General features: G+C 44.3%; 2 protein-coding genes, 1 non-coding gene and 1 pseudogene across 3 annotated transcripts; 2 read left to right on the plus strand and 2 right to left on the minus strand.

The window, feature by feature from the left end:
- Nucleotides 1-7,230: 7,230 nt before the first annotated feature.
- LOC126253022 (pigment-dispersing hormone peptides) lies at nt 7,231-14,786 on the minus strand. The gene is made up of 4 exons (XM_049954083.1): nt 14,748-14,786; nt 8,674-8,801; nt 7,815-7,997; nt 7,231-7,399 (listed from the first exon to the last, which is right to left on the minus strand). Exons 2-3 carry the CDS (start codon nt 8,794-8,796, stop codon nt 7,851-7,853), a joined length of 270 nt encoding a protein of 89 aa, XP_049810040.1. The 5' UTR covers nt 8,797-8,801; nt 14,748-14,786; the 3' UTR covers nt 7,231-7,399; nt 7,815-7,850.
- Nucleotides 14,787-64,712: 49,926 nt separating this feature from the next.
- Nucleotides 64,713-217,374, plus strand: LOC126252134 (trypsin-6-like). Its single transcript, XM_049953000.1, has 2 exons — nt 64,713-64,833; nt 217,003-217,374. The coding sequence occupies exons 1-2, from the start codon at nt 64,738-64,740 to the stop codon at nt 217,372-217,374; spliced, it is 468 nt and encodes a 155-aa protein (XP_049808957.1). The 5' UTR covers nt 64,713-64,737.
- LOC126253722 (5S ribosomal RNA) lies at nt 101,864-101,981 on the minus strand (annotated as a pseudogene).
- Nucleotides 107,618-107,692, plus strand: Trnat-cgu (transfer RNA threonine (anticodon CGU)). Its single transcript has one exon. It is a non-coding gene; the product is annotated as a tRNA-Thr (tRNA).
- Nucleotides 217,375-288,358: the final 70,984 nt, after the last annotated feature.

The following is a 288,358-nucleotide window of genomic DNA, read 5'->3' on the forward strand; positions in this document are numbered from 1 at the left end:
TTTCGGATGAATCCAGGTTCTGTTTACAGCATCATGATGATCGCATCCGTGTTTGGCGACATCGCGGTGAACGCACATTGGAAGCGTGTATTCGTCATCGCCATACTGGCATATCACCCGGCGTGATGGTATGGGGTGCCACAGGTTACACGTCTCGGTCACCTCTTGTTCACATTGGGGGCACTTTGAACAGTGGACGTTACATTTCAGATGTGTTACGACCAGTGGCTGTACCCTTCATTCGATCCCTGCGAAACCCTACATTTCAGCAGGATAATGCACGACCGCATGTTGCAGGTTCTGTATACAGAAAATGTTCGACTGCTGCCCTGGCCGGCACATTCTCCAGATCTCTCACCAATTGAAAACGTCTGGTCAATGGTGGCCGAGCAACTGGCTCGTCACAATACGCCAGTCACTGCTCTTGATGAACTGTGGTATCGTGTTGAAGCTGCATGGGCAGCTGCACCTGTACACGCCATCCAAGCTCTGTTTGACTCAATGCCCAGGCGTATCAAGGCCTTTATTACGGCCAGAGGTGGTTGCTGTGGCTACTGATTTCTCAGGATCTATGCACCCAAATTTCGTGAAAATGTGATCACATGTCAGTTCTAGTATAATATATTTGCCCAGTGAATATCTGTTTATCATCTGCATTCCTTCTTGGTGTAGCAATTTTAATGGCCAGTAGTGTATATCTTTCGTAAGAATGGCGTCCATTATGCGACGAAATTCTTTGCGTCCTACAAAATTCCTTTCACTTAGCTGTTGGACGATCACTATTTTGTGCAGGTGAAGTCTGAGAGCATCATGTAAGGTGTGGTGAAGCGAACAACGTGACACACCCAGCGCTACAGCTTGTCACCTAGCGGATAGTTTCAGACTAGCAAGAACTGCTGTTCTCAATCTGTCTACATTTTTCAGAGCTCGGGCTGAAGTGGGAGAACCAGGCTCTTTTGTCTGCATCACAGACCCAGTAGTTCCAAACATCTCAACACACCACAGGTAGGTGTTTCGATCTGGGACTACATTTCGATGTTCAACATTAAAATTTCGATAGAAAAGATGTTGAACCGCGATCACAGAATTCTTGTTTCTAAAAAACTTTTCGACAGCAAACACGCAATGCTATACGCTCCAACACTCCATAGTGTCTGATACAGTGTTTCCTGAGTTACCCGCCAGAGTTCGCCCTAGGTCAATACCCCCCCACTTACAGGTGCATCTGCTGTACCTTGCAGGGGAACACAGTTCTAGTTAGAAGAAGCATTTCCAGTATTTTTTAAATGTGGAGTTACTCCTGGAGTAGCTTTGAGTCATGGAGTAAATGCCTGCTTCCTTTGTGGCAACACATTCACATGGTGTGGACCCCCAATTCTAGTTTTTGTTGTTCATTATGTAACCAACGAGAGATAATTTGCTTTAGTTTCATCTCTGCATTTCATTTCTTATAGTCCTTGCCTGAGCTGAAGTAGCCAGAAGAATCTCTCTACAAGCACACAGACTTTTACTTGATTTGATCTACTTGATATTTACGTTCTATGGCGCAAACATTTGTAACTACCATTTTTGGCACTGTTGCTGTCATATTTTTCGCAGCCACAATCGTCTCTAAAATGGATCTATAATCCATATTGTAAATGAAACATAGTGTAGATACCAACGCTATAATTACATATTTATGTTTACAAAATGGCTGATTATTGCAGAAAAAGTGCAAACAGTTCCAATAATCTTGGCCAAAAAGTTGTAGCCCTTCATCACTATTTCAAGATATAAGGTATTTTCTTGGTTAACCAGTACACCGCCTCTTAGAACTAAGGTTACATTTTCGTACACCACTGTCTATACACTACTCATGAGGGACACTATCGTAGCCCTGGCCGCAACCTTTGCTCACATCTGGACACTTTCTTTCTTTCTACAAATTCAATTAACTGGTGTTCGAACCTAATGCATATTGATCTTTGACCCAGGGAGTGGCACCCAAAGGCAAACTGTGACACTCCTATCCTCCCCAGCATAATTTTTTTTTCAATTCTAATTGTTGCTTAGCTCACTTATTCGTTTAATGAGATCATCACGACTTTACAATGAAGTGAAAGGTGCGCATTTTAGTGATTAATGTTTCTGTTCTACGATTCAAAACATAGTGCAACACAAAGTCCCAAGTCAAACTGCTTCCAACAATACTGTGATTCGTTCTCATCGGCGATCAAGCCGAAGTCGTAACAAACGAAACAACTTACACAAAATAAACTTTTCATACTTTTGTTGCACTGGCATAACGTAAGTAAGAAGTGTCTCCATATCAGGAACACAGTCTGGTCCAAATACATCTCTCCCCTTCCTATAAGTAACCCTTCCCTTTTTCTTCTTCTTCTTCTTCCCTCTCCACCTTTCCGCTTCCTCTTTTCTTTTACCCTTCAGGCATGTGCCCCGACAGAAACAGCACGAGGGCAAGGGCTTCGACTGCCACGCGCTTACGCCATTATGCCATGTATGATTCATACACTTATGTTCAGAAAAAACATAACACCTTGAACGGCTAGCGATTGGACGTTCATATTCACTGAACATGTACATTAGTATGTTCTGCAGAAATGATTTGCATATGCCACACGTTTTCAATTGGGGACAAATCAGGTGATATGGTGGGGCAGGGCAAAAGGCTGACAACCTGTGACACCAAGAAGGTACGAGTTCGTGGAGCAACATGCGGTCATGCATTGTCTTGCTGAAAAATGGTGTGTGGAGTGTTGTACAGAAAGGGTAGGGCTACGGGTCGGAGGATGTTATTCACGTAGCTCAGACTAATTGCAATGTCCTGGACACCGACCAAATGTGATTTGCGGTTGTACCCAGTAGCACCCCACACCGTAAGGCTTAGAGTTGGCGCTGTTTGTCTTGTGCGATGCAGTCACTGTGATGCCGCTCCCCCTGTCTTGCTTAAAAGTGGTAGGGGAAAAAATTAAAAAAACGACCTGAGTAGGGCTAAAAAATAATGTGCTCGTTAATAACACTAATCAAGTGTACATATCCTGTAAACTGATTCCTTTTACATCATTTCCATTAAAGAATCGGTCAAATGATCTATGGAATAAGCAACTAAGTAACTAATAATGAAAACTTCACAATTTTCGAGCCTCTTGGCCAGTTTGCATATCGACCGTCTTTATACGAGGGTAAGTCAATTATTATCCGTAAAGTAGTTATAAAATTTTATTGTAATCAAATAGGAAACTTACAAGAACATCATTTTTCCACATAGTCTCCTTGCGTCTCAACGCACTTGGTCCATCGTTGTACAGGCTTGCTGATGCCCTCATGAAAGAAGATTCTCAGTTGAGCTGCGAGCCAGGAATGCACCGCTTCTTTCACTGCTTTGTCCGAGGCACATCGACGGCCCCTTAATGCCTGTTTGAGTGGACCAAACAAGTGATAGTCAGAAGGGGCAAGATCGGGACTATATGGAGGATGATCCAGTACTTCAAATTTGAGTTTCTGGAGCGTCTCAGCAGTGTGGGCAGCAGTATGCGGACGACCATTGTCGTGCAACAACACACCTTTTGACAGCAATCCTCGGCGTTTGCTTCGATTTGCAGTCTTTAGCCTGGCAGTAAGCGTCCCACTGTAACGTACACTGGTTATTGCTGTGCCCCTTTCCCCATAATGTTCCATTACTGGACCTTGTGCGTCCCAAAAAACCCTAAGCATCAGTTTTCCTGCAGGCGGTTGGGTCTTGAACTTTTTCTTGCACGGCGAATTTGGATGTTTCCATTCCATACTCTGCCGTTTACTCTCCGGCTCGTAATGATGGATCCATGTTTCGTCACCAGTAATGATCCTGTCTAAGAAGCTGTCCCCTTCGTTACCATAGCGATCCAAATGTTTTTTGCGGATGTCCAAGCGCGTTTTTTATGCAAATGTGTGAGCTGTTTGAGACGCATCTTGCACAAACTTTATGAAACCCAAGTCTGTTGTGGATGATTTCGTAGGCAGAACCGTGACTAATTTGTAGACGATCTGCCACTTCGTCAATAGTTAATCGTCTGCCTAAGGTAATCATTTCACGTGAACGCTCAATGGTTTCTTCATTTGTGGCGGTAAACGGTCGTCCGGTTCCTTCATCGTGCGTAACACTTGTGCGACCATTTCTGAATTTTTCAATCCATTCGTAGACACTCCGTTGAGGCAAAACACTGTTCCCGTACTGTACCGAAAGTCTTCGATGAATTTCGGCTCCTGATACGCCTTCCGACCATAAAAAACGGATCACTGAACGTTGCTCTTCTTTGCTGCAAATAGACAGCGGGACAGCCATGATTAACAGCACGGCAGTGATAACAAAACTAACCTAGCAGCTTGAAAATTGCAAAGATATAACAACCAATAAACAAAGTATGCGTCGTCAACGTAAAACGACAGTGCTACCAAAATAAACAAAAATATAACTAAATTGCGGATAATAATTGACTTACCCTCGTATGAAGCGTTCGAAAATGTGTGTTAATTTTGATGTGATAATCATTCTGTATATAATACTGAATTAACGGTCTGCAAGATCTTTTTGTAAATAGTAAGCTAAATTGTTCACGGCTCTGAAATGCACATCTCAAGAGTTATGAGAACTTGTTTATCGTTGCTACTGTGAAACACATCTCTTCTACTGAACAAGTGCTCATAGCTCTTAAGGTATGTATTTTTGAGTCTATATTTACTAGACAATTTTTTCTGTTTTTAGTCCATATTAGTTCCTCTCAAAATATGGAAAGCAAAGAGCTCCATTGTCAGAGGCATCAGAGAGATTTTCGACTATAACTTGCGACTCCGTCGTTTCCAGATCGGGGTCCCTCACCTCAGATTGATACATTTACTCTTCTCCATCATCCCTGAAAGCTTGTACCATGGACTCACCCCTGTATTTTTTTGTAAACTAACAACTCGTCCAAGGGCGTATTGAGCCACCAGTAGAAAGTGAATATCAATTATGTACATTACTAAATGGCCAAAACGGTCACTTGGTCAACTAGCCCATTGCAGGTGGCCTACCTAACGGTTTCCAGGGGCAACACAGATTTGATTTTCGATATTTCATACAGTTAATGAACGAATTTGAAAGTTAAAAAAGCTGCCGATATTCATTAAGAGGTGCAATATTACATTAAACTTTAACACAATAAGCCAAGTATTAAAGCTAGGAACTCTTTATACATCTTGTGACAGTGTAACTCACAGTGCACAAATCACCCAGATTATATTCATCCATTATTCGAGAATGAGAGTACTTAGCGATTTCCAACAGACTTGACACATAATTTCAGATATCTTGGAAACTTTTTCTTGCTTACGCTCTCTCCAAAGACACTAAATACTTTACAGCTTACTACGTTTTCACTGTTCATGCAGCAGAAACTGAACATCAGGCATGACGTTTTAATTTATTACGCCTCTACTACTAACTCCACTCGCAAAAAAGTTTGCAGACAGTATCCACATATAACACTGAGCGCACCGGCAAAATTATATCATTGGACGACTCGTAGTTCAGGAAATTTGACGTCATAAACTTTGAGATGCGTGCAAAACCAGGGTTTTTCTATTCAACCATATGGCTTTTACATGCCTAACTTCTAATATTTAACACCTTAATTGATACGTAAAGTAATCAGACGTTTGAAGCTATTTTATATGTGTGAGTTCGATTCTTTAAAGACCCGGGAGGGAGGGGGGGAGGAGGATGGTGGGGGAGGGGGAGGAGGGTAGGTACTGGTTTCATGTAAGTGAGGAAGCAACAGCTTCTGTGAAAGTAGTAACTGGAGTCAGCACAGTTAGTACTAAGCAGCAATGTGATAGTTTATCGCTAATGCAGTCTACATATAAAGCTACTAAAAGTTGTTTCTCTTTTGTTAATGTGTAACTTTACTCGTTCCACATTCGGGGATGTTCTCCTGCTTAGTGGGACCTATAGAACAACATGAACGAATAAATGAATGAATGAATGCATGACCTTTCAGAAGCTTCTGTAAGTTGTTGGTTCGCTGTAACGGAAGGTATTGCACAGCGAGATATTCGAGGGGACTCGTGGTGCAGCTGGTGGTACTAATTGTAAATTAATCGACATCAAAACTAACTGATAAGGAAGAATAAGAGGAATCTCTGTAACTGATACCGCAAAATATAGAGCCCAAGATCGAAAACATTCTAAGTTTGGACCAGTTTGTGTAAGTTAATGTACTGATCATTAAAAAAAAGTTTTGAGTTTCATTTTTGTATTTATGTATTCTTTAAAGTTTTTCTAGCGTTATTTTTATAAAGAAACATGTAACTGAAATACTATTTAATCGATAGGAGTTGCTTCCTTTGCTATGTCTTATTGTACCAATGTGCAAATATTAAATTCCCGTGCATTTTTGTCTGCTAGTAGCTTCATGAACAATCAGCAATTGATATGCAGTCCCTCTCCTGATAATCTACTTCGTTTAATGTTCTAGCTTTTTGCTCTCCCTTCTGCGTACCACCGCCTCCTCAAAGAGTAAAAGTAGAGGGTAATGATTCATAGGTTGAAAACCGCTGATACATGTCATTCCCATGTCTCTATGTAAGATGTGTTAGTTTAAAAGTGTCGATAATTTGTATTTGGTTTTGCAGATTATTTCATTTTCTAAACTGTTGTGAAGGGCGAGTTCTCAATAGTTCTCATCCATCAATTGCTCAGAATGTGGACTAGAAAAGTGTCACTCTGCAAAGAAATTACACGTTAATTGACCACATACTAAAATTTCGAAATGCTCATTTGTACAGTTTTCTGCACTTATACCAGTTATCTGACAGTGTCAGTCACAACATCCTGTGTGAAACGTTAACATTGTACAGAGTAATGGACAGCACATGCATGGTTTGCTCCTTTGTCTTTTACCTTCTTAAAATAATGTATTAAGTTATGCTTGGTAATCAAAGTAATTTTATAATACCACTATGCCATCTTTATGAGGGAACTGTGTGAAGCACAAAGATTGTTCATAAGTTCATTGCTCTTCTTGCTGCATGTCAATAACCAGAGTTTATTTCTATCAAACAGAAACTATTTGTCTACTGGAAATACATGAAAATTTGTGTTTTACACACGTAGTATGCAGTAGAAATATGATTTTTTACCATTTCAAAGCAGCAAAACAGTCATAGAGTTGCACATGGATGGGGAAGTAAATATTTGAATAAAAAGACATCTTTTGGAGTTAACAATATTTATTTCAACATGATTTACATGTACATTTCACACTGTGTCTATGAAACATAAGTAAAAAATGTCTGACAAGAGACAACGCATGAAACATGTTTGTTCTTCATTCATGTTTTGATACATTAAGAACACTTCTTAATGTATATGTCAGCATACCTGAAAATAGAAAAGCATATTTATTAGATCATGAATATTTAGACAAGTTGTTGCATGTACAGTTTGACGGTGGGCATCTACTTGGTTCATGAAAGCAATTTTACTGCAGGTTTTTTGTTGTTTGCTAACTCTTTCAAGACGACTGCACCCTGGGATTGTGAAGATTTCATATATAATACGGGTACGTTTTTATTAAGGTTTGTTATAATTATTGTTATTATTGTGTAGCTTTTTTTCTCCCAAGCGGAAGGAAGCATTTGAAATTTGGCTCATAAAGTTATCGTAATTGTAAAATATAAACATCTTTGACACTTTAAAATGATAAAATGCAGACCAGTAAACAATTTCATAGCGATATTGTACATTTAGCGTAGTGAAATTACCATAAGACAATAGGTATCCAGTATGCTCTTACCATATGGTCTCTCCCATTAGTGTGAGGTCATTCAGATTACTTGCGACCAGCATCATTGAGTAATTTCGGAAGTCCAAGAAGTGAGTTGATGATTTCAGAGTTGCGCTTGTGTGCACAGATTGCGGGTTCATTTCTGTGCGCCAACTGGGCCAGCAGCGTGGCGAGTTCTCTTCCGTACCTCACCTATGAAAACAAAAATCAGGTAACATTTGTAACGCAGGCACTCTCGTGTTGTATCTATGGCTCTTTATTCGCACAAACATCTTTGTAGCAGAAGCTTGAAATTTCAACACTGATCTGTTCGTTTTTAAAGGTATGTGTGAGACTTCTGCTCCTTTCCCAACCCATAATATTAAAATTTTCTTCTTTTTCGTGAATTTTGTCACTTTGCTCTGGCTCCAAGTTTTCTTTTGTTCCCAGAAACATTTTTGTCAGTCTGCTGAAAGGGCAACATCTAAACAACTTTGTGACTTGTTCGAATGTGAGATATTCTGGAGTTTATCTTTAAACAGTTGGTGGAAGATCAGATAATAACTGGAATTTGAGTTTTCTCATGAGTATCTCCAATACTTTTGCAGTATAAGGAATATCTGCGGCATCAAAACTGTCGAACTTGCCAAGCATCAGAATTTATTCAATAGCTTTTATTTAGCAAGTTGACAAACATATATTTTTAACAGTTCGTATCAACAATTTTGTATGAGCGCATAGTCTTGGCTAAATCAGATTCATAAATAGTGTGAAACGTTAGCAACGAATCTTCTTAATCAATGAAGACAGGAGACCATTAATGTCCTATGGAAGTCGTTTATTACTTTGTCTCCAATTATTTCTTACTATCCAGTAGTTGTCTACCTACCTCATTTTCCTGATATTTTTCCTCTTCATACTGAGTTGCATGAATGGTAAGGGCCAAGCCAAGTACGTAGATGCTGAGTACAAAGGCAGTTAGCAGCTTTCCGGAGACAGCCATTATGGTCATATTATCTGTTGAAAAATAATTATCATTTTCATATAATACAAGCAGTAACTATGTTACAGGTGTTTTACAATGTAATCAGATATCTCCAGTAGTGGAAACTGGAATACTGTCTTGAATTGGTTTAGAGAAAGCCCAAATAAATCTCGTTTTCCTAATAGCTTTTCGGATAGATAATGATAACAACGCTTAGTGATTACATGAGTGAGTGCTACACTATATATCCAAAGATTTGGTGTTTGACTCCTACTGTGTCTAACGGATTTTTCTGGCACTTGACATGAAATTCCCGTCTGGCATCTTAGTGTTCAAAACAACTATCTGATTGGTGATTTCTGTGCGTTTTATGACTATAGTGATGCACATATGACAATCAGCGGTAACCGATTGTAGTTACGGCGAGAAATTTAAGGAATTCATTTGACACAAGTAACTGCACCGGTGGACGTGTTAGTAAGGAGTAACGAAATGACACACTATTAGAGAAGGGTTCTTTTTTTCTAGCGAGTGAGTGAAAACAATGAAATGTTGGCGAAGATGCAGAAAGTGTAAGTGTAAATTTTTTTAACCTTTTGTGTTTATAAATCGAGCATTACCAATTACAGGAAAACGCAAGGGCAAGGAAGTACAGAAACTAATGGGCATCAATGAACGTGATTAAGACCTGTGATCTGATTTTTTCCCCCGAATTTGAAGGCAGTTTGTTTCTGGATAACAATGTAGAGATTGTGTCTAGATCTACGTCTATGCTTGGCATGCCACACTGCGTTGTGTGGCAGAGGGTACTACTGGTACCAAATCTTCTCCACCTTTCCTGGCACGTTGAAGATGGGTGAGCGGGAAGAGCGGTTGTCAGTAAGCATCGTTATGAGCTCCAGTTTCTCTGGTTTCCGTGTCACAGTAATTTAGTGAGACGTATGTGATGGAGGCAATATGTTGCCTGACGTTTCGTGGAATGTACAGACTCAGAACTTTATCAATAATACACTCCGTCAGGCACACCGCCTCTCTTGAACGTTTTTGAGTGGAGTTTAACGAGCATTTCGATAACACTCTTGCGTTTATTAAACGAACCCATGACGAAAGGCGTCTCTCGTTTGTGGATCTTCTGCATCTCTCCTGTTAATCCTACGTGATAGGGACCCCAGAGTGAGGAGCAGTACACAAGAATCGGTTGAACGACGGCTTGTACGCACTCCCTCATTCATGGGAGAAGTACATTTATCGGGAGTCTTCCAATGAATCTCAGCCTGGCATTTATTTTTCTTACAACTGCATTTATATGGTCGTTCTACGTTAGCATCGCTATGGACGGATTATCCTGAACTTGTTACTGTTTACATTGTTTCACCGTCAATCGTGTAACCGACTATGAGCAATACGTTACTTTCCCTTATATTGACGATGAACTCTCGGTCCTTGTGCCTCTGCATTCACTACAGTTTTCTGGTGTTACGACTGTATACTAGAAATCGTCTGCAAACAGCCTTACGGAGTTGCTGAAATTATGCACCAGACCTTACAACCCTTCTTACATGTGTGTTCGAAGTTAATTTTACATTTGACCGTTTCACCCTATTAAGAACGCCTTGTTCATATATGTCTGGTTATATACTTCACAGGCCACTGTTCATTGCATGGCAGGGGACACTTCGTATCAATCTGTGATGTTCTGTCCTGCTCTATTCGCGTGCTGGGCGAGTGAACAATACCGACTATACCCCGCTATACGCGCGTAATCTCACTGTTGCATCTTGCATGTAATTTCCTTTACAGGTAAGCTGCAATTTCCCGCCGGCCGAAGTGGCCGTGCGGTTAAAGGCGCTGCAGTCTGGAACCGCAGGACCGCTACGGTCGCAGGTTCGAATCCTGCCTCGGGCATGGATGTTTGTGATGTCCTTAGGTTAGTTAGGTTTAACTAGTTCTAAGTTCTAGGGGACTAATGACCTCAGCAGTTGAGTCCCATAGTGCTCAGAGCCATTTTTTTGCAATTTCCCAGAACCCTTCCAACAAATCTGAATCTTCCATTCGCCTTCCATAATAATGTTCTTACGTGATTGTGCCATTTCATATCGCTCTTTAGTGTTCTCTCTAAAGGCTTATACGTACCTAAGACGTTCACCAGTAATGTAATCGGCTACCATCAGGCTCTGTCTCTGTCCGCTTGGAAGTCACGTGTCCAGTCACAGAGCTGGTCGAATATTCCGTAAGCTCGTATTTTATTTAGCAAGGCGACAGCGTGGGACCGCACTGAATGCCTTCCAGAGGGCATTCGTGGCGCACTGTCCGTGACAGGAAGGGAGGCGAAATACATTGAGCATCCCTTTTGTCTCTCGTTTGTGTCAGTGGCCAATTACTGCCACAATCGTAACAACAGCAATCCTGCCCTCAAGCGATTCAATAAGTTAACAGATCCCCACAGCATGAGGTCAATACTGTTTACTTTGCTTTACGTATGTGCATACCCCTGCGCCAGCTCGCTTTCCAGATTTCATTTATATCCAACATGACAACTGAGGCCTGTACAAAAATTTACGAGTTACAGATGTACAGCAAACCAGAGATGTCATTATGCTATATTCAAAGAAATCATCGAATCTTTGTACAACAGGCTATACACTAACCGGCTGATAATGTGCTTAATTTTTATTGTGTGTAGTTCATCAACTGACTTTCACTTTGCCAGTCCTGTAATATTAGTACTCTTACATCGTCTCGCTGACACACTGTGTTACTTCTAAAGTCACAAAATGTCCACCAGCCCTACATGTGTTGCATTTTTCAGGATGAGTCGCTACTTCTCTTGTCAGAACAGGTGTATGTCATCTCGACTTCCTTCATTGCATGGCTCTGGCAGGCTATTTCTGTGTGGTCGTATTGATAATGCAGCAGAGTGACAGGACGAAGTTTGCGCTGCCTTTTACATTGCAGCGGGAGCCACGCTTGTATTAGCAGTTCTGTGAGCAAATAAGATCCTGTGCCAATGTTGTGAGTTACACTCTCTGCTCCTGGCTCTGCGCGACATGGCGCAAAAGTCAGACCACCGGATATGCACTAAGAAGGAGCGCTCAGACATCCAAATTTTGGATTTAAACAGTTTCAATGGCTCGCATAGCGGGAGGATTCCTCTGAAAAGTATATAACCGCTTTTCTTCCCCCATCCGCATACGATACAATCTACGGTCTACAATGACCTCGTCGGCAACGGAACATTATAGCGTTAATCTTCCTTCCTTCTACTGCCTGTGCTCTTGGACATGTATAGTCAGATTACACGAATGGTTCTTGCAGCTACTACTGTGTGTGCGCTTCATTACAGGATCATTTAGTAATCGCGAAAGCGTTACGGAGATGATGGATAAACTCCAGTGGAAGACTCTGCAAGAGAGACGCTCAGTAGCTCGGTACGGGCTTTTGTTGAAGTTTCGAGAACATACCTTCACCGAGGAGTCAAGCAGTATATTGTTCCCTCCTATGTATATCTCGCGAAGAGACCATGAGGATAAAGTCAGAGAGATTAGAGCCCACACAGAGGCATACCGACAATCTCTCTTTCCTCGAACAATACGAGACTGGAATAGAAGAGAGAACCGATAGAGGTACTCAAGGTACTCTCCGCCACACACCGTTAGGTGGCTTGCGGAGTATGGATGTAAATGTAGATGTATTGAAATCCCTAAGTTGCTGGACTATCCTGAGCGCACCTTTGTTACAAATAAAGCTTTGAGCTGGGACAGGACTCAAATCTAGACACTTAACGTTTTTATGTTGCTGTATGAAAAAAATGATGTGATCACGCCTGAGGTATCTTGTCCTAGCGGATGCAACTCCGCTAACAGCACTCCGTTCCACTCTAACTGCTTCCCTATTAAAAGTTTTTGCAACAAAATAACATTCTGTAGCGTAATGTAAATCATGCATATCAACTACGGGAGGATGTTAAACAATATACGCGTAATGAAATACTGGATAAGAAGGATATAGGAAGAATGAGTGCGGAAAGAAGTCGTTGGAAAACATTTACGAGAAGAAGAGGTAGATTATGGCTTACAGGCTAACACATAATTAAATTGGTACTGACAGGAGCTGGGGAGCAACAATTTACAGAATTTTGGTGTAACAGATAAAAGATATTAGCCCAAGATGAGGTCAGACCAGTTGGAACACTGACAGGTATAAAAAATAAAATATGTCAGGCAGAGGTGAAAGGGAGCTTAATATAAAGGTTTTACTCTTTGAAGAACAGTTGTCACATGTGCTGTTTGTGGCTTTCGCGACGTAATAATTGTATGAAAGTTCCTCAGACGTATCGCTGGATCGTACTGTCTAAATTAGCTAGTCACAGTCACACCTGAAGACAGCGGCTACCTCGATAGATACATTGTGCAGTTTAGATAATACGATCCAGATCCAGAGTATTTTTCACGTTTAGCTCGTCAGGGTTGACTGCTATGACCAATAGATGGGAAGCTAATTATTCAATAAACTTAACTGTGAAGGCCTTACAAAGTCTGTATCACATTTAGCGTACTGGTTGTTATATAGATGTTAACATGATTAAGCTTTCGAGTTTGCGATCTGGTTGTTCGACACAAGTTTGATTAGTCTTGATCGCAAATAATAATCCAGATTGCCAGTTCCGGTTGTTAGACCACCATCTTCAGAACTAGAAAGGCTACGAGAGAAAATTCCGATTCATAATCTGTGTAAAAACCACGAGATGTACAGAATATCTTGCGTGTTTAAGACAGATTACGAGTAGAAATCTACTCTTTTATTCCTTCTAGATTTGAAGACGTTTGTCAAACAATTGAAAGCTATATCCTGAGTCTTTCACTCTGCAGCAGACTGTTGAAACTTCCTGGCAGATTAAAATACTGTGTGGAATGAATGCTTAGTTCGAGTCCCTGTCGGGCACATAGTTTTCATATGCCTGGGCCGGCCGATGTGGCCGAACGGTTCTAGGCGCTACAGTCTGGAACCGCGTGACCGCTACGGTCGCAGGTTCGAATCCTGCCTTGGACATGGATGTGTGTGATGTCCTTAGGTTAGTTAGGTTTAAGTAGTTCTAAGTTCTAGGGGACTGATGACCTCAGAAGTTAAGTCCCATAGTGCTCAGAGCGATTTGAACCATACGCCTTGAAGTTCCCCTCTAAATCAGACTCAGCGATTAATACTGATAAAGCTTGTGCTGTCCTGAAAATCTCGTGAAACAGTAGCTCAGTGAAATATTATGGGGCCAATAGTGTAGTCAAAAGTAAAAAACCGGCCCATACTGAGTGAATGAGTGTAATGGCGCAGAGCATTTTCGCTAATGGCAAGGTACTAGTGCTGGTGGTTTACAGTTGCCTTCCTCCGACCTGTTATGAAATGTCTGGTGTGTATATGCGTCGTGCAGATGACTGTAGTGAGTGGTTATATAATGTATTGTTGGGTCTGTGTTGTTATGCATGAGGGGAAGGGAGAGGGCGAAACCTGGTGCTGGCCCATAACAGCATCAAGGGGATCGCCTGATTTAATGTCCCCATCCGGCGGACAGTGTCACATGCCCTCACTTCATGAGATACTGTGGAGAGATCTGGACCTTAAACCAGGGTATTGGAGCAAAGACTGGTGATCAGTGACTTTACTCTAGCACCTGCCCTCCTATTGCTGGCCAAATATGGGCAGAGAAAATTTTCCGCCACCAGGATTCGCACTGGCTTCCCTACAGGTTGAGCGCCATGGCACAGGCGTGCGTTAGCGACATCGGCTACAGAGGCTGGTAACAGTGTAGGGCACAATAATAATTATAAGTGCAGATGCGAGAGAAACACGACAGTTGACGGTACTCTGTGGGAGACACATAGTGAGTGAATACCTTAGTCTTGTAGAGTGCCGAGGGTCGGAGACCTCGTCACTGCTCAGCGAGGTTCAGGAAGTGTTTGGTGGGTGCGCGCTGCAGCTGCCGTTACCTGCTGGAGGTGGAGCTGGAGAGCTGAGCTGGAGCGGCCGTTGGGCGGAATGCGTCCTGAGGTCTGCGCCGCGCCCTTAAGTAATCCTCCGCAGCCCGCGGAGGCGGAGGTGGCGCCTCTGCGGTCCCAGCGGGGGGCCAGATGCCCCAGCATGCTGCCGACAGGAAATCAATGGCACCCCCTCTGCCCTTACGCAAGATTATTTTATACTCCTGCTCATCTTCTTCGAGATAACCTCGCAGACAATAGGATTTTATGAACTTGGCACGCACCTTTAAGTGTAAAGTTCGTGGAAAATGGTACTTTTTACTGTCCCCATCTAGACTACAGATTGTCTGGAAATGTACTTAACCGTTTGAGTGTATGCTACATAAAAAAAGAAGCACCCGGAAAGAGACGAGGAAACGAAATGATACATAGCATGTTGAGACGGTGTGTGATGTTATTGCAGTCATTAGAAATTCGAGTCAAATTTAGAAAGAACTTGGCGGTATGACCCCACATAGTGTCACGTGGCACCCACTCTGCCGTGGCTGCACGCACTGATTCGGTTGGGAGGGGTGTCGTCTGCTTAGACTGTCTGATCTCCCGCGTGCGGGCCGGCCGTGCACAGCTGTGACTCCTGCAATGGCGGAGCGTGCGAACACACTCGTTCGAGATGATCGACGGATCACCATCAAACAACTCAGTGCTCAACTTGACATCTCTGTTGGTAGTGCTGTCACAATTGTTCACCAATTGGGATATTCAAAGGTTTGTTCCCGCTGGGTCCCTCGTTGTCTAACCGAACACCATAAAGAGCAAAGGAGAACCATCTGTGCGGAATTGCTTGCTCGTCATGTGGCTGAGGGTGACAATTTCTTGTCAAAGATTGTTACAGGCGATGAAACATGGGTTCATCACTTCGAACCTGAAACAAAACGGCAATCAATGGAGTGGCGCCACACCCACTCCCCTACCAAGAAAAAGTTTAAAGCCATACCCTCAGCCGGTAAAGTCATGGTTACAGTCTTCTGGGACGCTGAAGGGGCTATTCTGTTCGATGTCCTTCCCCATGGTCAAACGATCAACTCTGAAGTGTATTGTGCTACTCTTCAGAAATTGAAGAAACGACTTCAGCGTGTTCGTAGGCACAAAAATCTGAACGAACTTCTCCTTCTTCATGACAACGCAAGACCTCACACAAGTCTTCGCACCCGAGAGGAGCTCACAAAACTTCAGTGGACTGTTCTTCCTCATGCACCCTACAGCCCCGATCTCGACCAGTGGAATGGTACCGTGCAGGCATACAGGCCCTCATTTCAAGGCCGTAGCATTGAATGGAGATTACGTTGAAAAATAGTGTTGTGTAGCTAAAAGATTGGGGAATAACCTGGTGTATTTCAATGCTGAATAAAACAACCCCTGTTTCAAAAAAAAAAAATGTGTTGCATTACTTATTGAACTGCCCTCGTATATATTTACTAAGATGGTATCTGTTCTTTCGGACCATCTTCTTCTTCTGTGCGAATGCACAAACAGTGCCCGAACTCTTACGGGAATCGGCAACGGGCCGCGAGTAGTGAGTATAATGGGCGGGGGCACTAGGAATGTAGTGCGGGACAATACGTTGAGAATGTGGGTTTCGCGGGAGGCGTGCCAGAGATAAATCCCTGCAGTCGCGCTATCCTCTGTCTCCTCGGTGGCTCTGATGGATAGAGCGTCTGCCATGTAAGCAGGAGATCCCGGGTTCGAGTCCCGGTAGGGACACACATTTTCATCTGTCCCCGTTGACGTATGTCAACGCCTGGAAGCAGCATTTCATTGTAATTTATAATGTCTATGTCACTATCTCCCCCGTGTCGCGATGATACAAAACGAGCTGCCCTTCTTTGTACTTTGCCGTCACTTCACCATGAAGTCCAACATAAGGCAACTGTCACATCCGAATCCCACACAAAGTGGGTATTGTATTAACTTTTTACACCGGGGATTCACAGTCATGTAGAACTTTATAAAAGATATCGTATTTACGCCAGTGACTGTAACACTTTCTTTATTTCACGATTGCAATTTCGGCCTTAGGCCATTATCAAGTGAAGATGTTATGGCTGTTAGGCCATGTCAATCTAAAATGAGCTGACACATCTATATATATTTTTTTGTGATACGGTACACTATAGCATCACCAGCCTTCCGCGGTGTAACTGTGTTGGTGAGCCAGTAAATATAAACCATAGGGCAGTGACACTGCGACACTGCATTACACTTTGGAGGTGTGGCGGTGGGATTTGGAGTCCCATACCACGCTGCAACGGTGACAATACTCTTCTGTCCGGCATAAAAATGTAGTCCGACATGGGCAGGTAGGATTGGAAAGTCGTGGACGTGGAATGGGGGACTAGTCCTGGCAAAGGAGGCAGCTGTGGTGGGCGTACCAGGCCCAGCGCTAGTCATGTTCGGAAGCAGATTCCTCCAGGATGGTCAGCGTAACCGAATGGCGATACCAGCGATGTGTAGTCCCAGCGTGGCGCAGCTCATGGACAGTGTCCCGAAGGGCAGCCACTTTCACATAGAACCACCGCGCGTTGTTGCGTATGGTCTCCTTGAGAGGGACGATATCTGCTTCCTGATGGAGAGTCACAATCCGAGTGGCGGGGCGTGCAGGCTCCACCTGAGCACCTTGTTCTGCAGGCGCTGCAACGTCCGCATCCTGGTGACACTAATCGTGGCCCATGCAGTGGAGCCATACGTGAGGACAGGCAGGATAACGGCCCGGTAGATACGGAGCTTGGTAGACAGGTTAAGTTCCCTACTGCAGAAGAGGGGGCACAAGGCCCTGGTCAGCTTTTGCCCCTTGTTGGCGATATACTCTGCATGACAGTGGAACAGCAGCTTGCGGTCCATTCGGACCTCGAGATACACTCCTGGAAATTGAAATAAGAACACCGTGAATTCATTGTCCCAGGAAGGGGAAACTTTATTGACACATTCCTGGGGTCAGATACATCACATGATCACACTGACAGAACCACAGGCACATAGACACAGGCAACAGAGCATGCACAATGTCGGCACTAGTACTGTGTATATCCACCTTTCGCAGCAATGCAGGCTGCTATTCTCCCATGGAGACGATCGTAGAGATGCTGGATGTAGTCCTGTGGAACGGCTTGCCATGCCATTTCCACCTGGCGCCTCAGTTGGACCAGCGTTCGTGCTGGACGTGCAGACCGCGTGAGACGACGCTTCATCCAGTCCCAAACATGCTCAATGGGGGACAGATCCGGAGATCTTGCTGGCCAGGGTAGTTGACTTACACCTTCTAGAGCACGTTGGGTGGCACGGGATACATGCGGACGTGCATTGTCCTGTTGGAACAGCAAGTTCCCTTGCCGGTCTAGGAATGGTAGAACGATGGGTTCGATGACGGTTTGGATGTACCGTGCACTATTCAGTGTCCCCTCGACGATCACCAGTGGTGTACGGCCAGTGTAGGAGATCGCTCCCCACACCATGATGCCGGGTGTTGGCCCTGTGTGCCTCGGTCGTATGCAGTCCTGATTGTGGCGCTCACCTGCACGGCGCCAAACACGCATACGGCCATCATTGGCACCAAGGCAGAAGCGACTCTCATCGCTGAAGACGACACGTCTCCATTCGTCCCTCCATTCACGCCTGTCGCGACACCACTGGAGGCGGGCTGCACGATGTTGGGGCGTGAGCGGAAGACGGCCTAACGGTGTGCGGGACCGTAGCCCAGCTTCATGGAGCCGGTTGCGAATGGTCCTCGCCGATACCCCAGGAGCAACAGTGTCCCTAATTTGCTGGGAAGTGGCGGTGCGGTCCCGTACGGCACTGCGTAGGATCCTACGGTCTTGGCGTGCATCCGTGCGTCGCTGCGGTCCGGTCCCAGGTCGACGGGCACGTGCACCTTCCGCCGACCACTGGCGACAACATCGATGTACTGTGGAGACCTCACGCCCCACGTGTTGAGCAATTCGGCGGTACGTCCACCCGGCCTCCCGCATGCCCACTATACGCCCTCGCTCAAAGTCCGTCAACTGCACATACGGTTCACGTCCACGCTGTCGCGGCATGCTACCAGTGTTAAAGACTGCGATGGAGCTCCGTATGCCACGGCAAACTGGCTGACACTGACGGCGGCGGTGCACAAATGCTGCGCAGCTAGCGCCATTCGACGGCCAACACCGCGGTTCCTGGTGTGTCCGCTGTGCCGTGCGTGTGATCATTGCTTGTACAGCCCTCTCGCAGTGTCCGGAGCAAGTATGGTGGGTCTGACACACCGGTGTCAATGTGTTCTTTTTTCCATTTCCAGGAGTGTAGATGATCGTCGGGGACCAGGGCACCTGCACGCCTGCAATCGAAATACACTCCTGGAAATGGAAAAAAGAACACATTGACACCGGTGTGTCAGACCCACCATACTTGCTCCGGACACTGCGAGAGGGCTGTACAAGCAATGATTACACGCACGGCACAGCGGACACACCAGGAACCGCGGTGTTGGCCGTCGAATGGCGCTAGCTGCGCAGCATTTGTGCACCGCCGCCGTCAGTGTCAGCCAGTTTGCCATGGCATACGGAGCTCCATCGCAGTCTTTAACACTGGTAGCATGCCGCGACAGCGTGGACGTGAACCGTATGTTCAGTTGACGGACTTTGAGCGAGGGCGTATAGTGGGCATGCGGGAGGCCGGGTGGACGTACCGCCGAATTGCTCAACACGTGGGGCGTGAGGTCTCCACAGTACATCGATGTGCACGTGCCCGTCGACCTGGGACCGGACCGCAGCGACGCACGGATGCACGCCAAGACCGTAGGATCCTACGCAGTGCCGTAGGGGACCGCACCGCCACTTCCCAGCAAATTAGGGACACTGTTGCTCCTGGGGTATCGGCGAGGACCATTCGCAACCGGCTCCATGAAGCTGGGCTTCGGTCCCGCACACCGTTAGGCCGTCTTCCGCTCACGCCCCAACATCGTGCAGCCCGCCTCCAGTGATGTCGCGACAGGCGTGAATGGAGGGACGAATGGAGACGTGTCGTCTTCAGCGATGAGAGTCGCTTCTGCCTTGGTGCCAATGATGGTCGTATGCGTGTTTGGCGCCGTGCAGGTGAGCGCCACAATCAGGACTGCATACGACCGAGGCACACAGGGCCAACACCCGGCATCATGGTGTGGGGAGCGATCTCCTACACTGGCCGTACACCACTGGTGATCGTCGAGGGGACACTGAATAGTGCACGGTACATCCAAACCGTCATCGAACCCATCGTTCTACCATTCCTAGACCGGCAAGGGAACTTGCTGTTCCAACAGGACAATGCACGTCCGCATGTATCCCGTGCCACCCAACGTGCTCTAGAAGGTGTAAGTCAACTACCCTGGCCAGCAAGATCTCCGGATCTGTCCCCCATTGAGCATGTTTGGGACTGGATGAAGCTTCGTCTCACGCGGTCTGCACGTCCAGCACGAACGCTGGTCCAACTGAGGCGCCAGGTGGAAATGGCATGGCAAGCCGTTCCACAGGACTACATCCAGCATCTCTACGATCGTCTCCATGGGAGAATAGCAGCCTGCATTGCTGCGAAAGGTGGATATACACTGTACTAGTGCCGACATTGTGCATGCTCTGTTGCCTGTGTCTATGTGCCTGTGGTTCTGTCAGTGTGATCATGTGATGTATCTGACTCCAGGAATGTGTCAATAAAGTTTCCCCTTCCTGGGACAATGAATTCACGGTGTTCTTATTTCAATTTCCAGGAGTATATATGGCGGAGGACTGGGCGCCGTTTCGTGAAACAGACCGCCATAGTTTTGGCGGCATTAAGAGTGATTTTGTTTGCCCTCCACCAGGTGACGGTGGCGTCCACCTGTCGCTGGAGGCGGGCGATGACGGCGTCAGTGATACATCCAGTGGTGTAGAGTGCTGTGTCATCAGCATATTGTGCCAGGTGGCACTCGGGGATGACCGGCATATAGTTCACGTAGATGTCAAAAAAGAATGGGAGATAGCACGGATCCCTATGGAGTGCCAGCTGTCAATGGGCAAATGCCAGAACGCATTCCCCGGTGACATTTATATGTCGTTGCCATTACTGTGAAATACATTGGTGACGCTGTTACATAGTGCGAGCACACATATACATATGTATGATTCTACTAGCCGGCCACTCGGGGACCAGCAATGAGACCCCTCTCAAACTCTGTCAGGTGCTGATGGGCTGTCCCACACGAACATGCAGTATCATGAGTCCTTCACAGTGATCGCTATACATCTCACGCCGTTCACGCCCCTCAAATATGCTATCAGGCCTACTAAGGACAGTAATGCACTCTGGTGTGCGTTCTTCCTGTCACAGAGAATTGCATTTGTTTACATGCCGATGGTGGGTACGTGTGCAAAGTTACGTTGACATCCAGCCATGCTTCACTTTTCTTTCGGCAGGTAGTGTATTACATCACCTGCATTTAATTGGCTACTCTGCTGTTCACATTTTGGGGTTAGGCAGACGTTGAAAGAACCACTTGCAGACTATTTCCCCATGGCTCCACTCTCGAACAGCTCTTGGGAAAATGAGCACCTACATCTTTCAGTGTGAGCAGTGATTTCTTTTACTTTACGATGGTCATTTCTCCTTAAAAATACTGGAAAAATGAAGACTTAAATAATTCGGAAGAGCTTTGATTTCTCTTATTTGCATGAGCTTATCAGGAGAAAAATCATAACAAGCATTCGCAGCCGAGAAGACACAGCAACAAACGAGAAGTTAATCAAGATCGACCCAAGACAGACTCATGAAACGCCAACGTGTAAGCCTTGCAGTCATCACTGATTATTTTAAATAACAAGAAGGGCAAGTGGCGTATAACAACGATCGTTTCACCCTATACTGTCTCTCCGCAACGAAGAACGCCTTTATTTTTAATGTCTGGCATAACAACTCACTTATCATATCACTGACATTATTTCCCCAATTTTGCCATAATGCAAAACGAGGCAACGTTATTTCAAATTTTTGAATGTCCACTGTCAATCCAATCTGGTAATGATCCCATACTGCGCGGAAATACTGCAGGTGGGGATGAACTAGCATAGTGTAGGCAGTCCCTATAGTAGATCTGTTGGAACTTTTAAGAGTTTTCCCAATAAGACGCAGTATTTGGTTCGCCTTTCGCCACAACACTTTCTACGTGATGGTTTAAATTTAAGTTGTTCGTAATTGTAATTATGACTTACTTAGTTGAACTTGTAATGTAGAAAAATCATTACGATTCATCATAGCGTAACTTGCCGTGGAGCTGGGAGGTGAGCTGATTTTGGTTCTCACTCTTTATGAATCTGACGAAGTGCTATAAAATATTGATCGATCTTTTTCATACTTACTATATCAAATTCTATGGTTAACAAAATCATACTGTTTATTTTGCTCTCCAGTTAATTTATGCGTATGAATTATTGCCTCCTGTGTAGTGCCGGGTACCAGGTTGTCCCTTTAGACACATTAAATGTTTTTCTCGGCTTTCTTTACCAGTTCCATCGATGCTGTAATTCCTCAAAAGCAATTATAAAGTCGGTATTTTTAGTGACTTGTTGCAGGTTTGGAAAGTAAACAGAACTGCGAAAAGAAACTGCAGCTATACGATACAACGAAGCAATAAAAGGTCTTGCAAAAGGCAGCACGAAAGAAAAGCCACTGGTTATACAGTTTTCGTATTGTGAGCTTTTCAGAATTCTGATCAGGTGTAAAGGCTGTCAAACGCACCGAAGATGGGATAAAACACAATTGGCTCTGAGCACTATGCGACCTAACTTTTGAGGTCATCAGTCGCCTAGAACTTGGAACTAATTAAACCTAACTAACCTAAGGACATCACACACATCCATGCCCGAGGCAGGATTCGAACCGGCGACCGTAGCGGTCGCTCGGTTCCAGACTGTAGCGCCCAGAACCGTACGGCCACTCCGGCCGGCTGATAAAACACAGAAACTGAAGTTGCGCGTAGTAAAGCAAAAACTGATATTCTGAACTCCGTTTTAAAATGATACTTTATTGAGGAAGATCAGATATACGGCCTCATTTTATTGTTCGCAGCGCTCTAAAGATGACTGATATAGATATTTGTGCCAGTGACATTTAGAAACAACAAAAATAACTAAAATTAAGCAAAGCTCCAGGCCAGACTGGACCACTGTTGGATTCTGTACCGAATTTCCAGCTGAGTTAGCACGATTTAACCATAGCATTCCGTAGGTCCGTTGAACAAAATACCGCCCAGTGACTGAGAAAAAGCAGAGGTCGAACATGTCTACAAGAAGCATAACAGAGGTCATCCACGAAACTACTGTCCAGTCTCACGGACAGCTATCCGTTGTAGAATATGGAACATTTTCTGAACTCAGAAGACAATGAGGTATATCGGAAAGAATGACCTCTTCAATGCTAACTAGTACTGACTGGAAAAAAATTAGTCCTGTGAAACCAAACTTGCGTTTTTCTCCCACCACGCCTGGGAAGCTGTGGCTCAAGGCAGTCAGGCAGATGCAGTATTTCTTGATTTCTGAAAAGCTTTTGACTCGGGACGACATTTACGCTTATTAACCAAAGTACGAGCGTATCGGATATCAAGCGAAATTTGGGACTGGACTGAAGATTTCTTGGTAGGGAGAATTTGGCTGGAGAGTCATCGACAAAAGTAATTTCAGGCATGCCCCAGGTAAGTGTGCTGTGGCCCTTGCTTTCATGTTGAATGATAATCATCTCGCAGCTGAACCATTTAGCTAAAATTAAGTGCTGTCTGAAAAATCAGCTGCACAAATATTCTGATAAGATTTTCAATTGGTGCTAAGATTGGTACGGAAATGTAGAACAATGCAATTTATAAAATAAAAAAAAATCTTGTATCAATGAGTCACGATTAGGATCAATTAAATCACGCAAATATCTCGGAATGACAGATTTTGGGGATATGAAGCTGGGTGATCGCGTAGCCTCAGTTGCAGATAAGGGAGGTGGTAGATTTCGGTTCGTTGGCAGTACGCTGGAAAACGCAGTCAGTGTTCAAAGGAGATTGCTTACAAGTCATCTGCACGTCTCATTATAAAATATTGCCCAAGTTTGTGCGATTCGCATCATATAGGACTAACAGCAGATGTTGAACGTATGCAAAAAAAGGGCGGCGCAAATATTCACAGGTCTGTTTGACTAATGGGATAGCGCCACGGAAACAATGAAACTCCTAGATTGGCCGACTCTTGAAGATGGACGCAAGATATTTCATGAAAGCCTGCACACGAAAATTCGGGAAGCAGTATTAAGTGAAGAATTTAGAGATACTGTCAGACTAATTACACCACGCGTAGAGGTATGTAAGCAGTCATTATTCCTGCGCTCTATACGGGAATGGAACTGGAAGAAGCCCTAACATGTGGTTAAAGGCGCTGCAGTCTGGAACCGCAAGACCGCTACGGTCGCAGGTTCGAATCCTGCCTCGGGCATGGATGTTTGTGATGTCCTTAGGTTAGTTAGGTTTAACTAGTTCTAAGTTCTAGGGGACTAATGACCTCAGCAGTTGAGTCCCATAGTGCTCAGAGCCATTTTTGAACCTAACATGTGGTGCTGTGCTAAGTACTCTCTTCCACACACTTCGCAGAGTTTTGGAGAGTATGTACGTAGATGTAGATGTACTTTTCAAGAAAGAATCGTTCTTCGAGTGCAGCAGTGGTAAACATCGCTGTAGGAAGAGGACTGACGTACGCTTCAGTACAACGTATTATACGAAAAAAGCCATTGTAAAGTTGGAAGAATCTTCAGAGGAAAAGTACGCAACAATTGTCCGACTAACTTAGCAGCATGCGTTATAGGTACCCTACGCACAATATGACATCGGAATTATACAGGGTGAGTGACTATTGCCACCTACAATAACTCAGAAAGTATGATAGTAGCTGAAAAGTTTGTGCGACAAGTGTTGCATGGGGCAACGGGTCCATAATATGACGTTGGTTTTTTGTTGTTAGGTGGGGTTGTGTCAGAGATATGAAGGTTCAGAATGGCTCTGAGCACTATGGGACTTAACATCTGAGGTCATCAGTCCCCTAGAACTTAGAACTACTTAAACCTAACTAACCTAAGGACAGCACACACATCCATGCCCGAGGCAGGATTCGAACCTGCGACCGTAGCGGTCGCGCGGTTCCAGACTGAAGCGCCTAGAACCGCTTGGCCATCCCGGCCGGCAATTGTTGCAGATTTCAATGCTGGGCCATCAAAAAGTGTCAGCGTTCGAACCATTCAACGAAACATCAACGATAGGAGCTTTCGGAGCCGAAGGCCCACTCGTGTACCCCTGATGACTGCACGACACAAAGCTTTACGCCTCGCCTGGGCTCGTCAACAGCCACATTGGACTGTTGATGACTGGAAACATGTTGCCTGGTAGGACGAGTCTCGCTTCAAATTGTATCGAGCGAATGGACGTGTATGGGTACGGAGACAACCTCATGAATCCATGGACCCTGCAAGTCAGCAGGGGACTGTTCAAGTTGGTGGAGGCTCTGTAATGGTGTGTGGCGTGTGCAGTTGTGTGATAATGGGACCCCTGAGACGTCTAGGTGACACGTTCGTAAGCATCCTGTCTGATCACCTGCATCCATTCATGACCACTGTGCCTTTCGAAGGACTTGGGCAATTCCAGCACGACAATACTACACCGCATGCGTCCAGAATTGCTACAGAGTGGCTCCAGGAACACTCTTCTGAGTTTAAACACTTCCGCTCGCCACCAAACTCCCTAGACGTGAACATTATTAAGCACATCTGGGATGCCTTGCAACGTGTTGTTCAGAAGACTCAGTTTTTACAGTTTCTAACACACAATTGAACAAAATGTTTCAAATGGCTCTGAGCACTATGGGACTTAACATCTCAGGTCATCAGTCCCCTAGAACTTAGAACTACTTGAACCTAGCTAACCTGGGGACTTCACACACATCCATGCCAGAGGCAGGATTCGAACCTGCGACCGTAGCAGTATCGCGGTTCCGGTCTGAAGCGCCTAGAACCGCTCGACCACCGCGGCTGACGTTTTAATTTCACAGAAGGGGCATATGATGAGTGAAACTGAACAGTTCAAATTTATAGGTGTTCATATAGATAGTAAGCTGTCGAGGAAAGCCCACTTTCATGATCTTGTTCAAAGACTTAATGCTGCCATTTTTACTATTCGAACGGTGTCTGAAGTGAGTGATCTTTCGACACGAAAATTAGTCTACTTTGCTTATTTTCATTCGCTTATGTTGTATGGTGTTATATTTTGGGGTAACTCTTCCCACTCTAAAAGGAAATTTTTGACTCAGAAATGGGTGGTTCGGGCAATAAGTCTGGGTATTTTGACACTGGCGTCTCAATATATATACTCCTTACTGTCATTTCTTTTTAACAATATTAGCTTATTCCCATTTGGATCGGACTTCCTTAACTCATGTGCTGAAAGGTGTGCAGTATACTGGTGCAACCATTGTCAGTAAGCTACCACAAGAATTCAAAAATCTTAGCAGTAATTCACGCGCTTTCAAATCCAAACTGAAGAGTTTCCTCGTTGGTCACTTCTTATATTCTGTCGAGGAGTTCCTTGAAAAATTAAGTTGATTCTTGTTGTATTGTTGATTGCGTTTACTTAAACTTATGGACTGAATTTTTTCGGGTTCATAAACATTTATTTTTATCTGTTATTATTTTTATGTTGTAATTTCATATACTGGCACGTTCCATGGCCGGAGATTCGCTCCTCAATTTGGTCCTATGGAACTTGACGTGAAAATAAATAAAATAAGAGAGATCTCCAGCCCCTCGTACTCTAAAAGGATTTATGGACAGCCCTGCAGAATTCAATGTGTCAGTTCCCTCCAGCATTAGTTTAGACATTAGTCGAGTCCATGCCACGTCGTGTTACAGCACTTCTGCGTGCTCGCGGGCGCCCTACACGATATTAGGCAGGTGTATTATTTTCTTTGGCTCAGCCTAGTAAGAATTCTGAATAGTAACATCCCTAAAGCACTCTGCTGGGCGTTCTTCTAACAGAGAGTTGCAGCTCAAATCATTTACTTAGCCTCCGATGGAGTGTATGTGTTCGTGTACATGTACTAAGTTAACTGACATCCTACCATGTCTTTTGTGTGCTTCACGTTTTTTGTCAGGCAGTGTAAGTTTCGGGAGTCTCCTCTTACTTGATGCCACTGAGTAGGCAAAGCCTCGCACAAGACGTAACTTCCTCGTCTCATGGCTGGAACGAGGCCCACGAGAAAGACAGGCCTCTGCGCGTGCGTCACAGCACGTGGCACTGCAGGTCTTAACGTGTGCCAGCAGCCGTTTGCGGCGTCGAGCAAGTAAATATTTCCGCTGAGTTTAATAAGTCTTGACTGTTTAACTGCACGCAAGTTGACGATAGCACACAACAAAATTAAGATCTTCATTGGCTAACTTTTCAATTAAATTTTGATTTCCTGTGGTCCTCGAACGGAGCCGAGCGTTCATGAAGTGTGGCGGACACGCCGACTGGTGTGGCGTCACAACTTCGTTGCAGGGACCGTATATCTCCTCGGCCACGGGCTGGAAGAATTGACGACAGGTAAGCTGGCGGTCGTGGGATCTCTGCTAACCTGAACTTCAGTACTGTGGAACGATACATCACGTATGTCACGACCGTTCTGCTGTCAAATTTCGACACGCTCTGGTTGACGTTTTTAGTCCTGACGCCAGGCATCACACGATATTCTCTCAAACGACCAACAATCAGATACGGTCTCTAAACGAGAAGCTTGTGTCACTGGCAGGTTTGTTGGCTCAAGGGGGTGGTCCTGTTTGAAAATTTAAAAAAATCGATGTTATGTCTTATAATGTTCTACGGGGTTATCTGCTTTATTGTAGTGTTCATCCAAGTTCGCCAAAAACTCCGATTTGTGGCAACGCGTCTCCGAAATGAAATCACAGCGGAAAAAATGGATATTGCTGCGAGTGTGAAAGCACGTAATTTCAACGTCAGCTTAACAGGCATCATGAAATTATGAACGGCCTCGACTTGAGATGGGACCAGCCACTTACTTTTGCACAAAAGCAGACGAAAAGCGTATCGAGCGAGCAGAGCAGCTTAAGGCACAAGCTGCAAACGGGACCTGCAGGACCACTATGGTCACCAAGAAGATGGAGGAGGACTTCCTTCCGGATGTGGAAGGATTGCCGTATGGTCTAAGGACCGCTGCCTAGAGATACGTTTAACGTAAGTACAAAATGGAAAAAATACACTACTGGCCATTAAAATTGCTACACTACGAAGATGACGTGTTACAGACGCGAAATTTAACCGACAGCAAGAGGATGCTGTCATATGGAAATGATTAGCTTTTCAGAGCATGCACACAAGGCTGGCGCCGGTGGCGATACCTACAACGTACTGACATGAGGAAAGTTTCCAACCGATTTATCATACACAAACAGCAGTTGACCGGCGTTGCCTGGTGAAACGTTGTTGTGATGCCTCGTGTAAGGGGCAGAAATGCGTACAATCACGTTTCCGACTTTGATAAAGGTCGAATTGTAGCCTATCGCGATTGCGGTTTATCGTATCGCGACATTGCTGTTCGCGTTGGTCGAGATCCAATGACTTTCAGCAGAATATGGAACTGTGGGATCAGGAGGGTAATACGGAACGCCGTGCTGCATCACAACGGCCTCGTATCACTAGCAGTCGAGATGACAGGCATCTTATCCGCATGGCTGTAACGGATCGTGCATCCACGTCTCGAGCCCTGACTCAACATCTGGGGACGTTTGCAAGACAACAACCTCTGCACGAACAGTTCGACGACGTTGCAGCAGCATGGACTATCAGCTCGGAGACCATGGCTGACGTTACCCTTGACGCTGCATCACAGACAGGAGCGCCGGCGATGGTGCACTCAACGACGAACCTGGGTGCACGAATGGAAAAACATCACTTTTTCGGATGAATGCAGGTTCTGTTTACAGCATCATGATGGTCGCCATCCGTGTTTGGCGACATCACGGTGAACGCACATTGGAAGCGTGTATTCGTCATCGCCATACTTTCGTATCACCCAGCGTGATGGTATGGGGTGCCATTGGTTACACATCTCGGTGACCTCTTGTTCGCATTGACGGCACTTTGAACAGTGGACGTTACATTTCAGATGTGTTACGACCAGTGGCTCTACCCTTCATTCGATCCCTGCGAAACCCTACATTTCAGCAGGATAATGCACGACCGCATATTGCAGGTCCTGTACGGGCCTTTCTGGATACAGAAAATGTTCGACTGATGCCCTGGCCAGCACATTCTCCAGATCTCTCACCAATTGAAATCGTCTCGTCAATGGTGGCCGAGCAACTGGCTCGTCACAATACGCCAGTCACTACTCTTGATGAACTGTGGTATCGTGTTGAAGCTTCATGGGCAGCTGTATCCGTACACGCCATCCAAGCTCTGTTTGACTCAAGGCCGTTATTACGGCCAGAGGTGGTTGTTCTGGGTACTGATTTCTCAGGACCTATGCACCCAAATTGCGTGAAAATGTAATCACACGTTAGTTCTAGTATAATTTATTTGTCCAATGAACACCCGTCTATCATCTGGATTTCTTCTTGGTGTAGAAATTTTAATGGCCAATAGTGTAGAAAGGAATGCATCCCATAATTTTAAACTCGTTTCTCTCGAAACCGTACTTTCCGAATTGGCGATTTTTCTCGTATTAGTATTTTCCAAACTGGCAGGAAACATAACTGGACAACGCCACATACGACTTTGATCGGAATTTGATGCCGCCATTTAAATTGAAAACTCTGTCGGCGTATATCTTCGAAAGTCTGTTTTCGGTGCACGCTTTTGCCTCGAGTTTTTGTGCCTAGAAAATTACATCTGTTTCAGCACATCACCGTTTTAATAGAACTCAATATTTTTCAATTATCCTATGTATTCTGACAGAAAATGAATTGAAAATGACTAATACATAATTATTTTGTTACGGATCCAATGTGAGTTCTTCGGGAATTGCTGCCGATGATCAACGTTCCGGCTGCAAAGAGTTCTTCCTCCTACTGTAGTGGTTACAGTAATTAATTTTCAGCCAATAAACGTTACATCTGCGAGGCACAAGAAGATCTAACGTACCTGTGCCCCCCAAATAACACCAATGTGGACACAAAAATGTTTTCGTGAAGAAGCAAGTGTAAATAATAAAACTATACCATCAGATTTAACATTACTTTTTTATTTTATTTAAAAAAATCACGAAAATCAAATGTGTCATAGAGGACCATCCCCTTAGGGAAAAGTAGGATAAGCGCAGTTTCAGGATGGTAGTTTGTGTCAAAGATCAGATTGTAGATATTGACAAAGGCTTCTAACAAGGAGTCAGGACATTCTTTCAGGTGCTGATAAGATATACAGTCGTGACCATGAGTAGTTTTTCGTTTTTTGTATAATATTTGTGTGATGTCTTGTACTACGATTAGTGTGTTAAAGATCTGTGAGTAGTATGTTCCTAGTTACTGAAAATTAGTTCGGACAGAGGACTAGTCCACTCGTAGGTTATAGGGGTTACAGGGTAATGAAACTGAGGTTTATAACCAGCGATTGTAAAAATGTTAAACGGAAGGGTGCAATGCGGTTAGCTTTACTAAGGTTATCAAGAAATGGGTGGTTAATGTGCAGGATTGGATCGCAGAGAATAGGGTTATTGTCAGTGAGGCGATGGAAGGCATTCCAGTACATAGAGGAGTTTATGGGTAGTGTTGAGGATGCTGACTGTTTGGCGTCGGTCCTTGCACTTATTTTCTGATAGCGGCTATCGAGACGAATCCAATGATGTGTAACAGTAAGGTCAACGAAGGTCGACGAAGGTCACAAAGGTGGCATGAACGTCCATTTATACAGAAGGTGTTCGAAGCGATGACCATTGGTATCAATGCAGTGCTGCAATCTTCTTATCGTGGATTGAGTGATATTCCTTATCACATCGCACTTATCGAAGCACATGGGCTCAAATGGCTCTGAGCACTATGGGACTCAACTGCTGAGGTCATTAGTCCCCTAGAACTTAGAACTAGTTAAACCTAACTAACCTAAGGACATCACAAACATCCATGCCCGAGGCAGGATTCGAACCTGCAACCGTAGCGGTCTTGCGGTTCCAGACTGCAGCGCCTTTAACCGCACGGCCACTTCGGCCGGCTCGAAGCACATGCTCTGACAATTTTCTCTCTCACATCTTCAGGTGTAGTTGGAACGACTTTCTAAACAATTTCAGATGTGCCTCTGCATTTGCCAGGGCCACTGGTCTGAAAGAAGGAATGGTAGAATCTATAGGATTCCTGAACAAAAAGTAGAGTTCGTGGAAAGGGTGTTGGGCGATAAGGATAGATAGATTTGATTAGGCTGCGGGAGGATACAGCACCTGTCAAGGTGTGTTACAAAAAGAAAGAGGCATGAGGAATTTGATCTGGTTTTGAAAACTTAAAGGATGCAAACCGATTTGGCTATCTATACATTCGCGATGGGCATTAATGTTGGTGTGGGAAAAGTTTCCGATCAGTGTTGGGGTTAGACGTGCTGGTGCGCGGTATTTTGGTGGCGATAATGAGTAGGATTACTTCTAGTAGGATCAGACCTCTACAGAGAAAAGATTTTTTGGCGTCAATGGCAGGAGCCGTTAGTGTTTGTTGCTAGATGCTTATACGATGTTGTTGATGATGTGGTTTCTTTTGCTGATTCTTCTGGTGATGCTGCTGCTGTTGACGGACAGTCGGTGTAGCGGTGACACCTACTGACGATCGGCAGGGGAACACGACGACTAGCAGACGACAGCGAAGACGAAGGTTGATGCACGAAGCGGCAACAGAAGGACGGAAGCAAACAGTAACAAACATAGATTCTTACAAGGGGAGGTGACGACATTGGTGTCACGGATTTACTTCAAACTTTGTACACCTTTAGTAGACCATCAAAGCAACATAGTGTGAAGTAGCAGGGTGCACTACTCTGGCAATTCCGAGAAAACTGCAAAAGTTTTACTCGTATATTATGTAACTGATGTATTTGTGCGTACGCGCCGGGCGTTAGCGTTAATGGTGGTCAAGTGGAGCCAGCACAGTAGCTCAGCGTGTTCGGTCAGAGGGCTGCTTGCTCTCTGTAATAAAAAAACTTAGCGAAGGAATCAACGATCAACTTGAACGGATGCCTTCTGACGTCCGCCCAGACCAAACGCAACGAACTATATCGAAAAAAAAAAAAAAGTGGTTAGCATCCGAGCTTCGTAAGACGAACGCGTATGACGCGATGGTCTTCCGCTCAAACCTTCATTTTTGTAATGCAGGTGTAAATTTTGTGATATTGAAAAAATTTGCACCTACACTAATCGTTTTTAATACATTACCAACTTCTCACCGCTACGCAGGTTAATCGCCAAATGGGGCCTGCCTCTGTGTCTGCAGCTCGAAGCGTCGAGATGCAAAGCAGTTCTGGGTACCTTACCAGATTACAAGTATGAGGGTTGTCCAGAAAGTAAGTTCCGATCGGTCGCGAAATGGAAGCCACTGGGAAAATCTGGTAAAGCTTCGCACAGATGTGTTGGTCAGTGTCTCTAGTATGCCCGTCGGTCGTGTCACGTCGTTCTTTTCAGTTTTGAGTGAACAGTGAGCACGTAAAGACGCGTAGGGAATAGCGTCTCCCTCCATGTATGAGGGCTTGGTTAGAGATTTCGCCTGTGTCATGCAGCCCACATAACACAACTGTCGAGGAGTTCCTTCTTCGTGCCAATTCTCGGCAGCACACTGCAGAGTCAATGAAGACACTCCTGCAGCGTGTCCGATGAGAAGCGTTTGATCACCCACAATACAGTCCGTAATTGGCTCCCCCTGAGTCTCATCTCTGCTCACAAGAACTGCTGGCTATGAAGACAAAATTTTTTCCACAGACAACGAGCTGCAGACCAGTGCTGACAACTCGCCGAAAGCACAGGCGGCTGCTTTCTATGGCGACATTGTTGAAAAGTTGATACACTACTACAAAACTTGAAGTTGGAGGGGCGACTATGTGGAGAAGTAGGCGGAAGGTGTACCTATCCGTTGCACATTAAACGTTTCTGGTTTTCACTTTGGTTTCCATTTCGCGACCGATCGGAACTTACTTTCTGGACAAGCCTCGTTTAAGGGATTTCTCGAACCACAACAGGCATACGTTTTCAGGAAAACTCCATACATTTCTTCCCTTTCCTGTCGATAGTTATAAATATTTTAGTCCTAATAATAAAATGTAATTAAAATTGGTAAGTAGTAAAATAACATAAAATTCGCAAAAACTTCATGCAAATACACGTTTTTTTAAAAAATTGTATTAGCTCTCAAATGTCATATAAATTAAATAATATTACTAGTGATGAAAAACATATAGATTTAAAATTAAGTTTTAGTGGTAGTCGAATCGTCGCTTCACACACACCGGTGCTCTTCGCACGCTTGAACGCTAACCACTCGTTTTTTTTTTATCTCATTTTGTTTATTATTGGTCGATACATTTGTTCAGGGCGGACGTTTCCATGACGCTTGTTCATTACTGACCTATTTACTCAGTTTTTTTGTTATAAAGAGTAGCTAACCCTCTGACCGAACACGCTGAGCTACCGTGCCGGCATCCGTTTGAGCACGATGAAGTGTCATGTCCAGCAACTACGCATAGGTACATCAGTTACATAACAGGCGCATAAAACTTGTTTTGCGATTTTCTCAGAATTGCCACAGTAGTACACCTTACTACTTGCACATTTTGTTGTTTTAATGGCCTACTAGTACAAAGTTTGAAGTAAATCTGTTTTCCTAACGTTGTGGCCTTCCCTTGTTGATAAGAATCGGCAAAAGGAGGTTGTAGCTGTTGAACCAGTGGCTCTAGTCGGTGTAGACAATAGATAATAATTTCATGCGGTTCAATGACCTAGCGATGTGGGATGCTAAACCTCGCAAATGTTTCCTGTTTCTCTTTCATTCAAATGGTTCAAATGGCTCTGAGCACTATGGGACTCAACATCTTAGGTCATAAGTCCCCTAGAACTTAGAACTACTTAAACCTAACTAACCTAAGGACACCACACACACCCATGCCCGAGGCAGGATTCGAACCTGCGACCGTAGCAGTCCGGCGGTTCCGGACTGCAGCGCCAGAACCGCTAGACCACCGCGGCCGGCCTTCTCTTTCATTATTGTTATTTCATCCCCCAATGCCTCATAATGGTCGGGGGTATGCAATCAGCAGTATAGGCAACTCGCTCTTCAGCCAATTGGCGGTAACGTTAAATGATTGGTTCAAATGGCTCTGAGCACTATGCGACTTAACTTCTTGGGTCATCAGTCGCCTAGAACTTAGAACTAATTAAACCTATCTAACCTAAGGACATCACACACATCCATGCCCGAGGCAGGATTCGAACCTGCGACCGTAGTGGTCGCTCGGTTCCAGACTGTAGCGCCCAGAACGTTAAATGAGATGAAAAAAAAAGAAACAGTTAGGGGAGATATTTATATAGATTTTAAAACTTTATAAAGGTAAAAAGTAAAATGGAAGGTTTTGGATGTATCGGAATTTTGACGTCTTGCATTGATAGTTAAAAACAGGAATGATAAAAGGTTAAACGAAACACAATAAGCGCACTTTTTAAAAGTTTAAAACCCGATGTCCAAACATTGATATTAGAAACAAAAACCGGAATGTCTTGCCCTGGAATATGGAGTCTGTTGTTGAATGGGAAAAGGTTGGCTGGTGGTGTGGGTCGGAATGTGGTGGTATAAGGATGGAGGACTGGTGCATAGCAGCGATGGGGTTGGAGTTGCTTTTGTGAGGGAGTAGAGGGGAGAATTGGTGACACCAATAGTTGTTGGGAAAAGGGGGTGGGGAAAGAAAGGTAGATGGGAGGAAAAGGAGGGTAAGCCGTGGCTGGTTGCTGGCGTCGCCCTTTGAATTCCTGGCGCCACTAGCTCGATCTGTCGTGTGATGTCCCTCTGCTGTGAGGCCACTAAGATCTTTGCTCGAGGTTGTTGATGGGGGACGGGGCTTGGTAATGGAGCGAGGAGGACGGTGTGAGAGGTCCGCTTGGTGACTAAGAAGTCCCACAGCGCTCAGAGCCATTTGAACCTGCCTGTTCTCTATTTGGTAATCTTACTTAACAAGCTGTCGTTATTGAAGGTCTGCCTGTTTTTTATTTGGTAAGTTTACCTAACTGAAGCTGTTATCATTGAAGGCCTACCTGTTTCCTTTTAATTAAATGAAGAACTACACTCCTGGAAATTGAAATAAGAACACCGTGAATTCATTGTCCCAGGAAGGGGAAACTTTATTGACACATTCCTGGGGTCAGATACATCACATGATCACACTGACAGAACCACAGGCACATAGACACAGGCAACAGAGCATGCACAATGTCGGCACTAGTACAGTGTATATCCACCTTTCGCAGCAATGCAGGCTGCTATTCTCCCATGGAGACGATCGTAGAGATGCTGGATGTAGTCCTGTGGAACGGCTTGCCATGCCATTTCCACCTGGCGCCTCAGTTGGACCAGCGTTCGTGCTGGACGTGCAGACCGCGTGAGACGACGCTTCATCCAGTCCCAAACATGCTCAATGGGGGACAGATCCGGAGATCTTGCTGGCCAGGGTAGTTGACTTACACCTTCTAGAGCACGTTGGGTGGCACGGGATACATGCGGACGTGCATTGTCCTGTTGGAACAGCAAGTTCCCTTGCCGGTCTAGGAATGGTAGAACGATGGGTTCGATGACGGTTTGGATGTACCGTGCACTATTCAGTGTCCCCTCGACGATCACCAGTGGTGTACGGCCAGTGTAGGAGATCGCTCCCCACACCATGATGCCGGGTGTTGGCCCTGTGTGCCTCGGTCGTATGCAGTCCTGATTGTGGCGCTCACCTGCACGGCGCCAAACACGCATACGACCATCATTGGCACCAAGGCAGAAGCGACTCTCATCGCTGAAGACGACACGTCTCCATCCGTCCCTCCATTCACGCCTGTCGCGACACTACTGGAGGCGGGCTGCACGATGTTGGGGCGTGAGCGGAAGACGGCCTAACGGTGTGTGGGACCGTAGCCCAGCTTCATGGAGACGGATGCGAATGGTCCTCGCCGATACCCCAGGAGCAACAGTGTCCCTAATTTGCTGGGAAGTGGCGGTGCGGTCCCGTACGGCACTGCGTAGGATCCTACGGTCTTGGCGTGCATCCGTGCGTCGCTGCGGTCCGGTCCCAGGTCGACGGGCACGTGCACCTTCCGCCGACCACTGGCGACAACATCGATGTACTGTGGAGACCTCACGCCCCACGTGTTGAGCAATTCGGCGGTACGTCCACCCGGCCTCCCGCATGCCCACTATACGCCCTCGCTCAAAGTCCGTCAACTGCACATACGGTTCACGTCCACGCTGTCGCGGCATGCTACCAGTGTTAAAGACTGAGATGGAGCTCCGTATGCCACGGCAAACTGGCTGACACTGACGGCGGCGGTGCACAAATGCTGCGCAGCTAGCGCCATTCGACGGCCAACACCGCGGTTCCTGGTGTGTCCGCTGTGCCGTGCGTGTGATCATTGCTTGTACAGCCCTCCCGCAGTGTCCGGAGCAAGTATGGTGGGTCTGACACACCGGTGTCAATGTGTTCTTTTTTCCATTTCCAGGAGTGTATTTCGTAATTTGGGTTATCTGAAATTCTAATTAATCAATGCCTACCTGTTTTTATTGTCATATTATTGAGATCTCATGTTGTTGTTGTGGTCTTCAGTCTAGAGACTGGTTTGATGCAGCTCTCCATGCTACTCCATCCTGCGCAAGTTTCTTCATCTGCCAGTACCTACTGCAACCTACACCCTTCTGAATCTGTTTAGTGTATTCATCTCTTGGTCTCCCTCTACGATTTTTACCCTCCACGCTGCCCTCCAATACTAAATTTGTCATCCCTTGATGCCTCAGAATATGACCTACCAGCCGATCCCTTCTGCTGGTCAAGTTGTGCCACAAATTTCTCTTCTCTCCAATTCTATTCAATACCTCCTCATTAGTTATGTGATCTACCCATCTAATCTTCAGCATTCTTCTGTAGCACCACATTTCGAAAGCTTCTATTCTCTTCTTGTCTAAACTATTTATCGTCCACGATTCACTTCCATATATGGGTACACTCCATACAAATACTTCCTAACACATCTATGCTCGATGTTAACAAATTTCTTTTCTTCAGAAACGCTTTTCTTGCTATTGCCATTCTACATTTTATATCCTCTCTACCTCGACCATCATCAGTTATTTTGCTACCCAAATAGCAAAACTCCTTTACTACTGTAAGTGTCTCATTTCCTAATCTAATTCCGGCAGCATCACCCGATTTAATTAGACTACATTCCATTATCCTCGTTTTCCTTTTGTTGATGTTCATCTTATATCCTCCTTTCAAGATACCGTCCATTCCGTTCAACTGCTCTTCCAAGTCCTTTGCTGTTCCTGACAGAATACAATGCCGTCGTCGAACCTCAAAGTTTTTATTTCTTCTCCATGGATTTTAATACCTACTCCGAATTTTTCTTTTGTTTCCTTTACTGCTTGCTCAATATACAGATTGAATAACTTCGGGGATAGTCTACAACCCTGTCTAACTCCCTTCCCAACCACAACTTCCCTTTCATGCCCATCGACTCTTGTAACTGCCATCTGATTTCTGTACCAATTATAAATAGCTTTTCGCTCCCTGTATTTTACCCCTGCCACCTTCAGAATTTGAAAGAGAATATGCCAGTCAACATTGTCAAAAGCTTGCTCTAAGTCTACAAATGCTAGAAACGTAGGTTTGCCTTTCCTTAATCTATTTTCTAAGGTAAGTCGTAGGGTCAGTATTGCCTCACGTGTTCCAACATTTATACGGAATCCGAACTGATCTTCCCCGAGGTCGGCTTCTACCACTTTTTCCATTCGTCTGTAAAGAATTCGGCTGTCAACACATGCTTTGGTTTGGGATTGAAGTTATTATATTTTTCTTGAAGTCTGAGGGTATTTCACCTGTCTCATACATCTTGCTCACTAGATGGTAGTTTTTTTTTTAGGCCTGGCTCTCCCAGGGCTATCATTAGTTGTAATGGAATGTTGTCTACTCCCGGGGCCTTGTTTCGACTTAGGTCTTTCATTGCTCTGTCAAACTCTTCACGCAGTATCATATCTCCAATTTAATCTTCATCTACATTCTCTTCCATTTCTATAATATTGTCCTCAAGTACATCGCCCTTGTATAGACCCTCTATATACTCCTTCCACCTTTCTGCTTTCCCTTCTTTGCTTAGTACTGGGTTTCCATCTGAGCTCTTGATGTTCATGCAAGTGGCTCTCTTTTCTCCAAAGGTCTCTTTAATTTTCCTGTAGGTAGTATCTATCTTACCCCCAGCGATATGCGCCTCTACATCCTTACATTTGTCCTCTAACCATCCCTGCTTAGCCATTTTGCACTTCCTGTCGATCTCATTTTTGAGGTTTCTATTCCTTGTTGCCTGCTTTATTTACTGCATTTTTGTACTTTCTCCTATCATCAATTAAATTCAATATCTCTTCTGTTACCCAAAGATTTCTATTAGCCCTCGTCTTTTTAACTACTTGATCCTCTGCTACCTTCACTATTTCTTCTCTCAAAGTTACCCATTCTTTTTCTACTGTATTTCTTTTCCCCATTCTTGTCAATCGCTCCCTAATGCTCTCCCTGAAGCTCTCTATAACCTCTGGTTCTTTCAGTTTATCCAGGTCCCATCTCCTCAATTTCCAACATTTTTGCAGTTTCTTCAGTTTTAATCTACAGTTCATAACCAATAGATTGTGGTCAGAGTCCACATCTGCCCCTGGAAATGTCTTACAATTTAAAACCTGGTTCCTGAATCTCTGTCTTACCATTTTATAATCTATATGATACATTCTAGTATCTCCAGGGTTCTTCCATGTGTACAACCTTCTTTCATGATTCTTGAACAGTGTTGGCTATGATTAAGTTATGCTCTGTGCAAAATTCTACCAGGCGGCTTCCTCTTTCATTCCTCATTCCCATTCCATATTTACCTACTACGTTTCCTTCTCTTCCTTTTCCTACTGTCGAGTTCCAGTCGCCCATGACTATTAAATTTTCGTCTCCCTTCAGTATCAGAATATTTTCTTTTATCTCATCATACATTTCATCAATCTCTTTATCTGCGGATATAGTTGGCATGTAGACTTGTACTACTGTGGTAGGCGTGGGCTTCGTATCTATCTTGGCCACATCTCATATCTTACTCAATCTGTGCTGTAACTAACTGAAATTGTGATCGCCTAAGGCCTTCCTGTTTCAGATATATTTACGTCAATAAGGTAGCAATAGGAAATGACACATGATGGAACATAGGCCCTAACCTTTCGCCTTACATACCTTTATCCATAATTGTAGGTTTCAGGGGATAAGGAAATGTGGGGGTGGGGAGGGAGATGAACCCTTATGAGATGGAATGGCTGGAGTGTAACTGTAGCTGAAGGGCAAATGTCGTGGCAGAGTTCATGATCTAGGAGGGAGAGATGGTTGTAGTTTCTTTGGGAGAGTATGTGGAGTGTCTGTAGGTGTAGTGGTGGTTGGATTTGTGGTAAAGTCGCGGCAGCATATAAGGATTCGAAAGTAGAGCGAAAACGATAGGATTATGGGTGTCCAGTTTGCAGATGGTGTCGATTTTTCTGAGGTGTTCAATGTGATTGAGGAGAGGCGGGAATTTGATGGGTTAGTAAAAGAGCCTTGTGGGGGAAGGTAAATGGATGTGGGAAGCGAGGTGGAGTGCATGGCGTTCCAGAATCTGGAGAGACTGAGAACTGGGGTGGGGTGGAGATCCAATCAACAATCGCATTGCAAAGGATGGGTCAGAACAAAGTTTTATTGATGTGGAGGAAAGCGGAACGGTCCAAACCCCAATTTCGACCAGTTAGTTGTTTTAGTAGTTTCTGTCTATTGTGGAATTTCTGTTGGATGGTTAGTAGGTTAGGGTTGCACGTTATTTGTTGGTCGAAGATTAGGCCAAGGTATTTCAGTATGTTAGTTAGCTGGATAGGACGGTCGTAAATGCTGAGGTGGAAGGCATGGAGGTGGAAGGCATGGAGGTGGAAGGCGTGGGTGGTGCGGCCCATAATTATTGCCCACCACGAATTCCTCTTCCGCGCCAGTCTCTTCATCCCAAAGAAGCACTTGCACCCTACGTCCTCAATTATTTGCTGGGTGTATTCCAATCTCTGTCTTCCTCTACAGTTTTTGCTTTCTGCAGTTCCCTCTGGTACCATGGAAGTCATTCTGTGACGTCTTAACAGATGTCCTATGATCCTGTCCCTTCTCCTTGTCAGTGTTTTCCATATATTCATTTCCTCTTCAATTCTACACAGAACCTCCTTATTCGTCATTGTATCAGTCCACCTAATTTTCAACATTCACCTGTAGCACATCTCAAATGCTTTGATTCTCTTCTGTTCCAGTTTACCCCCTGCGGGTCCGGGGTAAGAATGGGCCCGAGGTATTCCTGCCTGTCGTAAGAGGCGACTAAAAGGAGTTTCAACCGTTTCGGCCTTCCATGTGATGGTCCCCCTTGGGGTTTGACCTCCATTTTTCAAAATTCTACAGAAGTACGAGCCTTTTGGGGAAGGACGCCTTACGTGGTGTCTCACTGGTCCTCAGTGCACTAAGACCTTGGCACTCAGCATTGTAACGGCGTTGTAACCACACCCACTATTCCTGAAATTGGGCCTAAACGCCTGTTGAGTTGCACAAGTTACGCCCATAGTGCGTCCCCATCTGCACCTACGATCATGATGGACTTTCCATGGCACCCAAAATCCAGCATGGTAGCCAGCCCGTTGTGGTGGGGTCGTCATGTACCCTCTAGGTTGTAGCCCCCTGACTACACAGGGATCGTACTGCCGATACCTGAGCTGCACCCTCCCCACGTCGGCCAAGGAGTAGATGCCCGTCTCCTTGGGGCATCAGGACTCCCGGCAATGGTCATCCTGCCAGGTGGCCCTTGCTGAGGCTGGGTGGCGCCCGTGGGGAGAGCCCCTGGTCAGAGTGGGTGGTATAGGGGCGGACGTTTCGCAGATGAAACGTCAACATGTATCGGGTCGCTCTGCGGCCGAGTCTTTTAAAAAGAAAGGTACTGTCTCTGGTTCTGGTTCTCCTGCCCTTTCCCCCTTGGCCACTCCCTGGGAGGAAGGACAGGCCCGCCGGCTTGGGACGAAGTACTTCCCCCGCTATTTAGTCTGTTCTCGGACCGATGGGGGGACGTTCGCCACCTCCAAGCCCATTTTCTTTGTCCAGCACATCGAGGACATCTTCAGGGAAATCGAGGCTCTCAGTAAAATGCGTTCGGGGTCCGTTCTTATAAAGACCACCTCCGCCACTCAGTCGGCGGCGCTCCAGGCGTGCGACCGACTAGGGGACATCCCAGTGTCGATTGTCTCGCATCTGGCACTGAATAGGACGCAGGGGGCTATTTTTCATCGGGACCTCCTGCTGCAATCTGATGAGGAGCTCAGGGCCAACCTGGAGCGCTGAGGAGTGCATTTCGTCCGGCGAGTCCAGCGCGACCCCAAAGACCGTCGCATCGAGACCGGGGCCTTTATCCTCGGCTTCGAGGGGGACGTTCTCCCAGAGAAGGTAAAGATGATGTGCTACCGGTGCGAAGTGCGACCTTACGTCCCGCCTCCTATGCGCTGCTTTCGGTGTTTGCGCTTTGGGCACATGTCGGCCCGGTGTGAGGCTGAGCCCCTTTGTGGCGATTGTGGACGTCCTCTTCGTGAGGAACATACATGTACCCCACCACCTCGGTGCGTCAATTGTCCTGGCATCCACTCGCCTAGATCTTTAGACTGCCCCGCGTATCAGATGGAGAAGGAGATTCAAGAATTAAAAACATTGGATCGCCTCTCTTATTCTGAGGCCAGGGCGGATGACCCGCAATGAAGCGTGGTACATCATCTCTCGCTGGCGGCCAGCCACCAGCAGTCTCTAAGCCTCCCCCGTGACGTTCGTTTGCCTCAGTTGTGTCCACTCCTTCCACAGTATCCTCACCCCTATCCTGTCCCCCCTCCACATCCTCACCCCAGCCGGGGTCTATGCCTCCGCCTCCCAAATCCCTCCTTTCCAAATCCTCCTCCCTCGCGGCCCCTGCCCCCTCTGCCCCAGGGGCCACCCTTCCTCCTCCTCCCCCTCCGCCGCCTGAGAAGCGATCCTCTTCTCAGGCGTCCATCGGGGAAACGTTCCGGACCCCGGCTTCTGAGGTCCGGCGTTCCAAAACGGACCCCGCGCATGAGGACCTTCTTCGGGTCCAACCCACCATCCCCGTGCCTCATCGGACTTCCCAGAAGGCCTCCAAGAAAAGTCTTTATCCCCCTCTCCACCCCAGCGCGTTTCGTCTGACGCTCCATCCGTGAGTCGCTGCTCCCAGCCGTCCTCAGTTTCGCCGGGACGCTCTGCCGCCAGGCGCTCAGCTGGCCTCTCGTCGGCGAATGATGCTGCCCCTCCTACGCAACCCGGGAAAGCGGCCGCAGCTGGCGACGACTCGATGGAACAGGATCCGCCTCCCGCCGGTTGTAGCGTTGTTCCCTCGAAACCTGGCCCTCCGCGGCCGTCGAGGTGACCAGCTCTTCACCCGTTTCGTTCCCCCTTTTTTCTGACTAGTGATGGCTTTGTTACATTGGAACATAAGAGGTATTCGATCTAATCGGGAGGAATTACAACTGCTCCTCCGCCTGCACTGTCCGCTCATCCTTGGTCTCCAGGAAACCTCCCCCTGCGGGTTCGGGGGTTAGAATAGGCCCGCGGTATTTCTGCCTGTCGTAAGAGGCGACTAAAAGGAGTCTCAAATGTTTCGGCCTTATGTGATGGTCCCCTCTCGGGTTTGACCTTCATCTTTCTAAATTATTCCGAAGAGCGAGCCAACTGGGGAAGGGCGCCTTACATGGAGCACTGTATCCGTCGTGTATTGAGACCTTTAGCCGGCTTTTTCGTCGTTGCAATGGTGTCCCGCTCGTTTTCCATCTCTTGGGCTAGGATACGTCCCTGGGTGCGATTACCACGCTGCACTCTGCAGTGTTGCTTTTAACTGCGACGACGACCTTGGACATTTTTGCACCTAAGATCCAGCACGGTAGCCAGTCCGTTGTCGTGGGGCCGCCATGTACCCTGTTGGTTGTAGCCCCCTGACAACACAGGGATCGCTCTACTGATGCCTGCGCCGTTAACTCCCCACGTATGCCAAGGAGTAGATGCCCATCTCCCTGGGGCATCAGGACTCCCGGCAATGGCCTTCCTGCCAGGTGGCTATTGCTGCGGCTGGGTGGCGCCCGTGGGGAGGGCCCTTGGTCGGAGTATGTGGCATCAGGGCGGATGACCCGCAATGAAGCGTGGTACATCATCTCTCGCTGGCGGCCAGCCACCAGCAGTCTCTAAGCGTTCGAGGGCTCATTTTAAAGCTAACGTTTGACCCCAAATCGTTCCCATCCCTGGCCACTCCATGGGAGGAACGAAAGGCAATGAATGACAGTGACGTCTATTCGCCCAGGTATCTTGTCTGTACCAGAGCTGATGGTGACTCGTTTCTATCCGTGAAGCCTCAGTTCTTTGTAGAGCATTTAGAGGACAAGTTTGGGGAGGTGGAGGGCTTGTCCAAAATGCGCTCTGGGTCAGTTGTGATAAAGACGGCATCCTCTTCCCAGTCACGCAGGTTACTTGCTTGTGACAAGTTGGGGGATGTTCACGTTACCATCACCCCACGTAAGAGTTTAAATATGGTCCTGGGTGTTATTTTCCATAGGGACCTCCTTTTGCAGTCTGATGACGAGCTGCGCGCCAATTTAGTGCGCCAAGGTGCACATTTCGTCCGGCGTGTTCATCGGGGTCCGAGGGACAATCAGGTAGCTACCGGTGCCTTCATCTTGGCCTTCGAAGGTGATACCTTACCAGAGAAGGTCAAAATGATGGTCTACCGGTGTGACGTCAAACCCTATATCCCTCCCCCGATGCGGTACTTTAAGTGCTGGAAGTTCAGTCACATGTCCTCTCGCTGTACTTCTAGCCTCACATGTCGAGATTGTGGACGCCCATCTCATCCCGATACTCCATGTGCTCCGCCTCCCATCTGTGTCAACTGTGGAGAGCCTCATTCCCCTTGCTCGCCAGACTGCAGTATCTTACAGAAAGAACGCAAAATCATGGAATATAAGGCCCTGGACCGACTGACTTACACTGAGGCTAAGCGGAAATTTGAACGGCTACATCCCGTGCGCATGATGTCATCTTATGCCTCCACTGTCACTCCTGCTCCAGCTCCTTCAGCTGCAAGATATACAGTCAGCTCTCAGAGTCAGAGGACCTCACCTGCCCCCTTGACGATGGGGACCCCTTCTCTCGCTGTTGCTCCCACACCATCTACCTCGGGAGCAGCACCCACTAAACCACCGGGGACACCAATCTCCACATCTAAGCCGGAGAAGCGTAAGTCTTCTTCGGCTTCTCTCGCTCGGAAGGGATCCCTCGGATCACTCCCTTCCCAGGTTCCTACCAGCGGCACAGCAGACACCAACCAGTGGCTGAAGAAGCCACAGGTCGCTGGTCGACGGGCTTCGTGATCCTCTTCGGTCCCAGAGACTGACTCCGATAAGCCCTCTCAACAACGGCAACCAAAGGAACAGCGAGTGAAAACGACTTTGAAGACCCGTAAGTCCAAAACACCTGCGGTGGCACCAACTCCACCGCTACCTAAAAGCTCTGCGTCTGAGGATGAGGTGGAGATCCTTGCGTCCGCTGAGGATCTTGATCTCACCGAACCCTCAGACGCAATGGATAGCACTTGCACGGGTGCTCCATCGGAGGCAGCAGGTGACCCAGCGGCGTAATCTGCCTTCCCAGTTCCGTCACGCCTTTCTCCGCAATGGACAATACCATCCTCCAGTGGAACTGTAGTGGTTTCTTCCACCATCTAGCTGAGCTCCGCCAACTTATCAGCCTTCACCCTTTCTTCTGCATTGCTCTTCAGGTAACTTGGTTTCCAGCAATCCGAACTCCCGCCCTCCGTGGCTATCGGGGTTATTATAAGAACCGGGCAGCATATGAAAGGGTGTCTGGTGGCGTCTGCCTCTATGTCCTTCACACTCTGCACAGCGAGTCTGTCCCTCTCCCAACACCTTTAGAGGCTGTCGCTGTTCGGGTGTGGGCGCCACAGGCTGTTACCGTGTGCAGTCTTTACCTTCCACCGGATGGTGATGTCTCGCAGCATGTCCTGGCTGCGCTGATAGCCCAATTGCCGCCACCTTTCTTGCTATTGGGCGACTTCAACGCCCATAACCCTCTGTGGGGTGGGTCGGTGGCAACAGGTCGAGGTGCCACCATTGAGCATTTATTAGCACAGCTCGATCATTCGCTTTTAAATGATGGTTCCTCCACACACTTAAGCGTGGCGCATGGCACGTACTCCGCCATTGACCTTTCCATCTGCAGCCCTAGCCTCTTACCGTCTGTCCAATGGCGAGTGCATGAAGACCTGTGTGGTAGTGACCACTTTCCGATCCTTGTCACTGCCAACATGTCACTCTTCTGGGCGCCCCAGCAGATGGGCTATGAATAAGGCTGACTGGGACTTGTTTTCCTCCACTGCCGCTATTGAGCCTCTCTCTAGTGATGACATTGATGCGGTGGTTCAATCGGTCACTACCGGCATCGTTACTGCCGCCGAATCTGCCATTCCCCGTTCTTCTGGGTCCCCTCGGCGGAGGGCTGTGCCTTGGTGGTCGCCTGAGATCGCTGAAGCGATTAAAGATCGCCGGCGGACGCTCCAGCGACGCAAGCGACATCCCTCCATAGACCACCTTATCGCGTTCAAATGGCTGCATGCGCGGGCCCGCCTCCTTATCCGCCAAGGCAAGAAGGAGTGCTGGGAGCGGTATGTGTCCACCATTGGCCTCCATGTCACTCCATCGCAGGTCTGGGCCAAGATTCGACGCGTCTACAGCTATCAGACCCCTGTCAGCGTCCCTGCGCTCTCACTGAATGGAGCAGTTTGTACTGACTCCGATGTCATTGCCACCTGCTTAACAGAGCATTTTGCTCTGAGTTCCGTTTCTGCGAAATACCCCCAGGCCTTCCGCTCCATCAAAGAGCGGATGGAACGTCGGAGCCTTTCTTTTCACACCCACACTTCTGAATCCTACAATGCTCCATTCAGTGAGTGGGAATTTCACAGTGCCCTTGCCGCTTGCCCTGATACCGCTCCCGGGCCATATCGCATCCACTGTCAGATGCTGAAACACCTTTCAGTGGACTGCAAGCGACGCCTCCTCGACCTGTACAACCGTCTCTGGGTCGAGGGTGAGTTTCCGTCGCAATGGCGGGAGAGCATTGTCATCCCCGTTTTGAAGCCGGGCAAGAGCCCTTTGGAGGTGGACAGCTACCGCCCCATTAGCCTCACCAACGTTCTTTGCAAGCTTCTCGAACGGATGGTGAGCCGGCGCTTGCATTGGGTACTGGAGTCCCGGGGCCTTCTGGCTCCGTCTCAGGGTGGGTTCCGTAAAGTCCGCTCCGCCGCCGACAATCTGGTGAGCCTTGAGTCGGCCATCCGTACTCCCTTTGCCCGCCGTCAGCACCTGGTCGCTGTCTTTTTCGACATGAGGAAGGCGTACGATACGACATAGCGTCATCACATCCTTTCTACACTTCATGGATGGGGTCTTCGGGGCCCTCTGCCGATCTTTATCAGAAATTTTCTGTCGTATCGTACCTTCCGCGTGCAAGTCGCGGCCTCATATAGTTCCTCCCACGTCCAGGAGACCAGTGTGCCACGGGGTTCTGTTTTAAGTGTCTGCCTGCTTTTAATAGCCATTAACGGGCTCGCTGCGGCCGTGGGAAATTCTGTCTCCGATTCCCTGTATGCTGACGACTTCTGCCTTTACTACAGCTCTACTGGCATTGCAACTGTTGAACGTCAGCTACAGGGCGCTATCCGCAAGGCGCAGTCTTGGGCTGTAGCTCATGGGTTCCAGTTTTCGGCTGCCAAGACCTGCGTTATGCATTTCTGCCGGCGTCGTACTGTCCACCCGGAGCCGCGGCTTTATCTTGCCAGCGAACTTCTTTCAGTCGTGGAATCACACAGGTTTTTGGGGGTGGTTTTCGATGCCCGGTTGACTTGGCTGCCTCATATCGGGCAGCTTAAACAGGCGTGTTGGCGGCATCTAAACGCTCTGAGATGCTTGAGCCACACCTGCTGGGACGCCGACCGATCTACCCTGTTGCAGCTCTACCAGGCGTTAATCCAGTCCCATCTGGATTATGGGAGCCTGGCTTATGGCTCAGCATCCCCATCTGCGTTGCGGGTGCTGGACCCAATTCTCCACAGCGGGTTACGCCTTGCCACTGGTGCTTTCCGCACCAGCCCTGTGGACAGCATACTAGTGGAGGCAGGTGTCCCTCCACTGCGGTTACGACGCCAACAATTACTGGCTGCTTATGCTGCCCATGTTTTTAGCTTGCCCGGGCATCCAAATTACCATGTCCTGTTCCCGCAGTCAGTCGTCCATCTGCCAGAACGTCGGCCCCGGTCGGGTTGTCCGATCGCCGTGCGCGTCAAAGAGCTCCTCTCTGGGCTTGGGTTTTTCCCTGTTCCACCTTCTTTCCGGGCACCTCTGCGCACGCCCCCATGGTGTGTGCCTCGCCCTTGCCTTCGGCTCGACTTGGCACAGGGCCCGAAGGACTCAGTCCTTCCAGAGGCCTTCCGCCGCCGCTTTTATTCCATCCTGGCCACGTATCAGGGTTCTGGAATTGTTTACACTGACGGTTCGATGGTTGCTAGTCGTGTCAGGTATGCGCTAACTCTAGGGGATCATTCCGAACAACGTTCCTAAGCGGCTGGCTGCAGCGTTTACACTGCTGAGCTGGTCGCCATCTTTCGTGCCCTAGAGTATATCCGCTCCTGCTCAGGTGAGTCCTTCGTTATCTGTAGCGATTCCCTGAGCGGTTGACGAGCTCTCGACCAGTGTTTCCCTCGTTCTCGTCTGGTGATGGCTATCCATGAGTCCCTGCATACCCTTGCGCGTTGCGGCCGCTCTGTGGTCTTTGTGTGGACCCCCGGTCACGTCGGTATCCCGGGCAACGAACGTGTTGACCGCCTGGCCAAACAGGCCACCAGTGAACCCACCCTGGACCTTGGCCTCCCGGAGACTGATTTGCGGGCAGTCTTCCGCCGCGAAGTTCTCTCGCTTTGGGACACTGAATGGCGAAATCTGCCCACGCCAAACAAACTCCGTTCTCTCAAGGCGACGATGCGTGTGTGGCAGTCATCCATGCGAGCCACTCGCAGAGATTCAGTTGTTCTTTGTCGGCTCCGCATTGGCCACACCCGACTGTCTCACAGTCATTTATTGCGTCGTGAGGACCCGCCTCTCTGTCACTGTGGGGCAGTTTTGACGGTGGTGCACATTTTATTAACTTGTCCGCTTTTAACTGTGCTCAGGCAGACATTTGCGCTGCCTGATACGCTCCCTGCCCTTTTACTAGATGACTCTGCCATGGTGGACTTAGTTTTGCGTTTTATTCGGGCAGGGGGTTTTTGTAGTTTAATCTGAGTGTTTCTGTTTTTTAGTGTTGATTCTGGCTTTTAGCCTCTGATTTTAAACTGAGTTTTTAATGTGTTCTTGGTGGTTAGCTTTCCCTCTTTTTTTTCTCTATGGTCGGCCAACCACCGTCACACTCTGTGTGTTTTAATTTGTTTTGTCTGATCTCTGTCGGAGTTTTTCTCGTCCTGTGTCGTCTGACGTCTTTCCTGCTGTTCGTTTTTTCTTCTCTTTGGGCGGTTTTAATTTTTTGGAAAAAGGGACCGATGACTATCGCAGTCTGGTCCCTTTAATCCTATAAACCAACCAACCAACCTCCAGGAAATCAAGTTGCGCCCAACTGACCGTATTGCTTTTCCCCACTATACCTCGGAGCGGACTGACCTCACCCCTGTGGACGGTATTCCAGCTCATGGTGGGGTCATGTTGCTCGTTTGGGACGATGTCTATTACCATCCCACCCCATTGACCACCCCACTCCAAGCAATAGCTGTCCGTATTACTCTTTCTGCCTTTATTTTTTCCGTTTGTACCGTCTACACTCCATCGTCATCCGCAGTTAGTCGGGCTGACATGATGCACCTGATGGTTAAGCTTCCTTAGCCGTTTTTATTGTTTGGCGACTTCAATGCCCATCATCCCCTTTGGGGCTCTCCTGCATCCTGTCAGAGAGGCTCCCTCTTGGCGGATGTCTTCAACCATCTCAATCTTGTCTGCCTCAGTACTGGCGCCCCGACTTTCCTCTCGGACTCTACCCATACCTACTCCCACTTGGACCTCTCGATCTGTTCTACCACTCTTGCCCGTCGGTTCGAGTGGTATGTCCTTTCTGACACCTATTCGAGCGACCACTTCCCCTGTGTCGTTCGTCTCCTGCACCACACCCCATCCCCACGTCCTTCGAGCTGGAAGATACCGAAAGCTGACTGGGGACTTTACTCCTCCCTGGCGACCTTTCCGGACCACGATTTTCTCAGTTGTGACAGTCAAGTCGAATACCTCACGGCTGTTATCATCCATGCTGCCGAACGTTCCATTCCTCTTACTACCTCTTCTTCACGTCGCGTTTCTGTCCCCTGGTGGAATGAGGCTTGTAGAGACGCTATCCGTGCTCGACGACGTGCTTTACGCACCTTTCGCCGCCATCCTACGTTGGCGAATTGGATACAAACGACTCCGAGCGCAATGCCGTAGAGTCATCAAAGACAGAAGAAAAGCTTGTTGGGCCTCTTTCACCAGCTCCTTTAACAGTTTTACTCCCTCTTCTGTCGTCTGGGGTGGCCTGCGCCGGCTGTCGGGCATTAAGGCCCACTCCTCGGTACCTGACCTGACTTCAGGTAATGAGGTCCTTGTTGATCCTGTGGATGTCTCCAACGCCTTCGGCCGCTTTTTCGCGGAGGTTTCAAGCTCCGCCCATTACCACCCTGCCTTCCTTCCCAGGAAAGAGGCAGAAGAGGCTCGGCGACCTTCCTTCCACTCGCTGAATCTGGAAAATTATAATGCCCCCTTTAGTATGCGGGAACTAGAACGTGCACTTGCACTGTCCCGGCCCTATGCTCCGGGGCCAGATGCCATTCACGTTCAGATGCTGGCCCACCTTTCTCCGGCAGGCAAAAGCTTCCTTCTTCGTACCTACAATCGCGTCTGGACCGAAGGTCAAGTCCCCATGCGTTGGCGTGACGCCGTCATTGTTCCTATACCCAAACCCGGGAAGGATAGACACTTTCCTTCTAGTTACCGCCCCATTTCTCTTACAAGCTGTGTGTGTAAGGTGATGGAGCGCATGGTTAACGCTCGGTTAGTTTGGATTCTTGAATCTCGACGGCTACTTACCAATGTTGACCACCTTGTGACCTTGTCGACATTCATCATGAACAACTTTTTGCGGAAGCGCCAAACGGTTGCCGTGTTCTTCGATTTGGAGAAGGCTTATGATACCTGTTGGAGAGGAGGTATCCTCCGCACTATGCACAGGTGGGGTCTACGCGGTCGCCTGCCTCTTTTTATTGATTCCTTTTTAACAGATCGAAAGTTTAGGGTACGTGTGGGTTCCGTATTGTCCGACGTCTTCCTCCAGGAGAACGGAGTGCCTCAGGGCTCCGTCTTGAGCGTAGCCCTTTTTGCCATAGCGATCAATCCAATTATGGATTGCATTCCTCCTAATGTCTCAGGCTCTCTTTTTGTCGATGACTTCGCGATATACTGCAGTGCCCAGAGAACATGCCTCCTGGAGCGCTGCCTTCAGCGTTGTCTAGACAGCCTATACTCATGGAGTGTGGCAAATGGCTTCCGGTTCTCTGAAGAGAAGACGGTTTGCATCAACTTTTGGCGATATAAAGCGTTCCTTCCGCCATCCTTACATCTCGGTCCCGTTGTTCTCCCATTCGTGGAAACAACTAAGTTTCTAGGGCTCACACTGGACAGGAAACTTTGTTGGTCTCCGCACGTCTCTTATTTGGCTGCCCGTTGTACACGTTCCCTTAATGTCCTCAGAGTTCTTAGTGGTTCATCTTGGGGAGCGGATCGCACTGTCCTGCTTCGCTTGTATCGGTCCATAGTCTGATCAAAGCTGGATTATGGGAGCTTCGTCTACTCGTCTGCTCGGCCATCCCTCTTACGCCGTCTCAACTCCATCCACCATTGGGGGTTACGTCTTGTGACCGGAGCATTCTACACTAGTCCCGTCGAGAGTCTTTATGCTGAAGCTGCCGAATTACCATTGACCTACCGGCGCGACGTACTGCTTTGTCGGTATGCCTGCCGGCTGCTGTCAATGCCCGACCACCCCTCTTATCAGTCCTTCTTCGCCGATTCTCTCGACCGTCAGTATGGGTTGTATGTGTCTGCCCTGCTGCCCGCTGGAGTCCGCTTTCGTCGCTTGCTTCGACAATTGGATTTTGCCCTCCCTACCACCTTCAGAGAGGGTGAGAGCCCGACACCACCGTGGCTCCAGGCTCCGGTTCATATTTATCTCGACCTCAGCTCGCTCCCGAAGGAGGGTACTCCGGCTGCAGTGTATTGCTCACGGTTTGTCGAACTCCGTGCGCGACTTGCCAGTCACACCTTTATTTACACTGATGGCTCCAAAACTGACGATGGTGTCGGCTGTGCCTTTGTCGTCGGGGCCGGCACCTTTAAATACCGGCTCCTCGACCAGTGTTCCAGCTTTACGGCCGAGCTTTTTGCTCTCCATCAGGCCATTCAGTATGCCCGCCGCCACCGCCATTCATCGTATGTACTCTGCTCTGATTCACTCAGTGCTCTTCAGAGCCTTGGAGCTCCATATCCGGTCCATCCCTTGGTGCAACGGATCCAGCAGTCCCTCCATTCTTCTGCTGCTGATGGCTCTCCTGTCAGCTTCCTGTGGGTTCCCGGCCATGTAGGAGTGCCTGGGAATGAGGCTGCTGATGCTGCAGCCAAGGCTGCAGTCCTCCTGCCTCGGCCAGCCTCCCATTGTGTCCCGTCATCTGACATTAGTGGGGTTGTTTGTAAGAGGCTTGTGTCTTTGTGGTGGGATACTTGGTCATCACTTCAAGGAAACAAGCTCCGGGCAGTAAAACCATTCCCAACTGCTTGGACAACCTCCTCCCGACCATCACGGCGAGAAGAGGTCCTTCTGACCAGGTTGCGGATTGGGCATTGCCGGTTTACCCACCGCTAATTGCTCTCCGGTGACCCAGCCCCGCAGTGCCCTTGTGGTCATGCATTAACAGTGCGCCATGTTTTATTGTCGTGTCCCCGTTTTAGTCAATCTCGTGTTGTCGTGTCTCTGCCATCTACTTTACAGGATATTTTAGCTGATGACGCTCGAGCAGCTGCTCGTGTTCTTCGTTTCATTACTTTGACTGGCTTGTCCAAAGACATCTAACTCCTTCACTTATTTTATCTGCATCTTTGTAAGAATTTTCTGGGCCCCCCCTTGAGTTTTACTAGATTCTATGTGCTCTAACAATTGTGACTGGGCGCTAATGACCTCAGTAGTTGAGCTCCCTTAAACCCAAAAAAAAAAAAAAAAAATGTTCCGGTTTTCCCACAGTCCACGTTTCACTACCATACAATGCTGTGCTCCAGACGTATCTTCTCAGAAATTTCTTCCTGAAATTAACACCTATACTTGATACTACTACACTTCTCTTGGCCAGGAATACCGTTTTTGCCAGTGCTACTCTGCTTCTGACTCTGGCTATTTTGCTACCTAGATACTATGATTACGTAACTTCATTTACTTCGTGAACATCTTGATGTTAAGTTTCTCGCTGTTCTCGTTTCTAGAACTTCTCTTTTCTAGAACTTCTCTTTTCTACAACTTCTCGTTTCTACAACTTGTCGTTTCTACAACGAAACATATGCTTTGCCGGCGATGGGCGAGGCATGACAGAATCTCTGACCAGAGAGTAGTTTATCGTTAGTTGTTGCTTGTCGCTAGTCTGCGCTTGTCTGCGCGAGTCGACAGTAGTAGTCTGGTGTAGTCTGCGTGAGTCGGCATGCGTCGGCTGTGTGCTCTGCTCGCGACTCTGGTCAGGACTCTGGAGGATGAGTATTGTTGTAGAAGGTAAAGAAGCAGCCTTGCGCATATATAATAATGTATGTTAATTGTAATTGAATTTGTTCTAAGAAATGCCCCAATAATAATTTTTATAATATAAAGCAACTCTTTTAAAGAAAAACATTCATTTCAATTTAAAGAATTTCCAATGCATTATCATTGCTTCCAAGAATCAAATATATATATATATATATATATATATATATATATATATATATATATATATATATACGCCAGCATTGCACGAAGCTGTGTCGAGAAATTCCTATTTAAGAGCAGATATAATTGCAGTTTTATTGAGGTAAGAATTTTTGCTTTTTTATTCAGAATACAGGGCCAAAGGGCAGCGTTGCTGTCCTCATAAAATTCATCAGGTTACAAAACTTTTTTATTATTTTGGTGTTTAGGAATTTTTCTGTTTCGAACTTGACATTAAATGAGAAAAGAATTTTGTGGTAACATTAAATGTGAATGCATTTCTGCACACAGACTATAAATCGGAGCCAATTTTGTTCAGAGGTTACAATATTAGAAAAACTCATTTTATTATTTTTTTTTTTTTTTTTGTGGCGAGGTTACGCTTGGCATATTTTCATTATTATTTTTGTGGGGAGGTTACACTACAACGTCTCGTTTCTACAGCGTCTCGTTTCTCCAGCTTCCCGTTTCTCCAGCTTCCTGTTTCTCCAGCTTCCCGTTTCTCCAGCTTCCCGTTTCTCCAGCTTCCCGTTTCTACAGCTTCCCGTTTCTACAGCTTCTCGTTTCTACTACCTCTCGTTTCACTCAACCTATATTCTGTGCTCAATACTGTTCATTCCATTCAGCAGATCATGTAATTCTTCTTCACTTTCAGTCAGGATAGCAATGTCATCAGCGAATCTTATCATTAATATCCTTTCACCTTGAATTTTAATTCCACTCCCTAACTTTTATTTTATTTTCATCATTGCTTCTTCGATGTTCACATTGAACAGTAGGGATGAAATACTACATCCCCGTGTTAAACCCATTTTAATGCAAGCACTTCACTCTTGGTCCTCCGCTCTTATTATTCCCTCTTGGGTGTTGTCCATTTTGTATATTACCCGACTCTCCCTGTAGCTTACCGCTATTTTTCTCAGAATTTCCAACATCTTGCACCATTTTATATTGTCGAACACTTTTTCCAGGCCGACAAATACTATGAACGTGTCTCAATTTTTTTTTTTTTTTTAGTCTTGCTTCGATTATCAACAGCAACGTCAGAATTGCCTCTCTAGTGCCTTTACCTTTTTTAAAGCCAAACTGATCATCATCTAACACATCCTCAATTTTCTTTTCTATTCTTCTGTATATTATTCTTGTCAACAACTTGGATGCATGAGCTATTCAGCTGACTGTGCGATAATTCTCGCACTTGTCAACTCTTGCAGTCTTGTGTGGTTGATATGCTTCCGAATGTCAGATGGTATGTTTCCAGACTCATACATTCTACACACCATCGTCAATAGTCTTGTTGTTGCCACTTCTCCCAATGATTTTGGAAATTCTGATGGAATGTTACCCGTCCCTTCTGCCTTATTTCACCTTAAGTCCTCTGAAGCTCTCTTAAATTCTGATTCTAATACTGGATTTGTTATCTCTTCTAAATCGCCTCCTGTTTCTTCTTCTATCACACCAGATAAAACTTCCCTCTCATGGAGGCCTTCAATATACTCTTCCCACCTAACCGCTCTCTTCTCTGCATTTAGCAGTGGAATTTCCGTTGTTCTCTTAATGTTGCCATCCTTTCTTCCAATTTCACGGAAGATTGTTTTGGCTTTCTTATATGCTGAGTCAGTCCATCCGACAGTCCTTTTTCGCTTTCTTCACATTTTTCATGCAGCTATTTCGTCTTAGCTTCCATGCACTTCGTGTTTATTTCATTCCTCAGCGACTTGTATTTCTGTATTTCTGAATTTCCCTGAATATTTTTGTACTTTCTTCTATCAGCTGAAGTATTTCTTCTGTTACCCATGGTTGCTTCACAGTAGTCTTCTTTGTACCAATGTTTTTCCTTTCAACTTCTGTGATTGCCCTTTTTAGAGATTTCCAAAATATATTTTACATCATTTAATTTGCATTTTACAAAGGAGAAAGATAGATCTTTTTATAATAAACACTTGTAACCTTCGCTGGTTCATGCCTAATACATTCAGTATTCTTTGAGGATTAAAGCCATTCGTTTTTTTCGGTGGTTTGCATCTCGCTAAATGCTGCCATCTGTTGGTCTATAACGATACTCAATCCTCTCACTTTCCACGGTGAATTCAAATTCCACTTCTTTTTAGTTCAGGTTACGTAGTGTTCATGAAAATATGTTGTGCACATAAGAGAGTCTAGTCTCGCAACATTCGTCGCACGTGAGCGAAGGAAATCCAAGGAAATGTAAACGTACAGTTTATTTTTCGATAAGGATAGAAGCTGAAGTAATGAATTAAAATTTGAACTTGGGTCTCCTGCTTACTTGTCAGATGTGCTAAGCACTGCAGCATCGTAATATCGGGGTTACAAGAGCTGCATGGACTACTATAGTGAAATGGTCTCCCTAACACAACTGTTCACAGCTTTAGTCCACTTTCTCCGTCTTAAATCGTCAATATTGCCGGCCTTATTGCCTTATGGAGGATGAAGTTGAGACTTATATGTCTCCAGGAAAATATAATTCCGTCAGATCAATTTATTTTTCATTTAATATTTGATGCGAACCCACAACATGTTATCGCAGACGGGTCTACAGCTACATTCAGGACTGGACCTCGTAAGGAAGCGCAAAATGCGAGAGAAAAATGTAGGTCCTACATCCAGCGTCCATGAAAATCAGATTAAAATTCTCGTATGGAGGCAAACAGATAAACACTTTCTCCTAGGTCCATATGAAAATGCAGTAAGACAGAGCATGCCCAATACTGAAGCGATCTACCTGCCGTACGCCATACTGTCGCTTGCAGAGTAAGTAGAGAATTAAAAAAAAAAATAGTCGACCCCAGGACGCATCGCGCTAAGACCGTGTAACACCGCCTACTACTTTGAAGATGACCGCAGTTAGGCGACGAGGACGGTCCACAAGCTTCTTCTAGTGTTTCGTATCCAGTTGAAGCCGCCCATTGATGATTAGGTCCTGAACAGCTACCAAATTGCGGGGATGTTGATAAGTACGTTTTACTTGCTTTTTTTACGGTATCAGTATCTGGTGATTTAGCAGGCTAGTCGACGTGCGATACGGTGCCTGAAAGTTCGTCAAACCAGGAATCTGAGCCCTGGCCTGTGAAAACATCTGCTGTCATTTTGAAGGATGAGTGTGTCCACAACCTACTCATCAGGAAGATGCAGTGCACATTGTGATATCACACATTGTGGGGACCCTTATATGAAACATTCGGTACCATGCTTTTATATATTACATGACACACATTTCACAGTAAAGCAAATGTTAAAATAGAACTTTTGGTGCTCTGTAGTCAGTCAAGTAGCATTGTACACGAAAGATATAAAATGTAACACACCAATTTAGTCAATTACAGATCATCTAAATACGGTAACAGGAATCTTTAATTAGTAGAAAAGTATCTTATTGTCATCAATTTTACGAAATTTATAGAAAAGCTTATTTCATTTGTGTAACTATCAGACAATAATCGTGTAGAAATATCACCGTTAAAATCAGTTCGGTGATTAAATGGGAAATTAACAGTCAAAATTCGATTATTTCATAAAAATGTTTTGGGTAGATTTCTGGCTAACCGATGCACTGAAAGTTACGTTCACCCTCAAAAAGAGTGTTTCTATAAAAACTCATATCAGGTTCATTGTAATTAATTCTGTAATTACGAGTTCTAGAACACTCTGTCGTAACAAACTATTATTTCGATCATTCTGTTAAAACGAGTTTATTATGGACAATTTGAACCTCAAAATCTATTTGCACGTTATATAAGGCATTCCAAGATATGTTAGCATCAAAATTCCGGTTTCAATTAACGAGATATTAATTATTTTGTGCCAAGTATTGCTAGTCACACTTTTCAAGCAGAAAATCAATTTGAAAATCAATTTCAGAAATCATGTTTATTATAATCAGTCACTTCTTATCTTCAAAAGTTTAGCTGTAATTTCTTACGAAACAAACGATTTTAATTGTGACTCAATTAATGTGACTTGGTTGAACAATACTTTCAAAGAACTTGTACTGTTAAGGAACTGTGTAAGCGGTGAGCATAAGAGCTCGGGGGGAATCGCAGTAGAGTGGTGGTTACTTGCAGTTAGTTCGAATACATGATGTGTAAAGTAAATTTCTTTGAGTTGGGCATTGTCCTTATGTTCTAGAGCGATATAAACATTAACGCAAAATGCAAACTATGTGTTGTGTAAATTATTTAACATCATCGGCCTTTCACATTGACTCCTGGGACTTCTGTCGTGAGGTAATTTATTTTGTGCACCTCAATTAACATTGAATTGGTGGAGAAAAGTCGTCGAAATCTACAAGATAAGTACACACTCCAAGCATTTCATTGAACTTAACACAGACTCGTAATCTACGAGTATGTTGCTCGAACATTTATAGCTAGAACCTGGTAAAATAGAATGTGTTAGAAGATGCTGAATAAAGGGCAACATTTGGCCCCTGAGAATGCTGCAACAAACATTCTCGTTTATGTTCACTTGATTCAGTGAGCCCTGTCCTGATGTGGAAAACAAGCCCGAAACATCACGGAACCACTACACGCTTTAAGTTGAACGTTTATTAGGCGATCGGTAAACTGTGTGTGTGTGTGTGTGTGTGTGTGTGTGTGTGCGTGCGGTTTCGCAAGGGACCAAACTGCTGAGGGCGTCGGTCCCTAGACTTACACACTACTTAAATTGACTTATGCTAAGAACCACACACACACACATGCCCGAGGGAGGTATGGTGCACTGGTTTTGACTAGGGTGGTTTTAAATGGAGGTGGAGGACGTGAGTGAAGTAAGTGTCGCTAGAGAGAGGAGTTGTGCGGAGGAATCATATTTTGTAACAACTCTTTACCCTCAATGTGGATAGTTAGCCTTCTTTTCTGAGAAACGGCTGTAGGTAGCACTCGTGATACACTGACAATTGATTTATCATTCTATAAAAATGAGGGTTTCTAGAAGTAAGCAGCACCAGTTGTTTCACTGACGCATTACTTCATGAGTTAACAAAACACCTAATGTTGAGTTAGGTTCTAACGTTGATAATGGTGGGTGTTGGGGGGGAGGGGTACTATATAATATCTGATTGCATTCAGGGCTAGTGGGCTCAGAAAGGTTGGGAACAACTGGTCTAGAGCGCTCCAAAGAGACCAGTGTGCTCTTTTAAAGCTCAGCTCACAGTGGCATCGATAGCAGTGGATTTCGCCCACGACGGACATCGGCCGAAATCGGCCGATCTTTCCAAATCAGTTCACAACTAACAAGGGAACCTCCCCATCGCACCCCCCTCAGATTTAGTTATAACTTGGCACAGTGGATAGATAGGCCTTGATAAACTGAACACAGATCAATTGAGAAAACAGGAAGAAGTTGTGTGGAACTGTGAAAAAATAAGCAAAATATACAAACTGAGTAGTTCATGGGAAGATAGGCAATATCAAGGAAACAGAGACCACAGGAGCGCCGTGGTCTCGTGGTAACGTGAGCAGCTGCGGAACGTTAATTTTTTATTTTCAGTTTATGTGACAAACTCTTATGTTTTCATCACTTTTTTGGGAGTGATTATCACATCCACAAGAAAACCTAAATCGGGCAAGGCAGAAGAATCTTTTTACCCATTCGCCAAGTGTACAAGTTAGGTGGGTCGACAACATATTCCTGTCATGTGACGCACATGCCGTCACCAGTGTCGTGTAGAATATATCAGATGTGTTTTCCTGTGGAGGAATCGGTTGACCTATGACCTTGCTATCAAATGTTTTCGGTTCCGATTGGAGAGGCACGTCCTTTCGTCTACTAATCGCACGGTTTTGCGATGCGGTTGCAAAACACAGACACTAAACTTATTACAGTGAACAGAGACGTCAATGAACGAACGGACAGATAATAACTATGCAAAAATAAAGAAAGTAAAATTTTCACTCGTGGGAAGACTTGAACCAAGGACCTCTCTTTCTGCAGCTGCTCACGCTACCACGGGACCACGGCACTGCTGACCTCACGTCCTCCTTGATGTTGCCTATGTGGCCCATGGACTACTCAATTTGTATATTTTGCTTATTTTTTCACAGTTCCACACAATTTCTTCCTGTTTTCTCAATTGATCTGTGTTCAGTTTATCAAGGCCTATCCACTGTGCCAAGTTATAACTAAATCTGAGGGGGGTGCGATGGGGAGGTTCCCTTGTAAGTGTGCGGTCACATTGTAGCCGAATCATCGCCGAACATATAAACTTCAGACGGAAATCGAGAAATACAAATCAGAGATCGTCTTCTTCGATTGCATCAGCCGACAAGACATGAAATATGGATTGTGAGAAACTTAAAAGTTCAGTCCAAGGGGGCTGTAGCATTCTGAGGATGAAAAAATCATAATCGGGATTTAGTTCGGAATCTGTGGACTGAAAGTTCAGGTTTATTGGAAATTACGAGTGGGTAAAATCACTATAGGAACTGTTAGGCTTAAATTATAACCTCAAAAAATAATTGCAAATGTCAGTGAAATTGACCAGTCGCCGTGTATCTTAAGATGTTATTTTATTTTATTTTGAAGGCTACCAGTTTCAGCATTTCGCTATGCCATCTTGAGACCCCATATCCATCTCTCCAAATAAACAAATGTCAAACAGAGCCATAAACTTCTGGATGTCGTGAATTCAATCGTCACACTATTGCTGTTCGAGGACTTGATAGCATAATAAAATGCTCAAACTAGTAGCCTTCAAACAAAATAAAATAAAATAACATCTTAAGATGCACGGCTGTTGGTGAATTTCATTGACATTGGCAGTTACTTAATCAGCCGATGTCCCCTGTCCATGATGGACCAGCAGAGACTCAAAAAATTATTTGTTGAAGTGAGAAGAGTGGTGTGCTTTAGACTTGCGTTACTGCAGTGGATCTTTTTTGGGTTGTGGTATGTGGGCATTAGCTGTCTACAAATTATTATTGCTGTTTAATGGGTGATGATTCTGTTACATGAAGTGGTTTGCAAATTTGATGTATGTGTTCCCACTTTACAGCGCTTTAGATGTTCAGAGCATCTTATTGTAAACTTTGTTTGCCCTTCTCACGTATGCTGGTCGACAGTCTTTGAACGTCAATTCACGTATGTGTGCATAACTTTAAATAAATTCTGCAAAACAGAGCGTTTGTAATCTTACTTTCCAAGATCACAACAAATTTTCTCGAGTGTGTAGCAGAACGTTTACTTTTTCATCTCATATTTATAAAACTTGTCTGGTAGATCCAGTAACTGAGGAGAGAGTGTACAGACCCGCCACGTTATTTTACAGACAGATACAGCTCGTTCACATGCACTGGGCATCTTTGTAATGATAAAAGCCGCATCCCAGCCGTCGTTTCCAAACACAGAGGTGTCATGGTACCCATCCCACCCTAGGAGGTTAAAATATAATCTACTTCATGCACAGAAAAGATTGTAATGTAAGATAATCTCCTTGACCCCGCCAAACCCTGACGGAGGTTGGACGCACTTCGACCAATCCGTCTGCCGATTAGAGATGGGCAAAGTCTTCCTTCCTTGGGAACTAGTTCACTGGTGATTGCTCTTTTTTGGAAACTGTTCATTTTTACTTTTTCACCGTTCATTGTGCTTAGTATATGGGTCTTATGAAAAACTGAAAATTAGTAGCATAGGTGACTGAAGATGGAAGGCGCCAAGAGGGGGCACTTGCCTCCCCCCTCCCCCCTGGAGTACAGAGTTTTTATTCATAACAGAATTCTTATACACTTGTAATTTTCGTGATTCTGCAAAACATCTCGTTTAGCCATCTGTAGCGTTATGTGGCTGATCGCAGTGAAATATGATGTGGTGCACGAAAAACAGGCCCCGAGCACAGACTGCTCGCCAATTACGCACGATTTGTTGGCCGCTACGAGCAGAATAGATAAACATGTGATAATTAGGCTGTGAAGAAATGACAAATAAGCCAGTGCAAACAGCTTCGAAACAATAGATGACGATTGGTAGGCAAGAATGAGCAGTCTAGTACTCGGGACCGATTTTTCGTGCTCCGCCCTGTACCACTGAAATAATATTGTAGGAGCTATCATATTTACAAAATGTGACACCATACACTCGATTACGAAGCGCGGGTTTCATTCGGTTGTAAGTCAGATTGCCTTCCATAACAATGAACCTGCTCTTTTACCTTGGATCAAAAAAAGACGGAAAATGGGCACTCGTGTGTGCCGTGCCGACGTCCTTTGCACGACTAATGACAAAGAACCTTCCCTTTTTACAAATATTTCTTCTGATGTTTATCGTATCAGTGAAGTAAGCTGATACGCCGTTTTGTTCCCTGAATAGATGTATGTTTACATACCACGTAATTGTTAAGTAATTACCGTAATTATAAAATACATTTTAATTACCGGTCGCGGACGCTGAATAGAATACGAAAAGAACCCGAAGTTCAGAGTTCAAAAAAGGTTTGAAAGAGATGTACACTTGGAGTGCGAAGTGAACGAAACGAGCAAGAACGTTACTGAACTATGAGCAGTCGCCAATGGAACTGCGACGAGTGGCCACGCGAAGGAGGACGAGTCCGACCGAGACCGAGACCGAGACCGAGACCGAGACCGAGACCGAGACAGACGGGAACCGGACCGAGGCTGGAAAGAGACCGGTCGACGTGACGTTGCGGGAACGAGACCGACCGTTTCCTGTTGCCGGAAACTATAAGTAGAAAGCCGCGATCGAAGTGAACTATGAAAGACTGTTCCTTAGAATTCGTTCCTCTCTCGTTCCGTTCATCTTGCTGAATCGTTCCTTTGGACCCGTTAATTCGTGAACGACCCATCTGCACTGCTGAAGACCGATGATCTCCCTGTTTGGTGTCCTCCCCCCAAACAACCCAACCGTCTACTGCCGATGTAATCGGGCGACCTCTGCGGACGGCGCCTGACGACCTTTGTCAGTGCCTCTCTGAACGCAGCCTAAAGCCGTCGGCACACGGACCGTGCTGTCGAACGTCAACGTTGAGCGTACCAAGTTCAACGTGCTGCTGAACGCTCAGGAACGATGCGACTTGTCCATACGGTACGTGGACTCCAACGTGGTATACGCGATTACAACGCACTCCAGCGGCAGTTGCGGGATGTTTCTAGCTCGTAAATCACTGTTTACTCAACGGGCGCCCATAAATTTCCCACGTTAGCTCTATTAAAACGCACAACTTCTCCATCGTCCACGAAAATGAAAGTACCATGTCCAGTCAATAAGGACACAGGCTTATAAAAGTTCCATTACAAACAGTGCGTTACAAATTTGGAATACTTCTCCGCATAAGATAAACATTATTTCATTGTTCCCACATTTTAGTAAAACCCCAAGGTCAGTCTTACTTCATCACTGTTCCTACCCAGTAGGAGAATCTTTGCAACATGTGAATTACGAAGCGTAAAAAAAAAGGTGCAAAATATCTTTATACAAGTAACGCAAGCTGTCCTGTAGATTAAGCCAATCGAACTGTCACCTCTAAAAAAAAAGGTGAACTTATATTTACATAACATCAGTATTATAGTATATACTTATATGAAACTAATAATAAAGTATCAGAACCTAATAAAAACGCGAATGTTAGGAAAAAAAATTGTAAGTATCAAGACGCGAACCACAGCCCCAAAAAAACTAAATTCAGAACAGTGACTGTACTCATTACTCTTCTTTTTTTGTGATCTTATATTGTTTTATATTGTTTGTTGCATTTGTTCGGGACGGATGTCCAATGTCATCCGCTTAGGTTCTTCGTTGACCTATTCACTCAGTTTCTTGTTACAGAGGGTAGCTAACCCTCTGACCGAACACGCTGAGCTACCGTGCCGGCTGCTTAATTATAACAAATTGTACCAGCAACAATGCCGTTTGGGTGGATCTTCAGTGTGTCGCTGCCTTCAAATAGCCCATTCTCATAATACGCAAGTTACAAATTCTTTGCCACGAAATTGATGTTACTCATTATTTTATTGGAACGAATCACACAGCTAACAACGGGTTTTGCAGTGTTTCTCAATTTGCTGGTGCTCAGGAACGGCATATACAGGGTGTTACAAAAAGGTACGGCCAAACTTTCAGGAAACAATCCTCACACACAAAGAAAGAAAATGTTATGTGGACATGTGTCCGGAAACGCTTACTTTCCATGTTAGAGCTCATTTTATTACTTCTCTTCAAATCACATTAATCATGGAATGGAAACACACAGCAACAGAACGTACCAGCGTGACTTCAAACAATTTGTTACAGGAAATGTTCGAAATGTCCTCCGTTAGCGAGAATACATGCATTCACCCTCCGTCGCATGGAATCCCTGATGCGCTGATGCAGCCCTGGAGAATGGCTTATTGTATCACAGCCATCCACTATACGAGCACGAAGAGTCTCTACATTTGGTACCGGGGTTGCATAGACAAGAGCTTTCAAATGCCCCCGTAAATGAAAGTCAAGAGGGTTGAGGTCAACAGAGCGTGGACGCCATGGAATTGGTCCGCCTCTACCAATCCATCGGTTCCGAATCTGTTGTTGAGAAGCATACGAACACTTCGACTGAAATGTGCAGGAGCTCCATCGTGCATGAACCACATGTTGTGTCGTACTTGTAAAGGCACATGTTCTAGCAGTACAGGTAGAGTATCCTGTATGAAATCATGATAACGTGCTTCATTGAGCGTAGGTGGACGAAACTAAAATGAGCTCTAACATGGAAATTAAGCGTTTCCGGACACATGTCCACATAACATCTTTCCTTTATTTGTGTGTGAGGAATGTTTCCTGAAAGTTTGGCCGTACCTTTTTGTAACACCCTGTATACATATAGGCTTAAAATGAATGCCAATATGGCGCCTCACAACTCTGTACTGAAGGGAGACGGCGTGCTTGTGACGTAGGTGGCGTTCTGCCATCTCATTGGTCAACGCTCAGACGCACGCTGAGAATATGACATGCCAGATATTGCTCTGCACTTTCGGAAAGACCCCCGAGCGTGCTATTCCACGCTGTGACGTCAGAAACTCGGCACGCTCAACGCTCGGTAGCACGGTCCGTGTGCCGACGGCTTAAGGAGGCTCCTAATACGTCTTATGTCTTACGTGAACGTGAGTTGCCTCAAGCAACAAAGGTAGAGGTGGAGAAGTGTGACACCTCCTGGCTAACAGGGCGGACAGAAGACGTAACTCGCTCGGCCAAATTCGAGTATCCCACATAAGGTGGCAGCTTGTCACCAGAAGAGAGATGTTATTAGAATAAGACGCCCGCGGAGGAAGCGCTGGGCCACGTGCACGGGCCTGCAGCTGACAGCGCCCGCTGCAGGGCTCTTCTGACGCAAAACGGCCGCAGGTAGGCGGGCAGCCAGCCAGCCGCAGCTAGGTTAGGCGGCAGCACTTGTCAGGCACACGCGCCGCCGCGCTGACAGCCCCACCTGGCCGGAGACCCTCTGCTCTTCCGAGAAAACGCTACACCGCTCAGCTCTGCGCCGCACCCGCGTGCGTGCCTGCCAGGGGCAATGCGGCGGGTACGGATTACAGAATGCAGCCGGAAAGCTTCTCCGACTGTCAGTTATCCAACGATTCCCATCTGCCGCGGCATATTGAAGAGTTTCCAACTCCTCATCTACCAGGAAATGTAAGTTTGCAACAGTTTTATAGTGTTTCAATGATGGAGATACAAACTTTCAGGGATTATGGAGAAAGGCGAATGTGCGAACAGTAGCAATAAGGTTTCGATGATGACTCTGTAATACAATTTTATAGTCGACTATCGAATATTAAAAGAAAGTCCACCGCGAGTTGGGTTGCCATATCTAGCTGGGGCCTCGTCGGGACACTGACACAGGAGTGTAGAAGTAAAAAATTTATTTGATATATTTTCTTTTTATTTAGGACATAATTACGTGGAACTTTTTGCTGCAGAAGTACGAGGGTGAGTGAAAAGAAAATCTTAAATATTTTTTAAAATATTATTTATTGTGCAGAAGTGGTACAAAGCTGTATCACTTTCCAACATAATCTCCCCCACGCTCAATGCAAGTCCTCCAGCGCTTACAAAGTGCATAAATTCCTCTTAAAAATAAATAAATAAATTCTGCATTGCGTACCTCTTCATCAGAACTGAACTTCGTTCCTCCCACTGCGTCTTTGAGCGGTCCAAACATACGGAAAACACTTAGGGCAAGGTCTGGTGAGTCTGGTGGATGAGGAAGACACTCAAAATGCAGGTCTGTGATTGTTGCAACTGTTGTACAGGCAGTGTGGGACCTTGCATAGTCATGTTGCAAAAGGACACCTGCTGACAGAAATCCACGTCGCTTTGACTTGATTGTAGCCTGCAGATGATTTTCTAGGATATCTGTGTATGATGCACTGGTGACAGTGGTCCCTCTAGGCATGTAATGCTCCCAAATGACGCCTTTTTCATCCCGAAAGAGAGTCAGTGTAACCTTCCCTGCTGATGCTTCTGTTCGAAACTTCTTTGGTTTTGGTGATGAGGAATGACGCCATTCCTTGCTCGTTCTCTTTGTTTCCACTTGGTGGAAGTGAACCCAGATTTCGTACCCACTAATGATTCTTTCAAGGAAGCCATCACCTTCTCGTTCAAAGTGCCGAAGAAGTTATTCACATCAACACGTCGTTCTCTCATTTCAGGAGTCAGCTGCTGTGGCACCTGTCTTGCAGACACTTTGTGAAACTGGAGCACATCATGCACAGTGTGGTGTGCTGACCCATGACTAATCTGTAAACATGCTGCAATGTCATTCAGTGTCAGTCGGTGGTTTTCCTTCACTATGGCTTCAAGTGCTGCAATGTTCTGTGGAGCCACAACTTGTTGTGCCTGACTTGCACGAGGAGCATCTTCCACTGAAGTCACACCATTTGCGAACTTCCTACTCCATTCGTAGAGTTGCCGCTGTGATAAACATGCATCACCGTACTGAACCTTCATTCGTCGACGAATTTCAATAGGTTTCACACCTTCACTACGCAAAAACCGAATAACAGAACGCTTTCTTCCCTGGTGCAAGTCGCAAGTGGGACAGCCATGTTTATACTGATACTGCGACGGTATGTGTGCATCTGCACTATGCTGCCACCTACAGGCCATTCTGCACGCTGTTTGTAGCACGCTTACCAACTTACAGGATAATGGCGAGAAATTTCGATTTGTTATTACAAATTTAAGGTTTTCATTTGACTCACCCTCGTAGTTGCTAAGCATATTTTTCGGAAGATTTTACCTTTTACGTGTTTGTAGTTAAACTGGGAGTGTAAGATTGATTCCGCTGTCCCCGGCAACAGTCGATTTCTCGGCGTTGAGTGCGAGAATAGAAAACAAGTACTTGCATCATTTTAACAGCTGGCATTTGCATTAAGGATTTTCTGTTTCCTTAAGACAGTAAATCCACTTTTATTCCATGGAGTGTTTAGTTTTCCATTCTTCCGAGTCATGCTTAGTTTGTAAAAAGCTCTTCAGATGCACTGTCGACAGTTAAGACTCCAGCAGCGCCTGATGTGGTATTCTGCAGAGTATGGAAAAGGCATTTAATTCCTTCTACATTTTTTCCCAGGTCTTCTTTAATTTGGCGGAATACATTACGCTGGCCATGTCGACGAAGCCCTCCGAACCTGGTACTGGTATTGCCTCCACAAAAAGCGATAAATTTGCAGTAATCTTAAGATGTCTGAACAGAACTTGGCAAAAGTCTCTGATATTTCGTTATCCAGCGAGTCAAACTTCAACAGCTTCTGTTGGATTCCATGAGTTACACTAAAGTATTTAACAACTAAACGAAACACCTTTCCTGCCTTGCGGTTCGATGCGTTGGCGCCTTCGCCGTAAAATGAAACTTCTTGCAATTGTTTTACGCATTCGGACACGGAGTGTGGTGCGAGAATATTTTTAACAATCGTTGTAGCTTTGGTCCTGGCTGTAGACTGCTTTGCGGCGACTTTGGAGTCAGAATACACTGCGGCATTCAATTTTACGGTACAGTCAAGAGAATTTAAGGTTTGATGACACTTAACAACTTTATAAGCTGTTGTTAGTTCTGCAGCAGCAAATAGCAGTTCTTCCTGGATGTCGATGCTACCGCGAATCTATTTGTATGACTCTTTATAGAAATGTGATGCCTAACATCTGCCTTACATCCGTGAGGTACTAGGTGGAACAGCTACAAATCTCACACAACGCTGCCTGATCCGTACTTCCCTTTCTTGGCAAAGGGAACTCTTTTGTGTAGTCATTCAAAAAGTGACACTTTTTCTTTCCATCCTTACGCATTTTCGTAAGCGATGATAAGTTTATTACGCGGTAAACAGTCTACAAAAACATTTTTGTCATAAAGTACATGTCACTACCCACCTCACGCCGTACTTACCAGCAAGAAACATTTCAAACATTACTATCTTGGGCTCGTTGTTCGTATTACGTTTAGAAAGAATCGCTTTATCAGATGGGAACTCCCAGATTCTCCCGCGGGTGGTATTGAAAGAGCTCCAGCCGTGTACTATTGGAGAAGTCTGGTATTTTCTCGAATGATGGCGCTAGGTCTACAAGGTGCTTGCGTACGCAGCATGCAACGCCATCTGTCAGACGATCATATCAACATGAACTTGTTGACATAAATTTTGTGTGTGTGTGTGTGTGTGTGTGTGTGTGTGTGTGTGTGTGTGTGTGTGTGTGTGGTGTGGACTGAAGAGATCATCCTTGACGACTTATTCTTCTAGGATGGGATGTAAGGATAAAAGGAAAACACTTTATTTATTACACATTCAGTTAGGCTTGGGCACGCAATGGGTCCTTTAGCCTGCTGTCTTTGGTGATGTCTATCTCCTGTGGAGGGTGAAATGTGTCAAGGCTGTTATGTGTGACTGCTTCCTCGTGTTATGTCAGATTGCCTATGGGGGGGGGGGGGGGGGTGAAACGTTATTGACTTCGGTACTCGATACTTGTGCCATCTTGCAGGGTTTACCGTTCCTACCGATTCTAATTGTCGAACTTCGTCCCTAAGGGCATCGATCTTGTCAAAAACTCGTAGAGCCTTGTCATGGACCTTCTCTTGTATAGTGGTCTCGTGGAGTGAGGTGCGGATGTCGACGTTTCTTGTCCACCATGGAGCTCCTGTGATCCATCGATAGCAAATGTTTTGCAGCGCTTGGAGTTTGTTGTAGTTGGAGACGCACGTAGTTCCCCACGAGGTGGAGCCATACAACATTGTGGGTTCCACTGTTGCCTTATACAATTGGAGTTTAGCCTTAGGGTTGAGATCCTTACTCTTCAGGAACGGATTCAATGACCTGGCCATCTTCTGGGCTGCCGTCTTCTTGTCGTCAATATGCTGCGTAAAGAGTAATTTTTTGTCAAGGTAGACACCGAGATACTTCACTCCCGGCGACCATGGGATAAATTGGTCAGCTATTTGGAGTCTGTCGTTCAGAACTGGTTTCCTCCGTGTGAACAGAACGGCTGCCGTCTTCGTCGGGTTGATCGTTATCTTATTTTTAAGCGCCCAGCGTTTCATTACAGCAAGTTGCCGTTGCATCCTAGCGATTAGCTGGTCCAAGTGTCGTCCAGTTGTCAGAAAAGCCGTATCGCCCGCATAAAAACTCGCCGTAACAAGGGGGACTGTTGGGATGTCATTTACATATAAGTTGAAAAGCAGAGGCGAAATGACAGAGCCCTGCGGAATTCCTGCGGAGATCAGTTTCATTTCGGAGTTTTTGTCGTCGACTCGGACATACAGTTTCCTGTCCTGCAGAAAGCTGTCTATGAGTCTAATGTAACAATCCGCAATAGGGGTAGTGCGATGCAGTTTGACGATAAGGTTGGGCCGCCACACCTTATCGTAAGCTTTTTCGATGTCAAGGAAGACACCAATCGTGAAGTGCTGCTTGTTGTATCCTTCTTGTATCCGTTCGGTGATCCGTAAAAGTTGAAGTTCGGCAGATACCTTGTCCTTGAAACCGAATTGTTCGGGTCGTATAACATCATGCGCTGTAAGCGTGTCATGGAGCCTCTTCAACAGCACTCTCTCAAGCACCTTGCCAAGGGTCGGCAAGAGGGTAATTGGCCGGTAACTGTTGGGTTCTGCTGGGTCTTTACCTGACTTGGGTACTGGAACTACTCGAGCCGTCTTCCATGCCGTAGGAAAATATCCCTGCAGAAGACAGCTGTTGAGAATTCGGGTAAGGAGCACAGTTGTCTTCCTGGGCAACTGTTTCAAATCGGTGTTGCTTATGGAGTCGTTGCCCGGCGCATTATTCCGAGTCTTCCGGATAATTTTACGGATCTCTGCTGATGTGGTGAGTTGTGGGCGGCTCTGCACAGGCGCAGCACGAAAAGCAGTCCATTCTGCTGTAACGACGGCTTCCTGTTCTTGCAGGCGGACGTCGTTCACGGGGGTCGCTGGTGTAGACATCTGTTCTTGGTAAGTCGTAGCATACAGCTCCGCCTGGGCGAGTTAGTCATAGAGGAGGCCATCTGGTCCTCTGATGGCTCGTTTAGGTGGCCGCTGGTGTCGTATGTTCTTGACTACCTGCCATTCGTTCTTGGTTCGAAGTAAGAACTCATCCATATTATCTTCCCAGACGTGCTGTCGCCACTCGGCCACTCTCCTGTGCAGTTCTCGTGTTAAGACGTGTGTTTCTCGTCGATCGATCGGGTTTCTATAGCGGAGCCAACGTCGCCTGCTCCTGTTTCTCTGTGTCTTCAGTTCTTGGAGTAGAGGCGGGAACTCATCGAAAGCTACTACAGGGTAGACCGTGTGAGTAGTTGCCCTCTGTTTGGCTGCCTTTATCTTCTGCGTCAAAGTTTGTACCGCGATGTCGATGGCTTCCGGTGTTGAAACGTCCTGCGTCGGGCAGATATTGTTGTCAAGATATGTCCGAAATTGACCCCAGTTCAGAGTTTGTGAGGTTGGGGGCGGAAGGTTGGCCGTTGCATGTTCCACTATGCTGATAACAGGTCGGTGGTCAGACGAAAGATCGTCGACGGTGCGGAGCTGGAGGTTCGTCTCAATATTTTTGATGATAGCAATATCTAGGACGTCTGCTTCTTGCCGATCGACGTAAGGAATCCGTGTCGGCTCTCGTGGGCCATGGACTGTGATGCCCAGTTCTTCTTCCATGGCACTCAAAGTTCGTCCACGAGGGTTCGTACGCCGGGAATGCCACGCGACGTGCTTGCTGTTGAGGTCACCTCCGAGGAATATTTTGTCAAAATTGGTGAAGATACTCCTTAGGTCGTCTGGCACCAGGCTTTTTACCGGGGCTGTTGTACGCCGCAATGAAAGTGATGTTGCCTGTCGCCGATCGAACCGTTACTGCTGTTGCCTCCAGATGTTGGAGGTGTGGTAGTGTTTCATGATGGTGCCGCAGTTCCCTTTTAAGCAGAACTGCGGTCCCTCCACCTCGTTGGCCTTGTCTGTCCGTTCTATAGACGTACATGTTACGAAATCTGAGCGCAGTTGTTGGACGAAGGTGCGTCTCCGATACAAGTGCGATGTCGATTTTGTGACGTTGTAAAAATTCTGTGAATTCTGTTTTCTTGTGTTTCATTCCGTTGGCGTTACATATACAGATTTTCAGGTTTCTCGTTGTCCCTGGGCGATCCATCTTAAGGTGTTCCAAAGGCCGTCAATACACTTTCGATTAAAGAAATTATCCCCACTAGTTGTTGCTGCACGGCGGTGAGAAGTTTCGCGACATCAGAGAGCGCTGGAGCTATAGATTCCATCAAATGAGCTGGTGAGACGTAGGTTTCCGGTTCCGGTCGGCGTGGTGATGCTGCGTGGGCGTATGAATAATGCTGGCGGTGCTGTCGAGGTGCGCGTGCTTCAGGAGGAGGCTGTGTTACTGGCTGCCGTGTCGCCGCCGGCTGTTCTTGCGGCGGTTGCTACGATGGGGCGGAGGGTGTGGCGTCAGGTTGGAGTTCCGTATTACACGAGTCCTCCGTTGAGAGGGCTGCGGGGAAGGCCGTTGTCTGTATTTCCTGAGAAGTTCCTGGGACTTCTGGCAGCCACGCCATGTGGCAGGATGGTCCTTTTCACAGTTAGCACATTTCGGCGGAGCCCCTCGGGGATGAGTACAGGCTGAAGATCGGTGTTGCCCTCCACAGCGAGCAGGCAAGCTGCAATAATTAGCCGTATGTTCGAATCGCTGTTAGTGACGACATTGAACAGGTCCTTTCTGTCTGTTGTAGGTTTCAATAACGACTTTAGTATATAGAAGGTATTTGATGTCGTAAATCTTGTAGTTTTCCTTTTGGGCTGGCAACGTGACACAGTAAGCATCTTGAGGTCGTAATTCCTTCGTGTTGTCGTCTCGATTTTTAAACTGGTGGACGTTGATGACAGGAAAACCCTTCTCTATCAGTGCGTCTTTCAGTTCTTCCTCCGTAACTTCGGCAGGTAGACGTTTGACAACCACTTTGAGGTCCTTGTCCTCTGCGGCCTGATGTGTAAAAAAGTGGATGTCATTCGACACAAAGAAATTGATGGCCCGCCGTTGATCTTCATATGAGTCAAAATGATATTTGATCCTGTCCCGTTGGTATGTGGCCTTAAGACTGCCGTCAATATTCGCTTTCAGCGCCTTGTTGAGTTCCATGTAGTTCTTGGTATGGTAAATAGTAACGGGCGGGACTTTGCGTAGTAAGTTGGGGCCAGAGCCATCTGTCCCCTCTTTATCTGCTTCGAGATTGACGTCACTCGTCTGGTCCATACGTTCTGGAGCATCCGTAGTATCTTCCGTCGCAATAGCCGCATAACGATTGGAAGTTTTCAGTTCTTCTGGACGTTGTCGCTTCCGAGAGTTGTTCTGCTTAGGAGAAACGTTGAGTCGTTTTCTTTGGCGAACTAGTGTAAAATCGCCCTCTCCGTCGGTGGGCTGCATGGTCCAAACTTCTTCAGAGGAGACTCCCTCCATTTCGTCGTCGTCTTCCGGTGGAGAAAATTGTTCCACGTCGTCTACTTGTTCTTCAGGCTGTGAAGTAGGAACTGTACTAGTCCGGTTGTCGTATACTTCCTGACTTTGCAGAATCATGTGCTGTATTTCACGTCTTAGTTCCCGTTGTTGCCGATCGTTCTGTGTTAGCTGATTTCTCTCGTCATAGGGGTTTGACGTACGGTGTCCTCCGCTCTGCATTCGCATATCGCTCGTCGTGGTCCTGTCCTCATTATGTTGCCTGTCAGAATCCGTTGTCGTTGCAGGGGTCGTCGCCGTTGTATCCGTCCTGTGGGGAGCGGGGCAGGCCCCACCGACCGGCCAGCGGCCGGCCCCTAACTGAGGTTGCATTTACACGTTGCGCTAACAGATGGCGTTACTTCAGTGCTTGAGCCAACCTCAAAACAGTATTTTGCAAAATCGGGGCAAAATTGGGTCTTGTCGAGGTGTGCGGAAAAGAAGGTCCACAATGGTGACAGTCACGATAAAGCGGCACAGGTAGCAACCTAATCGCAAGAGTCTATGACCGTAACCTAAACTGATATTACCGTACATAAATTTTGTTTTCTAAACATAAGACACGATTATAAAAACAGCAAAATATTGCTGATTACTTGCATCTCCGGCGGTACCTCGTAATGAGTACCGCCCTTCGATAGTGGCATTCGCCTCTCATCGAAGCGTTAGGGCTTTTGCAGGGCCAGCCAGCAGCAGCAGCGGTCCAGCCAGAAGCAGTCCAGTCCGTGGCAGCGAACAGCTGTGGCGTTCCAGCCAGCATTCCTGCCTGCGGTCGCTTCCCACCAGCGCCAGCGGAGTGGGGCTTTGGTCCCAGTTGGCTTTCTACCGGTCTTCGTCCGCCTTTGTCCACCTTTGTCCGTCTTGGTCCGCCCCTGTTTTCTTCTGTCCTTTTCGTCCTGTCCTGTCTCTTTTCCTCCTTGTTGTCATGTCAACCCCCACCACCACCACCAGCACCACTACCACTACCACTACAATAGTATATACTTCTCCCTCCGCTGCCACCACTACCATTACGTGGTGTGCCCAGTAAACCCCCCCTCTCATTCCATCCCTCCACTTCTCACTCTCCCTTCGCCCTCGCTCTTTGTCGCCCCCTCCCCAACTTCTTCCTCCCGCCCCTCCACCTCTGATCCTTTCCCTCCCTTCCCTCAGCCTGTTACTGCAGCTCCCACTAGAGTGGTGGCCTGGATGGCCACGGCCCATGCCCCGCTCTCGCCCTCGCCTTCACCATCGCCATCATCTACATCATCGCCATCGTCTTCACCGTCGCCATCCCCATCTCCGGTGACGGCTCCAGCGTCCACGCCGGGACCTGCCACTTCCCGCCACCTCCCTGTTGCTCCTGTCCTGCACGCCTCCTCTCACCCTTCCGTCAAACGCCCTAGTGGCACCCCTGCCTCCTTTGCTTCCAAAAAGGCCCAGCCCCGTCCTCCTCCCCCCCCCCCCCCCAGGATGCCATGGATGTCTCCCCGCCTGGCCCTGCTGCCTCCTCCTCCTCCTTCTCCTCCTCCCCCTCTTCTTACAAATACCTCCTCCAGATCCTTCCCTCCTTGAGGCCCAGAACCTCTCTCTCCTCCTCCACCAACACTTTCCCGGAGCCCCCAGCTCCCTCTTCACTCCCCGATGGGACTCTGTTCTCATCTCCTCTCCCAGCCCACCCTCCACACGGACATCCTTTCCTGCATCCCCATTACCCGGTTTGGCCCCAATGCCTCCCTCACCTCTGCTCCTTCCCCGTCCCCCTCCCACCAACCCAAACCCCCGCGTCGCCTGCTGCCCCTCATTGCCGTGACCACTCAACTTAGTCCGACGATCACGGAGGAGGAGGTGTTGGTGGAGCTCAAGGCGCACCCCTCACTGGAAATACGGGCCGTCCGCCGCATCTCTAACCCGGCCGGCCCCACCCGCCTTATGCAGGTGTTCTCGGAGCATGTCCCTTCCATTGACTGTCTCCTGAAGGAGGGTGCCCTCCTATTCCGCCAACGCTACAAGGTCGACCCCTCCCGTTCCCCTCTTCAGTCCCTCCACTGCCAGAGGTGCCTGCGCTATAACGCACATATCACATCTGTGCCACGAGACCCCTGTGTGCCCGCACTGTAAACAGGCACATTTCCTCTGGCAGTGCCCCAACCTACAGTCCCCTCCGTCCTGCAATATTTGTAATCTCCCAAATCCCACCTACTCCCAGAAATGTAAGGCCCGACCCCCTCCCACCACTCCTGAACTCACCATCCCTGTCCACCCTCTGGACGCCCCCACCCCTCCTGGCAACTCCCTTTGTCCCCCCTCCCCCACCGCTGAGAACATCATCAGCTTCCTCACTATCGTCCTCCAAAATATCCACCCTTTCCAGCATCCCCACACCCTCCAGCAGATATCCCTTGACGCCCGTTCCACTTTCACCTCAACATGTATGCCACCTACTCCCATAATCAGGCCCATTTCACCTTCTCCCGTCTCAACACCCTCGTTTAATTCCCTGTCATGGCGCGACAGCACCGTATCCTGTTCAATAACATCTGTTTCCTTCCCTCCAACAAGAACCACTTCCTGCACACCCTCACAACCCACCGCGTGGATGCCTTCCTCCTCAATGAAACCTTTCTTCAGCACCAACACACTGTCGACAACTTGCCCTACCTCCTTCACCGCTCCGATAATCCCCTCCCGATAGCGCATGGCGTAGTAGCCATTGGCCACCACTGCCAGATCCCTGTTCGGCTACAACCTCTCCTTCCCGACTCCACAGAACACCTGATCCTTAGTCTCTTCTTCCCTGGCCTTACCATTACCTGTGCCACCATCTATATGTGCCCCAAGCCCCTATTCCTTTAGACTTCCTCTCCGACATTGACCGTACCTTCTCCTCCTACGTGATCGCCGCCAACATCCATAGTCGCCCAGTTATAGCGGTGGCATTGGTTCCTCTCCTCCCTCCGACATCGTCCCCATTCCCCAACACACCCGCCCTGAATCCAACTCCACTCCCGATGTTATCCTCTCCACCCCTAACCTCCTTGACCCCATTGGTAGTGACCATCTCCCTGTCCTCCTCACCATATCAGATGGTCGTCGCCCCCGTCCCGACCCTCGTACTGACCCTCCCCCCAAAAACGTCCCATGATTATTGCCGTGCTGACTGGAATGCCTAATGGGTTGCCCTCTCTACCCAGGTCGATAGCCACCCCCTCCCTCACCTACCACCACCCTGATGATATTACCCATGCCTCCTCCTTTCTCCAGCAGACCTTGGCTGAGGCCGTGGAGGCCCACGTCCCTTCCATCGCCATTCACCCCCACCATCCTACTTAACCCCCACAGGCCGTCCTCCGTGAATCCCACTGTCTCTACCATGCCTTCCTTGACTCGCATTACCTGGACACACTACGACACCACCGGCAACTACAACAACACATCAGAAACTTGCTCATGGCTAAGAAATGCCGGGACTGGCGACAGACATGCACCCGTCTTAATGCTACACTTCCTATCAACTCGTCCAAGTACTGCTCAGCCTTCTGCCACCTCCCTACTACCCTCTCCTTCATGATGATCAACCCTTCCCTGACAACCTTCGTAAGGCCAACCAGTTTGCCTCCTACCTCTCCGATGTCTTTACCATCCCCGATGATCCCCAGTTCAATTACTCCCTCTTCCCGGATGTTCGTGATTGAACTGACACCTCTGTCTCTCCCCTCGTCCCTGGTTTCCAGTACTTGGACGACATTGCACACACCGAATGCAATGCCCCCATCGCTACTCAGGATCTCATCGCTATACTCCGCACAAAATGCAACACCACTCTTGGTCACGATCGTGTCACCTATCACCATCTCCGTGAAGCTCCTGCCTCCTTCCTCTGGCCAGGTTCTATAATGTGGTCCTGTCCACCGGCTACTACCCTGACCTGTGGAAAACCTCCCACATCCTGATGTTCCTTAAACCCGACAAACTGCCATCCGCTGTCTCCTCCTACCATCCCATCAGCCTTACCTCGGTCTTCAGCAAGGTCCTGGAATCCATCCTTGCCTGCTGCCTCCACCAGCATCTCCGCCAGCACCGCCTCCTTCCCGTTACCCAGTGTGGCTTTCGGCCGTCCTTCTCTACCGATGACCTTCTCCTTCACCCTACTCATCTCCTCTCCGAACAGCTTAATTCCCATCGCTCTGCTATCTTCCTCTCCCTCGACCTCGAACGCGCCTATGACTGTGTGTGGCATTCCGGTCTCCTCTTCAAGCTCCAAACCTTCACATCCATCAAATCGGGTCCTTTCTCTACCAACGTCCTTCCTACGTCACCATCCATAACACGGATTCCTACACCTTCTTCCCCTCCGCTGGTGTGCCCCAAGGTTCCGTCCTCTCCCCTCTTCTATACCGTTTGTATACGGCGGACATGCCACCGCTTCACCCCACATCCACCTTCTCCAGTATGCCGATGACACCACCTTCCTTGCCCTCACCCGCACCCTGCAGCGCTCCCAACACCTTCTCGAGTCCCATCTAGACTGATTCACCACTTGGTGCAACCAGTGGTTACTTAATGTCAATCCTTCAAAAACCCAGGCGATCATTGTAGGCAAAACCACTCCTTCCTTCCGCCTCCTCGACTTCTATGTCACTGTCTATGGCTGTCCTATCGCCCTCACCCCCACCCTTAAGTACCTTGGCGTCACCCTTGACCGTCGCCTCTCCTGGACCCCCCACCTCCAGACAATCCAAGCCAAGGCACGCTCCCGACTCCGTCTCCTCAAGCTCCTTTATGGCCGTACATGGAGTCTGGAACCCTCCACCATCCTCCACACCTTTAAATCCCTCATCCGCCCTATTCTGTGCTACGCCCACCCTGCCTGGATCTCTGCTCTGTGCTACCTTTTACAAATCCCTTCAGATCCTTGAACGCCATGCTCTTCGCCTCGCCTATTGCATCCGTCTCCCCTCCCCCACACGGATCCTGTACGACCTTATTCCGTTTCCCCACCTCCTCCTTTTCCTCGAACAGATACGGATCCTCTAGACCTCCCGTAACTCGATCCTCCTCACCCACTTGTCTCTCCCATTGTCTCCCGCCCCCGTCCTCTACTGTGCCTGTATTTCCTTGTCCCACCTGCTCTCCATCACTCTGCATACCCTCTCCCAAGGTGGCTTCCGCCAGCTCCCCCTCCCTGATGATGTCCTCCTCCCCTCCATCTACCCCTCGTACCAACTTTGATCCTCCCTCCCTCTTCCTGTATTTGTTCCTATGGGCACCTTCTCTCCCCCTTCCCTCCCTCCTCCCTTTCTCCCCACTCCTCCCCCGGGCTTCCCCTACCCCCATCATTCCTCCTCCCATCTCCTCTGCCATTGGCATCTTTGATCTCCCCTCTCCCTCCCCCACCCCCTTCTTCCCCTCTTGGCAGGTCCCCGGGCTCGCACACATTAAGTGGACATTCGCGCGCCGGAGATCATCGCCATCAGTTTCTCATGTGTGTGCCATCGTGTTTGTGGTTTAGTGTTCTTCGGCGTCACGCTCCTTCGTTCACCTGTACCGTCTGTCAGTGTTTGTGCGCAGTGCCAACAGTTTGTAGTGTTTTTTCGTCGAGTGTGAACGGCTTCGTGTTATTTGTTTCTGTGTCTACTGTGTTTTGCACCCCACTTTGTTCTGTATCTTCTGTGTCTCCTTTGTACTTTCTTTGTAAAACTTGTGGCTGAAGAGCAGCGTAGTATGCTGCTGCCAGCCCACCTTATGTAAGGTGTTTAAATAACAATAATTACTTACTGATAGCCATAGATACCCCTCATCCAGTTCTTCTGACATTGTGTTTTGGAATTCATCTAAGAATGTTGAAACCAATTAAATTTATCATCCCATTTTTGCTACGACGAAGTGAGGATCCATAACACCTAATAATATAACAGGATAATGGGTTTCATGGCGGGGGGGGGGGGGGGGCTATTCATTTGCCTAACTCCAAAACTGGGTCACGTATTAACGAAAGAGTTGTGACATCATACTGAAATCCAATTAAATGACTGTTTTCAAAAGTAACGTTCACTAAACTAATACTAGAGAAGGGAAGACTATGTTTACACGTACAACTGCGGCCTAAACGCATCACATTCCTTGATATTAATAAAATATTAAACATAACATTAAATCCTCCACTACTTTGGAAGTATTAGAGACTCACAGAATACAAGACAAGTTTCGGAATCCGCAAAAAATTCCTTTGTGATGAAAGGTTTGACACATCATGCTGTCTTCTTCGTTTTTCGGTCTCTTTTTTTATGCATTTGCGGATAAACAAGTTGAACAGGATAAGTACCGTCTTTAGCAACCATAATGAAAGTATTATTAAGATCAAACGCATTCCGCTTTATTCTAATGTGTCTTGAGTGGTCACTGCAACAATATGGTTTTACTCTCTCACGGATTTGTTTGCTAGAATCATGAATAGTTCGTATGCTTTAAGTTACTATGTAAGTAGGTTGTTTAGGTTTTCATGTTGGTAACGCCACGTAGCGCTCTGTATGAAAATCACTGACTGTGCTGTGTGCAGTCTGTGACTGGTTGGACTCATTGTTGGAATATTCGCTAGTGTAGTGTTAGGCAGTTGGATATGAACAGCGCGTAGCGTTGGGCAGTTGGAGGTGAGCCGCCAGCAGTGGTGGATGTGGAGACAGAGATGCCAGAGTTTTGAGAGGTTACTATAAGCGGACGATCTGGACGTGTGTCCGCCAGAAAAAGGAAATTTGTAAAGATGGATGTCATGAATTGAGAGATATATTTATATGATGACTTTTGAACATTATTAAGGTAAATACATTGATTGTTCTCTATCAAAATCTTTCTTTTGCTAACTATGCCTATCCGTAGTTAGTGCCTTCAGTAGTTAGAACCTTTTATTTACCTGGCAGTATTGGCGCTCGCTGTATTGCAATAGTTCGAGTAACGAAGATTTTTATGAGGTAAGTGATTCATGAAAGGTATAGGTTATTGTTAGTCAGGGCCGCTCTTTTGTAGGGATTATTGAAAGACAGATTACGTTGCGCTAAAAATATTGTGTGTCAGTTTAGTGATGATCAGAATAAGTAGAGAGAAAACTGTTTGAGTACGTTGAGTTTTGCTCAGCTGTTTGAAAATCAAATAAGGCAGAAGTATACTAGCACAGTCATTCATAATTTTTCTAAGGGGACGTTACAACCATTATAAGCAGTAGTAATTCTTATCGTTACTCACAGTTTATATTGACGAAGAATAACGTAAACAACAAAAAATCGAGAGTAACTATTAATATGGTTCATAGTATTAAGTTAAAGCATGCTAACTGTTCAAGATCCTAGCTAACAAACTTGTAAGAGAAAAATCATGTTGTTATAGTGACACGGAAGATGCTTTAGAATAAACCGGAAAGGGTTTGGCCTTAATAAAACTTTGATTACAGTTGGAAAGGCGATATGTAACATATAGAGCTTTTATTTGATACATTATTTCACAGTATTTTTAAACTGTGCAAAAATTTCATTTAGCTACGGTTGTAAAATGAGTTGTGGAAGGAATAGTTGACTCAGATATTATTGCTATCATATTTAATATACATTAAGATTAATTTAATATATAAAGGGGAAACTCTTATTTTTAAACTCATGGAAATTAAAAGAGTACTACACTTCTTTCATCCTAAGAATAAACCTGATGTAAAACATATGTGTGGTGATTTGTCAGAAGCCGTAGCGGAAGTACACTGGTGTTGTTTCACTCTTGGAGCTAAATCCCAACTTATGTGCTAGATATCTTACTACTACATCACTGTAAATGAAACTTCAAGATATTCTAATAGCCATTAACGTTTTTTCTGAATTATATTGGTTATGTAATTTATATTTCAAAAATCGGGTACAGTCGTAGTCTCTGTCAACGCTAGTTGGGATCTGATTGTCCCTCTGTTATACTCTGTTCATCATAAGAATAAACCTGATGTAAACATTACATCATGTATTCTTCCGCGTTTGCTTGAATCTCATCGGATTTCGTTTCACGTGGAGCGGAAGTCAAGCCGTGGCCAGTATAGTCAAGTACGATCATAGGTATATGTTTAATGCTGTGTTACACGCCCTTAGACCAAGCGATAAAGCGGGACAACAGTTTTACCAGCGCTTTTACCTTTGAGAGCATTGGCCAGCCAGCGGTCCAACTAACCTGCAATTGTGTGAGCACCTGCAGTTCAGGCGTAAAAAGAGACGAGCAAAGAAACAATACAGCTTCGAATGTCATTTAATTTTTAAAAAGAATGAAATAATATTTGGCAAAACTCAACACTACCGTGCGCTTCTTAGGTGACCAGATGGAAAGCATATAATGCTCTCGTTCTCACGTTACATAGTAGTCTTCTTGCAAACAAGAGTGATGAAAATTCCAAACTTAGGGTAATTTTTCTGAGCCAGCTATGTGTGATGCAAAAGCGTGCCGGTACTGCAGGGATTTCACGGCAGTGTTGAATACTGAAGCCAGTGAAGGAATTAATTACAGTCAGGCGTCAAGTAATTTCTTAGCTCCTTCCTTATCCGAATCTGAGAAATACGTTGCAGTTCTGGAACTTTCATCTGCTACGTTGATAACGAGTCGATCAACAAGAGAATCCACGGTGCCACTCAGGCGCCGCCACTTCTCCTCTTCTTTTATGACGTGATGTTCTATATCCCGCCAATGTTCGGCAGTGACGTGTGAAAAAGGTGCGTGCATTAATTCCTGTATGTGTGGCAGCTTAACTCTCTTGTTATTTCTCGAGCAAAATCCCTTAACTTGGCTCCGGATCAGTTCTGTTGGGTTCATATTGTAATGCTTCAGAGGTAAATGCAAAATGCGGCATTCGTATGGTGTCCTCGATGCTGTGAAAATGATTGTTTACATGTTTCTACGACACTCATCTACATCTGTGGTATAAAACAATGGATATAGTCCAAATAAAGAGCATTTGGTTTCTCATTTCTGCCTTCAAAAATTAAACTGTTTTCTTAATTTAAACAACCTTTATTAGCAATCTTTCATAAAAAATGGTTCAGATGGCTCTGAGCACCATGGGACTTAACATCTGAGGTCATCAGTCCCCTAGAACTGAGAACTACTTAAACCTAACTAACCTAAGGACATCACACACGTCCATGCCCGAGGCAGGATTCGAACCTGCGACCGTAGCGGTCGCGCGGTTCCAGACTGAAGCGCCTAGAACAGCTCGGCCATCTTTCATAAAATATCGATGATTAACAATTTATACTTGAAATGGAAACAGGAATTTCGCATGCAATATGTAATTAGAAACGAGAAGACGTAAATTATTCATAAGATATGATGATGAATTTTACAACTAGGAGACGTAGGTATTTCAAATTGAACGAGAAAGAAAAGACCGAGGCAAGACTGGAACTACCGGACGATGAACTGCACTAAATAATCAATCAACTACGCTATCGATACCACTACGCGTACAATGTGAATTGTTGTCAACTGTATGTAACAAAGTCCCTCGAAACGCTTCAAAGCCGGTTATCTGTGTGAATTTGTGAAAAAACATTAAGAACAATCTATTTCTAGGCACTTTTTAATCGTTTTCCACACGCATCTTTCACTACGGAACAGTAAACAGCCTCAGCCGTTTTCATACTGCGTATTAACAGTGCGACAATCAGAGCACAACAGTGCAGAGACTGTGACTGTACACTATATTTGAAATAAGAGCTACACAGCTAAAGCGTGATTAAGAAATAAGTTGATGACTGTTAATACATTTGAGTATCTTAAAGTTTCATTTAAGGTAACTAGTAATAATATATCTCATACGTAATTAAGGCCTACTTTCAAGAGCGTAACAACACCAGTGTTCGTTTGCCACGGCTTCTGACCAATCATCGCGTTTGTGTTTGTTTACATCAGGTTTATTCTTATGATGAACGGAGTATAATAATGTACTACGTACTGTAAAATGGCTGACACTGCTTCCTGCTTCATGGTGAAACACGCGCGCGGAGCAGCTTTTAAAATGACGAGTAATAATTGTTGTTAATGTTTTTCACAGAGTTACAGAGAAAAATCAGCCTTGAAATTTTTCGAGCAACGTATTTCTAAATAGAAAGCAATCGTCCGTGTAAGATTTGCGCCGTAATAAGTACCGTGACTGTATCGACTCTCACTGGATTTTTCTTTTTTTAATTCCGTTCGAATACCTGTATCATTTAAATAGGAAATTCACGAAATGTATGCTTATTAACACGTACTTAATCGTCATTTTCATGAAAAAAATGCATGTATTCTTGTTTCTAATAACATATAGCACTTTCGTTGCAAATATGAATTATAAATTATCGATATTTTATAAAATATTGATAAAGATTAATAAAGAAAGATTAATAAATATTGTTTAAGATAAGAAAGCATTAGGAGAAAAATGAAAAATCAAATACTCTTTCATCTGAAGTATGTTCATCGTTTTGGACCAAAGGTGTTGTCTCACACGAGACTGAGCAATAAACGTCGTAGAAACATGGAAACAATTTTTCACGGCGTCGAACACGCTGTGCAAATGCTACATGTTCGCGGTTGGCACCGTACCACTGCAGTCTGATCACTACAGAAGTGATCTGGTACCAATTTAAGACGTTTGTCGTGAGAAATAAGACGAACTGGAACTAATGCACGAAGCTTTGTCACATATCACAGCCGAAGGCTTGCGAAATGCGAAAGGCACGTCAGAAGAGAAGAGGAAAGAAAATGCGATTTTGTGGTGGCTTCGTGGATTCTGTTGTTGATCACCTCGTTATCATCGTAGCAGATGACAGTTCAGCACTGACATGTGTTCCTCGGATTCGGCTATGGAAGTACCTGTAGTTATGAAATACCAGACGACTGACTACAAGTAATACGTTTTTCACTGACTCGAATATTTGACGACATGGTGAAATCTGTACAATATGCTTTTGCGTCACATATAGCTCATGCAGGAAAATTACCTTGTCTTTAAGTTAGGAATTTTCATCGCTCTTGTTTTTAGATTCAATACTATATTAGCTAAGAACGAATGCATGTCATGTTTTCCAGCGTGGTCGCCTGAGAACCATATTGCCGGAATGCTGCCATATATTATTACATTCTGTTTAAAAATTACATGACTTTCGAAGCTATAGATTGTTTCTCTGCTCGTCTCTTTCTATGTATTATCTACAGCTGTTCAGATCACTGCAGATTAGTTGGAGCAACTGGCTGGCCCAAGTTAAATGCGCCGGTAAAACTATTGACCGGTACACTCGCTGAGTAGTAAGGCACAGCATAAAACGTATCCTGTACTCCAGACAGCTTGGCTTCCGCTCCACATGAAACAAATCCAATAAGGTTTGAGCATACGCAGAAGAATAGATAATATAATTTTTACATCAGGTTTATTCTTACGATGAACGCAGCATAGTGATCAGACAGCTAAATACTACTATGAAGTACATATTTACACTTCGTTTTGTGACGTCACATCAATTAAACTGTTGAGGAGACTATGTCTATACATACATGCATAAGAGGCGCCAGGGACAGTTCTGAATGACCTGACGTTGACGTAGGTCAGCAGAACTCCAGTAATTTGTTTTTGTGATTGCCTACCAAAGTTAAATTGACAGCACTGGAAAAATATAGCTGATGATTGTTGATATTGTGAAAGCTTATTGTGAAGCGTGTTTCGCAATAAATGTAATTCTATTGAGAGATGTTTTGACTTATTCTTTGGTGCGTGGAACATAGTGGTCAGCACAGATTAACCCTGAGACCAAACTCCTGAATGGACTGCATCCATTTTAATTTTTGATCGTGTTGTGGAATCCAACAGTTGGATTCGTGACATTGAATGGGGACTCAGAGAGTAACTGTTTATTGATCTCCAGTTTAGAAACGGTCCAAACTCGAGAAAATCATGCCCACCCTTCAGTGAGACCCCTTTTAATAACGATGGAAGATTTGGCGGAGACCTTGCTTCTTGTAGAAGTCTGCATTTTAGTTGTTTCACCTGAATCACCTTGTCTTTATTCTGGTTCTTTCTTCCTAGAAAACAGGAAGAAGTCATCTGGAAATACTATCGATGACAGTGCTGTTAAAGCAGAGTTACTAAACACAGCCTTCCTAAATTCCTTCACCAAAGAAGACGAAATAAATATTCCAGAATTCGAATCGGGAACAGCTGCCAACACGAGTAACTTAGAAGTAGACGTCCTCGGAGTAGTGAAGCAACTTAAAACACTTAAGAAAAGCAAGTTCTCCGGTCCAGACTGTATACCAATTAGGTTCATTTCAGAGTATGCTGATGCAGTAGCTCCATACTTAACAATCGTATACAACCGTTCGCTCGACGAAAGGTCCGTATCCAAAGACTGGGAAGTTGCACAGGTCACACCAATATTCAAGAGAAGTAGTAGGAGTTCAAAAATGGTTCAAATGGCTCTGAGCACTATGGGACTCAACATCTGAGGTCATAAGTCCCCTAGAACTTAGAACTACTTAAACCTAACTAACCTAAGGACATCACACACACCCATGCCCGAGGCAGGATTCGAACCTGCGACCGTAGCGGTCGCGCGGTTCCAGACTCAATAGTAGGAGTACTCCACTAAACTGCAGGACCATATAATTAACGTCGATATGCAGCAGAATTCTGAAACATATATCATGTTCGAATATTATGAATTACCTAAAAGAGAACGGTCTATTGACAAACAATCAACATGGTTTTAGAAAACATCGTTCTTGTGAAACACAACTAGCTCTTTACTCACACGAAGGGTGGAGTGCTGTTGACAGGGGATTTCAAATTGATTCCGCAATTAAAGATGGCCAGAAGGAGTTTGACACTGTACCTCGCAAGCGGCTTGTAATCAAATTGCATGCTTATGGAATATCATCTCCGTTGTAGTAATTGACCGATAGTTATCGAGTAAAGCGGAAGTGATTTCTGGTGTTATAGGTCCTCTTCTATTCCTCATCTATGTTAACGATTTAGGAGACAATCTGAGCAGCCATCTTAGGTTGTTTCCAGATGATGCTGCCGTTTATCGTCTAGTAAGTCATCAGAAAATCAAAACAAATTGCAAAACGATTTATAAAAGATATCTATATGGTGTGAAAATTGGCAATTGACCCAAAATAATGGAAAGTGTGAGTTCATCCACATGATTGCTAAAAGGAATCCGTTGAACTCCGGTTACACGATAAATCAATCAAATTTAAAGGCCATAAATTCAACTAAATACCTAGGACTTACAATTACGACCAATTTAAATTGGAAATAACGCATAGGAAATGTTTGGGGAAGCGAACCAAAAACTGCGGTTTTTTTTTTGACAGGACACTTAGGAAGTGTAAAAGATCTATTAAAGAGACTGCCTACACTACTCCTGTCCGTCCTCTTTTTGAATACTGCTACGCCGTGTGGGATTCTTACCAGATAGGATTAATGGAGTGTATCGAGAAAGTTAAAAGAGAGCAGCACGTTTTGTATTATCGAGAAATAGGGTAGATAGTGTCACAGACATGATACAGGGTTTGGGGTGGACATTATTAAAACAAAGGCGTTTCTCGTTGCGGCGGGATCTTCTCACGAAATGTAAGTCACTAACTTTCTCCTCCGAATTCTAAAATATTTTGTTGACGCCGACCTACATAGCGAGTAACTGTCATCGTTATAAAATGAAGGAAATCAAAGCTCGCACGGAACGATATAGGTGTTCGTTTTCCCCCGCACTGTTAGAGAGTGGAATAATAATTATTGTGAAGGTGGTGCAATGAATCCTCTGCCTGGCAATTAACCGTGGTTTGCAATCCATGTATATGTAAATGTGCCAATTCAGGGTAAGGCGAGCGGGGGGCAAACTATGATAGCTGAAAGAAACAACATGTGTGGCTGGACCATGTGCAGAATGAATGAAGTGCGGCCGTAGTCGTGCAGCAAAAACACCGCCTCGCACACCTATCTGTATGCTCCTCAGGAGATTTCGGTAGTATACCTCTGTGGCAATTTGCAACTCCCGAGCATAATTTATTAGCATCACACCCTGGGTGTGCCAAAAAAACGGAACATCACCTTGTTCGAGGATGGCTGGTTCTTCCCTTTTTTCATCGGTGTTGAATCCAAAGAGCATGGTCCGCTCCGTTGTGTTTGGATCGTTGTGATGCACCCAGCAACCATTGGCGGTGATTAGGCGGCTACAGTAGCAATTTGGATTGGCGTTATGTGTGTGCAACATTTCCGATGTTGCCTCAATCCGATCTGTTTTTTGAATGGATATGAACAGCTGCAGAACCCAGCGGGTGGTGACCTCTGTCATGTTCAAAATGTCATACAAGATGTTGAAACCTCATCCACAACTGATGGTCACTTTTTCCATTATTGCCTCGATAGGTCTTCGAACATCAGAACCTCCACATCTGTTACTTCGTAATTCAGACTTCTTTGACGACAATGGAAGCGTCTGCGCCATCTCATTAGGGGTTAGTGAAGTGTCTTTCCTCTTAACAAGCAGAAAACAAATGCCGTATGGTGCATATCTTTGCTGCTGCACCTTCTTTTTTTTTTTTTTTTTGCCTTGGCTGTTCTAGCGCTTGCGGCGTACTGGTGTGCAGGGATTTCAGAGTGTATCAGCGAAACAAACGACTTTTTTTGAGAGGGTAATTAAAACTTTATCACAATTACTCGTATCGATTTCAATTAAAACTTCTTTCAAATTCATGTAGGCAACTTTGATCGTGAAACGCCTGAGTGGAAAATTACGAAGCCAAGCGAGCTGAAAGATAACTCCGCCAGTGGAATACAGAAACCTACAAGTCGTTTCAACGAGACAATAAAATGATTTATTAATTAATACACAGTTGCTACTATTGTCAGGCAGGCAAATCTGACGAATGCGTACGCATAAATAATACGTTGTTGGGTTAGGACACTCCAATTAAGAACTTTGGATGCTTAATGTATAAGCATAACTGGTCAGTCTTGACATAAAGATCCGTAAGACTGCAGTCAGTGTTCAAAAGTTGAAGACAGCGGTTTTTGAAATGAGGGGGATGAAACCAAAAAGAAGTAGCACCGAACTGGCAAAAGTATAAACAAATATCCTCGTATCAAAATGTCAAGAATTTAAATTTGACAGATTCCTTTCACTAGACTGATTTCTCGTTTTCTTTACATACGAATGTATGCTTATGAGATAGAACGCTCTTAAATATCACTTCTGCCTCTCTCTTCCCTTACGGTACGTACGGTTGGTTAAAAACCCAATATGTGTGAACTCTACTGCACACTTTATACGTGGCAGTACACGACCGCCTATCTATACAGGCAACACAAGGCGCACTGTCGCTTAGCGGGGCAGTATCATGAAATATTGCAGGAGTAACTGACGTACATGTTATTTTGTCAAATTACGACGTCTTTGGAGAACCGTGGGTATTATGTGATACAGGCTGTTGACAGTACGCAACGGAAGCCAGCAATAATTTGATATTCATTGACTTTCTCTAATACGCACCGTACCTGTATGGAATTTATACATTTATCGTCAGAAGGCTTGCCTACTTTTATGAAAAGTGGACGTTAGTTTACTGATGTACGCCAAATGTTCAAATGTGTGTTAATTCCTAAGAGACCAAATTGCTTAGGTCATCCGTCCCTAGACTTCCACACTACTTAAACTAACCTTTGCTAACAACAACACACACACCCATGCCCGAGGGAGGACTCGAACTTCCTGTGGGAGACGTCCGCAGGGAACATTTGTTTGAATAGTGTTTGTCCAACTAACAGCTCTAAGGTTCTTCGTCATATTTACGCACAGCACACTCAAACACACACACACACACACACACACACACACACACAATGCTGTCTTCATTACTAATCAGCTTCGCTGCGCAGTAGTACAATATGTTTCGATTCATCATGTATTTTGACTGACTTATGTCATCTGCTGTGTGCTGTGAGCACGCTGTGTCTTAGTTCTAATCAATTGTGAATTTGTTGTGCTGTTTAGCCGCGCGGGATAGCCGTGCGATCTAGGGCGCCTTGTCACGGTTCGAGCGGCTTTCCCCCGTCAGAGTTCGAGCCCTCCCTCGGGCATGGGTGTGTGTGTGTGTTGTCCCTAGCGTAAGTTAGTTTACGTTCGACCTCAGCAGTTTGGTCCCATAGTCCTTATCACAAATTTCCAAAATTACGCTGTTTAACTTTGTCTTTTCATTATCAGTGTGCCTTTCACGATTCGATTTTTCATCAAATTTCTACACTGCGGAATTGATAATGTTTTGAAACGGAATAGTTGAAACAGGGATACTATATCTGCTACACCGTTCATAAAAGCATAAAACCCTATACAAATGGCCATTGAGTACACACACACACACACACACACACACACACACAATATCCACTCACCCTGCTAACCACCCACACGGACCCAACCAATCCCCCCCCCCCTTAACACGCACACAAACACACACACACACACACACACACACACACACACACACACGAAAGACTGTTAGCTTCGTTACAGTACACATTTTAATCATTCACGAACAGCACTGCAACTGTGCAACGAAATATTCGAGAGCTATATCAACATCATATGGTTAACGAGAGGAGAAGAGCTGGTAGCGTGCAGTTTCTGGTCAACAGATTGTGGACAAATTTCCATATCCCAAAAGCGATCCACCTACGTAAAATTTCATGGCTAGAGAGATTGTGGCACTGGGAGAAGGAACATTGGAAGTAGAGGTAGAAAATTGTTGGGGAATGTGATTGAAATTTTGAGAATTCCCAGCTACTTTGTCTCTCTCACGTTCCTACACGATATCTGCTTCAGATAAACACTATTCTATGGAAAACCTGGTTGCTACTTTCCACATTCAAGGCAGGAACATTAACTGTGAGGTGTTACCGATTTGAAATACCCGCTGCGACTGGTAGTCGAATAATGCAAACTGGAACCTCAATTGGAGATCACAGTTAAGGAGAAAGGAAGGAGATCAGCTTGTCAGCACATCTGAGTAACATGAAAAGAGTGTTGTTTAAGGGTGGATTTCAGCATTAACAACGAAATTAAAAATCGAGTTATTGGCATCACAGAAATCTCATGTAATACACCAAAAATGGTTTTAAAGTTAAATAGCATATACTCCGTAATAATGCTAGATGTTTACCCCCACATACTGTCACACATTAAGAGGTTCTGCGTCGTTTTAATAACTCTTGCATTCCTTATCGATAGTTATCATTCTATTACTTTGTCTTTCTACTTGAAATTTCGTGCTTTGATTTGTCCAACAAATTAATCTACATCAGTTTCCTTGTACGTTATTAACTGACCATTGTTGGTGAATGAATGGAGGGTTCACCTAGAAGATGAACTCATGAATAGACATAGCAGTTGCTGTTCAATAATGCGCAAATCTGTTACTGAACGCAATATATTCACATTGTAAATTATTGGTCAGAACCTTTTTTTTACTACACTTAAGAAGACGGTGACAGCTTGCCATCGACATCTATCCCTGAAAATGAGAACAAGGAGATTCATAATAGCAGAAAGAAAAGTCTTTTTAACAAGTAAGATACACACACTATTGTGGAAGCAAAATGAAGTTGATCCTGGGAAAACGCGCGTCGATTTCAAATCTGCTTCCCACTAGTTAACAGACTGCACCATTGTCACTGGAAACTGCTCTCTCTTAAAATTAGGTATGCATCCGGATGAGTAATAACTGCAGGATAACCCTCTTCCTTTCCTGTTTAAAATGTCGCTTCAGTTAAACTGACCAGCTTCTCGTTTACATACAGTTTTGAGCAGCTGAAAAGTTTTGACTAATCAAGGTTCTGTAGGAAAATACACTGGTCTACTAATCTTAAGGATGAAAGTAACTTTCGCATGGGGTATCACCACCAAGTAACATAGCTTGATGAAACTTGGACCGTACTAAGAAAGAACTGCTACAGTATAGTCCAGAAGATGACTGAAAGAAATGTGCAATGACACAAATAGAAATGACACTTCTATTCAAAGACAATAATTACACCGAAGTTACTGCGATTTATGATGGTCTCCTGAACATTACTAAAGGTGGGTCATCACGACGGCTGGCAATGCATGCTCTGCAATGTCCTTCCATGCTGGTCACAGGTCGATTCCATATTCCTAGATTTCCAGAAGGCTTTTGATACCGTTCCTCACAAGCGACTATTAATCAAATTGCGTGCATATGGAGTATCGTCTCGTTTGTGTGACTGGATTAGTGATTTCTTCTCAGAGAGGTCACAGTTTGTAGTATATCTGGCGTTTCGCAAGGTAGTGCCACAGGCCCTCTGCTGTTCCTGATTTACATAAATGATCTAGGTGATAATATGAGCAGCCCCCTTAGACTGTTTGCAGATGACGCTGTAATTTACCGTGTAGTAAAATCATCAGACGATCAGTTCCAATTACAAAATGAACTAGAGAGAATTTCTGTATAGTGCGAAAAGTGGAAATTGGCACTAAACAAAGAAAAGTGCGAGGTCATCCACATGGGTACTAAAAGAAATCGATAAATTTTGGGTATACGATAAATCGCACAAATCTAAGGGCTGTCAATTCGACTCAATACCTAGGAATTACAATTACGAGCAACTTAAATTGGAAAGACCACAGAGATAATATTGTGGGGAAGGTGAAACAGACTGCGCTTTGTTGGCAGAACATTTAGAAGATGCGACAAGCCCACTAAAGAGACAGCCTACATTACACTTGTCCGTCCTCAGCTGGAATATTGCTGCGCGGTGTGCGATCCTTACCAGGTAGAATTGACGGAGGACATCAAAAAAGTGCAAAGAAGGGCAGCCCATTTTGTGTTATCGCGCAATAGGGGTGAGAGTGTCACTGATATGACACGCGAGTTGGGCGGCAGTCACTGAAACAAAGGCGGTTTTCTTTGCGGCGAGATCTGTTTACGAAATTTCACTCACCAATTTCCGCTTCCGAATTCGAAAATATTTTGTTGACACCCACCTACGTAGGGAGAAATGATCATCATAATAAGATAAGAGCTCGAACGGAAAAATTTAGGTGTTCCTTTTAACCACGCGCCATTCCAGTGGAATGGTAGAGAAATAGTGTCAAAATGGTTCGATGAACCCTCTGCCAGGCACTTAAGTGTGAATTGCAGAGTAATCATGTAGATGTAGATGTAGAAGGCTGGCAAGGAGTTCTTGTGGTAGGACGTTCCTTTCCTCTAACAGCGCGGTTTACAGCTGCTGGATGGTTGGTGCAGTTAGAAGGGCTGCAAAACGTCTCCCCAACGCATTTCACACGTGCTCGATGGGATTTAACTTGGCGGGTTCAAAATGGTTCAAATGTCTCTGAGCACTATGGGACTTAACATCTGAGGTCACCAGTCCCCTAGAACTTAGAACTACTTAAACCTAACTAACTTATGGACATCACACGCATCCATGCCCGAGGCAGGATTCGAACCTGCGACAGTAGCGGTCGCGCTGTTCCAGACTAAGGCGCCTACAACCGCTCGGCCACCAGCGGCTGGCTAAGTTGGCAGAAACTGGCAGGGCACACCATTCGCTGAACATCCTCTCGTTCCAAGAGCTCCCCCATGCATGCATTTCGAAGCAGTCGCGCATTATCGTCCATGAAAATGAAGTCAGGACCGAATGTGACATTGATGAGACGCACCTGGGAAAGGAGTACAGTGTTACCGGTGAGTGTACCGCGTACAATGTGTCGTAGCGGCCCCTTATCAGTTAGAGGCCCCGCACAACAGAGAAGCAAGGTGGGTTGCCGACCTCCCTTCAAGAGCTCAGATCAAAACATCGCCAGTGAATGTAAACATGAACAGGCCTTCCGCATCAACACGGCACTACTTCGTGAAAAGCCATGTGACAGAGATCCACCAACTGGAACTAATGTGATTAAGTGTAGCACTCCACAGAATCGGTGTTATAAGGACACCAGCAGAGTCAGACCGGCAGTATGTACAGTGACACTCAAAAGTATCCGAATGACCTGAATTGCATTTCGCCTGACTCGCATGCAACCGGCATAACGCAGCTGTCTAGCAGGTCCTCTAATCGCTCCTTGGTACAGTCGTCTGACTATTGAAAATGGTTCCAACAAGTCACCACTAGAAAACACTGCTCTATATCGCAGTAACTCAAGATGTAAAGTAATACCGCGATGCTGCAAATATCAGGGAACACCTTATCACAGACAAGACTGTCCTTAAGGCTTGTAAGCTCACATTTATTACAATAAATGACATACCTGAAATATTACCACTCTCATTATTACGTCAGATAGGTAATGCAGTAGTAACTTCGTCGTATTCATGATTTCCTCTTCAAAGTAACATACAGTACTTATTATTTAACACAAAATGACATTAAAAATTTAAGTTATCCTCGAGCAGCTAGTTGAGAATATGTATGAACTTCAAATGACACGACGAACCGTCTCGTTCTGCATATGGATTCAAATCCAGGTCAGGCAGACTAAGCAAAGATTTCGTGACTGACGCAAACTAACAGTCATTCCTGATTAGGCATACAGAGAGTGATATACCTCGATTTTAGACAGTAACAGTTAGCAAATATCAACTTTAAATTACATAACGCAAACATTTTTAACGGAAGCGAATTCCTACTCAGCATCTATTGTCCCTGTTAACGATCACGAGAGATGTTAAATATTGCTTCTTCACAAGTAACTTACTTGAAATGCCGTAAGGTAAAGCTTTGTGTTGGACAGGGATTCGAACCCAGAACCTAATCGGATTGATATCGAAGCACAACCAACTGTGACATATCGGATTTTCTCGGCAGTAGCTAGATGTTTTAACTGTAATGACGAGACGAAACATTAATTTTTTCCTTCCCAGGACTCCAACCCGGCACCTATCGCTGTTATATTCTAGATAAACCGAACATTAAATATGGGTTTGTTACACCAGCAGCGACATGTGAGCATGTTTGAACTAGGAATAATATGACGAAGAGTTCAGTGCTCACTGGGAATAGAGCCCCACATATATCGTTGTTGACTACACACAAAGAGACGTCAGCTACCGAATTTTTCTCCACCAGCAGCTCGGACTAACATCTTAAACTTACCGTGATCTCGCAAATAGTTCTGTGTCCCACTGGGAGTAAAAAACGTCAGATATCGATAGTGTTCACAACGTATGAAAATGCACTAAAAGTCGAAATTATTATCCACCAGCAGATAGGTGTTCACATGCTAGATCTTGATAATACACAATGAAATCTTTAGTGCCTGGCTAGGATTCGAACCCATTCATGCGTAATATGTGGAGATGTTGAGGAATCTGCAGTTTTGAACAAACAACAAATTGTAGTCGACCTGTATTGTCACGAAGGGATCAAATTCCGCGTTAAGGGCGGTCTGAATTGCATTCTCAGTTCAGGATCAATTTTATCGACATACAGAGGCTCGGATAAAAGATGGAATAAGTGTCCGTACATAGCGTTTGTTTCGTCACTAGAAATAAATAACTAGTATAAGAAAGGTTACTGGTGATAGAGTTTCTACATGTCGCCACTCACGACTTTATTGTGGTTCAACCTAACGACTACTTGGTAGAGAAGGAATATCATGTTTAATGTGAATTTCAGACCACACTGCCATTATATTTTCTTCACTTGGTGTTGCCAGAAGAGAATGGAATCTTTCTCTCCCTATCTAAAATCATTGACAGAAATGGAAATCGAACCCAGACCATAGGTATAAAAACGTATCATCAGTCCAACAGACCACCAAATCCCTTTTTTCTGTGACTCACTTGTCCATCATAACACCGTTGCGCCACACTGGATGAGAATTCTGACACACAGGCTCCCTGTAGTAAACTGCAGCATGGTACATTCATTTACTTGGTTGACCTAATCACCATGAATTAGCTGCCTCGGCTACCCAGTGCATACATTCGACTCTTTTTTGTAATCACTGAAATAAAATCCCGTAACTGCCACCTACACAGAACTGCCAACAGTGTAGGATGCAAAAACTTAAATATGAAGTGTTCCTTTCCACTTGAGCTATTCTATTGAGCCATCTGTTTGTAAAAAACGTCGTGCAGCGCAAAAGAAAAGCTGTAACTGTTTCTCTCAGAAGTCTAGACCCGGCCATTTGCATTATCTCGCAGCGCTGTGGTATCCAGAACTTCTGGAGGAATTGTTGTTCAGCTGTGGAGCTGTTGTAGCTATGTGTCAGCTAGTAGCGTAATAGTAAGTGTCATGCACCATAGATAAAATGACGTGAGTTCGAATACATTTACTGCTAAATTTTTTTAAAACTCAATTCTGCTGTCTGCTGAAGTTACCAATCTAATGGAACTTTGAACATAATTCCCTTCACTTCTCAACCCAAAATAGTCGCATGTGGGAAAAGGGCAAACTCCTGTGACATTTTGTTCTTTTCAGGTTTAATAGACAGCCAGGCAACAGATGCATCTCGAAGATTTTTTATTATGTATGGGGAGAGCGCATCGTGCCCAAATACGTCAGAAAAGTATTTTCTACATTAGCTGTCATGTGGTAGTGGCATTTTATTCTTCTTCAAACATTGTTTGACAGCTTTAACTCAGAACAAGTTTTCTAAATGCTTGTAATCAATAAACTGCATGTGCATCGTCAGACTGCTATAGATAACATCAGAGAATTCGCATATATCGTTGATGATTACGAAAATTGTGCATTGTATTATAAGAAATGAAATAAAACTACCCACGATAACCTTACGACGAAAGTCTGTATTATAAGAAATGAAATAAAACTACCCACGATAAACTTACGACGAAAGTCTGTTTTAATAAAACTGAGTATCTGTACACAAGCATGCCTCTACCGACACGAATTAGTAAAATACTGCTCACTTACATTTTGATTCTGTCTGTGTTTAATTGGTATACTGTGTCATACTCAAGAGGTTTGCAAATGTGGCATTTCATAAATATAGTTATGTATTTCTAGAAACCCAAAATTTGCTTGTCAGCACCGGAAAGAGGCGTTACCTGTTGTGCAGCATTGTAAGATTTTCACCATTGGACTATGAGCCGAAAGTATTTTCTTGCAATTTCCTTATTGATGTTTGATCTGACTGCTTGTAGCTCATTCACAGAAGGAGTAAAAACGTTGAAGTCAGTGAGACTGGAACTGCGAACCATAACAGATGCTCTTTTCTCAGGTCAGCACGTTACCACAGAGCTGGCGACGAGGTATGTGTCCCAGCTTCCTCTTACGAGGCCAATAGTGACTAGAACTCATAAACCGCTATTTAAAGGACGAGATTAGTTGCGATTTCCACCTCCAACGCTTTTCCTGGGCTGAAAACCATAAGTTTACAATCTTTTGTTACACCTCAAGCGATAATAACAGATTATTCAATGGAAATGACAGGTAAAATCAAGTGAACTTTGAGGCTTAATTCCGTGCATACAAGGAAGTAACTCGTCGATCACAGAGTTGCCAAACATACGTTGCCTTGTTGCCAAATCTCAGTTACAGTACCAGCAGGAAGAAGACAAACCGATGTGATCCTACAGCGGGCTGGGAAGTGACCATAGCTGGTGTCTCCAAGTCGCAGCTGCTACGGCGTGGAATACTTAATGCGTTTGATTCGCATTTCTGTAACTAGGTTTAGGGACTGGAGCGTAGTTGCTAATAATACTCAGAATTGACTGCAAACTAAGCATCATAAATCAGTAACTCTCACAGCTGTTTTTATATTTCTTTCGTAACTGTACTCAAAACTAAGAAACTCATTCACTGGCGTTGTTGTGCTTCGCCGATAGTCGAGCACAACAAACAAATAAAAAATAGGACGTGTGTGTGTGTGTGTGTGTGTGTGTGTGTGACAGAGAGAGAGAGAGAGAGACGGAGAGAGAGAGAGAGAGAGAGAATTGAAAAAGAATGAGGGAGAGAGAGTGTGTAAAATATTGTTACAAAGAAATTGAATCGTGGTATGTAAAGAAATCTTTCATTTAAATGACACGTTCCACATCAATACGAAATGTCGTATTCATGATCTATGGAACAAGAATTAATCTAATCTAATCTAATAACATCATATTGTTGACTAGCCATGAAGAGTCATGCATTACTGAAATTTTTGCCAATGCCAGTAACCAAATCTAAACTTGAAAATAAAAGACATTGTCGTCTCCGTCCTGCAACATTCCGTACTCATTATCAGAGAGGTAAATTTGAATATAAAATCGGCTGATGGTGTAGGTTTTGTTTGCGATTTCCTTGTTGTCACCTTTCTATTGGTAACGTGATGATAGGCTGTATAAATATAGCTGGCAGATCGCAATGTTGGCCCAGGAGATACGGTCAGTCCCCAGCAAAAACGTAAACTGACAATCCTCGCACGCTTCTTTTGACAGCATAATCCATCAACAGCGTTACAGCCCCTCTAGACCGTTGCAGAGAACTTTTTTCTCACTGCTCTTGTGTCACATTTCTCCCTTTGCCCTAATCATATCTAACCTGTTCTGATTACGGCCATCAACCCCTCTCTTACATCGAAGCAGGGTCTCACACATGTATGTCTTCTCTGTATAATAGTTATATAAGAAATATGACAGATACTAAAATGATTTGGATGTCTATAGCGACAATATGAGTATATAACACTGACGGTGAATTAATAAAGTTAATACTGGCAATATTTGTACTGCTGGTGCTGCTTAGCTGCTGCCACTAATAATGGTAATACGAATAACAATGACAATAATAACTATAATGATAGTGGCAGATATAAAATGAATTTTTAGGCGTACAAAATAAATCTAAGGAGAGTACACCAGCTAAGAATACTGGGAAATGAGAAAGATCTGGTTGGAAAGAATGTACAAGGATAACGACTACGTTGCTTTAATAGATATGTCATTAACTATCTTCTGAAGCTGGGGATGTTACTCAGTTCTCTAATATAACGCGGGAAATTATTGCAGAGCCGAGTTCCTGTTACTGAAAAGGAGTTCGAGAAAATGGATTTTGTTTTGATGGGAATGGTTATTTCTGCCATGTCGTTCAGACAAGTGCGTTAAGGTCGAGGGGAGATATGGGGGACAGAAGAGAAGATAGAGGGTATGGAAATCTCTGTGCGTGTCAGCAAGCAGCCAGGATAGCTGTGCATATCATGATGAAATATGATCAAAGAGCCGAACATCGTAATCAGTTCCAGGTGCCGTGAGCTTTCATGAGAATTGCATTGTAGGATGACATCTGTGTAACCAATATTTGGAAGTATAAGTGCTTGTACAGGTTTCTTTTTCAGGTCAAGAGGTTCAACAGATAAGAGTCTTTCTTTTGTCCCTTCTAGGCTTAAAAGTGGTGGGTATATTTTGGCCTAACGAGACTAGAATGACCAACCAATAGCTTTTGGATTTTGGATGGATTCAGTTTTAACCCTGCGCCCAAATTAGTTAATACAGAGAGGTCGGTATTGAGATTCTCTGTAGCTGTCTTCATATTTATTGGTTTTGCATTTAGATATAATTCGAGGTCATCAGCCTAAGTGTGGTATTTTCAGTAGGACAAAACTAGTAAAAAATCGTCGACATGCATTGAAAAGAGTATAGGGCCTTATACCAAACCCTGATACTGCCTGCCTCCATTCTGACTTTATAGCGCTGAACACGATGCACTGCTAGCGAGACGTCAAGTATGAGCGAAACTATTGCGCTGCACTTGGCAAGCAATTTAGGCCGCACACTTCAGAAGATCCAGTTTACTACTCTAAGATGGGACTACATTAGTGGGTGATGGCACTCAGACGTGTGGACGACATTACAGACACCCCCCCCCCCCCCCCTCCTGTGAATTCCGCGACAGCAAAGTAACCCTTTCGCAGAGATAAGAGTAGAACTTTTTGTGGTGGTCGCGATGCAAGTGTGGGCATTGAGGTACTCCAATGTAAAAAGTATGTCCTAATTTCACAGCAATTTTTGCAGATACTAAGTCATATGTGTACCAAGTTTGTTTAACATTCCAGAACTACACACGTCATCCCTTCCTTCCACCGGAACCAACGCTAGAGGTTACATGCTATGGAAGTTCTCCCCAGTCATTCCAGCAACACCAAACACTGTCGATTCGACACTAATGTGGTTCGTTTCCGAATATTTTAATACTTCACAGTCCCACCCCATCTCTAAGGGTGGACGGATGTGTTACACCTAGAGTATATTTTTCCAGGTAGGGAGTCACGTGTGTACCAAGGCGGGTTGATAGTACTCCAAGATTTCTAAAGTGATGCCTGCATTTCAAGATTTTTCCATCCTCATCCCCACAAATTGCTGTGCTACCGAGTGTATTATCGCTGCGGCAATGGTCTCCCGATACTTTGTCGTAATCCTAGAATTTTTATGTGCCACTTTCCGTTTCCTTCATCACCTGAAAACTTGCTTAATGTGGAAAATGCGGAGTTTCGCCTTAGTTCGGAATCCATGTTTAACTTTAGATGGCTGGATGAGTCAGATCAGGAATTCAGTGCAACTGGGAGAAAGGCGACTGGATACCACCTTCAAAAGGTTAAAGCACTGTCGTTTTCAAATCAATCTTCGAGTTAGTGACAACTTGGCTTTTCTTCAAAACTTGGCATGATTCACCAACAAAAACGGAAACTAGGAGAATAGATTACGAAACCGAATATTTTCGTGAATATTGTCTGAATAAGGAGATTCCTGGGCAAAGAAGTCTACTAGATCAAACATACGCCTTATTTTGAGGAAGAAACTTTTGAAAATGTACGTTTGGAGTACAGCATTGTATGGTAGTGAAACATGGACTGTGGGAAAACCGGAACAGAAGAGAACTGCAATACTCGAGGTGTGGTGCTACAGACGAATGTTGAAAATTAGGTGGTCTGATAAGCTGATGAATTGGGTGGTTCTCCAGCAGGCTGGGCGAGGAAAGGAATGATGGAGAACACTGACGAGGAGAAGGCAGAGGATGGGACATTTCGTAAGACATCAGGAAATAACTTCCATGGTACTGGAGGGAGCTGTAAAGGGTAAAAACTCTGGAGATTGGAATACATCCAGCAAATAATTGAGAACGTAGGTTGCAAGTGCTGCTCTGAGATGAAGAGGTTGGCACAGGAGAGGAATTCGTGGGGAGCCGCATCAAATCAGTTAGAAGACTAATGACTAAAAAACAAAAGAGATAAATAATTCACCAATGCGAAAGGATAACATATCTAGAAATGGAGGAAGAACAGTAGAAAATAAGAGAAAATAATGAGGGAAGTGTAGATGTTAAAAAAAGAACTATAGTCCTAATAGTGGTACACTAAACTTATTACTATCTCTTTTAGTAACGATATATGTAATATTGTTACACCAAGGCAGAAGACAAGACAGCTTTAAACCTTGGAGCGTCACAATGAAACAACTAAAAGTTTCAAATTCGTCAATGAGTATTAAATAAAAATTTATATAGGATTTGTAAATTTTGGTAAAGCCTCTGATGCCGTTTCGACAAAATCTAATAAAGTAAAACAGATTTCTTAGGATAGGCTAAGGTTATAGCTTTAATTCAATTTTCTCTAGAGAGTGGAAAATTCAAAATGAAGTTAGGTGAGGTGTGACCATTTTGAATAATCAGGAACTTCAACAAAAAGTAGATACAGTGACAGAATAGCGATGAAAATCTCAGTAAGACCACGCGGATGTAGGATGAGTTATGCTGAAAGGAAGAAAATCAAGCCTGACGTGGTTACTGAGTCAGCGGATTCATAAGGAAGGAGAACAGTAATCATTGAATGAGATAGAGGAGTGTTGAAGTCTAAAAGCTGATCAATAAAGATCGATGTAATTTCTTTCCCGGATTGTTACCATTTTGGACAAAATGTACATCAGCTTCCCACCTTTAATGAGTCGCGTAACCCACCTGCATGTTTGTGTGCACGATGACTAAGACTTAAAACGGTAATTAAAAAGAGAGTTGGTTGTCAAAGCGTTTGGCGAGGTTCCGCAGACGGCGCGGAGGGTTCGCTGAACTTGAACCAGTCCAGGCGCGTTCCGTGAGCCTGCGAAACCAGATTCCGGCTCACAGGGAGCTCAAGGAAGGTGTAGATGCCAACCGCGAAATGCTTTTAATTCGCAGTTTCGCGCCAACAGCACAGAAACTGGGCTGCCTTATTTATCGAGAACCACTGCTGTCGCTGTCAGAATGTAGTTGGTCTCTCGTAGTCATTCCACATCAAGGCTTAGACTCCATTATCCTTGTTTTGCTTTTGCTGATGTTCATCTTATATCCTCCTTTCAACACATTGTCCATTCCGTTAAGGTGCTCTTCCGGGTCCTTTGCTTTCTCTGACAGAATTGCAATATCATCGGCGAACCTCAAAGTTTTTATTTCTTCTCCATGGATTTTAATTCCTACTCCGAATTTTTCTTTTGTTTCCTTTACTGCTTGCTCAATATACAGATTGAATAACATCGGGGATAGCCTACAACCCTGTCTCACTCCCTTCCCAACCACTGCTTCCCTTTCATGCCACTCGACTCTTATAACTGTCATCTGGTTTCTGTACAAATTGTAAATAGCCTTTCGCTCCCTGTATTTCCCTGCCACCTTCAGATTTTGAAAGTGAATGAAGATAAATGGAAAAATGGCGTCTATACCTAAATATGGGTTATTCCCAGCACAGATGTAGCAAATGGTGTCATGCCGTGTCGTATTTTCCCGAACGTGCATCAAATGTACGGAGCCGGCGCAGTGAAATGGGTCGGCGTGGGGACGTGACAGAACGACAGACAGGAACTAGCGTGTTTGAACGTGCTTGTGACCGCACTGTGAATGAAGTTGCCCAATGCGTTAGCGTGTCAACGCTGATTATCCATTGTGGCTGTACGTAATGGAGCATCACTAACAACCGTGTGAAACGGCGTAAAACCACAAATCGTAAAGAGATCTTAATTATGTGGACCGGAGACGTGCGGCACGACTTGTGAACGACAGTCCGTTTCGACCCGACAAAAATTTGTTTGTGTCAGTTAATGCAGGTCCAGCTCAACCGGTTTTGGAGCGAAGACGACGAAGGGAACCGCATGCACTGGACATCTGAGGTCGGTTACCTCGCAAAGGGCCATTTTAACACCAGCACATTAAGCTACACCTCTTCAGTCGGCCGAGCTGCACAGACTGTAGCTGTGTAGTGTGGTCCGAAGAGTCGCACTTTTTTCCTCTTTTCGGACTATGCGAGGCGTCTAGCGCACCGATGGCTCAACGAGGAGTTTGCCCCGACTGTCCGGGGTATATTATGAGGCTGGAGGTGGTTCTGCAATATTTTAGGGGTGTTTTCCGTACGGTGACTTAGGCCCACTCATTCAGTTTACCGTTAACATGGGTCCGTATGCTCATTTCAACATCCATTGTAACTAAGAGACCATTTTGACATGTGACGATATGACGTATTCATTGACATATAAGGCACTCCGTCTTCAGGCCACAAGAGGCCCATCGGGACCATCCGACCGCCGTGTTATCCTCAGATGAGGATGCGGATAGGAGGGGCGTGTGGTCAGCACACCGCTCTCTTGGTCGTTATGATGGTTTTCTTTGACCGGAGCCGCTACTATTCGGTCGAGTAGCTCCTCAATTGGCATCGAGAAAATGAGTACACCCCGAAAAATGGCAACAGCGCATGGCGGCCCGGATGGTCACCCATCCAAGTGCCGGCCACGCCCGACAGCGCTTAACTTCGGTCATCTGACGGGAACCAGTGTATCCACTGCGACAAGGCCGTTGCCATTGACATATAATGGGAGTTCACGTTATTTTTTTTCTGAAAGCAAGTTGGTTTTATTTGGGATTCCAATACGGCATATTATTCCTCACTCTTTTGGTTACAAAACCCCAGTTTTCAACAGAATCTCCGTTCAATGCGACGGCCTTACACTACCTTACTGGGCGAGCCTGCATGCCCACATTGTATCACTGTACCATTCGCCAGCGCCACGCTGCATACCTAAGGACATCACACACATCCATGCCCGAGGCAGGATTCGAACCTGCGACCGTAGCAGTCGCCCGGCTCCGGACTGAGCTCCTAGAACCGCTAGACCACCGCGGCCGGCTAACCTCCCCATCATCCACCTATTGCTCCCCACGGCGTTCATCCTTCATTGTGCCAAACAGACGGAAGTCGGAATGTGCGAGATCTGGGCTGTAGGGTGGATAAGAAAGAACAGTCCAGTGTAGTCTTACGTGCTCCTCTCGGGTGCGCAGACTTGTATGAGGTTTTGCGTTGTCGCGGAGAAGGAGAAGTTCGTTTCCATTTTTGTGGCGACGAACAAGCTGACGTTGTTTCTTCGGTTTCCCGAGGGCAGCACAGTACACTTCACAGTTGACTGTTGCACCATGAGGTAGGTCATCAAACAGAATAGCCCCTGCAGAGTCCCAGAAGTCCGTCACCATGAATTCACCGGCTAACGGTGTGGCTTTGAACTTTTTCTTCGGAAGAAAGGTGGTATTCGAAGTGATGAACCCATGTCTCATCGCCTGTGACGATGTTCGACAAAAAATTCTCTCGATCAGCCTGGTAACGCACAACCAATTCCACTGTTTATACTCTTACGTTACGAGGCGAGGAACCGAGCGGACACATACTCTGAATAGCCCAACTGTGGACGAGTGTGTCAATACTACCGACAGAGACGTCCAATTGAGCAACGAGGTGTTTGATTGTGATCCGTCCATCATATCGAATGAGAGTGTCCCCACGTTCCAACATTTGACGGGTCACAGCTGTGTGTGGCCGGCCGGAAAGCGGAAGATCGGACTTTGTTGCGATGATGACAGTTGCATCGCCCAACGACTCACTGTGCTTTTGTTCACTGCCAGGTCTCCGTAGACATTCTGCAAGCGCCTTTGAATATTTTCGATGCTCTGATTTTCCGCCAAAAGAAACTCAATGACAGCTCTCCGCTTGGAACGCACCTCCATTGCAGACGACTTTTTGAAGGCTAGCCGGCCGCTGTGGCCGAGCGGCTCTAGGCGCTTCAGTCCGGAACCACGCGGCTCTTACTGTCGCAGGTTCGAATCCTGCCTCGGGCATGGATGTGTGTGATGTCCTTATGTTAGTTAGGTATAAGAAGTTCTAAGTTCTAGGGGACTGATGACCTCAGATTTTAAGTCCCACAGTGCTCAGAGCCATTTGAACCATTTTTTTTTTGACGGCTACGTATAGCGCCGCCTCCAACTGGAACTTCATGAAAATACAGCGGCTGAAGCGGGAATATTCCATGATGCCCCATAACAAACACCGTATTTTTTAACCGAATTCGACGAGAAAAAAGTGTTAAATGACATACTGAACGCCCCTCGTATTTTATGAGCTTTCATGATGTTCAGGACGCTGAACTGGAGTTATTATATACCCTGACTTAGAATTTAGAAAATTGATCACATCTGAAGATGGTAAGAAAGTATGCAACCGGTAATGTGGGTATTGTAATTTTTGAGCTATCTTGGACGAAATAAACTATTATATAGACATATAAAGGGTCGCATTCTTCGTTAGGCAATATGTCCTTAAAAACAGATATTTTCCTGCGTGGCTAAAGAACGCTTTCTTCGTGAATGAAGAGTTGCTCCACGTTACTGAGAATATGTGAAGCTCTGACTATTTCATCTCCAAGTCTGCTATAATCCGTAATGCAAAAGTAGCACAGCTTAGACGTTTAACAAGGTCTATAACACGTGACTTTCACTTCAAGTTCTTATCAACACCCAACAGTTTAGAATATTCCGTTTGCTTTATTGATTTTCCCAGTGTGAAATATTTCCAATAGAGAGTACAGGCCTTGACAATACAAAACTGTATGTGTTTTGTTTAATTCTAGTGGGAATTCATTTGAAGATAAATATTTAATAATTTTCAAGAAAATATTATTTACATTTACATCATTAACATTTCTTCCTCGGTTTCATAAAGAAAGAAGGAAAGGACGTGGATAAGCAGAAAGACGAACTGAGTAATAGGCTTGAAACACGCATGAGTAACCAGAGGCGGTTTAGATGGAGTCCATTAATTACTAGGGCTCGGATTTTAATGACAAGTCATATTTTCTTCTGAACTATAGGTTGAATTTTAGAACAATTTATACACAAATCTAGGCATTTTAGTGTGGAAAAATGTATTTTGATTGTGCATATAAAGTCATATTTGAACAAATTTTAGAAGTAGGTCATATTGCGGCTAACTTTTAGTATAATACGTCATATTTCCGTCAACTTTTGCCAAAAATGCATATACCGTTTTTCTCGTATCTTACGGGACACACGAATAAGAAAATGAATATGTTGCTCATGAGACAATATTTAACGTGCTATTATGAAACATAAACAGATAAATTAGTACACATCTTTATTTCTCAGGACTGTAGCAGAAGATCGGTGTACCACAACAGTCGTTTCGCGAACATAAAACACTGTTGCACAGAGTCGACAATACGCTCTCAGAGCCAACAAAGGCGGCTTCTGCCGTAATAATCATCGCAGTCGCACAGGTGTTCCCAGTAACCAGTTTGAATACAGCCTTTGCCTTGTTCAACATGCCTAAAGCAAAGTGCTCCGACAGCGTGAAGTTGCGAGGATATGTTCGAGAATTTGGTGAGAAGTTCTTTAGTACTGATGGGAAAATATTATTTTGTAAACTGTGTGAAGTTAAAGTTAGTGCAGAAAAGCGCTTTAATGTGCAACAACACTGTATAATAATAATGTCGTGTGACGAGGGCCTCCCGTCGGGTAGACCGCTCGCCTGGTGCAAGTCTTTCGATTTGACGCTACTTCGGCGACTTGCGCGTCGAGGGGGATGAAATGATGATGATTAGGACAACACAACACCCAGTCCCTGAGCGGAGAAAATCTCCGACCCAGCCGGGAACCGAAGTCGGGCCCTTAGGATTGACAGTCTGTCGCGCTGACCACTCAGCTACTGGGTGCGGACAACACTGTAATACCGCTAAACACAGCAGCAGTGTGAAACGAAGTGCTGAATATAACAGCAGGCAAACGCTGTTATTTGAACAGACACGTGAATCGTCAACTGTGCAATCATTCTGCAAGGATTTGTGTGAGATGATGGTGTCCTGCAACATCCCATTGGAAAAGCTGAAGAATCCACGCTTCAAACGGTGCTTGGAGAAGTAAACAACACATCCAGTTCCAGATGAATCTACACTGAGAAACAACTATTCATCCGTATGCTACAATGATGTGTTCAACAAAATACGAATTACTATTGCTGAGTAAAAGATCCGGCTGTCGGTAGATGAAACTACGGATATTAGTGGGCGATATATTGTAAATGTTGTTGTTGGTGTTCTAAAAGTTGATGGCCCTGGAGATACACTCCTGGAAATTGAAATAAGAACACCGTGAATTCATTGTCCCAGGAAGGGGAAACTTTATTGACACATTCCTGGGGTCAGATACATCACATGATCACACTGACAGAACCACAGGCACATAGACACAGGCAACCGAGCATGCACAATGTCGGCACTAGTACAGTGTATATCCACCTTTCGCAGCAATGCAGGCTGCTATTCTCCCATGGAGACGATCGTAGAGATGCTGGATGTAGTCCTGTGGAACGGCTTGCCATGCCATTTCCACCTGGCGCCTCAGTTGGACCAGCGTTCGTGCTGGACGTGCAGACCGCGTGAGACGACGCTTCATCCAGTCCCAAACATGCTCAATGGGGGACAGATCCGGAGATCTTGCTGGCCAGGGTAGTTGACTTACACCTTCTAGAGCACGTTGGGTGGCACGGGATACATGCGGACGTGCATTGTCCTGTTGGAACAGCAAGTTCCCTTGCTGGTCTGGGAATGGTAGAACGATGGGTTCGATGACGGTTTGGATGTACCGTGCACTATTCAGTGTCCCCTCGACGATCACCAGTGGTGTACGGCCAGTGTAGGAGATCGCTCCCCACACCATGATGCCGGGTGTTGGCCCTGTGTGCCTCGGTCGTATGCAGTCCTGATTGTGGCGCTCACCTGCACGGCGCCAAACACGCATACGACCATCATTGGCACCAAGGCAGAAGCGACTCTCATCGCTGAAGACGACACGTCTCCATTCGTCCCTCCATTGACGCCTGTCGCGACACCACTGGAGGCGGGCTGCACGATGTTGGGGCGTGAGCGGAAGACGGCCTAACGGTGTGCGGGACCGTAGCCCAGCTTCATGGAGACGGTTGCGAATGGTCCTCGCCGATACCCCAGGAGCAACAGTGTCCCTAATTTGCTGGGAAGTGGCGGTGCGGTCCCCTACGGCACTGCGTAGGATCCTACGGTCTTGGCGTGCATCCGTGCGTCGCTGCGGTCCGGTCCCAGGTCGACGGGCACGTGCACCTTCCGCCGACCACTGGCGACAACATCGATGTACTGTGGAGACCTCACGCCCCACGTGTTGAGCAATTCGGCGGTACGTCCACCCGGCCTCCCGCATGCCCACTATACGCCCTCGCTCAAAGTCCGTCAACTGCACATACGGTTCACGTCCACGCTGTCGCGGCATGCTACCAGTGTTAAAGACTGCGATGGAGCTCCGTATGCCACGGCAAACTGGCTGACACTGACGGCGGCGGTGCACAAATGCTGCGCAGCTAGCGCCATTCGACGGCCAACACCGCGGGTCCTGGTGTGTCCGCTGTGCCGTGCGTGTGATCATTGCTTGTACAGCCCTCTCGCAGTGTCCGGAGCAAGTATGGTGGGTCTGACACACCGGTGTCAATGTGTTCTTTTTTCCATTTCCAGGAGTGTATATGAAGACGGTATCTGTTGTTTCGGACATCTCCGAAAGAACAGATACCTTCGGTGACCGTGAAGCTCTCTAGAATGAAATGATAATTAAATCAAGATCGTAAGCTGCCGAGAGGCGTTGATATACATCAATAGGGACAGCTGAAAATGTGTGGACATGTCCGAAAGAACAGATACCATCTTCATATAGTTAAGGCTAACCGGCCATTGATCTTCTTCTGTGCGGATGCACACGCGTTGCCCGAACTCTTACGGGACTCGGTAAAATTATCTGCCGCGAGTAATGAGTGTAATGGACAGCCGGCCGGAGTGGCCGAGCGGTTCTAGGCGCTACAGTCTGGAGCCGCGCGATTGCTACGGCCGCAGGTTCGAATCCTGCCTCGGGCATGGAGGTGTGTGATGTCCTTAGGTTAGTTAGGTTTAAATAGTTCTGTTCTAGGGGACTGATGACCACAGCGGTTAAGTCCCATAGTGATCAGAGCCATTTGAACCATTGTTTTGTAATGGGCAGGGACACTACGAATGTAGTGTGTGGACTTTAAGTTGGGAATGTGGGTGGTCTCACGGGGAGCGTGCAAGGGATAAATCCCAGCAGTCGCACTACCCTTTGTGCCCTCGGTGGCTCAGATGGATAGAGCGTCTGCCACGTAAGCAGGAGATCCAGGGTTCAAGTCCCGGTCGGGGCACATATTTTCAACTGTCCCCGTTGATGTATATCAACCCCTGTCGGCAGCTTACGATCTTCATTTAATTATCGTTTCATACACATAAAAGGATGCAGGTGATCAGATAGGATGCATAAGTACGTGTCACCTGTCAGTCGTATCTAGACGTACCAGGGGTCCCATATGACTCCAACTGCACACAGCCCACATTATTACATAGCCTCCACCAGTTTGAACAGTCCCCTGCTGACATACAGGGTCCATCGATTCGTTGTCTCCATACCCGTACACCTCCATCCCCTCGATACAATTTGAAACGAGACTCGTCCGACCAGGCAGCATGTTTCCAGTCATCACTGTCGGTGTTGACGGGCTCAGGCGGGGCGTAAAGCTTTGTGTCGTGCAGTCATCAAGGATACAAGCAAGAGTGGGCCTTCGGCTCCGAAAGCCCATACCGATTATGTTTCGCTGAATGGTTCGCAAGCTGCCACTTGTTGTAGGCCCAGCATTGAAATCTGTAGCAGTTTGCGGAATGGTTGCATTTCCGTCACGTTGAACGATTCTCTTGATTCGTCGCAGGCATCGTTCTTGCAGGATCTTTTTCCGGCCGCCGCTATGTCGCAGATTTGATGTTTTACCGGAATCCTGATATTCACGGTACACCTGTAGAATGGTCGTACGGGAAAATTCCCACTTCATCGCTACCTCGGAGATGCTGTGACCCATCGCTCGTGCGCCTAGTGTAACACTACGTTTAAACTCACTTAAATCTTGATAACCTTCTATTGTAGCAGCAGTAACTGCGCGAGAGACTTGTTGTCTTCTATAGGCGTTGCAGATCGCAGTGCCGTATTCTGCCTGTTTACATACCTCTGTATTTGAATACGCATACCTATACGAGTTTCTTTGACGCTTCAGTGTAGTTACACCATATGCACGACCTAACAATCTTATCTGACGTATCCGGTCACCCATGTGTAATGAGGAATTGAGCACTAGGTGTCACCAGAGGCGGACGACCCGATAGCACAAGAGGAGCCGGGTGGGGAGGGGGGGGGGGGTCGTAGGTGTGTTCCAAAAATGAACAGGATAGAGACAGAAGTGATCACTTTCCGCAGTACCTGACCATAATTTTGCAGGACAATGCTCAAGCACGTGCAGTGCAAGCTGTTTCTGATTTGTTTGACTGATGGGAATGCTAAATGCTATACCACCTACTGCACTCCCCTGACTTAAGGCCTCTTGGGTTCAACTCGATTTCTAAACTGAAGGAAACACTTTACGGCACTCGCTTCAGAACTGCTACAAATTCGTCGGGCAATAGACCGCGCCGCTCGAACTGCCAACAAAACTGGCTCTGCTAAGAGTATCCTGCGACTTCCACATCTCTGGCAACGGGTTATCCGCAATACTGTTGACTACGCTGAAGGTAAGTAAAAGTTTGAAACACGTATCTATTTTGTACGAGCCGTAAATAACTAGTTGCCACTATTAAAGTTGCAATCCTCGTAGTTGTGTACAGGGACCCAATGAGAAGCAATATATGTATGAAAAACAAAAGCGGTCCTAGAGCTGATCCTTGGGGGACTTACGATTTTATCGCCCCATATTTCCGTGACATTCATTACATGCAGTTGGCAACGTGTAAAAGAAAACAAACTATTTCTGGCTGTAACTAAGATCTCTAGGGTCATCATTTTCACAAGTATTATATCAAATGTAATACGAGTATGCTGATGTCGCAGTACGCCTGCGGGCGATACGCGCGGACTTCTCCGGCGTGTCCTGCGAGCGCCGGACCTGGGCGTTGCCATTGCGCCGGCCCGCCAGAGATCATTAGCTGCGGCGATAGGCGCGCAGGACAGCGACCTCCACACTTGGACGGCCGCGGCCGGCCTTCAACCCGCGCACGCGCAGTTCGTTTGCCCCGGACCGCTGCCGGGCAGGTCTGGGCTGGGCTGGTCCGCCGCCCCCACCATACGAGGCGCCACCCGGCCACCGGTCCTCGCCTCGTTCCGCTGTCTGCCGGGCTGCGCCGTTTTATTGGCCACGCCACCTCGCTAATTTCCATATCTGTCAGACTCTTTTGATTATCCTTTTTTCTTTCGCATAGGTGAAATGTTGCTCCTCGCACGAGAACACTGTTGCCTTACAGGAAACCTCTTACTATCTCTCTCGCTCCTTTCCTTTTCTTTTACGAAAGATGTGCCGACCGGGGTCACCCAGCGGTTCTAGGCGCTACAGTCTGGAACCGCGCGACCGCTACGGTCGCAGGTTCGAATCATGCCTCGGGCATGGATGTGTTAGTTAGGTTTAAGTACACTACTGGCCATTAAAATTGCTACAACATGAAGATGACGTGCTACAGACGCGAAATTAAACCGACAGGAAGAAGATGCTGTGATATGCAAATGATTAGTTTTTCAGAGCATTCACACAAGGTTGGTGCCGGTGGAGATACCTACAACGTGCCGACATGAGGAAAGTTTCCAACCGATATCTCATACACAAACAGCAATTGACCGGCGTTGCCTGCTGAAATGTTGTTGTGATGCCTCGTGTAAGGAGGAGAAATGCGTACCATACGTTTCCGAATTTGATAAAGGTCGGATTGTAGCCTATCGCGATTGCGGTTTATCATATCGCGACACTGCTGCTCGCGTTGGTCGAAATCCAATGACTGTTAGCAGAATATGGAATCGGTGGGGTCAGGAGGCTGATACGGAACGCCGTGCTGGATCCCAACGACCTCGTATCACTAGCAGTCGAGATGACAGTCATCTTACCCGCATGGCTGTAACGGATCGTGCAGCCACGTCTCGATCCCTGAATCAACAGATGGGGACGTTTGCAAGACAACAACCATCTGCACGAACAGTTCGACGACGTTTGCAGCAGCATGGACTATCAGCTCGGAGACCAAGGCTGCGGTTACCCTCGACGCAGCATCACAGACAGGAGCGCCTGCGATGGTGTACTCAACGACGAACCTGGGTGCACGAATGGCAAAACGTCATTTTTTCGGATGAATCGTGATGGTCGCATCCGCGTTTGGCGACATCGCGGTGAACGCACCTTGGAAGCGTGTATTCGTCATGGCCATACTGCCATACTGGTGTATCACCCTACGTGATGCTATGGGGTGCCATTGGTTACACGTCTCGGTCACCTCTTGTTCGCATTGACGGCACTTTGAACAGTGGACGTTACATTACAGATGTGTTACGACCGGTGCCTCTACGCTTCATTCGATCCCTGTGAAACCCTACATTTCAGCAGGATAATGCACGACCGCATGTTGCAAGTCCTGTACGGGCCTTTCTGGATAAAGAAAATGTTCGACTGCTGCCCTGGCCAGATCTCTCACCAATTGGAAACGTCTCGTCAATGGTGGCCGAGCAACTGGCTCGTCACAATACGCCAGTCACTAGATGAACTGTGGTATCGTGTTGAAGCTGCATGGGCAGCTGTGCCTGTACACGCCATCCAAGCTCTGTTTGACTCAATGCCCAGGCGTATCAAGGCCGTTATTACGGCCAGAGGTGGTTGTTCTGGGTACTGATTTCTCAGGATCTATGCACCCAAATTGCGTGAAAATGTAGTCACATGTCAGTTCTAGTATAATATATTTATCCAATGAATAGCCGTTTATCATCTGCATTTCTTCTTGGTGTAGCAAATTTAATGGCCAGTAGTTTAGTTCTAAGTTCTGTTGGACTGATGACCTCAGAAGTTAAGTCCCATAGTGTTCAGAGCCATTTGAACCATTTTTGAACGAAAAATGTGTGAATATTTATAATTCGTTTCGTCGCGTACATTTCGCACAATCATAGTACAGGCTGAAATACGAGTATACGTTAACAATCGTCAATGTTGCTACGTAGGTGAATAATTCTGAGTAAAGGTACTAGATTGGGTTGTAACAATTTACTTATATTGTCAACACACGCATGTAACTCAAGAATACGCGTTAAAACTGGAGTAGTTAATGCCCGATAAATAAATATTGTTGCAGAGACAGACATGATTCAATCTACGTAGTTGCACTGTTATTCTTAATGTTACGTAAATTCTTTGGTAAACACTGATCTTTTACACTGTTAATTGTGATTTGAATAATATTTACGGCAGTGAAAACAAGATTTGTACTAGTCAGCGATTTACTCATAAGCAAGTCTGAGCCTCATATTATTATTCATTATCTTTGGGATCATTGAGTAACTTTTTCAACAAAAAATATTTCTTTTGCTGGTAGCAAAATATTTAAAGTGTTTTTTCTTGTTGTCTTGTGGGTGAAGACCGAAAATCATGTTATTAATTAAATTTTACGTAATGGTTGCTAATGTGCCATCACGACAAAAGAATGGCAGACTGCCCATGATAAAACTTGAATTCTAGCGATAATTAATTATTTCCACTTAATTATTTCATGTGGTGGGAGAGGAATGAAATGAGGTTAAAAGAACATATGCTTTTTATAAATATAAACTGAAAAAACTTAGTTACCAAAATCGTGCGTTCAGAAGCAACCTCGTACAAAAGCGTCTAGTAGGTTCGAAGACTGACACGAGAGTGATCATTTTATTCATCCGAGTCTTAATCACACAGTTATATATTAATTACATGACATGATGAGCCGGCCGGTGTGGCCGAGCGGTTCTAGGCGCTTAAGTCTGGAACCGCTACGTTCGCAGGTTCGAATTCTGCCTCGGGCATGGATGTGTGTGGTGTCCTTAGGTTACTTATGTTTATATAGTCATAAGTTCTAGGGGACTGATGACCTCAGATGTTAAGTCCCATGATGCTCAGAGCCATTTGGACCATTTGGCATGGTGTATTCATAGTCTTTGTTATTCTTAGTATTTGTTACACAGAAATGTATTTACTATTAATATTTTTATGTTCAAAACACATAAAGGTGGAGAGTTTTCTCATTCCAAAATAATATTTCATCACTGATAGCACATTCACATACAGAAACACGCATATTTTTAATTTTTATCTACACAGTTCACTTGTGATTGTCTTAACATTTTACTATAGTTATTAGAAGGCTCTCCAAGAGACGGTACATCGCGAACAACCAGTGTAAGTTTTAGGGTATGGTTTTTATAGAAATGTCAACAAAAGTTTCACATCACCCCTTTGTTTCGAAATTCGTGGCACAGAAAACAGAAACACATTCTGAGGCATGCGTATATACTCATTTGAATATGGCCAGGTAACAAATAAAAAAAAGTCTAAAGACAAAAAAGGTCTGTTTCCCTTGAGAACTTTTTCACAGCACTCCTGATCAATGTTAACACGTGGTGGAGCGTCTCCTTGCTCGAATGCATGATTGAATCCGGCGTGAACTGCCACCGATGAAATCTTCAAATTGTCCCACTCTTCAATGGCGATTCTGTGTAAGCCGTGCAGTGTGTGTAGTCGATGTAGACGTCCACAAACAAATCGTTTCAATCGATTCGACACATGTTCGATTGGGTGCATGTCCGGGGAACAGGAATGCCATTCCATCCTGGTGATCCAAGCACGCTCAAGAAACGTGTCCACGAGAGCAACACTATGAACACGCGAGTCATCATCCATCAAGAAGAAATTGTCGCCAAAGTGTTAGTGATACGGTCCCACTACTAGTAGCAGAATTTCGTCCCTTTGCCATAGAGCAATGAGACTGCCCTCAACAACTCTCAGTCCAATAAAATATTTAACCTCCAAAAGAAAACTTTCAGGATAATATTATTTAAAAAAACACTCATGGAAACAAATATTCCGAAAACTAGGTCTTCTTCCACTTCCATGCTAGTACATATTTGAGATATTAAATTTTAACAAGCTGAATATTGGCAGCATGAAGCAGAATCTGGACCATCACCAGCACAATACTTGCTGACAGTTTCCCCATTCCACCAAATTAAATGTTGATAGTGCAAAACTCTACAATCACCTACCACCAAACATAAAAACAACAATCTAGCACATTTTAAAACAAGGCTTAAATCAATATTATTAAAATACTCTATAACTTACATGAATATTTTGAATGTGATTTTTCTATGTAATATATTTGCACACATCTTTCCGTACTATAATCTATGTTCAAAATGGAAATATCAATAATGCCTAATCCACTGTTAAAAATTTATCTACTTTTATGTACTTATTCTACTCAATAAATCTTAACTACTGTATACATTATGTGATTCTTATCTATACTTAAACTGATTTTAGATGCATCCACAAATATTAATTTTAATTAGGCCTTGCTGACCATTTTGAAGAATTTGTGAGCCTACTAGTACTATATCTTGTAATCTATTCTATCATACAATTGTTTAAAGTTTAAGTGTATTTAATTTGGTGTTCTGTATGGCTGGCTCTGAGCACTATGGGACTTAACATTTATGGTCATCAGTCCCCTAGAACTTAGAACTACTTAAATCTAACTAACCTAAGGACATCAGACAACACCCAGTCATCACGTGTTCTGTATGTATTAAATCTTCAGTGATGTGTCCCATATCATGTACTGCTCTGTACAAAAAGGAACGGTGTACGACAGCCTCATGTAATGCCCTCCCAGAACATCACCGTCTTGTTACGCATGTGGGGCACTTTGTTCGATATTAAGGGTTGTCTCCAAACACGTTGTCTGTGAGTATCAGAATATAAAAGACGATAGTTTCGTCCGCAAGCAACACATGACACCAATCCTGGGCCTCGCATTCTGCGTGATTTCCTGCTTATCTGTACATGAGTGCATGATGTTTTGGTCTACGGCGTGGTGCTCGCCACGGTCGTCAGGACTGGAGATTCGTATCAAGCAATCGTCTCCTAACAATCTGATGCGATGACGTCCTGTAGCCTCATCGAATGCCAAACTCAGTACTAGAGCACCCAGTCCACGATTCCTTTAATTCAAAAGTCACAGATATTGATTATCTTGTGCACCTGCCGATAGTATGCTGTGAAGTTCTCAACCCCATCTGTCAACTGCATTCCGTGTCCGCTCCACCTCACTTTGACTGTGGTGCATACATCGAGCAACTTCCCTGGCTTCTGTGGGTACCGTGATGATGTGCAGCCGATCACTGGTCGCTATTATCATTCGCGACATAACAGATGTTCACTCTATTGCACCAGAGGCGTCTATAATTCGTCCCTACTGGTGCGTTACTTTCATCTGAAATATTGCAGTCCGTTCGAGTGCGGCGTTCTACCCTTAGGTAGCGCCAAGCTAACTCCGTATACGTTTACAAACAATGTCAGGGATGACTTTCCGATCGGTTTAGCAACAGTCACAATAGCAACACGCCTGTACGACACATCGCCGCGCGGGATTAGCCGAGCGGTGTAAGGCGCTGCAGTCATGGATTGTGCGGCTGGTTCCGGCGGAGGTTCGAGTCCTCCCTCGGGCATGGGTGTGTGTGTTTGTCCTTAGGACAATTTAGGTTAAGTAGTGTGTAAGCTTAGGGACTGATGACCTTAGCAGTTAACTCCCATAAGATTTCACACACATTTGAACATTTGAACGACACATCGAGGCGATGGAAAACTTTTATGATGTGTGCAGATGTGCGACATACACAGATGACCGAGCGAGCTGGCGCAGTGGATAGCACACTGGACAAGCATTCGAGAGGACGGCGGCTCAAACCCACGTCAGGCCATGCTGATTTAGTTTTCCTTGATTGCCTAAATCGCTTAAGGGAAATGGTGGGATGGTTCCTTTGAAAGGGCACAGTCAACTTCCTTCCCCATCCTTCCCTATTCAGGTGGGACCGATGATCTTGCTGTTTGATCCTCTCCTCCAAATGAACCAACCAACCAACACTGAGGAGCCAAAACATTATGACGACCTACTTCAAAGCGTGTTGGTCCACTTCCGGAACGCAATGCAGCAGTGATTCTGCACGCCATGGGTTCGACAAGTACTTGATAGGTTTGCAGAGGTTTGTGACAGCAGTTCACACACTTCCCAAAATTTACCGGCGGATGGTTTGTGGGCGCGAAGCGGACGCCCGATAGCAACTCAATTGGGTTTCATCGGATTCAGATAAGTCGAATTTGATGGCCAAGACATCAACGTAAGTTCACTTTCATGCTCTCCAAACCATTGCAGCACGATTCTGGCCTTGTAAAGTAGGCAGTTATCCTGCTAGAGGTTGTCAGCACTGTTGAGGAAGACATTCAAGTATAATCATGATGATGCAGTCCACACTGTCATGGCGCTTTCGATTATTACCGCACGTCCCATGGAAACGAAGGTGTATGCCTCTCACAACATAATACTGCTCCCAACGGCCTGAGTCCGTGGCACAATGCATTTTTGGAGCAACCGTTCGCATGGATGACGGCGTATCTGGGCATGAACATCGACCTGGTTTAAAAACAAACGGGATTCATTCGACCAGGCGGCACGATTCCACTGATCCGCCGTCCAAGCTCGATGATTCCGGGCCCAGTGTAATCGTAATTGTCGATGTTTTGGGTCAACGTGGGAACACGTAGGAGTCTTCTGCTGCGGAACACAATGTGCGCTGAACGGTGGGCACCAAAACACTTGTGCCTGCCTCAGTACTGTGCTCTGTCGTCAGACGTGCCACAGATGGCCGCCTGTCCTGCTTTAGAAAGAGGGCAAGCCTCCGATCCTTATGCTCTGTGATGATATACGGATGTCCAACTTCATGTCGCCTGCTCGTGATTTCAGCCTTCTTCACCCACTTTCCATGGATGCTCACGACAATAGCACGCGGACAGCCGACCATCTTCGCTCGCTCCCGGGCACCGGGCCACAACAATCTGGCTTTTGTCAAAGTCTCTTAAGTCGGCGGATCTCCGCTTTTGCGCCACTTATTGTCACTAAAATGATCCCCCATCCGTCTCTCCTCCGCTCATATACTTCTCTCGCCGCGCCACATGCTCTCAGCGACACCAGGCAGCATACAACCTCGCGGTGGGCAGTGGTTATAATGTTCTGGTTCATTAGTGTAACTCTCCCGACATCCCAATGGTAAGCGCACACACGAAAATGGGAAGTGTTACACCACGAACATCATGACCGAACGCTATCAAACTGATACGCCAGCATTTCCATCACTGATGAATATGTTACACTGCTGGCCATTAAAATTGCTACACCACGAACATGACGTGCTACACACCCGAAATTTAACCGACAGGAAGAAGATGCTGTGATATGCAAATGATTAGCTTTTCAGAGCATTCACACAACGTTGGCGCCGGTGGCGACACCTACAACGTGCTGACTTGAGGAAAATTTCCAACCGATTTCTCATACGCAAACAGCAGTTGACTGGCGGTGCCTGGAGAAACGTTGTTGTGATGTCTCGTGTAAGGAGGAGAAATGAGTACCATCACGTTTCCGAGTTTGATAAAGGTCGGATTGTAGCCTATCGCGATTGCGGTTTATCGTATCGCGACATTGCTGCTCGCCTTGGTCGAGATCCAATGACTGTTAGCAGAATATGGAATCGGTGGGTTCAGGAGGGTAATACGGAAAGCCGTGCTGGATCCCAACGGCCTCGTATCACTAGCTGTAACAGATCGTGCAGCCAGGTCTCGATCCCTGAGTCAACACATGGGGATGTTTGCAAGACAACAACCATCTACACGAACAGTTCGACGACGTTTGCAGGAGCATGGACTATCAGCTCGGAGACCATGGCTGCGGTTACCCTCGACGCTGCATCGCAGACAGGAGCGCCTGCGATGGTTTACTCAACGACGAACCTGGGTGCACGAATGGCAAAACGTTATTTTTTCGGATAAATCCAGGTTCTGTTTACAGCATTACGATGATCGCATCCGTGTTTGGCGACATCGCGGTGAGCGCACATTGGAAGCGTGTATTCGTCATCGCCATACTGGCGTATCACCCGGCGTGATGGTATGAGGTGCCATTGGTTACACGTCTCGGTCACCTCTTGTTCGCATTGACGGCACATTGAACAGTGGACGTTACATTTCAGATGTGTTACGACCCGTGGCTCTACCCGTCATTCGATCCCTGTGAAACCTTACATTTCAGCAGGATAATGCACGACCGCATGTTGCAGGTCCTGTATGGGCCTTTCTGGATACAGAAAATGTTCGACTGCTGCCCTGGCGAGCACATTCTCCAAATCTCTCACCAATTGAAAACATCTGGTCGATGGCGTCCGACCAACTGGCTTGTCACAATACGCCAGTCACTACTCTTGATGAACTGTGGTATCGTGTTGAAGCTGCATGGCCAGCTGTACCTGTACACGCCATCCCAGGCGTATCAAGGCCGTTATTACGGCCAGAGGTGGTTGTTCTGGATACTGATTTCTCAGGATCTATGCACCCAAACTGCGTGAAAATGTAGTCACATGTCAGTTCTAGTATAATATATTTGTCCAATGAATACCCGTTTATCATCTGCATTTCTTCTTGGTGTAGCAATTTTAATGGCCAGTAGTGTAATTAAAATTTCGTCCTTACGGGAGCTTGTTTTTAGTGCGGAACGAAGCCATTCCTACAGACGAAGAATAGTGAAAATCGGCAACAAGTTTTGGGTGTATGTAACGCTACTCGAACGTTTCAGGTTGATATCGCAACACAGCATGCTCGTGGGACGTGCACGTGCAGTGCATCCCCATCTTTTGGACTTGGATATAGGTCGAATCATTGGCGTTTGGAACATAGGAGCATCATATCGGCAGATCGCACAGACAGTTCGCTTTAGTGCAAGGACTGGTGACGAGATGGACTCAGGGCAACAATGTGGCAACTAGAGTAGGCCTGGATACTTCCAGTTCGACTAGACCACAAGAAGATTGTAGAATCGTTCGACTGGTTCTGACAAATAGACTGATGACAATAGCTGAAAACCGGACAGAGATTACAGGGCCGGCCGGAGTGGTCGAGCGGTTCTAGGCGCTTCAGTCTGGAACCGCCCGACCACTACGGTCGCAGGTTCGAATCCTGCCTCGGACATGGATGTGTGTGGTGTCCTTAGGTTAGATTAAGTAGTTCTAAGTTCTAGTGGACTGATGACCTCAGATGTTAAGTCCCATAGTGCTCAGAGCCATTTGAACCATTTGAGATCACAGGCAGAGTGTCACCACCAACTGTGGGGAACAGAGTACTGGAAGCTGGGTTGAGATCTTGAGTTACTATTTCTACCGTTGACGTCAAAACACAGACAACACAGACTTCTATGGCGTACAACCAGTCAACTGGGTCATTAAGTCATCTTCTGTTTGTGGCGGTCAGATCGGCACCGATGTGTCTATAGACGACCTGGTAAAAGGCACCGTGGGCATGCTTTCTGTGAAGTTGCTGGATTTGTTGGTGTTTCACGGGGGACTGTTCAAGGCAGCGGTGTAACGCACGTGGCCACTAAACACGACGTCAGAGTTGTGGTCGGAAGAATATCCTCACTGAGAGGGACTGGAGACGCATTTCAAGACTTGTGAATCAAAACCACTTCCGCCGGCCGCGTTGGTCTCGCGGTTCTAGGCGCGCAGTCCGGAACCGTGCGACTGCTACGGTCGCAGGTTCGAATCCTGCCTCGGGCATGGATGTGTGTGATGTCCTTAGGTTAGTTAGGTTTAAGTAGTTCTAAGTTCTAGGGGACTAATGACCACAGCAGTTGAGTCCCATAGTGCTCAGAGCCGTTTGAACCATTTTTTTGAAAACCACTTCCAAACACGACAGGAACTGCTGAAGGCAGAAAATTAAGGTCCATCCCCACCTGTTAGCAAGAGAACATTGCGTTGTGAATCGCACGCAATGAACATTTGGAGTTGGTCACCGCGCAAGAGGCCATTGCTCACACAGGCACATGAAGATGACAACAGCAAAGTCCATCGGGTTGGAAGAATATGTGACAGGTTTCCTGAACACTCGCCCACCTTGTTAGATTTTTGGTCTGCAAAATCTCCTCACTTAAACCCCACAGAAAATCTGTGCGTCATGTTGGAGCAGCGGGTAGAATGCCGACATCACCATCACCGAAATTTGGTGGAACTGCATTATCAAATCCTCAGGGAGAGCCTCAACCTGGATGCGAGGTCCCTGCACAACCTTGGGGACTCACTTCCTTATCGGATACAGGCGGTTATCGAATCCAAGGGTGAAATTACACGGTATTGAGTGATGGTTGTCATGAGTTCTCTGGTGGTAACTAATTATGTTGTCCAATGAGCTTATTATAGCTCGATGACTCTTTACTGAACCCGCCAACAATATTTACTCTTGCCCCCTTTCGTCCTAAAAAGATGGTTCAAATGGCTCTGAGCACTATGGGACTTAACTTCTGAGGTCATCAGTCCCCTAGAACTTAGAACTACTTAAACCTAACTAACCTAAGGACATCACACACATCCATGCCCGAGGCAGGTGTGTGAGCTTCTACACCCTTACAGCAACAGCACCAGCCCGAGGCAGGATTCAAATCTGCGACCGTAGCGGTCGCGCGGTTCCAGACTGTAGCGCCTAGAACCGCTCGGCCACCCCGGCCGGCCTTTTGCCGTAGTGCCCGCTTTAAACATGAATGTCACACTGATCGCTACTGGCTTATTGTCACGTAGAAGCAGTGTGCGCACGATTGAGCACGTGACGCGAGTGCTGCCCAACTGTACTGGCTTAACGATTCGTCTGTGCGTGGGCACATGGGTGACTACGTTTTCGTCCGATGAGCTTGTTGTACCTCCACTAAGAGCGCCCTCAGCGTATTCTTATCCGTGGATATGCTCCTTTCAACACCTTCACAACGTCGGAGAGGGTAAAAGGAAATTCTAGGGCTAGATTACGAGCTACGCTTGAAGAAATATTACTACTGGATCCATTTTAGCAACCATTTGGTTTAACCAGTTTTCGTCCTATCTTGAGACGTGCTAATAACTCTCCCCGCAACACGATTACGATGAATAAAGTTACGCTGAGACCGTTCAAAGGAACAGTTAAATCATTTTCATTAAATTATTAAATTACTTTCTATTGATTTACTTTTATGATGATTTCTGAGATTCTTATTTGTTCAGCAGCTAATAGTCACGCGGAACAGCAACTGCAGTCTTCTGCCTTGTAATGAACGTTTCCATTCGATCTCTGACCCTTAGCTGTGTAAAAGTATCTTGCATTGCATTGTCCGCGATAAATATCCAGTCACAGATCTGCTCTGGGTTATGTGATAATATTCACTAAAAGCTTTAACTGTTGATGATAGAACAGACTTACCATTACGCATGATAAAATAGCTTTGCACCTGTGCGTTTCTTGTCTCTCGGGTAGCCAACAGTTTACCGAGAATCACGGTGTGGGGAGCTAGTGTATATGACAACAGGACTGATTTGGTAAATGTTCACCAACTTTGTCCTCCGAACGCGAAAATATTTTATTGACGCCCACTTACATAGGGAGAAATCATCATCGTAATTAAAATAAGATAAACCAGCGTTCGTATGGAAAGATTTAACTGTTCATTTTTCCCGATCGTTGTTCGGGAGTGGACCGATAGTGAAATAGGCTGAAGGTGGGTCAATGAACCATGTGCAAGGAACTTAAAAGGAAGGAAGGAAGATTGGGTTTAACGTCCCGTCGACATCGAGGTCATTGGAGACGGAGCACAAGCTCGGATGCTGACAAGGATGAAGAGTGAAATCGGCCGGCCCTTCAATGGATACATCCCGGCATTTGCCTTGGACCGATTTAGGGAAATCACGGAAAACCTAACTCTGGATGGACGGATGCGAGTTTGAACCTTTGTCCTCCCGAATGCAACTGCAGTGTGCTAACCACTGCGCGACGTCCCTCAGAGTAAGGCAAGTGTGAATTACAGAGTACCTATCTATGTAGATGTAGCTCTTGAAGGAAGGCTGAATGCTCACTATTATGTGGCAAGAATGGTAAACCCTGTTGTACTGTTCATGATCAGGGTACCGAATGTCGTATGTCAGTAGGATACTGCAAGACCCTAGGCGTCAATTCACATCACAAGCGCCTTGAGGAATATAAGGATCCTTGACAGAGCTGCCTGTCCCCTGGTCTGTCCTTCACAGACCATGTGTGAGATGCGACAGGAGACGTATACCATCAACGCGCAGTCGGCAGTCTGTATGAACTGACACAGCCTGTTTTTCAGGCGTAGCACGAAATTCCTTACGGTGTCATTAGGAAGCTGTGTGCTTCCGTGTCATAACGAAAACAACAGTGTGTTCGTCGCAGTCACGCTTCATACTGGAGTTGATGCTGGAGTGGAATGAAAGTTCAGTCATTTAACACCTGTTGTGCGATGAACACTTTTGTGCTGCCTTATGGTCGATGAAAGAAGGAACTACAAAAAAGTTCAGGGAAATTCAGGACTACAGAAATACAAGTCACTTAGGAATGAAATAAATAGGATGTTTGGTTTCATAGCAACTTACCACCAAAAATAGGAAGTGCAACGGAACTAAAACGAAATGACTGCATGAAAAATGTGAAGAAATCTAAAAAGAAATTATTGTTGGAAGGAATGACTCAGCATATAGAAAAATCAAAACACCCTTCGTGAAATTAAAACCAAGGTGGTAATATTAAGAGTGCAACGGGAATTCCACTGTTAAATGCGGAGGAGAGAGCTGATAGGCGCAAAGAGTACATTGAAGTCCTCTACGAGGGGGCACTTGTCTGTTGAGTTAACAGAAGAAGAAACAGGAGTCGATATTGAAGAGGTAGGGGATCCAGTACTAGAATCAGAATTTAAAAGGGCTTCGAAGGACTTAAGATAGAATAAGGCAGAAGGGACAGATAACATTCCATAAGAATTTCTAAAATCATTGGGAGAAGTGTCAACAAAACGACTATTCACATTGGTGTGTAGAATGTATAAGTCCGGAAATGTACCATCTGATTTTCGAAAAAATATCATCCAACCATTTTTGAAGATTGCAAGAACCGACAAGTGCGAGAATTATCGCACAAGCAGCTTAACAGCTCATGCATCCAAGTTGCTGAAAAGAATAATATGCGGAAGAATGGAAAAGAAAATTGAGGACGTGTTAGATGACGATAAGTTTGGCTTTACGGGAGGTGCAGACGGCAGCGATGCAATTCCGGGGCTGCGGTTGATAAAGGAAGCAAGACCAAAGACAGATCAAGCCACGTTCACATGATTTGTCGACCTGGAGAAAGTGTTCGAGAATGTAGAATGATGCAAGATGTTCGAAATTCTGAGAAAAATAGGAGTATGCTATGGGAAAAGACAGGTACAAGAGCCAAGAGGGAACAATAGGACTAGAAGGTCAAGAACGAAGTGCTCGGATTAAAAAAAAAGGTATAAACAGAGGCGCAGTCTTCCGCCCCTACTGTTCAATCTGTACGTCGAAGAAGCAATGGCGGAAATAAAAGAACGGTTCCAGACTCCGATTAAAATTTTAGCTGAAAGGATATCAATGATAAGATTCGATGCTGACATCGGTGTCCTCAGTGAAAGTGACGGAGAATTATGTGATCTGTTGAATATAATGAAAGGTCTAAAGAGAATGGAATATTATTTCAAAGTAAATCAAAGAACGACGAAAATAATGAGAATTAGTAGAATTGAGAACAGCGAGAAACTTAACATAAGTATTGGGGATTACGAAGCAGACAAAGTTTGAGGAATTCTGCTGCTACCTAAGCAGTGAAATAACCAATGAGGGACGGAACAAGGAGGACATAAAAAGCAGACTAGCCGTAGAAAAACGGGCATTCCTAACCAAGAGAAGTCTACTAGTATCAAACATAGCCTTTAATTTGACGAAGAAATTCCTGAGAATCACAGCATTGTATGGTAGTGAAATATGGACCGTGGAAAAACTGGAACAGAAGAGAATCGAAGCATTTGAGATGTAGTGTTGCAGACGAATGTGGAAAATTAAATGAATTGATAAGGTAAGGAATGAGGAGGTTCTGCACGGAATCGGAGGTTCAAATGGTTCTGAGCACTATGGGACTTAACTTCTGAGGTCATTAATCCCCTAGAACTTAGAACTACTTAAACCTAACTAACCTAAGGACATCACACACATCCATGCCCGAGGCAGGATTCGAACCTGTGACCGTAGCGGTCGCGCGGTTCCAGATTGTAGCGCCTAGAACCGCTCGGCCACCCCGGCAGGCAATATAGGAGGAGCTATAAGGATAAAACCAACAGAGAAAGACAGATTAGAATACATTTAGCTAATAATTGAAGACGTAGGTCGTAATAGTTACTCTGAGATGAAAAGGTTCGTACAGGAGAGGAATTCGTGGCTGGCCGCATTAAACCGGTCAGAAGACTGATGATTCCAAGGGACTACTGGGCCTCAGATCGGATATATTCAGCAAAAGTTGAATAAACATTGACAAATGGCCACACGTAGTAATATTCATTTCATATTCAGGGCATATAATGAAGCTGCAAGCCTAGAAATCTGTCAGCGAAATACATCTACTAGGCATGCAAAGAATCGACGCTTGGAGCAGGGTCTGGTAGCTCACCCTCAACATTAACAAATGCAGTAAATAGGCCTCAAGTAAGCGGAGAGAGCCGGTGCTGTTTGATCATAGGATTTCCGAACAATCGCTAGAAGCAGTCACATCCATTAAACAACTGTCAGTGTGCGTATGGATGAATCATTGTATCACCTTAAAATGTTACCTTACAATTATATTTTCGTACCTCACACCACACACGTAGGTACTTACCACCGTCCATTCTCCTCTTTCTTTACGCCCGGTGGCATGTCTGCATTAAACTAGTCAGAAGATTGATGACTCCAAAAAAGGTTATACACATCATGTGTTCTGAGAGTCACTGAACACGTGGCAGCGCGCGTATGGAGCGATTTAAAGTTGAACAACCACACGAAGCTAATCATAGGGATGGTAGATACTAAAATGAGATCAACTGGAAAAACCCTCAGGAAGTGTGAGTACACAAGCGAACGAGGTTGTTTATGGAACCCTCGTTCGACTGATACTTGAATATTACTTGACATTCTGGCGCTCGTAACAGGTAATTTTTGTAGAGAGACAGAATGATCCAAATAAGAGCAGAGCCTTTCCTCGCGGATTCGTTTAGTAATTCCGAAAGCGTCATGGTGATGCTCGTCCATCTGCAGTGCATCAGTGTGTGGCCTTCTGTTAAAAAGTAATTTCCTTGAAGAGTCAATAATATAGTGCTGCTTCGTTTCTGCACTTCTGCTGCTTGATGTTTTCCTGTTCTTCGGCTCCCAGAACGCCACGTTTCCCATGTATTGCGTCTTCTGAACAGAGGCCGAAGCTCGTTACGTCCGCGTTAACGATGTTCGGCATCCTCGACTTGGTTGCCTGACATTAGTTTCTAGCTAATGTGCAGTCTGGATACATCGCAAGTATTTCGCCAAGGATGTTTTCAAACAAACGACGCCGACTTTGTCTTGTTTCTCTGCAAGAGAATATTCACGGGATATTTGGTTAGATGTCAAGTGGGCAAGTACCAAACTTCCATCGGAATGTATCCATAGATGGAGGTTCGTTTGACTTATCACAGTAGTCACTCAAAAATTAGTTTAGTTTAGTTATGTCATGTTCCATAGACCATTTTCACGATTATTTTATCGATATGTGGAACAAGTCAGATTACAAGATACATACACACACATGAATAGTGCTAATATTACTATTACTGAAATTTTTAGTTCTACACATGCAACTACATTTAGAGGTACAATTTTTTTTACCAGTTCTGCTACTGTAACTCGTCCATGAAATAGAAGGAGTCGTCCAAAAGAAATGATTTTAAGCTAGGTTTAAAACTTGATCTGCTACCTGCCAGACACTTCATGTTGTTGGGCAAATGATCAAAGATTTTTGCTGCTGAATAATGTACTCCTTTTTGAGCAACTGACAGCTTCAATAACATATAGGAAAGGTCATTTTTCCCTCTAGTGTTGTACTTATGAACATCACTGTTCTTCGCGAATTGAGATGCATTATTTGTAGCGAATTTAGTTATCGAATATATGTACTCTGATGGTGCAGTTAAAATACCTAACTCCTTGAATAGGTGCCTAAATGACGTCCTGGGGTGAGCACCACTAATTATTCTCACTGCTCTCTTTTGTGCATTCAATACTTTATGTCTGAGTGGTGAGTTACCCCAGAAAACATTATTGAGTGGAAATGTGCAAAGTACGTTAGGAGGCTGATCTGTTTATTACCAAGACTAGCGATTGTACGAAGAGCGAAAGAAGCTGAACTTTGTTTGAGAAGCTCAGTAATATACTTCTTCCAGTTGAAGTTGTCATCAATGTAAACACCCAAAAATTTGGACAAATCTACCCTGTTAACTTAGCCCTGTTCATATGCTACATCAATTGTCGGTATGACAAATTAAGTTACACGTTCAGTCGGAGACCTAACTGACACAGGCACTCACACCATGCCTGAACTTGTCGCTGCTGTTGGTACATAGTAGAGTTGACAATCACGCTTTGATCGTCATAGATCAATGTCCATCACATGTTCTGTTTCAGGACAAAGGTGTTCAGATGATTGAAAACTACTGTGGGCTTGGCAGAACAGCTTGTAATACCTCGTTAGATTGGAAAATCATCACTGTCAGCTAGTTTTTAGACATCAGATGTTTATGTAAATATTTTCCCCATTCTCACGCAATATACAGCGTTTCATCACAGTAAAACGGACAGTGCAAACATTGCGACGAATACCGCACCACCTTTCGCTCAAATGTCAGAAGCTTGGAAACTAAACGAATTATCAACAATCTAAAACACTGTGGTCACTCTGCGAGGCCGTCATGTGCATACACTGAGGCGACAAAAGTCCTTGGATACCTCCTAACATCGTGTCGGGCCACCTTTTACCCGGTGTAGAGCAGTAGTTGGACGTAGCACGGATTCAAAAAGTCGTTGAAAGTCCACCGCAGAAATACTGGGCCATGCTGCCTCTATAGCAGGCCGTAATTGCGAAAGTGTTGCCGGTGCAGGATTTTATGCACAAACTGACCTCTCGACCATGTCCCGTAAGTGTTCGACGGGATTCATGTCGGGCAACCTGAGTGGCCAAATTGTTTCCTCGAATTATCCTGAATGTTCTTCAAACCAATCGCGAACATTTGTGGCACGCTGACATGGCGCATTGTCATTCATAAAAATTTCATCGTTGTTAGGGAACATTAAGTCCGTGAATGGTTGCAAATGGTCTCCAAATAACCATTTCCAGTCAATGATCGGTTCAGTTGGACCAGAGAACCCAGTACATTCCATGTAAACACAGCCCACATTATGGAATCACCACCAGCTTGCACAGTAGCCTGTTGAAAATTTGGGTCCGTGACTTCGTGGAGTCTGCGCCACACTCGAACCTATCATCAGCTCTTACCAGCTGGAATCGGGACTCATGTGACCAGGTGAAGATTTTTCAGTTGTCTAGGGTCAAACCGATATGGTCATGAGCCCAAGAAAGGCGCTGCGGGCGATGTCCTGCTGTTAGCAAAGGCACCAGCGTCGGTCGTCCGCTGCCATACCCCACTGCAGCTACATTTCGCTGCACCGTCCTAACGGATACGTTCGTCGCACGTCCCACAATGATTTCTGCGGTTTTATCACTCTATGTTGCTTGTCTGCTAGCACTGACAAGTCTACGCAAACGCCGCTGCCCTCGGTCGTTAAGTGAAGGCAGTCGGTCACTGCGTCGTCCGTGGCGAGAGGTAATGCCTGAAATCTGGTATTCTCGGCACACTTTAGACACTGTGGATCTCTGAATACTGTGTAATACTAACGGATACGTTCGTCGCACGTCCCACAATGATTTCTGCGGTTTTATCACTCTATGTTGCTTGTCTGCTAGCACTGACAAGTCTACGCAAACGCCGCTGCCCTCGGTCGTTAAGTGAAGGCAGTCGGTCACTGCGTCGTCCGTGGCGAGAGGTAATGCCTGAAATCTGGTATTCTCGGCACACTTTAGACACTGTGGATCTCTGAATACTGTGTAATACTAACGGATACGTTCGTCGCACGTCCCACAATGATTTCTGCGGTTTTATCACTCTATGTTGCTTGTCTGCTAGCACTGACAAGTCTACGCAAACGCCGCTGCCCTCGGTCGTTAAGTGAAGGCAGTCGGTCACTGCGTCGTCCGTGGCGAGAGGTAATGCCTGAAATCTGGTATTCTCGGCACACTTTAGACACTGTGGATCTCTGAATACTGTGTAATACTAACGGATACGTTCGTCGCACGTCCCACAATGATTTCTGCGGTTTTATCACTCTATGTTGCTTGTCTGCTAGCACTGACAAGTCTACGCAAACGCCGCTGCCCTCGGTCGTTAAGTGAAGGCAGTCGGTCACTGCGTCGTCCGTGGCGAGAGGTAATGCCTGAAATCTGGTATTCTCGGCACACTTTAGACACTGTGGATCTCTGAATACTGTGTAATACTAACGGATACGTTCGTCGCACGTCCCACAATGATTTCTGCGGTTTTATCACTCTATGTTGCTTGTCTGCTAGCACTGACAAGTCTACGCAAACGCCGCTGCCCTCGGTCGTTAAGTGAAGGCAGTCGGTCACTGCGTCGTCCGTGGCGAGAGGTAATGCCTGAAATCTGGTATTCTCGGCACACTTTAGACACTGTGGATCTCTGAATACTGTGTATCCTAACGACTTCCGAAACGTTATGTCCCATGCCTCTAGCTCCAACTATCATTATGCGTTCATAGTGTGTTGATTCCCGTCGTGCGGCTATAAGGACGTCGGAAACATTTTCACATGAGTGACAGCTCAACCAACGCACTGACCTTGTGTAAGCGATACTTCCGTCACCTGTTTACGCGAATTTTGTCTCCTCAGTGTAGTGCTTATAAAGGTACGTCACTAGGAAGCTTTGTTGTCGTGACAAAAATGTTTGATAGACCTCGTACATCTTTCACATCCAGTAGATCTGATTGCCAAACGCATGAAGATCAGTGCGAGCTTATAAAATGAGTTGATTTCGAACATTGTCAAACATATCCTTCAAGCCCAGAAACGCAAGCTGAATCTTGACGCCGCGCGGGATTAGCCGAGTGGTCTGGGGCGCTGCAGTCATGGACCGTGCGGCTGGTCCCGGCGGAGGTTCGAGTCCTCCCTCGGGCATGGGTGTGTGTTTGTTCTTAATATAATTTAGGTTAAGTAGTGTGTAAGCTTAGGGACTGATGACCTTAGCAGTTAAGTCCCATAAGATTTCACACACACTTGAACATTTTTGAATCTTGACGTTTTTCAGTGACATAACTATCAGGAAATATGGCGTCAGGAGTAGCACTTGTGATGGAGGTCATTTTTTATAAGAAATGTGCTGGAATTTGATCTAGTCACGCGGCTAGCATTTTATACTCTACTACCACAGTAGCAATGGTCCATTAATCAGCGTTCATCCAAGGGATTGGCAATTGAACGATTTCGGTAAGGTTGTCATTAAAATTACCTACCAATCTCTACAACATTTCTCACGTATCATTTCATCTTTACATTCTTTTTCTTGATGTAAATGTGATGACAGATATCTTAGACATTCCTGTTCTGTCACTCAACCATCCAACGTTCCACTCCCACTCTCGCATTTCCAGATGATCACTTATCGTGTGTATGCAATGTAGTTGGAGCGATACGTGACTCAATTAGAAGGTGAGCTGAGGGGTATCCAGGTAGCGAAATTTAATGCACAGAGGTGCCACGTCACAGAGTCGAACTGAACTTGCATCACAGATGTGGGTACGCCACTCCACAATACTTTAGTCCTATGTCAGAGTTCAGCAGAGTTAGTCGCTGTTTGTTTGTGACATGAGTGAAAATGAACGTCTCGAGGAAAGGTGTGGTTTGAGTCACAGACTCCACAGGGTGACAATTATTGAACTATCTGAAATAAAATCGTCGTAACCTCTGAACGGTGTGCGTTAGGACGTTCAAACTGAGTGGTTGGCCGAGGGGCATGATGGGAATTAGTATGGTTTGATTTAGCGACGAATCCCACTTTCATTCGGATGGGTTCGTCAATAAACAAAATTGGCGCTTTTGGGTGGCTGAGAATCCGCATTTCGCGATCGAGAAGTCTCTTCGCCGTCAACAGATGACTGTGTGGTGTGCAATGTCCAGTGACGGAATAATCGTGTGATATTTCTAGATGTCACGTTGACTACCGAACGGTACGTGAAGGTTTTGGAAGATGATTTCATCCCCGTTACCCAAAGTGACCCTGATTTCGACAAGATGTCGTTCACGCAAGACGGAGCTCGACACCATCGAATCGGGAGAGTGATGTCCTGGAGGAGCACTCCGGGGACCGCATTCTGGCTCTGGGGTACCCAGAGGCCACTGGCATGGGGCTCGATTGACCGCCATATTATCCGGATTTGAACACATGCTACTGCTTTTTGTGGGGCTCTACTAAAGGCGAGATGTACGCTAGTAACCCCAAAACCACTGCTGAGCTGAAAACAGTCATTCAGAAGGCCATCGACAGCATCGATGTTCCGACACTTCAGCGGGTCATGCAAAATTCCCCTATTCGTCTGCGCCACATCATCGTCAATGATGGCAGGCATATCAACCATCTCATAATCCAAATCCGAATATCTGTAGTGACGTTTAAATGTTGAATAAAGTGTGTACACGCCGTAGTTTGTATTTCGTTTACGTTCATTTTTCTCATATAGCTCAATAATTGCTACCCGGTATGACAACATCTGACGCAGTTTTGTGTTGATTGTGAGATGCGGTGTGTCTGAAACATTTTGCTCGGCCGCTCATAAGAAAACCGCATGATTTCAACGCTGGGCGTCGCTACTCTGATCTCCATCGCAGAAGCGCCAACGGGAGGAGCGAGATGTGGGTAAGATGCGACGCATCTGTAGTGGCGGAGGGTAGAATTGTGGTGAAATCTGGCGCCAGCGTGACGTCACTGACCTACTTTACACCTTACCTGTTCTGAACTCAGTCCTTTTTTTGTGCACGACACCTTAATGTCTGAAGCGTCGCTGAGCCCGACCCTGACGTCACAGGTCGCCAAGCTCTTTCATCGTTACAGAGAAAGGTTGCAGGTACCTTGTAGATAAATTTCGAACTTCTGTGTCGGAAAGGAAAAAAATGACGGGGTTTCAATAAAAGGCCCTTTAATTTTGTTGCGCAATGGAGATTAGGGAGCGTACAGACACATATAGAAAGTCATTTTTCGTATGCTCAGTATACGAATGGAAATGGACAGAAAATCGACACTGTAGGTAAGAAGTATCTTCTGCCGTGTACGGTACAGTGACCTACGGAGTACAACAGTACTCTTAGTTCTGTCAAGCTTAAGAAATTCGGTACCAGATACTATTCTTTCAACGTATTCCATAGATGTTCAAAATGGTTCAAATAGCTCTGAGCACTATGCGACTTAACTTCTGAGGTCATCAATCGCCTAGAACTTAGAACTAATTAAACCGAACTAACCTAAGGACGTCACACACACCCATGCCCGAGGCAGGATCTGAACCTGCGACCGTAGCGGTCGCTCGGTCCCAGATGTAGCGCCTAGAACCGCACGGCCACTCCGGCCATCTCCATAGATGTTGTTCACAAAAATCCTGACGGCTCTACTCACGCTGATTTAAATATTTTTTAAATTTTTTTACCAGTAGATGCCGTGCTTCTAGAGTTCCGAGAAACCTGTAACATTTACTTGTGCTCCTGTTAATGTCTGTAGCCACAGGTCACACTGAATGCACACTGAACAGCCAAAGAAACTGGTACACCTGCCTAATATCGTGTAGAGCTCCGGCGAGCGGCAACACGACGTGGCATGGACTCGACTAATGTCTGAAGTAGTGCTGGAGGGAACTGGCACCATGAATCCTGCAGGGCTGTCCATAAATCCGTTAGAGTACGGGTGATGGACATCTCTTCTGAACAGCGCATCCCAGATATGTTCAATAATGTTCATGTCTGGGAAGTTTGATGGCCAGCGGAAGAGTTTAAACTCAGTAGAGTGTTCCTGGAGCCACTCTGTAGCAGTTCGCGACGTGTGGGGTGTTGCAGTGTCCTGCTGGAATTGCCCAATTCAGTTGGAATGCACAATGGATTTGAACATATGCAGCTGATCCGACAGGATGCTTACGTACGTGTCACCTGTCAGAGTCGTATCTAGACATGACATGGTCTCGTATCACTCCAACTGCACACACCCCACACCATTACAGAGCCTCCACCAGCTTGAAGAGTCCCTTGCTGACATGCAGGTTCTATGGATTCGTGAGGTTGTCCCCATACCCGTACACGTCAATCCTCTCGATACAATTTGAAACGAGACTCGTCCGGCCACGCAACATGTTTCCAGTCATCAACAGTCCAACGTCCTAACACGTGACAGCATTGCTTGAACAACGAAGGGACGCAGTTCTAGCACTTCCTTGCTTAATAATTGCGAGCAATTTACGTTTCAAGTGTTTATGTTACATTCGTTAGAAATAAGTTAAGCCATAAATCATACCGTATTTACTGCCGAGAGCGGCTGCGTTAATGATTGATCATCCTGTATATACATTTTCGTAATAGTTATCACAACACCTTTGCTGTCTTCTAATGTGCCTCCCAAACTCGTTACAGTGACGCACCTCGGATCGTTGTGGCTGTTTTCAACTCTCCTGCCAGTCAGTTGATACGATGCTAGAAAGAAACAGAAATCACCCAATGAGTCACCTATTATTTACATGAGTCTGAATACCAAGGAAAGGTCAGGTCGAAACCTATTCCCTCTGTCAGCCAGACTCTACGCAATCGAAACTGAATCGTAGAACAAAGCTTAACACAAACAAGCAGACAGTAGTGTCCGTAAGGGATGCACGGTGAGTACAAGTTTTTCACTTCAGCAGCAACAACGTGTTCAATTCGTGGTTAGAATAACCGAAGCCGTTTCCACTGCACTAAACTGAGACAAAATTTATCCAGTCCAAGTGAACTTTATATGTGGTGTAAATAATACTCCTAATGTTAAACAAACGATGGTTTTATGGACAAGCATCATCAAACAAAACAAATTCTTTCTTTGAACTAAACCAAAACAAACTGACTGTTGTACCTTATTGGTCCACCACAAATTTAAAACCAATGAACTAATAAACAAACCACACTGTACAACAAACTGATGAAACCTCAATGAGTAAATAAATGCAAAAGCCAAAATAACTTAAGCATAAATAAAGCTGCTCTGATGCTTTACATTACTAACTTTAAACCACTTTCATTCCATTTTATCAGCATCAGCTGACCCTTCCTCAGGTAATGGGTGGACCCCCCCCCCTCCCCCACACACACATACACACCAGAATAAGTTTGTTGTGTGACCAAAAGACATTCATCTTTCATGGAGACACAGCAGATAAAGTTACATTTCCCTTGTTTCACCCCTTTCTTTTTCATACTTAGATTAAAAATATTTAAACTGCTGCAACAGATGCACGTGGAAGGTTAAGATGGGCAGAAAGATCGGGGGAGGAATAGCTGGGCACAGAATGGGGAGAGAATAAAATGTGTGCAGTATATGTGTCGAACGCGTACACGAGTGAAACCACGGGGAAAAGGGTAGTATATTTCTGAAAATCACGAATGTATGTGCATATGGTTGTATGTATGCAAGTCTGTATGCTTGATACATATCCCCTCTTAAACTACAGGATCAATTTCAACGAAACTTGGTACATATATCACTTGCTGTCTGGAAGGAAACACTGTGGGTATATAAATTATTTACCTACCACAGGGGTGCGGCTGAAGATGAAAAGGAGACAATACAGAAGTGCAACTCACGAGCGTCTGGAGCATATTCATTCAAATTTGTTGTATAAAAAATCCCGTGATAGTAAAGAAGAAACGTGACGAAATGAGGGGAAAAAACTTACCCTATAACAAATGTAAAAATTATTTATTCCATTTTCACACCGAGTATTTTGAATCATTATCCACACCGTTCTGCATACCACATACTCAGACAGAATTTAAAGTTCCCTCAGGATTCAGATGCAGCTGCAGAGCGATATTCGCTACAGGTATGAGGATATATATGAAAAAAATATGTAGTAAATGCGTAAAAGATATGTGAAATATATATTCGTGTATGAAATAAATGTGACATACGCGTATGTGGGTGAAACTGAAGGCAAAACGCCAGTCGATTACAAAAATGAACTGGCCTTCCTATTCTCGGTGCTTTTATTTTGCCCAGTAAAACGGCCAGTCCTTTGGTAAATCGACTGTGGGACCCCTGTTATTCACACCTCATACGACTCAATCTGATTGCTGTACCAACCTCTTAAATGAGCAAGCTCAACTATAAATACCAACCTGAAATATCCTGTCACAGTGTAGCTGAAAAGAGTAAATGCTAGAAGAACATTACTTTCTATAGCGCAATGAATTTCTTCTCTGTAACTTATTCTGAACCGTTTATACCCTCCATGTAAACATAATTCATTGACATCTATACTGCAAGTCTTCGTTTTATACTAACTGCTTCCGCTATAATCTCCACATTCGAAGTAGACAAACGATGTGCCATGGCACATTGGACAATAAAAAGAGTCTTTTGTACTCGACGTATCACAAGAGGCTCATCCCGATCTTAGATGGGTCAGAATATTAAGTGTGATGACTAGGAAGCATGACGCCAGAGTTGGTTGCTATACAAACGAGTTCTGTAAAGGGCGCATGACGATGTTCAGATCGCACATGTAGATGAGCTTCCCCAATAGTGCATCCTGTCGCAGCATCGAGTCTGCTTGCGACTGTCATTCTGATGCGGGCTGAATTCGAAACACGGCTTCTGCTTTGGACAATGCAAGGTGATTCTGTCCGGGAATAGGTGACCTTCACTCTCATTTTCGCCTACACTTCTTCTCTACCATTTATTTCCTAGTGATTAATATAAGTAAGCTTGACTGTTGAAAACGTTCATAGACCGCTACGGATTACAAGTTGAAAACTGTTGCAGTTACATGCACTGTGACATATTTCTCCTTCACAAACGTTGTGGACAATACACGAATCTTAACAAGCACCTGCTTCCACGTATGCTGGGACCAAGGTTCCACAGTATAATACAAATGCACTGACAGTTGGAAAAATCTTAGAATAGTATACTGCTCTGCAAATAACTAGAAATGTCATGTGAATTTGGAATCTTACTGAGAAAGCATAAAATGGAATTACCAATACGCCAGTGACACATAACGTGTGAAATCTTCTCTACAATGAACGCGCCAAAGCGCCCGTACATTCTTTGAGTTATTACAGTCATCGTTCTCAGGCGACAAGTTCTTTTTTCCAAGATGGCCGCCGAGTAAGTGACGCCAGAAACCATTTCCAGAAAGATAAGTGATTTAGACAGTAATATAATTTAGTTTAACGCCGACAACAAATTAAATACGTGCATTAGTGTATCGTTTAGTCTTGCCATTAAAGGTTTCACTTTTCTTTGCGTATTTTTTCAGAAAACACAAAAAGATCGTAACTTCGCGAAGTCGCGCTTAGGCTTAAATCTTGTAAACGTGTTTGTTTCTTGTTTCACGGTAATTTAACTAGTTTCTCGGTAACAAATAAGTAAACTACCGCAAATAGCGTATAACTTCATTGTTTTAATACAGATTTCAGAAAAACAGCGTAACTTTATATCAGAAACTTGCCTATATACATTTGTTTATAGGCCTAATTCTCGTAACGTTTTTGGAGAATCAAAGTTAAAGTATCTCGTTTAATTGTCCTTTTTTTCATTCCATCGAGTGAAATATATAATAAATAGCGTATACCTTCATTGTTTTAATACAGATCTCAGAAAAACAGCGGAATTTTAAATCAGAAACTTGCTTATGTACATTTGTGAATAGGCTTAATTCTTGTAACGTCTTTTTTGATTTTCGGTAATTTAATTGATTTATTCTAGCTAAAGTATTATTTTTGCCATGAGTGAGAAGTGCCTGACTTGCCATAGAATTGTTAGTTCCGGGGTTTGGTGTGATGGATGTAGTAGTTTTTTTCACTGGGGGGACTGCAGTGGCGTGGGTGTTGGGAAAGTGGATCAGGCTCATCAGTGGTTATGTAGGATTTGCAGCAGAGATAGGAAGATAGTGGAACAGGAGGGGAAAATTGCTGCCCTTCAGGCTGAGCTATATCAGGCTAGGGAAGATCTGGACAGGTTAAGGAGGGAGAAGGGCAAAGAGAGGTGGGAAGTGGCAACAGGTAGCAGAAGGAACAGGCCTAGAACTAAGTCTGACAGTTTTGTGGTGAATGTCAAAAATAAGTTTGACCTGTTGCTTCAGTTAGAAACTGATGAGCCTCAAGCAGAGGTAGGTGTAGACAGGACACAACAAACTTTCAATAGGAAATTGAAAAAGAATGTAGGAAAGTTATCGAAAAGGAAGAAAGTTTTGTTGTTAGGCAGTTCTCATGCCAGAGGTGTAGGCCAACTTCTGCAGGAGGAATTAGGACCAGAATACCAGGTCACAAATTTTTTCAAACCAAGTGCTAGTCTGGATCAGGTGACAGAGGATTTAGGTTCACTCTGTAAAGGATTTACCAGGGAAGACACCGTGGTTATTGTGGGAGGGCCAGGGAACAGCATTGACAGAGATCCTGGGTACAGTATAGAGTGTGACCTGGTAAAGATTGCGTCGGCATCGAGACACACCAATGTTGAATTTGTATCTGTCCTGAGACGTCATGACCGGCCTCATTTGGACTCTTCTGTTGGGAGAGTTAATTTGGAGTTGGAACGGCTGCTTGGGTCGGGTGTGGGGGCTCATATTGGTGTGGTTCCTGTTGATTATCTCAGTAGGTGGGACTATACCAGGCACGGCCTACATCTCAACAGGAAAGGGAAGGGGAAACTGGCTGGGGTAATAGCAGGAAATTTAAGGGGGGGAGGCACTGCCATGAATGGTAAAATACCAGTGGTTACAGGTGTTGGAGCAGCACCATTTTTAGGATAGGTAAGACAGAAAGATGTCAAGTTCTACGAGAGGTCAAGATTGAAACAAATCTTCAGTTTAGGAAAGAAATTAAACAGCACAATTCTAGCACATTGGATCACCAATCACAGCTATCAATTATAAATTTTCACCAATCACCAGAAATTTTATTTCCACCAAGTTGTAGCTCAGTCCTAGGTAATTGCATTGATGAATTAAAGTCACCCAACCCAGTTGACATAATCTGCCTCTCTGAACACAGTGTGACCACTGGTATAGGAACTAGGCCTAAGCACAATGAGAAACTCAGACAGGAGAGTATTGCAAATGTTAGAATAAGGAAAGGTTCTCATAAAGGTATAATTAAAAATAATGTAAGTATATTTCATCAAAATATTGGGAGTTTAAAGAATAAAGTAGATGAGCTTCTGGTTTGTTTAGAAGATTTAGAAGCTGAGAATGAAATAGATATACTATGCCTGTCTGAGCATCACATTGTTACTGATATGGATAAGGTAAATGTAAGTGGATATAAGCTCTCTGCACATGTAATGAGAGAAAATATGGAGAAAGGAGGAGTTGCCATATATGTCAAAAGTTATCATTGTGCAAAAAGTATAGAAACAAAAAAGTTTTGTGTAGAGAAACATATAGAAGCATGTGCCTGTGAGCTTAAATTAAATAAAGGCACATTTATAATTGTAACTGTATATAGGTCCCCATCAGGAAATTTTCATCTATTTCTGAAAAATTTGGACTCCTTGTTGTGCTATCTGTCAGACAGGGGGAAGCAAATTATTATTTGTGGGGACTTCAATGTAGATTCTCTGAAAGAGGGTAATAGGAAAAATGACCTTGAAGTATTACTCGGTTCTTTCAATTTGACACCCGTTATTGATTTTCCTACTCGGGTGGTAAAGGATAGCAGCTCACTGATAGATAACTTCTTTATAGACCAAGATAAGTTTAACCAGATAAATGCTCAGCCTGTTGAGAATGGTCTTTCTGATCATGGTGCACAGCTAGTTACAATATATGACATAGCTCCATTCAGCAATACTAAACAGTCCTCCAAAGTGGTACGTTCAGTCAACGATTTAACAATTGCAAATTTCAGGGAAAGCCTACAGCAGTTAGACTGGGATGAGGTGTACCGTGAACCTGATGCCAATTTAAAATATAATTTATTTCATGACATTTTTGTAAATGCATTTGAAAACTGCTTCCCCAAGAAAATAGTTAAATATACTCGTAAGAAACCTTGTAAGAAACCATGGCTTACTAAGGGTATAAAAATATCTTGTAACCGCAAAAGGGAAATGTATCTGACAGCAAGAAAGAGTAGTGACCCAGAAACTATCAAAAATTATAAAAACTACTGTGTTATATTAAGAAAAGTTATTAAAAATCCAGGAGTATGTGTATCATGTCTGAAATCAGCAACTCTGATAATAAAATTAAAACAATTTGGAATATTATTAAAAGAGAAACAGGTCAACCAAGAGCAGAGGAAGACAGTATTATCATCAAATTGAATGAAAACTTTACGAACAAAAAGTCAGAAGTTGAAAATATTTTTAATAATCATTTTCTAAATGTTGTGGATATAGTAGGATCCAGGTGTTCATTAGAAGATGCTAGGCTGTTAATGGAAGAGGCCATACCTATGCAATTTGATACAATTGAAATCTCACCCACTTCTCCCTTTGAAATTAGGAAAATAATAAACTTGCTTAAAAGCAAAAACTCACATGGAATTGATGGCATTTCCAGCAAAATACTAAAAGCTTGTTCTCAACAGATAAGTAAGATTCTCAGCCACCTGTGTAATAGCTCTCTGGAACAGGGCATTTTCCCTGATAGACTGAAATATGCTATTGTTATACCTTTGCATAAAAAGGGGGATAGATCTGATGTCAACAATTACCGTCCAATCTCCCTTCTAACAGCTTTATCCAAAATTTTTGAGAAAGTAATGTATTCAAGAGTAGCTTCACATATCTGTAAAAATGAAGTACTAACAAAATGTCAGTTTGGTTTTCAGAAAGGTTTTTCAACAGAAAATGCCATATATGCTTTCACCAGTAAAATTTTGAATGATCTGAATAACCGAACACCACCCATTGGGATTTTTTGTGATCTCTCAAAGGCTTTTGATTGTGTAAATCATGAAATTCTGCTAGACAAGCTCAAGTATTGTGGCATGAGTGGGACAGTGCACAAATGGTTTAATTCGTACCTAACTGGAAGAGTGCAGAAAGTTGAAATAAGTAGTTCTCGTAACATGCAAAGATCAGCACATTCCTCAAACTGGGGAACTATCAAGAATGGGGTTCCACAAGGGTCAGTCTTGGGTCCTTTGTTGTTCTTATTATATATTAATGACTTGCCATTCTATATTCATGAAGAGGCAAAGTTAGTTCTCTTTGCTGATGATACAAGTATAGTAATCACACCTGACAAACAAGAATTAACTGATGAAATTGTCAATACTGTCTTTCAGAAAATTACTAAGTGGTTCCTTGTAAACGGACTCTCACTGAATTTTGATAAGACACAGTACATACAGTTCCGTACAGTGAATGGTATGACGCCATTAATAAATATAGACCTTAATCAGAAGCATATAGCTAAGGTAGAATATTGCAAATTTTTAGGTGTGTCCATTGATGAGAGATTAAACTGGAAGAAACACATTGATGATCTGCTGAAACGTTTGAGTTCAGCTACTTATGCAATAAGGGTCATTGCAAATTTTGGTGATAAACATCTTAGTAAATTAGCTTACTACGCCTATTTTCACTCATTGCTTTCATATGGCATCATATTTTGGGGTAATTCATCACTGAGGAATAAAGTATTTATTGCACAAAAGCGTGTAATCAGAATAATAGCTGGAGTCCACCCAAGATCATCCTGCAGACATTTATTTAAGGATCTAGGGATATTCACAGTAGCTTCTCAGTATATATACTCTCTTATGAAATTTGTTATTAACAACCAAACCCAATTCAAAAGTAATAGCAGTGTGCATAACTACAATACTAGGAGAAAGGATGATCTTCACTATTCAAGATTAAATCTAACTTTGGCACAGAAACGGGTGAATTATACTGGCACTAAAGTCTTTGGTCACTTACCAAATAGTATCAAAAGTCTGATAGATAACCAACAAGTATTTAAGAAGAAATTAAAAGAATTTCTGAATGACAACTACTTCTACTCCATAGAGGAATTTTTAGATATAAATTAAGAAAAAAAAAGAAAAAAATATTAAAAAAATAAAAATAAAAAATAAAGAAAAACAAAAAACACAAAAAAATAAAGTTGTTATATTAACTTAAGTATGTTGTTAAATTAACCTAATTATGTCATGTATTGGAAAATTCGACTCGTTCCACATCATTACGAAATATCGTATTCATGATCCATGGAACTAGTATTAATCTAATCTAATCTAATCTAATCTAATCCATCGTGTGCGCACAGCACACTTGAATGTCTCGTACTGCATCCACCTGCATAATTCATGAGCAGCTGTACGGGATATGGCGGCGGGTAGTGCGTATGGATATCGCTGTCTGTCTTATTTGCAGATGATACAAACACTGCAATAAATACTAAATCAAATATAAATTTGGAAAGGGCAGCTCATCAAATTTTTGCTGAGATTAGTAAGTGGTTCATAGCCAATTCACTGTCATTGAACTTTGAAAAGACCCACTATATGCAGTTCAGAAACTTCCAAGAGATTTCCTTCTAGTGTGTGTATAAAATATGATGACATGGAAATAGGAGAAGTTGAGAGTGTAAAATTCTTGGAATTACAACTTGATAATAAATTCAGTTGGGTACGACATACTAACGAACTGCTAAAGCGCCTAAACAAGTCTGTGTTTGCAATGCGAATGGCGTCAGACATAGGAGATATAAATATAAAAAAACTGGCATATTGTGCTTATTTTCACTTCATTATGTCATATGGTACCATATTTTGGGGTAACTCCACAAACCGAGAAAAAATTTTTTAGAGCACAGAAGCGTATAATAGGAGTAACTTGTAGTGTAAATCCAAGAACATCATGTCGAAACCTATTCAAAGAATTGGGCAAACTAACCACAGCTTCTCAGTATATTTATTCCTTAATGAAGTTTGTTGTAAATAATACATCTCTTTTTCCAGCTAACTGCTTAGCACACAGTATCAGTACACGGAATAAGAACAATACACATAAAGATTTAAAGTCACTTACTTTTGCCCAGAAAGGGGTCCAGTATTCAGCAACGCATATTTTCAATAAGTTACCAGCAACCATTAAGAGTTTAGTTTCAGACGAGGCACAATTTAAACATAATTTAAAAGAATTTTTTGTTGCCAACTCCTTCTATTCCATCCATGAATTTCTCAACAAGTGCAGCAGACCATTTCAATATTTATTATACTTTAATTTTTGACAATACTTGTTTGTAACAGCCAAGTAACTACCTAGTGTGTGAATGACATATGTATGGAAAGCAGATGTAAGTCTTAAGTCTGTAAATAGTGGAAGTTTAATTTTAAATCTTGTACATAATTTGACTGTTCTTAATTGAGGATCATTGAAATGATTAATTTACTTTAATTTTTGACAATACTTGGTTGTAATAGCCAAGTAACTAGCTACTGTGCGAATGATGGATTTAATGAAAGCAGATGTAAGTATTAAACCTGTAAACATTAGAAGTTTAATTTTAATTCTTGTACATAATTTTACTGTTTATTGACTGAGGAACATTGAAATTAATGAAACTCAAGTTTTTATAATTACATTTTTGTGATGTGCTTATCTGACATGTTCCACACTCAGGAGGATTCCCTCTTTTGTGGGTCTATGAAATGAATAAGTAATCTAATCTAATGTTCAATTAGCGCGTGGTGTGGGGAAGAAGTGGTTCTCTGTATGCCCTCGGAAGCGCTAGGATCTTTCTTGTCGTATTCCCACGGTCCCTACTCTAGATATGCGTCGGAGGCAGAGAGTTGTTACAAGTCTGTGCTGTTATCGGTGATTTAAATTTACCCACCAAGCATTTCACGAGAGTAAGATCACCTTTCTTCCAAAGATTTCCATTTTAAATTGCCAAAGATATCTGTTACACTTTTGCATGTCTGTCAGAATTTGGATATCGGCGAGTATACCCGTGGTCACACAATCCTCACACAGAAGATGTTGTTGGGAAGCCGAACCAAAGGCTGCATCTTAATGGCAGAACAATTAGAAGGTGCAAGAAATCTGCTAAAGAGATACCTACGCTACACCGACTCGTTCGTCTTCTTTTGTAGCACTGTCGCTCGGGTTGGAATCCTCACCGGACAGTATTGATGGAAGTTCAAATAAGGGCAGCTCGTTTTGTATTATCCCAAAACAGGGGAGAGAGTATCACGGATATTATAAACAAGTTGGGTTGGCAATTATTAAAACCTTAGACCATAGATGATGCAGATTGTGCATGAATATTGAAAGCAACATCTGGATCCGTTGACTGGTGGCGGCATCCATTCACACGCTACTTCTCGATTACTGTTCAGTAATTTTAGTGTATTTAGTATCACAATGATGAAACCTGCTTGCGCTGAAAGACATGTGAAAGGAATTCATATTCCGTTGGAGAGGTATTAGTAACGTTGTTTTAAAACCACTAAAGACATTTTCAGCACATTTTTGCAGCTTGAGTCAGTGAATTTACACGCTGGAGCTAATGAGTGATTTCGTCACCAAGCAGATGGTAATTTTCTTCTATTTCACAGTATTTCATCTTTGTAGAAATAATCCGAATTGCATGATAAGGATCATTATACTGTATATCTATCTCTTTAAAATGCGATAGTTCCCAGATCTAAAACTCAGCACATTTTTGCAGCTTGAGTCAGTGAATTTACACGCTGGAGCTAATGAGTGATTTCGTCACCAAGCAGGTGCTAATTTTCTTCTATTTCACAGTATTTCATCTTTGTAGAAATAATCCGAATTGCATGATAAGGATCATTATACTGTATATCTATCTCTTTAAAATGCGATAGTTCCCAGATCTAAAACTCGATGAGTGATGAAGATTTCGACAGGGCAAAATATTATTATCTATCTCCCGTTATAGTGAGTTTGTATTTCTCTATAATTTGTTTTATTTTCTCTACAATCAACTTTTATCTAATATATTACGCCCTTTTTCTTGATATTGTTTAAATGTCTGAGCTGAATTCAGCAAAAGTCATAAAACACAAACGCTTATTTTGTGTAAAAAGCGGAGGGTACCTTGTACCACTATTAGCCATTACCTTTCCCGTTCCACTCGCAAATATAACGACGGAAAAACGACTATCTACATGTCTCCATACAATCCCTAGTTTCTCTTATCTTATCCTCATGGTCCTCACACGAAATGTACGTTGGCGGCAGCAGAAGCGTTCTGCAGTCAGCTTCAGATGCCGAAACTGTAAATTTTTTGAATTGTGTTTGTCGAAAAGAACGTCGGCTTCCCCCCAGGGATACCTACTTGAATTCACAAAGCGCCTTTGTAATACTCGCGTTTTTAACGAACCTACCGGTAACAATCCGCCTCTGAATTGCTTCGAGGTCTTCCTTTAATCCGACCTGGGGGAATTCCAAACACTCGAGTAGTATTCAAGAATGGGTCGCACTAGTGTTCTATACGCCGAGACGATACGCTCTCATTTGCCGAGACGATAGCATAGCCTTCAGCTACGTCATTTGCTACGACCTAGCAAGGCGCCATTACCAGTTTATATTGAGATTGTTATTAGAGTACCGTCAAGAGCGATGTACACCAATCATGGATTAAAGTTAAGTATTCAAGCCACTACGTTCTTTATTTATTAGACTCTACTCCTTTAATTGTTCCAGACCTCACGCCAGTCTGCGTGAGCTTAAACGCGTGTATTTCGGCCTCCTCTAGCAACACGGTGTTGGCTCTTCTGCCAACACTACATAGGGACTGTGAAAGGTGGCTACACTGAGCCACAGCGCCAGAGATAGCGCCAGAGAGTATTATTCTGCCGCCTCCACTGGCAGTGCTTGTCGAGAACTCGTAGTAGTCTGTGCTTGCTGAGATGTCGTAGTGAAAAGTGCGTGTCGAGAAGTCGTAGTGGAGAGTGCTTTTCGAGATGTGGCAGTAGAGAGTCGTTATTGAGATGTTGTAGTAGGGAGTGCTTGTTCCATGTTGTGTGCAGTTGTTTGATGGGCTAGACAGCAGATGTTGTTCGAATGGAGATATTGTAATGATCAGAGTGCTTTACGTCAATATATATGTAGGTGAAAAATTCCCTTTTCTTTTTATTATTTCAATGTCTTAAATAATGCGTTATTACAGGTTCAGTCAACAAAGCATCTGGCTTGTGTTCTTGTATTAGAGTGTAATTCTGGTTTCCTTACGCAATTATAGTATTTCTATTTTTTTTAATTACTTCAGTATAAATGATATTTAAAATTTCTTGTCTTGTTGAAGAAGAACCGTGCCAGATGTATACGTTGAATCACACTTCCACACACAGATCAGTTACACTTGTGCTTTGGCTTCGTACGTTTTATAGTTGCTGGGGACTTAATTAATTAATTGTGTTAACGGAAATTTTCTTTACCGTTTACGAGACTTCGTAATCGGACTTACAGCTACGAAAAATAATTATTATTTTCATTTATTTAAATTAAGCCCCCATGCAACTGATGACCTTAGCAGTTAAGTCCCATAAGATTTCACACACATTTGAACATTAAGGGATAGTTATTCACTCTCATCTGCATTAATTTAGATTTTTCTAAATTTATGCAGGCAGCCGTTGTCTGTGTCATTTTGTACCTTCGTACAGTCACTCAACGCTGACACCCTCCCATACACCACACAGCTTCATCGGCAAACAGACGCAGATTGCTGCTCGCCTTGTCCGTCTGATGAATACACGTTATAGGTAGAAGCCCATGTCAATCTTATAAAAACACAATAAAATATTTAACATGTATTGTTGGGCAATCATCAGAATAATAAAGGCCAGCACAAACCTAGCAGCGAAATTGCATTACAAGAAATGCTGTACAGCCCTAAGATGTGTAATCAGGAAGGTCAAATGGAACAGGTATGGAATTAGGCACAAAAAATTAGCCAGTCGAACAATAAAGTAAAAACCATCAAAATATCATATAAAGTGAGATAAATGGGAACATAAAATCAGAAAAAACAGGGATCAACAGTCCTTTGGTAATGATACAGATCAGCAGAATCAAAAAGTTACAGCCTCAGTTTTCAATAATTTTTTTCTCAATGTAGCTGGAAAAAACAGGGAACCGTAGTAACCAGTCTGCCACAGATGCTATACAACTACTTGTTCGCATGCACATCACCCAGAAATGTGGCACTTCACTACAAAAACACGAATCCTAAAGAAATTGTAAAAAAATATAACATTTCTTAAAAGCACTTAATACTTTAGAACCTATGGTGCATCAAGTACGATTTTGAAATCATGTGGATCATGTGCAGACTTAATCAGTAACATATTATGCAACCAGTCACTGAAAACTGGGGTATTTCCAGATAGACTAAAACTTACGGTAATTATGCCAGTCTACAAAAGTAGCAAGAGCCATGTAGTATCCAGGTATTGGCCCATCTCGGTGCTGCCATTGTTCTCGAAGATATTTGAGAGAATATTGTATGATAGATTTATTGCCACATTACACAAAATCACTGACATTTACCAGTTCGGTTTTCGCCTGAGATTCTCCATGGAGAGAACAATATTTTTCTCAGCAGTTGAAATTATAAGTGAACTAAATTTCTCAATGTGTTCAGTGGGGATTGTTTATGACCTTGCTTCGGTATTTGACTGAGGGGATCATAACACAATGATAAAATAGCTGTCACACAATGACAGCAAAGACAAACCTTTGTCTTGGCAAGAATCTTAATTACACAACAGGAAACAAAGAGTTGTCTTAATGGAGGCAAGTAGAAACAAAAAGCGCAGGCTGCGAAAATGTAAAAATGGAGTCCCCCAGCACTCAAGCCTTGGGCCTTTGAATTATTCCATCTGTGTTATGTTATCTACCAATTACAATATTAATAATGTAGCAAAAATAGTGTTGTTTGCTGATGATATAAGTACTCTAATCAAAAGCCCGCCCGGTTAGCCGCGTGGTCTGACGCACGGCTTTCCGCATTGGGAAAGAGCGACTCATCCCCGTCACGAATCCGCCCGGCGGACTTGTGTCGAGGTCCGGTAAGCCGGTCAGTCTGTGCATGGTTTTTAGGCGGTTTTCCATCTGCCTCAGCGAATGCGGACTGGTTCCCCTTATTCTACCTCAGATACACTACGTCGACGATTGCTGGGCAAACAAATTCTCCACATACGCGTACACCACCATTACTCTACCACGTAAACATAGGGGTTACACTCGTCTGGTGTGAGACGCTCCCTGGGGGGCTCCACTGTCGGCCGAACCACACAATAACCCTGAAAGAGTGGTTCGGTGTGGGGCGGCGGAGGGGTGAAGTGGACTGCGGTAGTCGTCGTGGGGTTGTGGACCACTGCAGCGGGGACAGAGCCTCTCCATCGTTTCTAGGCCCCGGTTAACATACAATATTTTAAACAAATGGCCCTACTCCACAATGCAATAGACAGCTCTGACAGTCACTAACCAAGCATATGCACGATTCAGAGGAAAGAGCCTAACACTAAATTTTTCAAAAATTAATATTGTACAGTTTCAGCCAACAAATAAAACCCTTAAGTTCCTGAAATGGATAGTAAAAATCTGGAAATTAATGAAAATTCCTGGGCGTGCAGATGCACTATCAGTTAAGACGAAATCAGAAAATTATCAGTTGTCCAAGAAACAGCTCAGCATGCTTTGCACTGAGAGCTGTTTCTCATTTTGTTGTGACAGAAATAATGATACTGTTATGTTTTGCATATTGCCGCTCTGGGCAGGAACTGAAAAAAATTTCAAACTTCGGAAAAGAGCAGTGAGATAAATATTGTCGCAGAAGAACCTGAGTAGCGGAGTCACCATGGTATAGTGGTTATGATACCAGCTTGTTGTATGGAGGGTCTTGAGTTCAAAACTCATCTTAACTGTACAATTTTAATTTCTATATTGGGTTCGAGTACATTCTAGAAGTATCCACAAACGTCAAAAATCATTGAACTGGAATGTTCTGTAACTGCATATATACCGCATGTGTTCTGGCCAGAGGCAGTTCGCCGTGCGTTCTTGTATGTGCGAGTGCTGAATAAACCTTCGTTAAGCGAAGTTAGTGTTCGTCATTCATCTAATTGCCGGCACGGTAACTCAGCGTGTTCGGTCAGAGGGTTAGCTGTCCTCTGTAATAAAAAAACTGAGTTAATGGATCAACGACGAACTGAAACGGGTGTCTTGCGACGTCCGCCACGAGCAGATGCAACGAACGAAAACGAACAAAATGAGATTTAAAAAAAAATACACCTCATCTACGTGATATTATTTTGGTGGAGACGCTGCGTATTGGAACGTGTGATACCGCACATTATCGACGACACAGTGGCTCCCATGAGGCCACGACAGTGCTGGCGTTAACGTGGCAAGAAACCCGAGTTCGAGCCATATTCAACAGTTCGCAAACTATCGGAGACAGTAGAAGAAGACGTTACGATGATAGCAACTTTGTGCCACCACATGAGACATCCTTCCGGGTTTTTTTGGGACGATGGCCAAGATCCAAACAAGCGACTGAAGGTATATGAGCGTATAGTCAAATTTAACAAAGGGGATGACACTGTGTGTTTGGCTAACCTATTTTTCTACTTGGAGGGCACTGCCAAGCAATTGTATGAGAACAACGAGGAGAAGTCCACAAGCTGGGAAGTATTCCAGGCGGAACTGCGCAAGTATTTGAGCGACACACAACGACAGAAGTGCAAGAATGAAGATAAATTAAAGTGCAGGGCACAGCGTCTAGGAGAAACTACAGCATCCTACATCCAAGACGTCTTGGAGCTGTGTAAAGTGGTGCATCCTAGAATGGAGGAGGAAGATAAGGTTGCACATGTCATGAAGGGTGTTGCTGAAAACATGTACCAAGCAAGCCCTACTCATGAAGGAGGTTTCGACAGCAGACGACTTCATAAAATGGTGCCAGTATATCGAGAGAATGCAACAAAAAAGAATTACACGCAAGAAGCTTGAACGGCTTCCAAACGTCGTATCGATGTCTGTGACGGAGGAAGAAACTGATTTCACAAGTGTTCTTCGTCAGATAGTGAGAGAGGAAGTTCAGAAGGCACCTGGATTGCACAACGAGCAAAAAGCGAGACGCTTCAAGAGGTCATAAGGGAGAAAGTGGAAATCCTCCGCCGATCTTTACAAAAATTATAGGAAACTGCGGCGATATCCTCATGGATGGCCGTCCATCCCAAGCTCTTGTGGACTCTAGAGCATCATATTCAGTCATTTCGGAGAAGTACCGTCGCCAGTTGCAGAAAACCGTATTCGTCGACAGCAAAACATCTCTGCTAAAGGTGGCTAATGGGAAATATGTAAAACCTAGGTCTGGTCGCACAACTTCGTTTGACACAAGGAGTACAAGCAGTTTGATTTCTTTTGCTCGAAAGAGACTCTTTCTTGGATTAAGTTTCAGTCCGCCTTGTGAGAGACACTTAAGAACGGCCCTCAGTCTTTTTATATGTTCATCACATGTCTCTGAGAACACTGTAATGTCATCTAAATAACAAAGACACATCGTCCACTTCAAGTGACTTAGATTACCCATCATCCGTTCAAAAGTTGCTGGTGCATTACACAAACCAAACGGTATTACTGCAAACTCATACAGGCTATCAGGGGTGATGAATGCAGTTTTCTCACGATCAGCCTCATCTACTTCGATTTGCCAGTATCCCAAGTAAATGTCCATGGTTCAGAAGAACTTAGCCCCTTCAGACAATCTAGGGTATCGTCAACTCGTGGAAGAGGGTAAACATCCTTTTTAGTTATCTTATTAAGCTTCCTGTAATCAACACAAAAGCGCCAACTGTTATCCTTCTTCTTGACGAGAACCACTGGTGATGACCATGGGCTCTGCGAAGGCTGAATGATGTCATTCTTCATCGTTTCCTCCACCTCGTCTCGAACTGTTCGACGTTCCGTTGCTGACGACTTTGGCTTATTGGTTTATGGTCTCCAGTGCTAATCCGGTGCTTCACCGTCGATTTGTCTAATTTGCTCTACATCTGTGGATTGAAGCATTCAGAGAACTCTTGAAGAATGGCAAGTAGCTTCTTCTGTTGTTCCTTAGTGAGATCTGGTGATAGCCGAGCTAGAAGATCTTGTCTCGTAGTGGTAGCGTTAATTTCGCCCACAGGCTTGGCATCGGAGGTTTCTATGACGCTCAGCTGTTCTGCAATTAACGGCTCAGCGTTTGCTACGCACATGCGTCTTGGAAGGATCTGCGGTTCTCGGCGACAGTTAACTATCCACAGTTCACCTAATACGTTCCTAAACGAGACGACAGAGGCTGAGATGACCAAATTATTTTTCAGTGGTATTCTTCTCTTACATTCTTCTATAAGATCCAGGGGTTGATGCATGGCATGACACACGACGGTTACCTTTCTAGCGCTGACTGCAGGAATGATCACTTCATCCAGCACACATAGTGTCCACACACTCGGTTGCGCATCTCATCTCGTTTATCATAATCTTCGAGCAACCACAGTCTACCACTGCCTGAGAAGCTTTCAGAAAGTCCCATCCGAGAATGACGTCATGACTACACGCTTGTAAGACGATGAATTCTAAGGGCTATGTATGGCACTTATACGCACACCAGTGACACAATTGCTCAATTTACGTATTGAAGCAAGGAATTTCCAAACATATATGGAAATATTACTCTTTGTCAGTGGTGTATACTGCACAATCCTGGGGATGGGTATTCTGAATAAACATAATGCGAAAATCGATCTTTCACAGCCTCTTATGGATATTCTTGAAGCTGGGAACGACAGCTGCAAGTGATACATTGGTAGAAGGTTCACCAATCATGAAGATGGAAAGGAATAAACTACATACACATTAATTAAAGCACAATTTGCCTGATTAAATACCGAGAGGTACAGGGAAATTACTCTAGGTGAGTGTGCGTACTGAGCTGAACGATATGCTGTGCGTTATAGACCTGTTTGTTCAGGTGAGTTTAGACAAAATTATCTCACGAAGCAGATCTACCAAAATTGCTAGTGGTCGCCCATTTGAAAGTCCTAAATGGGGACCATTTGGATAGGTCGAGCGGTGACCTCTGTCTCAAGTAAACGGTCATCTGAATTATGCAGGAAGATGAAGCATTTGAAAGGAAAGAATGAATGTGTAATGATAATCTTGTTAATGTGATTCGGAGATTTGTTTGATCCTAGTGACCATTGCCAGTGACAACTGTGACTAAACATACAATCCCAAAGGGAAATAACTACCAGTCTATTAATAGTTATACGGAATACCCAGAATCTTGCAACCTGTAATGGAAGATTCATCAGTCAGCAGTCGGCTGATCGCATTACTGAGAAAGTGAGAGTCCATGGGAAGCACCTGTCGTTATTGTTCCAAAGATATCATCAGGTGGAACAAAGAAATACAGATTATGTTGGAATAACTGATACCAAAACACAAGAAAAATCATGGATGCATATCCTATACTGAACATCACGGAGACATTGGATAACCTAGGTCAGTATAAATATTTCTGCACAAAGGATTTGAAGAGAGGATATCACCATTTGGAAGTGGTTCCAGAAGACCAGCCAAAGATAGTATTTACTGTTCAATGGAGTCACTATCAGTATCGACATACACCATTTGGGCTTAAGATTGCATAAGTCACAGTACAGAGGATATTAGATGAAATCATAAGGGGATTAAAACTACAGCAGTCTATAGCCTATAGCGACAATATTAATGTGTTTTCTGAAGACCTAGGGGACCTTGTGCAATGACAGGAGGATGTGTTTAAAGGTTAATTCCGGCACATTTAATACTGAGTGTTGTGGATTGGCAAGACAGCCAACCCACTATGAGAGGAAGCCGAAAGGCACGCGTTTAAGCTCACGCAGGCTGGCGTGAGGTCTGGAACAGGACAAGGTAATTAGAACTTAGAAAAAAGGAGGTAACTGGTAGAATACTTAACTTTAATCCATTAATGTTGAACGTAGCTCTTGTCTGTATATTATTTACAATATCAATAGCAACTGAACATGGCGCCTTGCTAGGTCGTGGCAAATGACGTAGCTGAAGGCTATGCTAACTATCGGCAAATGAGAGCGTAATTTGTCAGTGAACCATCGCTAGCAAAGTCGGCTGTACAACTGGGGCGAGTGCTAAGAAGTCTCTCTAGACCTGCCGTGTGGCGGCGCTAGGTCTGCAATCACTGATAGTGGCGACACGCGGGTCCGACGTATACTAACGGACCGCGGCCGATTTAAAGGCTACCACGTAGCAAGTGTGGTGTCTGGCGGTGACACCACACTGAGTATTGAAAAATTTCACTTTGCATTAACAGAGGTAAGCTACCTAGGTCATGTGATTAACCAGAATGGCGTAGAAAGTCCCCCAAAGTTGATATGTGCTGCCCTTGATTTCTTACTTCAACGGGGATCTTTCAATAAGAAATACCTCACATTTCTTTAAAGGCATTAATATATACAGACAAACGTCCTTGTTGGTGCTTCACATTTTTTGTTTGTTCTGTGCGCCAGTGAAGTTTCGAACAGTTCTGGCTGATGGCAGACCCGAAGTACAGCGTCAAAATGGCGTTTACATACGACTCACTTTAAAAGCAGCGTGCTGTTATTGAATTCTTGTGTGCAGAAAAACAAAGAGTGGCGGCCATCTACAAACGTTTGTGTGCAGTGTATGGCCATGTTGCAGCTGATAGGGGTACAGTTGGGAGATGGATAAAGAAAGTTACAGCCTCAGGAAATGCAGAAACAGAGCTCCATGATCAGCTACGCTCGGGACGTCCTGTCACAGCCACTGCTCCAGACACGTTGAATCGTGCGGATCCCATTATTCGTGTCAACCGCCGCATCACAACTCGACAATTGGCTCTACATTTGTCGGTCAGCATTGGCAGTGCGTGTAGAATGATCGAGACTCTCGGATATTCAAAGAGGTGCTCACGATGGGTCCCACTGTTCCGCTGCGAGCACAGTGGACCACAAGATACAAAGAAGGGGCATTTCATGTGAATTGTTGGAGCGTTTTCAGGCCGACGGAGAGGCCTCTCTGTCACGGATCGTTACGGGGGACGAAAGCTGGGTGCACCACTTTGCGCCGGAAACAGAAGAGCAGTCCATGGAGTGGCATCATCGTCATTCACCACAAAAGAAGAAATTCAAGACAACTCCCTCTGCCAGAAAAGTCGTGGTGACACGCGTCTAGGACTGTGATGGCGTCATTGTCGTGGATGTGATAACAAGAGGATCAACCATGAATTCAGAGGCATACGTGAAGACTCCGAATAAATTCAAGAACCATTTCCGACGTGTTCGATCTGAAGAGAATGCAACAGAAATCTTGCTCCAACACGCCCACACACGTCTGAGGACCCGGGAACACATCGCCAAACTGGGTTGGAAAATGGCTCTGAGCACTATGGGACTCAACTGCTGTGGTCATCAGTCCCCTAGAACTTAGAACTACTTAAACCTAACTAACCTAAGGACATCACACACATCCATGCCCGAGGCAGGATTCGAACCTGCGACCGTAGCAGTCGCACGGTTCCGGACTGCGCGCCTAGAACCGCGAGACCACACGCGGCCGGCAAATTGGGTTGGACATATGGCCTCATCCACCCTACGGTCCAGACCTGGCACCCTCGGACTTCCATCTCTTTGGGTCGCTTAAAGATTCTCTAGGAGGAACACACTTTGAAGATGACGAGAGTGTCAGTCATGCAGTCAAAACGTGGATTCACCTGCAGGACAAGAGCTTTTACCAGCAGGGAATACATGCTCTTTCACAACGTTGGCGTACGGCCATAGAACGTGATGGAGGCTACGTAGAAAAATAGGACATGGACAAGACATGTTGTTGCATATTTGTCAGTGTATATTGTCACCACATTCTGACACTTAACAATAAATATGTTCTGAGAAAAAATGTGCGGCATTACTTATTGAAAGACCCTCGTACAAACAACAAAATAACTTCAATCATCCAGAATGAGAGGTACTGGCAGAAGTAAAGCTGTGAGGAGCGGGAGTGAGTCGTGCTTCGGTAGCCCGCGAAAGGCAAAGGTCCCGAGTTCGAGTCTCGGTCCGGCACACAGTTTTAATCTGCCAGGAAGTTTCAACTTCAATCATTTTTATTACTATGTAGTTGTTATTGAAAAATCCATCAAATAAAATGCTGAAATTGCTAGACCGTTAACTCATTCCCCGAAAAAAAGGTATGAAAGTCCAGCGACCAACCTACTGTCAGACTGCATTTGAGAAACTGAAATACAGGTGTTAACAATGAGTCTAGTATTAATGTTTCTAAACCGCAAGAAGAAATTTATCCCATACTGTGACGCAAGTGGTCAGGTGATTGAGTGTGTTCTAAATCAGGATACAGATTGCAAGGAACACACAGTAGCATATGCACCAAGGCAGCTGAATAAAGCCCAACAGAATTAATCACAGAGAAAAAGTTGTTGAGGGTCATATTAGTATATGGTATTATTTATTTCCATTGCTGCCTTGTAAGTAGGCTGTTTATGTTTTCTTATTGGCAACGTTACGTAGCGCTCTGTATGAAAATCACTTGCTGTGCTGTGTGCAGTCTGTGGCTAGTTTGCATTGTTGTCTGCCATTGTACTGTTGGGCAGCGGCAGCTGGATGTGAACAACGCGTAGCGTTGCGCAGTTGGAGGTGAGCCGCCAGCAGTGGTGGATGTGGGGAGAGAAATGGCAAAGATATGAAATTTGTAAGACTGGATGGCATTTATATATAAAACGTCCCCTTTGAACAATTATACAAGACTATGCTTAAACTGACACACAATATTTTTAGCGCAACGCAATCTGACTTTCAAAAATCCCTACAAAAGAATGGCCCTGACTAACATTAACCTATACCTTTCACAAATCACTTACCTCACCAAAAATCTTCGTTACTCGAACTACTGCAATACAGCGAGCGCCACTACTGCCAGCTAAATAAAAGATTCAAACTACTGAAGGCACTAACTACTGATAGGCATAGTTAGCAAATGAAAGATTTTGATAGAGAACAAACAATGTATTTACCTTAATAGTCATAATATATATAGCAGTTCATGCCATCCAGTCTTACAAATTTCAAATCTTTGCCATTTCTCTCCCCACATCCACCACTGCTGGCGGCTCACCTCCAACTGCGCAACGCTACGCGCTGTTCACATCCAGCTGCCGCTGCCCAACACTACAATGGCAGACAACAATGCAAACTAGCCACGGACTGCACACAGCACAGCCAGTGATTTTCATACAGAGCGCTACGTAACGTTGCCAATAAGAAAACATAAACAGCCTACTTACAGCCTGTACGGTAGGAAATTCAGTCATAATGGATTTTGCAGCATTAAAATGGATACTATGACAGAAGGATCCTTTGAGTAGACTAACGTGCTGGGCTTCAAATTTGACTGAATTCGACTACGAGGTAGTAGAAAAACCCAGCAAGGAACATAGCAATATCGGTGGTTTGTGAAGAAAGATGGAGGTCATGTAAACACTTGGCAATAGCCACAATGAGTAGGAAGAACTCAGACTGATGATGCAAACTGCCTGTTATTTAGGACACAGCTACACAGGTGAAACACAAGAGGCTATTGTGTAAGATGATTAGGTAGGGTCACGCATTGTAGTACTTGCAGCTTTGAAGGGCGAAGTACAACCATATATTAGCAGTCACGGAGGATGAAGGACAACAGATCACTAAATAGCTGAGTAATACTGATGGAGAACGATGAGGCAGGACGTCAGCCAATATTAGTAAAAGTGCATACTTTGCGCACAACATGCTGATCTAAGTCATCAACGTCTACCTTTGCAAAGATTACTAGAGGCATCCAAGCCATCTTAAAATGTGCGAATGGAACATTTTAGGTCCATTCAATGTGACGTCACCAGGCAACAACTATGTGTCAACAATTATCGACCATTTTCCACATTACAACACGATGGCTGCAGTCCTGAATCAACAAGGAATTATGGTGGCACATGCTATGGTAAACAATTGGTTATTAAAGTTTGGCGTTCAGGACACAATAATTAGAGATTAGGGCACCAAATTTATGTCTGAGTTGGTTAAGCAGCTACGACATCTATTGCAGATCCAGAAGTTCAGAACTAGCGCTTAACATCTTGAACTGAATGGAGGAACAGAACACATCCATGGTAGTGTTGGTGAGGTGTTATAATGTGCACGCCTACCACAACGACTGAAACGTTTATCTACCTTGTGTCATAACTGTGTATAATTCTATATACCGGTGTTGGGCTTTCACTATACCAGCTTGTACAGGGTGTTTCAAAAATGACCGGTATATTTGAAACGGCAATAAAAACTAAACGAGCAGCGATAGAAATACACCGTTTGTTGCAATATGCTTGGGACAACAGTACATTTTCAGGCGGACAAACGTTCTAAATTACAGTAGTTACAATTTTCAACAACAGATGGCGCTGCAAGTGATGTGAAAGATATAGACGACAATGCAGTCCGTGGGTGCGCCATTCTGTACGTCGTCTTTCTGCTGTAAGCGTGTGCTGTTCACAACGTGCAAGTGTGCTGTCGACAACATGGTTTATTCCTTAGAACAGAGGATTTTTCTGGTGTGGAATTCCACCGCCTAGAACACAGTGTTGTTGCAACAAGACGAAGTTTTCAACGGAGGTTTAATGTAACCAAAGGACCGAAAAGCGATACAATAAAGGATCTGTTTGAAAAATTTCAACGGACTGGGAACGTGACGGATGAACGTGCTGGAAAGGTAGGGCGACCACGTACGGCAACCACAGAGGGCAACGCGCAGCTAGTGCAGCAGGTGATCCAACAGCGGCCTCGGGTTTCCGTTCGCCGTGTTGCAGCTGCGGTCCAAATGACGCCAACGTCCACGTATCGTCTCATGCGCCAGAGTTTACACCTCTATCCATACAAAATTCAAACGCGGCAACCCCTCAGCGCCGCTACCATTGCTGCACGAGAGACATTCGCTAACGATATAGTGCACAGGATTGATGACGGCGATATGCATGTGGGCAGCATTTGGTTTACTGACGAAGCTTATTTTTACCTGGACGGCTTCGTCAATAAACAGAACTGGCGCATATGGGGAACCGAAAAGCCCCATGTTGCAGTCCCATCGTCCCTGCATCCTCAAAAAGTACTGGTCTGGGCCGCCATTTCTTCCAAAGGAATCATTGGCCCATTTTTCAGATCCGAAACGATTACTGCATCACGCTATCTGGAGATTCTTCATGAATTTGTGGCGGTACAAACTGCCTTAGACGACACTGCGAACACCTCGTGGTTTATGCAAGATGGTGCACGGCCACATCGCACGGCCGACGTCTTTAATTTCCTGAATGAATATTTCGATGATCGTGTGATTGCTTTGGGCTATCCGAAACATACAGGAGGCGGCGTGGATTGGCCTCCCTATTCGCCAGACATGAACCCCTGTGACTTCTTTCTGTGGGGACACTTGAAAGACCAGGTGTACCGCCAGAATCCAGAAACAATTGAACAGCTGAAGCAGTACATCTCATCTGCATGTGAAGCCATTCCGCCAGACACGTTGTCAAAGGTTTCGGGTAATTTCATTCAGAGACTACGCCATATTATTGCTACGCATGGTGGATATGTGGAAAGTATCGTACTATAGAGTTTCCCAGACCGCAGCGCCATCTGTTGTTGAAAATTGTAACTACTGTAATTTCGAAAGTTTGTCTGCCTGAAAATGTACTGTTGTCCCAAGCATATTGCAACAAACGGTGTATTTCTATCGCTGCTCGTTTAGTTTTTATTGCCGTTTCAAATATACCGGTCATTTTTGAAACACCCTGTATATGTCGTCTTTTGAGGCGATTAAACCTAAAATAGGGAAAAGTGGAAAATCAGTGAAGAAGTCTGTGAAGATTTTACAGGTTATTTGGAAATGGGCGAAGAAAGTTAATGTGTAAACACTAGATCGGCAAGAGCAAGTGGGGCAACACGTTGACAAATTACCTGAGCACAGAATCGGTCAGTGGGTCATGCTTGCGGATCCCTGCAGGCCAAGTGTAAAATAAAAAACTCGTTAATTATTACCAAAAGGCATATCAAGTTACACAAGTTTCAGTTACCAACAGAGACTTCCACTGTTTACGTAGGGCACATCAAGCTTTTTAAAGAAGCTATGGACGTTTTGCCACAAGCGCTAGTGTCGTTACCAGCGAAGGACATTAAGGCGAAGAAGGAAAAAAGAAAACTGGAGCTGATGAGCCAGGTACACGCAGAGTTCCTGATGTACTCAGCTCACGGCAATAGATATCAGTGGGAGAGGAGGCCTGAATTTCTTTTACAAGTAAAATATATTATGTCATTTTCTTAAGTGTAGTGGGGCTATATTCCGTTTTGTTACGTTCTTGGTTATACTGCGTTTTGTTAAGCTTTGTGGTAGGTGTTTAGTTTATAATTAAACGTAAGTATTGTTATACCATGTTAATATAGTAATGAGATGGGTACTCGCAGCTTTGTGGGAGGGTGAGGAAGAATGATAAGAATTCATTTTCCCCGGGTGGCGTTACCACCGAGAATGTCCACAACGGGTGCAGTATTTCTGGTGATACGATAACTCTTCGGGCGGGGAAGGGGGGGGGGGGAGAAGTAGTGGACGCGCTGCGGAACCAAAGACTCTAAGCAGGAGGACGAGACGCAACCAGTCAGCAGCGGACATTACGGCTAACCTACAATTCATGGGGTGCAAGGAATGAAATAAGAAGAGTGGAAGAAACATTCGGTAGGCTGCATCTCAGAGAAATATGGAATATAAGTGAGATGGAGGGAGAGTGTCAGGGGTTGCGATTTTCGTATGAAATGTTAATGGATATGTAACATCTGGTCATGTATGTTATTACGGAGGAAGATCGAATTGTTAGATGCAGGCGGAAAGTTACTAAAGATGGTGTTTGACACAGCTGATAATAACGACATTCAGGATTTAATGGAATATTGATTCAACTACAGAGCAACTGCGGAATGGCATACCATGCAGTTGGCAAATTAGAGGCGAGATGTGTTGAATAACACCAAGGTGACTTGGTAACTGAGAGCAGAATTAGCGGGATTCATGAAGAACACTATGGGAATAATTAGTAGGGATTAGGGTAAGGTACAGCGTCGACTGACCTCACTGGATGAGTGATGGCCGTACTAAGATTGCTGTGATCTGTGACAGACAGTCTGGTGGTGCAATATTGGAGATGATCTAATTCGAGGGGCAGTACATCATGCAGCGCATGAGCAACTTGGTACCTCTATAACAGTTCTTAGCAAGACTATGGAAGGTACTGCGAGAACTGCCGTCAGAACTGCAGCACATAGTTGAGCCAACGAAGTAGAATATGTCATTATTTTATCATATGTCAACAGTAGAGATTAATACTGATAGAGCTATGTTTCCTGTGATGGTTCGGTTCCCAGTGGCGAGTATGGATGCGCATCACCAGTGCTTCACGATTCATCCCTACCCAGTGAAACTGGAAATCGTGGGCAAATTTTTACAGGTGAAAACGCAGGATCTTTGATAATCTCCAAGGAGAAAGAGAAATGCAACACATGAGCCCATGGCATTTAGTTTTTCTTAGGTAAAGGGGAAGCAAGCAGTATGTCCGAACAAAATGGTTCAAATGGCTCTGAGCACAATTGGACTTAACTTCTGAGGTCATGAGTCCCCTAGAACTTAGAACTACTTAAACCTAAATGACCGAAGGACATCCCACACATCCATGCCCGAGGCAGGATTCGAACCTGCGACCGCAGCGATCCCGCGGCTCCAGACTGTAGCGCCTAGAACCGCTCGGCCACTCCAACCGGCAAAGTGCTAACACCTCACTCACAGTTTCAGAGTGAGTGCATGTATTGGGTTCACTCTGTGTTTACTCCAGAGGTACTGATGGTAAGCTGAAACGAACAATGAAGGCCCAAAGTAACGACGAGTTTGGAATTATGAGATAGTGGAAATTTAGTCAATGGTATGACCTGTGATATAGCAGGTGCGACATTCCGTCTCCCGGCTACCTTCACCGAAACAACCGTAACAAATCCGACACAGCCTTCATTGCATTGACTGGAGAAGCCGCTGTACTCGTTACCAGTCTAAGACCTATCTATTTAAGGGGAGACGGAAGGCAATTTTTATCCCCATTCTGCCAATGCCATTTTACCCTTTGAATAGGTACACTTTTCAAAAGAACTATAAGTGATAAAACAATGAAATTTTTACTGCATATATGTAACATATATGCCTCAGTTTACAAGTAAAGCCGGCCGAAGTGGCCGTGCGGTTAAAGGCGCTGCAGTCTGGAACCGCAAGACCGCTACGTTCGCAGGTTCGAATCCTGCCTCGGGCATGGATGTTTGTGATGTCCTTAGGTTAGGTAGGTTTAACTAGTTCTAAGTTCTAGGGGACTAATGACCTCAGCAGTTGAGTCCCATAGTGCTCAGAGCCATTTGAACCATTTTTTTTTTACAAGTAAAGTGAACATAATACCTCGTATGGTTTTGAAGAAAAAAAATTTATACTTTCACTAGTAAAATTTAACTTTTTTTTTTTACATTAATTATTATAAAACAGTTTCTGATTGTTTGGTGGTTCTCAGTTTACTTGTAATAAATGGTTCAAATGGCTCTGAGCACTATGGGACTTCACTTCTGAGGTCATCAGTCCCCTAGAACTTAGAACTACTTAAACATAACACACATCCATGCCCGAGGCAGGATTCGAACCTGCTACCGTAGCGGTCGCGCGGTTCCAGACTGTAGCGCCTAGAACCGCTCGGCCACTCCGACCGGCTTACTTCTAATAACCTATTACCATCTGCAGTACAAATTGACGAAATTTCATGTTTCTAACTCCATTAGTTTATAAAATAATGGTACCTGAAAGTAAAAAAAATGTAGTTTTGAGAAAAATCCATTTAAAGTTTAATATTGCAATTCTAGTATAGTTATTGATGAGAATTACTTACCACTAATATTTTCTTGCACCATACTGAGAATCATCTGAATCATACTGCTTTTCTTGGTCCCTCTTCTTATCTGTCTGGCTTCTTTTGTACATTGTAAATTAGCAATATCTGCTTTGCGGATTCTCTCCTTATCTATTTGCACCAAGCATTTTTCAGTATTTCCACTAGATTTTATGCCCAATAATTCTAAAACATCCAGTTTTCTAATTAGACCATCATTGAAGCATAAAATAGCATCATAAACACCAAATTTGAGGGTTGTAAGCTGAACAAAGACAGTTTTCCGTAACCGATTTCAAATGACAGAATCCACACATTCATTTAAATTTTGGGTTTTCCCATGAAGACATTTCTTCAACAAGCTGTCTTTTCAAAGGTCTCTAAATATGGGTTTAATTTCATTCATTACTGATGCAGGTAAAGAATGTCTGTAGTCGTATCTGGCACTTCTCCTGCACTTGCACCAAGTGTCAGGATCATTCGGGCAAAGACCGTGCACTGGATTTTCATTTGTGGAAAGCTTATGGAAGACGATAGCCCATACAGCTTTCTTCATGTTTTCTAAATTCCGTACATTTCTTCTTATGGCCAAGTCATAATAATTCTGTAATCTATTTCAACATATATCAGGCGACTTTTACCACCAATCTTCTTACCATCTTCCAATACTATTTTTGACTTTTATTTCAATAATCTTCTCAACCTGGATCCCATTCTCTTCTGGACATGCCCAATGCACTCTAATTTAGAAATTGTGACATTAGGACCATAGGATTGTTCTGCACATAACCCGGTCATAAGCCTCGCTGTCACCGTCCCCAGATCGCACAGAGCGTCAGGAAGACCATCATATCTCACGAAAAAATTGTCGTATTTATATAAAATAAAAACTGTTTCACGCAGAAAAGACCAGGCATTTCAAATATGTTAAAATCTAAACATCGAATTTTTGAAGCCCACTTGCCTTCCGAAATCCCAAATCAATACTTCCTTCAGCCACTGGAAAAAAAGGGTCGAACTACAGCCGAGTGAATGTTCCAGCATGTATGGCAGTATCACAATAAACAACGCCAAAACATTATGACAATACGTAACTCAGTCTCTAGTACTGCAGTGGTTCTGGTTTGCTCGGCTTAAGCTACAGTACCTTACGCGGAAAACCTCCCAGCCCCATGAACTGACAGTGTATCAACTGCAAGTTGATTGGCTACATTCTAGCAAGTAAGGAGAAGTTAAGTAAGATGAAATAGTCAACTACTTGGCAGATGAGGATAAGTGGAAATATAAGGAAGAGTAGAGCAACATTGTTTACTGTGAAATGTTTGTTGAGGAATGTGTAAAGACTAGAGAATTTATAAGGAGCAATCAAAAAGTTTCTGTTTGAGGGATGTACAATCACCAATCGGTAAGGCACACAGCAAAACTGCCAAGAGCATTAGCAATCATCCCATCAATGCACTAGGTTGAAGACACCCGTTTGGTAAAGCACCATGTCCTGCCCCATGTAGAAGTCTGTAGCTATCTGCTGTACATCCTCATCCGAGAGGAACTGTCAACTTTTCAAGGTCTTCTTTGAAGGACCGAAAGTGTACTAATCGCATGAGAAGAGGACTATAGCGCAGGTGCTCGAGTATCTGCCACTTGAATTGGTCCGTAATGGATGAGGACGGCCCCTCAGATCGACTGGTTGCTTGTCGAATCGCAACCAGCACGAAACTTGGCGCACAATTCCACAACACTGGTTTCCGGCAGACCTGTTGCCCCATGTACACTGTTTGTTCTCCACTGGATGCCTATCGCTGTTTGTCTGTTGGCAGCCAGGAAAAGAATGACAGTGAGTCGGTCCTATTCGGACGCATTTGGTAATAACGTCGTCACTTTTACCACACTCACGTTGGAAGCACACGAATCCTTTGCCTACATGCCGGTGCTTATGTACCTGCATCAGAGTCGCGCGACATTGCATATACACTGCAGCAACGCCCTCAAACGGAAATCTTTTACACACATATCAAAAAAAGTTTTGCATCACGCCGGTTCCCAGAACTCCTGAAGATAGACGTTGACTGTGAGTATTGCATCATAGACTGACTGTTCATAGATGTCACTAAACGTGTCAAAAGACATGAACAACCATGCATAAGCAGCGCCTATTAGACGGAGGGTGTCAGAAAGCCGATCAGTTCCAGTCATTCCACCAGGAAGGAGGTAGAAGGCTCGTGTTTGTAGTTCTACATCTACATCTACGTGATTACTCTGCTATTCACAATTAAGTGTCTGGCAGAGGGTTCAATGAACCACCGCCAAGCTGTCTCTCTACCGTTCCACTCTCTAACGGCACGCGGGAAAAACGAGCACTTATTTTTTTCTGATTTCTCTTATTTCTCCCTATGTAGGTGGGTGCCAACAGAATGTTTTCGCAATCGGAGGAGAAAACTGGTGTTTGAAATTTCATGAGAAGATACCGTCGCAACGAAAAACGCCTTTGTTTTAATGATTGCCACTCCAATTCACTTATCATGTCTGTGACACTATCTCCCCTATTTCGCGATAATACAAAACGAGCTGCCCTTCTTTGTACTTTTTCGATGTCATCCGTCAGTCCCACCTGATGCGGATCCCACACCGCACAGCAATACTCCAGAATAGGGCGGACAAGCGTGGTGTAAGCAGTCTCTTTCGTAGACCTGTTGCACCATCTAAGTGTTCTGCCAATGAATCGCAGTCTTTGGTTTGCTCTACCCACAATATCATCTATGTGAACGTTCCAATTTAGGTTATTTGTAATTGTAATCCCTAAGAATTTAGTTGAATTTACAGCCTTAAGATTTGTGTGACTTATCGCGTAATCGAAATTTAGCTACTTTCTTTTAGTATTCATGTGAATAACTTCACACTTTTCTTTAGTCAGAGTCATCTGCCACTTTTTGCACCATACAGATATCTTACCTAAATCATTTTTCAAGTCGTTTTGATCATCTGATGACTTTACAAGAAGGTAAATGACAGCATCATCTGCAAACAATCTAAGACGGCTACTCAGATTGTCTCCTATGTCGTTAATATAGATCAGGAACAATAGAGGGCCTATAACACTTCCTTGGACAACGCCGGATATTACTTCTGTTTTACTCGATGACTTTCCGTCTATTACTACGAACTGTGACCTTTCTGAGAGGAAATCACGAATCCAGTCGCACAACTGAGGCGATACTCCGTAGGCACGCAGTTTGGTTAGAAGACGCTTGTGAGGAACGGTGTCGAAAGCCTTCTCGAAATCTAAATATACGGAATCAATTTGACATCCCCCGTCTATAGCAATTATTACTTCATGAGTATAAAGAGCTAGTTGTGTTTCACACGCACGATATTTACTGAAACCGTGCTGGCTATGTGTCAATAAAACGTTTTCTACGAGGTACTTCATAATGTTCGAATACAATATATGTTCTAAAACCCTACTGCAAATCGACGTTAGTGATATAGGCCTGTAATTCAGCGGATTACTCCTACTTCCCTTTTTGGGTATTGGTGTTGAAAGGTGGCTACACTGAGCCACAGCGCCAGAGATCGCTAGAGAGCATTGTTCCGCCGCCTCCACTGGCAGTGATTATTGAGATGTCGTAGTGGGCAGTGCTTGTCCAGGACTCGTAGTAGTCAGTTCGTGTTGAGATGTGCTAGTAGGGAGTGCTTGCTGAGATGTGATACTGAAAAGTTCTTGTTGAGATGTGGTAATAGCGAGTCGGTGTGGAGATATATTGTAATGATTAGAGTGATTTTGGTCAATATATGAAGGTAACGAAACTTGATTTATTTTTCATTATTTCCATGTTTTAAATAATGCGTCATTACAGGTTCAGTCAACAAAGCATCTGGCTTGTGTTCTTCTATTAGAGTGTAATTCTGGTTTTCTTGAGTAATTATGGTATTTTTATTTTCTTTAATTAATTCAGTATAAATGATATTTAAAATTTCTTGTGTTATTGAAGAAGAACCGTGCCAGATGCGTACGTTGAGTCATACTTCCACACACAGAACAGTTACACTTGTGCTTTGGTTTCGTAGGTTTTATAGTTGCTGGGGACTTAATTAATTAATTGTGTTAATGAAAATTTCCATTTCATTCTTTGTTGTTGTTCTAGCAGTCAGATTGCGTAATAATACTAGTCAGGGCCAACCGTTACGAGACTTCGTAATCGGACTTACAGCTACTAAATCAAAAAAATTAAAATTATTTGCATTCTATTTTAATTAAGCCCCCATGCACGGTGACTTGAGCAATTTTCCAGTCTTTAGGTACGGGTCTTTCTGTGAGCGAGTGGTTGTATATTATTGTTAAATATGGAGGTATTTTATCAGCATACACTGAGAGGAGCCTGACTGGTATACAATCTGGGCCGGAGGCCTTGCCTTTATTTGTAATTTAAGCTGCTTCGTTACTCCGAGGATATCTACTTCTATGTTTCTCATCTTGGCAGTTCTTCTTGATGGAATTCAGGAATATTTATTTCGTCTACTTTGGTGAAGGAGCTTCGGAAAAACGTGTTTAACAACTTTGTTTAGTGGCACTGTCATCAGTGACTTCACCGTTGTTATCGCGCAGTGAAGGTATTGATTGCGTCTTGCCACTGGTGTGCTTTATGTATGACCAGAATCTCTTTAGGTTTTCTGCCAGATTCCGAGACAGAATTTCTTCGTGGAAATTATTAAAAGCATCTCACATTGAAGTTCGCGCCATATTTCGAACTTCTGTTAAACTTTGCCAATCTTGGGGATTTTGCGTTCTTTCAAATTTGGCGTGCTTTTTTCGTTGCTTCTGCAACAACGATCTGACCCGTTTTGTGTACCATAGGGGATTAGTACCATCAGTTATTAATTTATGTGGTATGTATCTCTCTATTGCTGACAATACTATCTCATTGAAAACATTCCACAACTTTTCTACACTTACATGATCAGATCGGAAGATTAAAGACTGTCTTTTAAAATGGCGTTAAGAGCATTTTTATCAGCTTTATTAAATAGATTTAGTTTGCGTTTCTTTTTTATGGTTGTAGGTGTTACGGTATTCAGCCTAGCAGCAACTGCCCTGTGGTCGCTAATCCCTGTATTCGTCACAATACTCACTATTTGTCCAGGATTATTTGTTGCTAGAAGGTCAGCCATGCCTAGACGGTCAAAACCACGGTTCGGTCGCGTCCGCATTGTTACTTTGTGCCAGGAAGGGGTCACTACCATGGAAGTGCCCAGGCTTCTCAGAGTGAACCAAAGCGATGTTGTTCAGACATGGAGGAGATACAGAGAGGCAGGAACTGTCGATGACATGCCTCGTTCAGGCCGCCCAAGGGCTTACAGTGGATGAGTGCTGCCTACGGATTATGGCTCGGGGGAACCCTGACTGCAACACCACCATGTTGAATAATGCTTTTCGTGCAGCCACAGGACGTCGTGTTACGACTCAAACTGTGCGCAGTAGGTTGCATGATGCGCAGTTTCACTGCCGACGTGCAAGGCGAGGTCCATCTTTGCAACCATGACACCATGCAGCGCGGTACAGATGGGCCCAACAACATGTCGAGTGGACCGCTCAGGATTGGTATCACGTTCTCTTCAGCGATGGACGTCGCATATGCCTTCACGCAGACAATCGTCGGAGACGTGTTTGGAGGCAAGCTGGTCAGGTTTAACGCCTTAGACACACTGTCCAGCGAGTGCAGCTAGGTGGAGGTTCCCTGCTGTTTTGGGGTGGCATTATGTGGGGCCGACGTACGCCGCTGGTGGTCATGGAAGGCGCCATAATGACTGCACGATACGGGAATGCCGTCCTCTGACCGATAGTGCAACCATATCGACAGCATACTGGCGAGGCATTATTCTTCATGGACGACAGTTCGCGCCCCCATAATGAACATCTTATGAATGACTTCCTTCAGAATAACGACATCGCTCGACTACAGTGGCTAGCATGTTCTCCGGACATGAACCCTATCGAACAGGCCTGGGAAAAATCGAAAAGGGCTGTTAATGGACGACGTGACCCACCAACCACTCTGAGGGACCTACGCCGAATCGCCGTTGAGGAGTGGAACGATCTGGGACGATCTGCACCAACAGTGCCTTGATGAACTTGTGGATAGCAGGCATGCATCAATGCGAGACGACGTGCTTCTGAGTAGTAGAGGTACCGGTGTGTACAACAATCTTGACCACTACCTCTGAAGGTCTCTGTATGGTGGTACAACATGCAGTGTGTGGTTTTCATGAGCAATAAAAAGGGCGGAAATGATGTTTATGTTGATCTCTATTCCAGTTTTCTGTACAGGTTCCGGAACTCTCGGAACCGACGTGATGCAAACAATTTTTAGAGGTGTGTAGTAACGTGCTTCAATAAATGATTCTGTCGGATCATGTTCCCGGAGGAAAGCAAGTCAGTCCAGTGGACTACACCAGTAAAATGTAGTTTAGAACTGGGGGTGCAGCCAATGGTCCTTGTGGCTTAATCTGAGCTTGTGTAAATGGGAGAATAATTGTACATGTTTGTCAACTTTTAAATATATGTCGAGACTTTGCAGAGGAGCCACCAACAATAAATAAATAAATCTGGAGGACAGATTTTTCTGAATGAGGGAGGAGTGTTGCAATGCAACTAATTTACTTGGCAAATTGGGGTTAAATTAAGACACCTTCCTCAGTTAATGGAAGAAGCCACAGAAGCAGGTCAAGTCAGAGAGCTGAGCAGAGTTATACCAGGGCTTTTTGCTTATTCAGTGACTACAGCCGCCACAGTGTCAAGGAGGTAATCCCACTGACGTTGTCAACAACCTGAGAGACCAGAAACGTAAGCAACACTGACTCAGCAGAAAGACAAAGTCACCACTGGGGGTGTGGATGGCTGAGTTACTTCACATCTGAGCCACGGATTTGATGTGATTTATGTGCTAAAGACTCATGCTATACAAAACGAGGATGGGCCAGTCAAACGTATTGCAGTCTGCTGGCCACCAGTCTCTAGAAGGGACCTACGTTGTTACAGATCTCCATGGCTCAACCATTCGCGCTCTCCAGACTCTACCACTGCTAGCTGGAGCCCTGCTGCTGGCGCCAATGCCGTGGACATAGCGCTCCCCAACTGGGGGGGCCACCTGGAGGGCCTACTTCAGCTGCATCCGCCCGTGGATGTCCACAGCTCAACCCTGGGGCTTCGCAGCGATTCAACCGCCATCACCACTGCAGTCAAACGTCTTACAGCCTACGTCTGCTCTGGGCAGACTACGCTGTTGTGAGCTGCCCTTACTACATCAGGTCCGCAGTGGGATCCAGGGCTCCATGATGTGCCTCGCTGCAGCTGTCTTGCTGCCTCAGACAGCACGACACTGTGTGCTCATCTAGCTGGATCAGCAACTTGGCATACCATTGGCATCTGTACAACGCTGCTGCCTGCCCATGGCTACAGACCATGTGCTGACTACATGACTTCCTCATTGGGTGCGAACTGCAGCCATCCTAGGGCAACGACACGACTATAGTAATTCTGTGTAATAAATGATTGGTTTTTAGAATGCTGTTTCTATGACGACTTTTCGGACGTCTACCAGGCACCCCTCACCGCCCCTATGCTACCCTGCCCAGGGTGGTGGACTAACAGCATCCTGACCTCAGTGCACCCAGCTCTGTCACTCACCACAGCAGCTGACCAACCTGGTCGCTATAAATATGTGCATCAGCCGCGAGATACATCGGATTCCAGTGAGAAAATTAACGTGTGGTACGTCCTGCTTTTCTCTCAAATTATTCACGTACCCTCCTTTTTGTGATTGTTCTTCTGTGTGGTAGTTAACAAAATGACAACAAATGTTTAATCATTCTTGAAATCGCGTTTCGAAATGAAGGTACTGATATAACTGTCGATGGTGTGAGGATGGCTTCGGTTTATTGAGGGTTGGACAATATAGTATTTGAACTGTGATTTATTTTCAAAGAATATTATTAAGAATTTATTTTATTTACTAGCGATTCATCAAGAACATTAACACATTTAATCACACTATGTAAGCATGGAACTAGTTTCCAGGGAGTAATTGATGAAATCATAACCAAATTCCTTTTAACAAATGGGAATTTTATTCACTTTAATAGTGCCTAAAAGCATTTTTTAAAAGGAACAGATTTAAAATTATAATCAGAAAGCACCCTCTAAATATCAAAGCTACAATTTATTCAGAGACAGAAAGAAACAAGTTTTGACTGTATGCGTTTTCGGGCAGAGAACCTTGCCGCTCCCTTTTGACACGGTCGTAGTCACGACCGCTCACAACAGCCTCTGAAAGACTACACTGGTGCAACTCTGCAACACACCAGATAACTTTAAACTAAGAGTTTTAACAATTTACACAAGCACACAAACTATGCACCCCCCGAACGAGGGATGGAAATGGTACAAAACACTAACAATTAAAATATTAACCTTGCCACCGAAGGTGCAACTTGATTTTAACTTCTAAGAAAAGTCTTACGGTGAAAGGGTGGCAACTTAGTATACTAAAATGATCATTTAAATAAAGGCCCATGAAATGCAATCTTATATAAAATTCTACAAGGTTGGCCAAACGATAGTTAAGATGCTCTACAGTACACAGCTACCGTCTCTCTACATCATAGGCAATAATATCAAAGTTTCCAAAGATCAAAACATGTTTCAGGTATTAGGCCGTTACACTCCAAGCAATAACATCGTTAACACACCAAATCCGACAAACATAACAGAGGCAGCTACTAAGGTACGGTAGATTGATAGGGAGATTACCGAACAACGCGAACCGCAGGTTACTCTAACCCGCCCCTACTCCACAAGGGAAAAACGGACCACCCAGTTTATAAACAACCTCCTTCCCGCGGGTGGGCAAACTGAGAAGAATGGTGGAACGACCCCAAAGCAAAACGGCTGGTGACCTCACCAACAAAACAAGTAAAATTTAACAAGAGTAAATCAAACAACATATCACCAATCGCTTAACTTCTAATAAACTGCGTTGTCTGACGAGGACCCAGCGCAGCACCCCCAAATCGCTCTCCCCAACAGTCCGCTGCCAGCCGCTTCAACGGACGCAGGAAGGAGCGCCGATCTCCCGTCTCACGGCGTCGCAGCTCGAACCGGCCAGACCGATGTCGTGGGTTGACTCCTGCTGCTCTCGTGTCGAACGCGAAGTCACTACCCCTCGCTATACGCCGCGGCCCACTGGACTCACGTGGCGACCACACATGCGCCGACGCACAAGAGGGACAAGTCATCTCGTGTCTCAGTGCGCGACCTACCAACCGATCGATCCAACCGCCAATGACCATTGCCTGAGCCACTCGAGCAGACTGGCGGCCTAACGCGCAGACTCAGATGCAGGAACTAAGCCCCCGCCCGGGCGACCACTCGTTGAGTTCCCTCACTGCGCCACAAATTCGGACGAGAGACTGACCCCAGACTGACCGAGACTGACCCGACTGGCGAGCTCATAGCGCCCCTTAAATGCACGTGAACAGGCAACTTTTCCCCTTTCCCACCAGAGGGAGACACCAAAGCTACGATTGCCACAGCGGTGCCACCGCCAGAAACGGAGGGCGACTGCTTCACAATACGCGCTGCGGCGCGCTCTTCAAAATGGCAATTTTTTACCACGGCTCAGTATTGTTAAACGATATTGATTGTGAGGAGAGCCCTTATGTAAAGGTGTCATCTGCAAATTTCCGCCAAACCTGCTGTTCGCCTACTTCCGTACACACCGCATTTCAACGGCATTCAGGCGGTCATGGTTCCAAGCACCTACAGCGGCTTGCTATTAGCGCTGGGGTGGGAATCGTAACCTTCATCGCAAAGCATGGTGTACTTTATACTCACAGTTCTGCAAGAAAGAACCAAATGTCAACACGTCACCAATATTGCTCTAAAAACTCCGTTACGTCATACCGGGTGGCTATAATTAATGTGGGTGAGCCTGGTGTGTTACCTGGAAGATTAAGACGGCCTATCCCAGTGGAAGCTGCTGACGAAGTTAATGCCGTATGTCACGGTACGTCACATAAATATTGACATTTATATCGGTTGTAAACCGCAGTTAAAGTATTTTATGGATATAATTAGTGTAAAAGATATAGTTAATGTTCTTGAAACAACTGGTATGCAGCGATAATTTAAGAGTAGAGTCTTTATTTAATGTCTATGAAAATGAAAAAGGATCGAAAGAGACGTGATTGTACGGCCGAGGAGGAAGGACGTCTTTTATGAGACACACACTGTTTTGTTTCGCTATACGGAAGGCAGCCATTGAGCGGCTACACATATTTTATGTAAGTTATTCGTATCTCTGCTAAAATAAAATTGTTATTATTATCACAAAATGGATTTCTTTGTAGTAGTTGTCACCTCAAATGCTCGCAGTGGCTAACTATTTTTAATAAGTATCTTTTCAGTAATTTGCACTGCGAGAAGCTCATCTTCCGATGCAGCCTCTGGTCGGCCATTACGCGCCGAAGTATTAATTTATTTTTCAAAGTGTTAACAGTAACTGTAAATGCGAGAGATTTCGTTATAAGAACCTTTTTAAATTGCAACAGATAATTAATTTACGTTAAAGTTCATTTTTTTTAAATTATACAGATTCTCTCAAGCCTTGTTTTGCAATCAATAAAGAGAAATTAACAAACATACATTCAATTCAGTTAATGGCAATTATATTTTAGTCACCACGTTCAAAATCTAAAGTTGGTCCATGAATAACAGCGTCCCTTCAAGAACCCGTTTCATATTTACTTACGTACGTAAGTGAAAGTGATAAGAAAAGATAATATCCCTGAAGAAAAATTCATGCTGATAATATATATATATATATATATATATATATATATATATATATATATATAAAGTTTTTTTGTGTATAACGTAACAAATGCCACAGACGTCACACGTAACTGACCATGCAGCACGACCACGCGCTCCGTGTAGTGCTACAGCTTGTGCTGTCACCAGAATTGTCCATCCCACGGTCAACTGTATGGAAGTTTTGCGATGTATAATACACTAGTACCCACACAAGGTCCAGACTGGACACAGCAACTGAAACCTCATGATCCGCAGCAACGTTCTGCGTATGCTCTTCAGTTTATGGCACGGATCAAAATTGATTATATGTGGGCAGACAATATTCTCTGCTGTGACGAGGTACATTTTACGCTACAGAGTGCAGTGAATACACAGAACTGCCGAATTAGGGGTACTGTTAAGCCGAGCGTTGTGCACGAAGAGCCATTGCACTTCCGTTTGTGACAGTGTGCTGTGGATGCACAAGTAACTTCATTCTGGGTCCGTTCTTCTTTGAAGAGAGTACGCTCAGAGAGATTGTCAGTTGTACCGTGACTTCTGCACGTTATCGAGACCTCCTTGTACAGCATGTGATTCCTACTTTGGAAGAGCGAAACTGTGTCAAACCACAGTTTTCATGCGTCATCTCGCTCTCCCAGTGAAAGATCTGCGTAGTGCAATCTTCCACGATCGTGTTATCCCATAAGATTTTCCAAGTTCAAGGCCTGCAGTATCACCTGATGTGAATGCTACTGACATTTGGCTCTGGCTATGCTGGGCGGAGAAAAATTGTGTCACAAAACTTGGCGCCACGCGCTCCGATTGGCCGTGGGATTGCCCTGTTGCCGTTCGTCGGTTGACGGGCAGCACTATGGTTGTCGGTTCACACATACAAACGTCCATCGCCCCGTCACTGCCCCAACGTGATACACACACGTGTCGAACAGGTCTTGCTGTTTGTCTCCACGTCAGAGGCATTCACACGTACGCTTCGCTTCGGAGCGCATATCGCCACCTGCGATTTAGTCATACAGTAAGCTTGGCGGCACAGTATTCGTTTGTTTATGGACTAGCCGACGGTAAGGCACATGAAGTTCGACGGTTGTATGAGGAACGGTACGCAGCAAACTCGCAAACGATTACATCAATTCACCAGCGACTTGGCGAAACAGGCTCGTTAGCGCGATATCATGGTGATGCTCGAAGACTTCGAACACGACGGGATGCTGCATTTGAAGGCACTGTTCTCGAGCGCTTCGAGGAAGCATCTACGACAAGTACTCGAACGGTTGGACACGATATGAGGGCACTCATCGGTTAGTCTGGGAGGTTTTGAGGGATGAGGGCCAGCATCCATTTAGTTTCTAACCTGTCCAAGACCTAAATCCTGTGATGGACTATGAACATGGGCTAGGGTTTTGCCGTTGGTTTCTGCGACGTGTTGCACGAGATCCCGACTTCCCCGCCATTGTGTTGTTTACCAACGAGTGCACCTCCCATCGGGGTGCCCTTTACAACAGTCGAAACGTTCTGTGCTGGGCAAGGGGAAAATCCTTACGTCACGTACGTCCTCGGGCACCAGGAACGATTTTCGCTCAACATTTGGGCAGGCATTGCGGGTGACCATCTGACTGAGGCGGTCCGTCTACCTCTTCGACTAACCGGGGAAAATTACCTTCACTTTTTGCAAGGAACTCTACCCATCCTGCTGGAAGATGTTCCGCCGGACATACGGCTATGCATGTGGTTGCAACATAACACTCGTGCTGTGTGCGGATATTGGCGGAGGTGCTCGTAGGACATGGCCCCCGTGATCACCAGATCTCACGCCACCTGACTTTATCCTGTAGGGATTCTTCAAAGGTTCATGTTCTCCCACCTGGACGGGAACTACCTAGAAACGAAGAGGAATTGATGGATCGCATTCAACATGACGCCAATCACACGAAGGCAATGTCAGGAATCTTTGAAAGAGTTCGGCAAGACACCGTTCGACGTTAACAAGCTTGTGTTGCGTGAGAGCGTCGCCAGTTCGAATACCTGCTTCAAGTAAACAATGTCCCAGCTACAAAAAAGGCCTTTTTCAGGGCCGACGCAATTTGTAAAAGACTTTCTGCAAGCGAAATAACAGATGTTGACGGGTTTGCTCCCAGTGCGTCTTATCATGAAACTACAATGGATGTTTCGGGACTCCGGCGGATTCGCCCTGAGGCTGCCAGAGTGGAAGGCTAGCGCGCTACCACGGAGCGTGCGCGTCGCCTTGGATACAGCGCGACCTCCAGAAGGCAAAGCATTCACCGTCATGCGTTGTCCGGAGCATCCGGCAACAGGGCAGTCCCGTGTCCAATCGGGTGCGTGGCACCAAGTTTCCGTAGTTTAAAAATTGTGTGTTGTCGACCTACACAACATTAGGAATTTTGGTTCCTACTGCCATCAGATATCCAGGATTAAAATTTCGTGACACAGTTTTTCTCCGCCGTGCGTCTAGAAAGCCAGTATACAGAAGCACGTTGCTCAGATTCCATCGGTACTGTTACGAGCAACTGTTGGTCAGATCTTTTTACAGTTGCATTACTTCGATGATATTTCCAGTGTCCATTTTCAATAAACATAGTAAGCGGAATTTAATAATAAAATCACCATTATGCCTTTCTCACTTGTTTGACCTTTTCTGCCCACGCCCCATTCCTAATCTATTACACAGGCAAAAACGTTTCTATACGTGTTCCAAGTATTCACAGCGCCACATTTTCACCTGGTGGTCAACTATTGTTTTTCCAGCGTAAATCGGTTCCACATTAACGCACTAGCATAGATGCCAAGTTTCGCCGCCATACCATAGATCTGAAGTCCATTTCATTCATAACACAATAATGAAACTTCCTGGCAGATTAAAACTGTGTACCGGAGCGAGACTCGAACTCGGGACCTTTCGCGGGCAAGTGCTCTACCAACTGAGCTACCCAAGCACGACTCACGCCCCCTCCTCACAGCTTTACTTCTGCCAGTACCTCGTCTCCCACCTTCCAAACTTTACAGAAGCTCTCCTGCGAACGCTGCAGAACTAGCACTCCTGAAAGAAAGGATATGCGGAGACATGGCTTAGCCACAGTCTGGGGGATGTTTCCAGAATGAGAATTTCACTCTGCAGCGGAGTGTGCGCTCATATGAAACTTTCTGGTAGATTAAAACTGGCAGATTAAAACTTGGAAGGTAGGAGACGTGATACTGGCAGAAGTAAAGCCGTGCGGACATGGCGTGAGTCGTGCTTGGGTAGCTCAGTTGGTGCCGGTACGGTAGCTCAGCGTGTTCGGTCAGAGGGTTAGCAGCCCTCTGTAATAAAAAAAAACTGAGCTAATCGATCAACAACGAACTTAAAACGGATGTCTTACGACGTCCGCCCCGAGCAGATGCAACGAACAAAACCAAACACAATGAGATTAAAAAAAAAAAGTTGGTAGAGCACTTGCCCGCGAATGGCAAAGGTCCCGAGTTCGAGTCTCGGTCCGGCACACAGTTTTAATCTGCCAGGAATGGTCATATCAGCGCACACTCCGCTGCAGAGTAAAAATCGCATTCTGGAAACACAATAATGACTACGATCGACATCGATTGTTGCAATCGGGGCTGGGACAGAATAATTTTCCCTGTTGTTGTTGTTGTGGTCTTCAGTCCTGAGACTGGTTTGATGCAGCTCTCCATGCTACTCTATCGTGTGCAAGCTTCTTCATCTCCCAGTACCTACTGCAACCTACATCCTTCTGAATCTGCTTATTGTATTCATCTCTTGGTGTCCCTCGACGTTTTTTACCTTCCATGCTGCCCTCCAATACTAAATAGGCGATCCCTTGATGCCTCAGAATATGTCCTACCAAGTGATCCCTTCTTCTAGTCAAGTTGTGCCACAAATTTCTCTTCTCCCCAATTCTGTTCATTACCTCCTCATTAGTTATGCGATCTACCCATCTAATCTTCAGCATTCTTTTGTAGCACCACATTTCAAAAGCTTCTATTCTCTTCTTGTCCAAACTATTTATCGTCCATGTTTCACTTCCATACATAGCTACACTCCATACAAATACTTTCAGAAACGACTTCCTGACTCTTAAATCTATACTCGATGTTAACAAATTTCTCTTCTTCAGAAACGCTTTCCTTGCCATTGCCAGTCTACATTTTATAACCTCTCTACTTCGACCATCATCAGTTATTTTGCTCCCCAAACAGCAAAACTCCTTTACTACTTTAAGTGTCTCATTTCCTAATCTGATTACCTCAGCATCACCCGACTTAATTCGACTGCATTCCATTATCCTCGTTTTGCTTTTGTTGATGTTCATCTTATATCCTCCTTTCAAGACATTATCCATTCCGTTCAATTGCTCTTCCAAGTCCTTTGCTGTCTCTGACAGAACTACAATGTCATCGGCGAACCTCAAAGTTTTTATTTCTTCTTCATGGATTTTATTACCTACTCCAAATTTTTCTTTTGTTTCCTTCACTGCTTGCTTGATATACAGATTGAATAACATCGGGGAGAGGCTACAATCCTGTCTCACTCCCTTTGCAACCACTGCTTCCCTTTCGTGTCCCTCGACTCTTATAACTGCCCTCTGGTTTCTGTACAAATTGTAAATAGCCTTTCGCTCCCTGTATTTTACCCCTGCCACCAAAAGCTTTCTCTAAGTCTACAAATGCTAGAAACGTAGGTTTGCCTTTCCTTAATCTAGCTTCCAAGATAAGTCGTAGGGTCAGTATTGCCTCACGTGTTCTAATATTTCTATGGAATCCAAACTGATCTTCGCCGAGGTCAGTTTCTACTACTTTTTCCATTCGTCTGTATAGAATTCGCGTTAGTATTTTGCAGCCGTGCCTTATTAAACTTATAGTTCGGTAATTTTTGCATCTGTGAACACCTGCTTTCTTTGGGATTGGAATGATTATATTCTTCTTGAAGTCTGAGGGTATTTCGCCTGTCTCATATATCTTGCTCACCAGATGGTAGATGGAGTTTCCCTACTGCTACTCAAATGCTTAAAACAGCGATTTATTTGAACAGTACCTGTTGTGTTGTCTAAATAAAGGTTTAGTGCCACATAATGTTCGCATGGGTGCTGAAAAGAGTAATAACTTATGAAATTACATACGACTACTGCTATCAGTGTGTGCTTTTATGCCCAATAACGCTGACCAGCATTTTCCCTTATTAATGTGAAAGATATCATGGTCTTACGATACTAATATCACGATATGTTGGAGATTTTATGTGTCACATCAGCTTTATAAACAAATAAATTCCATTTGGTACTGCCTACATAGCCTGATACAGTCGTATAATGCTGCTGCCGCAAGCCACCACTATTACCGTCATCCCTACAGTCGTTCAGCTCCGTACAGAGCACGTTACGTCGGAAGTTAACGCAAACGGCAATGGAAAAGAGACAGCAGATGAAGGCGGGGACCTGCGCACAGTGTCCCCGTCGCAGGTTGGGCGCCCACAGTTTCCGCATCCTTCGTGCAGACGCGCTTGTGTGGCTCTCCAGCTGTCTACATGTCACCGTTTGCTTCGCACCGCCCCGTATCTTGGGCGGAGAGGAAACATCTGTCGAGGAATACCCTTATATGGCGGGTCTCGAGAGGTGGGGTGTGTTTGAATGTGCAGCGACCATCATCAGAAAGTCTTGGGCCATGACTGCTAAACACTGTATCGAGCTGACTGAAATCGATGGCGAACTAACACTGCGAGTTGGAACATCTGACCCCGAAAGCGGAGGATATGTGATTGGCGTCGATGAAATTGTTTCACATAGCATCGCCGACATCGCTGTTTTACACGTGCAGCTGGAGTTCCCTATGGGACAAAAAGTGCAGGTACGTTCTACTGATGTTCACAGATCGTTACATGATATTCTGGGGTCATCTGTCTGTTGGCTGGTTCGAAACGGACAACCGCGACATCTTCTCCTGTGCCAACCTCTTCATCTCACAGTAGCAGTTATTTCCTAAGCCCTCAACTTTTTTACTGTACGTGGTGTTCAAAAAGTCTCTCCGCAGTGCCGTATGATTGTTATCCGCGGGTGCCGTGTGATTGTTCGCCTGCCTGGGTTACTTCCCTTCAAGTGGACTCTCCCAACATTCCACTGTTTCGTTTCTCTCAGCCAGCGTCAGTAGTATCGTTGGTATGTGTCGTTACGCGTTGACGTGAACTTTGAAGTTTAGTACCTTTGTTCGCTTATTTTGTTTTTGTCACTGTTAAAATGCTAAAAATTGAAGAACAAATGTTCAAAGCTGGCGGTAAATACACAGTTTCAGTTCGTCAAACATTTAATTCAGTTTTCCCGGAGACAACACTCCCACATCGCGATACTGTGTGAGATTTGACTAACAAATTTCGAAGTACGGGTTCAGTGACAGATGCACCGAGAAGTGGTCGTCCTAGCGTTTTGTCTGAGGATAAACTACTCTACATTTCCGGTGAAATGTCCATAAGTCCGAACAAGTCAGTAAGAAAACTCGCCCAGGAAATCGATGTTAGTGTCGGTACGGCCCACACAGCTGTAAGGAAAAAATTAAAACTTTCCCCACACAAAGTGAGTCGTGAAGAACTGAAAAATACTAATCATGGCAAGAGACTGCATTATTGTCAATGGTTCAAAAATGAACTCGCAAAATTCTCGTATGTGGAGTACTGCAAATCCATTGTGTATTCATGAGGGACCGCTTCATTTTGTGAAAAAAGGAGTTTGGTTTGTGGGTCCCATATTTTTCAACGAAACAATAAACGCACAACGATATTGCAGTGATATTCTGTACCCATTCATAGGAGAACTTGTGTTAAGTGAAATGCTAAACGATTATTTTGAACAAGATGGTGCAACCGCGCATACAGCTCGCGTTTCAATGTCACTGCTTGCTGATGTTTTTGGTGATCGCATAATTTCACAGGGAATTTGGCCTCCACTATCTCCTGACCTAACACCACCTGACTGTTTCGTCTGGGGTGCAGCGAAAGCAACTGTCTATAAAAACTGTCCAAAATCCATGGATGAATTGAAAACTGCAATATCCACTTTCACTGCTTCTGTTACAGGAGAAATGTTACAGATTGTGTTTGGAAACATGATTAGACGAATTGAATTGTGTATTCAGCAACAGGGAGGACACTTTCAACATTTAATGTGAAATTTGTAAGTAAAAATGAATATTCAATAAATTAATAACTTGTATTTAACTGAGTTTCATTCCGGTATACTCACTGCGACATGCGGCACACGCGGCTAACAATCATACGGCACTGCGGAGAGACTTTTTGAACACCTCGTATATGGTCCAGTTTCCATGTTACCCTACATTTTTTTTTCCTTTTACCGCTCCCTATAAGATCAAGGAAGTTATCCTTTGATCACTAAAGAAACTAAATATGACCCTGTCTCTAATTCTAATTTTCAACGGCACATACTCTTTTTCGGTTTCCCAACAGCCCACAATCCGCTTCTATAGAGTGCTGTGCACCAGAAACATACTCGGAAATACGTTCCACAAGTCAAAGCCTGTGGCTGATACCAGCAGTCTTCTCTTACCGAGAAAAGTCATTCTTGGCTATCTTTTTCTGCTTATGATGCACCCTTCTATTCGTCCATGTGCTCGTCATTTTACATCCAAGGCTCCCTGTACGACAACGATGATGAACTGCAGGGCTCGACACCTATTTCAATATCACTTACGCTTGTTAAGCATGTAACCTTGCAGAAACGTTACTATTTCATTTGCCACTTATTTCTCACTCTGAGAAATTCCTTGGGTTTCTTTCTGACGAAATGACAACTTCGTCAACAGTTGTAGATATAACGCAATGTTTGTTTTGTTTATCGTTGAGATTGCTCTTAAATGGGTTAAGTTTCAAATCTACATCTACATAGACATCTACATTTATATTCCGCAAGCCACCCAACGGTGTGTGGCGGAGGGCACTTTACGTGCCACTGTCATTACCTCCCTTTCCTGTTCCAGTCGCGTATGGTTCGCGGGAAGAACGACTGTCTGAAAGCCTCCGTGCGCGCTCTAATCTCTCTAATTTTACATTCGTGATCTCCACGGGATGTATAAGTAGGAGGAAGCAATATATTCGATACCTCATCCAGAAGCGCACCCTCTCGAAACCTGGCGAGCAAGCTACACCGCGATGCAGAGCGCCTCTCTTGCAGAGTCTGCCACTTGAGTTTATTAAACATCTCCGTAACGCTATCACGGTTACCAAATAACCCTGTGACGAAACGCACCGCTCTTCTTTGGATCTTCTCTACCTCCTCCGTCAACCCGATCTGGTACGGATCCCACACTGATGAGCAATACTCAAGTATAGGTCGAACGAGTGTTTTGTAAGCCACCTCCTTTGTTGATGGACTACATTTTCTAAGCACTCTCCCAATGAATCTCAACCTGGTACCCGCCTTACCAACAATTAATTTTATATGATCATTCCACTTCAAATCGTTCCGCACGCATACTCCCAGATATTTTCCAGAAGTAACTGCTACCAGTGTTTGTTCCGCTATCACATAATCATACAATAAAGGATCCTTCTTTCTATGTATTCGCAATACATTACATTTGTCTATGTTAAGGGACAGTTGCCATTCCCTGCACGAAGTGCCTATCCGCTGCAGATCTTCCTGCATTTCGCTACAATTTTCTAATGCTGCAACTTCTCTGTATACTACAGCATCATCCGCGAAAAGCCGCATGGAACTTCCGACACTATCTACTAGGTCATTTATATATATTGTGAAAAGCAATGGTCCCATAACACTCCCCTGTGGCACGCCAGAGGTTACTTTAACGTCTGTAGAAGTCTCTCCATTGATAACAACATGCTGTGTTCTGGTTGCTAAAAACTCTTCAATCCAGCCACACAGCAGGTCTGATATTCCGTAGGCTCTTACTTTGTTTATCAGGCGACAGTGCGGAACTGTATCGAACGCCTTCCGGAAGTCAAGAAAAATAGCATCTACCTGGGAGCCTGTATCTAATATTTTCTGGGTCTCATGAATAAATGAAGCGAGTTGGGTCTCACACGATCGCTGTTTCCGGAATCTATGTTGATTCCTACTTAGTAGATTCTGGGTTTCCAAAAACGACATGATACTCGAGCAGAAAGCATGTTCTAAAATTCTACAACAGATCGACGTCAGGGATATAGGTCTATAGTTTTCCGCGTCTATGTTTGGGCCCATTGAGATAAAGCAAGTAAGTCAGCATTTACTTTCTGGATGGCTGTGCATAGATTTGTTGGGTTTGCACTTAGATATGACTGTAGGTCATCAGTATGTAAATGACATTTGCAGTGGAAGATAATATTCGACTTGTCACTAACATACAAAGAGAAAAGTAATGGGGCCAATACTGATACTTGTGGGAATCTATTCATCCACTGTGTCCTCTTTTCTTCAATCGTCGCACACTTTTGGCAGTATGTAAGGTATGAGTGGAATCATTGTACACCACATGAAGCATAGTTTTGACTTTTGAGCTTAGCAAGTGGGATATAAAAGTCGACAGCGTCCAAAGCTTTGCTGAAATCCATAAAACACATAGTAGTCTCCTCTCATTTATTCATACCTTGTTTCAGTTCGTCACTGACTTTTATGAAAGCAGTCGTCACGATGCGATTTATGCGGAAACGAGATTAATATCCGCTCAGAAAGTTCATATTCCCTTGTGCGTTTGCAATACTTCAGAGCGGGGTCGGCCTTGTTACTATGGATTTGCCGTTGTTAGTGTCAAAGGTTGGCCAGATGCCCTTCCTGTCGCCATCCGGCACCCCACCCCGCGAGACGGCATTAGTGGACCCCAGCTGTCTGCGTCTAGTGTAAGCCACGGAAAAGTGCGAACGTGTCCAGATGTCTGTGAGTCGTGTAACTGAGGCGGGACGCGAGGACCAGCCCGATATTCACCTAGGGGGATGTGGAAAATCGCCTAAAAGCTACATCCAGGCTGGCCGGCACACCAGCCATCGTCGGTAATTCGATCCGGGGCCAGAGCGTCTACCCAAGTCCTATTCCTAACCCTCACTTTTTCACAAGAAGGAGGGCCTGTTAAAATTCCCATTTAACTAGTGAGCGTACCTGAGTTTTGCGTTTCTCACCGACTGACTAATTCAGTTACATAGCCGGTTGCGGTAGAGATGATTCTCGGATGTCGGACGTCGTTTATATTCCGTGCATACTGCGTCTCTTACAGTCATAAGGTGTTTGAGTTGATCAGAGCGTGTTGGTCGTATAAAATTTTGAGTTTGTCAGTGAAATTAGCGACTTCATAATTTATGTCAAAGTTATTTCCTGTCATTCCCTGCCAAGAGACTTATAGGCATAAGCTCATACTTATGCAAGCGCTTAAAACCTCTAAAATTGGTGACTTGCCGTTTGTTCGTAACGAATAATTCATGAATATTACAGCATGAGCACATAAGCTACGTGCAGAAATTTGATCATGCGAATTACTCTGTCTCGAGACTTGCTTGCGAAAATATAGACGGTCGCAGGTTCGAATCCTGCCTCGGGCATGGATGTATGTGATGTCCTTAGGTTAGTTAGGTTTAACTAGTTCTAAGTTCTAGGGGACTAATGACCTCAGAAGTTGAGTCCCATAGTGCTCAGAGCCATTTGAACCATTTTTTGAAAATATAGATATGAGTATGAATGTCAGAAGTATAATGAGTTGGCCCAAGTCGAAGCAGTGTGAGACTTAAATGGGAAACAATACACATAAATTTTGAAAATGCAGGACTCCAGCTACAAAGCTCCAGCTTTTCATACAAACATTGAAGACCCGAAAGCGCAACCCGAGATCACGGATTCAAAGCTGGAGAATTGTCCAGCTTTTGGTGGATTGTAAATCACATGTATAAGACACTTTTCTGTTGAGACCGTTAACTTCAGTGAACATGCACTACTTGCCATTAAAATTGCTACACCACGAAGATGACGTGCTACAGACGCGAAATTTAACCGACAGGAAGAAGATGCTGTGATATGCAAATAATTAGCTTTTCAGAGCATTCACACAAGGTTGGCGCCGGTGGCGACACCTACAACGTGCTGACTTGAGGAAAGTTTCCAACCGATTTCTCATACACAAATAGCAGTTGACCGGCGTTGCCTGGTGAAACGTTGTTGTGATGCCTCGTCTAAGGAGGAGAAATGCGTACCATCACGTTTCCTACTTCGATAAACGTCGGATTGTAGCCTATCGTGATTGCGGTTTATCGTATCGCGATATTGCTGCTCGCGTTGGTCGAGATCCAATGACTGTTAGCAGAATGTGGAATCGGTGGGTTCAGGAGGGTAATACGGAACGCCGTACTGGATCCCAACGGCCTCGTATCACTAGCAGTCGAGATGACAAGCATCTAATCAACATGGCTGTAACGGATCGTGCAACCACGTCTCGATCCCAGAGTCAACAGATGGGGACGTTTGCAAGACAACAACCATCTGCAAAAACTGTTCGACGACGTTTGCAGCAGCATGGACTATCAGCTCGGAGACCATGGATGCGGTTACCCTTGAAGCGCCATCACAGACAAGAGCGCCTGCCATGGTGTACTCAACGACGAACCTAGGTGCACTAATGAATCCAGGTTCTGTTTACAGGATCATGATGGTCGCACCCGTGTTTGGTGACATCGCGGTGAACGCACGTTGGAAGCGTGTATTCGTCATCGCCATACTGGCGTATCACTCGGCGTGATGGTATGGGGTGCCATTGGTTACACGTCTCGGTCACCTCTTGTTCGTATTGACGGCACTTTGAACAGTGAACGTTACATTTCAGATGTGTTACGACCCGTGGCTCTACCCTTCATTCGATCCCTGCGAAACCCTACATTTCAGCAGGATAATGCACGACCACATGTTGCAAGTCCTGTATGGGCCTTTCTGAATACAGAAAATGTTCGACTGCTGCCCTGGCCAGCACATTCTCCAGATCTCTCACCAATTGAAAACGTCTGGTCAATGGTGGCCCAGCAACTGGCTCGTCACAATTCACCAGTCGCCACTCTTGATGAACTGTGGTATCGTGTTGTAGCTGCATGGGCAGCTGTACCTGTAGACGCCATCCAAGCTCTGACTGAATGCCCAGGCGTATGAAGGCCGTTATTACGGCCAGAGGTGGTTGTTCTGGGTACTGATTTCTCAGGATGTATGCACCCAAATTGCGTGAAAATGTAATCACATGTCAGTTCTAGTGTAATATGTTTGTCTGATGAATAGCCGTTTATCATCTGCATTTCTTCTTGGTGTAGAAATTTTAATGGCCAGTAGTGTATATACGGGTTGCTTGCCCTCGCTTTTGAACATGAGCACGATGTTGGGAAGCCAGTATGCTTGTATCCGTGTAACCACGCTGCCACCTCTTCTGTTATACCTGTCGTGTCTCAGAAGCACATAGCCATAGAGGCCAACATAGCTGGAAGAGATATTTGGCTTCAGTCACATCTCCAACTGGAGTATGACATTAAAGCTACGAGTGGGAAAGTAACGACCGCACATTTACACGTATGTGTTGTAGCATATGGACATTGTGTATTCTTTCCGCTGTAATGCTATAAGTAGGATATCGGCTGCCCTGGAGTCTGGCATAGCCCTTGCGGTACGCGAGGGGGATGGGAGGGAGGTGAGGGGCCCACAGGCACGTATGGGGTTTCAGGAAGCTTGGAGTTTCAAGGTCGGTTACACTTCACCAGAACAAAGCGCGGAGGTCTGCGCGAATACAGAGGAGTGAGGGGCATAGAGAATTCGTTTTGAGGCAATATCACTGAGAATAGCAACGACTGTAAAAGCATGGAGGGCGAAGGTCGAGTGTAGGCTCGTTCTGCGCATCTACATCACACGTTCTCCGACAACCAATCAGCGTTCAGTGGTGCTCTCAGCGCTTTGCTGTGAACGTCTTAGCCAATCAGAGCATTAAACGTGATCGCAGCAAGTTATTCAGTGAATTTTTATTCCGTTTGTTGAGAGTTGTCACAGCGGATGGTGGTGGTAAAAGACAAATTCTGCACAAACAAGCGAGAGACATAATTTGCAATATATTCGCTTTCTTAATGCACAGCGCTCGTTTATGTACTTACCGCATCTGTTGCTGACAAGTGGCAACAATGCAATGCCCATCAGCGTTTCGGGCTGTGCAAACTGCCATCATTCGTGGATAGGACTATAGTGTACTGTGCAGTTCAGGGCGATAGGAGAGAAGCAGATGAGTTACACAGACGATGCTACCAGCAGAGAAAAATAGGCTTCAGATCTGCTATATTAACGCAGAAAGCTAACAATTAAATTAGAAATTAGGAAAGTAACACAGACAGTAATTTTGTTCTAGGCCATTTAAAAGAAGAAGGTGAGCGAATAATTTAAGCAGGAAAGGAATAATAATTACAGTGCTACCATTCTATACAAGATAGAGAATTCTCACACCGACAGTGTTAAAAGTAAATAAAATTATATGCTACTACTATTATATAAAGGATGCACATAAGTTCTTAAATACTACCTTTTGTCCATTTATTAAATGTTTATATGGTGGGTTCAGTGGGTAAACCATTTTATTTGATGTTATTTGATAATAAATCAAATTGTTATAGTGATCACTAGTATCCTTTGGTATATAGATGAGCCCCTTCATTAATATAATCGTGTGAGGTGAGGTGTGGTGCTTAATGGGGTCACCTCTAGTAGTTTTCCTTCAGTAAGACGTTATCCTGGTTGTATACATGGAACAGGCCTGGAGACACTGGAAGGCTTCAGATAGATTAAATAATGGTAAGACAGAGATTTAGGAACCAGATTTTAAACTGTAACACATTTCCAGGGGCAGACGTGGACTCTGTCCGCAATTTATTGGTTATGAATTGTAGATTAAAACTGAAGAAACTGCAAAAAGGTGGGTATTTAAGGAGATGGGACCCGTATTAACTGAAAGAACCAGAGGTTGTAGAGAGTTTCGGAGATAGCATTAGGGACTGATTGACAAGGACGGGGAAAGAAATACAGTAGAAGAAGAATGGATAGCTTTGAGAGATGAAATAGTGAAGGTAGCAGAGAATCAAGTAGGTAGAGAGACGAGGGGTAGTAGAAATCCTTGGGTAACAGAAGAGACACTGAATTTAATTGATGAAAGGAGAATACATAAAAATTCAGTAAATGAAGCAAGCAAAAAGGAATACAAATGCCTAAAACAGGAGATCGACAGGAAGTGCAAAATGGCTAAGCAGGGATGGCTAGAGGACAAATGTAAGCATGTAGAGGCATATATCACTAGGGGTAAGTTAGATACTGCCTATAGGAAAACTAGAGAGACCTTTGGAGACAGAAGTACCACTTTTATGAATATCAAGAGCTCAGATGGAAAACCAATTCTAAGCAAAGAAGCGAAAGCAGAAAGGTGGAAGGAGTATGTACAGGGTCTATAGAAGGGCGATGTACTTGAGGGCAAATTATGGAAATGGAAGAGGAGGAAGATGAAATGGGAGATATGATACTGCGTGAAGAGTTTGACAGAGCACATAAAGACCAAAGTTGAAATAAGGCCCCGGGAGTAGACAACATTCCAGCAGAACTAATGATAGCCTTGGGAGAGCCAGTCATGACAAAACTCTACCATCTGGTGAGCAAGATGTATGAGACAGGCGAAATACCCTCAGACTTCAAGAACAATGTAATAATTCCAATCCCAAAGAAAGCAGGTGTTGACACGTGTGAAAATTACCAAACTATTAGTTAAATAAGTCAAGGCTGCAAAATACTGACACGAATTCTTTACAGACGAATGGAAAAACTGGTAGACGCTGACCTTGGGGAAGATCAGTTTGGATTCCGTAGAAAGGTAGGAACACGCGTGGCAATACTAATCCTACGACTTATCTTAGAAGATAGATTAAAGAAAAGCAAACCTACGTTTCTAACATTTGTAGACTTAAAGAAAGCTTTTGAAAATGTTGACTAGAATACTCGTTTTCAAATTCTAAAGGTGGCAGGGATTAAATACAGGGAGCGAAAGGCTATATACAATTTTTACAGATACCAGACGGCAGTTACAAGAGTAGAGGGGCATGAAAAGGAAGCAGTGGTTGGGAAGTGTGTAAGACATGGTTTTAGCTTATCCCCGATGTTATTCAATCTGTATATTGAGCAAGCAGTAAAGGAAACAAAAGAAAAATTTGGAGTAAAAATTAAAATCCAAGTAGAAGAAATAAAAACTAAGAGGTTTGCCGATGATATTGTAATTCTGTTAGAGACAGCAAAGGACCTGGAAGACCAGTTGAACAGAATGGACAGTATCTTGTGAGGAGGATATAAGATGAACATTAACAAAAGCAAAACGAGGATAATGGAATGTAGTCGAATTAAGTCGGGTGATGCTGAGGGAATTAGATTAGGAAATGAGACAATTAAAAAAGTAGATGAATTTTGCTGTTTGGGGAGCAAAATAACTGGTGGTCGAAGTAGAGAGGATATAACTTGTTGCCCGGCTGTGGCAAGGAAAGCGTTTCTAAAGAAGAGAAATTTGTTAACATCGAGTATAGATTTAAGTGTCAGGAAGTCGTTTCTGAAAGTATTTGTATGGAGGGTATCCATGTATGGAAGTGAAACATGGACGAGAAATGTTTTAGACAAGAAGAGAGTAGTAGCTTCTGAAATTTGGTGCTGCAGAAGAATGCTGAAGGTTAGACGGGTAGATCACGTAATTAATGAGGCATCAAGGGATCACAAATTTAGTATTGGATGGAAGAGAGGGTAAAAATCGTAGAGGGAGAGGAAGAGATGAATACACTAAGCAGATTCAGCAGTATGTAGGTTGCAGTAGCTACCTGGAGATGAAGAAGCTTGCACAGGAGAGAGTAGCATGGGGAGCTGCATCAAACCAGTCTCTGGACTAAAGACCACAACAACAAAACGTTATCCATTGTGCAACAATGCTTCTCTTAACTTTCCATGATCTTATGGAGAGCTTCCTTTCACCAGACTCATACTTGTAGCATCTAAGAGGTACGGTTAACAGCTCAACTCCACTGACGCCTTAAAGAGCGGTTTATCGAGACTTAGTCAAGATTTTCGAAGTGTGGAAACCACTGGTTTATGTAGCCAACAAATCTACATCTGCATCCATACTCCGCAAGCCACCTGACGGCGTGTGGCGGAGGTTACCTTGAGTATATCGGTTCTCACTTCTATTCCAGTCTCTTATTGTCCGTGGAGAAGGATTTTCGGTATGCCTCTGTGTGGGCTCTAATCACTCTGATTTTATCCTCATGGTCTCTTCGCCAGATATACGAAGGAGGGAGCAATATACTGCTTGACTCCTCGGTGAAGGTTAGTTCTCGAAACTTCAACAAAAGCCCGTACCGAGCTACTGAGCGTCTCTCCTGCAGAGTCTTCCACTGGAGCTTATCATCTCCGTAACGCTTTCGCGATTACTAAATGATCCTGTAACGAAGCGCTCTGCTCTCCGTTTGATCTTCTCTATCTCTTCTATGAACCGCAGGACAATCGGGGCAACTCAGCCAATGAGAGCTTTGAGATAGGCATTTTATTGGCTTGTGAAAGAAGTATACTACCACGAGACAATAAAGTACGATTAATGGAAGTGCACGAAGGAGTATTAGAGGTAGAGGGAGTAGAGATGGACCTGCCTGTTTCTGCAGGAGTTCTGAAGAGAGAGGAAGTGGTCATAGAAAGAAATGCCTTCGAATATGAAGAACCTTTTGAGGATGATCATGAATGGGAAGATGTTTGGTCTAGTGATACCCTAGGAGGAAGAAATTAATTATAAATATTTAGGGGTTAAAACAGTAGCAGAGGCCGGGGAGAATTTTGACGTATTTCTCCGTACTAAACAGTGGATAAACATGTGTCAGAATTACCAGAGGATGATTTCACCTGAGATCAATTTAGATGTCTGAAAAATGAAATGAAAATAAAACCAAGAGAGGAAAATAGTGTTCCAGATACGAGAAGACTGCCGAGCCTCTTGGTAGAGATTCAGTAGAAGGCAGTAGATATATTGAACAGCAATGAGACATGTTGTTTGGCATCAAAGATGAACATGGTTAATAGTTATTGTAAATACGACGGAACAGGCTAGGAGTTAGTGATTGATGGGTATTTGGACATTGTGTGCACAGAGGTTAAGCAGCTGCGTTGTACTGTATAATGAGATGCCACGAAGACCACAGAGCGCAATGAAAGTGAGGAAAATAAGACATAACGTAGACGAGATTGAGACCATCAGGAGACGCAAATCTAAAGGTCGGCGATATGTCTCGCACGTTAAAAGAGGCTGGGAAAACTTTTCGTGTGATACAGCCAACGGCCTTGTGGCAGTGGTACCACCGGTTCCCATCAGATCACCAAAGTTAAGCGCAGTCGGGCTGGGCTAGCACTTGGATGGGGAACCATCCGGTCCGCCGACCGCTGTTGGCAAGCGGGGTGCACTCAGCCCTTGTGAGGCAAACTGAGGAGCTACCTGACTGAGAAGTAGCGGTTCCGGTCTCGTAAGCTGACATACGGCCTGGAGAGCGGTGTGCTGACCACATGCCTCTCCATATCCGCATTCAGTGATGGCAATGGGCAGAGGATGTCACAACGGCTCTGGAGGAGTAGTAAGTAAACGGTGATAGAATTACCAGAGGAGATAAATTTGAATGCGTGAAAGGTGAAATGAAAATAAAACCAAGAGAGGAATGGCAGGCTTAGAGAGAAGACAAACAGTCCCACAGCTTTTGGCAAGCGTATAATGATACTTGTAGGAGAATGATATGAAGGATTTTGTTATGAGTTGCATGTGGACGATTTCCCACTAAAATGTAAACCAGTGAGAAAGTTTTGGACAGTGATAATGAAGAAAGCATTGGATAAGTTTACCCTATAAAGATAAATTGTGTATTATAGTTTTGATATTAGATGCAAGTAGCGTGAAGCAATGGGTGGTAATTGTCGGTATCAATGGAGCACCATGCCTTTTATGTTTTTCCAGATATGGCAGAGTGCAGAACCTATAGGATTTTTTCTTATTGTGTTTAAGTAAGGCAGTAGTACGAGGCACTGGGTGATGTATGAAATGACGCATTACCACCATACCATGAAATGTAAAGGTACAATAATCTGGATTTGCCTGTGTATTTTGTGTATACTGTTCACAGTTTATGCGACCGTCATTTGGAAGAAGTTCGTTATTTTGATGTTAAATATCCTACAGTAATACAATGGTTTGGTGAATAGTATTCTAACTTAAGGAACAGAGGTAAGGTGAGGTCACAATTTCAGGTACTAAAAGTGTGTTACGTCGTTGCATTACGGTTGTAATGAGTACTGCAACAGCATATGGTGTATTTTCCTCTGTTGTCAGCCATATATAATGCTCGCGTCTCACAAACTCTGCAGGAATCGTGAAAACAGTTGGTCACTCTACATCTTGGATAAGTATTCTAAAACACATGTGTCTTATACGTGTTTTAGAATCATTATCCAAGATGTACATTGACAAACTGTTTTCATGCTTCCTGACGTTTAAGAGAAGAAATGACTGGTGAGAGTGGGGAAAACTCATAATAATAATAAGGGATTTCATCCACACATGCTGTCAGCTTGGTTGTTAGCCCTAGGGCACGCCAATAATTAAACCAGTGTAAATGTTCAACTAAGTACAGAGGATTACGTGCAGCATCCGTGGATACCTAAGAACATTATAACTTCAGTAGTATGCAAAGTATATTAAGTGCATGCAGAACAACTACTAATTATGTAATAATCTCCAGTCGTCTTCCAGCGACCGTTAGAAACAAGAAATTTTAGAAACTTAACTGATACATCATTGTTCATCTCTAGAATGTTTGTGCTCGTTTTTGGAAGGGTCAAGTTACATGAGTTCGTTCTTTTCGCTTTTAGGGCTCATGACTCTTTTGATGTTTTTGAAGGCTTAAGAGCCAGAGTATTTTATTATTCCTTCATCACTTTTTGAGGCCAGAGAGCTGTAATAATCACATATGTGGTGTTATTGGTTTTATTAACCAAGCACATAGGTATCATGAGTAGTATGTAAATTTCATTTTTGTATGTCTAATATTCCCATATAATACTGCCTGAGGTCAATACAATCGACATGGGTGATATGTCTGCATGAGGTTTCGAGTCGTACACCTGACAGTGAAGGCAGCAGCCCAGGGAGAGTGATATGACCTTGACACACTAGTGAGCGGAGGACACACATCCCACTGAGTGTTTGCTGCCAATGGGGGCACCGCCTTCAAACCCTGCACATGGGCTGGCTTTTAAGCACTGCTTACCTGTTGGTGCATACCGACTTAAACTCCATACCAGCACAGCAAGCCAGAGCTGCTCACACAGTTCTGCATCTAGGCAACCTGCAGTACACACTGACGGGGTGCCACCACAGGAAATTACAGTATGCTTACCAGCTTAACACAGCTGTGACATCACTCGATGGTCTCATCACAGAGCCATGCTGAAGATGACGTCGAATCCTTCTTCACATCATTACATATCATGGAGGCTGTAAGTCGACCTTAGTCATTGGCGTACATGTGTGGGGTGACTGCAGAAGAAACTGTCTATGAACTCATTATTGTATTACCCACAAGGTCAAGCTAAATATATGAATAATACCCATCTGACAATTGCTTGAGTCTAGTAATGCAGATGAATTTATGTTGAAGTTGCATATGGTGCATACTTCTTCGTTACTTGTATCTTAGACTGAGCATTATTATGCCATCAGATTATTTGTGAGTCAATGACATAAATTTTTACTGTTGCTCATTAACCACTTGAAGCCTGGTCAGACGTTAGAGAGGGGATCTCCTCAACTTCATTGTGATAGACACTGAATAAAATCCGAGAAGAAACCCTTGTCATAAGCAGACTTTGAACATGAACTTTTATGTGAGCAAGTGCATTAATAATTAATTGCATTCGATGTGTGCCACCACTTACTCAGCGAGCTCCTGACTTGAACTTATGAGTTGTGTTGCTGTTCTGTGAGAAGTACAAACACTATAAACATTAAACGTTTCATTTACGTTTACATGTCACTTCCTGCGGGGAACTTTTCACACGAACAATTCATGTGACAAACAGTCTGCTTGCTCGAGTACAGTGAAATGCATATATGTTCCTTTTGTGCTTCTATCTTATCAGAGACTGGGCCTGTTGGGCGCTCAGCAAGAACTCAGTATATGAATGATTTACATGGACCATCAGCGATATTCAAATTTGTTTGCGTTCCAAACGTTACGTCATTTGTTGCCTTATGCACTACTCTTGATATGCAACATCAGCAGTGATGCATTTCTTACAATAATGCATTTCTTACAATAATTATGTATTGCAATGTAGTAATTGTGGATGTACTAACTTCCTAATAAATTGATTTTGAGTTTGTTTTGAACTTGTACACAAGCCATCCTTGTCTTTGTGAGATTATCTAGACCTTATCATCATTTACGAACATTGTCCCCGACACAGGTGTTTGTACATGAGAGTTGGTCCAATGTTTTAGTATTCATGACATTTTCTTGCTGCATACCCACTTTGTATGAATTCATGATTATATGTATATTATTCCATGTACCTCCATGTATTTCTGTTAATCTCGTTGTCCAGTGTGATATACCACTTATTTTGATATGTTTGCAACGGAATGAATAATTATGTATTGCAATGTAGTAATTGTGGATGTACTAACTTCCTAATAAATTGATTTTGAGTTTGTTTTGAACTTGTAAACAAGCCATCCTTGTCTTTGTGAGATTATCTAGACCTTATCATCATTTACGAACATTGTAAAACTAAATGATATGTGTGTGTAGTATTGTACGGTCTCATGTTTCCCCATTTATTATTTACAATATGCATTCCAAAGAAATACACCCTTGCTCTAGAGGATATGACTGAGTGTGAGCAGGCTTCTGAGTAAGTCTGTTTGTGTATTTTCATGTTTTCATGTTGGAACCACATTAAAATTTTCCACCCATGGCATGAAACACATCAGACAATGGTAATGCACAACGAAAATAAAATATAGTACCCATTGCCCTGTGCTACAGGATCATCTCAGAAAAACTTCATCTACATACATGTTACAAGCAACAACGAGGTCATGTTACATGATAGTTTATTCCTGATCTGTCATGCAACCTATTTTATAATGTAATATGAACATACCAATAGCCAGTATAGCCGATTCTTTAACGCTGCATGAAAACTGTACATAATGATTGCACAGCTGGTTCTCCTTTATTTTTGTTATGGCAAGAGAGGCCTTCGAAGTTTTCTTGGAAGGACCAGAGTGTAAAACTTATTTGGCGCTGACGTAGCCCCCCAGCAATTAAGTAATGGTGAAGCCACAGCGTCCCATCTGTGCACATTATATGTCGATCCGACGTTTAGTCTTGTAAATCGAGCTTTAATACAATGTGGCAAAAGCGGTGAAATGAATGTGAATGTAAACGATTCTGATTTTTCCAGTGTTCTATTCACGCAAAATTTCTTGCTTCAGTAACCCTCTATTCACCCAAATATCCTTAATCTCTGAAGTGTCCATATGCGAGTCACTGCGTATGACTACTCCTTAACTATAGTCAAGGGTATGATTCAATGAAACCGAAATCAGATACTCATCCAACAACTTCAGGAGAGTGCTTGCTTCTTGTGCAACCCTGTTTCTATCATTAATATGAAACTGTTGACACCCTTTATATATCTTCTCAAACGTACCATCTTTCCTTGTTATTGTAAGAAAGACTTTAAATGCTGCGGGTGTGTCCAGTTACGACACATTGCTTTAACTTTATATCAAGTCGGAGCAGGTGGGCCACATTTTTATACTCTTTCTTACTGCCGAATGGATCGCCTTGACCATCAGAAGATAATATTGGAGAAGCCGTGCATGCCATAGTATTCCTACCAGCAACTATGGAAACAAACGGACCACCTAGGCAGGGTCCATACACCGAGAGGCTCACTTGCCCAATTAAGCCTTATAAAACTGAGGCACAACAGTGTCCTCAAATGTTGCCTGCTAGTGACCATTCTACTTCAACAGCAACCCCACCCCATCTGCTTGTAGCACACTCTGAAGTAGAGGTTTCTTTTTGGTGGAAGCTTGTATCGTCCTCGCAATCTGGGCAGTTAAGGCAAGATCCCCATTCGTTCTGCTGCCATGCCAAATTCGCTTGGTTTGCAGGAGAGCTTCTGTAAAGTTTGGAAGGTAGGAGACGAGGTACTGGCAGAAGTGAAGCTGTGGGGACGGGATATGAGTGGTGCTTGGGTAGCTCAGATGGTGGAGCACTTGCCCTCGAAAGGCAAAGGTCCCCAGTTCGAGTCTCGGTCCAGCACACAGTTTTAATCTGCCAGGAAGTTTCATCTGGCCTTTATGTTTTAAATTAACGTACTGGCATACCTTAGTTATCGTTTCTCTCAGATTGACTATGTTTGCTTTCTGCTAGTAATAAATTTTATTTTCAAGGGTAGGAGGTCATTTGTAAGTCCGATTTGCTGTCTCCAAGATTCGTGAACTGTTTTAGCTCTTCCGCTAGCCAAGATGTAGTTTCTCACTTCAGCTTTCCGGTCTTTGAGGGAGAATATTTATTGTGTAATAGGGTCAGTTTGATAGTAAATCCAGGGAGTTGATGTTTCACGTCCAAGAATGGTATGAACGTCGTCTCCCAAATTATCTCTTGTGTCTGTGCTGCAAGTTCAGGTACACCGATACACTTAAAAGTCTCTGTATGTTATCAGTTACAGTTTATTCCTTGGATATTGTAGGAAGTAAGTCATCAATACGATGTTGTGAGCAGATGTTCCAGGTACGAATTTATTTGCTTGTGGATTCCATGGTATATATATATATATATATATATATATATATATATATATATATATATATATATATATATATATATATATATACCGTGTGGGGTTGTTGGTACCCCCATCGGGCGCCTCCCCGGGTGGCGGATAGGGGAAAGCTTCCTAGATATAGGTGGTACTGGGGAAATTAAATACCCAGGGCGGACCAAAAACCAATAAACCCAGTGGTGTCTGTTCAGCATCTGGCGGCCAGTGGTCAGCGTCTGTTCCTGTAGTTGAGGCGGCTGCACAAAATCTTCTCGAACTCAAAAATCGAGTCGCATACCTGTGGTCTCAACACAGATCACCACAAAAACTAAAATTCAACTTGAACGCATGATGGAAAAGACGACCACAGAGTCACTACCCCAGGCACCAGTCGATAGACTGGATTCACCTGATCATCGGATTCTGGGGGATCAGGGACACCATGCGGAGAAGAATCGGAGCTTCTCAAAAACTCGTCACACTCTCGAAACGAAACGTAAAAATTTTATTGGTACAATTAATGTGAACACCCTCACTGAAACAGGCAAATTAAAGCAACTCACCAACGCAATGGGAAAATTTGACCTGAAAATCACTGCACTGCAAGAGACAAGATTCACAGATGAAGGACACTTCAACACAGAGAATTACAGGATCTACAAGGGCAAACCTGCCATAAAAGTAAGAGACAAACTACCACTTTTCGCCGGCCGAAGTGGCCGTGCGGTTACAGGCGCTGCAGTCTGGAACCGCAAGACCGCTCCGGTCGCAGGTTCGAATCCTGCCTCGGGCATGGATGTTTGTGATGTCCTTAGGTTAGTTAGGTTTAACTAGTTCTAAGTTCTAGGGGACTAATGACCTCAGCAGTTGAGTCCCATAGTGCTCAGAGCCATTTGAACCACCACTTTTCGGAACAGGATTCACCATACACACTTCCGTACTCGACTCAGTTATTGACTTCACGTCTTCCAATGAAAGAGTCTCCCTGTTATCAGTAAAATCAGCTAATAAAGCATACACTCTGATCAATGTGCACGCCCCCACAAATCACCACAATAAAATCTACCCTGAAACAGTGGACAATTTCTGGGAAACACTAGAAGAAACAACAAATAAAGTACCTAAGCACCATGTGAAAATCTTAGTAGGCGATTTTAATGCACAATTACGGAAGGAAAAAAAATTCAGAGATACCACTGGACCCCACACCAAACACAAACGTACCAACAAGAATGGTGAAAAACTAATCGACTTCTGCAGAAACTTTGGACTTAAAATAATGAGTACCCAGTTTCAAAAACCTGCACATAAATTAACCACATGGAGATCACCCAGTCTTAGACAGGGTGAATACCAAATAGACCATGTCGCAATTTCCAAAGAAAACATAAAAGAAATTCAAAACATCAGAACCCGCAAAGGTGTCTTTGAATCAGATCATCATCTTCTCCAAATAAAAACAAAATTCCAACCCAACAGAATGCTAAAAAGGCCACCCAAAAGTACCAAACCAGATCCGGAATATCTGCAACTGAACAAAGAAAAAATCATCATGCAAATTACTCAGGAAAAATCAACAGACTGGAAGAAACTAACAGAGAAAATTCAGGAAGCCCTCAAATTAGGACAACCCCCTCGCAACAGGAAACATCGCTGGTGGAATGCAACCTGTGATGAGGCAGTTGACAACCGAGTAACTGCATGGAAAAAATTTTGCAGTCACAAAACTGAAGAAAACTGGGAGAACTTTCTTAAAACCCAAAAACAGACCTCAAAAATAATTAGAAAAGAAAATGGTTCAAATGGCTCTGAGCACTATGGGACTCAACTGCTGAGGTCATTAGTCCCCTAGAACTTAGAACTAGTTAAACCTAACTAACCTAAGGACATCACAAACATCCATGCCCGAGGCAGGATTCGAACCTGCGACCGTAGCGGTCTTGCGGTTCCAGACTGCAATTAGAAAAGAAAAACGGGGATATGACAACAACAGACTCTCTGAAATCCAGCAGGATTTCATCAAAAATAATACAAGAAATTTTTATAAGACTTTCAGGGAAAACTTACAGGGATACCAAGCGCCTAGCTTGTGCTTCAAGAAACCCGATGGCTCTTTGGAAACCAACACGAAAAATAACTGCAAAATCTTAGCCCAATATTTCAGTTCCCTCCTCAACTGCGGACCACCCCAAGAAAAACTTGTCTTCTCTTCTCCAGTATTCACACACCCAGACTCACATGCCCCGGATCTTGAAGAAATTATGGAGATAGTCAAGCAGTTGAAAAATAACAAAGCACCAGGAGAAGATGGGATCATTGCTGAGTTCTGGAAACTAAACGATCCTATACTTACGCAGAAATTACACCGTATAATATCAGACATATGGATAACGGAGCAGATACCAGAGGACTGGAAATGCGCTCTAATTCACCCGCTACACAAAAAGGGCGACAAGACAGACATGAACAATTACAGAGGAATTTCCCTGCTCCCAGTCGCTTACAAAATCCTTTCCAAAGCGCTTTTAAACAGGATAGAATCCCAAGCAGATACACTAATTGGTGAATACCAGGCCGGATTCAGAAAAGGACGGTCACGTGCGGAACAGATCTGGTGCTTAAAGACAATATTACAAATGAGGAAATGCAGAAACACAGTAGTTACATTCATCGACTTCAGGAAAGCATATGATTCAGTGGACCGTGGAACCCTGTTTAAAATCATGGAAGAATTTGCGATCGACCGAAAGACACGAAAAATCACAGAACAGACACTTACAGGAACAACGGCCAAAGTGAAATTCATGGGCGAAGTATCAGAACCCTTCGAAATCAAATCTGGAGTCCGACAGGGGGACGGACTATCCCCAATCCTTTTCAATATTGTTCTAGAAAAGATAATCAGGGAATGGGAACCTCACGTAAAGGGTATCCAAATTGGTATCAAGAAAGAGAACCAAATTAAAGTCAAGTGCCTTGCTTTCGCTGACGATATTGCAATTATCACCAATAACAGAACAGAAGCGATTCACGCAGTGGAAAAACTACATGAAATTTCACAAAAAACCGGACTACAGATATGAAAAAACCCAATAGATGGAAAGGCAGCCAGAAAATAAATCCCCTTTAATAACAAAATATGGTAAAATTGCACAAGTCTGCCATTTTAAATACCTCGGTGAAACTATACAGTCCTCAGGATTAAACCGAATTGCCAATGAACAAAGAATCACCAAGCTCCAGAAAGCCTACAAGCTAACATGGACGCATTACAACAAGAAGTGCATTTCGACAGACGCAAAATTAAGGCACTATACAACAGTGATTCTTCCAGAAGCAATCTATGCAGCTGAAACAATGGTGATTGATGGTCATTCTAAAATTAAGGAAATAGAAAAGCAGGAAAGAAAAATTCTCAGGAAGATTTACGGTCCAATCAACAAAAATGGCATTTGGATGAAGAGACCACAAAACGAGCTCTATAGAAAGATCAACATAGTAACAGATGAAATCAGAAAGCGCCGAGCCAAATTTTATACACACATCTACAGGATGGAAGACTCCAGAACAGCAAATAAATTATTCAGTATTATAACAAGGAGTAAATGTGGCACGGAATGGCTGAAAGAAGTCCAGAGGGATCTACAGCAGATCAACATAAAAAATCTCGAAGATCGCACCGAGTGCGGGCATAAAATCAGAAGTGTGAAGTTTGGGGAAAGAACATCGCGTCAGCCTGGTAAAAAATGGACAGAGGAACGGAAGAAGGAGCATTCTGAGAGGATGAGGAGGTTTTGGGAAGCAAAGAAGAAAAACATCCGAAGATGAAATTATGAATTCAAGTTCAATCGCTCTCCTAAAGGGGAACAATCGTTATAATAATATATATATAATATATATATATATATAAAACATTACCGCTGGATGTATTTCGTAAACCACATCAAATACTGACGAATCGATTCCACAGACCGAACGTGAGGAGAGGGGCTAGTGTAATTGGTTAGTACAAACCATAAAAAAATGCACGGAAGTATGTTTTTTAACACAAACCTACGTTTTTTTAAATGGAACCCCGTTAGTTTTGTTAGCACATCTGAACATATAAACAAATATATAATCAGTGCCGTTTGTTGCATTGTAAAATGTTAATTACATCCGGAGATATTGTAACCTAAAGTTGACGCTTGAGTAACACTCCTCCGCTGTTCGATCGTGTGTATCGGAGAGCACTGAATTACGTAGGGGTCCAAAGGGAACGGTGATGGACCTTAGGTACAGAAGTGACTGGAACAGCACATTACGTCCACATGCTAACACCTTTTTATTGGTCCAAAAATGGCTCTGAGCACTATGGGACTTAACTTCTGAGGTCATCAGTCCCCTAGAACTTAGAACTACTTGAACCTAACTAACCTAAGGACATCACACACATCCATGCCCGAGGCAGGATTCGAACCTGCGACCGTAGCGGTCGCGCGGTTTCAGACTGAATCGCCTAGAACCGCTCGGCCACTCCGGCCGGCCTTTTTATTGGTCTTTTTCACTGACGCACATGTACATACCATGAGGGGTGAGGTACACGTACACACGTGGTTTCCTTTTTCAATTACGGAGTGGAATAGAGTGTCCCGACATGTCAGGCCAATAGATGTTCAATATGGTGGCCATCATTTGCTGCACACAATTGCAATCTCTGGCGTAATGAATGTCGTACACGCCGCAGTACATCTGGTGTAATGTCGCCGCAGGCTGCCACAATACGGTTTTTCATATCCTCTGGGGTTGTAGGCACATTACGGTACACATTCTCCTTTAACGTACCCCACAGAAAGAAGTCCAGAGGTGTAAGATCAGGAGAACGGGCTGACCAATTTATGCGTCCTCCACGTCCTATGAAACGCCCGTCGAACATCCTGTCAAGGGTCAGCCTAGTGTTAATTGCGGAATGTGCAGGTGCACCATCATGCTGATACCACATACGTCGACGCGTTTCCAGTGGGACATTTTCGAGCAACGTTGGCAGATCATTCTGTAGAAACGCAGCTGTTTGGGCCCCTGCAATGAAGTGAGGACCAATAAGGTGGTCGCCAATGATTCCGCACCATACATTTACAGTCCACGGTCGCTGTCGCTCTACCTGTCTGAGCCAGCGAGGATTGTCCACGGACCAGTAATGCATGTTCCGTAGATACACTGCCCCGTGGTTTGTGAAACCCGCTTCATCGGTAAACAGGTAGAACTGCAACGCACTCTCTGTTAATGGCCATTGACAGAATTGCACTCGATGACTAAAGTCATCACCATGTAATTGCTGATGTAGCGACACTTAAAACGGGTGAAAGCAGTGACGATGCAGTATGCGCATGACACTACTTTGACTCAGTCCACCGGCTCTCGCAATGTCCCGTGTACTCACGTGTGGGTTCATGGCAACAGCAGCTAACACACCAACTGCACCCGCTTCTCCTGTGACGGGCCTGTTACGGACCCGTTTGGGTGCTACGACCATACCTGTTGCATACAGTTGGCGGTAGATGTTTTGCAATGCGCGGCACGTTGGATGCTCTCTGTCCGGGTACCGTTCTGCATACACCCTGCAGGCTTCAGCTGCATTTCGTCGACAGTCGCCATTGATGAGTATCATCTCCGCCTTTTCAGAGTTCGAATACACCATGGTCACAGTTCCTACAACACTACACTATCACGGACGTCTGGTAACACGGTGTACTACAGTTGGTCTGCGAGCGGAGACGAATGCAAAATAACAATAGCAGCAAGCGCTACATGCGGACACTACGACAGCTAGACCAAACTCTAACATTGCACTACAGCCACACTCGTAAACACCGTCGTCATCGTCAACATGTCCCTGCAGATGCTGCTCGCCGACCGTGGCCCGTGTTTGTTACAACACGCAACTGAACGTCGGAGGTTTCAAGCGTCAACTTTAGGTTACAATATCTCCGGATGTAATTAAAATTTTACAATGCAACATACGGCAATGATTACGTATTTGTTTATATGTTCAGATGTGCTAACAAAACTAACGTGGCTCCATTTAAAAAAACGTAGGTTTCTGTTAAAAAACATACTTCCGTGCACTTTTGTATGGTATGTATTAAACAATTACACTAGACCCTCTCCTCACGTTCGGTCTGTGGAATCGGTTCGTCAGTATTTGATGTGGATTACGGAATATATCCAACGCTAACGTTAGGTGACTGGCCTGACCATACGCTGAATTATGGGCAGGTGCAAGCTGAAATACTGTTACACCACTGGCCATTAAAATTGCTACACCAAGAAGAAATGCAGATGATAAACGGGTATTCACTGGACAAATATATTATACTAGAGCTGACATGTAATTACATTTTCACGCAAATTGGGTGCATAGATCCTGAGAAATCAGTACCCAGAACTACCAATCTGGCCTTAATAACAGCCTTGATACGCCTGGCCATTGAGTCAAACAGAGCTTGGATGGCGTGTACAGGTACAGCTGCCCACGCAGCTTCAACACGATGCCACAGTTCATCAAGAGTAGTGACTGGCGTATTGTGACGAACCAGTTGCTCGGCCACCATTGACCAGACATTTTCAATTGGTGAGAGATCTGGAGAATGTGCTGGCCAGGGCAGCTGTCGAACATTTTCTGTATCCAGAAAGGCCCGTACAGGACCTGCAACATGCTGTCGTGCATTATCCTGCTGAAATGTAGGGTTATGCAGGGATCGAATTAAGGGTAGAGCCACGGGTCGTAACACATCTGAAATGTAACGTCCACTGTTCAAAGTGCCATCAATGCGAAAAAGAGGTGACCGAGACTTGTAACCAATGGCATCCCATAACATACGCCAGTCATCGCCAGTATGGTGATGACGAACACACGCTTCCAATGTGCTTTCACCGCGATGTCGCCAAACACGGATGCGACCATCATGATGCTGTAAACAGAACCTGGATTCATCCGAAAAAATGACGTTTTGCCATTCGTGCACCCAGGTTCGTCGTTGAGTACACCATCGCAGGCGCTCCTGCCTGTGATGCAGCGTCAATGGTAACCGCAGCCATGGTCTCCGAGCTGATAGTCCAAGCTGCTGCAAACGTCGTTGAACTGTTTGTGCAGATGGTTATTGTCTTGCAAACGTCCCCATCTGTTGACTGAGGGATCGAGACGTGGCTGCACGATCCGTTATAGCCACGCGGATAAGATTCCTGTCATCTCGACGAGGCCGTTGGGATCCAGCACGGCGATCCGCATTACCCTCCTGAACCCACCGATTCCATATTCTGCTAACAGTCATTGGATCTCGACCAATGCGAGCAGCAATGTCGCGATACGGTAAACTGCAATCGCGGTAGGCTAAAATCAGACCTTTATCAAAGTCGGAAACGTGATGGTACGAATGTCTCCTTACACGAGGCATCACAACAACGTTTCACCAGACAACGCCGGTCAACTGCTGTTTGTGTATGAGAAATCGGTTGGAAACTTTCCTCATGTTGCCGCGCGGGATTAGCAGAGCGGTCTGGGAGCTGCAGTCACGGACTGTGCGGCTGGTCCCGACGGATGTTCGAGTCCTTCCTCGGGCATGGGTGTGCGTCTTTGTACTAAGGATAATTTAGGTTAAGTAGTGTGTAGGCTTAGAGACTGATGACCTTAGCAGTTAAGTCCCATAAGATTTCACACACACACACATTTCCTCATGTCAGCACGTTGTAAGTGTCGCCACCGGCGCCAACCTTGTGTGAATGCTCTGAAAATCTAATCATTTGCATATCACAGCATCTTCTTCCTGTCGGTTAAATTTCGCGTCTGTAGCACGTCATCTTCGTGGTGTAGCAATTTTAATGGCCAGTAGTGTACATTTGAAGAAGCAACTACACATTTGTATTTCACAGTGAAAGGCAGAATATTTATGTTAGTGTTCTTGCATTATTTTTATGCTTCTAAGGCTAATCGAATTTTGAAAAGACAGTTTTGAAGTAGGCTATCTCGTGTACTTTCGGAGGCCTGTAGAGGACGCAAACTAAGGAAACTCTCTTAATTGATTTTATATTTACTAACATATATTTTCTTCCCCCATGAACCATGGACCTTGCCGTTGGTGGGGAGGCTTGCGTGCCTCAGCGATACAGATAGCCGTACCGTAGGTGCAACCACAACGGAGGGGTATCTGTTGAGAGGCCAGACAAACATGTGGTTCCTGAAGAGGGGCAGCAGCCTTTTCAGTAGTTGCAGGGGCAACAGTCTGGATGATTGACTGATCTGGCCTTGTAACATTAACCAAAACGGCCTTGCTGTGCTGGTACTGCGAACGGCTGAAAGCAAGGGGAAACTACAGCCGTAATTTTTCCCGAGGACATGCAGCTTTACTGTATGATTAAATGATGATGGCGTCCTCTTGGGTAAAATATTCCGGAGGTAAAATAGTCCCCCATTCGGATCTCCGGGCGGGGACTACTCAAGAGGACGTCGTTATCAGGAGAAAGAAAACTGGCATTCTACGGATCGGAGCGTGGAATGTCAGATCCCTTAATCGGGCACGTAGGTTAGAAAATTTAAAAAGGGAAATGGATAGGTTAAAGTTAGATATAGTGGGAATTAGTGAAGTTCGGTGGCAGGAAGAACAAGACTTTTGGTCAGGTGATTACAGGGTTATAAATACAAAATCAAATAGGGGTAATGCAGGAGTAGGTTTAATAATGAATAAAAAAATAGGAGTGCGGGTTAGCTACTACAAACAGCATAGTGAACGCATTATTGTGGCCAAGATAGACACAAAGCCCATGCCTACTACAGTAGTACAAGTTTATATGCCAACTAGCTCTGCTGATGAAGAAATTGATGAAATGTATGACGAGATAAAAGAAATTATTCAGGTAGTGAAGGGAGACGAAAATTTAATAGTCATGGGTGACTGGAATTCGTCAGTAGGAAAAGGGAGAGAAGGAAACATAGTAGGTGAATATGGATTGGGGGGAAGAAATGGAAGAGGAAGCCGCCTTGTAGAATTTTGCACAGAGCATAACTTAATCATAGCTAACACTTGGTTCAAGAATCATAAAAGAAGGTTGTATACCTGGAAGAATCCTGGAGATACTAATAGGTATCAGATAGATTATATAATGGTAAGACAGAGATTTAGGAACCAGGTTTTAAATTGTAAGACATTTCCAGGGGCAGATGTGGATTCTGACAACAATCTATTGGCTATGAACTGCAGATTGAAACTGAAGAAACTGCAAAAAGGTGGGAATTTAAGGAGATGGGACCTGGATAAACTGAAAGAACCAGAGGTTGTAGAGAGTTTCAAGGAGGGCATAAGGGAACAATTGACAGGAATGGGGGAAAGAAATACAGTAGAAGAAGAATGGGTAGCTCTGAGGGATGAAGTAGTGAAGGCAGCAGAGGATCAAGTAGGTAAAAAGACGAGGGCTAATAGAAATCCTTGGGTAACAGAAGAAATATTGAATTTAATTGATGAGAGGAGAAAATATAAAAATGCAGTAAATGAAGCAGGCAAAAGGGAATACAAACGTCTCAAAAATGAGATCGACAGAAAGTGCAAAATGGCTAAGCAGGGATGGCTAGAGGAAAAATGTAAAGTAGACAACATTCCATTAGAACTACTGGTGGCCTTGGGAGAGCCAGTCATGACAAAACTCTACCATCTGGTGAGCAAGATGTATGAGACAGGCGAAATACCCACAGACTTCAAGAAGAATATAATAATTCCAATACCAAAGAAAGCAGGTGTTGACATATGTGAAAATTACCGAACTATCAGTTTAATAAGTCACAGCTGCAAAATACTAACGCGAATCCTTTACAGACGAATGGAAAAACTGGTAGAAGCGGACCTCGTGGAAGATCAGTTTGGATTCCGTAGAAATGTTGGAACACGTGAGGCAATACTAACCTTACGACTTATCTTAGAAGAAAGATTAAGAAAAGGCAAACCTACGTTTCTAGCATTTGTAGACTTAGAGAAAGCTTTTGACAACGTTAACTGGAATACTCTCTTTCAAATTCTGAAGGTGGCAGGGGTAAAATACAGGGAGCGAAAGGCTATTTACAATTTGTACAGAAACCAAATGGCAGTTATAAGAGTCGAGGGGCATGAAAGGGAAGCAGTGGTTGGGAAAGGAGTGAGACAGGGTTGTAGCCTCTCCCCGATGTTATTCAATCTGTATATTGAGCAAGCAGTAAAGGAAGCAAAAGAAAAATTCGGAGTAGGTATTAAAATTCATGGAGAAGAAGTAAAAACTTTGAGGTTCGCCGATGACATTGTAATTCTGTCAGAGACAGCAAAGGACTTGGAAGAGCAGTTGAACGGAATGCACAGTGTCTTGAAAGGAGGATATAAGATGAACATCAACAAAAGCAAAACGAGGATAATGGAATGTAGTCAAATTAAATCGGGTGATGCTGAGGGGATTAGATTAGGAAATGAGACACTTAAAGTAGTAAAGGAGTTTTGCTATTTAGGGAGTAAAATAACTGATGATGGTCGGAGTAGAGAGGATATAAAATGTAGACTGGCAATGGCAAGGAAATCGTTTCTGAAGAAGAGAAATTTGTTAACATCGAGTATAGATTTAAGTGTCAGGAAGTCGTTTCTGAAAGTTTTTGTACGGAGTGTAGCCATGTATGGAAGTGAAACATGGACGATAACCAGTTTGGACAAGAAGAGAATAGAAGCTTTTGAAATGTGGTGCTACAGAAGAATGCTGAAGATAAGGTGGGTAGATCACGTAACTAATGAGGAGGTATTGGTTCAAATGGCTCTGAGCACTATGGGACTCAACTGCTGTGGTCATAAGTCCCCTAGAACTTAGAACTACTTAAACCTAACTAACCTAAGGACAGCACACAACACCCAGCCATCACGAGGCAGAGAAAATCCCTGACCCCGCCGGGAATCGAACCCGGGAACCCGGGCGTGGGAAGCGAGAACGCTACCGCACGACTACGAGATGCGGGCGAGGAGGTATTGAATAGGATTGGGGAGAAGAGAAGTTTGTGGCACAACTTGACTAGAAGAAGGGATCGGTTGGTAGGACATGTTTTGAGGCATCAAGGGATCACAAATTTAGCATTGGAGGGCAGCGTGGAGGGTAAAAATCGTAGAGGGAGACCAAGAGATCAATACACTAAACAGATTCAGAAGGATGTAGGTTGCAGTAGGTACTGGGAGATGAAGAAGCTTGCACAGGATAGAGTAGCATGGAGAGCTGCATCAAACCAGTCTCAGGACTGAAAACCACAACAACAACAACATATATTTGACTTGTTTGTCTTCATTACTATTGGATGTTAGTAGCACGGTCGGCAATAAGTCAAAGCGTTTGTGTCCCACTACTTCACCTGCTCGTCTGTTACTTCTGTGGTGTCTTAGGACAGTGGAGCCCATATTAGGGAAGTGGACAGTATGCTTGCCTTGAGACAGGTGTCAACGTTTGTTAGCAGAAAGACATGGATGTCAACATTCTGAAATATATGACAGAGTTCGTCGAAATGAGTTGAAAGTGATGGCCAACTATGTTCTACAGTAACAATACAGACGCACTGGTAGAACTAGTGGCTGCACGAGTAGACTAGTTTGTAGCTCCTGCATGAGTAGACTAGTTTGTAGCTTCTAAAGCACAGTCCCTAGATTTCATTTGCACTGAATTTCTCCAGCCTTTATCCGCACCATTATCCTGCCATCTCTTGTTCACTCCTCATGTAGCCCAAATTCGGATATCACATTATTCGAAACTTTTACCTTTAAGTAGTGAAATCCCCGCATATTATCAGGCTTGTCATTGCGAATTTCTTAATCACTATGACTATTTCAGAACTTTTTGTATACGATACAAATTTCACGATTGTGGTTCTAGGTTTCATAGACCACAACGCTCTACGTGCTACTCCATAACTTATGAATATAGAATGTGCTGCACGTATATTTGTTCTGGCTTTAAAGTTTTACGATTTAAAATATCTGCGTTTACAGTAAATATTTTAATTTTACCAGTGTACTTTCCGGTGCTGCACAACAATATGTCAAAATGGTTCAAATGGCTCTGAGCACTATGGGACTTAACATCTGAGGCCATCAGTCCCCTAGAACTTAGAACTACTTAAACCTAACTAACCTAAGGACATCACACACATCCATGCCCGAGGCAGGATTCGAACCTGCGACCGTAGCGGTCACGCGGTTCCAGACTGAAGCGCCTAGAACCGCTCGGCCACTCTGGCCGGCCAACAATATGTCATTCACATGGTCTTCGCCTAGAAGAATTACGAGGGATGTTCGGTACCATTTTACCAAAATAGAGAAAAAGGAAAATTCAGCTACTGTCAGCAGATAATTGCGATGACTTCTAGCTCATCATCGAACTTGAAGAGATATCTAAAATCGAAGCATCGTTCTGTACCTCTGGAACAAGATCGATCAAGATCGATATCAATCGATGCATAAATTCGAGAAATCATTTCTCATAAACCTCATCCGCTTCTGCCTTGGATGAAGATATCTTCTCAGAAAGGCAAACTGAGTCTCAAGCTGTATCTAGCCCACGTTCTGTACCGAGTACTATTTCCTTTTGTGATGCCTTCAGCCCCAACTGCTTTTCATACACAACAACCAATAAGTATTTTTTTAATATTAATTTAATATTATATTATAAATCCGCTCACTTTAAATAAAAGTATGACATTAGATGTAGAGCTTTTAAAAGTGATCAGCAGTTATTTATATTTATGCGCAAGTGAAACTCTCTGATGCCCAGTCTGCATCATTAGTTATTTGATAAAATTAAAAATGACTTGACCACCGCAAAGGGGGTGTGCCTAACGTTTGATGCATGGACGAGTGTAAATAACATTAATTTCTACGCTCTCACTGCTCATATCGTAGATTAGAAGAGTGAACTAAGTCATACCTTTTTGTGTGCTCACAATTCGAAGACAGACACACTGCTGACAACACGTCAGACTGGATAAAACTTGTTATCACTAATACAATATCAATTTTAAAATGACATCCACAACAACAGAGAATGTGTCAAATGTGAAACTGCCACGCTTCTGAAACTTCCACACAGCCCACACTTTACACATGCTTTAAACGTCACTGCGCAACATGCAATTCAGAAGGCCATACAAAAACCATTAATGATGTCAAATGAGTTGTTATTTTTCTTAAAGAGAGGCCCTCTGCCTTAAGCAAACTTGCAGAAATGCAATAAATTTAAAAAAGACCGATTGAAACTGAAACAAGATGCCCTAATGAGATGGAACACTACTTACGAAATGTTGCAAAGATTTACTTGAAATAAAGATCCCATAATTTCTTGCCTCGCAATTTTAGGTGGAAAATCGATCATCTTAAACTTAAAAGGTACACACTGGGAGATAATGCAAAACGCTTTACAGATTTTTGAACTTTTCGATGAGGTAGACAAAGAAGTGTCCTCAGAGAAAACAGTCTCACATTTAAAAGTGAATATCTTACCAAGATTAATGGAATGGCAACTAAAATCTTTTAAAGACAAAAATAAAGAGTTTCGTCAAGAAAGAAAATCATTGGTTGACAATTTGCTTAAAGGGTTATTAGAGTGGCTTGGGATTATCTCCAGCAACGAACTGATTAGCCACGCAACATTACTGGATCTCCGATCCAAAGCCAGTGATTTTCAGACGACAAAATATTTCAGGACTACTACATGAAAGCTTTTGCAGAAATGAAAGCGTTGGTTGTTCAAAATAGATCTCATTTCTCAACCATTTACCACTGTGACACGCGAGACTTCTTGAATCTGGGAGGAGTTTACCGAAACTATTAGCTTCAATCAAGTCACGACACAAAGTGCAGCAACTGTCGGACTTGACAGATGTGTAGTGGAGGGATATTTGCCTAGAAATAGCACTTCCTTAAACTGCTGGGGAACAAGAAAATTGCTGTGGCCAGCGCTATATCGATTGGTTCTAAAAGTATTATGTATTACGGCAACATCAATGGCCAGTGAACGAATATTTTCAAAATAAGTACAAATGTGCACTAAGAAGAGATCGAGACTCACATCAACTGAAATGGGTCAAGTTGTAATTATACATGACAATACTGATTAATTTTTCCTTTATGGGAGCATATATGGTAATACTGACTGTCAACAACTGCAGATACACTTCAACTACATTTGTAATAACATTATTTTTTCCACTCAAAATATAATAAGAATCAGTCTTCACTCTCAAAAATTTTCTACTTGATAAAAAATATTTAGGATTTTGTTGTAATATTTATAATTTTTATGGCAGACGAAATTTTAAACTTTTGTTTCTAAGAATAACCACGGATATAACACAAAATTATTACTCCTCTTTATACGTTCTTTCAAAATAAGACGAAATTAGATAAAAATACAGGTTTAGAGACCTGAATTAAAAAGACAATTTACCTTCCCTTTAATTATTTTTGTGAACGAATGGTGAGTGCTACGTCATGAAAAAGAGCTAGTTCATTCCAGTGAACGACCAGGTCTGACCCGATCTGCGAAACGAACAGTTTTGCCTATCTCTCGTGGGCCGACCACGTGTCCCCCCACAATGCATTTAAATGACGCCATTGGCAGGGGGTAATACGGTGGCCAGTCAGCTCCACTTGCTTTGTGGTTTTAGGGTGGTTCCAAGATGCTGTACTCAACCTCTTCACACAATGTTTTAAGCACCCAGAATCCGAAAGCTTACTATTCATTTCCCTAGGAATCAGAGATGTTTTACTCCCTGTGGTAGAATCTCTTAGAAAGTGCATCATCTTATTGACTGCTTGATGTGACTGAGCAACAGGTCCTCTAAGGGTACGGCTGAAGGTTGGTAGTTTCGAGAAGAAAATTTTGGCTAAAATGGCTCTGTGCACTATGGGACTTAACAACTATGGTCATCAGTCCCCTAGAACTTAGTACTACTTAAACCTAACTAACCTAAGGACATCACACAACACCCAGTCATCACGAGGCAGAGAAAGTACCTGACCCCTCCCCCCCCCCCCCCCCCCCCCGGGAATCGAACCCGGAAAGAAAATTTTCACCCGTCCCTCAAGTGAATAGACGCTGACCACTTTGCCGCTTGCTACAAGTCAACGAGAAACTGATTTCGCAGGACGTCTCTTCTACCAACTCTGCCATCTTGGTGGTCTTCTTCATCCGTTACATTGCCATTGAACGCTCCACGTTGTAGACCAGTTCGCTTTCCTCAGCTCATAGTCTACAAGGCAGCGTGATAAAATTACCTTCGTTCTCTTCTGAATCACTGTGTACTGGGCCAATCCCACTGCGACGACCCCAGTGCGTTTGTACCATCTTCATTAACGATGCGCATGATATTAAAATTTCCTGATACACTACTGGCCATTAAAATTGCTACACCACGAAGATGGCGTGCTACAGACGCGAAATTTAACCGACAGCAAGAAGATGCTGTGATATGCAAATGATCAGCTTTTCAGAGCATTCACACAAGGTTGGCGCCGATGGCAACACCTACAACGTGCTGACGTGAGGAAAGTTTCCAACTGATTTCTCATACACAAACAGCAGTTAACAGGCGTTGCCTGGTGAAACGTTGTTTTGGTGCCTCGTGTAAGGAGGAGAAATGCGTACCAACACGTTTCCGACTTTGATAAAGGTCGGATTGTAGCCTATCGCGATTGCGATTTATCGCATCGCGACATTGCTGCTCGTGTTGGTCGAGATCCAATGACTGTTAGCAGAATATGGAATCGGTGGGTTCAGGAGGGTAATACGGAACGCCGTGCTGGGTCCCAACGGCCTCGTATCACTATCAGTCGAGATGACAGGCATCCGCATGGCTGTAACGGATCGTGCAGCCACGTCTCGATCCCTCAGTCAACAGATGGGGACGTTTGCAAGACAATAACCATCTGCACGAACAGTGCGACGACATTTGCAGCAGCATGGACTATCAGCTCGGAAACCGTGGCTGCGGTTACCCTTGACGCTGCATCACAGATAGGAGTGCCTGCGATGGTGTAAACGACGAACCTGGGTGCACGAATAGCAAAACATTTTTTCGGATGAATCCAGGTTCTGTTTACAGCATCATGATGGTCGCATCCGTGTTTGGCGACATCGCGGTGAACGCACATTGGAAGCGTGTATACGCCATACTGGCGTATCATACGGCATGAGGTATGGGGTGCCATTGGTTACACGTCTCGGTCGCCTCTTTTTCGCATTGACGGTACTTTGAACAGTGGACGTTACATTTCAGATGTGTTACGACCCGTGGCTCTACCCTTAATTCGATCCCTGCGAAACCCTACATTTCAGCAGGATAATGCATGACCGCATGTTGCAGGTCCTGTACGGACCTTTCTGGATACAGAAAATGTTCGACTGCTGCCCTGGCAAGCACATTCTCCAGATCTCTCACCAATTGAAAACGTCTGGTCAATGGTGGCCGAGCAACTGGTTCGTCACAATACGTCAGTCACTACTCTTGATGAACTGTGGTATCGTGTTGAAGCTGCATGGGCAGCTGTACCTGTACACGCCATCCAAGCTCTGTTTGACCCAACGCCCAGGATTACGGCTAGAGTTGGTTGTTCTGGGTACTGATGTCTCAGGATCTATGCACCCAAATTGCGTGAAAATGTAATCACATGTCAGTTCTAGTATAATATATTTGTCCAATGAATACCCGTTTATCATCTGCATTTCTTCGTGGTGTAGCAACTTTAATGGCCAGTAGTGTAGCTATTAGTCTATTAATACGTACATATTGTTAAAAAGTTTTGTGTTCTCCTCTCTTTAAAGCGCCTTGTAGCTGCTTATGTGTCTCATAATTTGTTGTTCAAGTATTGATTTTTTCCAAGCGTATTGTTACATTACCGTTTCCGAGATTTATACGTATGTACCAATACACTGACGAATTAAACTTTATCGCCTGTGTCTGCTGTGAAGGCTGACTGGTTGCGTTATAGACATGGGACGCGATAATGACAACGGTGAAGTGAAAAATGGTGACTTCGTCTAGCAACTATACGGCCCGCAAATGAGAATATCAACCGGCATAGGCGATCTCTACACATCGCAAACTTACGGCCTGGAATAGAGTCTGGGAATGAGCACATGGGAAATGGAGAGGCTGGTTGTCTGTTGGCGTGCTACCGCGGCGAGAGTCTGTGGAGAGTGGTTGAAGAATAGTGAACCCACGAGTAGGCGACAAAGTGTTTGCCGTCCACGTTTCATCACAGAACTGGCAGACGTTATGAGCTGTGATCATTCCACCATCGTGCGACATTTGCATGCAATGAGCAAGATTGAAAAACTGAGTGCATGGTACCGGATGCTCTAAGCAAAAATCACAAAAATCAGGCCATGGCCATATCTGCATCTGTGCTTGCTGGCTCGGGAACAACACATTCTCATCCTGTATCACTAGTGGCAACGAGAAATGGTTTATTGATGCTTACATAAGGAAAAGCAATCTTCCCTACAAAGATCTGCACGCATTCACAAAAGATAATCTCATGCATCTGGTGGAACAGTGACGTTGTGGTGTACTACGAATCGCTTCCCTCAGGTGTAACTACCACTGTTGACATTTATTGTCAACAACTGCGACGTCTTGGAACTCAGTCCAAGAACAACGACCAGGAAGACTGCGTGAGTGATGCTACTCCATGATAATGCCCACCCGCATTCGGTTAGACTGAATATACAGGAGTTCGGTTGGGAAGTCGGTCCGGACTCACCTTCTTTTCCTAATCTTGTGCCAACAGATATTCACCTTTTTTGCTGTCGAACAACCTTCAAGGATTTCCTCTCCGGATGAAAACGCAATCCGAACAGTACTCGACGAGTTTTTCTCCCCAAAAGCACGTGATTTCTACAGTCGCGCGATCGAGAACTTACCTATCGTTGGCGGACTGTGTTAAGTAGTGAAGGAGAATGAATATACACTATGTGATCAAAAATATCCAGACACCTGGCTGAAAATGACACAAGTTTGTGGGGCCCTCCATCGGTAATGCTTCAATTCAGTATGGTGTTCGCCCACGCTTAGCCTTGATGACAGCTTCCACTCTCGTTCAGTCAGGTGCTGGAAGATATCTTGGGGAATGGCAGCCGATTCTCACGAAGTGCCGCACTAAGGAGAGGAATCGATGTCGGCCGGTGAGGCCTGGCACGAAGCCGGCGTTCCAAAACATCCCATGTGGTGTCACCGCCAGACATCACACTTGCTAGGTGGTAGCTTAAATCGGCCGCGGTCCATTAGTACATGTCGGACCCGCGTGTCGCCACTGTCAGGATCGCAGACCGAGCGCCACCACAAGGCAGGTCTCGAGAGACTGACTAGCACTCGCCCCAGTTGTACGACGACATTGCTAGCGACTACACTGACGAAGCCTTTCGCTCATTTGCCGAGCAGATAGAATAGCCTTCAGCTAAGTTAATGGCTACGACCTAGCAAGGCGCCATTTGTAGCATTGCCTGTATCTCAAGATAGTCTCACTTGTATCATCAAGAATGCTGTATACCAAAGGACGATATAAAAGTTAAGTGTTCTAGTAGCTACGTTCTTTTCTTTGTCACATTCATCACGTATCCTGTTCCAGACTTCGCGCCAGTCGGCGTGAGTTGACGCGTGCCCTTTCGGCTACTTCACTGTGGACTGGCTGCCTTAACAGTCCACTACATCCCAGAGGTGTTCTGTAGGATTGAGGTCAGGACTCTGTGCAGGCCAGTCCTTTACAGGGATGTTACTGTCGTGTAACCACTCCGACACAGGCCGTGCGTTATGAACAGGTGCTCGATCGTGTTGAAATCTGCAATCGCCATCCCCGAATTGCTCTTCAATAGTGGAAAGCAAGAAGGTGCTTAAAACATCAATGTAGTCCTGTGCTGTGATAGTGCCACGCAACCCAACAGGGGGTGCAAGCCCCCTCCATGAAAACACCATAACGCCACCGCCTCCAAATTTTACTGTTGGCACTACACACGCTGGCAGATGGCATTCACCGGGCATTCGCCATACCCACACCCTGCAATCGGATCACCACATTGTGTACTGTGATTCGTCACTCCACACAACGTTTTTCGACTGTTCTATCGTCTAATGTTTACGCTCCTTACACCAAGCGAGGCGTCGTTTGGCATTTACCGGCGTGATGTGTAGCTTATGAGCAGCCACCACGAAATCCAAGTTTTCTCACCTCCCACCTGTCATAGCACTTGCAGTGGTTCCTGAGGCTGTTTGGAATTCTTGTGTGATGGTCTGGATAGATGTCTGCCTATTTCACATTACGGCCCTCTTCAACTGTCGGCGTTCTCTGTCCGTCAACAGATGAGGTCGGCCTGTCCGCTTTTGTGCTGTACGTGTCCCTTCACGTTTCCACTTCATTATCACACCGGAAACAGTGGACCTAGGGATGTTTAGGAGTGTGGTAATCTCGCGTACAGACGTTTGACGCAAGTGACACCCAATCACCTGACCACGTTCGAAGTCCGTGAGTTCCGCAGAGCGCCCTACTCTGCTATCACACAATGTCTAATGACTACTGAGGTCGCTGATATGGAGTACCTTGCAGCAAGTGGCATCACAATGCACCTAATGCGGAAAACGTATGTTTTTGGGAGTGTTCGGATACTTTTGATCACATAGTGTATTACTGATGTTCAAAGTCTCTGTTATGTGCATTTCTTGTGTCTATAAAACTTATGGACTTGTTTACTTACCCTGTATATTTAATTGAAGACCACTGACAATGTTTTACATCATTAATATGAAAGGTGTATGGGGACATAAACAATCATTTTCTAGTAGTTGCACAGATGTGTTAAGTACCGTCAATAATCCATGTAGAGAATAAAAAATCTATATAAAACTTGTGATTTATATATAGTACGTAGGACGTCGAGGTCCCCTGACCTCCATTGCTTACATATTCTGCCCTCACAATCATATTCCGCACATCAAGACGCTTCATTCGAACCCAAACTCGATAAGATAAAGTCAATGTTGTATGAATTCATGTAAACGATATGCAAATAACAAGTAAGCGCACTGTGGTTGAAATACTCGAGGCTGGCGTACACACGTACATTCCAGACACGACGGTCACAAAAGCTTTTAGTTCGGGAGAGGCAAATACCGCATGCCAGGACGCCGGTCCCTTCAGAGGTTTTCACAGGAAGCCATCTACGTCAGCCGGTGACCGCCCGTAGAGCAGACAGTGTTTGCCCGAGTGAAAGGACGACCCCCTGTTCGGCATAAAACCAAATTCCGCTACATTGTGTGGGAGCGGCCAGCCTACGCATTCTTTGCACATAACACGCAGTTTCAGAAATTTTCACAGGGAGACAGCAAACGCCAAACTACAGATTTCCGGATTGGTCGCCTTAAACGAAACGTCATTCTCCCGTTTTAGAACAGCAACGCTGATTGGCAGACAATATTTCTGACGCCTTGCGCTGATGGAGTAATGGAAGAGACCGAAAGATATACCCCTTCATATCTGGCATGGAGAGGGGCTGTTCCGTTGTCGCTCTTGGGGCGAGAGCACATAACAAGAGCTGGCCGCGGTGGTCTAGCGGTTCTAGGCGTTCAGTCCGGAACCGCGTGACTGCTACAGTCGAAGGTTCGAATCCTGCCTCGGGCATGGATATGTGTGATGTCCTTAGGTTAGATTGGGTTTAAGTAGTTCTAAGTTCTAGTGGACTGATGACCACAGATGTTAAGCCCCGTAGTGCTCAGAGCCATTTGCACGTAATAAAAGCGTGCGCGCTCGTACATGTACTCAAAGAGTGAGGAAGAGATCTCTCTTCAGTTTTACTCTGGGAAATCACCTGTATTGAACGACACACTTATTATTATAACTTAGAGTTATAGTTAAACGCCTGCGAGCGAATTTTGAGCGGCATCATGGTGGACTGGTTATCTGACCGGTGTACCATGCCAATAGTTAGACTAGGGGCGAATAGGAATCCTTGGCTTCATCAAGGCGTAGAGGGCGTTTGATTGGCGAAGGTCAGTCCACATAGAACGAGAGTTATCTTATTTGTCAGCAGCGAGCGGCGCAGACAGCAGTCATCGCAGCTTACGGTATTGTGCGCTACAACTATTGCGAGCCCCATATTTCCTCCACAACAGTACACTTCACTGCATTTCACACGCGACAGCCTCGACCGTACCTAGCAACATTCTAAAGGATAATTATTCAAGTTGAGTAGGCGCGCCTCTCAGCCATTCTGCCAAGTCAATAACAATCTTAAACTTTGTATAGAAATTTGATTAGCGAATCCTATCCTTAAGAAGTAACTTCACATTCCGAGAAGAACCAGGATATAACTTGTTCAATTCAAAACTAAAAGTGCCATTGTGATTCCTCAGAATCTTTGCAAAAAAATAAATAATAATTTTTGTTAGTTTCATGTTTTTCTTACACTAACTAGCACTACTCCAGTACCCAAGTATCCCACTAGTTACGTAAGAAATTTTGTGAATTTTTGCGTCATTTCCTCACAGCGGACGAAAGTCCTGAAAGTTTTTGAGGCATTTCTGTTTAGAACGTTAGGAGCGTCTGTCTGACTTCTGTAGTTGTGGGGGGTGGAAATTGCATCTTGCAGGAGCCACAGGGTAAAGGGTACATCTCAGATTAATCCATTGCGCACAATAACAGAATAGCAAAACCCCACGCTCACAAATAGCCCTACGCGAAATCTGTATCTCGAGTATTTTCTATGTACACTCCTGGAAATGGAAAAAAGAACACATTGACACCGGTGTGTCAGACCCACCATACTTGCTCCGGACACTGCGAGAGGGCTGTACAAGCAATGATCACACGCACGGCACAGCGGACACACCAGGAACCGCGGTGTTGGCAGTCGAATGGCGCTAGCTGCGCAGCATTTGTGCACCGCCGCCGTCAGTGTCAGCCAGTTTGCCGTGGCATACGGAGCTCCATCGCAGTCTTTAACACTGGTACCATGCCGCGACAGCGTGGACGTGAACCGTATGTGCAGTTGACGGACTTTGAGCGAGGGCGTATAGTGGGCATGCGGGAGGCCGGGTGGACGTACCGCCGAATTGCTCAACACGTGGGGCGTGAGGTCTCCACAGTACATCGATGTTGTCGCCAGTGGTCGGCGGAAGGTGCACGTGCCCGTCGACCTGGGACCGGACCGCAGCGACGCACGGATGCACGCCAAGACCGTAGGATCCTACGCAGTGCCGTAGGGGACCGCACCGCCACTTCCCAGCAACTTAGGGACACTGTTGCTCCTGGGGTATCGGCGAGGACCATTCGCAACCGTCTCCATGAAGCTGGGCTACGGTCCCGCACACCGTTAGGCCGTCTTCCGCTCACGCCCCAACATCGTGCAGCCCGCCTCCAGTGGTGTCGCGACAGGCGTGAATGGAGGGACGAATGGAGACGTGTCGTCTTCAGCGATGAGAGTCGCTTCTGCCTTGGTGCCAATGATGGTCGTATGCGTGTTTGGCGCCGTGCAGGTGAGCGCCACAATCCTGCATACGACCGGGGCACACAGGGCCAACACCCGGCATCATGGTGTGGGGAGCGATCTCCTACACTGGCCGTACACCACTGGTGATCGTCGAGGGGACACTGAATAGTGCACGGTACATCCAAACCGACATCGAACCCATCGTTCTACCATTCCTAGACCGGCAAGGGAACTTGCTGTTCCAACAGGACAATGCACGTCCGCATGTATCCCGTGCCACCCAACGTGCTCTAGAAGGTGTAAGTCAACTACCCTGGCCAGCAAGATCTCCGGATCTGTCCCCCATTGAGCATGTTTGGGACTGGATGAAGCGTCGTCTCACGCGGTCTGCACGTCCAGCACGAACGCTGGTCCAACTGAGGCGCCAGGTGGAAATGGCATGGCAAGCCGTTCCACAGGACTACATCCAGCATCTCTACGATCGTCTCCATGGGAGAATAGCAGCCTGCATTGCTGCGAAAGGTGGATATACACTGTACTAGTGCCGACATTGTGCATGCTCTGTTGCCTGTGTCTATGTGCCTGTGGTTCTGTCAGTGTGATCATGTGATGTATCTGACTCCAGGAATGTGTCAATAAAGTTTCCCCTTCCTGGGACAATGAATTCACGGTGTTCTTATTTCAATTTCCAGGAGTGTAGTTGCTCATTTCTAGGTAATATCGCTAGTAAATTATCAGTTGTAGCAGCTGTAGTTAAACTTGTCTCGTTTTTACATGGAGCGATTTTCGTTCTCGACAATGAAGAGTCACTGGGATTGCTTTGGGTGTCCACAGGTGGTGACGCTGGGAACAGAGTCTCTAGACGTCGACACAGTGGGGACCGTGGTCGGATGGGGCTTGAGTGGCGTGCAACCCAGCCCCAAGAGGATGGGGAAGACCACAATGGTGGTGGTGCCACGTGTCGAGTGCTTCCCTAGGGGCTTGGAAGAGCAATTGAACACCTTTTACTGTATGCGTCCTCAACACGAAGACACTGGCGCCTGCAGAGGTGACAGTGGAGGGCCGTTTGTCGTCGACAGGATGCAGCACGGCATCCTCTGGTCGGGAGCCTGCACAGGACAGATAAGGGATCGATTTACGTTCACCAATCCAGTTAGTTTACGAGATTGGATTGCCAGTGCCATAGATTCAAGCCTGGAAAGCTGAACAACAAAACAGAATAGTTTCTATCTTCTGCACAGTGTAAGTCCCGTCGAGACTCCTCAAACCTTTGGTAAGGAGTGATATTTCTATGCAGTTGCTCTTTGTTGGGGAAACGCTGTAAATAAAATAGAAAATATTAAAGCTGATTAAAATTGTGTAGTTTGAAATTATGTCTTTTCGCATTCTACATTGGTAGTATATAATGCCTGTTTGTGTTCAGGTGGGACATAAGTAAAGTAAAACTCGGGATCAGTGTATTAATTCTGGAAAGACGCCTCCATTTCTTTTTACGCTGAATTATCCCTGGACTAGAATCTAAACACACAATCTGGACACACTCTTCAATGCCTTATCGCTTTGAATTACGGCGGGCCTATAATTAAACATCCGCTGCTTGAGACAGTGTGGACGGAAAACGGTGTATTGAATGGGCGTCCCACATTATAGGAATAATGTTCAGATTGTGCGCTGCGTGTTTGTGTTAGAAAGTGTTAAGTGTCATGACTTGTAGTTAATCCAACATTTTATCGCGTGTTTCGACGGAACAGCATCATGACGTCATAAATTTTAAAAACTTCGAAACTCCTTCTGCACTGCTATCAAATTATCATTGTTCTTATAAAACATTTTTATGGCTAACGCACACTGTTGCCCGTTCCATTGATCCATGCTTACTGAAATGGCGGACTGTTTACTCGCTGACTGTCACGATCCACAGTGCTGCCACCTGCCCATGGCTGCCACTACACCTTTCAAAAGTTCCCGTTATTCTGTGTCACCCTGTTGTTAGGCGCCTGTTCTGGTACGTCTGAAACAGAAACATCAGTGTGTGTTACAGTTTCAGACAGTTAACATGGCTTTGGAAAATCTGAGTGGGGCTATATTCGTAAAAAAGTTTTAACAAAACAACAGGAATAGTCTCCTGCTGTTCGCGAGTTTCAGTGAACTAAAGCAATACGGAGAGGTCCTCTTTCTGCACCAGCATTGAAGATCATGATTCAGAAAGCGAATTAACTGAAGATTTAGGAACTGTCCCTGAGAGAGTCCGACGGCTAGTTGCGCCACAAATTCTTGAATAAGTTAGTTGCCATAGTCTGAGACACAGGACAAGGAGAACCAGTACACGTTGCAAGCTGAAGATGAGCACAAGCGATGGATCACACCTGAGATGTTGTGCGCAACAGTAGAGTAATCTATCATGTGCTTTCATGCTGTCGTAGAAGACAATTGTCATCCCATTGAGCAACGTTTGTCATCTGTAATGCGAATATGGTACTCAATTAACAAATATTATCCTCTCATGCAGAAATCCAAATGTGTTTTTTCAATGGTTTAATCGTTATTTCCCTTCCGCATATTCTTAAAAATGTTCCCGAAAATTTCCTGTGTCCATCGTTCACTAGTTTTTATGGGGGCTCTCTCAAGTAGCGAATTTTAATCATCCTCACCTTACGTATGTTGAATGCCAACGACCTTGCTGCAGTGGTAACACTGGTTCCCGTCAGATCTCCAAAGTTAATGGAAAATTGTTATCATTTTTAATATTAAAAAACGGTGTCAGCTTATCGAATTAAATTGCCACATTATACCACACTGTAGCTACGAAAAACTGCTTCCACTTCGAACATTTATTCAATGACTAGTAATCTGTAAAATGAGCGACGTATGCCTCACGAAATTATCACATATAAGTAAGGAATCTGGACATCCAGCTGTAGCAATACTTAAGTTAAATACGGAATAAAATCTAAATGTGCATATATATTGTAGACTGTTATCCTTCTTTGTGTTTATTTGGATAGTACTCTACAGTAGCATTAACCTTCTAGCCATATGAAACAACAATTGCAAAATACAGGAAATTGTTAGTTTGCTTTTATTTAATTAACCATAAACATCGTTACACAACAGGTATAGGTCCCTAATTGCTTTGCAAGATTTTATGAAAGTTGTACTAATGGGGTCTGCTGATGTCACGAGACTAAATATCACTCAACTGACCGTCCTGCCGACAGAAATTTCAGTTACTCCTAACCTCATTTTAACCCCATTTTCCTTTCTAATTAATACATTTCTTTTCTCTATTCTGCCCTGTCACATCTTTAATAACTGTGTATAAGCCACAAGATCCATCAGATTCCAGGGACAAAATTAACATGGGGCATGTCTCTCTTTTGCCTCAAATTATTTACGCACCCATTTTTTGTATTCGTTCTTTTCAGTAGCTGTTACTAAAATGACAACAAATGGTTAACCGTTGTTGATATCGCGTTTCGAAATGAAGGTACTGCTGTAACTATCGACGGTATGGCTTCGGTATACTGGGGGATGGACAATACAGTACTGTTAAAAAATATTGAATGTGTGGAGGGTCCTTATGTAAAGGTGTTGTCCGCAAATTTCCGCCAAACCTGTTGTTCGTGTATTTCCGTCTACACTGCATTTCTTCGCCATTCGGATGTCCATGATCCCAAGCACATGCAGAGGCTGTCTGTTGATGATGAGGTGGATATCACAAACTTGGTCTACTTTATATGCATAGTTCTGCAAGGAAGAACCAAATGATGTCAACGCGTTACTAATATTGCGCTAAAATCTCCGTTACGTCATTCTGGGAGGCTATAATTAATGTGGGTGAGTCTGGTGTGGCACCTGGAAGATTAAGGTCGCCTATCCCAGTGGAGGCTGCTGACGAAGTTTCTGCCGTAACCGACCATGCATCACCACCACGTGCCCTATTAGTGCTAGTGCTTGTGCAGTCACCAGAATTGTCCATCGCACGGTCAACTGTATGGAAGTTTTGCCGTGTATATTACACTGGTAGCTGGCCGCTGTGGATGAGCGGTTCTAGGCGCTTCAGTCCGGAAGCACGAGGCTGCTAGGGTCACAGGTTCGAATCCTGCCTCGGGCATGGATGCGCGTGATGTCCTTAGGTTTACGTTGTTCTAAATCTAGGGGCTGATGAACTCAGATGTTAAGTCCCATAGTCCTCAGAGCCATTTGAACCATTTTACACTGGTACCCGTACAAGGTCCTGACTGCACAGCAACTGAAACCTCGTGATCCACAGCAACGTTCTGCATTTGGTTGGTTGGTTGGTTGGTTTGGGGAAGGAGACCAGACAGCGTGGTCATCGGTCTCATCGGATTAGGGAAGGATGGGGAAGGAAGTCGGCCGTGCCCTTTCAGAGAAACCATCCCGGCATTTGCCTGGAGTGATTTAGGGAAATCACGGAAAACCTAAATCAGGATGGCCGGACGCGGGATTGAACCGTCGTCCTTCCGAATGCGAGTCCAGTGTCTAACCACTGCGCCTGCATTTGCTCTTCGGTTTCTGGTACGGATCGAAGTTGATGATATGTGGCCAGGCAATGTTCTTTGCGGGGACGAGGCACATTTTAAACTATAGACTGCAATGATACACAGAACTGCCGAATTTAGGATAGTGTTAAACTGCGCGTTGTTCATGAAGAGCCATTGCACTTACAGTTTGTGACAGTGAGGTGCGGATTCACGTGTACCTTTACTCTCGATCCGTTCTTCCCTGAAGAGAAAACAGTCAGAGGGATTGTCAAATGTGCCGTGAAGAGCACCTTTATTCTCGATCCGCTCTTCTTTGAAGAGAGCACACTCAGAAAGCTTGTCAGGTGTACCGTGACGACTGCACGTTATTCACTCCTCCTTGTACAGCATGTAATTCCTAGTTTGGAGGAGTGCAACTGCGTAAAACCAGTATTTTCATGCAAGATGGCGCAACGCATCATCTCGGTCTCCCAGTGGAAGATCTACTTAATGCAACCTTCCACGATAGTGTCATCCCATAACATTTTCGAGATGCATGGCCTGCAGTATCACGTGATCCGAATCATAGTGACTTTTGGCTCTGGGTCAATATACAGGAACAAGTTGCTCAGATTTCACCGGTATTGTTACATTCAACTGTTGATCGAATCGTTTTACAGATGCATTACTTCGAAGATATTTCCAGTGTTCATTTTGTATAAATTGAGTAAGCAGAATTTAATAATAAAATCGACATTATCCGTTCCTCATTTCTTTGACCTTTTCTGCCCGTGTCTCTTTCGTAATCCTTTACATATGGAAACATTTCTATACGTGTTCTTTGTGTTCACAGCGCCACTTTTTCGCCTGGTGGCCAACTAATCTTTTTCCAGCGGAAATCGGTTCCGCATTAACGCACTAGTGTAGCTATCAAGCTTCGCCGCCATACGATTGTTGTTATAGCCCACACTGAACCATGTAACATCTCGGTTCAGTTTACAATGATAAAAGCTATAGAAAGAATAATTTAAAATTAAGAATAGAATTTTTAGAGGGGAAGATAGTGTAGAATCAGAGTTCGGTAATTGCAGATCAAAATTATAGTATATCAGCAAGTAGTGTAACGCCTGAGTACAGCAAAGCCACGGAAGCTCCGTCGTGGAGAAGGCAGTGACGTTAAACTCCTGTGATGAAAAACCTATAAAAAGGCCTGATCGTCATTATTGCCCCCTTTTTTCCTTGATTGTTTTCGTTTAAGGGCGGGGAACCCGTGCCAGTCAGCGATACAATAATTAGATTGGACTTTATCGTGTTAAGATTCACGATAAACTGTTAGAATATTACGGAGATTAAAAGTGATGTAGTGTACGATCTCTGACTGTTGGTAGCAACGGAGTATTAAGGAGATTTTAGGACTTTAGTGCTAGATTGGAATTTTACGGACATATAGACGACAGAAACTCAAATTATCTGCTGATACGAGTGAATTCAGAGGTACCGGTATACAGATACTAACGTGTGGACTTTTGAAAGTGTCGTGTGCCGTTAGTTGCGAATCTGGACGTAGAGCGCGTGCATGTTGGCATTTGCGGACTATTTAGATTCCTCCAGGCTAGGAACCTTTTAAACAGACCATCATCCATCACCATCTTAATCCTTGAACATAGAGTGAAAGTGAAATACAAGAGTGTTGTACTTATTTCATTTACCTAGTACTAATCAGTGAAGGTTTCACGGAACCAAAGCTATTCAGCAGTAAGTCAGCACCATCTAGCGGAAAGCGTAGGCATTAAGTAACAGGCTAACTGAAGTGAACGTTTACGTGTTTTACGGAATGCTTAATATGAGCTTTTGTAACTCTTTGACGCCCCCACTCCCTCCGAAAGGTGGCGCAGGCTGTCTTAATCATAAAAGGGGAGAGTTTTAGCCAGGAAAATTACTAAATAAAAGTGATATTTACAAGACTCGCAGTAATAGCAAAACACAAGCCCAGCACCTCATCGGAGAGTCGTCGTTGTCACGTCGGGAAGTAAAGCCGGAAAACCTAACGACGATACGTATCTACGAGCAGACGTCGACGTGGAGTACCTAAAAAGGGAACCACAAGAGAGTTGGGGATGCTTCAACCATTGTGAGTGGCTGCACTTTAACTAGAACCATTCGGTACATTCATTTGTTTCAAGTACATTTCAGTCATAACGCGATAAAGATACTGATCGACATCACATGCTGCAATCGTGGCTGGACCAGAATAATTTTCCCTACTGCCGCATATATGCAGATATGCTGAAAACAGCGGTTATCTTGAACAGTACTTGTTGTTTTGTCTAAATAAAGGCTCTAGTATCACACAATGTTCGTATGGGTGCTGAAAACAATAACAAAGCATGAGATTAAATACGATTTCTGCTAACAGTGTGTGCTTTTATTCCCAGTAACGCTGACCTACTTCTTCCCTTAATGGTGTGACATATGTCACTGTTTTACGATTCTGAAATCACGATATGTTGGGGATTTTATGTGTCATATGAGCTTTATAAATTTCATTTGGTACTGCCTACATAGACTGATACAGCCGTATAATGCTGCTGCCGCAATTTTCCAGTACCCCCATCAACACTACAGTCATTCAATTCGGTACAGAGCGCGTTACGTCGGACGTTAACGGAAAAGGCAATGCAAAAGAGACATCAGATGAAGGCGGGGACCCACGCACAGTGTCCCAGTCGCAGGGGGGCGCCCACAGTTTCCGCCTGCTTCGTGCAGGTGTGCTTGTGTGGCTCTCCAGCTGTGTACATGTCACCGTCTGCTACGCATCACATCGTATCATGGGCGGAAAGGAAACATCTATCGAGGAATACCCTAATATGGCAGGTCTCGAGAGGTGGGATTGGTTTATCTGTGCAGCTACCATCATCAGAAAGTCTTGGGCCTTGACTGCCTGACACTGCGTCGAGTGGACTGAAACCGACGGCGAAGTAACACTGCGAGTTGGAACATCTGACCGCGAAAGCGGGGGAAATGTGATTGGCGTCGATAAAACTGCTTCACATCGCACCCACGACACCGCTGTTTTACACCTGCAGTGCGGGTACGTTCTAGCGATGTTAACTACGATTTCTGCTATCAGTATGTGCTTTTATGCCCAGTAAAGCTGAACTACTACTTCCCTTATTAATGTGAAAAATATTACAGTTTTAGGATTCTGAAATCACGATACATTGGGGATTTTATGTGTACTCTGGTTTGACACGGACAACCATGACATCCACATCTGTGCCAACCCCTTCATCTCATAGTAGTCCTTATTCCCAGAGACCTCAACAGCCGGCCGAAGTGGCCGTGCGGTTCTAGGCGCTGCAGTCTGCAATCGCGAGACCGCTACGGGCGCAGGTTCGAATCCTGCCTCGGGCATGGATGTGTGTGATGTCCTTAGGTTAGTTAGGTTTAACTAGTTCTAAGTTCTAGGGGACTAATGACCTCAGAAGTTGAGTCCCATAGTGCTCAGAGCCATTTTTAGACCTCAACATTTTATTGCATATACACTCCTGGAAATGGAAAAAAGAACACATTGACACCGGTGTGTCAGACCCACCATACTTGCTCCGGACACTGCGAGAGGGCTGTACAAGCAATGATCACACGCACGGCACAGCGGACACACCAGGAACCGCGGTGTTGGCCGTCGAATGGCGCTAGCTGCGCAGCATTTGTGCACCGCCGCCGTCAGTGTCAGCCAGTTTGCCGTGGCATACGGAGCTCCATCGCAGTCTTTAACACTGGTAGCATGCCGCGACAGCGTGGACGTGAACCGTATGTGCAGTTGACGGACTTTGAGCGAGGGCGTATAGTGGGCATGCGGGAGGCCGGGTGGACGTACCGCCGAATTGCTCAACACGTGGGGCGTGAGGTCTCCACAGTACATCGATGTTGTCGCCAGTGGTCGGCGGAAGGTGCACGTGCCCGTCGACCTGGGACCGGACCGCAGCGACGCACGGATGCACGCCAAGACCGTAGGATCCTACGCAGTGCCGTAGGGGACCGCACCGCCACTTCCCAGCAAATTAGGGACACTGTTGCTCCTGGGGTATCGGCGAGGACCATTCGCAACCGTCTCCATGAAGCTGGGCTACGGTCCCGCACACCGTTAGGCCGTCTTCCGCTCACGCCCCAACATCGTGCAGCCCGCCTCCAGTGGTGTCGCGACAGGCGTGAATGGAGGGACGAATGGAGACGTGTCGTCTTCAGCGATGAGAGTCGCTTCTGCCTTGGTGCCAATGATGGTCGTATGCGTGTTTGGCGCCGTGCAGGTGAGCGCCACAATCAGGACTGCATACGACCGAGGCACACAGGGCCAACACCCGGCATCATGGTGTGGGGAGCGATCTCCTACACTGGCCGTACACCACTGGTGATCGTCGAGGGGACACTGAATAGTGCACGGTACATCCAAACCGTCATCGAACCCATCGTTCTACCATTCCTAGACCGGCAAGGGAACTTGCTGTTCCAACAGGACAATGCACGTCCGCATGTATCCCGTGCCACCCAACGTGCTCTAGAAGGTGTAAGTCAACTACCCTGGCCAGCAAGATCTCCGGATCTGTCCCCCATTGAGCATGTTTGGGACTGGATGAAGCGTCGTCTCACGCGGTCTGCACGTCCGGCACGAACGCTGGTCCAACTGAGGCGCCAGGTGGAAATGGCATGGCAAGCCGTTCCACAGGACTACATCCAGCATCTCTACGATCGTCTCCATGGGAGAATAGCAGCCTGCATTGCTGCGAAAGGTGGATATACACTGTACTAGTGCCGACATTGTGCATGCTGTGTTGCCTGTGTCTATGTCCCTTTGGTTCTGTCAGTGTGATCATGTGATGTATCTGACCCCAGGAATGTGTCAATAAAGTTTCCCCTTCCTGGGACAATGAATTCACGGTGTTCTTATTTCAATTTCCAGGAGTGTAGTTCAGTTTCGTTGTTACCCTACATTTCTTTCCTTTTACGGCTCCGTCTAAGATCAAGGAAGTTATCCTCTGATGACTAAAGAAACGTAATCTGATCCTGTCTCTAATTCTAATTATCAGCATCCTTCTGGAACGGTTCATACTCTTCTTTTTCCGTCTCCCAACACCCCGCTATTCGCTTCCGTAGAGTGCTGTGCTCCAGAAACATTCTCGGAAATGTGTTCCACAAATCAAGGCCTGTGGTTGATACTGGCAGTCTTCTCTTACCGAGAAAAGCAGTTCTGGTCTGTCTTTTTCTGCTTATAATGCACTCTTCTATCCGGCCATGTACGAGTCATTTTACTTCCACGGCAACAGATTTCCCTCACTTCATCTGCTAATCGTACGTGACCGCTAAATTTGTGTCTTAACTTTTCGCCAAGTTAATTCTGACTTTAGTAGCCATTCATCGCGGACGTGCTGTGTGTTTCCTCCTGCAGAGCGCTCGCGCTCGCAGTTGTTTAGTTTCAGCGGCCTTCACTTATGTGTCACAGTACGATTCAGTTTTGTTAATAATTGCATCTCACGAAAGTCACTCGATGCAGAAAGCCTCCTACACGGCGAAGCCCCACGAATCACCATTAATAATGATTGCACCTGGAGGAAGTCACTGGATGTGGAAAGTCTACACGGTGAAGCCAAGCTCCCGGCGCTCGCAGTTGTTTAGTTTCAGCGGCCTTCACTTATGTGTCGCTTACGTCTACTAGTATCACGGCCAACCGTTTACTTAAATCCACAGTACGATTCAGTTTTGTTAATAATTGCATCTCACGAAAGTCACTCGATGCAGAAAGCCTCCTACACGGCGAAGCCCCACGAATCACCATTAATAATGATTGCACCTGGAGGAAGTCACTGGATGTGGAAAGTCTACACGATGAAGCCAAGCTCCCGGCGCTCGCAGTTGTTTAGTTTCAGCGGCCTTCACTTATGTGTCGCTTACGTCTACTAGTATCACGGCCAACCGTTTACTTAAATCCACAGTACGATTCAGTTTTGTTAATAATTGCATCTCACGAAAGTCACTGGATGCAGAAAGCCTCCTACACGGCGAAGCCCCACGAATCACCATTAATAATGATTCCACCTGGAGGAAGTCACTGGATGTGGAAAGTCTACACGGTGAAGCCAAGCTCCCGGCTTCCGACATCTTTAGGAATCCATTTGTCCATCTGAAGAAACGTGGTGTACGTCAAAGTCACCGATGACGTGGCGCGGCGTTGAACGAATATTTTGTGACACCAGACATTACTAACAAGGAACGCCTTGAGTGCGAGGTCGCAAGTTCAATCTTTACTAAGATTCATTTGAAAGTGTTGTTTTAACACTTAAGGAAGGAAAACATATTAGCTGCTAATGACATACCAAGTGCATTAGGAGGGCGACAGAAAATGTGTGTTTGGGAAGCACAGAGGTCAACCTTCTACGGGATGTTGTTAACCCCGAAAATGCAGGATGCATGGCACCTGCTACCGATATATAATTTTTATTTTGTTGAATTGTATGTAAATATTTGTAATAAGTAAAGAGATTGCTTCACTGTATGTGTAAATTTAGGTAGAAGTCTGCTGACATTTCATTGTACATTACTGGCCATTAAAATTGCTACACCACGAAGATGACGTGCTACAGGTGCGAAATTTAACCGACAGGAAGAAGATGCTGTGATATGCCAATTATTGGCTGTAACTATTCAATTTGTTTCTTATGGCACTCGGTTAGCATATAAGGAAAGAAAAGGAACAAAGACCCTGCTTCGTAACAAAGTCTGAAGACAATGAGGACACAATCGTCCTGAGTTTAACTGATTACTATTTAAATAAATTTTATCAATCAAATCACAATCAGTTGTGCTGCTCAGTTAGCCGTTATTACTTTCTACCAATCAACAGTCTTACTTCAGCGCTGTGCATACGACGAAACTCGGAGCCGACAACGAAACTGTGTTGCTGGAACTGCTGCTGCTGTTGTTGTAGACGGTAGCATCTTGTGGAGCACGGCTAATTACAGGAACGGGCAATCGTACTTAATACAGCCTCTTCTGCCCGTCCACTGTCCGTACTCCTGCTACTAAACATCTGGCCAGCACGTACATGATGCCGCCGAAAATGGTACCCTCTACTGCGAGAGCGTTGACACCACACTTGCGCACACTACAAGCGCTGGAACACGTCTCTCGCTCTCTCCACGCGTTCCGCGCATCAACCACTTACCCAAAGATTTTACAACGTACAAGCACTGCTATTAACGTTGCTAGTCGATGCAAATAATTCATTTGGATTTTTCGCAGAGCTTATAAGTTTCACAGGAAGACACAGATAAATACACTACTGGTCATTATTATTGCTACACCAACAAAAAATTGAGATGATAAACGGGTATTCATTGGACAAATATATTATACTAGAACTGACATGTGATTACATTTTCACGCAATTTGGGTGAATAGATCCTGAGAAATCAGTACCCAGAACAACCACCTCTGGCCGTAACAACAGCCTTGAAACGCCTGGGCATTGAGTCAAACAGAGCTTGGATGGCGTGTGCAGTTACAGCTGCCCATGCAGCTTCAACACGATACCACAGTTCATCAAGAGTAGTGACTGACGTAATGTGACGAGTCAATGGCTCGGCCACCATTGACCAGACGTTTTCAGTTGGTGAGAGATATGGAGAATGTGCTGGCCAGGGCAGCTGTCGGACATTTTCTGTATCCAGAAAGGCCCGTACAGGACCTGCAACGTGCGGTCGTGCATTATCCTGCTGAAATGTAGGATTTCGCAGGGATCGAATGTAGAGCCACGGGTCGTAATACATCTGAAATGTAACGTCCACCGTTCAAAGTGCAGTCAATGCGAACAAGAGGTGACCGAGACGTGTAACCAATGGCACCCCATACCGTCACGCCGGGTGATATGCCAGTATGGCGATGACGAATACACGCTTCCAATGTGCGTTCACCGCGATGTCGCCAAACACGGATGCGACCATCATGATGCTGTAATCAGAACCTGGATTTATCCGAAAAAATGACGTTTTGCCATTCGTGCACCCAGGTTCGTCGCTGAGTACACCATCGCAGGCGCTCCTGTCTGTGATGCAGCGTCAAGGGTAACCGCAGCCATAGTCTCCGAGCTGATAGTCCATGCTGCTGCAAACGTCGTCGAACTGTTTGTGCAGATGGTTGTTGCAAACGTCCCCATCTGTTGACTCAGGGATCGAGACGTGGGTGCACGATCCGTTACAGCCATGGGGATAAGATACCTGTCATCTCGACTGCTAGTGATACGAGGCCGTTGGGATCCAGCACGGCGTTCCGTATTACCCTCCTGAACCCACCGATTCCATATTCTGCTAACAGTCATTGGATCTCGACCAACGCGTTCAGCAATGTCGCTATACGATAAACCGAAATCGCGATAGGCTACAATACCACCTTTATCAAAGTCGTAAAAGTGATGGTATGCATTTCTCCTCCTTACACGAGGCATCACAATAACGTTTCACAAGGCAACGCCGGTCAACTGCTGTTTGTGTATGAGAAATCGGTTGGAAACCTTCCTCATGTCAGCACGTTGTAGGTGTCGCCACCGCCACCAACCTTGTGTGAACGCTCTGAAAAGCTAATCATTTGCATATCACAGCATCTTCTTCCTATCGGTTAAATTTCGCGTATGTAGCACGTCATCTCCGTGGTGTCGCAATTTTAATGGCCAGTAGTGTAATTTGGGTTGGACAGGAAGTTTTCTTAGACAGCCGAAGCGGCTAAAAGTAGCCCAAATTACCAACGTCTCGCACACTACAGATGTAGCGTCACGTGCCCATTACCCGCACGGCCCGCAGCCCTGGGTTTGTGGGCTTTGGGATAACATGATGTACACTGATAATACAGTCTGTTATGGTAGCCTTTTGTAAATTTCGAAGCAACGTTTGTTGTTGTTCTCAATAGTTAAGTCGCGTCTTAGCTATTAAGAACACTAATGTAAAAAGGATGTACTACTTTTTTTCCGGCAGTGTATATGTTGTCGCTTCTGGTAATTTTTTTCAATAGACAGTTGTTCATGTCGTCTACGGTCACAATTTTGCTTCTGGTGTTCAGTTTAATTGGATGTCGACCATATACGGAGTTGGTTTTCACACACAGCATACGGCCTATGACCGCATACACTCACATAAGAGGGTATGAGCTGGTATAATTCTACTTCAATTATTGTATTACCATTGAGCTTGCCTTGCCGAAAGTTTTCGGGCCACACTTCTTGTCTGACACGATAAACTGCCCCGTACAAACTAGGCATTTCTCTGATCTTTCCGAGGGGTACTTCGAACGGCAAATTACAGACTGTCACAGATCGCAAGCCAAGACCTGCGCATGTTACTGATAACGCATTAACAGAACCATCATTATGCTTAAATTTTACGCTACCGACGATGTTCTCTCACAAACGTCGTTCAAATGGTTCAAATGGCTCTGAGCACTATGGGACTTAACATCTGAGGTCATCAGTCCCCTAGAACTTACAACTACTTAAACCTAACTAACCTAAGGACATTACACACTGAAACGTCCCCTTTGAACAATTATACATGACTGTGCTTAAACTGACACACTATATTTTTAGCGCAACGCAATCTGACCTTCAAAAATCCCTACAAAAGAATGGCCCTGACTAACATTAACTTATACGTTTTACAAATCACTTACCTCACAAAAATCTTCGTTACTCGAACTACTGCAATACAGCGAGCGCCACTACTGCCAGCTAAGTAAAAGCTTCAAACTACGGAAGGCATTAACTACTGATAGGCATAGTTAGCAAATGAAAGATTTTAATAGAGAACAAACAATGTATTTACCTCAATAGTGTTCAAAAGTCATAATGTATAGAGCAGTTCATGATATCCAGTATTACAAATTTGAGATCTCCGCCATTTCTCTCCCCACATCCACCACTGCTGGCGGCTCACCTCCAACTGCCGAACGCTATACGCTGTTAACATCCAGCTGCCCAACACTACAATGGCAGACAACAAAACTAGCCACAGACTGCACACAGCACAACCAGTGATTTTCATACAGAGCACTACGTGACGTTACCAATAACAAAACAAACAGCCTACATACATAGCCCCCATGCTCCCCACAAAAAATTTTACAAATTGTTTTGGGCAGTGGCCAATAATGATTTGATAAAATTTTTCATAATTACAATAACAAAGATATCAAATGCACACACTTAATGATACAATGTTGGTCAAAAGCTAAAATTTTCTCACAGTCCATAAAGACAGTCCTGATCATTCATCACAGTAAAATTGCAGTGTTTTTCTCTCAAAGTCTGATTAGTAAAAGAAAATGCACACCGAAGTAGTGGATTTCCATGCAGTCTTGAAGAAGTAGTGTTGTCCTTCCAACGGAAAGACAGTGCTGACTCTTGACATGCAGACAGGTAATGGGCCACAACAGAGCAAACCCACCGCAGAGTCAGTCGAAGTTTTGAAGAATATTGGTTGGTAGGTCAACACAGAGCAGACCCACTGTAGTCCTAGTACAGATTATGGTATTGGTGGGCCACCAGAGGTGCAGACCGACTGTAGTCCTTGTAGAAATAATGGTATTGATGAGTCATCAAAGGTGTAGACCCACTGTAGTCCTTGTAGAAATAATGGTATTGGTGGGTCATCAAAGATGCAGACCCACTGTAGTCCTTGTAGAGATGGCCAGCAGCCATCTGTTGTGACTGTGCAGGTGCACAATCACCATTGAAGAGTCTTGCAGATAATATAGCAAGTCCATAACCACCACTTGTACACTCACAAAGTTTTTGGAATTGTCCTTAGAACTAGCAATGCTGTTATCCAGTCCCTTGCTGAATTATTAACACACGTGCAAACACTAACAGTCCCTACTTCTCACATATTGTCCATATACTATGACCAACAGAAACGTGTGCAGTGAAATGGAACTTACAAGTTAATAATATGATGAACTGGTGTAAATTACAATTTTATAACATAAGAATACAATTACAAAGGTACAAAATAGATCATTAAAGAACATAACAATACAGATAACATTTGTAGTACAGGCTTTACAAAAGAATCGAAATAACATATACATCAGTGTTACAGGAATTATGACATGAATACATACATAAAAGATCAGAATAACTTTCGAAACATCAACTTCACACATGTGCATTAAAACAGAACAGAATAAATAATGTCTAAGCATATTTACAAGGTAAATAACATATTTTTAATGCCAATAATTTGAGGATAACAGTATTCTTCATCATAGTGAATGTAGCTTAGTATTAGAAGAAGAAAAAATTCTATGAAACTACACAGAGACAGGAAGAAAACAAATACTCAAGGGTACACAAACACGTAGTGGGATAACACAAAAGGAAAGGACAGGGTTTGTTTTCAGTGTAACATTTGGTACTGCAGTCCAACCCAAAACTTCATTCCATAGATCTTTCGTCTTATTTCAACATTTGTTTCCACCAAAAAAATCCTATTCAAGCATGCTTTCTGTATTTATATGTTCACATATTTCTTACCTCATTATTTATTTTCCATTATCTTACTTCATCATTTATTTCCAAGAAAATCCTACCTAAACCTGTTGTCCCTAAACCCTACTTTTTTGGTTCATATCCTCTTTCAAAATACTGTTTTGGCCAAACCATTTTCTTATAGCTTCTCAATGTATTTCTTCCAATTCATCACAACTTGAGACAGAAGCCAATAGGCAGTTTGTCAACAAGTGGCCACGAAAGCCTTAACAATTTTGTACAACTTGTTCTCTTATATGGCCTACCCCATCTTAAGCTAACTTAAATCTACTGAGCTCAGATGCTAAACTAAGGGACGAGGCAATGCAGCAGCACAAGACAGTTAACACAAACAGCAATGACAAAAAAATGGAAATTGGCAAAGCAATTGCAATATTACAACTAATATAAGGCACTGTGCAGCAAACAAGAAAAATAAATCCGTAGTAAAACTGGCTTAACAGCGTAATACAAAGTCAAATTCAGTAACATTATGCCTGGCAAACAGCAGCAGCAAATGCAATAACTTATATCTAAACATGACAAAGCTCAAGCAGAAAAAATATTACAGTAAAAATGGCCATGTTTAATACCTATGTCACATCTTAGTACTAGGGTGACGCATCACCTTAACTTACACTACTAAAAAGTTACCCAGTCATGCAATTCTTGTGAAGGGAAATGTCTTTTTGTACTCCCTCGTTTTTTTTAAGTAGATTTTAAAATGGTTATTTACTGGATCTGTAGGCATAAAATATTTATATTAGTACATCTATAGAATTTTATTTTAACCAATGCTGCAGTGCAGCTAGGAACTAGATATTAAACAAAATAGGCAAAGCAAGGCGTGAAACGTCATTCACTAGCCATATGGCATTTCATAACTCAGTAAACAATCTTTCAACTAGCAAGGCAATAGACATGAAATGTTTCTCATCATTTCATTTCAGTAAATAACATAAATTAAGAAATCTACAGTGTAATCATGTTTTCAAGTTTGAGGGTGTCGTATTTACGATGCTTTCTACAAAGGAACGTCAATAGCGAGGATAATGGCCTCTTTTTTTTTTCTCCACCTGTGCCTCTGAAAGGCACACACTAATGGCTTTTTTTTTTTCGGGCGTCTGTCGCACAGCTGGGTGCCCACGACGCATTACGTGAAGGGGGTCACTTAACATTCTTACCGAAATATTTACGACAGCAGTTTCCGCCACAGTGACAGTCTCATATAAAAATATTTCACAGGTCAAGAATTTGCGTTATAAATCTGTAGAAACAAAATGCTATTGATATAACAGTGTCCAAAAAATTTTCATCGGCATTGTAATACATTCACGCATTTACATATATTTCATAACTCTTAAAGTACGATTCTTGGTTTCCAACAACCTTTTTCACAAACCAGAGTCCCTAAACACTACTCATTATTCCTTACCTTATTCGTCGACACTTCTTCAATATTTCATCATACCAGATACGTAGCATAATCAAATAACTCATATAGCATCAGCTTATTGATCATAAACATACTGCAACAGCATAATACACATAGTCATCGTAATAATAACATCATAACACCTCAGTCAACTCTGAAAATCGTCGTAGCTTCCTCCAATAATAAAAAAAATTCTCTGCTCATGTCAAAAGTGTCATCTGCCTCAAACGTACTTTAAAAATCGTGATCCCATACCAAACACATCATTCAAAGCTCTCATAGTATCACAATGGTTCTGAAAAAATATGAACAGTTCACAAAGTACAGACTAAATACAGTTTCATAAGTGTGAAGTTATCCAACTGTGTAATTACGTAAACATCTGTCAATGATGTAGTAAAAAAATGTTTGTCTCTCAGTTAAATGATCAGATAGCTGTATAATTTATGTGTTAGAGAAATATGGTACCAATGTGTAAAGTTGTATAAGAAAATACCATATTAGCTAGGGCTCCTTGTGCTTGCCAAACACATGGTACACAAAGTAAGCGTGTACCCCCCTGAGGATTAATGTAATTATACCCTCAGGTGTTACAGATTACAGCAATGGAATGAAATGTATCACGGAAAACTTTCTTTGTAATTCAAAAATCTTTAAAAATAAATGTTTTAAGTACAAAATTAATCACTCAAATACGGGTACTGTAGCGCTAAACTGTGCGTCTTGTTGTAAAATAATCCTGTGGAAGTGTCGTAGTTGTCGTCCTTCCAAAGCTAAGTTCTGCAGAAGTCAATGTACTTACCTCATGATAAACAAAGTGAAATGCTTTGCATATAGATATCGTAGTTATTATGCTTATTGCCGGGATGAAGAAAGTACTATAATGTAACGTATTATTGTGCTTCGAAAAAGGCTGTCTCATTGTAGCTATACCACAAAAGTTATTACTAAAACATGTTTTACTTTCCAGAATAATACAGAAAACCTGTGCAGATATAAAACAGATACACCGCAAAAACAACATTGTAAATTGTCACTCATTAGTAGCGTCATGATAAAATCATGTAGCTGTCACATAAACTAACCACTGTGTCATCTGGTATCTCACAGAAAGTACTTTAAATCCAGAATGTATTTTCAAGTAAACCAAAATGTTGCATTAAAATCTCATTAGCAGTATATGTTCTAAGTATGTGAGCCTTATAGTCGTTGCGTAATCGTGCAACTAACAAGCAAGAATGTACACACACAATAACACTGTGTCGCCTGTTCACAATAACAATGCATTCGTAATTTCTGTTTAAATAAGTTCTCTTGGTTCTTGATTGGATATTTAACTTCAAACATTGTTGCATGTTAACAGATTCTTACAAAGAGTACTAGTAACGTGAAGAGAAAAATTTTATAGCAAAGACTAAATTAAAAAACAAATTATCTCTCAATAAACGGTTTTACATGTGAAATGTGGTGTAAACCTTTACTCTTCCTAGTACACAGAGTTTCAACTTGAACGCAATTATCATACGGTATACGTCGGTAAAGAATACTGCAATTTTTCTCAATGTTAGCATCTATGTTATTTTTCTCTGAGCCAGCCGGCGCACGTGGCTGCCTGCGGTGCAGGTCATTGTCTGCTATCTCTTTGTTGGCGTGCGTCGTTATTGGGATTAGGAGACCTAACTTCTACAAATTCACCTTGTCGAGAGTGCCCTGCTCTGTTTGAATCCCGCCAGTTTTGATGGAATTCAAGTCTGTCGTTTTGTAGGTAGTTTACATAGTTTCTTGTTTGTCGGTCATGTGGTGGAGAATTTCTCCCGGAATCGTAACTGCGCGCTGAACTGTTGCGTCTGAAGTTATTCTGTCTCCCTTGATAATAATTGTTTTGGTTCCCATATTGACTGTTTCTAAGGTAATCTCTGTCATATTCATTACTACGGAAATGCGATCATTCTCTGTAACTATTATTACTCTGCCAGTGGTTATTGTAGTGTCTTGGCAAGACAGCCAAGCCACTCGGAGGTAGCCAAAAGGCACACGTTTAAGCCCACGCAGACTGGCGTGAGGTCTGGAACAGGACAATGTCTTGAGAATTGCAAATAAAGTACGAAGATCTTGGAATACTTAACTTTAATCCATAATTGGAGAACATCGCTCTTGATGATACATAATTTATAAGCTCAATATAAACTGGTAATGGCGCCTTGCTAGGTCGTAGCAAATGACGTAGCTGAAGGCTATGCTAACTATCGTCTCGGCAAATGAGAGCGTATTTGTCAGTGAACCTTTCCTAGCAAAGTCGGATGTACAACTCGGGCGAGTGCTAGGACGTCTCTCTAGACCTGCCGTGTGGCGGCGCTCGGTCTGCAATCACTGACAGTGGCGACACGCGGGTCCGACGTATACTACCGGACCGCGGCCGATTTAAAGGCTACCACCTAGCAAGTGTGGTGTCTGGCGGTGACACCACAGTTGTCATATGGGTGGTGTCTGTTTTGGTCACGATTTACGTTGAAAGAATAGCCTTGTCGTGTATTATTTCTGTCATCGCGGAATTGTGACGGATGTGATCTGTAATTGTTGTGCTCCTGTTTTCGCGTTCCGCGATTGTCAGTGTCAATTTCCAGTTCTTGTAACAGTCCCTGAAAAGCTTCAATGTCGTCTTTGCAACGTCCTGCTAAAATAATATGTCGTAAATGTTCAGACAGTTTGATTAAGCAAATGCGGATGAGTTCTGAGGGGCTGTATGGGTTTGACAGATACTGATTCTTGTGCAACATGTCTTCAAAATATTTCACAAGACTGGAAAATTCAGATTGTTCGAAATGTTTCATCATTATGATGCTATGTTTTACTCGGTCTTGTGTAGCTTGAGACCAATATGCTGAGAGGAAGGCATGATAAAATTCTCCTTCACTGTGACAATCGTGAATGACCGATCGCATTCTTACAGCTGGTTCATTCTCCAAGTAGCCACACGTAAATTCTAACCTGTGCTCCAATGACCAGTTGGGAGGAAAACAATGAGAGAATTGATGGAGCCACGCTTGTGGATGAATGTCTTTGGCACAATTCTTAAACGTTTTGAATTTACGTGTAGTAATGAACAGCTTATAGTCAAAATCATCGTGTCGGCGAGTAGCATACCGGTCATTGTTACGTCGTGTCGGCGGTTCCATCTCAAAATTCGGTGCCCCTTGCCAATTTCTTTCATGATTTCCGAAATGCCCTGTGTTATTATTTTGTGGCTTTTCCGTATTTCTAAGTTCCTCTTCCCGTGTTGGAGCGCGAGTGTCCTCTGAAATATGAAATTTTTGTATTACTTGTGCCAACTGATCTTGGACTTCCCGGATTACTCTTTTGTATTGCGTATTAATTTGATTCTGATTTTGTTTGAATTTCTTAATTTGTTCATACTCTTCCGTGTCAGTGGTGGCTACAGGTCTTGTGTCATCCAGATCATCATCTACCTTTGCAGATAAGTTAGTGAACTGATCCGAAAGTTCGGCTACTTTCTCCGATAGTGTACTTATTTCCTCAGTGTGTTTTTCTGAACCAAGTTTTAGAGTGTCCATTTGTGTTGAAATCGTATCTACTGTGTCCTTTAAGTTTTCTTGAGTTTTTGCAAGTTGCGTAACCGAATCGGTAGATGCAACTCAGTCAATTTTAGCTTGCAAGGTGTCGTGATTTTCATGAACAATAGTTTGCAGTTCTTTTATGGCTGCTTCGTGATTCTGTAATGCATTTTCATGACGCGAAAAAATAGGTTGGAAATGCTCACAAATTGGTGTTTTTACGTCATTACAGATTTTTTGACATTTCGATTCGATGTTATGTAACTCAGTAGTTAAATCTTCACGTGTTTGTTCAAGCGTGGTGTCTAACTTTTGAAGATTTTGTTCCATTGTCTCTAACTTTTTAAGATTTTGTTCCACTATGTCTAACTTTTGAAGATTTTGTTCCACTGTGTCTAACTTTTGAAGATTTTGTTCCATTGTGTCTAACTGTTGCTGTGTTTGTCTCTGGTGTTGTTCCATTGTGTCTCACTTTTGAAGCCTTTGTCCCATTTGTTGCATTAACTGTAATAACAGTGCACTGGTGTCTGAAACATGTTCCTCAGTGCTTTTTGGCAGTGAATTTGCACCGGCAACATTCACATTTTGACAAGCAGAAAATGTGTCTTGACTTATTTGAGAAAACGGTGAGGACCCAAAACCTGAATCTACAGTATTTGCGAAATTGTGTCCTGTCTTTTCGGATTCCTGAGTCGAGCTGTTGCCGACCGATCGATCGATAATGCTTCCCTGTTCACTACCTGTTTCACTGTCTACACCATTATTTGCCGCCCGCTCCATTTCCCTATGCACAGTTACCAAATTACTACTTCGAATGTCTGTTAATTCATTACACAGTGGTGCTGATAAGCTACGCTCGTCGTCACTATTATTTCTCAGTTTACTTTGGAGCCTAGTGTTACGTTTTTCACACGCCATTATTGTCACAATATTTCACACGATAACACAGAAAAGCACAATTTGAAGAGCAAAATAAGAAAACACATTAACATAGCGTTGAAAATAATATCTAGTTAATCGCTAGCGCAGCTGCGAAATACTTGGTGCAAATCTACATGCATGCCACAACAACAATGAAAGACTGCAACTACAAAAGAGATTCTCTCTACAATTACGCGCTAGCAATAAACAAAATCTACACTAATTACACAAACTACAAGAAAAAAAATCAGAAGATTCCAGTGAGGTATCCTCGGCTAAGGGTCGACATATGAAACGTCCCCTTTCAACAATTATACATGACTGTGCTTAAACTGGCACACTATATTTTTAGCGCAACGCAATCTGACTTTCAAAAATCCCTACAAAAGAATGGCCCTGACTAACATTAACCTATACGTTTTACAAATCACTTACCTCACAAAAATCTTCGTTACTCGAACTACTGCAATACAGCGAGCGCCACTACTGCCAGCTAAGTAAAAGATTCAAACTACGGAAGGCATTAACTACTGATAGGCATAGTTAGCAAATGAAAGATTTTAATAGAGAACAAACAATGTATTTACCTCAATAGTGATCAAAAGTCATAATGGTTCAAATGGCTCTGAGCACTATGGGACTCAACTGCTGAGGTCATTAGTCCCCTAGAACTTAGAACTAGTTAAACCTAACTAACCTAAGGACATCACAAACAGCCATGCCCGAGGCAGGATTCGAACCTGCGACCGTAGCGGTCTTGCGGCTCCAGACTGCAGCGCCTTTAACCGCACGGCCACTTCGGCCGGCAAAAAAGTCATAATGTATAGAGCAGTTCATGATATCCAGTATTACAAATTTCAAATCTCCGCCATTTCTCTCCCCACATCCACCACTGCTGGCGGCTCACCTCCAACTGCCGAACGCTATGCGCTGTTAACATCCAGCTGCCCAACACTACAATGGCAGACAACAATGCAAACGCCACAGACTGCACACAGCACAGCCAGTAATTTTCATACAGAACGCTACGTGACATTACCAATAAGAAAACAAACAGCCTACGTACAACACATCCATGCTTGAGGCAGGATTCGAACCTGCGACCGTAGCGGTCGCGCGGTTCCAGACTGAAGCGCCTAGAACCGCTCGGCCACACAGGCCGGCATAAACGTCGTTATTTAAGCATGTTGTATGTATACTATTCTCAGTATTGTCAACGCGAATTCCTGTTACTGCTTTATCAATCAAATTAACATCATTAATCATCCATTTCCGAACAGCGAGAGGGTTAGACCTTTCGGTGTTCCATTCAAAACTAAATTTCAATGTTTCTCTCCTCGAGGAAGACACAGTACTTACAGGTCAGTTCCCTACAGCACAGACCAGTTCGATTCTACACGGAGTACGCGAAAGAACTTGCCCCACTTCTAACAGCCGTGTACCGCAAGTCTCTAGAGGAACGGAGGGTTCCAAATGATTGGAAAAGAGCACAGTTAGTTCCAGTTTTCAAGAAGGGCCGTCGAGCGGATGCGCAAAACTATAGGCCTATATCTCTGACATCGATCTGTAGTAGAATTTTAGAACATGTTTTTTGCTCGCGCATCATGTCATTTCTGGAAACCCAGAATCTACTCTATAGGAATCAACATGGATTCCGGAAACAGCGATCGTGTGAGACCCAACTCGTTTTATTTGTTCATGAGACCGAGAAAATATTAGATACAAGCTCCCACGTAGATACCATTTTCCTTGACTTCCGGAATGCGTTCGATACAGTTCCGTACTGTCGCCTGATAAACAAAGTAAGAGCCTACGGAATATCAGACCAGCTGTGTGGCTGGATTGAGGAGGTTTTAGCAAACAGAACACAGCATGTTGTTCTCAATGGAGAGATGTCTACAGACGTTAAAGTAACCTGTGGCGTGCCATAGAGGAGTGTTATGGGACCATTGCTTTTCACAATATGTATAAATGACCTAGTAGATAATTTCGGAAGTTCCATGCGGCTTTTCGCGGATAATGCTGTAGTATACAGAGAAGTTGCAGCATTAGAAAATTGTGCCGAAATGCAAGAAGATCTGTAGCGGATAGGTACTTGGTACAGGGTGTGGTAACTGACCCTTAACATAGACAAATGTAATCTATTGCGAATACATAGAAAGAAGGATCCTTTATTGTATGGTAGCAGTTACTTCTGTAAAATATCTGGGAGTATGCGTACGGAACGATTGGAATGATCATATAAAATTAATTGTTGGTAAGACGGGTGCCAGGTTGAGATTCATTGGGAGAGTCCTTAGAAAATGTAGTCCATCAAAAAGGAGGTGGCTTACAAAAGACTCGTTCGACCTATACTTGAGTATTGCTCATCAGTGTGGGATCCGTACCAGGTCGGGTTGACAGAGGAGATAGAGAAGATCCAAAGAAGAGCGGCGCGTTTCGTCACAGGGTTATTTGGTAAGCGTGGTAGCGTTACAGAGATGTTTAGCAAACTCAAGTGGCAGATTCTGCAAGAGGGGCGTTCTGCATCGTGGTGTAGCTTGCTGTCCAGGTTTCGAGAGGGTACGTTTCTGGATGAGGTATCGAATATATTTATTCCCCCTACTTCTACCTCCCGAGGAGATCACGAATGTAAAATTAGAGAGATTCGAGCGCGCACGGAGGCTTTCCGGCAGTCGTTCTTCCCGCGAACCATACGCGACTGGAACAGGAAAGGGAGGTAATGACTGTGGCACGTAAAGTGCCCACCGCCACACACCGTTGGGTGGCTTGCGGAGTATAAATGTAGATGTAGATGTAGACGAAACTCTGCTGTAAACAAGCTATCCGCTGCACACCACGGCGGCCAGTAATACCTTGTAACTAAACCAGCTCACATACCTTATTTGCACTATCCTCAAACGTTTTATTTATACCTCTTGTATTTCGAATGATGCTTAGAGTCCTTACGGCGATGCTGATTTGTGTGTACATTGCTTTCTCTTGCACCGTATCGCTCAGTGTTCCGAATGATTGTTTGATTATTGATACATTCATGAAATTAAGCTGCTTATCGCCCTGTTTCTCCGTCATACATTTTACGGTTAATGCGGCGAGACGTAGTAGCAAGACATGCCGTTCATCTTCGCTGTGGATCTATACACAGGTGTAGAGACACGTAACTTCTGCGAACAAGAAGTTGTGATTGCAAACACGCCGACACTGCAACGAAAGGCGGTAACGGCATTAGCGACAGCAAACGGTTCGTGAAAAGAGCGGCCATTGGTATGCGGCAGCGCGCTGTGACAAACCGTCGTGTAAACACGGCAGCTGCAGCTGGCCGCGTGGGAGAAGACCGACCCAGGCACTCCCGCCATTTACTGTGCGTCTGCAGCCGAACTGCACGTCGGTCAAGCATCGTCGCACACACTGTCCGTCCGCGGTAGCTGAATTGTGCCGGCACGGTAGACCAGCGTGTTCGGTCAGAGGGTTAGCTGCCCTTTGTAATAAAAAACTGAGTGAATATCTCAACGATGAACTTGAAGGGTGTCAAGGTATGTCCGCCCCGAACAAATGCGCTGAAAAAAAAAAATGCCGGCACGGTAGCTAAACGTGTTCGGTCAGACGGCTGCGTGTTCTCTGTAATAAAAAAACGGAATCAAGGAATCAACGATCAAATTGAACGGATGTCTTGTGGCGTCTCCCAGACCAAACGCAACGAACTACGTTGGGCCGTTCAGAAAGTAACCTCCGGTTGATTTAAAAAAAATACACCAAGTTAAATAAAAATATTTTAATATATACATCTTACAACTACATCTTTGCACTATTTTTCTACATAGTCTCCATAGCGATTGAGGCACTTATCGTATCTCTTCACAAGCTTTGAAATTCCTTCTGCATAAAAATCACCCTCTTGTGCCTGGAGCCAGCCTGTGACCGCATCTTTGAGCTCTTCGTCGTCATCAAACCGCTGTGACCCGAGCCATTTCTTCAAATGCATGAAGAGGTGATAATCACTTGGCGCCAGGTCTGGGCTGTAAGGTGGATGGTTGATAACGTCCCACTTGAAGGACTCAAGAAGGGCCGTTGTTCTGCGAGCAGAGTGAGGACGGGCGTTATCGTGCAAAAAAACGACACCGGAAGTCAGCATACCACGGCGTTTGTTCTGTATAGCCCGTCGTAACTTTTTTATTGTTTCACAGTACACTTCTTGATTAATGTTCGTACCACGTTCCATGAATTCAACCAACAACACCCCTTTGGCATCCCAAAACACCGTTGCCATCAGTTTTCTGGCAGAAAAATCTTGCGAGGCTTTTCTTGGTTTGGTAGGCGAATTTGAATGTGCCCACATCTTTGATTGTTCTTTTGTCTCAGGGTTCACGTACTTAATCCAGGTTTCGTCACCGGTCACGATTCTGTTTAACAATGGTTCTCCTTCGTCCTCATAACGTGACAGAAAGTCTAATGCAGAGGCCATTCTTTGAGTTTTGTGGTGGTCGGTAAGAATTTTGGGCACCCATCGTGCACAGAACTTACGGTAACCCAATCTTGCTGTCACTATCTCGTACAAGAGAGTCTTAGAAATCTGTGGAAAACCAGTAGACAACTCCGACATTGAGAAACGTCGATTTTCACGAACTTTTGCATCAACTGTCTGAACGAGTTCGTCAGTCACCAATGATGGTCTACCACTCCTCTCTTCATCATGAACGTTTTCTCGTCCACTTTTAAATAAACGTACCCATTCACGGACAACTCCTTCACTCATAACTCTTGGTCCGTACACGGCACAAAGCTCACGATGAATAGCTGCTGCAGAATATCCTTTGGCTGTAAAAAACCTTATGACAGCACGCACTTCACATTTGGCGGGGTTTTCTATTGCAGCACACATTTCAAACTGCCACAAAAACTAAACTAGCGCAGGTACGACGTTCACTCGACCACGGCTTGATGCCGACTGACCTGTTGAGTGCTTGAACGCACAGATGGCGTCGCTACTCCCCCCACAACCCGCACTGTGACCAATCGGAGGTTACTTTCTGAACCGCCCTCGTATATCGAACAAACTGGGAAAAAATAGTGGTCAGCGCGATAGAATGTCAATCCTAAGGGTCCGCGTTCGATTCCCGGCTGGGTCGGGGATTTTCTCCGCTCAGGGACTGGGTGTTGTGTTGTCCTAATCATCATCATTTCATCCCCATCGACGCGCAAGTCGCCGAAGTGGCGACAAATCGAAAGACTTGCACCCGGCGAACGGTCAACCCGACGGGAGGCCCTAGTCACACGACATTTACATTTATCGCACCCACTCCACTGCCTGCGACAGCTTGGCTGTGGTTCGCATTGGAGGCTCACCTCGTGGCCTCTGGTACTTCTCTGCAGTCAGCTCAAAACCGGACAAACAATTTGTACGGATACCACCACTCATCACGCAACTTGTAGGTCACACTCTTCACTAATGTTCGTGAGGTGCCTTGCTGGTGTACGAAGGATGAGGTCAACTGCACTGAGATTTAAATTAAGATTAATACTTCATAATTTCGTTCACTTCCGTCAAGCATCGCACACGCTCCACTGGCTGTGACCACATGGCTGCGGTTTCCATTGGAAGGTAACTCGCGGCCTCTGGAACTTCAACAGTCCACTCAGAACCGCACAATTTATAAGCACGCCACCGCTCACCACACAGCATGCAGGTCACGCTATTCATTGGTGTTCGTCAGATTGCTGGTTTACGAAGGATGTGGTCAACTGCACCGAGATTTAAATTAACTTAATACTTTATCATTTCGTTCCCTTAGCTCGTAGCATTTCATATTATTCTTTTTTCATAGATACGCCGTCGCCGCACACTATCCAGTCAACCACTCTCAATCATATTATGATCGAAAATAATGAGTTATGTGGTGTCACCGCTAGACACCACACTTGCTAGGTGGTAACTTAAATCGGCCGCGGTCCTGTAGTACATGTCGGACCCGCGTGTCGCCACTGTGTATTCGCAAACGTAGCGCCACCACAGGGCAGGTCACAAGACACGGACATGACCTCGGCCCAGTTGTACGGACGACATAGCTTGCGACAAGACGTATCACGTCTTCCTCTCATTTGCCGAGAGACAGATTAAATAGCCTTCAGCTAGTCCATCGCTACTACCTAGCAAGGCGCCATGTGTATCCTTGCTAATTGCTTACTACTATGCAAGAGATGTATTTCAACAAGAACAAGACTACATTAAAGTTAAGTATATTAAAATCTCTCGTCTTTTCTTTATAGTTTTCATCCAGTCTCCTGTTTCAGAATTTACGCCCGTCTGCGTTAGTTTCGCGTGCACCTAGCCACTCATTGTGTCGAGACCTTAGGGAATCGACACAACAATATTTTGGCGCCGAGGAGTGGTGCCGCGCCCACGTTGCAGTCTTTGTGTTATACTTGCTCTAATTTGCTTGTGTCATGGCTTCGCCGCATTCTCCAGATGTACTGTCCGAATTTTTTCGCTTGCAGAATCAGCAGACGCAGGCGTTATTGGAAGCCCTTGGACAGCTCGTCCAGGGTCAACGTGCGCTGCAAACCGATGCGGCGGCAGCCGCTTCTTCGCTACCGCAGCCACACAACGCTGTCGCACCGCCATTTAGGCCCTTTGAGGCCACAACCGAAAGCTGGACTGAGTGGGCCGATCAGTTCAACTTCCACCTCACTGCTTATGGAATTCAAGGTAAAGAGCGGCAGCCGTTTTTGCTTTCTTGTGTCGGTGTGTCTACCTACCGGGTGATAGTGAAATTGTTTCCCCGACGCGACGTAGCAACTCTGTCCTACGAGGAAATTTTGTCGGCTTTAGATGCCTATTTCAAAGAAACAGTAAATGTAGTTGCCAAACGGTATACGTTTTTTCGTACAAAACGTACGGCCGGTCAGACTAATAGGGAGTGGGTAGCAACTTTGCAAGGCCTTACTAGAGACTGCGCGTTTGCCTGTGAATGTGGCCTCCCATATTCAGATACTATGGTGCGTGATGCAATTGCACAGAACGTTTCTGATGTTCGCATAAGGGAACAGATTTTGAAGCTAGTTAATCCCTCCCTGCAACAAGTGATAGACATATTGGACAGGCAAGACACACTTGACTTTGCTCAGGAATCATTTGAAACTTCGCCAGCAGTGTGTCACATTAATCGGCCCGCCGGGCCCGCTGCACGGGACGCTAAGCGGCCCTCGCGCCCGACTTCGCAGCGGCAGCCTAGCTTGCAACCACGTGCGCCGCGTAAGCAAGCAAATGCAGTGAAATCTTGCCCGCGGTGTGCCACTAGACATTCGCGTGAAAATTGCCCGTCACGCCAAGCTATTTGCTTTTACTGTCAAAAGAAAGGACATGTACAAAGTGTTTGCCAGAAAAAGCTTCGGTCAGACAATCACACCAATTCCAGGCCCTTTGCTTCGCGCCGGAATCGAACCCAGGACAATCAGGCTCGTGGACCTTCGCCCATGGACATTCATGTAGTTCATGCCCACCCGTCCAGTGACACTTTAGCTAACAGTGACTGTGTTCGTCCCACCCAAAGTGTGCGTCGACGTCGCCGGAAATCCCGTAAAGTCGCAAGTGCTTCTGTACCTGTCTCCGTTCAAATTGCACGAGACAGTCGCTCTTGTCGTCAACAAGACAATAAACTTTTTGTGGACTTAGACTTTGTAGGAAAAGTGATCCCATTCCAGCTCGATACCGGAGCTGCTGTTTCATTGCTCAATCACGACACGTACAAACAACTGGGCGCCCCGCCATTGCGTGCCGCAAATGTTACGTTCACTAGTTACTCAGGACAGCATATACCTGTGTTCGGACAGTGCAGCCTTCTTGCAACATACAAGGGACAGACAAAACTTGTGTCATTTTATGTTCTTCGTTCCTCTAGTGCAGTGAACTTGTTTGGTTTAGATTTGTTTCAATTGTTTAATTTGTCTATAGTAAATCAGGTCCTATCAGTGAAACAGACTGTGCCTTCCGCCAGTGTTTCTCGTCTTTGTGAAGAATTTGCAGACATTTTTGCACCGGGCCTTGGTTGCGCTAAGAACTATGAAGCGCATTTGGAACTGAAAGACAACGCGCAACCGAAATTTTTCAGAGCGCGCAATGTTCCCCACGCATTGCGTGATGAGGTCGCACGAACATTAGCCGAATTAGAATCTCAAGGTGTAATTGAACGTGTGCAGGCTTCTCTCTGGGCCTCACCCTTAGTAATTTTGCCAAAACCTTCCGGAAAATTGAGACTTTGCGTGGACTTCAAGGCAACTGTGAATCCACAACTTGTGACTGCTACTTTTCCTTTGCCCCGCCCGGAAGATCTTTTTGACAAACTGTGCCCGGGAAAATATTTTTCAAAATTGGACCTAGCAGATGCGTACTTGCAGATACCTGTGGACGAAGACTCCCAGCGCGTCTTGGTGGTAAACACGCATCTTGGCTTGTATCGCTTCAAAAGACTGCCGTTCGGGTGTGCATCCGCCCCTGCTTTGTTTCAGCAATATTTCCAAACTATTTGTGCGTCGGTCCCTACGGCTGCGAACTATCTGGACGATATTGTGATCTCAGGAAAGACAGAAGCCGAACATTTGCAGAATCTCCGGACCTTATTTCAGGTCTTGCGTCAGAATGGTCTTCGCTTGAGGAAGGACAAATGTGTGTTTTTTGCTCGTGACTTACCGTACCTGGGCCATGTCCTTAACGCCCAAGGTATACATCCGAGTCCAGAGCACCTTCGTGCCATTCAGGACTTGCCGTCACCGCAGAACTTAAAACAGCTACAGAGTGTGCTGGGTAAGGTAAATTAGTATCATCGGTTTGTGCGCAATGCTTCTTCCATTTCAGCTCCGCTTCATCGCTTACGCCGTAAAGGTGTTCCGTTCGTCTGGACGACGGAATGCGAACGCGCCTTTCGCCAGTTGAAATCGGCGTTACTTTCAAATCCTTGCCTTACGCCATTCGATCCCCGAAAACCCCTTTTGTTGATGGTAGATGCATCGGATTTCGGGATCGGTGCTGTGCTTGCGCACAAAGATGGTTCGCATGATCGCCCTATTGCCTTTGCGTCCAAATTGCTCTCATCTGCGCAAAGAAATTATTCACAAATAGAGAAAGAAGCTTTAGCTCTCGTGTTTGGTGTTACCAAGTTCCATGACTTCTTGTATGGTCGTCACTTTACAATCATCACGGACCACAAACCTTTGACATCACTTTTTCATCCAAACAAGCCTGTACCTCCACGTACAGCGCAGAAATTCATTCGCTGGTCTCTTTTTCTCTCGCAGTACCGCTACGATATCTTGTATCGGTCCACTGCTAAGCACGGAAACGCTGATGCGTTGTCCCGTTTGCCTGTTGCTGAGGATAAAGCATTCGATTCTTCCGAACTTGCTTGCATGTTCATTGATTCGGAAGCCGCTGACGTTACGGCTTCTTCACCAAGGACATTGGGGTATAGTGCGAACGAAACAACTTGCTCGACAGCACTGTACTTGGTTCGGAATCGATGCTGCGATTACGAATATGTGCTCCTCTTGCGTGGCGTGTGCCGAACAACAATCCGCACCGCCGCGGAAATTCTTTGCTTGGCCGAAAGCCACTTCCCCTTGGCAACGATTGCACATCGATTTTGCTGGGCCGTTCTGGAATGCTCGATGGTTGGTTGTGGTCGATGCTTTCAGTAATTTTCCTTTTGTTGTCCGGATGTCTTCCACGACGTCTTCTGCCACAATCCAAGCCTTGTCTGCTATCTTTTGCATTGAGGGTCTTCCGCAGACTATTGTTTCCGACAATGGCCCACAATTCATGTCCGCAGAATTTCAGTCATTCTGCCAGGCCAATGGTATTCAACATCTGACGTCCGCGCCGTTTTCGCCTCAGTCAAACGGTGCCGCTGAACGATTGGTCCGGACTTTCAAGTCACAGATGTTGAAGTTGAAAGAGTCGCATTCTCGGGAGGACGCTTTGTTGCTCTTTTTGTCCTCATATCGCTCTCAGCCCCGCGATGGTCGCTCGCCGGCTGAATTGCTCCATGGTCGTCCTCATCGAACTCTGATGTCTTTGCTGCATCCGCCACATCAGGTTCCTGTGCAGCGGCAGACTCCTGCTTTTGCTCCTGGCGACGTTGTCTATTATCGCAACTATCGCGGTTCACAGCGTTGGCTCGCAGGGCGCATTCTTCGCTGCCTCGGCCGCGCGATGTATTTGGTTTTGGGGGCCTCTGGTGAGGTGCGTCGGCATCTCAATCAGCTGCGCCTCTGTCGTCGCCTGGGTTCTGCCGCTCCCCGTCTGCTTTCAGCGACGGAGCCGTCAGGTCAGCGCCCTGGGGACCCATCTACTGGCTCGCCTCATCCCCAGGTGTTACCGACGATGCCTTCCATTTTGCCTCATGGCGTCGCGCCGCCGCAGCCGCCGCCGGCGCCGCCAGCAGCGGACGCTTCGCTGCAGCCGCCTCGCGCCTCCCTGGGTCACGCGCCGCCGCTTGCTTCCCGTGACCAGCCGTCCTCCGCCATGGACCTCTTGCCCGCTCCGGACCAGATGTCGTCTTCGCCCGTCGGGTGCTCCGACCACATGGAGGTCGACCCCGCGGCTCCTCTTATATCATTACGTGCGCATACACCTCATGTTGACGTGCACCCTGGACTAGGTTTGCAGGCGTTTCCTAGCTCCCCTCGGACCGAATGGCCGGGTGCGGGTGGCACAGCCTCGCCTGTTGTTAGGCTCCCCACCTCATCGCATACGTCAACATGGGGTCCTCCCCACGGCGGGCGGAAGCCTTATCTCACGACCGTTCGCCGATTTGCGGGGGAGGAATGTGGTGTCACCGCTAGACACCACACTTGCTAGGTGGTAACTTAAATCGGCCGCGGTCCTGTAGTACATGTCGGACCCGCGTGTCGCCACTGTGTATTCGCAAACGTAGCGCCACCACAGGGCAGGTCACAAGACACGGACATGACCTCGGCCCAGTTGTACGGACGACATAGCTTGCGACAAGACGTATCACGTCTTCCTCTCATTTGCCGAGAGACAGATTAAATAGCCTTCAGCTAGTCCATCGCTACTACCTAGCAAGGCGCCATGTGTATCATTGCTAATTGCTTACTACTATGCAAGAGATGTATTTCAACAAGAACAAGACTACATTAAAGTTAAGTATATTAAAATCTCTCGTCTTTTCTTTATAGTTTTCATCCAGTCTCCTGTTTCAGAATTTACGCCCGTCTGCGTTAGTTTCGCGTGCACCTAGCCACTCATTGTGTCGAGACCTTAGGGAATCGACACAACAGTTATAGGAATGACCTTCTAATTTAAGCTCTAAAGCTATACACACCATAAATAATTTGCTTAAAAATACTATAATCTAAGGTGCGACACGTAAATATTAATCATTATTGGACCAGTGAATACATATTTAAATTATGACATCTCAGGCTTATCATACTGGTAGAGAAGTGCCCGGTAACATTACTGCAACAAAACGTACTGCTGTCACAAGCAGCAAATGAAAGCAAGCGAACAGTTTCCAGGACGAGCATTGGCATGATGGTAACTGTACAAAGCTTGATTTCCTCAAAAAGTTTTACTTGTACCTTTTATAATTCCGTACCCTTGAGTGTATTCATACATTAAAGCCCCAAAGAAACTGGTATAGGCATGCGCATTCAAATACAGACATATGTAAACAGGCAGAATACGGCGATGCGCTCTACAACGCCTATAAAAGGCAAGTGTCCGGCGCAGTTGTTGATCGGTTACTGCTGCTACAATGGCAGGTTATGGAGATTTAAGTGAGTCTGAACGTGGTGTCATAGTCGGCGCACGAGCGATGGGACACAGCATCTGCGAGGTAGCGATGAAGTGCGGATTTTCCCGTACGACCATTTCACGAGTGTACAGTGATATCACGAATCCGGTAAAATAACAAATCTCCGACATCGCTGCGGCCGGAGAAAGATCCTGCAAGAACGGAGTCTACGACGTCTGAAGACAATCGCTCAACGTGACAGAAGTGCAACCCTTCCGCAAATTGCTACGGATTTCAGTGCTGAGCCATCAACAAGTGTCAGCGTGCGAACCATTCAACGAAAAATCATTGATATGGGCTTTGGGAGCGGAACGGCTACTCGTGTACCCTTGATGACTGCACGACACAAAGCTTTACGCCTCGCCGGGCCCGTCAACACCGACATTGGACTATTGATGACTGAAACATGCTGCCTGGTCGGCCGAGTCTCGTTTCAAATTATATCGAATGGATGGACGTGTACAGATATGGAGGCAACCTCATGAATCCATGGACACTGCATGTCAGCAAGGGACTCTTCAAGCTGTTGGAGACTCAGTAATGGTGTGGGGCGTGTGCAGATGGAGTGATATGGGGCCCCTGATACGTCCAGATACGACTCTGACAGGTGACACATACGTAAGCGTCCTGTGTGATCACCTGCATCCATTCATGCCCATCGTGTATTCCAACGGAGTTGAGCAATTCTAGCAGGACAATGCGACACCCCACACGTCCAGAATTGCTACAGAGTGGCTCTTCTGGGTTTAAACACATCCGCTGGCCACCAAACTCCCCAGACATGAACATTATTGAGCATATCTGGGAAGCCTTGCAACGTGCTGTTGAGATCTCCACCCCCTCATACTTTTACGGATCTATGGACAGCCCTGCAGGATTCATGGTGTTCCCTCCAGCACTACTTCAGACATTAGGCGAATCAATGCCACGCCTTTTTGAGGCACTTTTGCATGCTCACGGGGGCCCTAAACGATATTAAGCAGCTGTACCAATTACTTTGGCTCTTCAGTGTAATATGTAATACCTCTGAGGGAGCATTATGGTTGCTGAATATACTTCTAAGAAACTCTCTGGGCCAGCTGATTTTGTACGGGCGACGTGTAAGGAAGTAAAGAGAAATGGTCCAATGTCGCTGCAAAATAACAATTTCATTATACATTCTCCTCTGTTTTACAATCATATTTCTTTTCGTTAGCTGACCAAAAACAGTAGCAAAATTAGTAGAAGGGTGACCGCCGTATAATATCTTTTTATTGTAACGTAATTTAAGTTCGTACTAAATATTTTGTATCGTCGGTACCAGACCGGTGAAGCCGCTCATTTCTAAGCATAAAAAAGTATGGATTAATAATAAAAAAATTTAGTCGAGACGCCGTTTTGGAGTTTACCTGCCGGCCGGAGTGGCCGTGCGGTTCTAGGCGCTACAGTCTGGAACCGCGAGGCCGCTACGGTCGCAGGTTCGAATCCTGGCTTGGGCATGGATGTGTGTGATGTCCTTAGGTTAGTTTGGTTTAAGTAGTTCTAAGTTCTAGGCGACTGATGACCTCAGAAGTTGAGTCTCATAGTGCTCAGAGCCATTTGAACCATTTTTTTTAAATTTACCTGTTGTTGTTGTTGCTGTTAACCGTTACTACAAATGTTGTGGCGTAACAAGCTAGTCACGCCACACTGAGAAGGAAGCCGAAAGGCACGCGTACACACACGCCGACTGGCGTCAAGTCTGGAACAGGATAAGTAATGACTGCTATAAACAAAATACGTAGCTGTGGAATATACTTAACTTCTAATCACTCCTTGTGATACATCTCTCTTGACTATACAAATGAGACTCGTAAGATACATGCACTGATACAATTGGCGCCTTGCTAAGTCGTAGCCATTAACTTAGCTGAAGGCTATTCTAACTGTCTCTCGGCAAATGAGAGCAAAGCCTTCGTCAGTATAGTCGCTAGCAACGTCGTCGTACGACTGGGCGAGTTCTCGTACGTCTCTCGAGACCTGCCGTGTGGTGGCGCTCGGTCTGCGATCACACAGTGGCGACACGCGGGTCCGACATGTACTAATGGACCGCGGCCGATTTAAGCTACACCTAGCAAGTGTGGTGCCTGGCAGTGACACCACAACAAATACATATGCTTCGTCCAACGACAGAGAATTAAGTCATACATCGGATTTTTCTGATGTGTTCGTTACAAAAAAACAGCAAAAACAGTTTCTCTCGATATACATTAAATTACGCAGATGACGAACTGATCGAGGCTAACTTTCAACGGGATTTCAGTAAATTCTACAAAAATAATAGGAATAATAATAATAACAATAATATAATAACTAATCGATTATTGTCCCTTTCCGAAGATGTGTATGAGATATTACAACGTTTTACCTATCTTTCATACATGGACAGATATAAACAAATGCAGAAGTAGGATGTACCTGGTTCACTTGGAACCCCTACATATCGCAAAACTATCTTGTTCTCTGTATTAGGACACTACACAGCATAAATTCCACTGAACATTAACCATACTCCACCTCTAAGAAGCAACTTAGTCAATATATAGCACTTTTCGACAAATATGACTGAGTGAACGGATACTGCAAAAACGTCATTTAGCGAATTTCAGACAACGAATGGTCATCAAACGCGATGGCAAGTGGAATCAATTTCCAGCATGTCTCTTCGAGGTCAAAGGGTACAATTTCAGGATAACCGTCATTTCGTGTGGTGTAGGCTGATCGGTCTGAGAAATGGGTTCATTCTACCATGACATTTCGACTCGTAGGCCTACAGGGCATGCTACTAACACAGTGATACAGACGACAACGAGCGATGACTGGACCACGCAATTTGTCCAAAATGTGGTATGGGCTCCATACTATCCATATGACCATCGAAAGGAAAGTTTCGCCTTCTGGCCCTAGTTTAATTAACTACAAAATTGTTCAGTTGATACCAACCGAAAGCAACAGTTCAAGAAGCATATCGCTTACATAGAAATCTATTTACACAAAGCTATTTTTTTTCTTTTATAAATAAAGCAGGTTTCTTCATATGTATTAGGCTGGATTACAACCTGAACCACTTGACTGCAATTAAAATTTAAGCGTAACACAGATAAGGTTCAGTTTTAATAATGTGTTCGAAATTATTACTTTGTCCATGTTTACTAAGATCAGTTCCTCTTCGCTGAGTAATCAAGCAATCAGTATTGTTATCAAGAATATTTAATAAAGACAAGTTCAGTTTAAAAGTTCTTAAATATTTACCAGGACTGTACTTGTATAAAAACACTTTGTTTCACGGTGCATTGCACTGAGCAGGTTATTAAATTAATTTGCGTAAAACCGTTGATCGGCCCCTGCATAGTTGTGACTGAGCTACCATGTGATAGCAATAATTACTGTACTACGTATTTCTATCTATGTGTGTATGTCTGAATGCGGAATTGGTGTGCTGATACTTTTATGTGCGTGAATACGTTTCTTCCCAACGCATATGCTATTTTCGGTGTGACGTGATTATCTTCGTTTTGTGAATTGGCTTTGTTGCCATTTAGCTTCATATTACAGTGCTGAGTGACACATTATCAGAGTCTACTGTGTTTCATCGTGTATTAAAGTGCTTCTAAAAAATGGTTCAAATGGCTCTGAGCACTATGGGACTCAACTGCTGAGGTCATAAGTCCCCTAGAACTTAGAACTACTTAAACCTAACTAACCTAAGGACAACACACACATCCATGCCCGAGGCAGGATTCGAACCTGCGACCGTAGCGGTCGCGCGGTTCCAGACTGTAGCGCCAGAACCGCTCGGCCACCAGCGGCCGGCAAAGTGCTTCTAAATCTACTTGTATTTAGTTTGGAGAGGAGCTCTTACATTTCCATTGTATTCAGTTTGTGACGTTACATTGTAGTGTTAACTATTTTTCAGCATAAATGTTAGTATCAGATTTGATGTTTTAGGAAATTTTAGGCCTGTTGCTGTTTGACACGATGATCTGTCGCTAAAGGAAGCCTGCCTGTTATAGAGACTTAGGGACGCTAAGAGCAAGCAACGTTACAAATAAACCTAGAAGAGAGAGGAAGATATCTAGAAACTTCCACTCAATGGTATCAGGTAAATGGTTCTTTTTTTGGCGGGGTGTCATCAGTCTTTTTACTGGTTTTACGCGGTCCGCCACGAATTCTTCTCCTGTGCCAGCCTCATCATCTTAGAGTAGCACTTGCGACAACGCCCTTACTTATTTGTTGGATATATTGTATCACAAGCTGCGACATTGTCGCGAATAAAATAGTGGCATGTACAGGGTGTTTCAAAAATGACCGGTATATTTGAAACGGCAATAAAAACTAAACGAGCAGCGGTAGAAATACACAGTTTGTTGCAATATGCTTGGGACAACAGTACATTTTCAGGCAACTAAACTTTCGAAATTACAGTAGTTACAATTTTCAACAACAGATGGCGCTGCGGTCTGGGAAACTCTATAGTACGATACTTTCCACATATCCACCATGCGTAGCAATAATATGGCGTAGTCTCTGAATGACAACGTGTCTGGCGGAATGGCTTCACATGCAGATGAGATGTACTGCTTCAGCTGTTCAATTGTTTCTGGATTCTGGCGGTACACCTGGTCTTTCAAGTGTCCCCACAGAAAGAAGTCACAGGGGTTCATGTCTGGCGAATAGGGAGCCCAATCCACGCCGCCTCCTGTATGTTTCGGATAGCCCAAAGCAATCACACGATCATCGAAATATTCATTCAGGAAATTAAAGACGTCGGCCGTGCGATGTGGCCGGGCACCATCTTGCATAAACCACGAGGTGTTCGCAGTGTCGTCTAAGGCAGTTTGTACCGCCACAAATTCACGAAGAATGTCCAGATAGCGTGATGCAGTAATCGTTTCGGATCTGAAAAATGGGCCAATGATTCCTTTGGAAGAAATGGCGGCCCAGACCAGTACTTTTTGAGGATGCAGGGACGATGGGACTGCAACATGGGGCTTTTCGGTTCCCCATATGCGCCAGTTCTGTTTATTGACGAAGCCGTCCAGGTAAAAATAAGCTTCGTCGGTAAACCAAATGCTGCCCACATGCATATCGCCGTCATCAATCCTGTGCACTATATCGTTAGCGAATGTCTCTTGTGCAGCAATGGTAGCGGCGCTGAGGGGTTTCCGCGTTTGAATTTTGTATGGATAGAGGTGTAAACTCTGGCGCATGAGACGATACGTGGACGTTGGCGTCATTTGGACCGCAGCTGCAACACGGCGAACGGAAACCCGAGGCCGCTGTTGGATCACCTGCTGCACTAGCTGCGCGTTGCCCTCTGTGGTTGCCGTATGCGGTCGCCCTACCTTTCCAGCACGTTCATCCGTCACGTTCCCAGCCCGTTGAAATTTTTCAAACAGATCCTTTATTGTATCGCTTTTCGGTCCTTTGGTTACATTAAACCTCCGTTGAAAACTTCGTCTTGTTGCAACAACACTGTGTTCTAGGCGGTGGAATTCCAACACCAGAAAAATCCTCTGTTCTAAGGAATAAACCATGTTGTCTACAGCACACTTGCACGTTGTGAACAGCACACGCTTACAGCAGAAAGACGACGTACAGAATGGCGCACCCACAGACTGCGTTGTCTCCTATATCTTTCACATCACTTGCAGCGCCATCTGTTGTTGAAAATTGTAACTACTGTAATTTCGAAAGTTTGTCCTCCTGAAAATGTACTGTTGTCCCAAGCATATTGCAACAAACGGTGTATTTCTATCGCTGCTCGTTTAGTTTTTATTGCCGTTTCATATATACCGGTCATTTTTGAAACACTCTGTATATGCAATAAGCTTCCTTTAATTTACGTCTGTGGTCACAAACTTTTGTTAACAGATTACCGGTTTCGTTCTATAACGACCATTATCAGATCTGTTTTATAAAAACACAGTCCTAATGTATTGCAGCCATAGTGGCATCGTCAGAAGTTCAGTGCTGCTGGTGCTGATTTTGCATTTAACTTTTGACGATGCCACTATGGCTGCAGTGCATTAGGACTTTGTTTTTATAAAAGAGATCTGATGATGGTCATTATAGACCGAAACCGGTAATCTGTTAACAAAAGTTTGTGACCATAGACGTAAATTAATGGAAACTTATTGGATATATTGTAATATCTGTCTCACACTACATTTTTTACTCTCTATAACTGTAAGTACTATGGAAGTTACTATTTCATGTCCTTACACTTCCCGTCTCTTCTCTTTGGCAGTGTTTCCTTCTTGTTTCTCCACGCCGATTCTCCGAAGAACCTCCTTACTTCTCATATACTGAAGACCCAAAAAACTCGTATACCTACCTAATATCGTGGAGGGCGCCCGCTTGCACGCAGAAGAGCTGCAACACGGCGTGGCATGGACTCGACTATTGTATGAAGTAGTGTTGGAGGGAACTGACACCATGAATCCTGCAAGACTTCCATAAATCCGTAAGAGTACGACCGGGTGGAGATCTCTTCTGAACAGCACGTTCCAAAGCTTACCAGATATGCACAATAATGTTCATGAGGAGTTTGGTGGTCAGTGGAAATGTTTGAACTCAGAGGAATGATCCTGGATCTACTCTGTAGCAACTATTGACTTGTGGTGTGTCACATTGTCCTGCTGGAATTGCACAAGTCCGTCAGAATGCACCTTGGACATGAATGGATGCAGGTGATGAGGCAGGATGTTTACGTGCGGGTCACCAGCCACAGTCATATCTAGACGTATTAGGGCCCCATAACACTCCCACTGCACATGTCCAACACTATTACAGAGCCTCCATCAGCTTCAACAGTCCTCTTCTGACATGCAGGGTCCATGGATTCATGAGATTGTCTCCATGCCCGTACACGTCCATCCGCTCGATACAATTTGAAATGAGACTCGTCCGACCAGGCAACATGTTTCCAGTCAACAGTCCAATGTCGGTGTTGAGAGGCCCAGGCGAGGCGTAAAGCTTTGTGTCGTGAAGTCATCAGGGGTTCACGAGTGGGCCTTCGGCTCCGAAAGCCCATATCGATGATGTGTCGTTGAATGGTTCGCACGCTGACACTTGTTGATGGCCCAGCATTGAAATCCGCAGCAATTTGCGGAAGGGTTGCACTTCTGTCACGTTGAACGATTGTCTTCAGTCGTCGTTGGCCCCGTTCTTGCAGGATCTTTTTCCGGTGGCAGCGATGTCGGACATTTGATGTTTTACCGGATTTCTGATATTCACGGTACACTCGTGAAATGGTCGTATGGGAAAACCCCCACGTAATCGCTACCTCTGAGATGCTGTGTTCCATTGCTCGTGCGCCGAATACAACACAAAGTTCAAACTCACTTAAATCTTGATAACCAGCCATTTTAGAAGCAGTAACCAATCTAACAACTGCGTCAGACAGTTGTTGTCTTATGTAGGCGTTGCTGATCCCAGCGCCGCATTCTGCCCGTTTACGTCTCTCTGTGTTTGAATACACATGCCTATACCAGTTTCTTTATCGCTGCAGTGTATTAGCGTTTCACCTAATTTTCGGCAACCTTCTGTCCACCAGTTCTCAAACGGTTCGATCTCTTTCCCATTCCGAATTTCCCACCACCGTCCCTCACTCACTTATATACAGTACTGTGCTCATTGAAAACACAGTTAAGATAGTCAACCATATGGTGGTCAGATTACGAAAATGAACACTCTGAATTTCGAAGTAATTTGGAATCAATTAGAGACCTGGGATCTGAGAGAAAAAGCGAACAATGATTTGGTAGTGATGAGAGAAATACTCGGTGCTAATTGATTACTTGGTTTTTAGCCTGCGCACAGAAGTGCTCACATCTCCCCTCATCTTTCCCTTGCCTTGAACATCCGGCGAATGGGAGGGTTCTTTACAATACAGGGTGCGGCGCTTAGATTCAGACAAATGAAACTTTTATGTAAAAGCAAATTTATTAAAACAAAATACAAATGAAAATGAAAATCCTTTTACATACAAGTAGTGGTATCTTTCAAGAGTAACATTACTCGATGTAATCCCCTTCAGTAGCTATGACCGGTTCCAATCTTGTCCTGAAGCGATCGCGCGCACTCTTTAAAACAGCGCTGTCCATATTCGCGAATGCTGCTTCGATATCCGTGCGTAGAGATGCGATATTAGGGTGCCTCGTCTTATCGGTAACTCTTTCGACTACGCTCCAAACATAGCAGTCGAGGGGGTCAAATCTGGACTATTCGGGAGCTAGAACTGCTTTGACCAGAACATGTCAACGTTATCCGAGACTAAACGGCTCGTATGAGGCGGTGCTCAGTCCTGTTGAAAAACGTGTTGTCTCCCCGAGGCCACAGTTACCATCCACAGTTTCACGACATTCGTCAAAACTTGCAGAGTAACTTATTTTGTGGCATTTTGTCCCTTTCGAACGTGGTATGATATCACCCTCACTGAACAAAACACCTACGACTTGAACCCCAGACTTTTCCGAAACATTATACGTGGCCACAATATCGTAAACTCTTGACCTCGGGTATCTGAAGAATCGAACTATTGCAGTGGGCGTATGCCCAGCGCCAAGACTTTAGTAATCGCTGCTTTCGGTTGTACTTCGCACTTGTCCGTAACATCTCGGCCATTTTGAGGTTCTGACTGTTTACTAGATCCCATGGCTTTCAAGAACGCCAATCGCTACCTCCGTCGGAACTACGACACAGCGGGAAATTCAGATTGAAATTAGTCCGGATTTAAGCGCCGCACACTGAACTTCGCGCTCAGGCAATAGGCCACCGCAATGGGACGGAATGAGTGACAAACAAGTGGTGCGAGTGAAGTTTAGAAGCTGTTCTTTCAGGAGGTACCATAATTGCCTAGAGTCCGCGCAGTATACGGTGGTCGAAACACAGTGACCAGTTTTCGTCCAAAGAGCCGGGCGAGTTCATTCGTTTGTTTGGAAGAGCAGACCGACATTGTTTGCCCGCTTTCGGCCGGTCAGCGACGCGCTGCGATGATAGAATCGAGGCGCACGCCTTGCAGTCTTTCTCAAACGTTCTTACAGAAACTATTCGGCACAAAAAATTTTTTCATCTTACAGCTTTATATGTCAGCTTCATGATGACGTGCCCATCATTACGTTACTTGTAGTTAAGATGATATTTGCATTATCTGCAGTGTCTTGCTTAAAGACATAGAGCTAACATACTGAAGTTTTCTTTAGACTTGGGTAGAGGTATCTGTCTGTCACCAATCTCGAGAAAATTGATCTGATGTAGCACACTCATTTGCGATCCCGCACGCAAGGGACAGAACCAGAATGAAATATCCATAACATTCCTCATATTTCATAAACAGTTTGAGATTCAGAAATGAGATTTTGGCAAATGACAGCACGCAAAGAGGAGAGTGTTGTGACATACGGTGATTATGCAAAACTTCGTTATCTTCCGCGTTATTCCACTAACCACAGCCATTTCGATGAAAGAATTACAGTTCTAACATCAGAGCTGTTCCTTGATAGTAGATACAGTCTCCACCGTGTGGGACAAAAAGGAGAATGTACCCACTAATTAGGAACAGCCCTTATGTTAGAATTGCAATGCGTTACAAAGAATACAGCAAAATATTGAAGCAAGTAACCCAGAAATCGAAGCATCTTTATTATGAGAAAAAGATAATTATATCAGGCAACGAAATAAAAACTGTATGGGATATAGTGAAGACAGAGACAGGTGGAGCCAAAAAGGAAGAGGAACAGATAGCTCTAAAAATAAATGACACTTTGGTAACAAGTGCATGCAGTGTTGCAAACCTCTTAAGTAAGTACTTCGTTTCTGTTACTGACAGATTGGGGTTATCAGGTTCGGTGAACAGTGCAATGGAGTATCTGAGATCAGTCTTTAAAAATAACTTCAGTAAAATGGAAATCACACTCAAGTCTCCCAAAGAAGTAGCATCCATCATAGAATCCTTAAAATCTAAGTAGTCCAGTAGGTATGATAACATATCAACGAAGTTAAAGAGTGCTCATGCGAGTTAGAGTTCTATCTTAAATTATTTGTGTAATCAATCTCTTATCAGCGGAACATTTCCAGACTGGCTAAAATATGCTGAAGTTAAGTCTCATTACAAGAAGGGGGATAAAGAGATATCATCAAACTTGAAAAGGTTGTGTTCAAGTTTCTCCTTAAGCATCGGACTGCAAATAATATATTTTCCAGGACACAGTTTGTACTTCTTAACGGTTCTGATATAGAGAAAGCCATTTACACTTAAAGTGAGAATGTACTTAATTCATTAGATAATAAATTACAGGATAGTGCCACTTTCTGTGGCCTGTCAAAAGCCTTTGACTGTGAAACCACACATTCCCTTAAGTAAATTAGAATATTATGGTGCCACCGACAATGCTGCGAAATAGTTTGAGATCTAACAGGAAACAAAGGGTTTCGTTGCCAAATAGCCTGTGCAGTAATCAGTCAGTCTTCGTCTGACTGGGAATTAATTACGCGTGGTGTTGCTCAAGGTTCCATCTTGGGTCCATTGCTTTTTCTTGTGTCTGTTAATGACCTCTCATCCATTACATTGCCAGATGCTGAGTTTGTTTTGTTTGCAGATGATACAAACATTGCAATAAGTAGCAAGTCAAGTACAGATTTAGAAATAGCTTCTAATCAAATTTTCACTGACAATTAGTGGTGTAAAGCTAACTCACTGACGATTAAACTTTGAGAACTCCCACTATATGCAGTTCAGAACCTGTAAGAGATTTTCTTCCAGCATGTGTGTAACATATGAAGACATGCAGACCGAAGAGGTTGACAGTGTTAAATTTCTGGGATTACAACTCTATAATAAATTCAGTTGGGAAGGGCATACCATAGAACTGCTTAAGCACCTAAACAATTCTGTACTTGCAGTGAGAATGATGTCAGATGTAGGAAATATAAATATAAAAAAAGCTTGCATACTTTGCTTACTTTCATTCTATTATGTGATATGGGATCATATTCTGAGGCAACTCATCGAACCAAGCAAAAGTTTTTAGTGTGCAAAAGCGTGTGATAAGAATCATTTGTGGTGTAAATTCAAGAACATCATGTAGAAACCTGTTCAACGAACTCTTTATTCCAACCATTGCCTCTCAGTATATTTATTCCTTAATGAAATTTGTTGCAAGTAATACATCTCTATTTCCAATAGCTTAATGAATAGTATCAATACTAGGGATAAGAACAATCTACATAAAGACCAAAAATCACTTCCCTTGGTCCAAAAAGGGTCCATTATTCAGAAACGTATTTTCAATAAATTTCCAGCAACCATTAAAAACTTGGTTTCAGATAAAACGTAGTTTAAACAGAGTTTGAAAGACTTCTTTATAGGCAACTCCTTTTACTCTGTAGATGAATATCTTAATAGAGACTGTTAAACCAGCTTAAGTAAAAATGTCTGTTAGATTTCAGTTTTGACAGCACTTCGTCACAGCAGTCAAGGTTAGGTATTTAGTGTATGATAAATTTATTAATATTGCATAACAATGTTTCATTCTGATAGCGTGTTAATTCTGTAAATATTTGCTGTTCCAGTTTACCCCATTGTATCACCTATTTCTACAATCTCCTGACAAATGATCAGGCTAGTAAGTACCATATTCAAATGTTTTACATTTTTATGTTATACTTTCTGACATGTTCCACACCCATGAGAATCATCTCATTTTTTGGGTCTATGGAACAAAAACTGACTAATCTAATCTAATTTAATCTAAGAACGTAACTTTTAAGGACCATCGAAATCTGGTGACATGATAAATGCTGTGGGTTTTGGAACAACGTAAGTGAAGACATTACACTTTTAGTTTTGCACTGAGGATATGCTTTTTCATGATCTATTGATCTTACTTTTCATCAGTTCTTCACTTAACGAACCTAATAAGCCACTGTTCCAGAATTCTATCGCAACTGCATCTGAACAACATGTTGGTTAGGTGACAGTGTGTAAACTCTGCCATCTTTTGGCAAAAGAAGCAAATTTTACATGTCAACGAGAGAAACGTAGTTTTCACTCAAAATTCGACACCTTTGAAGTATCTCTGAAAGTTACAAAAGGTAAACAATGTAAGCGAAAACAAATCGCTGCTTTTGTTGCATTTTCAGCAGACTCTTTTTCAATACTAACCAAAGCAGAGGTGACATGCACATGTGGGTGTGGAGGGGCTCCACTTAATATTTGCAAAAAATATGAGTGTAGCTTTCAGTTTAGAACGGCATTCCCCTTCCAGCTCTCGGCATTTTCCCTACAGCCCCTGTCCACAACCCCCACCACTACTGTACCGCTCCCCCATGTGCGCCCTGCCAACTGCGCATCTATCGGCCATGTTACTCTTTGTGCCGTCTTCTATCAGAATTATGGCCCAAAGTTTCGCGTGGAATCAATTGCTAGGGCTGATATCTTGCTAGTGTGTTTTTTGCTTTTTAAAATACGAGATCGAATTAAGATTTTTCCTTCGCTTTTGCCTCGTTTCATTCCTGTCTGCTAAGGAAGTGGGCGTTGTATATGATGAACCCGAAAGCCACCAACAAAATTTCGGAGCTCGTTCAGGGACATTTCCAGAGTACTTTGTACAAGAGGGCCGGCCGCGGTGGTCTAGCGGTTCTAGGCGCTCAGTCCGGAACCGCGCGACTGCTACGGTCGCAGGTTCGAATCCTGCCTCGGGCATGGATGTGTGTGATGTCCTTAGGTTAGTTAGGTTTAAGTAGTTCTAAGTTCTAGGGGACTTATGACCACCAATGTTAAGTGCCATAGTGCTCAGAGCCATTTGAACCATTTTTGTAGAAGAGGCACGGCCTGTCTGATTGCTCTTTACGGCATAATTCTATTTCGTTGAATTTGTTACCTTCATTTCTGTTTGTGTCTGAAATTATCAGCAGAACAGTATGAATGTAGAAAGTATGCACTACGTATCCTGTTTGAAACAAAAACTATCTCATTTGATCACGATGCTTGTTGTTGACAAGAACAGTAATTCCCAGTTCACACTTTTCCTTCAACCTTGCATCCGACACCATTCGAGTCTGTCTCTTGTTTGTTTATTCAGCAACGTTACTCGTATGTCAACAGTGAGTCACAGCAGTATGAATAGGCATACTGATGAAGCGTTGGCTGTACTTACATTTATGGGTTCAGAGAAGAGCGAAATAACGACGCTGTGCTCAGCTGTTCCCACAGCAACAGGTGTCACATTACAGTTCTTTTACATACACTGAGGTGAAAAATCTCAAGGGATACCTAGTAATACCGTGTCGGACATCCTTTTTACCGGCGTAGTGCAGCAAGTCGACATGGCATGTCGTTGGAAATTCCCTGCAGAAATAATGGGCATATGAATAAACCTGAAGCACAAGATTGGAGCAGAAGGTAGAAGTAACAGCATTGACTTGGAAGCAAAAGGTAAAAGCAGGAGCATTAGCTTCTGATTGTAAGAATAACCTTTTGCTGTTTCTCTCTACCTTTTACTTCTAACACAGTAGCAAAAGCTCCTACCCGCCTGTTTGGTACGCATTGCCAGCGAACCATTGTTGAGCAAGAGCAGGCTTCATTCATCACTGTTTCCTTTGCCGTGCGACTGCGTTTCGCTTCACTTATTTTCAGTGAGTACTGTCACTTATCGACTGAAGATGTCCGATTCACGTGAAAGCTCGGTATGCGCAGAAGGTACGATGTTGTTTTAGTCACTGCTTAAGAAAATCATCCTGAGTTATTAGAGAAGTCACAACTTCTAGAAGCAAAAAGAAAGAAAGAAGAAGCAATCCTAAATGTTATACATTCATCTGAAACAATTGCTAAAGAAAGTAACATGAAAACGAAACTAAAAAGGAAAAATGGATAAGAACAGACGGGAAATAAACCGATTATTTTAAATGTTTGGGAGAAAAAGTTTTACAGCTTGCTGCAAGGAGATGGGAATCCTACAATGAACCAGATACAAGGTAAAATAAATTATAAGCTCGCGTGATATTGATATTTATTTCTTTTCATTCGGTTAAAAAGTTACACACAGTCAGTAAATGTTAAAATGAGTTTCTTTTTTCAAGTCTTTAACTTTCAGGGGCAGTGACACTAGGGGTTGCACCGTCCATATCTACACTATCGCCAGTAGAGCACTCGAAGTCATCTGGTAAGATTCAGTTCTAGTTTTTGTTGTTGTTGTTGTTGTGGTCTTCAGTCCTGAGACTGGTTTGATGCAGCTCTCCATGCTACTCTATCCTGTGCAAGCTTCTTCATCTCCCAGTACCTACTGCAGCCTACAACCTTCTGAATCTGCTTAGTGTATTCAACTCTTGGTCTCCCCCTAAGATTTTTACCCTCCACGCTGCCCTCCAATGCTAAATTTGTGATCCCTTGATGCCTCAAAGCATGTCCTACCAACCGATCCCTTCTTCTAGTCAAGTTGTGCCACAAGCTTCTTTTCTCCCCAATCCTATTCAATACCTCCTCATTAGTTATGTGATCTACCCACCTTATCTTCAGCATTCTTATGTAGCACCACATTTCGAAAGCTTCTATTCTCTTCTTGTCCAAACTAGTTATCGTCGATGTTTCACTTCCATACATGGCTACACTCTATACAAATACTTTCAGAAACGACTTCGTGACACCTAAATCTATACTCGACGTTAACAAATTTCTCTTCTTCAGAAACGATTTCCTTGCCATTGCCAGTCTACATTTTATATCCTCTCTACTTCGACCATCATCAGTTATTTTACTCCCTAAATAGCAAAACTCCTTTACTACTTTAAGTGTCTCATTTCCTAATTTAATTCCCTCAGCATCACCCGATTTAATTTGACTACATTCCATTATCCTCGTTTTGCTTTTGTTGATGTTCATCTTATATCCTCCTTTCAAGACTCTGTCCATTCCGTTCAACTGCTCTTCCAAGTCCTTTCCTGTCTCTGACAGAATTACAATGTCATCGGCGAACCTCAAAGTTTTTACTTCTTCTCCATGAATTTTAATACCTACTCCAAATTTTTCTTTTGTTTTCTTTACTGCTTGCTCAATATACAGATTGAATGAATAACATCGGGGAATGGCTACAACCCTGTCTCACTCCTTTCCCAACCACTGCTTCCCTTTCATGCCCCTCGACTCTTATAACTGCCACCTGGTTTCTGTACAAATTGTAAATAGCCTTTCGCTCCCTGTATTTTACCCCTGCCACCTTCAGAATTTGAAAGAGAGTATTCCAGTTAACATTGTCAAACAAAATTAATTACTGCTACTTATAAAGATACTAGCGGAAATTTGTTTTTCGCGAGAGTAGCGATATGTTCTTATAACTGTACCGTAAGTACTACTACTACTACTACTACTGTTACTATTAGTAGTGGTGCTAGCAATAATATGATATCTAAGAGCCATGTTTGCTATTCGGTTTCATTAAGTGCCATGGCTAGAGTTAACGTGGGCCGCCAACATTTCGTAACCCTTTGCGAAGGAAAGTTTCCGCCGTTATCTTTGTAAAGTAAATCTTCATAAAAATGCAAACACTCGTTAAGCTCTACCGTTGTATACGTCTCTGGCATACATATGTGTTTCTAGAACCAGATGTTACACCTCGTGCTGGCCCACCATCCTCTTCGTCTAGAGCAAGTCCATATGCCAGGCCACCACCCTTGAAGAAAGGAGCACTGCCAGAAACAGAAGAGACGAAGATGCTCAGTACCACAGAATTACATAGGCTGGTGCTGCTGGAGCAACTCAAGCTCACTCTACTGCAAATGGAAAAAGAAGCTATGTTAATGAACATTCTTAATATAAAAATGAATAATGTTAACAATTTGCAACAGGAGGAAAATGAAAATAGTTTTAATGTATATACCGTTCTGTAGACTGTGTTATTCCTTTTGTTGTAGACGAGCAGTAGTTTTGTATCTTTTCATAAATAAAAAATTCAAACTCCTGCATTTTGTATTAGAGCTGCAATTTCTTGTCTTCTATGACGTCCTCTCCGAAGAATATCCGCTTCAGTTAAAGGCTCCTCTTCATTATCACCATCTTCATGTAAATCCTGTGCTGTGTCTTCAGAATCTTCATCTTGTAGATGTTTCGCAACATTATGCAGTATAAAGCAGCAAGCTATTATTGTTGGAACATTTGGTAAGACAACTCTACACATATACTGCAAAACAGGACACCGCCTCTTCAGCTGACCAAAGCAACGCTCTATCACAACTCTTTCTTTTTTTTAAAGGTTATTGAATGACTTGTGACTGTCCTCAGTTGGATTACGAAAGGGGGTCATCAGGCAGGGCTCTAGGTCATACCCTTCATCACCCAAAAGAACAGTGTTCTTACATTGACTCAGTACTTTCCAGACACTTTAATTTCTCCATTTTCGATTGTCGTGCACTGACCCGGACCAGCTAGCCTCAACACTAGTGAACTGTTCCATCACATTGCATATCGCCTGCACATTTATACTAGCAAAAGCCTTTCTGTTGATATATTCGTCGCCAAATTGCACAGGTTTTGGAATTCGTACATGTGTACAGTCAATTACACCTATAGCACTTGGAAATTTACGTTTTTGTAACCACTCATTTTAGCCACAGTAATCTCATGTGTTAATGACGGAAACTTGATCCACAAATCAGCTTTTTCCATTATCTTTTTAGAAACACTACTCATTGTTTTACTCACTGTAGTTTGATGACTTCGCATTTATTCTGCTATTCCAGACTGGAATCCTGGATCAGCTACATACCGAAGGAAAATCTTCATCTTCTGTTCCGACGATAGTGCTCCACCTCTTCTTTCCCCTGTCTCTGTCAGAAAATGCTTTGCAATCCACTTAACATTTTCGTATTTTCTTCGTTGAAACGATACAGAGTTTTATAATGCGCTCTAGGCGGACATCGACGTGGTCTGTAGCACTTTTCGCGGCGTAAACGTTCTGATATTTGAGCCATATCTGCATTCCGCAAACGTGAGCCTGCTACTGACCAGCCTTCAAGTTTTACAAGCAATTGCTTCCAGAATGAAGTCAGAGCTTCTCTTTATTCTTACAGTTCATCTAATACCGAAGCAAGAGCTCAAGGGGAAAGCAAAAGCTTTCATTGTTCTTTTTGTTGCCACAAGCAAAAGCTCTTGCTTCACATTTTATTCATAAATTCCGAAGCTTTAGTTTCGAAATTCGAAGGAAAAGCATTTGCTTCACTTTATTCTTACGGCACAATGAGCCATACTGTCTCTACAGGCGTCCATAATTGCGGAAGTATTGCCGATGCAAGATCTTGTGCATGAACTCACCTCTCGATTACGATCCATGTTGGGCGATTTGCTCAGAATGTTCTTCAAACCAATCGTGGCTCGGTGACATGGCGCATTGTCGTCCATAAAAATTCTGTCGTTGTTCGGGAACATGAAGTCCATAAATGGCTGCGAATGGTTTCCAAGCAGCGGAACATAACCATTTCCTTTCAATGATCGTTTCACGCACTGGATGTAAACACAGTCCACACCAGCCTGAACTAAATCTGCCCAGTGCATTGTTGACAACTTGGTTCCACACTCGAATCCTACCATCAGCTCTTGGCAACTGAAATCTGGACTCATAATACCAGGCCACCGTTTCCCAGTCGCCTAGGATCCAGCGATACTGTCACGAGCCCAGGAAACCTGCTGCAGGCGGTGTCGTGCTTTTAGCAAAGGCACTCGCGTCGGTCGTCGCCATACTGTCTTAACGGATACGTTAGTCGTACGTCACACATTGATTTCTGCGGTTATTTCACACAATGTTGCTTCTCTGTTATCACTGACAAATTTACGAAAACGTCGCTGCTCTCCGTCGTTATCTGAAAGCCGTCAGCCACAATTTTGTTCGAAGCCAGAGGTAACGCCTGAAATTTACTATTATAAATTTACTATTGTCGGCACGCTTTCTGATACTGTGAATCTCGGAATATTAAATCTCACACGATTTCCGAAGTAGAACGTTCTGTCAATCTAATTCCAACTAGCATCCCACGTTCAAAGTCTGTTAAATCCCGTAGTGCGGCCATAATGACGTCGGAAACCTTTTCACATGAATCACCTGAGTACAAATGACAGCTTCGCCAATGCGCTCTCCTTTTATACCTTGCGTACGCGATACTGCTGCCATCTGTACATGTGCACAAACTGTCCCATGACTTCCTTTACCCCTCAGAATATCAGGAAAATTAAATTCCTTCCGCACTTCAAAAGACGCCTAGTGGTCCACCTATCACAACAACCATCTCTCCCATATGCTGCGCAACCCACTCTCGTCAGTCCCCTTCCCTCAGAACTTATTCCTACCACTTTGTCAGCAGAGGGTGCACGCTCAGAAAACTGTACCACCCGATGGCCAGAAACAACTCACAAATGTAAGGCCTCAGACACAGCCAACCGATTCAGCTCATATTTGGCAGCTCACTAGTTTACAACCAAATATGAAAGAGTAACACATTTCTGATCAACCCCCTCCAACGTTCTTGAGAAAGCACCCTTAACTGAAGCAATCTATGGACAAACGACAGGTGACTACTATGTGCTTTCTGATTTTTAGCAAAGTCATCAATATTGTCTATTTTGACTTTCTACTTGCTACACTCTCCAGAAAAAAATTTTCTGCAAGTGCTGTAGAATGATATCACTCACACCTTACATCTCGCCAACAGTATGTAATGATTGGAACAAAAAAAGTCTCAATGGAGGGATGTAGTATCAGAGTTCCACAAGGGTCAGTATTGGGACCCATTGCTCTTTTCATTATATTTTAATGATGTCTACTATTCTCTCCCACTGCAAATATCAGCTATACCCTGACAACATTCAGTTATATCCAAGAGCGAGTCCATTCAGCCATGCAGTATGTAAATGCCGATTTACTTACCTATCAGAGTTAAGTCCAGAGTGCAAGTTTGAAATTTAACGAATCTAAAATACAAGCAATCTTAGTCTCTCACAGAACACTTATTAGCCTTCAGTTCAGAGAATCTCTTTCTAAACAGCACATAAATAACTTTTTCTTCTTCTACAAAGGACTTTGGTACAATTCTGGACCATCACTGAATACACAGCTGCAGTCTGTAAGAACGTGTCAGCGTCACTTTACTTACTACAGAAATAAAAAAGAGTGTTTCCTTTCTAGCTTAAAAAGAAGCTCGTAGAGACACCCGCACTTGTTTGTGTTGACGCCATTCTCCAAGGCTGGTACTGGAACTGGCAATGAATGTTTGTGAAAGATTCATTTGCGGCGTACGGTTTTCCAATCGTATACACCAGCAGCCTATGGCAATTATCGTGGCTCCATAACCGTAAAGACTAACATACTTCGTTTGCTTTATCGTCTTCTCTATCATTGCACTCCCTCTCATTAGTCCTCAAGTCTTACACTACTATCTGAACAGCACAGCAGAAATAGTCGTTCTCAACAAAGTAAAATTCTCTCTGTACGATCAAATAACACTGCCACATTTACTTAATCATTTTCTGTATCAGGAACTCGACTTTTAGACAATATCTCTCAAAATATCAGGAAAATTAAATTTCTTCCGCACTTCAAAAGACGCCTAGTGGTCCACCTATCATAACAACCATCTCTCCCATATGCTGCGCAACCCACTCTCGTCAGTCTCCTTCCCTCAGAACTTTTCCCTACCACTCTGTCAGCAGAGGTCTCTATTTATATTCCGTTTCTTCCTAACAGCCACTGTCACTGTCATTCCAATCTTCTTCTCTTTCTTTATCCAGTCCACTTGTGATTATTCTAAACATGTCTTTAAATGTGTTAAGCTAATCTACATAATTTCAAATGCCCTTTACTACTTTCACTATTATGGCTGCTATTACTGTCAGTTATTATTATAATTATTGTTGTTGTTATTGGGAATGCTTTGTAATATCTTTGGTATGGCCAAATGTAAGAGAGCACCTCAAGACTCTAATCAGATCAAGCTAAATAGACCATAAAGGGATAAATAAAGTTCACGACGTGTAATGCGCTAAGAATTGACGGAATCGGTAGATAACTGAAAACTCAACATTTTCCGGCGTCAGACATGGCATCCGCAAACACATATTTTTCTGGAAATAGAGGAAAGAAACGTTTTCGACTGCTGTATATGACACCATAATGGAAACGCTATTCAACGAAAGCATCGCTGGTGCAGCGACCAAGGCATCTGGCTGCGGAGCAGAGAACTTATCTTCGATTCCCAATTGCATTTTGCACTTTTTTCATTGTTATGGTTTTCCGTTTCAAAACTGGTAAGAATAGAAGAGTTAATAAGGTAAGTACATCAATGAGGAATAAACGACTTGGATTAGCAAAGAATCAAAAATGGTCTCTTCACAATGACTCTTTCGCTCACACTGTTAAATTTTCTCAATTTGCTTCGAGCAACTACAGAGCGCAACACAGTGTCTCCAGAATGAGATTTTCACTGTGCAGCGGAGTGTGCGCTGATATGAAACTTCCTGCCGGACTGTGACTCGAACTCGAGACCTTTTGCCATTCGCGGGCTACTGCTCTACATCTGAGCTACCCAACCACGACTCACGAACCGACCTCACAACTTCAATTCTGCCAGTACCTCGTCTCCTGGTAGAGCAGTTGCCCGCGAAAGGCAAAGGTGCGGAGTTCGAGTCTCGCTCCAGCACACAGTTTTAATCTGCCAGGAAGTTTCACAAAGAGTCACTTTTCCGAAACCCTGTAATTGTCTCCCACTGGCACGTACAAGTTTTAAATTTGGTCCATGATGCGTAAAACCTTTCTCTGCAATGGTGAAAAAGCATGGAGCCCTGAACGTCACCCTAGGGCTCGGCGATGGTTCAAGCAGCAAGGCGTCGACAGGTGCGGGAAAAAGTCCACAGCGCAGAAGTTCATGCGAGGTGTAAGGTAGGTTAATGACGTCACATTGACACCGAAACTGACCACATTTCCTCCCAACGCCACAGTAGGTGACTACGCGCCAGCGGCGTGACGTCCTGTGAGACGTCCACGGCAGCATTGGGAGGAAATGTGCTCGGATTCGGTGCCAATGTGACGTCATTAACCTACCTTACACCTCGCATGAACTTCTGACCTGTGGCCGTTTTTTCGCATGTGTCGACGCTCTGCTGCATGAAGCATCGCCGAGCTCAAAGCTCCAGGGCGCCACTCTTTTGCACCATTACGGGGGAAGTATGTAGTCACCTTCGTGCTAAATTTCAAACCTGCTCACAGTGCGAGACAATCACGGGGTTTCAATTAAATGACCCTTTAATTGTGTTGCGCTGTCTAAATGGATGTCTCAAAACTCTCTGCTGAAAGGCGATTATGAATTACGCTGTGAATAACAAATCGAAATCATTTATGGCACCAAGACATCTAATACACACATCAAAAAATGTCTTTCATCATCCCGGTTCCCAGAACTCCTGAAGACAGACGTTGATTGTGGATATTGTATCACAGACACAGTCCCTTTGACAGTTCAGAGGTGTCACTAAACCCACCAAAACATGTGAATAACCATACATCAGCAGCGCCTATTAGACGGAGGGGTCCGACAGCCGATCAGTTCCAGTCATTCCACCAGGAAGGAGGTACATGGCTCGTGTTGAAACTTCCTGGCAGATTAAAACTGTGTGCCCGACCGAGACTCGAACTCGGGACCTTTGCCTTTCGCGGGCAAGTGCTCTACCAACTGAGCTACCGAAGCACGACTCACGCCCGGTACTCACAGCTTTACTTCTGCCAGTACCTCGTCTCCTACCTTCCAAACTTTACAGAAGCTCTCCTGCGAACCAAGCAGAACTAGCACTCCCGAAAGAAAGGATATTGCGGAGACATGGCTTAGCCACAGCCTGGGGGATGTTTCCAGAATGAGATTATCACTCTGCAGCGGAGTGTGCGCTGATATGAAACTTCCTGGCAGATTAAAACTGTGTGCCCGACCGAGACTCGAACTCGGGACCTTTGCCTTTCGCGGGCAAGTGCTCTACCAACTGAGCTACCGAAGCACGACTCACGCCCGGTACTCACAGCTTTACTTCTGCCAGTACCTCGTCTCCTACCTTCCAAACTTACTGTAAAGTTTGGAAGGTAGGAGACGAGGTACTGGCAGAAGTAAAGCTGTGAGTACCGGGCGTGAGTCGTGCTTCGGTAGCTCAGTTGGTAGAGCACTTGCCCGCGAAAGGCAAAGGTCCCGAGTTCGAGTCTCGGTCGGGCACACAGTTTTAATCTGCCAGGAAGTTTCATATCAGCGCACACTCCGCTGCAGAGTGAAAATCTCATTATGGCTCGTGTTGTCTGTAGTTCAACCATGCCTAGGCCAATACCGCGGTTCGATCGCGTCCGCATTGTTACTTTGTGCCAGGAAGGGCTCTCAACAAGGTAAGTGTCCAGGCGTCTCGGAGTGTACAAAAGCGATGTTGTTCGGACATGCAGATACAGAGAGACAGGAACTGGTGATGATATGCCTCTCTCAGGCCGCCCAAAGGCTACTACTGCATTGGAAGACCGCTACCTACGGATTATGGCTCGGAGGAACCCTGACAGCGACGCCACCATGTTGAATAATGCTTTTCGTGCAGCCACAGGACGTCGTGTTACGACTAAAACTGTGCGCAGTATGCTGCATGATTCGCAACCACTCCATGCAGCGCGTTACAGATGGGTCCAACAACATACTGAATGGACCGCTCAGGATTGGCGTCACTTTCTCTTCACCTATGAGTGTCGCATATGCCTTCAACCAGACAACCGTCCAAGACGTGTTTGGAGGTAAGCCGGCCAGGCTGAACGCCTTTGACGCACTGTCCAGCGAGTGCAGCAAGGTGAAGGTTCCCTGCTGTTTTGGGGTGGCATTATGTGGGGCCGACGTACGCCCCTGGTGGCCATGGAAGGCGTCGTATCGGCTGTACGGTACGTGAATCCCATCCTCAAACCCATAGTGCAACCATATCAGCAGCATACTGGACGACTATTGGCGCCCGCATCGTGTACATCTTGTGAATGACTTCCTTCAGGATAACGACATCGCTCGGCTCGAGTCGCCAACATGTTCTCCAGACATGAACCCTACTGAACATGTCTGGGTTAGATTCAAAAGGGCTGTTTATGGACGACGTGGCCACCATTCACTCTGAGGGATCTATGCCTAATCGTGTTGGGGAGTGGGACAATCAGGACCAACAGTGCCTTGATGAACTTGTGGATAGTATGCCACGACGAATATAGGCATGCATCAATGCCAGAGGACGTGCTACTGGGCATTAGAGGTACCGGCGTGTACAGCAATCTGGACCACCGCCTCTGAAGGTCTGGCTGTATGGTGGTACAACATGCAATTTGTGGTTTTCATGAGCACTAAAAATGACGGAAATGGTGTTTATGTTGAACTCTATTCCAATTTTCTGTACAGGTTCCGGAAGTCTCGGAACCGAGGTGATGCAAAACTTTTTTTGATGTGTGTAGATGCAATCCTAGCACAACTACGCAATTCCTTCCAAAAGATTCGGAAGTATTTTCTATTTCTGGATTTGATTTTGATGGGTTCCAGACATAGGATAATATTGCCTGAAAACTCATTGCTGAAAGCCTATTATGAATTATGCTGTGAATCGTTGCTTCATCCGCGCGGTTGTGCTACTCCCGCTAGAAGCAGATTGCAATTTTCAACTCTCCAAACAAAGTTTCAAACTTAATAAAATAAACATCACATGCCTGCCATACAGGCGTGCGGTTCGATGGTGTTACTTCTGTTACGGAGAAAAGTCAAGCGCCGGCACGCCAGTCGGGAACGACAGAGCAGAGACGGATGTGAAGAAGATGTCGGCCAATTGCACGCTGACCGACCCCTCTCCAGGACGACAACGCAACGGCAGCGGCCTCTGTGCGAAGAGGACATAAGCGCCGCGCCAGACTGGTCGCGTCACACTTCTACAGAAGCTTCAAGACCAGCAACCTGAATAGAAGAGTCAAATCTATTACTCGCTTGTATTAAGATTGTTTATGCTGATGAACCTTGCTTATTTTTCATGTCGCCCTATGCTTGCGACACAACTGTGAAATATTCAAAGATAATTATTGTCATTTGCTTTTTTGTAATAAAACTCAATAATACGATTTATCTGAATATTGTCCAGCGATCCGAGAAAGCAGGTTTCCTAGACACCCCATAACCTACGACTAGGCAACAATCAACAACTGGCAACAGGCAATTCGGCTCGACCATCGTGATCTATGAACATGCTGTCATACATGACATTGTTAGTTTGTCCACCCAAGGAATTCAGTATCGGACAAAACTTGTTTTCAATAACGTATACTTTTAAAAAATTCTCAAGACATGTTTTGTAAATGGAATTTGTTAATTTACCGGATTTGGAGCAAGTAACGTAAACTTTTTTAACGAATCGCTTAAATGATTCGCCTCTTCTGTACACAGCGGACCAAATTAATCATTAGTTTGTTATAAGCACCGAAAAATTTCAGGGAACAATTTTCCAGTCACTGTGATGGAATATTCCGCAATTTGTAAGTGTCTTATTTTACGTATACTGCCAACTGCGACGAGTATTTGTTTTCCCCATTATGTGATGAGATATGTCGAATGCGCGCCCTCACAGCAGTCTTACTCTGAATTGTTTTCATACGACTAGGCTTAAAATTTTAAGTCTTATTAATCCAAGTCGTTTGAGATATATATATTTGTGTACTTTTTATCACTCCTTGTTAATATACTTATCTTACCAACCCACTTATTCCTACCAGTTTCCGTGCGGGAAAAAATGTAAATAAAATTCCAGAATGCATCTGGTAATACGAGCCGAATCGGTTGGTCATGACTGGGGCCTTCACCTTGTCAGTCAGAATTCTTAGTCCATTCACAGGAACGCACTTACGAACTCTCTCAAGGCTTCCTGTACTTGTAGAACAACTTTATGCATCACTGAACAAACACTCACTGCCGACTTTAAACACAATACTTACAGTAGCACCTCTGCTTCACAACTCACTAAGGGCTACTGACCAACAACAGGCTTTCGCAAGATCCAAACCTCTGTACAAAACTCTTTTACATGCAGGCCATTCTGCATATGAGCTTCAGGAGCCGAGTACCGGCATTTCAGGTGGCCGTTTTCTACTCTCACTAATATCACTATTCTGCAAAGTGTTGCTTACTTCCAGGACGACGGTTTAAATCCGAGTCCGACCATCCTGAGTTAGGTTTTCGGGAAAAAATTTGGAAATTTGTGGTAAGATCTTATGGGACCAAACTGCTGAGGTCATCGGTCCCTAAGCTTACACACCACCTAATATAACTTTAACTTACGCTAAGGACGACAGACACACCCATTCCCGGGGGAGGACTCGAACCTCCGACAGTGGGAGCCGCGCGGACCGTGACAAGACGCCCCTGAGACCGCCCGGCTACCCCGCGCGGTCTAGGTTTTCGGTGGTTTCCCTAAATCGCTTCAGGCAAATGCCGGGATGGTTCCTTTGAAAGCACGCAGCCGACTTCCTTCCCCAGCCTTCCCTAATCCGATGGGACTGATGACCTCGCTGTTTGGTCCCATCTCCCAAATCAACCAGCCAACCTACCAATCAATTATCAGGACTGTTAGAACTATCTTCCCATTGGATACTGGAGGACATCTTGAGAAAACCACAAGCCCTTAATCCTTTCACTACAATTTTTTTAAGAATGAAAGAAATTAATGTACTGTTACAGTCTTTATGGTCGTAATAGAAGTAACAACACGAAAAAGAAATTCCCATCATTTCAGTTTCCAATATGGGGATGGGTAGGACATACCATTGTACACCGATAAGCCGAAGAAACTGGTATAGGCGTGCGTATTCAAATACAGTGATACGTAAACAGGCAGCATTCGGCGATGCGGTCGACAACGCCTATATAAGACAACAAGTGTCTGGCGCAGTTGTTAGATCGGTTATTGTTACTACAATGGCAGATTGTCAACATTTAAGTGAGTTTGAACGTGGTGATATCGTCACCGCATGAGCGTTGGGGCAGAGCATCTCCGAGGCAGCGATGAAGTGTGGATTTTCCTGTACTAGCATTACACGAGACTACCGCGAACATCTGGAATCCGATTAAACATCAAATCTCCGACATCTGTGCGGCCGGAAAAAGGTCTTGCAATAGCGGGACCAACGACGACCGAAGAGAATCGTTCAGCGTGACCGATGTGCAACCCTTCCGCAAATTGCTGAATATTTCAATGCAGGGCCACCAATAAGCGTTAGCGTGCGAACCATTCCACGAAATATCATCGGTATCGGCTTTCATAGCCGAAGGCCCACTCGTATACCGTTGATGACTGCACGACACAAAGCTTCACGGCTTGCCTGGGCCCGTCAACACCGACATTGGACTGTTGATGACAAACATGTTGCCTGGTGGGACAAGTTTCTTTTCAAATTGTATCGAGCGGATGGGCGTGTACGGGTATGGAGACGACCTCACAAATTCATGCACCCTGCATGTCAGCAGGGAACTGTTCAAGCTGGTTTAGGCTCTGTAATGGTGTGGGGCGTGTGCAGTTGCCATCTAGCAAGAAGTGATTGAATTACAGACAAGAGCAAATGAGGCACTGCATAGACAAGTCGACACTACAGGCAACAACAGATAACCAGTGCATGTAAGTTACAACACCGTAACGCGCGAATCTGTTTTCGTGTCCAACTTGTGGCTGCCTTGGCCTGTTAGCCGTCTGGTATCTGGCGGCGGTTTGATGCACTTCTTGGCCCTAAGTGACCTCGCGACTGCCATTGTATTTCGACGGAACATTTTATTCCAGTTGACAAACATGTCGCATTTTTACAGTTTAATTTTTATTCTTGAGACAGTTTCTATTTGACGAGAGCATTTATGCTCAGATGTTTTTCACCCATGGTGTGATTACAAAAAAAGGTTCAAATGGCTCTTGGACTTAACATCTATGGTCATCAGTCCCCTACAACTTAGAACTACTTAAGCCTAACTAACCTAAGGACAGCACACAACACCCAGCCATCACGAGGCAGAGAAAATCCCTGACCCCGCCGGGAATCGAACCCGGGAACCCGGGCGTGGGAAGCGAGAACGCTACCGCACGACCACGAGATGCGGGCAGGTGTGATTACATGTAAGTACACTATTTGTACTTTTTATGGAAGTAATCCTATTAAGTATATCGTATTTTTGAGCCGTGTCATTATATTTTCTAGGTAATCCTATGTAATTTCTATTCTGATGAAGACCGCCTTAGTGCTGTTGAAACCATGGTCAATTTAGTAGAATTTTGGAAAAAGTATTATGTTAGAATATAATAACTTTTCTGGAGACTATAAAACTACTCTGTAGGAATCAGCATGAGTTTCGAAAAAGACGATCGTGTGAAACCCAGCTCGCGCTATTCGTCCACGAGACTCAGAGGGCCATATACACGGGTTGTCAGGTAGATGCCGTGTTTCTTAACTTCCGCAAGGCGTTCGATACAGTTCCCCACAGTCGTTTAATGAGAAAAGTAAGAGCGTATGGACTATCAGATCAATTGTGGATTGGATTGAAGAGTGCCTTGATAGAACGCAGTATGTCATTCTCAATGGAGAGAAATCTTCCGAAGTGAGAGTGATTTCAGGTGTGCCGCAGGGGAGTGTCGTAGGACCGTTGCTATTGACAATACATATAAATGACCTTGTGGATAACATCGGAAGTTCACTGAGGCTTTTTGCGGATGATGCTGTAGTACATCGAGAGGTTGTAATAATGTAAAATTATACTGAAATGCAGGAGAATCTGCAACGAATTGACGCATGGTGCAGGGAATGGCAATTGAATCTCAATGTAGACAAGTGTAATGTCCTACGAATACATAGAAAGAAAGATCCTTTATCATTTAGCTACCATATAGCAGGTCAGCAACTGGAAGCACTTAATTCCATAAAATATCTGGGAGTAGGCACTAGGAGTGATTTAAAATGGAATGACCTTATAAAATTAATCTTCGGTAAATCAGATTCCAGGCTGAGATTCATCGGAAGAATCCTAAGAAAATGTAGTCCAAAAACAAAGGGAGTAGGTTACAGTACAGTTGTTCTCCCACTGCTTGAATGCTGCTCACCGGTGTGGAATGCGTGCCAGATAGGGTTGATAGAAGAGATAGAGAAGATCCAACGGAGAGCAGCGTGCTTCGTTACAGGATCATTTAGTAATCGCGAAAGCGTTACGGAGATGATAGAAAAACTCCAGTGGAAGACTCTGCAAGAGTGACGCTCAGTAGCTCGGTACAGGCTTTTGTTGAAGTTTCGAGAACATACCTTAACAGAGGAGTCAAGCAGTATATTGCTCCCTCCTACGTATATCTCGCGAAGAGGCCATGAGGGTAAAATCAGAGAGATTAGAGCCCACACAGAGGCATACCGACAATCCTTCTTTCCACGAACAATACGAGACTGGAATAGAAGGGAGGGCCGATAGAGGTACTCAAAGTGCCCTCCGCCACACAGCGTCAGCTGTCTTGGGGAGTATGGATGTAGATGTAGAATTTGACAACAATTTTATGCAGCCGAGGTGGCTATACACACATTCTGTAATTAAAATAATCCAAAAGTTCTCATATTTTCATAACAGAGTTACCCCACAAGATGTTTGGGTTCTTAACATTCGATTCAGTCGTTCAGAGACTATGATTCCTCATCTCAAATTGATACGAGAGCCAGTCAGAAAATAATGCCTCTTTTTTTCCCTCCTTCATTAAGCTGGTAACGTAGTATTCACGAATTTGGCGCTCTTTCGCATTCTTCTACAGCCCTCTCCAGTGTCTAGTCAGATTAATGTGAACACTTATCAAAAGCCTGAATAGTCACATTTTGCAAGGCAGACCATTGCGAGACATGCAGGGAGAGAGTTGAGGTTCTGGAAGGTACCCCGACTCCAGTGCCGTGGCCCACAAATTCTCGAGTGGGTGTAAATCCGGGGAGTTTGTTGATCAGGGGAGTACGATCAACTGATCCAGGTGCTCTGCAAACCACGGACGTACACTGTGAACTGTGTGACACGTCGCTTTGTCCAGACTGTAGACGCCATCATCACGGGGAAAAACGAACTGCATGTAAAGCTAGACACGGTCTGCGGCGTTGCTGGGTTAAAATTCGCGTAGTTGCTTACTGCTTCTTTCGTCGCACTGTTGTGAGTGTGTGGGTTTTATTTTATCAAGTTGCGCTATGGATTGATCCAACAAGTACCCTTTGGCTCCTGCAAGAAACAATTTCCCCCTCACACTACTACAGAAGTCAGACAGACACTCCTAATGTACCAACAAGAACTGCTTGAAAAACATTCAGCAATAAATATCTTCTGGAGTCGTCCGCTGTAAGGAAAAGACACAAACATATTCTATATATTCTTACGTAACTAGTGGAATGCTTGGGCATGGGAGTATTGCTAGTTAGTGAAAGAAAACCATTAAACCAACCAAAAATATTATTTATTACAAAAAATTGTGAGAAATCAAGTGAAACTTTTTCTTATAAAATAGTAATAAATTTCCGGGTTCTTCCAGAACAGTAGATTGGCTCTTATGGACAGGAATGCTATTATTTTACAAAGTATGGAAAGGTTATTTTTTTCTCTTTTCTTTAAGAATGTTATTTACTTGGCAGAATGGCTGAGAGCCGCACCTACACAACTTGAATAACTTTCCTAGGTACGGTCAAGGCTGTCGCATGAAAAATGTAATGGAGTGTACTGTTATGGAGGACAGATGGGGCTCGCATACGCTGTAGCGCACAATACCGTGAGCTGCGATGACTGCTGAGTGCGTCACTCGCTGCTGACAAATAACACAACTATCTCTTTCTGTCTGGATTGACCTTCACCAATCAAACTCTCCCTACACCTTGATGAAGTCAAGGACTCCTATCCGCCCTTAGTCTGTTGGCATGGTACACCGGCCAGATAACCAGTCCACCATGATACCACTCAATACTCACTCGCAGGCGTTTAACTAGTACTCTGTCTGTGTTCACACAGCACGATAAGTGTGATGGCCAACACATTGAACAATGCTTAATTGCAAGCGACTCAATATAGAGTGTCACTCCGATTCACTAATGACAGAGGGGCTCTCCCAGTGAAGTACTGAGGAGAGACTTTGTTCCTCACTCTTTGCTTACACGTACGAACGCACTTGCTCTCGTTACATGTTCCTGCTCCAAGAGCGACAACGGAACGGCCCCTTTTTCTGGAAAAGTTGCAAGCGTATATCATTCCCTGCCTTCCCTCACTCCTCTGACTCTTTGCGTCAGAAATATTCTGCCAATCAGCGTTACTCTTTTAAACAGGAGAATGACGTTTCGTTTAAGTCGACCAATGTCGAAATATGTAGCATCTCCATTAGGTGTATACTGTCCTCCTGTGAGAACTCCGCCGGCCGAAGTGGCCGTGCGGTTAAAGGCGCTGCAGTCTGGAACCGCAAGACCGCTACGGCCGCAGGTTCGAATCCTGCCTCGGGCATGGATGTTTGTGATGTCCTTAGGTTAGTTAGGTTTAACTAGTTCTAAGTTCTAGGGGACTAATGACCTCAGCAGTTGAGTCCCATAGTGCTCAGAGCCATTTGAACCATTTTGAACTCCGTAACCATGCAGTCAGTCCGTGAAAAAATGCGTCTTCTGGGCGCTCCCACACAATGTAGCAGAACTTGCTTTTAAGTCGAACACGGGGGTCGTTATCCTTTCGCTCCGGCAAAAGCTGTCTTCTCTCTGGGCGGTCGCTTAGGCTGAAGTAGGTATGTTGTTGACACAGCCCTCTGAAGGGACAGTTTTCCCAGCGGACTGGTTTCCTCTTTAGAACGAAAATTTCTGTGGCCGTGATGTGTACGCCAGCCTCGACTTTTTTCAACCTCGGTGCGCACTTGCGATATCGTTTACATGAATTCATACAAAATTGACTCTACCTTATCGAGTTCGGGTTCGAATGAAGCGTCTTGATGTGCAGAATACGAATGTGAGGACGGAATATGTAAGAAATGAAGGTCAGGAGACCATGCCACCTTACACTGTGAACCACTAAAGTTCCACCTACCTCATTACAGCGTCTGGTCACCAAACCGCTTATCTGCAACGTAAATACTGTTCTGACGATGTTAATAGTACTGTTGAAGAAAAACATCATCAATACTTACGTTAGCACATGTCTGCATTAACTCTGTATCTAAATGTCACGTAAATATCTTATAACAATTTTCGGGTGGAGGGCGATTGTTTCATCTCTAGAAAAATGCCAAAATTCGGCAAATAGTTCTTTATTTGCTTTAGAAGCCAAATCAAATCAATGCCATCAGCCCGCATTTAAAACTAACAGCTAATATCACTGTCCCCATCTCACAGGTCATACCACCTAGTACACATGCAAGACAGCCAGAAATGTACCAAAGTTCAACCCGAACTGTTACACGATTTTCACAGTTAATACTCAGCTACAACATGAGTTTTACATTCGGTCCTTTTCAGTGGATTTCTTTAAAAGAAGTTGCTTGCAAACTATTCCCTAAATACGAAATATGCCACGCGGAATTCTTCACAAAGGCCGAGAGTTCACAAGCGTTTATCTCTCCAACTAATTCCTTCAGAAAGCTCACATTTTCACAATTTGTCCGTAAATGCATCTGCTTTCACAGCGATATAAACCGAACGCGAAATAACAGTACCTTCTTCGTTTTACATATAACTTTTTCGGACACATTCAACATGAGCTGCACGTCCCACAGCGAGACTACGACTGCCTCAATGCCGTTGCTCACAGCGCATATACTACTTGATACAGCGCGGGAAAGACTTCACTCGGCTTGGTTGATCAAATGAACAGCTAATCAGATAAATCTTTCAAGATCATATTCGCGCCTAAACTGTTTTACTCCAATCAACATTCACAGATGCATTTACGTCATTTGATGCTGTAAATATTAATAAAATAGTCTACCAAACCAAACGAAAACTGATCTTGAAATAACTTTAGACAAACATTACAAATAATTATTCTGGTTGCCTATTTACAAAAACAAGCACACTTGGACGTACGTCATCAGCAAGTAAGGGGAATTACAGCTATCGTTGCAACAGTTTGTTGCATACTTTCCCATGACCAAGTTACATAATTTTCAAATAACTTCCGGGAATTCAGCCAGGTAACACTTTCAGCGACCGCCGATATTCCGGCGGGAGAACACCCCGCTATTTTCAAGGCAAACTGCAACGGACAGGCGGCGTACATGCAAATTTAAAACCTCGGTTCTCGGACTGAAGCAGGGAAGATAACACACACACTGAACACTAGTGTCACCAAAGTCAGAGCTATCGATAGTGAGACTATGAATTCGCAGGTGAGGCAGCATTGACTGTTCCTCTGTTTTTTTGACAAGGGAGAGAGCCGGATTCCAAACAGAGTTTAAACAGAAACCTCCATCCCTGTTAACGAGGTTGCTCGCTAATTTAATCTCAACTGCCTTCCTAATGACACTGTCCCAATAGCTGGACGTGCATGCCAATATCTCGGTGTTATTATATAACATGGAGTGACCAGTATCCAAGCAATGTTCGGCAACAGCAGATCTATTTGGCTGCTGTAATCGTGTGTGCCGTTTATGCTCAGTACATCGGTCCTCCACGGTCCTGATAGTTTGACCAATATATGCCATGCCGCAGCTACAAGGAATACGATATACACCTGCAGAAATAACCTGCGAGCACTCAGTAGCTTTCATAATTTTTAATATATTACTTGTGAATACTTAGTCCCGTTTCTGAAAGTGGGCAATATCTTCCAAACATGACCTAATGTTGCCAGTGTTTTCGCATTTTTTCCCAGTTCTCTCTATCCTACCGTTCAGATTCAAGTATTTTTCTTTCTCCTCTTCCCTTCATCTCCAAACTCATGTAAACGCAGTTTGTGAGCTCTGTTTTCTTCTTAAAGCGTTCCACCGAATAGTTAATTGTAGGATAAGAATTTTCAACAACATTGTTTATTTAGTTGTCCCAGCCTTCAACAAAACTCGTCGTTCGGTGCCTTTTTCCGCAGCAATTTCACATTGTCATAGGGATATTCTCATTTTGTAGCCGTTTACACAAAATAGTTAAAAACTGAGTCTTCCGTCATCAGGAGCTTGCAGATCTATCTCAACCCCTCCATTACTTATGCTCTCCGGTTTTAGAAATGCCAGCGCTGTACACATGCTGGTGCGAAGCCGTAAATCTTCGTTCTGATGATACTGTCAGTGAGACCTAGATTCTGAACTTTTCTCCATCTCTTCTTTATATGGAAATAATACCCACTTATTTCGTATTAGGGGAAAACTTGACGAGGCAGCTGCCTCAGAATGAAAATTCAATTTTGTTGGACACCACTGAGGAACGGCTGGTTTATTTAAGCAAAACAGGTGAACATAGGTGTCTTCCTTCTTACGAGAGGGCAGTCTAAACACAACAGGAAGGGTGTCTGTTTTGTCACTTACGCTTTCTAAATCTGCGCATACGGCGTAGATTTGTGCAAACTGCTTGCTGCTTGTTTCATCCATAAAACAAGGGATAATGTTTTTAAGCTTTCTTTTCCTTGGTATCGACTAAAAATGGCTAAGCTCTCCTCTAATATATAATCTTTTAAAACAAAACTGCTGTCATCGCCCATTTTAAGAGATCTGCATGAAGATTGAGCCGTGGTAAAAATTGCTGTTTTGAAGAGCGCGCCGCAGCGCGTAGTGCGAAGCAGTCGCCCTCCGTTTCTGGCGGTTGCGCCACTGTGGCAATCGCAGCTTTGGTGTCTCCCTCTGGTGGGAAAGCGGAAAGGTTGCCTGTTCACGTGCATTTAAGGGGCGCTATGAGCTCGCCAGTCAGTCTGCAGTCAATCTGGGCCAGTCAGTCTGGGTCAGTCTCTCGTCCCCAGCTTGCTAGTCTGTCTCTCGTCCGAATTTGTGAGGCAGTTAGTGTCTGTCTGTCGTCCGGAGTGTTAGTATGTCTTTCGTTCGAGTCAATCTTTAAAGCCAGATAAATGAGAGTCTTTCCACTCCACCAGTAAGAGAAATCAGCGAGTGGTCGCCCAGTCCTGAAATATGTTTTGATCTTGCCTCTCATCTTGAGAGGCGGTATGTGTGTACTGTAGAGCATGTTAACTTGTTTGGCCAACCTTGTATAATTTTATATAAGTATGCATTTCATGAGCTTTTAGTTAAATGGTCATTTTAGTATATAAAGTTGCCACCCTTCCACCGTAAGACTTTTCTTAGAAGTTAAAATCAAGTTGCACCTTTGGTGGCAAAGTTCAATTTCAATAAGTTTTTTTTTTTCATTTCTGATGCCACCGCCACGAATTTATTGAAGAACAGTTCAATTTTCCACCCTGCCTATTTGCCCCTGGTCAGGTGTATCAACGATGTTCCAAAAAATTGGCAGAGGCCATTGCATTAGTTGTTAGTTCATATGATAGAACATGTCATAATTTTTGTTGTAAATAACGGCGTAAGTTTGTGGAGCTACACGAAGAATAAATAAAGTTTATCCAAGATTGTCACTGGGACCCATCCTCAAACTGATGGCGAGGTTTCTTTCAGACCTGTAACACAAATCTCAGGTGTCCGCTAGTCTCCCTGTCTGCATATCTCTTAACACCACAGCCCCGACCACCATCTGATCGATCATCTAAAAGAAGCTCACTGGGACATCATAATAAAAATGCAGAAACCTTGAAAAATTATGTACGCCAGTGACTATTGGAGGAGGGCTATGATTTTTAACACAGCGGGTATGAGTGTTCTGATTTGAAGGTGGAAAAAACTGAGAAAGATGGTGATTATAATGAAGAGTGACAAATTAATTGTGAATGTTGTAGCTGTTGTTCTGAGAATAAGGCATTCACTTTTCTTGTAAAATAAAAAAGAGACACTATTTTCTGTTTTGTATCACCATCACTGAAATATCCAGTGAATTGTGATAATAATCATCACCTTTATCGTCTTCATCAGCCATTTGAGAACCACAGCTGAGTAAATGCCGCCTCTTGACTTTACCATGTATTACGATCTCCAACAACATGCTTTGAAGCTATTACTACATGTATTCTATCATCATCTACATACGTTCAAAAAGATCGTCGTCTCGGTCTTTAGTACAGGGAAATTTCGTGATGATGTTACAAACTTTCAGTGATGATGGCTAAATGTATCAATCTGAGGCAAGGACCCTGATTTGGAAACGACCAAGTCGAAAGCTAAGCGATTTTCTGAAACCTCCGACAGTGTTCATCAGAGACCTACTACCCGGGCTCCTGGAACATACTCAACCTTTTATTCGTCTACGGATGTGGTACCAACATGATGGAGAACCACCTCACTTTGGACTGAGGGTTCTTGAACACCTGGATCAGTCATTCTCTGAAAAGTGGATAGGCGGAGGAGGCCCTGTTTCGTGGCCTACACGTTCGCCTGATCTCACACGGCTTGATTTCTTTTTGTGCACGTAACACGTCTGGACTGAAGAAGATCTCCTGGCAAGAATTCAGGGTGCCATCGACGCTGCTCAAACGACACCAGGGATATTAGAACGGATACGACAGAATTTCGTGCGATTATGGAAGGCCTGCACTGACTCTGGGGGACGCCATTTTGAACAAGTTGTAAATGTAGCAGGTTGTACAACATTTGCAGATAAATGGAATTCATTGTTACTTTATGGAACACAGGCTTTTTGGCCTCTCTGACATCTAGTTGCTTGCGCCCTTACTAGTCCGTCAACAGAGGAAATTGTCTGAGGGTATTGGGAAGTACGCGGCGCGAATTCTGTACGTCGTGATCAGTGATCAGTGGTCGGAAGTTGGGGCCCTTAGTTTGAGCTCTGCTCGAGGCTAAGGCGGAACTTGAGTAGATTTTCGCTTATACCTTCCGTCTCGGTCGTATCCGGACTACGGTCCCATACCTCAAATCGGTACATTTACCTTTCTCCTTCATCCTCGAAAATTTGTAACAGACTGTAAAGATTGTAAAGATGTTGCAGGGGAAGTTGCGATGAGAAATAATTGTTAAGATAAAAAAAATGATCGTATGGCATTGTTGGCCGGGAGACTCCATCAGGTAAAAAATGGTTCAAATGGCTCTAAGCACTATGGGACTTAACATCTGAGGTAATCAGTCCCCTACATTAGAACTAAGTGAATATAACTAACCTAAGGAGCTGTACCCGTGGTCTAGGGGTAGCGTCTTTGATTCTTAATCAAAACGTCTTCGGTCCCGGGTTCGATCCCCGCCACTGCCTAAATTTTTATAAATAATCAGCACGGGCGGCCGAAGCCTTCCGGCATAAGAAGTCAGCCTCATTCTGCCAACGGCCTTGTCAAAGAGGGCGGAGGAGCGGATAGAGGTTCAGGGCACTCTCTTGTCCTAGGGGTGGGAAATTGCCCCTAAAGGCGGAAGAATCAGCAATGATCAACGACATGAGGATGCAGAAGGCAATGGAAACGACTGCATTAAAGACACGTAACGTGTATCCACAGGACATGTGGCCTGTAATTGAAGAAGTGTCATGATGATCTCTCCATTGGCAAAAGATTCCGGAATAGTCCCCCATTCGGATCTCCGGAAGGGGACTGCCAAGGGGGAGGTTACCATGAGAAAAAGATTGAATAATCATCGAAAGGATAACGTTCTACGAGTTGGGGCGTGGAAAGTCAGAAGCTTGAACGTGGTAGGGAAACTAGAAAATCTGGAAAGGGAAATGCAAAGGCTCAATCTAGATATAGTAGGGGTCAGTGAAGTGAAGTGGAAGGAAGACAAGGATTTCTGGTCAGATGAGTATCGGGGAATATCAACAGCAGCAGAAAATGGTATAACAGGTGTAGGATTCGTTATGAATAGGAAGGTAGGGCAGAGGGTGTGTTACTGTGAACAGTTCAGTGACCGGGTTGTTCTAATCAGAATCAACAGCAGACCACCACCGACAACGATAGTTCAGGTATACATGCCGACGTCGCAAGCTGAAGATGAACAGACAGAGAAAGTGTATGAGGATATTGAAAGGGTAATGCAGTATGTAAAGGGGGACGAAAATCTAATAGTCATGGGCGACTGGAATGCAGTTGTAGGGGAAGGAGTAGAAGAAAAGGTTACAGGAGAATATGGGCCTGGGACAAGGAATGAAAGAGGAGAAAGACTAATTGAGTTCTGTAAAAAGTTTCAGCTAATAATAGCGAATACCCTGTTCAAGAATCACAAGAGGAGGAGGTATACTTGGAAAAGGCCGGGAGATACGGGAAGATTTCAATTAGATTACATCATGGTCAGACAGAGATTCCGAAATCAGATACTGGGCTGTAAGGCGTACCCAGGAGCAGATATAGACTCAGATCACAATATAGTAGTGATGAAGAGTAGGCTGAAGTTCAAGACATTAGTCAGGAAGAATCAATACGCAAAGATGTGGGATACGGAAGTACTAAGGAATGACGAGATACGTTTGAAGTTCTCTAATGCTATAGATACAGCAATAAGGAATAGCGCAGTAGGCAGTACAGTTGAAGAGGAATGGACATCTCTAAAAAGGGCCATCACAGAAGTTGGGAAGGAAAACATAGGTACAAAGAAGGTAGCTGCGAAGAAACCATGGGTAACAGAAGAAATACTTCAGTTGATTGATGAAAGGAGGAAGTACAAACATATTCCGGGAAAATCAGGAATACAGAAATACAAGTCGCTGAGGAATGAAATAAATAGGAAGTGCGGGGAAGCTAAGACGAAATGGCCGCAGGAAAAATGTGAAGACATCGAAAAAGATATGATTGTCGGAAGGATAGACTCAGCATACAGGAAAGTCAAAACAACCTTTGGTGACATTAAAAGCAACGGTGGTAACATTAAGAGTGCAACGGGAATTCCACAGATAGGTGGAAAGAATACATTGAAAGCCTCTATGAGGGTGAAGATTTGTCTGATGTGATAGAAGAAGAAACAGAAGTCGATTTAGAAGAGATAGGGGATCCAATATTAGAATCGGAATTTAAAAGAGCTTTGGAGGACTTACGGTCAAATAAGGCAGAAGGGATAGATAACATTCCATCAGAATCTCTAAAATCAATGGGGGAAGTGGCAACAAATGGTTCAAATGGCTCTGAGCACTATGAGACTTAACATCTATGGTCATCAGTCCCCTAGAACTTAGAACTACTTAAACCTAACTAACCTAAGGACATCACACAACACCCAGTCATCACGAGGCAGAGAAAATCCCTGACCCCGCCGGGAATCGAACCCGGGAACCCGGGCGTGGGAAGCGAAGTGGCAACAAAACGACTATTCACGTTGGTGTGTAGAATATATGAGTCTGGCGACATAC

This window comes from Schistocerca nitens, chromosome 4 (genome assembly GCF_023898315.1).
Source record: "Schistocerca nitens isolate TAMUIC-IGC-003100 chromosome 4, iqSchNite1.1, whole genome shotgun sequence".
Classification (NCBI taxonomy): Eukaryota; Metazoa; Arthropoda; class Insecta; order Orthoptera; family Acrididae; genus Schistocerca; species Schistocerca nitens.

Coding starts and splice junctions, on each gene's coding strand:
- LOC126253022 (XM_049954083.1), bottom strand. CDS start 8,796: ATGACCATAATGGCTGTCTCCGGAAAGCTGCTAACTGCCTTTGTACTC. Junction 7,998..8,673: donor AAAAATATCAGGAAAATGAG/GTAGGTAGACAA, acceptor TTGTTTTCATAG/GTGAGGTACGGAAGAGAACT.
- LOC126252134 (XM_049953000.1), top strand. CDS start 64,738: ATGCAGCCGGAAAGCTTCTCCGACTGTCAGTTATCCAACGATTCCCAT. Junction 64,834..217,002: donor CTCCTCATCTACCAGGAAAT/GTAAGTTTGCAA, acceptor GGGTGTCCACAG/GTGGTGACGCTGGGAACAGA.